Raw genomic sequence first — 215,800 nt, forward strand, 5'->3', positions numbered from 1 at the left:
ACTCATGAAACCTGGTAAATAAATCATTAAAAGAGAGCTGTAAATTTATTTATTTATTTTAATTTAAATATACCTTTATTATGTTTCGTTCTTTATTTGTTTTCAAATATACACAAGCAGAATAGGTTTCAAATAGCAAACAATTATTAAAAGGTGTTTATTATAAAATAAAATGAAAAGGGGTAAAATGCATACATTTAGGTAAATAACATGAAATTATTATTCGAATATTTCGAAACATCTTGAGTTGACCACGCACAACCACCAATGCGATGGGCATCGACAGGATTGCCCCGCACCCTGTATACATGTGACCGAGGGGTAACTACCACAAGCGCAGAGAGTGCCCATCTCCTGGCGCTCTCTTACAGCCTCCGACGAAAGCTCGCCGGGAAGAGCTTGAAAGCTGCAGGAGACCCACACACTCGCATATAGCGAACACTTTCCAGGCTCCGTGGAGTCACGAGTCCTGACGGCTGGCAAGGACTCGTGGCATATATATGTGCGCCTAGGTACATGTTCCAGCCTTCACATCGGCAGCGCATCCCCAAGCAGCGCTCGGATTTCGAATTCCTGCACAAGGATGTGTCGTGGGATGCCGAGGCTCGGGCTCGTCGCTTTCGTGCTGGCTCTCGGCTCCAGCAAAGGACTCTGCTTCTGCAGCTAAAGGACTTCCAGCGCCGCCTCGCTGGCAATGCTGCACGGGCATCGGGCTCAGTTGGTGTTCCGGTTTCGGGTTGTGCTGTCAGTTGCCTTTTTGCACAGCGGCTGAGCGATTGAGCGATTGAACGATTGAACGGTTGGACGGCTGAGCGCTGGAGCGGTTGAGAGTGTGCCATCGGAGCCGGAGAGTCCTAACGCGTTGCCCGTGGTCTGTGTCCGCATCCGTATCCGTATCTCCGTGCGTCTCTCTCCGGGTGTGTGCGTGTGCGTGTGGTTAAGTGTGTGCCTGTTGTCTGTCGCTAACGGTGCGCGCGCGTCTGTCTGTGTGAGTGTGTGACTCTGTGCGTGCCCCTGCCAGTGTGTGTGTGTGTGTGGAATTGTGTGTGCACAACAATACCATATATCTTATATACTAATACCAGTGTGCCCACACTCGCACACGGCCTGCAAATAAAATATTAGAAACAGATATATACAACAATTCCAGCAGGTAAACCCATTGAACTATCCAGGACTTTCTATAGTATGCACTTGATATTCAGTAGCAAGTGTAATATGAAACATAACGTGCCGTGAACGTCCTTTTCGCTCTCTTTGTCCGACTCTTTTTTTTTTGGTCCGGAGGTCGTGTGTGCGTGTGTTTGTGAAAATTCCATCATCATCATCATCTGTATCGGTTTAGCCATTATCATTCAGTTTATAGCTGTACACAAATTTTCGTACATCCTTCCTGCCTCTATTTTATTTTTATGCCACCGATTTTGTCATTGCTATTACTTTCGAGTTCTGGCAAGGAAGCCTAAATGCGAATCGCTAATTGACCATCAGGCTATCAATATTCAAAAAGGAAAGTATCTTTCAGATACATGTCAAGTGCAACTCTCGCGCTCTCTTTCGTTCGTACATGCTCGCTCTCTGTCTTCATTTTACATATGTGTGTGTGCCTGTATAACAGGTGCCAAAAAATAAATGGCAATGGTTACTTTTATGTTCACATTGTGTGGGCGTCTGGCTGGGAAAAAGGGGTGGCACGAATGAATAAAACCGAATGATATGATATTCTGGGCCATTATCAACAAGTGAGAAACTCGTGATTATTGCTCACTGAATAATAAATGGTTAATTTCATTAACTAAATTAAATGTTATTCCTCTCCACTTTGTAGCCGTCGACACGCATTCCATATGCAATGGGTGCCAGAACTAATAGCGGATATCGGAATAAACAAATATAAAACCACATACAAACAAATTTATAAGCTAAGCAATATTTAATTCGGTTGAGTGAAATTCACAAGAAATAAATCAATTTTAAAGTTCTTCAAGCCGCGGAAACAAATACTAAGCCGCGAAAACTATTTAATCGCTGAACTGAATAAACGCATAAGCCCACGACTAAAGCAATTTTGTAATTCAAACAAAGGGAAACCACACTGAAAATACTAGTTATTAATTAATGGCGATGGCTACTCACAAGCAAACTATTTGAGCCAGTTGTAAATATTAATAACATCATTGAACATAAAATGCATACACACCCGAAATTCCAATCTCACTTAATGTCAAGCGAATTATAATATCCATACACAAATAATACAAACAAAAATCCATTTAAATACAAAGTGTTCTATTATATAGAAAACTAAATTCGCAAATGATGTATAAGTTCTCGATAAGCAACTGAAACACGCACAAGATTGATACAAATTTTTAATAATAGTACATTAAAACATAAGGACAGTTCAAGCACAGCTCAATTGGCTGATGAACCTAAGTGGGAATAATTCGGAAATTCCTTGAAAGTCTTCGATTGACGGAAATTGAAAAAAGTCGATTAACTCGATACATACATACATACATAATCGCATATAAATAAATAATAATCATTATTGAATTTAAAATAAATTACATCAACTTCATTACTTATCAACCAAAAATTCTGGGAGACAAATTTGATAAAAAAGTTTAAAATAATATTAATACGCATACAACAAGTTTAATACACGAACCAGTAACGGGAATAGTTCTACAAGTAATTATTCAACACAATCAACGCAATCCTTGAATGCCAATTGGAAAACCCTTTGATTGCATAACAAATGGAGAAGGGATAGAAGGTGAGTCTCTTAATTACAACCTCAATGCAGGTATTTAAGTTAATTTAAAGTAGTAACTTCGAAATGGATAGATATAATTTACCGAAAGCATTATTCACTTTATTTCCAAGGCAAGTTAAGGAGAACAGCTTCAGTGTCTTGTTTTGATTTAATATTCCGTTCCGAATATTTTGGAAACAGCTAAAGTATTTCAAAACCTGCCATAGCCACAGAGGGGTTCGTATACCCAACGCCATAACCGCAGGCATTATTTCAGCTTTCTCCATCGCTCCTGTGCAGTCGGTTTGAGTTGATTTGGTTTTTTGTTTCACTTCTCGGGCGAGCAATTTAAAATTGTTCCATTGACCTTTCGACGACCACAGAGCCACATTCAAATACCCAGCTGGCGAGTAAGTGGGTGTCCGGGTGGGTGGTCTGTGCGTGGGTGGGTGGGTATTTGGCTGTCCTGGTGGGCTGGGTGTTCCGGAGCAATGCCCAAAAGCAAACAGAGCAGCCAGCAGCCACTCGGAGGACAATAAAAAGCAGCGCACAATTGCCAAATAAATAACTTGACGCTCGCTCCGTCGTGGGTTTATTTGCTCTGGTGCCGTGGTTTTTGGGCTTTGGCTTGATTTTCATTTTCATTTCGCAAGGCACACACACGCGCTGCCAAATACGCACACATACACACACTTGGCACGACTACTGTTGCATATTAAAATTGCTCCGGCTTCCTGTTTTGTTTTCATCTCTTGCACTCGCTGCTCATTTTGGCCTGGCTCTTTTTCATTAATAATATGACACAATTCGCGCTGCATTGTCCCGAACTGGCAGCGCCCAAGAGCACTTTCGGCTTTGCCGCCTCCTTACGCTCATTATGCCCATTTGTGGCTTTGTCTTCGGCTACAGCACCACGGCCCAGACCCAGACCCATTCTGGCCGGGCTCAGGCAGCATCTTTGGCCATTTCATTCATCATTCATTCATGCAGACTCCGGCACGCCCAGCCACCGCTGCCGCCCACAAAACACACTCACACTCTTAGTCGTCAGCAAATCCGAGTGCAAACAGCGGGCCTAAGATACAAATTGCACTATTATACACTATGGAATATACCCTGGCAATACCTATAAGTCGGATTTACTCAAAGATTTTTATAGTTATTCAAGAAAATGTATCATTTCAATATTGTTACATTAGTTTCTGCTTGTGCATCCATAGAATAAATAGCTCAATTTCATTTAAAGTTGACATTTTTCCCACATCAAAATCTCCCCTCTTTCATTGCACAACTTAATTTGATTGCTTCAGTTTCGTACAATCAAGTGTAATAATACACATTGTTTGAAAGTGAAAACCGCAAATCTATTGTCCTTGGACCAGTGCCATTTGGAAAGAGTATCCCCGAAAGTAATTCACTTCGCGCTGCCCGCCTCGCAGCCTCTCGCGTTTGCCGACGATGTCCTTAATTATGTGCCAGCAGCCCTGACTGACTGCCACACTGCCACAGTGACTGCTCAAAGGACATCCAAAGCCTCCAGTCTCCCTCCGCTCCTGCCCACTCACCACTACACAAGCACGAGCACACACACACACGCACGCAGACTCGTGCATAGGACATAGGCGTTGTCAGGATCTCGGCAGTGGAAGTCGCAGTCGCGACTGTTACGTGGCGCTCGTGTATGATGACGATGTGTCATGTTGGACTCCGGGTCTCGGGTTTCAGAGTCCTTGTTGCGCTTGTTTTTATCGCCCTTGTTTGGCCGTTGTTGATGAGTGTCGTTGTTGTTGGCCGCTTTTGAAGAGCGCTCTTCTAGTGGGTGTCATGTCCGCTTAGTTGTTGCCCCTCCTGCCCCAGCTGCTCCACCTGCCCCTCATCCAGCTGCTGCTGTTTGCCGCCGTGCTTTGAGGCGACGCCGCTTTGCCTACTGCTTATTTATGTATGAAGGACCTTAAACTTTGCAGCGGATGAAAATGGCCGCAGTCGAGTGAGATGAGTAGCTGAGTAGCCCATGAACCAAATTATATACACGCCCACCCACCATCCACCCACTGCCAGCATACATATAGAAGTGTAACAAATGGCGTCGCTACTTTTTTAATCACAGCCGGCGACGCAGTTTTCAGTTTCACTTTTCCATTTGCAAAGTTTCTCACGTGTGTCTTCCCCAGCCTTTCCTCAGTGTCCTTTTTTTGTGTGTTTTTTTTTATATTTTTGTAATAGTAGTCGGGCCAACTGGCTGCTGGCAAGTCCAACGCTGACAAAAAAGCTGACAAACAATGCTCACTTTTTGTTGGACTTCTACGCCTCAGCTTTCTGCGCTTGTTCCATTAACCTTCGCTTCGCGAATGAAAAAGGGATTTAAGGTTAACAATTCGCTGGCTTTTTCTTGGACCACTTAATATTAGCCGTAACTAGGCCAGTGCAGAGGTTGGTAAATATAGAAATGGATAGTTGGATAGTAGCGAAGGCAAAAGGTCAGCAGAATTCGCAGATGTTAGGTATATATTCGCTAAGAGCAAGAAGCTGATGTGAGTCCTTGAACCGAACTTAAGTGGTCATAACCATTTTATGCATGACCTGGAAAGTTATTTTTAAATGGAAATAGAATTGCGATACAAAGGTATTTAATATATTGCCATTTATTTTTTAACACTTTTACAATTTATCGAACCATTTTGAATGGAGGGCATAGCCAAAAATGTGTTTTAAGGTTTCGGAGTGGGCAGCTTTATGGGCACAACTTCTTCGGCCGTCATAATTTGTGAAATTTTAGTGCTCATTCGAGGATTTGTCTGCTAATCTATAATTAAAATTATTGTCGTATCATTCGGGAGCTGGAAACTTTCGTGCCACCAAAACTTTTCGCCCGCAGAGTGCGGGTCGGAGGGCTAAGGTGCCGATGGAGGCTTAGCCATGAAATGCCCCAACAAACTGCCAGTTAAACCGTCCATAGCAAGTGAATCTTGAACCTGCGAGACCCAGGACCACCTAGTTTAACCCAAACTGATTGGGAGGCAGCTACGTGCCTGTGCATTTGAGCAGCAGATGTCACACGAGGTGGGCCAAAGTTTTTGGGTCCGCCAGCAACTTAGATAATTTAACAGTTCCAAAGAAGGGACAGGAGGGGACTTGGACTTCCTTGAACGCTTTTCGGGAGTTTACCTCTACGTGAGATAATGCAAATTTATGGCTGGCAATTAGCAAGTCGCGAATCGCAGTCGAAGCTCGGCAATAACTCAAGGGGTGGCCACAACTTTGACTAGGCCCCCGACCTAATTGCAGTCGCCGACGTGAGAAATCTCGACGAGTGAAGAGCTGGTTGGGTTACGTTTTCCGCTTTTCGGGTGTCATGGGCGCCGTGGGTGCTGCGGGATGCTGTGAAGACAATGAAAAACCAAAATCCAGTTAGCGAAACCCCGTAAACCATTAATTATCTTAGGCGGCGCCTCGCATATGTGATGTGGGCAACTGGCGGCTGCAAAAGATACAAATATACGAGTACGCCGCCAGAAGATACAGATACGGGCTGACTGTCAGTGGCAAGTGGCACATGCCGTTTATCTGTTATCCAACAGTTATACTTTGCACACCCAGTATAACTGGGATAACCAGCACAGCCACACTCGCTCAAAAGAAGAACGTCGTGCCGTATCTGTATCTTTATCTGTGCGATACAGATACAGATACATAGCCACGCACACACACACACACACACACACGGAACAAGGCATCAGTTGCAATCTGACTTCAATTCAATTATTTTAGATTAGAATGTGACTGTGTCACACACACTTTTGTCTCTATGTCAGCTGTCATTCATCCGTTCATATGTTCCATAAAGTCAGGCCGCGGGGCGAAGAGTTGGAGCATTTTGCGGCACAGGATACGTGCCCTATACGCCGCCTGTTCCTGCATTGACACTCGTTCCCATATACCCACATCCATCTATATGTACTCGTTTCTGTATATGAACACATGCACATATGTGGGGTTTCGGGTTCACTGTGAATGTGCTCAACAAAACATTGTCCCAGAGATCCCGACTCGAAACGAGCGTGACAAAAGTAACAAATGTGCGACTGCCACCAGCCCAATGACGTCAGGCTTCCTGGGGGCCAGAATTTATTCAAGTGGCTCAAACATTTATGAGTTTCATCCTGCCAAATTGATTTGCGTTTTGTAAAAGCGCATTAAGCTCAGCCTGCCAATGAGTGACCTCTTAAACGCTTTGGGGATCATATTTCAATTGAGATAATTGCTCGACCGAGCTATGTGGAAAGTCAATCGGAAAAGCATATTATGCAGACTGACTGTAAAATGTATTTTAATATGGATAAGCAAAGTAATCACATTTCACCAGTGTTACATTATCATTTTCTATGTTTACTAATAGATATAAGGTTTTATTTTTTCCCACCGTTTCTAAAAGTCAAATGGTCCACGATACCCAAAATTACCATAAGGAAACTATTTCAGTCAATTAAATTGGATAGAAAAATCTTGCCTGCTGGGAAAAAGTATAATTTTTCGTTTCTATCAGAAGAAAACAGCTAGTTGAACAGGTAAAATTCCGAAAAAGCAGGTACCAAAAAGGACCATTTGATAAGAGTAAAATGGAAAAAATCCTGGGACATACTGTTTAGACATGAAGTAACGATAAAAAATCTTACTCATTTTTAAAGAACGCAGTAGTGTAAAATGATTATTATTTTCTATTAGATGTGGAGGAAGTCGTGAAGTAAAAATACATCAATGTAAACCGTTTAGTTCCGCTCTTTGTGAGTCATATCGGCAACGATTCTCAATGGAAAACAATTACATCTTTATGTTATGTTATTTTCAGCCTTATCACCGTCTTTATGCGGGCAACTTATAAAGCGGGTTTTATGATAATAACTGAAAAAGGGACACTCATAGATAGGGCACTGTGATAAAGAGGGGGAGGTTCAAAGTCAGAGAGATCAGAAATCCGGTGGTGACCTTTGGCAGCGGCTCAGATATGCTGCAACCCTCCGAGATCACAGCACTAAACGAAATTGGGAGATGTTTAATATTTTGTATAATTAAATGGGTAAAAATATATAATTTTCTTTTGTTAAGCTATTAAGATTTTAATTAATCCAATGCTTAATTATCTGAATTATCTTAAGCATCATTCCGCTTAGCGCAACATTTCGATGAGATTGTTTTCAGTGTAGAGAGCGATTGTATCTAGCTGCGGATGTTGTTGTGTCCTATCTGGTGGCCTGCCTGCACTCTCTGCCGATCCTCCCCGCAGTCCACTGCCTGAGTGGCCAGCTTAGCTGTCGTCCGCACTTCTTGTTCTGGGAAAATTCAGTTGTGTACCGACTGCAGTTGCGAACGGACAAGTCAAACTGGAAAATGAAATTCATCTGGGCCCTGATTTTGGTGCTCGGCTCCGTTGCAGCAAACGCTGAGCGTGATAATTACTGCGAAAGGAACGAGACGATTCGAGCCACAGTGCCAGTGACCAAACAGCGGGTTATAGTGAAACAGCCCTCCAAGTGGAAAATCTGGAAGAAGACTGAGAAGATCACAGAGATCTACGATTCCGAGGAGGAACAAGTCACCCACCGGCTGGTACGAGAGTGCTGTTCCGGCTACTTGCAGGTGGAGTCCGGCTTGTGTGAGCCCATCTGCAGTCGGGGCTGTCCCGCCCACGCCAGTTGTGCCGCTCCAGATCGCTGTGAGTGCATTTCCGGCTACGTGTCGGCCAGAAATCACCAGGATGGCAGCCACTACTGTGAACCCATCTGCGAGACCCCATGTCCTGCGGGAGCTCAGTGCGTAACGCCCAATACCTGTGCCTGTCGCGACGGCTATACCCAATTGCAGCCAACTGACGATGGTGTGAGTGGTGGATGTGCCCCAGTTTGCCGGGTGGGCGATGGCTGTGCCAATGGCAAGTGCATCGATGTGGAACGCTGTGCCTGCAACTCCGGATATCGGTGGGATAAGGCCGAAGAAAGGTGTATCGAGCTGAGTGCAGAGTCAATCTCTGAGGAACTGGACACCACCGAGGACAACACTGATTCGCCGAGCACCAGTTCAACAGCCGCATTCACGGCCACCCACTGTCCCGATGACTTCGTCCTTTTCCGCGGCGAATGCCGCGAGAAGCAATTCGACAGTAATGAACAGGGTTGCCTAAAATCCGGCTGTGGTCCTCATCAAACATGCCTGGACTCCGGTGTATGTCAGTGCTCGGATGGCTATGTGACGGAGGAGAGTGGCGAAGCAACTGGAGAGCTCAGCTGTCGGCGCACTTTGCTCAATCAGATTCTCGGGCTGAATGAAGCCACCGACGATGAGGATGAGCTGAATCCCTGGACCATACCAATCATTGGTGTTGCCAGTGGATTCCTGTTCGTTCTGCTTATTGTGGGTCTCCTGGGTGGTAGACGATATCGCCAGGAGCGGGCTGCTTTGGCCAACAAGGAGATGGAGTGCCAGTATTCGAAGAAAACAGTGGATGTGGACGAGTGGGTGCCATGAGGGGGTCAGGTTCATCCCTTGGCGTTGGGCTGTGTTAGATCAACATTGATTGTTAATATTAAATCATTTTTCATTCGAAAATAAAGCGTATCAACTTAATCATAATTGTAATGCTTATGTTTTAAATGGCAGATAATAGTATGGTCATTTACAAATGTAGGGGCTTGATTTTTAAGCCAATTTTCTAATTCAACGGTGTTCCTTATCATTACAAAAAGACAGATAGGATAAGCAATCTTCATCATGACCAAAAATTAATGTTAGTAGTTTAAGAGGATTAACAAATCGGACAAACTATTAGATACTCCCATAGTTCGCTTCATCACTTGTGGCTGATAAATTTAAAACGTTTAATAAACATTTTACTCATCATATCTCGCTTACGGATTGTGAGTCCCTTAGCAGCAATATGGACTCATATGCTGATTACTGGCTTATGTAAATAAAATATTCATAAACATTCGAGGCAAGAGTGCTCATGCTCAGCACATCAGCAAACAAGCCAACTTGAAAATGGCTAAAAATACTCAGACGAATGAACAGACATATTTGAAATGTTATGTTTTCACTCACAACTATGTATGCTGAAGGACTTTTAAGTTATTGAGGCAGAGTGTGAGTCTCATATTTAACGTTATCTGTATTGGAAATTCTTTATTTTAGGGATTAAAATCCATCTAGATACATGAGCACCGTTGTGGGCCCACTACCTTTCAACTCATTTCAGAAACATAAAATTGCTACTATATATTTGGTTTATTATTAACAGCTAAAGCTACAAAAAGTGTTGATTCTGATTTAATGCGGATATTTTGAATTAAAAGGATTTATTTCTATGCTTAAGTAGAGGCATTATTTATATTATATTTTAAGCCGAAGCATCTGCTTCGAAAGTCGACCGCTTTTGTGTATCTGTATTTGTATCTTTGCGAAGTGTATCTGGCAGCGGCACACGGATCTTTTTAGCCATAATCGCTGCACATTTATATGTGTTTTGCACAAAGGAGCGTGGAGCAGAGCTTTAGGGTAAACAGGGAGAGCAGTGCCGGAAAAGAGCCGAGAAAATCCGCCGCAGAGAAAGTGCGAGCGAAGAGAGTGCGTGAGAGCGAATAAACATCGAAAGCGTGCAAATTCTAAGAAAAAGGACGATTTGTTGCAAGTGGATGGAGCTCACAACCACTATCTGCCCCCTTGGCAGCAAAAACAACGGGAATACTTAAAGCTTCTTTAATTTTTATGTTGTTTTCTTCTCTCTTTGGCGGTGTGCTGAGTATCTGTGTATCTGTGTTTGTGCTCGTATCTGTTTCTGTGTATGTGTGTTTATTTCCGCCATTCACTTTGATTGCTTTCACTCGTATCTGTGTGCGTGCGTGTATATATGTGTGTGTTTGCGTTGGGGTAACCTTTGCTGGTGAATATTTTTGCGTGGGAAGTCGCCCAAGGACATGGCCTGGCTCAACTCAACTTGACTCGACTGGACTCGCCTGCCTTTGCCTTTGCCATCGCCTTTCGTTCTGCCTTATCTTCCGACCGCTCTTCATTTTTACACATATTTTTTGCCCTTACTTTTCGCACAGTCTGCTCTTTTGCTGCTTAGTTATTTATTTATTATATTTTGCTAGCAAAAATTGTTTTAGCTTTGCAACTGGAAAGCGCTCTGCAACAGTTGAGCTAAAGCCTTGGGCAACTAGCGCACGGAAAATAAACTTTTCAAATGCATAAACGAATTATATAAATAGTTACCTCAAAGATTCCGCACTGATGGCGGAAAATGTTCAGTTTTAAGCAGAGCGTTTTCATGGTTCGTTTGTTAACGAATAGGGACTGTTAAAAATGTAAAAGGGTTGGGGAAAAGTGGTCGTAGCTAAATTTCAAACCTTAAGAACGTGATGCAGTTAAAAATGTTGCCAGAAATATTAATAGAATAATGAAGCATAAACATAAAAAAAAAAATTTTATAAAAATGTTCGTTTAAGAAAAATATTTGATATGTCAAGTAAACGAACATCATTTCGATTTTTTCCTTAGGATTTCTTGCAAATCAAAGAGTGCCTTCTAAAATTTCCAAGTATACAATATAAAATTAAGACAATAAAATATCGCCTAGAGCTTCAGATACAATATTCTTCAGTAATTGAATAAATAGGTGGTTTTGGAAAAATGTAACTTTTCCTTCGGCAATTGCAATTTTATAGCTTTTCTTACGGGATAACTTCACTTCACTTGGCTGAAGACATTCGTCAAAATCAGCAGCCAGTGCTCTTAGTCATTTCCCATCGCAACCTAGCGGGAGTCCTGCAAATTATTCAGTGTGTACTTGTTGATGCAGCCCTCGAATAACACTTACCACCCCCGATTCCTGCCTGCCACCCCAATCCACCCACAATTCACCCACCCCCCATTCCCTCAGCATCTCCTCTGCAAAAATGCATTGTCGGAAAGTAGGTCGCTGCAGTTTAGCTCGGATGCAGTTCGCTGTTGCTGCTGCTGCTGCTGTTGCTGCGACTCGGGAAAACGCAAACAGCAGCCATCAAATATTAACCACTAGTTGATCCTGTGCAATTTATGTGTGCGAATGTATGCCCCTGACACGCCCACCGCCAGCCCAATTAGGAGTAGGGGGAGTGGGCGTTAGCGAATGAGAAATATGCGAAACATGGCTGAATTTTAGGGCTAGCTACTTTATGTTCCATAAGCTTTAGGGCGGCATATTCAGTGGGGGACGCAGCAGGATCCAAAGGGGCGTGGCGCATGCAACTTCAGCTCGCCACTTTTGCCGTCACGCCCAGTTTAACGGCAGCAACACTGTTGACCTATTTTTCTCGGCGGTACGCAGACTTTGAAATTATTTACAGCACCGAAGAGAGAGATGGCCGGAGAGCGAGCGAGAGAGACGGGGCGACCGGGGCTAGAAAGAGAAAGAGAACGAGTGCATGTGAGTGACGAGGGCTGTGTGTTTCAATAATCACAAAATGCATGCCCCCTCAGCTGCATTCCATGATTTGTGCTGCTGCTGCTGCTTCACAATTTTTGCAAGCCAAGTTTGCAGGCTGCTTATTGTCAAGCCGTGGCAAGGCCACGTTTTTGTGGATGCAACATTTGTGGACGGTGCAATTAGAGAAACCAACGGCAGCTGCTGCAGCAGCAGCACTCGCACTCCTAATGCACATCCTGAAGTACGTTAATAAGTTTCGCATTTGAGAAACATGCAACTTCCAAAGGGAAATTCCCATAAAGCCCACTGCATATTGGAGAGCGTCTGCCTTTTACAAACTAAGGCCAAAGAAATAAGTTATGTGCGCACCTGGGCCACACACACAATTTGATATTTGCCCGTATATTCGTATTTTTATGATAAAATATCCGTGCGCTCTTGGTTGACCTAAAAAATCGTTAAATGTTTGAAAAAGCATTTTTTACCCTGCATTTTTTACTCCTTTTGCCTACTCCACAGCGCTCGCAACTGTGAGCCACCTTCTTCTCCTTTTTACCCAGCTTTTTATTTTATTTTATTTTATTTTAGTTCTACCTTTTAGAACGCAAAGTGCCCAGCCCGCAAAGCATTTAAGTTAATGCACATGGAATCACTTGCACCGTGTTTAGTTGTAGCTACACAAACTGCAGGTGCGTACACGTGTGTATGTGTATGTGTGCGCTGGCAAGCATATTTTCCAAGAATATTTACAACCATTTTTAGTTGGTGGTTTAAAAGAAGTAGAAAAAGCATTGGTTGAGTAGAGAAACCAACCTTGCAACAAAACATATCACTTACGAGGTTTTCAACCAGTTCTTGCAGCTACAAATTTAAAAATCGGGTCAAATTTGTTTGAAAGATGGGAAAAGTAAAAAGCTTTAGAAGAAAAAATCACTTAACACTGACAACAAATTTGGTTATAATTATTATTAATCTTTGCTGGTGTTGCTGCGACTAAAATTGTATTATGAGAGCCGTCGAAGATTGAACGTTGCTTATTAATTTTGAGATCGTATTTTACAGCTATGAGGAAAATATTCGGTCTTGCAGCAACATTTTGTGGCAAGGGTTGACTTTGGCCAACAGCTGCGCTTCAAATAACTTTACTGCCAAAGCAAACTTTCATCCGAGGGGCATGTAAATGTTGGGGCTGGGTGGGTGGTTTTTGCTTGTGCCTGGCTGCTCACCGGGCTGGGAGGTCAAGGAGGTGGGGTCGCTGGTGGGTTGGTGGGTCGACTGTCGTCGCACTCACTCCTCCACTGGCAGCGCAGCCCGCCGCCTGCTTATTGGAGCAAAAATTAATTGAAAATGTTGGTCAATTGCCTCGCTGGCAGCTCAGCTCGAATGGAGCTTGGGGATAGGAGGTGCTGGTGGTACGCAATCTGCTTTGCCTGTGCTCTGAATTACCGCCCGTGGTGGTGTTCCTGTCGGCGGTGCAAGCCGTGGCCCAGACTATAATCCCCGCCTGGCTGCAGCCACGGTATTAGTAATTATTATTTACTCCTACTCTACTGGTAAAGCAGATATTGCAGCAGCCACCCCACACCCCACTTCCAGCAACTATTTTAAATGCCGCAACATTAATTAGTTTTAATGGAGTTTCGGGAGGAGGGCGGGCAGAAGGCAGCTGGAATATCGGCGAAAAATCAACACACAAAAGGCCACATTTAAAATGCACTTAAGTCGTGGTGGATGGTTCGATCCGAGCACAAAAGCCCAGCTGTAAAGTGTTTCCATGCTTTACACAATTAGTTGGTTAAGCGGAGTACAAAGAGCTGCTAATCGAATTGTTTGGCAAAACCGAAACATTGCTTTATTCGCTTATATTTAAGGCCACAATAAATACATTTACTAAGAAATTTAATTCTCGCCTTACTCTTAAGATATCAAAGTTCGCTTAAGTTAATGCAGATGTATCTTCATGCAACTTTATAATATGCCGCTGTGCTATATAGTTTACTTCAATATTAAGGTAATAAAATTGATATATATTGAATTGAATTAAAGAACCACATATCTGCACACATTCGGTCTCTATATTTTGTAAAATAAAATTCATAGTAAATCCTTCAGCATCGTTTGTTTAAAATAACATGTTTTCGGTGACTAATAAACGGATTTACCACTACTCAAAATCCCAAATAAACTCTAATAATCGGCAAACATGAAATAAAGTGCTGTGGCAGACAGTCAACAAATTGCGAGTGTAATTGCCCCAAATTGATGTTGGCCAGGATGTCGTTCGTGCATTTCGCCAGCATGACATTATTGCAATGCAGCAGCAGTAATAACATGCAATATAGTCGAGTTATCTTTGAAATGCCATGCTAATGCATTTTGCCGCTCATCGTGCGCCAGAGCAATGAAAATCAAAATTAAATTGCGTGCAGTTTCGCTGGGATAGCTCTTTTCTTCAACGTCGCCGCCACGCTTTTCCCCAGGCTTTTCCCATTTTTCTGCTGGCACGAGGCTAACATTAAAATTTCTATGCGTGCCCCAAAGACGGCAACAACATGCGGGGAGGCTGGCGAAATAAGCAGGAACTTCCAGCAGCATCCAGGGCTAAAATTTTAGCAAAAACGAGCTTTCACCCACCCACGCTGGGCACGCACTTTCTCCACACACACACACACAGAAAAAGAGAGAGAGAGCGCGAGCAGAAGAGAGAGCTGCTCTCTTTGGGGAGAAAGCAGTGGTTGGGGGCTTTTCTTTTTTGGTCGGGAGGTGCTGGGTGAGGGGAGGGTGTTGGGGAATGGAGCAGCAACGCTTAATTTGATTTTGAAACCGAAGCACCCTGTATACGCTCTTTAAGTGTTTGTTTATGCGTGGCCAAGTAGGACAAGTAGGAAAATTGACGATAGGGAGTGCCGAAGGGAAATGGCAAGTGGGAAATGGGAAATGGGCAAGGAAGTTCCAGCCAGCAGCGCATCTGCCTAATAAAATTCATTTCAAAAAGCCAAGGCTGCTGCTGCTTTTCCCCTTGCCTGGCTCTGTTGTGTTGTGACATTAATTTTTACTTAATTTATTTTTGCGCCGTCGCAAAAGCATCCTCCTCGCAGCCCCTTCCCACCAAATCATCATCATCATGGGCATTTCAATGGTTTTCGGTTTTCGCTTTTGCGTTCGTTTTTCGTTACCAACAAACCTCTGTGTGTCCACCAACACACACACACACCAACAGTTTATATAGATTTACGTGTATATATATTTGTTTAGCAGGACCCCCAAAACACCGTTCCCATCCCCCCCTCCACCATCTTCCAGCTCATTTGCCGCTTCGACGACAAAAATTTCAGTTTTCAGTACGTTAATGTGCAGTGGGATAGGATGTGATGCGGGTGGGGGGTGAGGGGTTGTGGGTGTTGCGAGGGTTTCCGTTTGGACAGGGGTGTGTGTGTGAGCTTTAAGTGCCACTGAGATTGTGTTGGTGAGCGGGTGTCAGCTCATTGGAAATATGGGTCAAGTTGTTGCCGTCTGCGCTAAAAATTAAGTTGGCATGCCAGCTGCAGTCGACGTCGACGTCGGCGTCATCCGGTTGGCAATAATTGCCACAGCACATTTAGGGTTAATCCTATAGGGTTAATCCAGCAACAATATATACAGACACACACACATACACGTACACATACAAGGGCATGCTTTTGGCCCCCTTTGTTCGCCACGTTAATCGCCCCCAAAATGATTCTTATTTATTGTTGCAGTTAGATCGAATTTATATGGTTCCACAACTGGAATACTGTTAAATATGGGTGTATTTATCAGTTGGAGTTAAGGGATTTCAAGGGGAGGAGTTTTTCTTTAAAAACACTGCTGTATATATTAATACCCAGCGGACAATTAAGCTATTATGCGTTTCACTGTTTGTCTATAATTCGTTTGCTTACTTGTATAATTGATCCATTATTGCATTATCGCCTGAAATGAAACGGAAATGAAGCTTGCGAAAATTGCGTTAGACTTTATTGGCGTTAATGAGTTAATATGTTAAATGATATGCATTTCCATTCAAACGTGATTTATATGTTCAGTTATTTGTTTTTATTATTTGGAAATTTCGTGTATACTCAACTCATTTTGTTTATTATTGATGCAGGGGAAATATGGGATTACCCTAAATCCTTAAATGAGCTTTTTTAGTCCAAATATTTCGCACTAAGCACACATAATGCTGCTAAGAGAATGGAACAAGTGTGAAGCCCCTTTGTTATTGTGTTCGGGGTTTGGAATTGACTATTAAGGATTGTATTAGCCATATTTTATGTGATTTCGGTTACGGCCAGCGCCATTTGGACCTGCAGCAACACTAATTTGGTAAATCACGTTCTGGCCAAGTGTTGGCCCTTCCGAAAGGGGTAGAAAAAAGCGTTCTCCATTCGCTTGGTCTGTGGTCCCGAGACCTTGGTGTGTATCTACGAAAATCGGATTCTTGGCCATAATGGTCGTGTAATTTATTTTTGGTCCTGGACATTCTATATTTGGTCTTATGGGCCGTGTTAAATGCCAAGCTGTGCTGTTGCTAAAGCAGTTTTCCCAGGCGGAGGGTTGATCAAGGGGGCTGAATGGGCGGGGTCGTACCTTTTGTGTGCTTTTCTTTTATTTTATTGTTAAAAAATCGCTTGCTTTATGATATTTTGTTCGCCTTTTCATGTTTCCCCCTTGTCTGTGCGTATGTTTGTGTTGGTCAGCAAAGTTTGCTTTTTATGATTTTTAGTTTCGCCAGAGATGCGATGGTGCGTTGAAAGGGTTTGGACCACCATTCCAACCCATCGCATCGGTAATGTGTCAAGGAAAACGGGGATGTTGTCTTTCGGGGCGGGTTCCGTATGCTTCATATGGTCTGTCCCATTAAATTGGCCATATTTTTCGGTTATAAGCAGACGCTGAAATTGCATACTTTATGCCTTTCTCCGTTTTTGTTTGAAAAGTTCTGCTCAATGAGTTGGAAGCATATGCTTTCGAGAATGGGCTTTCTTGGCCTTATCATTTTGGGATATTAATAGTTGAATAACGCTGCAGTCTCGGAAAAAGAAAACATTTCACTGCTATCCAGAGTTTCCCATTTCTGGTCGTATTTATTATCGCTTCGACTTTCTTGCCCGGAATATCTGCGTTTTGGGCGCCTTCCACCCGTCCACGTCTACCATTCCAATTCAATTTCCTTTCAGAGAAGGAAAACTTGGGGTGATGAATTGCATTTTCAACGTCATTGGCAGCTTTTGCCTCTAGTTCCATTCTGGCCTTAAGTCTATTGAACTTTGACTTCGGTCCATGACAATGTTGATGCCTTTGCCTGCGTTCCGACCGAAGATGATAATGATGGTGATAGCATGGCCAGCAGCTCTGGCTCGCCGTGTAAGTGCAAATAAATTATTTTTTGAGCGGCAGGCAAGGGAAATATTTTACATTCGGGGCGGACAGGCTCCAAAATGGGCGTGGCCGAGGACTGGGTGCTCACAGTTCGAACTCTTTTGCATGCCATTCAGATACATGTACGTATATATCCCCCGACAAGCTCGTGAATATTTCTGGCTGCCGTTGTCGCTGTGCTGCTGCTTGTCTGGGCCACGTTTGTTTGTCGGTTGTTGGTTGTTTGTTGGCCATGTTCGGTCTTGCCTTCGGCTGATCATACCCAGTTCTGGCCCTTTCCATGCTTTTGCTGCCATTGTTGTTTGCATATTTGCATTAAACACGGCAAACACTTTTAACCAAACACATGTAAAGTGGTGTTGTCTCTCTGCCTCTTTCAATGTGTCGCCTGTCGACAAATATAACCGAACATAAATCATCCGTAGCAGTCGCATAAATAATGAATACACACACACACACTCAGTTCTGCACACCAAAGGAAAAGGCGATGTGTGGGCATTCAATGGATGAGTGTAAATTGTTTCTGCATTATGGACTTAAAAATTCTGTTGAATTTCGCATTTATTTTTATTTATGGCATACGTTAGACGACAGCAAATCATGTATTTTTAGAACACCTAATGTTCAAGAACAAAAAAATATTTAAAAATATTTATAACTAGCAACTTATAGATAGGGATGTTAGTTAGACAATTACAAAGTTCATTAAGCTCGAAGATAAAAACTTCTCGTACGCGAGTAACCTATGCGAACAAAAGAATATTTTTAAATGGACACTAAATTCTTGTCACATTCAAAAGAAACAACTTCAGCACACTTTCTCCTTATCCCTTCCAAAATTTCCGCAGTTTGTCATCAACTTTTCGCAGCTAGCTGGAAGCCAAAATAGGAAAAACAGATAAATATAACAGAAAATCCACTTGTACAAATATTAATTTTCCAGCATTGCGAAACTGTCGCCAGTTTTCGCCAACTCTACAGCAACAAAAATGAAAATAAAGCCGCCAAGGAAAGTCTGGTCGTAACATGGCTAAGAACATTCAGCACATAATTCTTTTTGCAAGCCGCAAAATAAAAACCGGTCGAGAGAAAGAGTCGGCCTGGGAAAAATGAAAAAGAAAAACAATTTCCACTTTTTGCCAACCGAATTCATAATTCATTGAGCCAGCTGTGTGAGGGAAAAGTGGCGAGTGGCGACCACACCAAGGGTTGGCTATCATTTACACCATGCAGTTTGCCCATTTCCATCTCTAGCCCCCCACTCCGTTCATCATGCAAAAACCATTTTTTGCTCTGTGCGCTGAAAATTAATTTGCTCACGCGCCAAACGGAAAAGTCTCTGGAGTCCGAAAAAATGGTTTCATCTGCAATGCGACGCCAACAGTTGCCATTCTTCCCCGTCCACCATCCTCCTCCCAATCCACATCCCCATGCCCATTCCGGTCCTCCACAACCCATTGCCCACTGCCCAGGATTCGTGTCTGGTGAGCTGGTCGTTCATTTTATGCGACGACCATCGCATAAATTTTACAAAATTTCATACATCAATACGGCTGGCTGGGTGAAGTGGGCAAATACGAGAAGAGGGCTGAAAATTCTGCGGTCTGCCACTTCAGCTGATTAGACGACCGCAAACTCTTCGAATATTTCACAGCGATTGCAATAAAAGCGATACCTTTCCGGCATTTGTCCACGGTACGTATGCGCAATATTTGCCAATGGGCACGCGGCCAAGAAATAAAGTGCCGCCTGGTTTTCGGGGCCATTCCTGCACCTGCCATCGCACAGCTAAATATTTGAGTGGCATCGCCATCGCCGTTGTTATGCTGACGCCCCAAGCCAAGTGACCCATTAAATGCCACCACATCGCGCCACCAACTGTTGCAAGCTGCAAGTTGCAGCTCGGCTCTGCCGCAAGCAGCTGTCCCCTGTCTCCCGCATCATCGTTTTGTGCACGCCATTTGGACGCTTCCCATCCGGACAGGTTCAATTGCAGTTTAAATGCTGTTTTGAGTGCCCACAGCGGGATATTTTGGCGAAAAGATTTCTTCGCCGGCGGAAACAATTTCCCCGAAACTTCTTTGTCACTCCTGGCCTCTTGGGATTTTACTAAAAAAAATGCATCGCGAATGTGGTAAGAGCAGGCCCAAATTTTAAAAGTTGCTAAATACAAGAAAACGATTTAAAATTGGATGAAAATAGCTTTATCTTTTAATACTAAATGTTACCTTTGTGGTGAGAGATCAAAGAATGTTGACATTGTATTAATACTCTCTAAACTAATCAATTATACGTTGCTTGTTTAGTAAGGATTGAAAGTTGGGAAAATATATAACAATCACACTAACCAGACTTCGTAGCATTGCTATTTGGCACTCCTTTGACTATGAAATATTTTCGTAACGAATATTTAGAGCTGACAATAAGAATGAAAAAGTGTTGTGATGTTTGTGTGTCGCTGACAGCGTTTTAGATGCAAAACAATGTTTCCCACTACATGTCAGAGCCAAAAAACTCCCTTCGTTCCAAACGGAAGCTATTTCCATTTCTTTCAATTCAAATTCCACTGACAGTTGCAAAACTGAACTTTGACAGAAGAGAGACTGCTTGTTGACATTTCTATTTTATGCATTTATTGTTTTCCTCCCCGACAGCCGGGCACATTTCTTTTTCAGCTATTTTTTTTCAAAGATGCTACCAAAAACCGGTTGGCATTTCAAAAAAATTAAAAAACGAATTGACATTCAGACTGCTGGGGGAAGTGGCAATAGATTCCAACCAGTCGGATTATGCCAGAGATCTGTTCAAAGTAATTGTGTGGTCAAAGTGTGATTGTCTTTTCGTATTCAAAAACTTTTGGTTGCAAACTATTGGGAGATTGTAACAACTTGTGGCATAAATATGCATAAGCTCCATGGTCCGTTCCCAGCAAAGCCGCTCTGATCTGCAGGAGTCCTGCTTAACAGGACATGCCATAAATGTCCCGCACACGTCCATCAACGTCAGGAATGGTTCTGTTCTGTTCTCGTTCTCGTTCTCATTCCGTTCCTGCCCGAAGGCCTTCCGTTGTGGCATTTGCATTTCGCATCCTGCAGTGGCTTCAATTCCTGCTCGGCCATTTGCCAGGACACTGGGACCCTTGTGTGCTTATCGTTTTGCATACGCATTATTTATTGAGACTACCAGTGCGAGTTGGGCAGGAATTGAAAGTCCTGCGGGAGTGCGGTAGTGCGGGAGCAACTGCAACTTAGTGTTCGCATTTGGCATCGAGTAGGCCTTTCGGCCATCCAGGATCTTCTTGCCACATTCTGACATCCCAGCTGACAGATGCGCAAATTCTTAGGAGTGATTAGCATGCAAAATGTTTAGGGTTTATTGTTTTAGCAAAACTAATTAGTTTGAGTAATTGAAACTAAAATTTGGGCAATTGCTTAGAGAGCTCTCAGCTTTCTATCGAAAATTGTGCATGTCGTAGTTTCCTTTGTGGTCAAATGCAACGTCGTAGTTTATTGCCTGGGGTTACTGAATGGGTCATTGGGCCGGAATCTGAGAATCTTGACTTAGCCAAATTGGAATGGCAGATGCCACAGGGTAAATTTCTAATGCAAGTACTTGAAAAAGCAACTATAATGCAGATTAAGGTTGTTTCGGTAATGGCGATTGGCTTTGGATTAATATTGAAAGTGTGTTAAGTGCTACGTTGAATGAGATGAAATTAAAGTGCTGCGCTTAGCTTAGTATAACAAAAGTATCTTTCTGTTTTTGAAATATTATTAACTAAGAAATTGTATCTTTTCCTTGCAGCCACCACTTTTGCATTCACAAATAAGGAAGAAGTCAAGTAAATCAATAGAAACCAAATGCTACAAAGCACTGCCATATACAACTGCAACGGATTGCATTAGGAGAACTAACAATTGAGTAGCTCAACATTTATAGCAAAACAATACGAAATCTAGTATAATATAGCAACTACTATACAAAATCGGAGACCACGAACAAATGAGGGAGAAAAGGCAAAAAGGAACATTAACAGCGGAATAAAGTTATGAAAATTGGATGAATGAAGCATGAAGCAAGCCCAGAAACGAGAAAAAAGTTGTGGTATAAACTTTTATTGTAGGAAAACGCATAAAAATAATAGAAAAACGCTCTTCGGGTTGTAAAGAAAATAAGAAGACAAAAGAAAGACATGAAAACGTTGCAAACAATAAAGCATATACTTGCCATATTGATATAAAGGAAAATCGTGAAAAGGCGGTGAAAATTTCGTAAGATTAGTAGGTATTAAGGGCAGCCCAGGCACACAGCTAAAAAGGGAACTAAAAAACCCCGCACAGAACAATGAAAGCTGCAGCAGCTGGATAAGGCCGACAAAACCGAAAATTATATTATTGTAATCTAGTAGAGAGCAGACAACATATCCGCTGGCAACAACCAACACCGAAAGAGACTATGAAAAATGCACAACTGAAACTGACTGAAGTTGACGATGATGAGCTGTGGCTGGCAGTAAGATTAGCGCACTGCAGCAGCAACATCAGCAGCAGTAGCAGCACAAGAACCACCAGCAGCGCGTGCAACAGCAGCAACAAGAGGCACAACCAGCAACTCACAACACTGCAACCAAGGAGCTTAAGTACAAAACACCACAGCAACATTGCAAGCGAGCAGCACAATAGCCAGCAACAGGAGCCAGCATCGAAGGACGAGGATGTAGCCACCCACGGTAGAAGCAATGACCAGCAGCCGCATCTGCAACAGCTAGACAGCAGCAACATGTTGTCGCTAAAGACAGCCGCAGCAACTGCTGCCGGCGATGAAGCAACAACCCAACAACCAACAAACATAAGACTGTGTGCACGCAAGCGACAACGATTGCGTCGCCGACGAAAAAGAAAACCAGCAACCCCAAACGAAGCAGATATCAAGGTAAACATCAATAAACTCATATTTCACTAAATATATACAAATGTAGAAAAGAATTGCACACTCAGCACTTTAAAATCGCCTTCCTTCAATTGCAGAAACAACAGCAACTTAGCATGCCTCCCTTCAAAACGCGCAAATCCACGGACACCTACAGCACCCCAGCAGCAACAACCAGCTGTCCGACAGCCACCTACATGCAATGTCGAGCCAGCGACAATGAATTCAGCATTCCGATATCGAATCATGATAGAGTTTCCACGGCCACATTCGCCTGGGTGTTGCATGTGCTGCAGGTGCTGCTCGTGTCGCTGCAACAGTGGCAACTCCACGTGCAACAGCGATCGGTGCTACTGTTCAGAAGGATCACAGCGAGCACCACCGCCTTCATTTCCTATTTAGGCAGCTTTGCGGCGCAACTGAGGAGCAGCAGCAGCAGTAGCAGCAGCAACAGCGGCAACAGCAGCCACAGCAGCAGCACGCAAATTATAAACGGACTTAATAAACACTCATGGATATTTTTATTGATATATTTGAATTTATCTGCTAAAGGTGAGTGCCATTTAAATTATCTCGAGTGCTGCATGCAACATCAACCATATCAACAACATCGACAGCAAGCAACAGTTGCCGCACATGGCGCATTGTTTGCCGCATTGTGGCAGTGGCAGCAGCAGCAACATAATGCACGCCGGCAACATATTGTCACTTTGACACATAAAACCACTCACGAGTGGGATGCGAGTATTTTGTGGGCCGGAGTTGTCGTTGTGTTGCCCCTTGTTGATGTCATTGTTGTTTGCCAGTTGTGACATTTACGACAGCCTCAAGTGAGGCAACAACAGCCATCTCAGACCGGTCTATGCCACTTGAAGGCGTCTGCGCCTAAGGTTATTTTCTTTCTTTTCTTCCGTCGCCCCCACTTGAGAAGTCCTTAGTCCTTGTTCGTGGCTAACGCGTGGCAGGCCGCAGTTGAGGTCCTTCAAAGGGCATGTTGCATAAACGCTCTTGACTCGGATGCACCTGAACGAGCCCTATTGAAGGATAAACCATTTTATGTCTGTAATTGAGAAGCTTTCAGTTTTTAGTTTTTAATTGGCACTTCCTCGAAACTTAAACGGTTGCGTTGAGCATGTATCATCGTATGAAACTCCCGCACAGTGTGGCATTTATTGGTTAATTATACTAAATTGCTTGCTTCAGCTGACCCACATTTTCCGGCACAAAAACTATTTGCCAGAAACTAAGCAAAGCAAAGTCATGTCGAACAATGTGTGGCTGATGCTGTGCCGAAAAGTTGCAATGCCATAAATACTTTTAACAAATGCTTGTTGAAACGCTTGCTGCACAGAAATTTCCCATATCAAGTGGTTGCGGCAAGGGGCTTCGAAAATCTTGTGTAATGGCATTTTTTCTGTCCTTACTGCGCTGCACTAAAAGCTTAAAAATTCTTTGCCACGACAACAATATTCCAACGAGACAAGGACTAAGTTTGGTTAGCAGCTCAAATGCCTGCCGTTCCATTAGCGGCATAAAATGAAAAAAAGAAAATCCCCACCTGAAGATGGTGGCAAGGAGATGGCTCCACTGCCACTTACACATATTGGGGTTATTAATGGCTGCCCATATGGGCTGGAGCAGTAGAAACACAAGATGGAAAGTGTTGCCAATGTTTCAGGCTGCCGCGGACTAAGTCGCATTCGCGTGTCGTGGTTGGCGTGCCAGGCAATGAAAGCTTAAATAAGTACACACGTTCAACGGTGGTGCAGGTGGTAAAAAGGCAGTATTAAACTAGATTCCCGTGTTTTAATAATGAAAGGTTTTAATGGTGAATTCAATTTTAAACTCATTTTGTCATTTTATTTATTTATTTTATATTAAATTACTCATCTACGACCAGTGAAGTAGCATATTTACTTTCATTTGGGATTTATTATGACTGTGAAAATTGTTTTACAAGTAATTTGTTAAACGATATTGCTATTTGCATTAAAGTTGCACTGTATTATAGTGAAGTAAAAGAGAGCATTAAATTTCATCGAACCACTGTATTCATAAATTTAAGCCATGTGTGTGTTTGCTGGGCCAACTTCTGTGTCTGCAGTCGAAGTCGTTATTCCGTTTCGTTTTTTGTGTCTGTCCTGTCGCTTTGGCTTTGAGTTCATGTTTCATGCAACACCAACAGCCGTGGCAGCAACAGAAACAGCAGCAGTTTCAACAACAATTGCCGTTTGCCCACATGCGTGTGCATGTTTATGATTTTATGGCAGCACTTCCGTTTCCGCCCGGGCATATTGTACTGCTCCCCTCCTCCTCCACCTCATCCTTCTCGCCACACGTTTCTACCGCCTTTCTTCTGGCTGCCATCGCTAATCAGATTTAAACTTTGCACAACGTCAACGTTGCTTACAGCAGCTGTAAGTGTGTGCGGCTTTACTTGTTACTGTATTCATAAGTGTGTCGAGTATGCGCTTGCCCTATGACATCGTTCATACGCCCCGTCGGCCAGCCAAGTGCCCTTTCTACGTTGCCTGGTCATGTCCTGTAAGTATGACATTTATTGCTACCGAAAGGCTTTTGGCATGCTTCAAGACTTCAGGACTCTTCGCATCTGACAGCCCCCTATTGTTTAATTCCTTGTCTTTTGCCGCTAACATGCGATGATGGCATTAATTTGTATTTAGGCCAACAGCAAGGCAGCTTACACTGCTTGCATTAAATTTAAGTTCACGCTTGAAGGAAAAGTGGTTAGTTTACCTGATTGATAACAACGGTGTTCTATCGTTGTTTGAGATATTCTTCTTCCATCATAGGCAAACATACTATTCCCTGCCTGATTATAACTTCTTTCCACCCACAACAACATGCATTATTCAGGAATTTTCGCTGAATGTCAACTCCCACTCAGCTCTATCAATCTATACGATAAATGTCACAAGTTCCATTCCATCATTAGCTAAAGGGTTGTACAAGAAAGAAAAACCCAATGTCATGCCTGCCATTTGCATTATGGATCCCATCCAGGCCCAGAGCATCGCACACATGCGGCTGGGACAGATGATGAGCCCATCAGCCAGGCACAAATAATCCCCTACCCATATCCAGCCAACATCACAAAGGATCAAACGTGAGCAGGAGCGAAAGTATGGGGATGGCTGGCCTAAAATCAATCATTAAATGTGATAGCATTCATAATTTTCAATAGTGGACACAAGGCAGTTTGATTGATGGCGCTGTCAGGGGAGTTCTGAAAATGCCAGTTACTGGTTCTACTGGGAAAAAGTAGCAGAATACTTTGAATTCTTTTAAGATGTTATATTTTATAATTTAAAAAATGTATTGATATTTCAAACCTAAATACTTTAAAGGATCACAATTTTATTTGATCTTCTGCTCTCCTCTCTGTTATATTCCCTTACAAAGCAATCTATCGATTTGTTTCCATTTTTAAGGCTACTCTCGTCTCAGGTTACTCTTTCTGCCCCATCCGTGGCCCTAAAAAAGAAACAGGAAAAAGGAAAACAAGAAAGTCATAAGCAATTAAATGCTTTCCCAGCTCCCAAGCTCCATCCAATTAAGGGCAACTGTATGTGTGTGTGGGGGGTTGAATTGAGGGGGTATTCCGAAGGGGCGGGTGTTAGTGCTGGAATTTTTATTGCATAAATTAAGCTTTGAATGGTTAAGCGTCACCTTGGCGCTATTAAAATGCTCGCTTCTGAGCTCTTTCTTGTTTCCCAAAGCCCTTCATCGTCCTGCGCAAATCCTTGTCCACGTCCTCCCCCGCAGCCATTAGCAGGTGGCCTGCCCTGCGACTGCCTGCACAGTGTTCACCCTTCTGAACAGACAGCCATCAAGCTTCATCACTGTCGTCTCCTCCACCACCGACCCCACCCTATCCTGTATCGGTTTTGGAAGCTTAAGTGGTTTGGCGCCCCGTCAGTTTTCATTTTGCTTTCAATTTTTAATATCGGCGGATAGCGCGAGTCGGAATATCTCTGACATCTCTCTACTCTTAGCTCAGGACCTGCGTCCAAGCCGAGGAAAATAGATGAACCTTAGAGCTCAGTAAAGGATTTTTCCACAGAGCTTATGCGATATGAACCGGGAAAGAAGCTAACAAGTTTATTATTTTCAAAAAATATAATAATAATATACATATAAAATCCACTTACTTAATTATTATATTTCTTTATTCTCATGGTTTTCAACATTATGCCAGGATATGAAAAGGTTATTTTTGAAAATCAACCCACAGGCACGTCCTTTTAGGCGAACTTCTTATTTTTCGGTCCTACTTTCGTTTCTGAGGAGCATTGACCAAATTCGCTGTCGTTATTATGGCTGTTGTGGCGGCGTGTGTTCCGTAGGCAGCTGCATTTTCTAACCAATTTCGGTTGCTTTTTATTTGCCACATTAAATTGGCCCGCACGAGTGTGCCCCGCGTTGGAGGTCCTTGCAGCCCGCTATCCTTGCAGCTGTTGCCGCACTTCCTCGCGCTGTCTGCCCCGCGCACTTCATCTCACCCTGCCTCCCTGGCCAACGACTTGGTTTGGCTTTGTGAAATAGCAATTACTTTTTCATGCTCCGCTGCAATAAAATTGCAATTTTATGCGGCCTGCCAACGGACAATAACAACAACAACGGTGGCATCAACCAAAAAATAGGGAAAATAGCGAAACGGAAGTGCAGCCATTGAAAAGGCATTTCGAAATGGCCGCAGGCTGTAGGGAAAATGGGGAGTGGGGAGAAGAAAGCCAAATTTAAAGATGACTTGCCGAAAAGTTAACGACTCAAAAATGGATAGTTAATGACTGTACATATTCCTCTCAGAGTTGTTAATTACCGAGCTCTAAAACTATTATTTGCTGAAGTTATTTTCAGTTAGTTATTTCTTGATTTGAAAAATGTAGCTTAAGTTATGTTTTCCACTTCTTGGTTGGCTATTTGAAAATAGTGGCGTGTTAGGCTCGTTAATCTTTAATTAGGTTTCCAACTTATCGTTTGTTTTTTTCAGCTCACATTTTAGGCACATAGTTTACATTCTGCTCGTTGTATCTATGTTTTTGATGGTCTGGCAACAAAAGTGAATAGAAACAAAAGTCTCGGCTCGTGATGTCGCAGTCAAAAGTCGCAAAAGTCGGCAAAGTCGCCTTTGTGCCAGTCCACAATGGCTGGCCGATACTCAGGATCGCTGGCAGGCCCTCATATTTGCTTTATTATCACATTCATTTTGACACTTCATCAGACGTTGGCCTCTTTTTTTCGCTGTTGTCCTGCTGTTTTTGTGCCTTCTGAGCCTCGGTTGCTTTGTTCTAGGCCCACTCCCCGAGTTGGCTGGTGTCAATGCTTTGCCTTAAAGGCCTAACTGCTGCCCTATCCAACTTGCCAACTTGCCAACCTGCCAAGCTACCAACCTACCAACCCACCCACACTCATTGTTGGCCTGGTCTGTACTGTGCTCGTTAGCTGCAGTTCTTCCTTCATTTGGTTGCTCTCGGCTTTTCTCTTGGCCTGCAGGCTCGTCATTTTGTTTTAATATTAAATGAACAAGGAAGAGAGAGCGCGTGAAAAGCGAATGAAATATGCAAAAACGGCAGAGAAAGTGGCTGGGCCAGAAGAAAGCCAGCTGAAACGCTGGGACCAGGACAGGACTAAAGACAAATTAAAACTAAAAAATTCATGTGCATAATTTCTAAACGTTGTTCATTTCGTATGCAAATCTTTTGGGTTAAGCGCACTAAGCTCGGTGGAAAGTGAAAAGTTTTTTGCGTACAACAGAATTTCAACTATCGTTGCAGAAAATGAAAAGCACCAGATTGAATTATTCGAGAATTTAATTACCGAACACTTCGCATTCAGGGCACATGCTGCATTGCTCATCAATCTGGTATTAATGCACTTTTCAAGAACCTAATCAATGGCAATTTTCCCAGATTATTTTCGCCGTTGCCACACGAACTGCATTCTCAATCAACTCAATAAATCCGCAACTTATCGCTACTTACTGTCTGCTTATAGAGATTCTGCAGGGGAAAAAAGGGAGTGTGTTGGGAAAAACTGGAGGAAAACTCTTAAGAAATTATCAAATTGAGAGGCAAAGAGCAGGCGGGCTGCCAGGATTCCTCCTTCCACATCATCTAGTTTCTTTTGTAGTTTCTTCTGCTGCCCACATTCATGCATAAATAATTCCACGATAACGATGCGAATATGTTCGTCCCTGCATTTGTTTGACTGTGTGTCTGTGTGTGTGTGTAGATGAGGCAATCTATTATCGCTGGGGAAAAAACGTAACAAGAAAATTTGTATGTGAAAAACTTTTGCTCAATAAAAGTTTCCTTTTGTTATTCGCCTGCCAGAGAACAATGGTCTCGTCCCTGCACACAAACACACTGTTTGCGACTGCGAAAGACATATGTGTGTTGGCAGAGCGGAGCACAAAAACTTTTCTTCTGCCATCCTTTCGAACTCCTTTCTCTGTTGCCTTTCCAATCCGACGCCGACTGCAGGACCCGCATCCCAAACAGGTCCTGCACGCCGCCTTCGCCGCCCCTCCACAGGCCAAGTCCAAGTGGCAGGCGAAACCAACTTGCAGAAGCCAGAAACTCGTAAACTTTTGCATATCAATAAATTTTAGTTGTTGTCTCACTCGAGAAACCCCCCTTCCCCCCCAGCAAACCCATTTGCCGAATTATCGATGTTGATTTGCGGTGCTTCTGCGAAAGAGCAAGCAGTTGCAGCACTCTTAGCCAACTTTGTCGACCGTCTTGTATGCACTAATCCGAACTTTATCTACTTGCAGTTTGCCTAGCAGGATATCATGAAAAGAGACTGTTACACGATCTTTTGGATCCTTATAATACACTAGAACGTCCCGTTCTCAATGAATCGGACCCGTTACAATTAAGCTTTGGTTTAACTTTAATGCAAATTATCGATGTGGTAAGTAGTAGATGCATTTAATATATCCTATTGTTAAGCTTAGATATATATATAGATATAGATTATTCAAATGTTTAAACTATACGAGATATTCATTCGCAATTGACTATATTAAAATGGCTGAAATACCGCAAGTTGAAAGTTCAAGAACCACACTGTATTTCGCTGTGACTAAGAACACGAAATTAAAAGCATTCCTTTAATTTCCTGTTTTAATTACCGCCAGCCTTGTGTCAGCAAGGAACTTTCGGTTTCACCGGTTTTTTCCTGCTTTTCCTTTTGAATGGGTGCCTTAAAGTAGGCAGGTGAAAAAAAGAATCCCTGATGACACAATTTGGTGCTTGGGTAAAAAGTGAATTGCCAAGAAAGTGAAATTTTAATTATTTGCCAGAGAGCAGGGCACACACACACACATGTGATGGTGTGAGTGTGTGTCCTGTTGCCTGTTGGGTGTTCCTTGAATGGCAGCTGCCCCCCGCAACCCCTTCCCACGTTCCTCTGGCCTATTTGCAGACAGGACACACACATATCCTGGCTGACTGGCAGTGTCGAGCAAATTACATGCAACGTCATGTGGCATGTGCGCCGTTTGACTCATTTTCACCTTTGGAAAGGGCGGTGGGTCCGTCTGTCGTTCGGTCGGTCGCTTGCTCGTTCTGCATTCATCAGTTGCGAAAACTTTGCCCCAACTTACAATTGCGTATGGGGGTGAAAAGTCAGGCAGGAATCTAGAGAAAGAACTGGCGAGCGAATAAGGTGCAAACTGTCGGAAAAGGCGACGAGAGGCGTTTGCCTTTGTTAGTGAGACAACCTCAATTCATATTAGATTTGCATTGCATTTGTCCGTATGTGCGGCTTGTTTGTTTGGCCATCCCCACGGTGCCAGGAGCCAGGAGCCAGTGCCACGGAGCCAGGACCAGATCCTGAGCGAGGCAAAGAACCCAGAGTCCCGCATAAAGTTGGGATTCAGCAAAATGGAGCGCACAAACAAAAGGCACTCACACATGAGGCATGAAAAGCAAAATCAGCAACGCAGAAAAGTTGCTGCTGGCATATATGGCTGGTTCAGAAAAAAATGAAAAAGTAAAAGCGAAAACGATTCCAGACGCTAGAAAACTGCGCATTCAGTGACGCGCTAAAAGTCGCACATACAAACAAATACACTCACACAAAGGCAAACAGTGAAAGGCGATGCAGAGTACACCGAGAGAAAACAGGAGGGAATCACAAAATAATATTTCTAAAATTGGAAAAGAAAAAATATCATTAGTATATTATATAATACTACTTACTTATTATCCTGATAACTGAAATTGCATAGGCACGCAACGAGTTCTTCACAAAATCTACACTCTTAAATCCTTTTCCGATTTCTTGCCGTGCATTTACAATAAAATACACCCGTACACACTTGGCATGCAAATAAAATGAATAAATAAAATTTGCACATGTGCTTTTCACACCTTGTGCCAAAACATATAAGCCCGCGGGCAGGCGAGGGGTGTTTCTGAAGTTCCTGCCGAATGGTGGGGGCTGGGGGCGTGGGCAAAGCAATGAAGTGCGAGTTGCTGCTGGTGCAAAATGAAGTTGAAAGAACAGAACGAATGGGCACAATGCGCTGGCGGTCGTTGTTTGTAGCCGCTTCTGGGTGGCAGTAAAAACTGCAGCACGCACACTCGAAACGCAGCTGAAATCCAGCAGCGAAGGCAGCAGAAATGCGGCAATTACTGGGAACTGGGAGCTCGACGCGGTGCTCCGGGCATAAAAACCAAAATCGGGTCATTCGGGTAAAATGAGAGGGATTGACGGCCGTTACCACCTTTGGATGCCAAACTAGGGTTTATGAGCCCAGTGGTGTACTCAAACTTTTATTGCGCACTGTTAGTGCCCCGCTTAGATGTCACGGCAATCAAAAGTTGTTAATGCCTCGCGGGGAATCGTAATCGTAAGGAAATTAGTTGCATATGGTGCGATAATAAAGGATATTACTCTCCTGCCACACGCCGTTTCAATTGGTATTCTCGTTATGTGTTGCATGGAAAGTTCGTACTCATTCTTATATCTAGAAATTCTTTATTTAAATAAACGAAGAATTTAAGGATCATCTTAAAGAGCTTATTTCATCGTGACCAATAAGATTAAATTGTAAGGTGAATTTCAAAAATGGAAAGTGCCATCTGTTCAATCAATCGTTGCAAAGAGAATTGCGTTGAATGGTAAAAATACATTTTCGCCATAAGTAGAGCACTTTTTGTGTCAAGTAAACGATTTTTCTGCCAGTTGCAGGTCGGCAGGGCCATTAGTTGTCCGCCGAGGATACGCCAGCGTTCGTCGGTGGCAATATTTTAACTGTTAAATGCAGTGGCTGCACTGGCATTTGCATATTTTTTTTTTGCCTGCTCCAGCTGGGCATCCGAGCAATTTAAAGATTAAGCACCTGGCAGGGATTTTGCAGCAACAACACTGACGCCAGATTGCAATGGAAAGTGCTGCACTCGGTGTGGCAAGGAACAAAGGGAAAAATGGATACACTGGGTCGCTTCACCCACTTTCATCCTTTCATCAATTTCACTTATCAGGCAATGTCAACAGCTCCTTCGCCAGCTGGCTCTTCGAAGGACTCTAATCACACGGCCGTGCAAACAATGGCAGTCCTTTCGGTGTAATATGGTTCTCATGCCCATTTGATTTATGTAAAGCACAGGTCATAATTGCTTTTCCCGGAGGTCACCTGTCCTCGGGGGAAAGGACAATGCCATTTTACCTCACCGTCTTACCTTCTCACTTCCTGTCGGCAATTTTGACGCTGCAAATTGCATTTCCCTCAGTCATGAGTTTCTATAAGTGTGCGGAAGAGCTTTCCCTTTGTTATGCGCTCCGCTGTGTGTACAACGAAATTAGAATACCTTCGTGCAACACTTGCCAGCGGTTTTCTATTCCTGGCCCAGCACGGCAACACACTGGCCATCAATGCTCGCTGGTTGCACGTTGCTGGTCTGCGAGTTTTCCATCGGCATAAACAGCATAAACAGGTTTTCCATGTGCATAGATGGTTATGGACATGCTTGGCATACTTTCGCAAATGCTTTCAATGCATTTTCGGCTGGGATGGGGATTTTTTGAGCGCTGAGGATGGGCGACTCCACTCACTTTCACTTTGATTGATGTTGTTCCCTGTGCAAGTGACTGAGACGGAGATCCATGTGCCTGTGTGTCCTGCGAATCCTTCTCCAAGCCGTTCCCGTTCCCGTTCGTCTGTGCAGATACGATTTTGTCAAATGAGCACAACGTCACAGGCACACATAAATAGATGTAAAGGATGGCAGGATGGCTGTCCCGTCCAGAGGATTGCTCAATGGCTTGTGGCTTGTGAGGGTATGTGTTTAGCAGGAATTGGGACAGCACTTTGACCCCCTGCTAACGCAACTGTACTTGAGCTGTGCTTTTCAATTTAATTGTTATAAATTGAGGATTTCTTTACATTAAGTAACAGACGTAAGAGCACCGCACAGAAAAACATTTAAGTTTAAAAAATAAATTTTCTGATGAAAAAGGCACTTTAAAACGATCCACACATTTGTATGCCTGCTCTTCACTTTTTTAAAAATATCCTTTAAATACTTTTCACTATGAACATTCGAGTGTGTTTGCTCAAGGGAGAACAGTTAACTCCGCGGAATTATACAAACATTGCAATTTAATTGCATTTTGGAAGGCCCAAGGATCGCTCTTGTTACCCCAAATAAAATAAAAGAGCGCTGTTAAAATCAGTTCCAATTATTTTCCCAGCGGAAGAAATGAATATTGAAGTGTTTTTTAATTAAATGCGCCGAGTGAAAGGAATCTCCATGCCGAAGTGCATTGAATGCTGGGTGGGTATTTAAGTAAATATGGAGAACCATAAACCACGAAACCACTTAACGATTTTAAAGTGCAACATTCAATGGAAGAAATGAAACAGGTTTTTTAATTAAATTTAAGAAGTAACATCTTCGCGATCTTGAGGCTCTCGATTTTTATTGAGAGCCCTATGAATTCAAAAAGAGTAATGCATAGTTTGCAGGAATTCCACTGATGCCAAAAAAATCGAATCCTTTCTTAAGTAAGTCAAATTGGAAACAAGGCTGCGAGTAAGCCAATAAGCATGCTTTCGCCGTTCAGCACAATCAGCCAGCATGACAAATGGAAGGGGATTATTGAGAACTATGCTCGGCAAAAGACAAATGAAAAAAGAAAGTGAAAAACAGGCCAGGGCAAAACAGGATACAAAAAGAAGTTGACTTTCAGGACAAGGCACGGCAAGCCGAGCAGGCAGAACAAGGAGGTGAAATTAAGGGCTGGCGAAAGGCGGTGAAAGTACAAATAAAACAACTCCCAGGCGCATTAATTAAAAAGGAGCAGACAAAGCGAGGCGCAGATTAATTGGCATCAGTGGGAGAAAGACAGTGGCGGCAAAGAGCGCCTAGATAAGGGCCAAGACGCAGGCCAAGGATCTGGCGGCGTGTCGGGACGGAGGAAGTGATTAAGTAGACGCAGGACGACGGATGGAGTGGGTTGCATATCAACGGATATCAGCGGAAAATGAGTAATGAAGTCGAGATGGGCCAGCCATTTTTTATGCATACAGGACACAATGAGAAACTAGGCCTGCGCCTGTATGTGTGCACATGCATGGTGGTGGTGTGCGTGGAGACCGCGCGCCGCGTTTTATGCTACACTTTCAGTCGGCTTCGAGTTGGCTTACTGTTTTTTAAATTCCCCGAACGTTGTTGGCCTGCCATGTCAATGAACCGCCTCTGCGTGTGTGTGAGTGCTTTGCGAGAATATGTATTTGCGGCGCACATATGCAAATTTCCGCATACCAAAACTTGTCTTTGGCCCGGCCGAAGGCTGTGCAAAAAGCGAGTGCGGGGGGAAATAAAAACTCTGGGCTGTAATAATTTTGCCGTTTGCTTTTTTGCTCATTTAAAATTCAACAACTGCCGCCCGTAGCCGCCATTTATTTATATATATTTTTCCTCGCCTCCCTTAGTAGACATACACATTCATACATACGCACACTATTTGAATGCGAATAAGCTTCATTTATACATGGGCTTTTCTTGTGAGGCTGCTGCACTAGGAACCACACAAAAAACTGCACACATGCTTCAAAAACTTGTCCTTTTTCCCTTAAGGATGCATCAAAAGCAATTGGAAGCGCCAACCAAAGATACACAGTACACAGTAGATTTTTAAACTAACTCTGTTAAGTTCATGAGATATATTCAAGAAGCTTGGTTTCTTTTTAAATGTGCATTAGTTTCAGTGCTTTAAACCAAGTCATAAATAATTTTAGTTCGTATCACGGTTCTGTCAAGCAAAACTCTATTTAAGATATATATATGTTTTCAGTTTTCTCATTTTAGCTCCCGTTTTGTTTGCGTTTTTAATTATATTTTTCGCGCTCTCACGTTTTGCGGTTGTTAGTTTTATAATTGTGTGCACCGCTTTTACTCCAAATGAACATGCGCATTCAAAATTTAAATTGGATGGGTTGCAAATAGGAGTTGCTCCGACAACTGCAGTTGGAATATATATCCCGAAAGGCAATGTCCTGTCAAAAGCAGGCAGTTCCTACTGAAATTAAGTAAATGAATGAGTTTAAATAAGAGCAGGTCCACGTAAACCTAGAAATAAGAGAACCGAGGGATATTCCATTACGTTGGCCACCTAAATGAATTATCCTAGTGGGGTCAAACCAAAATCGCACTCAATGTGTAAGCCGTGAAAATTATGGAGCGTCATCAGAAACTCAATTTGGAAAACGGAATTTTATTAGGTCGCAGTCGAGCCTTTATCCGCCTGCCCGCCCGCCGTCTTTATTCAACCACTTTCGTCCCGGCAAAAACCATGGCATACTTTTTACCGTCAGGCATTTGTTTGTCTGCTGCGGTCGCAGTCGCAAAGTACACTGCAAATTATAAGTATGCAGGAGGGAGGGATGTTGTTTGCCCATGTGAACGGGGGAAAGGTGGATGGCCGAAATGGACTCTGCTGCAGTCAAGTGCAATAATGTAATGGCTATATTTAGTCAGGCTCTCACACACACACACACATGGACAGAGGGACACGTTGTATGCTTGCTTTTGGACTGCGTTATGCCCGCAATATTACCAAGTCCTGCCACGTCGCTCCTTTACAACGTTATATTTGCCGCAAGCTTCGATTTTGTTGGTCTGTTGGCTTTCATCCCGCCTTTCCCTCGCTCCCCCCATACCCGTCATCCGATCCGATTTGGTCGGAAAACATATTGGCAGCATGCTGGTTGGAAACCGCTTGCGGGTTGGGTACTCGGATCTCCGCTGGGGCGGGCGGCTCCATTTCATCTGCACCGCATTCCTGTCGCATATTTGAGCCCATTTTGTGATTGCACTTGCACACTGACTAAGGGAAATTGCTCGGACAAAACATTCGAGCAACGCGGAGTCAGTGCTCATACCGAATCCTTTGTCCCCCACCCGATGCCCATTCCGATCCCTGTAGTCCTTGGCCCTCGCTCTGTTAGTTAGGCAGCAGAGATTTGGGTTCCGCCAGTTGTTTTCAGTTTTCCACTGTTACTCTGCCTTTTTTGTTGTTTCCTTTCCTGTGAGCAACAGCGCCCAGCGAGTGAACCATGAATATTTCAGGCATTTAATTGTAAATTACACATACGCCCTGTGCGCAGCAGTTGCATTTTTTAGGAGCAGCTGCCGCAGCAGCAGCAGCGGATTCGGTGTCTGGTTTCTCTGTAACGCGCGGATTCGGTTATTGGGCTACATCCCTTGGGAAAGTGGGCTACGAAGTATTTAAAATATGCAGCTATCTTGATTAAAGTTCGCTTAAAGTAGATATGCAATTTTTGCTGATTTTTATGCTTAATTATTTATAAGCAAAACTATTAACTTTTCATACCACTGGTGAACGGAAAATTTGTTGATTCCGTATTATTCGCATCACTTTAAAAATGTATAATATATGTATAATTTTAGAATGCCACATAACACAATACTTTAAAATATTTATGACAGAGTTCCGTATCACGGAATTGCTACGAAACGGTATATTGACCGATTAATTAATTAAAGAAAAAGCGGTATTTTATCAAAATGTAACCAAGCATGGCTTAATGTTTTAATCTTTTAAGTGAAATGAAAGGAATACAGCTCGCAGCTGGTTGTGCAAGCAACTCGCTGCGGATGTATCCGCTTTTTCAATTGCCATTTTTGCCGCACGTGAGTGAGCTGCCGACCAAATCCCACCGCAGCTGGCATCCGTTGCGGCAGGAAATACTTTATAAAAAACAGCCAGTGCGAGTTCTCAGTCGAACTTTGTGCTCTATGAATACATCATATGTAGCCGCGATTTTTACGCGTTAATTAATAAAATATGATTCCGTGTGACGTGTGTAATTAACTTCCTGTTGGGCATTCCGTTCTTTTTTTTCCTTCCGGCAGGACGAGAAAAATCAATTGCTAGTCACTAATGTGTGGTTGAAACTGGAGTGGAACGATATGAATCTCCGCTGGAACACCTCCGACTATGGCGGAGTTAAGGATCTGCGAATCCCGCCGCATCGCATCTGGAAGCCGGACGTGCTGATGTACAACAGTGCGGATGAGGGATTTGACGGCACCTACCAGACGAACGTGGTGGTGCGGAACAACGGCTCGTGCCTGTACGTGCCGCCGGGGATCTTCAAGTCGACGTGCAAGATCGACATCACGTGGTTCCCCTTCGACGACCAGCGGTGCGAGATGAAGTTCGGCAGTTGGACCTACGACGGATTCCAGGTTTGGTTCAGTCACCCATGCAAGCAGGGCAACCAGGAAGTACTTAACTTACTGAAAAGAACTCGTAGTTGTTATGCTTGACCGATTCGAATCGAGTGTATTTATGCCTTATGATTTCCCCTTGGTTCGTTTTTCTGCATTGATCTGATAATGCGAGTGAGATATTTACATTATTCTATACCCTCTCCCCGAATATCGTATAAAAAGCTGGATTTACAATTACAAGATGAAACTGGCGGTGATATCAGCAGTTATGTGCTCAACGGCGAGTGGGAACTACTGGGTGAGTAAGCCAACGTCGTCCTGGAGCGACCACCTTCCTCTCTCTACATACTTCGACACCCAAACTCAGACTCTGAGCAGGCGGTCTCTACCCCGTTCTTCAGGCAGAAAGAATCACATAAGAATTGAGATACTATCTTACTCCGCAATGCTCCCGATTCCAGTGTGTGTGGAGGTGGAAGTGGAAGTTAACACTCCACGCCAGCGAAAGGACATTGGCCAAGTGCTAAGGACTCGCTGCTGCTGCTCCCTCGCGGAGTTTTGGCCTTGCGGCTGATTTATAGCATACTTTCGTGTGCGAGAAACACACAGAGATACACACACACCAGTACACTTCAGCAGTACTCGCTCTCTATCTATCTCTTACTTACTCTCTTTCACTCTTGAGCAGGGTTCAAGCTGCGAACTAAAGTTCCGAACTCGTTCCGTTCGAAACTACGACTGTGTTGCTCATCAATACGTGATTGAAAGCAGCTTTCAATCATTTAGGGATGAGAAGGTTTACATCACTGCTTTTTTGATACTTTTCTATGGTTAATTCATTCAATTTCGAGGTCAATGAATACGGAATTAAGTAAGGCACTCGATGAACCCTGTTGTTATCCCACCCAATTACTCGTACTCAAATACTTTCGTACTCCACCCAAATCACACGCTTATCCAGTGTTCTCCCACTCACTCAACTTTCAAAACAAAACTCCAACAAACAAAACTATCGCAAAAATTCTTTGGGCGCTTTAACTTTTAAGTCCGAAATAGCCGCGTAAACATTTCGTTTACTCTCAGTGTAAGAAGCCTGCTTGGATTAGCATAATTCGAGCTCATAAGAGTCCATTTATGCTACTCCAAGTGCAGGCCCCAATAAGTTTTAAACCTGATAAAGAGGTAAGGCCCGGCCCCTGTATGCATTTACTTTAGATTATTTATTTCCCGGAATATTTGAATCTTTTTCTTGATCGCTGATAAAGGCATGCGGATAGCATAACGATAAGAAACTAACTGAATGCTGAATAGAATCGCTTAATTATACCTTATACAAACTGTTTTCAAATACTGAGACAGCTATGAGGATTACTGGAAACGTTTTGCATTTTGTCTAACAATTATATATATGAGAAAATCTTGGAGAGCTTATACAAAATCTGTACATACTCTATATAACGGTAGATATTTTTTTAAGAAATATGTAACGTAAATTCCGTTTGTTATTTTTATTTTATACAAGACTAAAGTAAGGCCTTCGTTTGAAACGCTTTTCTAAGACATTAAAAAATTACTTTAATTCCAAAGAAGTCCTTCTAAAAACGGGTTTTCAACAATTAAAACACCGTTCAATAGTAAAGTTAGATTTAGATTAACGTAAAATGGGCTGCTTTAATTAGAGGAGGGATTCAACTGGACTAAATCAATTAGAGCACAAAAGCCAAAAGATTTCAGTGAAGGAAAGTCAAAATACATTTGCAGTCAATGGGCAAAGTGCAGCATGCTATTGAAAACCATGAGAGCTGAAAATCCAGCCACACCCTCATTTTTCAAGCTTTCCGCGGTCCGGGAAAACTTCGAGCCAGCTGAATAGATAAGTTAAGGGATGGAGCCATGCTCTTTAGCTGTCTGTTAGAGCCGTGCAGCAGAACCAATTAAGAAATTAAAAGACAAATACTTCTGCATTCTCGCACTTACACACATGCACTGCGAATTAGTGCCTTTTGCAGACACAGAAAGTTTTCAACTCAACACTGGCCACAAAAGTGCAAAAGAAAAATGTTTGCAACAAATTCGGGTTTCATTTGCCAACTCCGCACTCTTTTATTTCCTGTTCCGGTTGTTTTATTTTTCTGTGCGTAATTTTTCGGGACTTTTCAAAAGTTTTTCGCCGGCTTTTTGTTTTCGTTTCCCCCTTTCGGCCATTCCTTATTTTCTATCCGCATTTGCGGGTTTTTTCTCCACCAGCTTATGCAAATTATTTTGAGTTGGCCAAGTGCTCCCAGACATAAGAGGTAAACTGTTTGTGGGAAGGAGTTTGGGAACTTCGGGTGGCAGCCCCAAAGTAGCTAGGTCATTTTTAAAAACGCTGCCAAGGCATTTTGTTCGCAGTCTGTGTCGCTGGTAATCCCTTTGGTAATCTTGGAGTAAGTTGAGCAGATAATTTTGCTTGAAATTTTGTTGTCTACCACTGCCACTAGCTATTTCCGTACTTTCTGCATTTCTTTAGGGCATATGGCAAATGCTTTGCCAAAAGTTTTTATTGCAAATATGTTTGCGAACATGTCGCGCAATGGGCGGGGGGAGGAAAGCAATTAAGAAGAGACCGGAGTTGTCGTGGTAGAAGGTTCCATGGTTTTTGAATGGATGTGCTTTTGAGTTCTAGGAGAAAGTTTCTTACAGAAGCAGATTAGCAGAAGTTCCAGAAATCTTTCAATCAGCAGGGACAACTATTTAGTTTGGCTGCGGCTTTAGTTTCCTTGGCTACAGTTGGCCAATAATTTTGGGAGATCGATACCGTGACAAAAGGGTAATAGTTAGTCAAGAAAATATATTTGATCAAAGACAAAATAAGTATAAGTCACACAATTCTATAGACACATTAAGGACCTTCCATTTACAGCCAATAAACTCAGCCTACACAACTTCACTCTCAACTTTGATTTTGTACATGTATATGCATACTTGAACTACCCACAAACGATTTCTTATCTCTACATACTTTTCTACTACGTATTTACATTTTGGAAAGCAAAGTGCATCAGAACTTTTACCCCATAGTAAATTGCTCGGCTTTACTCCACTCTGCTCTGCTCTTATGTAACTTTACTTACAATTAGTTGCCTAGACAAATAAAACTCCTTCCGAAACTAAGTTTACACTCAACCAAACCCTGAAACCCTTAAACCCCAGACCCCAGACCCAAGATCCAAACATCAACCCGGCATGCCCACCCACACTGCACTCGTTTCCCAGCCACTCAGCCACTCATATCTGTACCACATTGAAGAACTGTGAATGGCAATAATGCTTCAATTACACTCAACCAGCCCACTCTAGTCTTTGATCTGCTCTGCTCTGTTCCGAACACGCTTTTACCAACTTTCTACCATGCTCTACTACTACTACATACTCCCTACTTTACTCCTATCTCGAAATATGCTCAAAACAAGATGCTCAGCCCGAGTGACAAGTAAAAACTGCCACAGATACAACATATCTGACCAGAACATATGCTATATACCGACTAATCGCACCGAGAACTTATCATAATGACACTCTCCCTACAATTGAACAACCGCAGGTGTGCCCGGCAAACGTAACGAGATCTATTACAACTGCTGCCCGGAACCCTATATAGACATCACCTTCGCCATCATCATCCGCCGCCGAACTCTGTACTATTTCTTCAACCTGATCATACCTTGTGTACTGATTGCCTCCATGGCCCTGCTCGGATTCACCCTGCCGCCGGATTCGGGTGAAAAATTATCACTGGGTAAGTTTGGCTGGGATGCCAGAGGCACACCAAACTGGAGAGGGGAAGAGGCAAGCGCCACATTAATTTCAAACCACTTACGCAACGCAAATACTGGGGCATAACAAGCCGGGGGGAAGTGCCAACACACATGCAAACAGCTTGAGAGCCGCTCGAAAAGTATTTGCCAAGTACTTTTTAAATAATGACAGCCTAGTTGGCGGCGAAAGCAGCGAATTTCAAATTAGAAGCCCCTCATAATCGTGTCGATAAGAATGAGCTACAGCTCCCCAGCCAGCTGCCTCCTCGCTTTGTAACTGACTGACTAACCGACTGACATGGCACATTATCCATTATGGCCATCGTTACCCACTCCGCCAGTTTGGGCCTGCTGATGACGCCACAGTCTCAGCGATGGTGAGCAAACTATTGAACTTTTAATGCTGCCATCGGAGCTGGGAGCTGTGTAAAGTGTTCAACGAGTCGAGGAATGCTCCTTAAAGTGTGCTGCTGTCTGTCTGTCGACAGGACATGGCATTAGTGGCTCGGAAAATCAGTTGGGACTCGACCTAGCCGAGGACTCGGCTCCTTGAGTACACAAAACTGAATGGCTAGCGAGGGCGACTTGGAAAGTGCATGATACTAAAAGCTTTTGGGTAGGTTTCACCTACTCAAGCAGTGTTAATGATGGGTCATGTCTTTCCAAATGATTTGGAAAACAATTAGTCAGAGAATCAGACTTTAAGAACTGTTAGAAAATGGTGAGAAATGGTTTAGCCAGGAACACAAAACTAAAAAACGAAGCTAACACATTTTAATTAAAACTGAAACCACAATGGACTCTGAAAATGTAATGCAATACTTAATGACAACAAGTATTGCGCCACTATCTGAATCTGCCTTGATTTTCCATGCACTTACTTTACTTAATCGAAGCTTTCCATCTGATATCTAGGTGTTACCATCTTGCTCTCGCTGACCGTGTTTCTGAATATGGTTGCCGAGACAATGCCGGCTACTTCCGATGCGGTGCCATTGCTGGGTAAGATCATTTTGTTTACCAATAGTAGTCGATGGTAGAGCTTTTCGTATATGTAACCTGAATCATGTTATCGCTGTTCCTACTTATGCTTTTGAATCATTAACTTAACATTTATACCGTAATACTTTCATATACCTATCGTTTATGAATATCTATAAAGTTGCAGTTGCATACTCATTTTCTATATATCCATGCATTTCTAAAATGATTTTAAAATCCGAATAAAATCCGATGATCTTATAATATTAAAACTTTGACACACAATTAAAAACCCAAGCGAATTTGGAGAGCACAGCTAACGTCTTGAGTTATTTACTTTGGCAGCAAAGTCAAATGTTGTACACAAATATTTGGCTTTGAAGTCTAAAGGAAATATACGTGCTGGTGCAACCAAAATAAATGTTTCCAAAAAGAAGTAGCGATCGAAAAACTAATTAACCATAACTAGAGGGGCATATAATTAGATTGTATAGCCTTAACAAATTTGCGAAGAACAAATTAATAACATTGTAAACCACTATATTATATGAACCTTAAAGACCAAAAGCTGATCAAAACCTATATATAAATTAAACCACGAGTTAGTTTGAACAATGCACACATATTTGACAACGAGTTTCTTGCACGTTATAACTATTTTTAGTTTCGGTTGTCAAGGTATCAGAATTTTAAATACAGTTGGGTTGTTCCTTTTTGAGCGCATATAATCAGAAAATTCAAAAGAAACGTTAATGTCTTGTGTCTCGGCTATAAGATACCCGTAATTCAGCCAAAGAAGTCCTAGTGAAATTGATAGAGAGCATAAATCTGAAAACATTGTATTTAGTTAGATATTGACAGAAATCCAAATCTTACTTACTTGGCTACTGGGTTTGTTCTTTAGATCATTTTTTTTTACTTAGAGAAGAATAAAAAGGAGCAACCCCACTCTATAGTTAAAATCAAATTATAGTCAACCGAACTAAATTTTTTTTCCACTTTTCCATAATTTTGTTTTTCAAAATTAAGCAATATTCAAATCCGAATACTTATCTTTCAAAAAGAGCTAACAAAATTAAAATTAAAATTATATTGTTGAATTTCTCTAATTCCGTTCTTGGCGTACACTTTTTGGTGTCTAACTTCTATATTTACCTAACCTATGTCTAAAGTATACAAGCTAAAGTTAACCTCGTGTGTGTGTGAATAAAAACAGAATATAAATCTATATGTATTTTTCCTGAAAATAACATTTGCTATGCCTGTTAAAAACAGAACGATTAAGAAGCTAACAAAACGACAATTTTTTGCATTTAATGTACTAACTAAAATATTTTGTACATATTTCTTGCCTTTTTCTTTCTTTCAAACAACTGTGTACCCTCCGCAAAAATGATATGTGCACACAAAATGCGTATAAACGAAACGAAACCATACACAATGAATAAATCTGAACTTTGAAATATGCGTTACCCCAAAACGAACTAACACAACAACAACTTCCAATCCAACATAATAATAATGACAATGAAACTAACCAAAATCCACGTGCACCACTACAACAATTACAATATATTCCCACACTAAACATAATAAATATATATAATATTTGCATATATATATATATTGACAACACGCCCAACCAACCAACAGGTACATATTTCAATTGCATAATGTTTATGGTAGCTTCATCCGTTGTGTCAACGATTTTAATATTAAATTATCATCATCGAAATGCTGATACGCACGAAATGTCCGAATGGGTAAGTTGCAAATAGGTCAACCCACCAAACAACCATTCCAAACAACCACAGCAACCAAAAAACTATCTCCAACCAACCAACCAACAAAAATATCAAAATAAGAAACAACTGCAAAAGCGACCATCACTCATCATTTATAGCTTCAGCCAGTTTCCAGTGGCCTCAGAACGCCAGCTCCAGAGGAACCTCCCATATCCTGCCCCATATATCCTTATATCCTTTTTCCTGCCGACGTGGGGCGGAAGGCCCCCAAGTCCTCTGTGCTGTCGGGTTTGAGGCCACTGTCGCATAGAATTAGCATTTTTTTGTATGATTTATCACTGCAAAAGAGAAAAAGAGCCGTGCTAAGATAACTTATGTGTTAGCTAGCGAAATGTTTTTGTGTTAGCTATTTTCACATTGTTTAGTTAATTGTTGTAATTGTGTTGTGTTCCTTGATTGTAAAAACGAAGCCTAACAAATAAACATACATCTCGTAAACATAATTATAAAAAAAAAGGATTTTATGAGATACATTTTCTTTTCATTTTCAATTTGGCAACTAGCTTTAAAATATGTCCAATCAGTCACAATCAAATATTTAAAAATAAAACTATAGATTTTTCAAATTTCAATATTCAGAACTATTCTGATTATTTCACTCTTGCGATTATACAAAAGCCCAAATCAATCATTAAAAAGTCAAATTCTAAATTTAGTTAAAAAGAGAAAAGTATCCCAGAGTCGGTCAATGTATTAACTCATTCTAGTGGAAACCATAATCATTTCGAACCAAAAACGAAAAACATGTTCATGTTTTATATCATAGCTCACATTCTTTAAGAGCATTAAGCTATAAAAACATTTAAAATACTTAAAAAGCCTAAAAACGTATTTGCGAATAGTTGCACAAATAAATGTTGTTCGATATCCTTTGATTGTTATTATTGTTGATGTTGTCGTGCATTTTTGTTTCAACACACACAAAAAAAACCCTTTCGTTGTTCGGTTTTTCAATTGGTTCTTTGTTAGTTTTTGGTGCCTACTTAGAGGCCGTTATGCAAGCTGCAATTTTGTGTTGCCCCTTTGATTTTGTTAGTATGCATAACTGTATCTGCAATTTAGCCGAGAACCAAAGCCAGCCAAAAACCAAAAGAAATGTCAGTTGAGTCGAGGTTTAGCCCCATGTAACCCCGTGTAACCCTGTGTGTGTGACCCAAAAAACGTATATGAAAAGAACCCGAAAGGAACGTAATATAACGAAGCGATGGGAATGCCGAGCCGAAATGTGACGGACGGATGTACAGAGTACGAAATGAATGTTGTAACCATCCAACATGTCTAGCTACTATACGTGTCTACTATAAAATAATTTATGTAATGAAAAATATCGTAATGTTGATGTTGGGCCCATATTTTGAACTTACGTGTATGCCAGCCACATCCTCGATCCCAGCAAGCATCCAGATACCAACCGACTAACCAGCAAACCCCGCCCACTTCCTATCCCAATCCCTATCCCAATCCCCTTTTTTATCTCGTAACTTTGTCACCAGTTGCACACACGCTTTTGTATCTGCATCATTATACTCGTACTCGTACCAATGTGAATAGGTTTAACAAATATAAAAAAATAAACAACAAATAATGCAAAAAGTAACCAAAGCAGATGGCAGCGTCAAAACTGCTGTCCAATTATCCATTATGCAATATGCTGTGCTGGTGTACGAAGTTCTGTAAATGGTAATCTAGCCTCTATTTGCCTCCCCAATATCTTTTTTCCTCTAAGTACATATTTAATCCATATATCTCTGTACATAGTCTCTATGTGTGTGTGGTGCCGTGTATGTTTGAGTGTGATGTAGTTTATGATGCCTTTGGCGGCAGGCATAATTATAACTGAATAGAAAATGGTGGGGCTCTGAACATTGAAAGGTTAAATTTTACATAAATTGTAGTGAAATTAGTAATGAAATGAATAAAACCAGCGATGTCGCCTATATTAACATGCAGAAAATAGGTTACATTATGTACTTGTAGAAAACTGCACAACCTTTTTACACATTTTCTCACAAAGTAGACGTAGCTTAAATTTGTTTCAAGTAAAAATTACTTAGAGAGTAAAAGCAATAGCTACAAAAGTAAATATTTTTCTAAGCTCAATAGGTTTTCGTTTTCCATTCACCTTAGAAAGTATCTTTATTTTCCATTTAACTTGCAACACTGATATCACTGCTGAAAATATCAGACATTCCATGACAATATTTTCACAGGACAGTCAAGTGGAAAGCAATTTCAGCACATTATTGCAATGGCCTCCAAGTGCATAATGAAAAGTTTCGCTAGACGAGACCCAGAAAGGCAGGAAAAAATCAAGAATAAGGGCAGCTCAGACGAAGTCGATTGGCTTTTAAGGAGTCACTCACATGACAAGTTTTGTATGGCTTTCGCGCAAGAATGTGTGTGGTGTCTCCGCCCCTCGACACACAATTGAATTTGGAACACTTGGGGGAAAAACCAAAGCCAGCAATCGAGTGCAAGTACGGAGCAAGTTTCGGGGGGCCTGACAGTTGGCCCAGTTGTGAGTAGTGCTTACACGGCACCGAAAATTGAGCCAATTGGTTCAGGCGGGCCGGGGCCAGGTGCATTAGAAATGTGCATGCCCAAGAAGTCCTTTTTGCAGGTCCTTGCTGCCGACTGCCGACTGTCGCCTGCCACTTGAATTGGCCCCAAACACCCCGCTTGGCCCGCGCTTTTGTGTGATAACAACAAATCAATTTGCGCAAAATTTGCACAAAAGGCAGTGGCAAGTGTGGGTGGACCGCATTGATATGGATATGGGCAAAAATGCCAGTTGCTCGCTGGCAATGGTTAACTTTGCATTTGGTTTGCATGCCACGTCCTGAAGCGCATTTCCATGTAAGCTCCCCCCGCTTGTTGGCCAAAAAAAAAGAAGAGGAAAGGAACAGGGAAAAAACGTGGAAACCGCCAGCAAGGAGGAACCGACATGATGGAGGAGGCAGCCAGCCCGGCCAAAAGGACGACGGACGCAGGACGAAGGACAACGACAGTTTCAGACAAACTGCAAGCGAGCTTGTCAGCTAAGAGCGTCGGTTTTCAGCTCCTCAACTGCATTACGGATTTCGTGCCGGCGGAGATGGAGTCGGAGTATTGGAGTAGGAAGTGGTCCGTACACCGATGCCTGGGGATAAGCTGCAACGAGGGGCAGCGTAACATGTCCTGATTATCCAATCGATTTGCGTTTTTGCGACAATGGCGCTCCTTTTAGTGGCCGTATTTGAAGTCTGCTCGACTACACGTCCAGCTAACCAGTTTAGCCGCTCTCCATGCTGCCATGTTTACTCCCTGCCATTTAACCAGATGGCAATCGCTGATGAATGAGATTAGAAGGCACAACTGAGATACGCAATCGTTCTTTGTTATCGGACATATAAAGACAGGGGATTAGCAAATTGATTCTAAAGTCATGCAGCTTTAAAGTGGAATATTGAAATTTATAAACATTGAACATCTAGTGTATAATATATTTCACAGAATGATGATATTCAGTGCTAGAAGAGCTATACAGATAGATTGCATAATCTATAGATCGGTGTGAATGCCTTATGGGGGAGTTGTTTACAGCTTAGCAGCTTTGGGCCAACTACCATCATCTCAGTTGTTTGTTATTGTTGCTGTCATTATAGCTATTGCCATTGTTGTGTATGTGTGTTTCTGGCTCGTGCTATACACGTGTTTATCTGTATTTGTACATGTATCTGTATCTGTATCCGTGTTTGTGTTGTAGATCATAAATTTTGCATGCACCGTAGCTATAAATAAGCAGAGACCATGGCGAAATGCGAACACAGTCCATTTCTCGCAAACGAAACGAACACAACAACCCACATAAATATTATTATAAGTGTAATAACAAATCATCCTGCAAACTGACAAACACCAAACAACGAACACCCACATGTTGCTCCTCATTTCTCCGGGCAGCAACTTGAAAACAGTGTTGCTTTAGTTGTAATCAAAATCAAATATAAATCATACTTGTGGTCATCTGTCTGGGTGTGAGTGCCGGTTTCATGCAAAATACCCATAAATCGTGGAAAGCCCGCCTGAGTTTTCCACACATTTTTCGGTCCCACTCCAAAATAACACTTTTCCAGACCCACAAACACTCACACACTCATATGCGCACACCCAGGCAGGGAGGCTATCATCATCCACAGACACGAACTTTTCGCACACGCAATTGGAGCATAAATACATCAAATTTGATTTTTGATCGGATTATTCCCGGGCCCGTCCCACTAAACGTTTCCATTTCGCCACCTGCCGCTTAGATACGCATCGTGTTTTTGTGCTGGCTGCCATGGATACTGCGAATGAGTCGCCCAGGACGACCGCTGATCCTGGAGTTCCCGACCACGCCCTGTTCGGACACATCCTCCGAGCGGAAGCACCAGATACTCTCCGACGTTGAGCTGAAAGAGCGGTACTTAATCTAGTTATTGGTGTTACTACTGCAGATTACATTATGTATACATACATAGATATGTTGTGTGTTCAAACTAATCTTGCTAACATAGCAATTTAACATATTTAGCACTAACCATTTGAAAGTATCGATATGTTGATCAAGATAAATTACTTATTAGATATACAAATCATTGTTGATTTTATAAAGTATGAATGCATACCTAAAACTGAAGTATGTAAACCTATCGATTTTTCAATCTCACACTTTCTGAGTGCGCAGTTCTGCTGCTGCTTTCTTTGAGTGTAAAGCGAGAGCAGGAACAGTACTTATCACCCATACTGCATTAGATGTTCCTACTGAGGGTACTAAAGCTGTCTTTATTCCCCGTAATGAAGCTCGTCGAAATCGCTGCTGGCCAACGTACTAGACATCGATGATGACTTCCGGCACAATTGTCGCCCCATGACGCCCGGCGGAACACTGCCACACAACCCGGCTTTCTATCGCACGGTTTATGGGTAACGAGTCACATTTGGGATTGGGTCAAGTGAATCCAGCCACTCACGTGCCAAAACTTCTCTCATTCTTCTCGTTTTCGGCCGGATCCAAATGATGACGATGAAACCAAAAACAGTCAAGGCGACGATGGCAGCATTGGGCCAATTGGCAGCACCCGAATGCCGGATGCGGTCACCCATCATACGTGCATCAAATCATCAACTGAATATGAATTAGGTTTAATCTTAAAGGAAATCCGCTTTATAACTGATCAGGTAAGCCGGCGACTGCTGCAGATCCGCAGATTTGCGCAGATCATTCATTTGTACTAACCACAGTTTTAGCTCTTGAATTGCATTCCGAATACCATAGTATTACTTTGCATGCGCAGCCTAGTTTTAGCACTCAAGAAAAAATGACTTGAACCAAGTTTAACTCTTCGCTTCATCTCTTTCTCTCCAAACCAACCCACTATTTCCTGTGATAACTGACATAATCAATCTAATCAAACATCAAACAGCTACGTAAAGATGACGAGTGCAATGACATTGCCAATGATTGGAAATTTGCAGCTATGGTCGTTGACAGACTGTGCCTTATCATATTCACAATGTTCACAATATTAGCCACAATAGCTGTACTACTATCAGCACCACATATTATTGTCTCGTAGCCATATGGGCGAGGTGGTTATTGTTATTGGTTTTATTATAAAATCAATTTGTTAATTATTAAATTAATAACGAAACTTTTTAAGTAAATTAAAACTAAAAAGACACTAAAAAAGCACAAAAAAATAGGAAAAGACATGATAAAAACCATCAACTAAATAATACATCCAAAAAAAAAAACCAAAAAAAAAAACAATTAAAAATCGTCTCTGAAAACACAATAATTTAATTATAAACTTCTCGTTTAAAAGTCTTTCATTCAAATCAAACAGACACTAAACAAATAAGAGACTAAACCAACATCATATACTAAAACGTTAAAAATTAACTAATTCCAATTTTCCTAATTCTATACAAAAATCTATATAATGGTAAACCAAAGAAATCCCCCCACTTCCCGCAAGCCCCCACAAGCCAGTATCTAGATTTCTTCCATTGAATATATATATACATACTATATATGTTTGAACAGCAAGCAAAACGGGTATATTTTCTTTTTAGATTTTATATGTTCTATTTTATAGGATAAGCGAAAATAGTCACATGCGTTTTCGAAACTTTTTTTTTGACAGACTTCAATGGAAAGTGCAGTTTTTCAAAGCAGAACAAAAGCCTCCCCCAAACCTTTTAGGAAAACTTCAATTTGTGAGCTTTATACTCGTAGTAGGAACGTAGGTGGGAAATTTGCGACTCGTTTACGATATGAAAACCCAACGTATTGAGATCTACAGACGGACAACCAAATTTGTATCTTCTTCTTCAGCATTGAAGTCAGTCCAGAGATTTGTTCCGAGCAACTTTTTGCTAACAATTAGTACCTAGGCCAACTAAGTGATTACGCCACATTCCCCCCTCTAAACGAAACTGCATTTCCGAAACAGAACCAATTAACCCTACATATCCAATACTGTGTATCTAGTGCCCCCTTTCCCCTCTTAATTTAAACTGAATGTCTAAACCAGCCGAAAAATAAATCGAAAACCAAATCCCTAAGCGTAAAAACCAAACCCCGTAAACCCTACCAAAACCAATAGAATAACCAATCTGAATTGGAATTAAGAAAATTTACTGGAATATAAAAGAAAATGAAAAATCAAAAACTCATGAGAGTAATTGACGAGCGGCACAGCAGGTGAAGATGAGCCCAGAATGGCGCACAGTAAATGAAATGCATCCGACGGATTGCATTTCATGTTGACTGGCGCTGCACAGGAAATGAATTTATAAATTAAATGGTTGCGAGCAATAATATCTGCGTGTTGATGAATTGCATGATTTTTGGTGATGCAAACGATGATCGATCGAACTATTGTGCGAGGTCCACGACAAAAGGGCAAGAGTTCGCTCCTTCAGCGCATTGAGAACAGCGAACCTCTATACAATCTAACTTTCTGTATTGATCTAACGCATTTTGATTTTCATTTACATTTTCGTTTGAATTTTCACTCCTCTGTTTTTAACAAATACTCAAAGTTGAGGCACCAGAAAGCAATTCAACACACAAACCGAACATAACTTGATAGAAAATCAGAGGCCAGGCAGACCAACAAGTAGCGCATTCGAGATATACCAATAACAATGAACATCACAGATCCCAGAACACGTAACATGCCGGTGCATGGGTAATTATGTGCTTGCTCTGGTGTTGAGCGCACAAAACATACTGATCCCAGACCACAACAACCAAAACATATAAACCAAGGAGCTTTATACAGATATATGTATGATATATATATGACGGAGTTAGCGTGTGGGTCCATCTGACCCCACTTTTCATATATTTGTACCACACACGAATCCACACAGGACACACACTCGGTTGTTCGATGGCCAGCTTATGCCAATTTGTATGTTTCTGTCCGCCAACTAGCCAAGCACACAATTTCAAGATGACAAGACAAGGAATACAAGAAACAAAATCTTAAAAATTACCAAGGTCTGGCGGATCTCTCGGGAAGTGCGTAGGATCAGCTGGGGAAGGTCCTGGCAGGACGATCCCTGTGCATACTGCGCATTTCCAGAGCAAAAGGATCCCATGACCCAGAATAGAAAAAAAGCAAAGCTGCGTTGGTCGAAAATTCACTCTGACTTTTCTTTCCACATAAAAGCGAAGAAAACGTTCGAAATGAAATTAGCTTTTTAATTTTTAAGTTACAGTTATTCTGCTTCTAATTGTAAATCTTGTGCAATGTAAACAATCAGAATTTTTCTTTGAATATAAACAATACGAACACACCGAAACCAAGAGCAAACAAACGCGTATGAGTCACAGTGAAGATGCAAAATGAAAACATATAAGATTTCAAAAATAAATAATGGAAATATGATTAGCAACTAAACGATGTCATTCAATTTAGACTAGGCTACACACAAAACCATAAATTGTTAAGACTCTATCCAAGGAGCTAAGAAACGCGAACTCAACAAAACATACTAGAAATAGATTTACAAGCAACAATAAGTATAATTCGAATATCGAACAGAACGAAGAAATAGTTAAGCAAACATGAATATCGAGCAAATTGGTTTTTATGCGATTCGGTTAGAGGAAAATTTTCAAACATCACTTTGTATGCAGATTTTGTATGCCCAACTATACAGATTTCTGATCCACTCTTTTTTGCTTGATTTAACTTTCAATGATTGATCGAAATTTACAGATAAGGTTTAGCTTTTGATAAAAAAGATTGCAAATGTAAAATAATATGAGAACTTGCTATATTTTGATGAAAGGTGAAATTATTTGTACATTTTGTTGTATGCCCACAGGAGTAGCTGGAAAACCAATGGATGCGAAACGGTTGAAATTTGTGGGGACTTTCTTAATGTTTTTGATAAACATGTATTTTATTTTGTATGCTTTTCCAATGCGAGTGTCAGTGAGAACGATTAACGATAGATTTCAATCCTAACGCTTAAGAGTATAAAAGAAATAATAATAGAGAACATAGCAAACAAGCTGCCAGCATGAAAAATAAAAACAATAACTAATTTTAAATCTTTTATACATTTCCATCAAATGTGCTTATTTAAACACAAGAGAAAGCAAACCAAAATGCCCAACTGAAATATCTGATGGCCGTTTTCAAATAGCAATCAATAACTGGATTATGTTCAACATCCAATTAGCTGAAGTTGAACAAAAGTTTTCATATAAGCAATTTTTAAAGAAAAACGTCACCCCAGTAAATAAATACATAGGAAATAGTAAGGCTATCTGGGCTGACTGACTAATCGTCAAAATTAGTCGAGGCCATCGAATGGAGCAGAATGTCGGAGATTAAACTAATAAAGTTCTAGAGCATAATGAGGACAGTTTGGAAAATAGTTCATGATCAACCATTAATACACAGTTTATACATATATGTGTATATTTACATGGATATATATGTGCATACGTATATACTTCTTTTTACACAGGCAAACCAGTATATATATAAATATATATAGTATACTATGTAATAAATTATAAAAGAAAATATTTGAAACAAATGAAACTTTTTCCTACAACTAGTTGCATTTAAAAGAATTTTAAAAAATATACATAAAAGGTATATATTTCTTAAAAAACGTAGAAAGCAAAAACCAAACTCCTTTCTCTATTAAAAATAAAAATGAAAAACACACAAAACTTTAAATTAATATTTAATTAGTCATTTAAAAAGGGTTTAATAAAAACCAAATCAAGCGGGATGAAATCGTAACCTAGTAAATATTTAAATTAAATTAATTTTAAAAAGTGAAAAGAAACAAAGAACACAGAAAACAAAAGAAAAGCGCTGATTTTTTATGTCGTTATTAGTATTTAAATTTAAATAATTGCGTATAAAGAAACATACAGAATTAACTAAAGAACACAAGATATATGACATAAAAAATTAGAAGAAAATTTAAATTGGTCATTTTGACCTAAATAGTAAATTATAGAAGGAACATAAAATAAAAGTTGAAAGGAAACAATGACGAAACAGAAGGCAAAACCGAGTAAAGCGATTGTAAAATTTTAATTATTATTCAATAATAAAAATTCAAAAAGAAAAGATTTGACAGAAATACCAAAAACAAATTAGGTTTTATTCCCAAGAAAACCAAACATCTATGCACCAAGGACGAGGACTCTAAGGACGAACTTCAAGCTGCATCCTGAGGTCGGAAAGGTAAATTGTGTTTTGCTCTAGAAAAAGCTGCGAGTTAGGCTTAAGGTACTCCAATCGAAACACCTTCACGCATATGTTACAAAAATGTAAATATACTGTATCGATGTTCATAAAAACCAAATCATATTGTCATAAACTCATTGCAAGACAACACCATACACTGTAAAAATCAATGCTTAGATAACGTAGCAAATTACGCTGTGACGAATGGACAAGCAAACGTTATATACTGAAAACAAGAAACCAAATCGTTTGCATTTATATTCAAAGTGGTAAAATTTCAAAACTATTTTCCAAAAATAAAGTTTTTGGCGAATTTTACTAAAGGAAAATTCTGATCCCCGCGCAGTTTGTCAACAACCAGCTGAAATCTAAATTAAAATCCAGTTCCTTCTTTACGATATTCCCATAACAGAAACAATTATATAACCAATAACTATATCCAGCTAGTCAAACAACTGATTTCAAATAAAAAACAGCTGGAGGAATGCTGCGTGTATGTATAACCAGTTGATTTCATTTTTCCCCTGTGGAAAGTAAAATTGTAAGAATTTGCCCCATTTTTATCCCAATATTTTGGCATGTTTTCTTTACGACCTTCTTCCATTTATTTCCAACGTCCAATCAATAGCCTAATTTCTGAATTCGATCCAAACTAGATTAAACTTTCAGTCACATCTACTCCTACTTCTGCACTTTTTGTATACATTTGCTTATGCATGATATTGTTATAAAATAATATATTATTCCCGACTAAAACGAATCTTTTATGTCTAATCCATTCGCAACTGCTAACATTCTTGGGAGATTTTCGAGGTGAGTTTTCTAAATCAATCTACGTTGGATATCTTTAATAATTGATCTCTCATTACAGGACTCTAATTTATCTGGGTCGAGTGAAACATCATCATGCATTGAAGTATTTAACAAATGATATTGCTGACATTACAAATATTGTATTTTATTGCGACAAATAAATTTTATAATGTTTAATAAACTGTTTTCAATCTGTGGGTTTCCAGCGATAAATTAATGGATCCGTTTGTAAATAGCAACTGAAAGTAATTGGCAATCCAACACAAATTTATAAACTTTAAATGCCAAGAAGGTAATAAGGATGGATTTAATGATTAAAATTAAAACAACTATTCAATCAGTAAGCTTAGCAGAAGATTTAATTAATTATTAAAGTTTTTTGAATCGCGCGCCAAACATGGCCATGCGCCATAGGGATGCCATCCGTGTGAAATAGTGTCAACAGTCAGCGTTGCCAGACGACATGTATCATACACTGGTTATACCTGTTTTCTACACGAGCATTGTTCAGCCGCTAGGTGGCGCGCAGTCAAACCACTGATTAGTTCCCAATTTAGCCACTAGAAGTTAAAGTCGCCTGTGTATTTTCGTGCTAGCCAACACTGATACCAGTGCTATGGAGTAGCATGGGGAATGGAACGAGAATTCAAATTTGAATTTAAATTTCAGTCGGTAACTGAGTATTTCTGCTTTCGAAGTGGTATTGCCCTAGCGTTATGGTTTTTATGTTGATCTCGTGGTGACAAGTAACCAGGTTATAATAAATGGCCTAAAATGCGCCATATAGGTGATTGTATTACTTATCTGCTTCATTTGGTCTGCCTTTGCCAATCAAACAAATTCGCAATTGGATAAACAAACATATGGTGGTTTCGCACACACCAACATACATTCGCGATTTCGAAAGCCCTCTCAACCGACAATCACTAAGGGCAGCAACAAGCTCCTTTGTGGTCGCCGCTGCTATTGCAAAAAAGTGCAGTGCAAACACAAATACCCACGCCCCCGACCAAAGGCGGCCTGACCCCTCTTATCATAATGATAAGGGATGCGGACAATCCACCCGTGTGCCTATGCCTATGCCCGTGGCAACCTCTTGCCACCCTTGCACAGATTTTGCAATTTTTTCGCAACCTCACACGTTTTTGTGCGTGAAAAAAGAGAGTTAAAATGGAAAATTATTTTTTCTTGTATTTACAAGTTTAACAAAACGATTTAAGGCTGTACATAGCGGGGATATAAGTGCATATATAGGTGGCACGCACTTAGTAGTTGTTGTAAATAGAGAGCGGGTGCCACCTATATACCCGCACACAATTCCGCTCGGCGGCAACAACAATGCGCTTTTGTTGTACATTAAAATCGCCGCCTATCTCCCCACCCCGCCTACATGCGTGCGTGTGTGTGTGCGTATCGTGTAAAGTATATAATTAACGGCAATGCACATACGAGTATGTGCTAGTGTGCGTACAGCGATTCGCGTACATAGGACATCCCCTTGCACTCCACACTTACCTCATTACATGCGAAGAATACATAAAGTAAATGTCAAAAGCGACACACAGATACTCGCGCACGCACACACACGCACTGTGTCGCGATGTTGCCGATGCCCTTCTTGTTGTTAATGTTGTTCCCACTGCTCTTGGTGTTGCTGTTGTTGTTGTTGTTGCTGCTGCTGATTGAGTTTGAGTTGATGATGAGTGCAAGTTGCGACCCCTGACCTCCGACCCCCGATTGGCCACCCCTGCATCAGCCCACCCACCCAAGCATTCAATACGGCGGCCTACCTCAATTTTAGCACACACACAGGCAAAGGAACTCCGCCGCTTAGTCCGAAGTGCACAGAGCGAATATTTGGATCCTTGAAGGATCTGATAGTTATGTTGTCTAGCCTGCTAACTCTTCACTTTACGATGTTAAAATAGCTCCGATTTTTTAGCACTTTTTTACAAGGATCTATTTTTTATTGATTGATGTTCAGATTGAATCTGAAAAAGGTTTAGAACTATGCCTTTAACTGTATTGATAAATTGGTAAACTCTATTATAATGCACAATATGAACTAAGACAAAGTACAGTTTCTGAATTGTGGGAATCTAGATCATAAAAATATTAGATAACCGATGGAATAAACATTGTTATGCCACTTTTTTTTATAAAGATATTATAATATTCTATTAAAGGTATTATATACCTATAAAAAAACCAATATCTGAAAAACCAATCTGATACTCTTCTTACATTTCTTGTTTGCTTTTGATCTTAGCCTCAACGTTTTTCGTCATCTAACCACCTTATTATTATTATAAACTATGAGCTTCTGTTTTCATTGAACACCGAAGTCATTTTGCGTAACTGCTGCGTTTTCGCCCAGTGTACGCTTATGTGTTCTGGAGGGTGTGGGTGCTGACGCTGTCCGGTTCTTTTGTGACTTGGTGTGCATCTTGGCACAGTCTCCGCTACTCGGGCCTTCCAGCCCCATTATGACCCCACTGCCCACTGGCCACTGCCCACAGCGCACATCCCCCACTGCCGTCTTGGCCATCGGACTTGCACAATAAGCACAAATTACGAGTACGCATTTCGGTCAGAAGGGGCAGGACGAGGGGCTTGGGCAGTTGCTTAGGAGTTTAAGGGGCTGTTCGTGGGGGTCAACGGCGCCGTTGTCGTTGGGTCTTCTTGGGTGTCGTTTCTTATGGCAGAATTTATGTGCAATTTTAATTTATGCATTTGCCGTCACATTCTGGACAGTGTGTGCTGAATTTAACGAGGTTCAAGAAGAGTGCTGTCCATTGGGAGACGAGGGAGCAGTTAGGATCCTTGGGGCAAAGGGGCACATGTCCTGCGACTTGCACTTGAATGCGAATATTTAGAGGGGCTCCCAAGATTTGCTTGTGAAATTGCGCATGCAGAAAGAAAACGAAGCTGACTCCCTTTCGTTTAACAAATCATTTATTTCACATTCCCTTGTCGCCTTGTAATTTATTAACAGTGCAGATATGGTTAGTTCTGCAGATATTATGAATACGACGTCTTTAAGATTCAGCAGGGCATAATTAATCAGCGGCAGACCTGTGGGAAATACTTTAAGCTATCTATTATTGCTAATAATAATTGATATTTTCAGATCAAAAGCTTGATAGCCGAAAGGAGCCAGTGTGAGTGAGTGAATAGTGCAATCATAATGATATTTTCGGGCATAACTACCAAAAATCGGATGTAATCGGTTTTTGCAAGCATTTCATTTAATGCACACCCACACGCACCTAAGCACCTACACACACGCACTCGGATTCTTATGTAGTGCAACGCACTTTGTGGTACATAGAAAACTGTACCCGGCACATGGCACATCCTAATTATATACAGGATGCCCGAAGAAGAAACTTATGTGTGCCTTATGGCTGGGCCAGTGGTGCGGCGAAAAACCAAATGAAAACGCACCACCCAACCGCCCAGAGAGCACACACACACACACACTTGAGTGTGAAATGCAACGTCTAAGCATATGCAGTATATTTTCACAAAATGCAAAGGCGTTGCAACGGGGTGGGGGTGGTGGGACAGGCTTAAGATTTTCTTGGAGTGGACAGTGCGAGTTGCAAGACAAACATAATGAAACATTTTTGGACAAGATGCAGCCACCTCACCGATACATGTGCATGTGCAAGCATATATGTAGACGAAAATGTCTAGAGATGCAGCTGCATTTTGCACTTGTGCGCTCGTGTGTGTTTGTGCTGGGTTTACTTTACTCATTTGCAATGTTTTTGGTAAAATGTAAAATTGAATTATTTAAAATTTAATAGAAAATCTTTGACTTGCTCAAAAACACACATACACACACAGCCAAACGCACGGATGCGTAAGCATACGAGTATCTTGCCCTGGCACATATATATGTGAATATTTATAGAGAGGCATGGAAACAGAAATGTGTTTTAAGATCTGGATGCGCTGGGCATGGAAACTATCTCGGGTTGTTCGCCATTTAAATGAGGGTCAACACAATGTGTTTTGCCAGAAGATTTTATGGAAATCCAGTAATGTTTCTAGTTCTTTTGGTTTTCTCAAATTCATCTTTGATCCTATTATTTTTGGGTTCAAAAATTAACAAATATATTCGTTACGAATTGCATTTACAAAACTGGGTAACTGATAGATCAAAACGAAATAAATATAGAAAACAAATATTTGTTCGTCTTTGTAAGGTATTTTACAATCGAATACTGCATTTTTGTACATTTGTGTATTAATATATATTTTATGCTTCACTTCACCCACACACTCACACACATATACATGTACACGAGCGTAGGCACACATACATAGCAATTTGGCCTTAGCAACATCTTGAGCTGGAAAAGCAAAGTCCAAGATGAAGGACTCCGTCCATTGTCCAATGTCCATCGAAGCCTTATGCGCTCGTAGGCCTTGTTATCATTTCGGTAATTGCATTTTTGTGTTTGTCGTTGTTGTTGCCATTGCACTTTGATGCAGTTTTTGCATCCACTGCGTATTCTCTAAGGGGTTATTCCGGCAAACTTTCTCAAGAAAACCCAAACCCCAGCTGCAGCGGGCCATAAATTCTTGACTTGCTTTCCAAGTCAGGCCGCCCTCAAGACACACAATGTATAGCTCACTTTGGTTTCTAATTTCGGACGGCACTGGATGGCATTAATAAATATGTAGAGAACAGCATGCATTATACTTGTACACTTGTATCCTAAGATAATAACATTTTTCGGCCTTATATTTTCTTTGGCTTGCCATCACGGCGCAATGAAATTCGACTTCATCTGGTCCTTTGAGAAGGTTGTCCAAATCGTGCTGATAATTGTGATTTATTGGCACCTTAAAGTTAGAAATGTTCACAGGAAATTACAATAATTACTGCAATTATGAATAATACTTTAAAGGAACAAGACAATTAAAATTTATCAACAGAACTCCTTATAAATCTTAAAGTTTTATCAATTAATAGTCTGTATAGGTAATAAGTGATATTAAGCTATAGTTATATCATTTTAGAGTATATCCTTGCAGAGGGTTTTATCGATTGCAGTCAGAAGATTGTAACGCAGTAAGGATGACATCTACGACCATATAAATTATATAAATTGTATTAGTTTAAACAGTCAAGTCATATTCTTTAAACATTTCTGTCAGTTTAAAAACTATCTATTTAAAACTTTACCCAAAAACAATCTGTACCTTTGGTTCTAATTTAATCAAAATTGGACGACTATATCATATAACTCCCATGTGAAACAAATGAAAATATGAGAATATAGTTGAAAAGATATCAATTTTCTTGCCCGCTTTCTTTATTTTCAAAAAAAGTTAACTTTTTCCTGTTTTTTGTAAAAGTGCAGAATAGCGATGATAACTTTTGAAAAAATAGATTTTGTCTCGATGACCCAGTAATAAAATATATTGTTAATCACCTTTATTTTGATGGAGCCTGGAAGATCTACTGCCATGCTTCTATTTATTTTATATATTTTATAAATATTCGTAATTAAAGATACTTGAATAAATAAACATGAACATGGAAACAGCTAAGTATGCGTGATAAAAATTTCCCAATAAATTGAAATTTTAAACATACCAGCCAAAAGGAATCAATACCCAAAAATGCATTATTGCAAACAAAGCCATTTTTTATGGTGATTTTCAGCTGAAACTTTTTCGATTCTTTCCGTTATTATGAGAGATGTTGATAGTATTCTTTTTGATTTGTTTTTAGCTGACCAAAACGCGTTAGAATTCATTTGGCTTTGTATATTGGATTGGACTGCCTGCCTGCTGGAGTTCGCAGTGCGTGGAAGCCTCTCGATAAATTTCAATTACTAACCCAATTAAAAAATGTTGTGCGCTTTTAGGCGAACAAACAGTGAAAAAGCGGAACAAAAAAAGCGAAATAATATAATAAATATAGGCATAAAAAAGGGAAATATTTTCAATATATTTGCGCAGAGCTTAAAAAATGGAGAAACGACAATGCGAGTGAAAAATGCAGCAGCAGCGGCTCCAACCATTTTTAATTTATTTTTCCTCTCCCGCTGCTGCAGCTGCTGCTGTTCTTGCTGTTGTTGTCGCCCAACATTTGCCGACATCACACATACGCACCATTGGCCCCGGCGTCTGTCCTGCTGGGGTTTTTTATGGTCACCGCTGCCGTTGCCGCTGTCGTTGCCGTCGCTGCAGCAGCTCCTCCTGCCCCAGATCCTCCCCACTGTCCACTCCGCGCCGCCATCCAACCGCCCAGCCGCCCACTCGATGGAGGCAATCAGTGCACCTATGTACCCTGATCCTGTGCATCCAGGACATTGCTGGCCCGTTTGCTTGCACGCACTTTCGCATTTGGGCATCTCTCTTGCTTTTTGTTCATTTTTTGAGCGGCTGTTCGTTCGCCGGCCATGGAGGCCAATGGTGGCCGTGGTCGTTCGTGCTGGAGCGGTACCGATATATATTTTTATATATTTTATTTTTCACTCGCGCACGCATGCAATAAAACTTGTAAAAAACGCGCTGCCGCCGCTGTCCCGGGGAAAAAACGAACAAGAGGTAAATAATGTACAGGCAGCGCGAATGTGCACTGTGTATGCATTTGCATTCGTGTGTGTGTGTGTGCGGAACTGTGATGGTGTGCGAAATGGGGGGACAGGGCAGACAGATGGGCGGCCACTGCGTTGCATACTTTTAGGCGCATCGATGCATCCTTACAGGAGGGGGGACAGCATTTTTTGCAGCATTTGGGGCGTTGTCGGTTTTATTCGTTTTTTGTGCGTGCAACGGGGAGCTGAAATAATGCGCTGTACTGGCACTGTTGACAACAACACCAATGTTAATGATAACAATAACAACAGCAACAAGGCCAACCAGAGCAACAACAACAAATAATTGAAACGCTGGCAGCGCAGCCAGCATCGCCGTCGTCCGTTGCAGGCTGCGTTCGCTTTGTGCGCTTTTTAAATTGCAACTGAAATATGCGTTAATTTATGTTGCGTTGTTAAGCTTACACCCCCCGCAGCAGCATCAACATCGACGCACTCCAACTCCCACCGCATCACCGCTCCACCCAATGCCCACCACCCACACCCATATCATGCCCATCGTCAACTCTTTTTTTGTGCGTAAAATTGCATCTTCCCTTCGGCGAATAATGCCGCACCCGGTCCCCATGTTAATGCCTCATTATCTGCCTGTTGTGGCCGACAACGAATCAGTTTTTCCAGCTGCAGTGCATCCGGATCGCCAAATCTCTCATAGATTTCACCGAAGGAATTATATAACCCAGCGATGCCTTTGTTTCCCTTTTTTAAATCTCTAGAATGGGCAGCAACCATTTAATAGGTTGCCAAACAAGCCATTATTATCAATATTGATTTTTCTTAATTGAACAAAAATTCTTGATTTCCAGATTTTGCTGAATCAGTTCTTGTTATGTATAAAAGGTTCTTAAAGCTCTATTGGCATACTAAAATAGTTTTAAAGCTAGTAGCTTGACATTAAAAATAGTCTTTATTGAGGGGCTATATATATTATTGCATCATTAATAGCTTGGTTTAAAGTTTAGCTATTTCCGAAAGCAAAATGCTGAAAAATATCCTCATAATTATACCCAGTAACAGGCCATTGAAAACGGAACAGGTTTGAACCAAAGAAAAGGTCTTCTTCCTATTCGCATCTGAAATAAAAACTCTCATGGTGGCAAATGTGTGGACTTTTTATTGGTGTCCTTTGGCACAGCGTCAGCAGCAAGATCACAAATGAAGCAAGAAGTTCGGGAGCAAACAAAGATCTGACCAAAACTGGACATTATCTTTGCCGAAAAGCAGAAAAGAGGAGCGATGCGGGCCAAATCATCGGTACAGATCAGCATCAACAGCAACATCAGCTGGTGCAGGCGGAAAACCCACCCCGAATGAACGGATACCAAGTGACCAGCGGAGGCTGAGGAGTGACCAGCGGCAAACTGGTTGCTCCGAAGATGGGAAAGGGTTGATGTGGATGCTCATCTTGGCCGGGATGCGTGTCAAAGTTCACCGGCATTCGATGCCGTTGTCCAGTTTGGAAAACCGGCCTGCTTCTGGGTACGAATCCGTTGAAATTTTGATGTGAAAGTTCAGCAAAACGATAAAGGGATTTCTTATAAAAGTTCCGTGTCCTGCCACAGATGCGAGTGCTGATGCTGATGCCGATGCTGATGCTGGGTTCGAGCGTGAGAAAGTTTTCTTGGCGGAGCCAAACTTGTTTGCATCTAATGTCCTGCCGCAGATGCTGACCCGCCTGGCTGGCTCTGGAGAAACCAGTCGCTCCTTCTGGATCAACTACTTAGTCGGGGAGTCTATTTATTCATGCTATTTGGTCAGTTGGCTAATTGCTAACCAAATGACAAGTAGCCTGCCGGCCAGCCAGGCGGCCAAACATTAGCTCTCCAAATGGGCAAAAGCCATCCATTGTTTGACTATAAGTCGATTCGGTAATTGTCCTCGAACGGAGTCACCATTTAACTTCATCTGGCTCCTGGCGGATGCCGTGGTGCTCCACCTTATTAGCTTAGATATTCCATTAGGCGCATCGATTACTCAGACATGCATTGATTTTTTCACATCTGACTGCCAATTTCAATGCATAGGCGATGAGGCCACGGCCACTAATGAACACCGGACGTCCCACCCCCAATTTACCAGCAATTTGAAAGTTAACTGTTTTCATGGACTCTTTAGAATTTGCTAACTAACTTAAAACTAGAAAAAAAGATTGAAGTTCAAGTTTGCAGCTAAAGATATGGATTAAAAACAGACTGAAAACACTTAGTTTTTCATTGTACCTACTCTGGTTATTGATCTGCATTTCAAGCAAAATGTATTAGTATTAATATAAATTAATGTGTATCTATTGGATTTTCTAAAAGTTCGTTACAAATACCCGTTGTCCTTTTAATATTTAATATATGCAGGATGCTCAGATCAACCAGTTTTCGGTACTTTCAACATCATTTCTGGCCGGGTCCAGTAATTAAGCTGAACCCAAAAACTCAGATCCTGAGATGCAGACAGAAGTCACATCAACAGAGCAGCCACGCAGATAAAGCCGGTTATGGGATAGTTTGGCCGACCAATAGCAAGGCAAGATAAATTTGAGATCATAAAAAACAAGAACAATCCGACAAGCACCGAAACAATGAAGAATCACCCCTAAGATGATGTCCTCTTCTTTAAGGACCATCCCATTGCCGAATAAGACCTAGGCTGTCCTTTAAAAGTCTACTTCTAGGCGAGGCTCATAAACGACGACCAACTTTCCTCAGCAATTTTCTTTAATTTTTTCACTCAGAAACTTGTTTAGTTCTGTTTTCCTTCGGAACAACACCATTTTACCGCGTTATAAAAATGCTATTATCAAGTGGCGCAACTTGTGACGCTTCGTTGGCAAACTCAACGCAAAACAAACGAAATAATGTACACTTGAAGGCGAAAAGAGGAGCAACAGGCGGTCGCTGGTATGGGTTTGGTGGGTGGCTATGTCGACCTCTAAACGTCATCATCGTTTTTCATGGCTGGGAAAAACGAGCGCCACGTTTTTCCTTTTTTTCCGCTTGCTGCCTAAAAGTATGGTAGTGAAAATGCAAAACACCTAAGCACCGGGTTAGGGGTGACTTTAGCCGTACCATCGACATCTTCGGGTTGGTTTAGCTCGGCAACAGGAAGTTCAGCCGGGCAAATCCCGGCTGACCAGCAATTGCGCAACTTATTGAGGTAGGCACTCTATGGTTATCTGCAAGATACGAGCTTCTTCGGGGGCTGGCTCTGGCTGGCTTCTCTGGCATTTGTCTGGCACTCGGGGCTGGAGTTCAAAGTTCAAAGATGCCCGATCAACCGGTTTGCATCTGGACCAGCCTGTCTTCGACTGGACCCTAAGACCTTCAAGCATCCGCATCTCCTCGAGATCTTCTCGGCGGGACGTTGATCAGTTGGGCAGTCAGTTGTGTTTGAACTTTCATTCGGTCGCGTCGCGTTCGCTGTTACTCATTTCTTTTTTGGCCTTTGGTTATTTGTTGGGCCGAAAAGATCTGAACCCTGTTTTTCGTTTTTGTGGGATTTCTGTTATACTTTTAATATTGTTAAAAAAAAAACTCATTTTTTCGTTGACTTTTCGTTAAATATTTGTTCTAAAAATTTGTGTCTGATACTTTGTGAACCCATTCAATCAAGTTCAACATACAAAAAGGTATGTATTAAGTGCAAATAATTCGTGTGTGAAAATATTTAAGATTCTGATTCTATAAATAATTAGAAGATTTTTGAGTCAGAAGTGCGCAATTATGATTTTTAAATTTAAAAGTCTTTTTGTGATGTGTACAATCAAAGTTTTTGCATTTATCTTTGCAGGACATTACGAGAAATCCCACCAAACGAAGAATTGAATTCAGCTGAAATTCTAATTTCACACAAAATTCTGTATCTCCATGTCATCGATAATCGCTTGGAATTGTCTTTGATTTTGCTGGTTTTTGAGTTCCTTAAACAGTGTGTGCTTAAGTTGACCCCCCCCAAATTCGCATCATGGAGCACTCAAATGGCAGTAGCAAGCCCAGTACAGACCAGTATGAGCCACCTCACCCACAGTCCTCGGCGATGACTGCCTCGTCGGAGGTTTGGAGCAGCAAAAGGAAGCTCTATGCCATCGATGAGCGCGAGGAGAGCTCGCCGGTGACTGTGGGCAAGGCGGAGACTGATTTGGCCTACGATGCGGATGTGGACGAGCTGGAACAGCCGACGGCCGAGCGCGAGATCATCTACGAGCTGTTCCAGCCGTGGGCCCTTAGCACATATGGTGATCAGGCCAAGACCAAGACGATAACACTGCGCAAGAAGGCGCGAATTCTTAAGGCACTCGAGGGCAAGGAGCACAGTCGCCCCGATAGCTCCAAGTTCCGCTTTTGGGTCAAGACAAAGGGTAAGTGAGGGACATGGTATATGAAGGCGGTAACTCATTTGCGATATCCAATCTTGACAGGCTTCACTACTAATAGACCCGAGGGCTTTGAAGAAGCTCCTGGCAGTCGGCGCTGCCTGAAGAGTCTTCCTAGCTCGGCCATTTTGTCGGATAATCCCGCTGATGTGGACCTATTTGCCGCATCCACCAGCAAGGGATTCGGCCGACGAACCTACCGCAAAGTGGCCTGTGTGGAAGAGTTCTTCGACATCATCTACAATGTGCACATGGAGCTGGGAGGACGCAGTGGCATGCACGCGGGACAAAAACGCACCTACCGCATTGTGAGTATAGCGCTTAGATTGTATTTATTCATTAATAGATAATTAGTCCTTAAAACACAATACCTTTATTAACATTTATGAATACATTCTCCTTCGCAGATCACTGAAACCTATGCGTTCTTGCCCCGTGAGGCGGTCACCCGCTTCCTGACCATTTGTCCCGAGTGCAAGAAGAACCTTCGCCCCTCCTCACCATCGGGGGGCGGAAAAGACTCCGACCTGGCCGGCAATGAGAGCTCCTCCGAAGTGGAGACCTACCTCAATTATTCATCGCACACGGAGAGCTCGCTGGAGGCGGGGCCAACTGCCAAGCGCCGTCGGCACTCGAGCGCCGAAATCAAGGCCTCACTGGCCAGTGGCTTGGCTGTCGGTGCGGGAATCGCCAGCAGCACGAGTGCCACTCAGCTGGATGTCCTGTGGACTGGAGTGCCCAGAAGTCGAAGCCCCAAGCCCCCGATGGCGGCAGAGGCGGCCGTTGAAGCCACACCTGTTAGCGTGCCCAAAATCCGCATCAAGACCCAGTTGCAGCGTCCGTCGAGTCCGCAAGATCAGTCTCCTGCTGGCCCGAGCACCGGTGCTCAATCCCAATCTCAGGTCCAACCCCAGTCCCAATCTCAGTCACAGTCACAATCCCATTCACAGCCAAGTGGCCAAGGTTTTGATGCACAGCTGCTAAAGTCGCGGGATAATCTTCTGCGATACTATCACTTCATGAGGCGCTTCTATGCCGGGGAACCGGTCTTAGCACCGCCCATCTACGGCAGCAGCCTGTTGCAGAGCCTCAGCTATCCAACCACCATCTCAACCGCGGCCACAGCAACCCCTACGACCCCTACCACAACCACCTCAGCTCCTGGTAAGATGCTGGCCCCTCCCAAGGCTGCGACTCCGCCACCCAATCCTCCCAAGATCAAGTCCTCTCCGGATAGCTTGTTGCGGGCACGCACTCCTCCCGTGGCTTCAACAGCCACCTCCGCCGCGCCCAAAGACACAGCTCACACTCCGATTAATCTAACGAAATCTATATTTTCCAGCCTGAAAACCGGACATGCACCATCCACATCGACGCCAGTTCCACTCAAGGTGGAACTGCCCAGTCCACCGAAACCACTGCCGGAACTACGCATTCCCCAACTGCGCGGCATGCCGCCAGTGGAGCTATCCTTGCCACTGCCGCCTTTGGACTTGGAGCGATTGAAGCCCATCACCTCGACATACTTGCAGTTGACACGCAGCATGGGACTCAGCGATGAGGATGCCTTGCGGTTCGACAATCTGGTGAGTAAGGACTTCAAGTACTCGCTCTAGACCTAATCAAATGTTGAGGATGTATTTGAGAAGTTATGATAGTTTCCACTACGGAAACATCCGATCTCAAATGAGCAATCAAAGTTTTATCGAGCAATACGTTTATTATTTACCAAATTACTTTGAAACTTACATACATTATTGATGAAAAACAAAAAAAAAAGTTGTCAATCATTGGGTAATTTTTATTCCCAGTCATATATATTTTATATTGAACGTATTATATTAAATTTGAAAGCCGCTGGCGTTGTGAAACCTTTATTACAATATCTCATAAGAAAAAATTAAAAAAATTTACAAATTTATACACCTACATATTTATTCGGTAAAAGAATCAAACAAAGGACTCACCGTAATTGTTCAAATATTAATGCTTTTTGTAACATATTTTATGCGTAGTTGAATTTTACATATGTTTAACGCCCAGAGCAAGGCGGCGCTTTTAAATTTATGTTAGTTGCCAAAGCGCAACGATTATTTGCTTTTTTGGCTTTAACCCGCATATTTAGACTTAAGAAAAAATGCTTTCACCACGATTTCCACACCATTTCCACTCGATAAAACAACATTTTTTTACTAATCTAGTTTCTCTTTTCTCTGACATGCTTGGCTTATAAATGTAACCCAACTAATGCAATGCTAACGAGCGAGAAAGACAATGACAGAAATGCACTTTTGTCGGCCGAACCACTACCACCAGGCTGTCAGCAACCAGCAACTGCAACCAAATCACCCATGACCAACACATTGCTTTCGGCCACCAAATGCGTTTTGCACTGAGCTGCGCACAAAATTATGCAATAGTTTTTTCGACGTGCTTTAATCAGTTTGCCGTGAAATTCCAATTGAATTTCTCGTTCCGCGCTGCGTTTTTTATATTTATAATTTTGATCTCCTAATGCTTGAATTATTTTTGGCTGCAAGTATTTTTTTCCCTTGCTGAATTGTTTTGTTTATCATGCTTAGTTTCCAAATGTTATTATTTTATATTATTTCGTTGATTTTTTATTATCCCAATTATATTTTTCCTTTCTTTTATTTTTTTACAGCTCAGTTGTTAGCGAAACCAAAAAATTGTTTGTAATAAATTAGCTATACAAAACTATTAATGCTTTTTAATTAATTTGGCCAACGATCTGAAAATAAAGAATTATTAATTTCCCAAAATGTATACATGTATGCGAGTAGATTTTGAATAATTTAGAGCGCTTTGTAGTTGCTAGCATATGTATATTTACAGTTGCTAATATATATATATTTACATATATAAACAGGTAAGTTTGTACAATATATTCCATTCCATTTCGATTGAGTGGACTGTTATGTATTAACTCAGGCACCCATATCAATTTCCCACCTATATAAAGGTTATATTTCAGTGATAGATTGATTTAGAACTTTTATTATAATTTCTGGAATTAGCCCAGGCTGATAAGCTTATTTTTTAAACTGCGCTATGGGTTTATAAGCATTGTTTACTAAATATTGCAATAATTTCCATATATTAATATTTATAATGAGCTATTTACTTGGTCGGCTTCTGCTGCTGAGATCCTTCGCCAGTTCCTTTGACTGAGCTTAGAACAAATCTGGCAGTTAAAATTCTACCGTTCTTGTCGACAATAGTCTTGACCACTTCACCATTCGAGTTCTCAATTTCTGAGGCAGTCAGATCCACTTCTTTCAAATAATCATCTATGACTCGATCTGATCCGTCGTCTTTTGGTATTGCGAGGGTGGGCAGTGGAACTGAAGTCCGCTGCGTGGTGGTTGAGTCAATCACTGGCACAAAGGCGGGTTCCTTTTGGCATGGTCGGGAATCATATACATAGTTAAAATCAATAGGTCCAGTACGAGATGGGGAAAAGACAGCGGTGTCAGGATTTTCGGCTGGGTGGCTTGAGTCCGTGTTAATTGGACCAGGCTCTCTGGAGATGTCGGGGAATATCTGCTTGAATACATTACTTCCTGGGACCAGAGTGCCGCTATAAGTTCTGGTTGTGGTGGTCACCTTGCGTCCCAAGCTATCCGTTTCCGTCTTGGTCGTAACTTTCGGAGTAACTCCCGCTGGCAGCTCCCAGTTCGGAAATCTCGGAAATTCCGAGCTAAATATATTAGTGTCGAAATTACCTGTCCCGAAGTTAGATTCTCCAATGGGCCGGAACTGACGCCCGGCACTCGGCACATACTCCCAATCTTGCTGGGGCTTAGAGCCTGAATTATCCTCTAGCCTGGCAGGCAGTATTCCCTCGGAGACCTTGCGTCTTGAAATCGATCTGAGATCAGGACTTAGCTCATAGGTCACAGTGGTGATCTGACCAGCATCGTTTTGATTTCTGATAACCAGCGGCTGCCGGCTATTCCACATTTCTCGCAAGCCAACTTCATCCAATCCTATTTGCCTGGCCGCATTCAAAAGTTCCAGAGTCGGTTCGGTGGACAAAGAAGTGGCAGCTGCTCCCTGTGAGCGAAAGATGACGTCAGTTTCAGATTTCTGGAGACTTCCATGACCTACCTCCAGCTTCAGAAGCAGCAAGCTGACACAGATTGCCAGTAGATAGGAGTACTGCATATTCGATCTTTCCGCGACACTTGTGAATACTTCGATCGACAGAATCGAACTGATTTTAGAATGCTAATTGACTGAGCTCGTCGCTTCTATTCGCAGTGTCTACTCAAAGGTTATCAACAGTTTTCGCAAAGTCGCCCTTATCAAAGAGTGTTAACAGAATATAGTTTCCAAAGCTTTCATAAAAACATAGTTTCTTCATATGTTCCTTATAACAAATTCCTTCTGGATCCTGGAAATTCACTTTGTTAAATTGGGTTTAGAAGTTGAATCATACTGCAATGATCAAAAAACTACGATATAAGTTTTCAATACCTATATTGCCACTAGAAGAAGGTTCAATGTGGTAAACATAGACTTATTTATATTATTTATACTAAAATTGTCTGTTAATTTAAGTAGAGCTTTTCTTGTTCACACTTCTCTATATATATGTATATCATTTTGCAGTGCGACTTTGATAGTTTGCCGCACCCCCTTGTCCGTTCTCATTGCTCAGTGCAAAACTGGCACTTAGAACTCGTCCTTGCTTGTCCACGATTGTGGTGACCAGCTGGCCATCCTCCTCCTTGATGTCCGCAACAGTGAGATCCACCTTTGCCAAAAAGTCATCGATTGCCGAGTCAGTTCCTTTGCCTTTGGGTGCGAGTGTGGGCAGTGGGACGGAGCTTCGCTCGGTTGATGTTGGATCAGGGACTGGAACCCATATGGGATCCGTATCAGTCAAGCTGGGGGGAGCCAGGGTAGGCAAAGGTACCGAAGGCCGGCGCGTGGATGTTGGATTTGGCACCCATCTATCACTATCCGATTCCCTATTGGGAATGCTTTCATCTATTTGGGGGACTTCTTGAGGGCGTAAATTCCTCGCATCCTGCTCATTCAACCGGGGATCTTCTCGGCGAGGATTATTTTCATGTCTGCGATCTTCACCGGTAGGAATACGGTGCGGTTTAAATTCCGGGATAAACGGAAAGTTTTGGAAGAGGTTATAGTCAGGAAAACCAAATCCGACCGGATTAAGGAAGGGATTATTGTAGACACTGCCAAATCCTAATGTCGATTGCAACTGGCTAAATAAACATTCCAATTGTCCTTGAATTTGCATGATCATGACTTCCGTTCTCCTTATGAGTTCCTCTTCGTTGGGGCTCAACATGTAGGTTTCCCTAATTATCTTGCCGCACTGTTCAGTTTTTGTGACTATCCACGGCCTTTTGGTTATCCGCATATTATTAACAACTGTTTCATGCAGGTTCCAACGCCTAGCCGTTGCATACACAGAGGGCGGGAGTGCCTTGTCCATAGGCATAGTTGCTCCCATCTGCAAACGGGTAAATTAGTGATATATTTTGGATAGGAAGATATTGAGTTAGTTACCCGTAATTGAAGAAGCAAACTTATGCAAACAATCAGAAGACTTTCGAACTTCATTCTTTGTTCTAAACCGGAACATGCGACTGCTTCAAGTACCTGATTCGTACTGAACTTGATTCCGCGAGCATAGCACACAATTGACGATCGATGACAATCGCGCTGTATGTATACATATATAGTATATAGATTTATTCTATAAAAGTCACGTTTTCAGCTGCTTACTCAGAGAATGGCACCTTTTTGAAAGGAACCTTAAACTTTTATGCCTTTTAATGCGTATACATATTAATAAACTTATAAAAAAAAACTCAAAACTTCATTGGTATTAAAATAAAAAAATAATTCATAAATAATGTAAGCTTATCACGTAAGAGAAGTTTTGAATGAACTGAGAATTGTTGTCTGCCATTTGCCAGCGGAAAAGACCGGTTTTTGCAGTTTATATTGTGCTTTTCACTTGAAAAACAAGTCACTCCGCTGCTCTCAGCCTTAAAAACTCATCATCCAACTATATGTTTCTACTCAGCTATTAGGAATAGTTCAGTACTGCGGGTTTTTAAGTTTGAGAGTGCCCCCTAAATTGATATTAAATGAGTATTCATAATCTGAAAATTCACAATAAAACATCTTGGCTATACCCGGGAATGCAAATTGCTCATCACCGCCAATAAAATTGTAGTTTCAGAGCTTTGAATTTCTTTATTGCAAGTGTAATCCCAAGCTATTGATAGCGGTGAGAAATGATGCAACTAGTTGGTTTTTTCTATTCCAAATAGTTCACTTCCGTGAATGGCCTAACTGATTACAAATATTACTTTATAACTAAAAGGTAGGATGAAAAACATAGAAAACATATCAATATCATATATCATAATACTGTTTCATAGTGTAATCAGCAGCAAAGTACTGCGAAAATCAAATTTTTCTATCACGTGAGGATCCAAATAGCAGTTTAAATGAACGACATGTTATTGCGGCATGAACAAAATATAAGTGTACCTCTGTCCTTTGGTATTTGGTAGGAACGAGCCTAAGTATGGGTGACGGAGATAGGATATTGAAGATGTATCCTATCCACCGATAGGATGGAATTATGTAGACTCGGGGACTGGGAGGTCACGGTCCAGCAACGGTCGCTGAATGGTGCAACAGCGGGACCGGACTTCAGTCATGGCCATGCAGGATTTACGCTAAAAAGACGCCATAAACCTTGAATGCCAACGGAGCGGAGGAAAAAAAGGGACCGAAATTGGAATTTGATAGACGCCCGGTTCTCTGGTTCTTGTCCTGGTCCCAGGTTCGTGGCCCCGTGGCTGCTCCCCATTCTGGCCGGAGTCCTTGCTCAGAGCTCAGAGCTCGGAGGCCGTTGCACGTATCCCCAAACCCTTTTCGTCCTTTTCCACGGGCGGGGGCAGACAAGGCGAGTATTGACGACTTTTTAAAAGGGTCGAGCGAGCGTCGGCGCTGTCAGGGATAAAGGGGTATCGGGGCTAAAGCCAGAACGAACTTGGCTTAGGGGGCAGGAAGGCCGAGGGGCGAGGGCTGCGTTGGCGCGTGCTATAAACCAACCGATTTTAACGCTTTACAGGTGAGGCAAAGCGAGGCGAAGGTGTCTGCTAGGAGGCGGTGATTGGGTGGCCGGCCAAAGTTATAAAACTTTACAGTTAACTAGGCTTGGCAATCAAGCTAAAAGCAAAGGCGTCGTCCTCGTCCATGTCCTGTTGCTACCACGGCTCCTGTTCGGAGTCCCGGCTGGCGCCATCTAGCGACAGTTGCCGCAGCCAACCGACTTCATTCCCCTTCCCCGATCCCGAAAAAAACGAGGCAACAACTAGTCCGTGCCCCTCTAAATGTGAACAGGTCAACACCCACTTGACCGTATGTGGGCGTATGATGTGTGTGTGTGTTTGTCCTCCGAGTCCTCGTCCCAGTTGGGTGAGTCAGTTTGGGTCTCACACACTCGAAATCGCAGCCCCATCCACAAATCCTCCACCAGCCAAAGGGTTTGGCTTGACCAATGCTCCGTGAGTGTGTCCAAATAGCTTTTGCTGTTTTTTACCCGTTTCGTTTCAGATATTGTCATTCGGTGCGGAAAATTTTTTGAACAGATTTTCGTCTGTGGAAGTAGGAATCTAGTTAGTTTCGAGAAGCTGCGTAAACTGTTTAAGTAATCTGAATATTGCACATATTGGGTTATACTGCGGGAAAATACACATCTTTTGAAATTTGCAAGTTTTTTCAAAAGCCCAATTATTGTCTAAAACAAAGAAGTTATAATATTCTTATTGCACTGAACTTAAATATCATTTTAATAGTGTTTTAAACGTTCTGAAAATAACAATCGAAGTACTTTTAATGTATATTTTAATTTGAGTTCAGGATATACAAATTGTTTAATGATTAATTATCTTATGATATCCCTGCAGTCTCGTTTATTTCTATTATATATTTATATATGTATTTTCATTTATATATACCTTTTGGATCCGAACTGGGGTTCTGAATTTATGCTAAACTCATTTTAGTGCTAGGGGACTGTGGAAAAATTGGAAGCCAGCAGCAATGGGCACACACCCACCCCCAAGAGGGAGTAGTCCTTTTCATATACCGACTGCCACACACCCAGCTCTAAGTCCAGGTCCCAAGTCCCAGTCCCAATCCCAGTCTCAGACCCCAAACTAACCTCAAAAACTGGGGACCGGAGCGACTGTCTGTCAGTCGGTCGATGGGCGGGGAAGGGAGTTTTAGTGCCTTTGGAACATGGGTCGGGCACTTCTTCATTAATTTTCATGGCGGCACAAGAACAATGCCACGCCCCACCCGCCCCACGACGCGGAGGAAGCAGAATTGCTGGAGCGGCGAAAGCGAAAAAAAGTTTCTCCAGCTCGGACCAAAGTTGTGGGTGTGTTTTGTGCAAATGAGTGAAGGTGGAGACGCGTTTCTCGTCCTTTTTGCCCTGCATCTGTGTGGGTGTATCTCCACAGCTCTCTCTCTGTGTGTGTGTGTGTGGGTTGATTACTTTCAGTTTAGGTGCCCGTCCAAGTCACCACCCTGCCGAAACCCCCCACCCACAGAGCAGCCTTTCGAAAAGGGACTTGTGAAGGCAAAAACGCATTTTTATGTTTGCTCGCCTGCCCGTCGTCTAGCGGTCCTTATTCTCTTCCCTTTTTTTATCGTTGGCAGGATGCGAAGCCCTTTTTTGCCCCCAGCCCCACCCCAAGATCTAGCAAATGGAATGGAGGGAGGATTGGATGGGCTGTCTGCCGGGCAGGGACAATCGTCCCAGCCCCATCGATGTCTGGCCCTGGTCCTGGAAAAATTGCAATTTTCTCGGAGGAAAAAAGCCAAGACAACGTCTTGGAGTCGCTTTGACATGACCAGGGACCAGTTACCCCTGCGCCGCTTCTCCAGGGTTGCTCTAATGAATTTCCGTCCAGGCAACTGGGCAGCAGCAGCATCCCTGGAAAAATGGTAAAAATAAGAGAGAAGAGCGAACGAAAAAAACAATTAAAGTAGGATTTGGCCGAAAGAATGGGCAAACGCACCCATAATCATAATTGCGCGCCCGAAAGTTGTCGATTCTTCAGCCGCTCCACCTTCCGAGCGCCAACAATCGACCCCTTTTCCTTCTAATTGTCAATCCCCCTCTTGCTTAATTGTCCACTGGGCTCCCAACTTGTTTCCTTTTCAAAGCTCTCCTGTTCTTCATTCAGGGTTTTTCGAAAATTTTCACTTGCTTTTAATTTGTCAATTCGGTTGGAGTTTTCCTTGCTGGGCAATTCTACCCGTCTTTGTCAATTTTTTATCATCTCCACTGCTGGACAATTTTCCTGTTTGCTGATGAGTTGTCGAACATGGTGGCAATTACTTATTTTGGCAGCCTCGGGACTTGCGTTTTAATTACGTGACGGATTTGAATAAGTGCTGCGTTTATGACAGGGATTGAAGGGAGATTAATTGAGAACTTGTCTCAGTTTCTTCTTCAATCTTTATCATTCAAGGACTCTCTGATGCTTTTTCTTCTTTTTATATGAAACTGTGTAATAGATCTTGTAATCTTTCAATTTATTTGCATTATTATTTAGACTTCAGATTATTTTGTTTAGGAATTATCAATATATATTTAATATTCATATAAAAGTCTTTAATGGGCTTTAAGAATTTTAAGCTACGACACCGAAAAGTTAGAAGTGGAACTATTAACCTATAGGCAAGAGGTCCTTGTGAACAGGATCTACTGTATTAACGTTAAGGAGCCCTTTCTCTTAATCACAGTTCCGTTGAGCTTACCCAGGACTCAATATCGCCAATCAATAGTCTATTGAGGGCAAAAAACAATTTGACTCCAATTACCGACACACTAAAAAGATGCACCGAAGGGGGGACAAAGAAAGTAAAAAAGAAAATGTTCATTGCTACCGATTGAACTTCCGATGCAACGACAAAGAGGAACATCTAACGGAAGGAACGATGCCGTTGATGGTAAATAAACAAAAGATTAAGCCCAGACAATAGTAAACAAACCGCATCAAAGGGGCAAAGCGGAAGCGGAAAAAAAGACAGCAACAATCAAATAATGAATTCCTTTGGCAAACGACAAATTGATAAATTAAACGCCACTTATGGCCGTATGGCTATATATACTATGTGTGTGTGTGTGTCAGTTTGTGCAAACCGGAAGAAAGTGGAAAAAGAAAGCAAAATAACGGCAAGGACACGCAGTGCAAAAACGGGAGCAACAACAACCGCAAAGTGCACGCAAATTGAGGCGGCAATAAAAAACAATATAAACAAGCAGCGTCAGAAAATAAAAGCAGAAATAAAAGTCAAAGGACTCACACACACACTCACTCGCACTTGCATACACTCACAAGCACACATTCACATTGAGGCCAGACGAAAAAAATAGAAGCAAAACAATTAACGTCCTTGACGAAAATGTATTTTTTATTCCATTTTATTTTGCCGGCATCGAAAAAAGCTAAAAAACGAACAAGTTGAAAAGTTGAGCCGTGTGCGGCATAATAAAAGCACAAAAAGCCAAACGACCAAGAAAATTATCCCCCGGAAAATGGGAAAAATGTAGGAGGGTCGGAGGTGCCGGGTGGTCAGGTGGGCGAGGAAGACGCACAAAAGAAGACAGGAAAGAGCAAAGTGGAGGCAAAACAAACAAATAAGCAAACAAGTCGAGAGAAGCCGACAATGGGAGAGAGTGCCGAGAGAAGATGATGTTCATAGCCTAAAGGCTAGGGGCACACGCACACCTACACACACACACACAAACACTCGCAAGCACAAGCCCAAGCACAACAAACACACGCTCACACATGTGAGCGGCGGAAAAGAAATGCGAAGGCAAAAGTGTTTGGAGGCGGCGGCAGACAAAAAACAAGCAGCACGAACTAGAAAGCGAGCAACAACAGAAAAAAGAACTGAATGACAATGGAGGAGGCAGAGAAGCAACAGACACAACCACTTGTTGAGTCATCGCGCTCATACACACACTCAGGCAGCCATACACGCATTCGAGGAGAGAGTCCTGCAGCTCAAGCGGAAATGCAAATAAACAAACACGAGGCGAGAAACGAGGACGAAAAGGAGCAAAGAGAAACTCGCGACGACGACAACGACAACGAAAACGACGATGAGCGGCTTTGCCATTGTATTGGTGGCCCGCTCTCGCTCTCTTTCTCGCCGCCAACACACTCTCACACAAGCACACACACACACGCATGCCTTTGAATAATATTATGGAGGATCCCGACTTTCAACGCTTTTTTCCGTTTTTCTTGGCCATAAAAAAAGCAGCAACAAAACACTCAACAAAATGAAAACAAGAAAACAATCGAAAAATAAACAGCAACGACGACGGCCAAACGGATGCAAAACTCAACGAGCGAAAGTTGCCAAAGGAATTTACGACTTTCGGCGAAATCAATTCAAAAGTGGAGCAGAAACAGCAGACAGCAACAAAAGGATCAAATAAAAGCCAAAAACCAGACAAAGGGGGTCGTGCATGGTAAGATATTTCTTTTCTATTTGCATATTCGACTAGGGGATAAAGGATTTTCGCATCATATTTTTTACCCGTTTGTTAGCGAAATTTTTTGATTTATCAAGCGAGTCAGTTTTGCGGTTGACGCGAAGTCCTTTTTATTGCTGCATTTGGTATGACCGATTGATTGCGCTGTAATTGCTTTTTATTGAATTGAAATGGCGCTGAAAACTGCGAGTTCGAAATAGGAAGATTTATAGATTAAAAGATTGTGTTTTACACTAGTTTAATGCTGCACTAAAAAAGGTCCTTTGAATTGGTCAAATTTATTCAGATAAAACACATAATGAGAACGTATCTATTAAAGACCGCAATTCTTTACCATGAAAATCATACAACTTTTCCGCTTACTTATCCTAATGACGATGAATTAGTAAATATAATTTTTGCAAACCGCTCTAAAAAACGTCCAATTAAAATGGCTTAGCTAATTGCCTTTAATCCCAAAACAAAGATCAAAATAACAAGAGTCTGCACTTCAATCGATTTTCGTTGAGATTTTGTTTTTGCAAAGGAAAAAGGATTGAACATTCCCCCAAAGATGCCACACGCACAAAGACGAATGCACAGAGACCAGAACTTGAATTATATTTTGCAACTAATTTATAAACTGAACGCATCTCCTTCTCCAAACTATTCGCTTTTCTCTCTATCTCTCTCATTCTCTCGCTCACTCGCTCACTCTTTCTCCGGCGCAGACATTTCGAAGAAAATGCATTGATTATGCATGCGTAAAGCCCAAAACTCAACTGTGGGTGCATAACTCTGCCCCGAACCCAGTCCTTTGAGCTAACGCACTAGCTGAGGAGGTGCGGTGGCTTTCAAGTAAAAAGATAAGACAGCACTATGCAGACTTCCATCTCCGTTTCTCTCGCATTGCCCCATGCTCGGCAGCTAGCCAAATGTCGTAAGATTTTCCCAGTCTGTGGAATGTCTTTTCCACTACGACTCCCGATTGCCCAGCTACCCAACTGCTCAACTACCGACATGTGCTGCTGAATTTTCTTCAAAATTTTGCACTGCCTGGATCCTTTTGTGTGTCCTGTGCAAATTAAAAGCATTTATATATGTATGTGCTTGTGGGCGACCCCTTGGGAGAAATTACGGTCCTTACCCCTAACCTTACCACCCCTTTCCACACTCAAACGAATTATGCACAAACGACGTTCGTCCAACATTGCGTATACGTAACACACTACTGTGGGCCAAGTGTTTCTGCGCGCGTGTGTGTGTTGATTAGATTTTCTTGCAAGAAAACTGACCAAAGAGTTTCCCATACATCAGTTGACCACATACGCACACACACACAAACACACACGCACACATTGCCACTTATATAGAAAGAGAGAGATTTGCACTTTTGCTTGTAAGAATTTTCGGGGACTCGTCGTGCAGCTGTATGCTTGTATTTTAAGAAGCTGACCACACACTTACACCCATTGCACCCACAAGTGCATATGCAACACCCACCCACGCACACTCGCACTGGCACACACACACACACTCACAAACAGCCACACACAACGGCAAACCGCATGCAGCTGCAACAGCTTCCGTTCACCACCCCCATTTGGCCGCCCGAAAAGTTTTCGTTTTGCCTTCTTGGACTTTGCCTAATGCACATTTTTGCATTTTGCTCTAGACAGAGTCGGCATGCGGATTGCCAGAGCGAGAGGGTCTAATTTCTTATTATTGAGCAAGTGAGAGGGAGAGCGAGTGCAAGTGTGTGCGAAGGCAGAGGCTAGAGCGAGGCAGCCATAGGTACGAAGAAAGTGCACTAAAGTTTTTGGGTAACGGGCATAATGATTCAAGACCTGGTTTGGGTGTTATGTGCATCAATTGCTGACTGGGCACAACAAAATCCCATTTTTTTCCCTTTTCTTAACCACATTTAATTGTTATCCCAGTTGTGAAGGCCATCAAGGATGGACAGATGGAATACGACCCCAAAGAATCAGCATGTCTAAGCAAATTTTGATTTTCTCGCTTAGACTAAAACATCTTAATGTCATACATTAAGTTTTGCCATTCTAATCCAATCATTAAAACTAGACCTCTTTACCCCGTACAGTCATGTCTTTCAATAAATTCCGTTCAATTGGGTAAAAACTTCCGACGAGATGCAAATTAATGGTAAATTTTGCATAAATACCAAGAAAAGCGCCTATCAAAAAACTCGTAAATTGCTCATTTATGTATAGAAGATGCCACACCCCAAGCGCCCAATGAGTTGCATTTATATTTTCGTTGCAAGATCTTAAGACATTTGCAAGTGCCACAATATCCCTGGTACAAAAACCTCACACTCATCGCATTGAAAAGTGATACATAGAGAGCGAACGAGAGAGACTGAGAGCTAGAAAGAGACCGGAAAATCGCACGTGTGTTGGTCGAAAATTTTAATCAAAATTTATCTTAAGAAAAATGGATTTCCCCCTTGAGCGTGGGTGTGTGCGTTGGTGAGTGTGGGTGTGTGTGTGTGAGTGAGATAACGGCTGAAGCAACAAGGCCTACAAATCGATAGCATTGCCTGCTTTTAGTCCTTAAGACTCCTGCTGGATTTTTCGAGAAGAAGGCTCCCAAATAATGACTCTAAGGAGAGTGTGCTCTAGCTGAAGGTGTCATTTTATCTGCCATGTTTTTCACATAATATGGTAATGATTGTAAGACCCCGCAGTCCTTTTGCTGGGCTTTGCATATCCTTAGGCGGCAAGGAGCCTTCTTCGATTGTCTGATTGGGACAGGCGGGCATTCTCCCATTTCGCACACCCAAAATAGTGCGTAACTCACACCTGTTTCCAAAGGCTTGTCCTGTGTGGTCCTGTGGGGCTCGGCCAGGTTGGACGGGGGTTAGGGATAACGTTATGGTTCTGGTTCTGGGCCTGTGCGTGTCGCCTTTGTTCTGCGATGATGCATCGTCGTCATTATGATTTTCTATATATTGTGTGAGCGGCGGGCAGTCAGGGCGTGGGTGTTTGTGTTTGTATATAATTTTCCACATATAAATATGCACATGGGCCTCTGTCTCCTCCACGCATCGACAGAACATCCGTTCGGTTTCCCCCCTCTGGTTTTCCCACCCGCTGTTTGTGTGCGTTTACGGGTATGTGTGTGTGTGAGCAATTATGTGTGCTTTATGTTTGTGTACTCGATTCTTTTTTCGCTGGATGTATAATGTTTTTATTGCATTTCTGTGTACAGGTTTTTAGCGATGGAACCCTGACAGCACATATGCCTATACGGCTATTCAATTAAACGCATTAACTTGATTTTCAATTAACTTTCAATATGACCGCAACAAGAGATTTTTCATGCTCTGCTTCTAGGAATTATTGGGAAAGATGACGCGGGAAAAGGGTTTACAAACTTTGTGAGTTATTGTTGTGATATCATATGATATGCACTTAATATGATTAATGGCGTGTGAAGTGGTAGATCATGCAGATCGCAGTTCTCTAGACGAACAGCGCACCTGATGGGGATGCATTTTAATAATATTCAAACTGGGAATTCATAGCGAAATCAATTACATGTTGCTGCGCACGCATTTTTAAACTTTATTAAAAATGTAAAATAGGTTCTTACAAATGGAAATTATTAAAATTATTTCATTTCACACATATAAATATTAACCATTTGCAGTAGAGTAGTTTCATTAAGTATTTCACAAAGGGAGAATGTCATTTTTGTAAGGTTTCGGTTGCTGTGATATAATCAGCAAATTCCGACTGTTTTACTGAAATTAATTTCTGTATTCCAAACACTAGCACCACCCACAATCAAACTCCCCCCAAAGTTCTCAGATGCTTTCTGATTTACATTAGCATGTGATTCACAAATGACTTGGCACAAACTACTTCCGTATATATGTAGTTACATACTTCCAAGAAGAGTGTGTTCCTTGCAACCCAACCCTTTTACGGGCCACCCCCGTGGCTTTTCCACCACCGGATCGAGAAATTTCACCGCTTTTCCAGCATTATTTCCATCAAATACTCAAATGCTTTACTCGAAAGCCAAACACAATTAACTGAAATTAAACTAGGCACAATCTCAGGCCGAGCAACCCTTACCGATTCTGCCACCGTTCCATCATCACTTACCCCAACCGTGGGCCTTTCTCCTAGCTCTTTATCCCGGCACCCTTCCTTGAAGGTTCACCTGCATCTTGGTTTTCCAGCACCCCATCTCCAACCCCTATGCACACTTTTTAATCACTTTGTCACCCCTTAACCGAAGCAGGACCGAACCCTTTTCTGTCACGGCAACCCAAATGCAAATCAGACACATTTTCCTACCCAAAATAAGAAATTTCGAATCCAATGTGAGTTAAAAGTGCGACAGATTTTTACAGAGATCTTTTTTATGTACCCTTTAGGAGAGCACATTGCATTTTGTATCTATTACTTCTTGTGCCCTAAGATTTCACACTAATTAATTTGCAACTGATAAACACTTATATTTAGTAAATTTTAACAGCCTCAGGAATTTAGTAGTTACATTTAAGTTATTAGAGCGCTAGTTTATCAAAAGCTCCTTGGCTTAGAAGATTAGAGAAGACAAAAAAAAGTCATAGGTATTTACCAAGTCGACCTTTCAAGAGGTTTTTTATTTTTTTTCTTACTGTCCTTTTTCCGTTGTAACTTGGTTTCGGAAAGTGAAATGTATTTTTGATTAGGAACGCCCGAAACAGAAGAGGACCAAAAATCAAGAGAGAAACTGACGTTGGGACCGTATCTAGAGCTTGGAAAGGGGGGAGCACCACCCATTGTATGTCCCCCATCATCATCAAACTTCAGCGCACAAACTTATCCCCGAAGTAAAGTCCCTCCCGAATGGCAGAACCTCTACCTCCGAGTTGTTTTTGAAGATTGTGCGCCTTGTTGTCATGACGGCGAAGACGAAGGGGCGCCCACCACCCACCAGCACCCACATTTACACCCACATCCCATGCCAGCTCCATGCTCATCATCCAGTGCCATTTGCCGTAAGTTTCCACGCTAAGCGTAAACTGAGCTCGCGTCACCAGAATCGTTAGCGCCGCCAGGAGGGAGGACGTCTTTGTATTATTTTCCGCATTTAATTTGTTGCCTGCGACGACGAGGATGCGAATGGTCGAGGGGGGTGCGGTCGGGTGGCTTTCAGGGAGTTAGTATAAGGAGAAACGAAAGGGACGAGGCTACGTCACCATTTATTACTTTGTTTCACATTTTTCGAGCCCAAAAATGATATAAAAATGGGCAGAGCTTCACCCCCACACAACCACAAATGGGATGAGGCCCTCCTCCCTTGACCCAAACACCATCCCTCGAATCGTTTCGTTGTGTGTGAGTGTTCCCAATTTTGGACGCCCGTTTGCGCTTCTGTAATAACATCGAATCTAATTACTTTTTGACAATATCCTGGGAGGGAGCTCCTGAGGGCTTCCCCTTTCTCCTTTTTATCGAGTATGTATGTGGCAGTGGCGTAAGTTATGTGCTAAGCATCTGAAATGATGGTAAGCCTAAGTGGCCGGCGATTCAAGTTTCATATGCGGGTAAATCTTAATCGAAGTTAGAATTCATTGAATACTTCTTTGATGAAAACCATACTTCAAATAGCATGAAATATTCTTCTGCCTTTACCATTGCCATTTATTTAGTGTCTTACTTACATTTTCGTTGCCATTTGTAGCCCTAATTTTGGCATCATCTTTGCCATTCTAGAAAGAAAAGCACCCTTGCCAATTTATCGCGTCTTTTCCAAGGTGGGCTGAACCCCATTCGAACTCTTTTTTTATCAAGCGATACCGTCATTTTATGCAAAGCATCTGGCGAAATATTTGAAGAAAAGGTTAAGGGTAAGAAAAACCGAACCCAAAATCCTCATGAAAAACAGACCAGCAACGAAGGGGGTGACTTCATTCCTCTTTTTAGGCCTAAAACCGAATTTTTTCATGTGAGCAGGGCAAAGTTATGAAATATATAAAAAAAAAGTTCAATAAATGGTCTGGAGCTTGGGATTGGGTGCTTAGAGGTGAGCCATGCGGCATATCCTTCATTAAATCGAAGAACAAACGAGCAGACGAACACAGCTGGAGTTGGGGAGCACATGTACCCGGGTCCGAGTCCAATAACCCCGCCCCTACACTGCGCGAAAAGCTGTCTCCTTAAGTAATGAGAAATCCACAGAGTAACCTTTTCCTTTCACAAAATATATTTAAAATCCCGAGCCCCTTTAAGCTTGTCATAGTTTTTTCTTGGAAATCAACTGACGAATTAAACCGCAGTGCAGACCGTTCCTGTTCCCGGATTTCTTTCATTTTAGTTTCCCATTTCTTTGCTTACCCCATGCCTCAAACTCCGGCGATGTATGCGACCCTCTTCAAATGTGTTGCCTTCGCTTTGGCCAGCCATGTGGCGCTGCTCCTGCCAAAAGGTGGGGGAGGCGGAGGACACGAGTGCCAGGACGAAAACGAAGACGAGGGTGTTGAGGACGTCGAGTGACCCCCTCACAGACCGATATACTCCCACCCATCCCAGTGGCTGCAACAACGTTTCAAATTCAACGACAATGATGATGAGGACAGAGCTGGGCGGGCTTCTGCGGGGGAGCGATGTCGAAAAAAAACTTTTTCTTGGCATTTGTTGAGCAGGAAACGAGCCAGGGACGGGGTGGTTTGCCAGAGTTTCGGGTGGTCTTGGGGATTCAGAAAGTGGCATGGGACGGGGGATTCTCTGGAAAAAAGGCGGTGTGCCACTGTGCTAGACGAAGACTACTCTGACGTGGGCTGGGCCCAGGCCCGCCTTGCCTTTCCTTTCCTCGTTCTCCCTTCCCGTCCTTTACTTTCCATTCCTTACCGAAGGGAAAAAGGGAACTGGCTGACTGACGAGTGCGCGTTTTCAGACTGGTGAGAGTGCGGTCCGGCACTGGAGAAAAAGATATAGTCCTGGAATTGGATTTAGTGAACAACACTATTAAATACTGGTACCTTATTAGGCGGAAGCTGTATTTGTAATCACTACTTTCTCGAATCATCTTCTTTGCTTCTTTGTTTCATTTCCCAGAACTATTACTTTTTTTTGAAAAACACTTTCTGTGCAGTACATTAATAGTTGTGGAGTTCAAAAATTCTACCTAATTGGACATGTGATCTGCCCTTGCTTATTGCCCGCAGCCAGCTTATACTTCTATTATTTGATTTTCGCCCAATACCATGATAGAATTTCCTTATTTTTTGGAGTGCTTTTCATTTTCCCTTTTTTTTTTGTTCATTCGAGCTAGAAGCGTTGGATGGGGGTGTTTTTTTTTTTTTTTTGGGCAAGGCCGCAAGGATCTGCCAGGGGACCCCGGCCAACAGAGTGTTACTTCGAGTCGAGACCCGCTGGCAGCTCGAAGCGTTCGCTGGGGGTTCGCTGCGGTAACCATGTCGCCTGATAAGACACAATGGACATATCAAATTGTGGCTTAACCCATGTGTGTGCGTTCGGGTGTGCACGTGGGCATGGACGTGGGTGTGAGTTGGGGGTGGCCCACAAAGGAGACCAACTTTGGGGCGCGCCAGTCAGCTACAATATAAATGGAATTTCTGGGTGGCTGTCCTAAACCTAAACCCAGCGCCTTTGCCTTGCGCGCGAACCACCGAATGGAGCTTTAAAAAGCTGTACCGATTTCAAATGCTTTATGTATATCAAATACAACTTTGACCAAAGCCATGGCGATCGGGGAGGGAGTGGGGGTGTGAGAGGACATCGGGGGCTGTACCTCCAATCCATCAACTGTCAGTTAGTGGACGCGAAATGCCGTGGAAAGCATAATGCGCGTTACATGAAATGAGTTTTGATGTGCGGTATGGGTTCGAGGGCTCATGGCCGTCGGCTCGAACTAACATAGTTATCCTTTGTGTGAGTGAGTGAGTGTGTGAGTGTGTGTGTGTTTGTTGGAGGAAGCCAGCCCGCTGTTGGGTGTGTGTGGGTGCAGCGGGCAACAATTTAATGGCCTAGGGTTATTTGGGAATAGGTTGAAACAAAGCGCTGGTCAAACACTGCAACTGGGCAACGGAAAAGAATCGAGCTTGCGTGGGGCCCCAAAAACTAGGCACCCAAAGCAGAAATATCCCCAACCAAAAGAGCGAAACGGACTGAAAAAATAACGAACAGAAAAATGGGGGGAGAATATACGCTGCAGCACAAAGAGCAAACGGTAAAAATTAATGCAACACAGGGAATGGTATCTGGTTTTCGGGGGACTTTGGCCAGAAGCCAAGGTAGAGGACAGGAAGGGTCCTGATGGGGACGAGCTGCCCGTGGCACCACCTTAATAACACAGATCGTCCGTTTCAGAAAGGGGTTCTCTCTCTTCTCACAAGCGCCACTCTGACTTATGTCAGTGGGAGTCCTGAAAGGAGGAACTGTCCTGAAAGGAGGAACTGTGGAAATGCCGGGCACCCGATAAAAATAACCCAATTAAATCTTGGTTAACGACATTATCGATGGGACGTGTTATATTACGTAATTGATAGCTCGTTTTAACTCATTGCCCAATATTCAAAACAGAGTTATCGAAGATATAAGATAAGATAAGTTAAACATTTGTAGAAATCGTTGGAAGTGAAAACACACCTAAATAACTCTTTAAGACTTACACGAAACGAATACCAATTTATAATTATTAGAAAATATTTAGAAAATTACTTGAAACAATGGGCTTATAAAAAAATGTATAACCATTAAATTATATTCTTACTTGTTACATAATATTGAGCACTTAATAACTTTCTGTCCCCACGGTGGCAATACGGTAACCACCAACCCAGCAACTTTCAGCAGCCCCCTCTCCTAAGCAACCCTCACGCCCTACCGTCCTCTTATGACGATTATTTTTATAGCATTTATACCCCAACCCAGAAAGTTTCCTCCTGCCGAAAATTCAGCTAGTGCTTTCGCCCTCCCGTCGCCGTTCCACTCGACCCACCGAACATTTTCCGAGCTTAGCGCAATGGAAAAGGATTTTTGGTCTTTTATTGCACGTCAGACTTTTTGGACCGCTCGACAGGACTTCTCCTGCTGCCCGGGAGTGCGGACTCCGATGCTCGGCTGGCTCGTACTCCCGTCCTTTTTCGCCATTATGCTGCAGAAGCAAGAAAAAATTTAACGTTTATTGCTTGCGCCAATGAGCTGGTTCTCCTTTGGCACCATCCTTTCCCACTCCGCCCATTTCCATTTCCACTTCCATTCGAGCTTAGTCCTTTCGCCTTAGCGTTTGGGGCGCCAAGTTCGCCCCTTTCGTCTGTGGCGCGACCATGGCGATATCCTTAGCCCCACGATTCCGTTTTCGCTCACCAATCCTTCTGGGTAACCTCCCTTTCCTTTCCGATTCCTGTGCTGGCTGCTTTTGGGTTTTTTCTTTGGATGCCTTTTCGTCCTCTGGCTGGGAACCGCCATCTTGTTGTTTTGCTGAAATGCGAAGGACATTTGATGTAATGATGCCTGGAGGCAGCCACCACTGTGTCTATATATATGTGTGTGTGTGTATTTGAGGGATCAGCTCGGTGAGGTCCTGCGTCCTTTTCTGCAGGAGCACCCCCGAGTCGCCAGCTCCCTTTGTTTGAGTTCACTTAAGTTCAACGCTTGGGTCCAGGTCCTCAGATCCCCTTCGCCAGCGCCGACCTAGCCCCATTCTATTGCAAAGTTCTGCCGTTGCTTTCATTATCCTATTGGCGTATCCTTGCCCTGACTCATGTGGGCGTCTTGAGAAGCCGTCGCCAAGGCGCAGGGAAAAAAGGTCCCCGCAGTGGGCAAGGGGAAAAGGAAAGCGGAATAAAGCCAAAAACGTGGCGAGGGTGAGTAAAAGGACAGGAAGGACCTAGAGTGAGGGGAAAAAAATAAGATGAATTACTTCTTTTGGCCGCAGCGCCAATGACCAAACCGAATCTGGCAAACACCCCGCACCTTGGATGGAGTAACCCCCCGTACCCAATCTTTGCCGCCAACCTAAAAACAGGACGACCAGCAGACCCTGGCTGGTCATCAATTTTCGTTCTGGCCGTAGGAAGAGCAGGGCAAGAAGCATTCCAAGAAAGCTGTCCGCTTCGTTTTTCGAACACTCAGCGCGGGTGGGGAAAGGGATTTGGTGGGACAGCAACAAAAAAAAAGGGCAGGAGGGTCAGAATCCTAGGCAACCAATGTCCAATGTCCAGTGCCCAGCGAGCATCAGCAGCTACGCTCCGAGATTAGATTTGATGGGTTTTAGGGTGCCCCAGCGCATGTGTCCCATTCGGGCTCATCCTGTTCAGTTCCATTCTCTTCGGCTCCTTCGCCAAATCCCATACTCCGTCCCTGTCCCTTGCTCGCTCCGTTGGTCTCCATCTCATCGTCTTGACTGGCTGCAAGATTTTCGAGGGATATGTCTTGGACCATTATATGTTTCGAATTTTGTTCTGTTTCCTTGCCCTTGCCGCTGGCGAGGAGCACGCAATTTATACTTGTATTTCACTCCGCTTGCAATTTGTTGGTTCTATGGCCAGGATCTGAGGTCTTGGAAATACATATGTGCGGAACAAGTTTACCTGGTAGTTAGAAGTCCAAACAATCCGAACTTTCTCCAATGAAAATGGAATCATCTTGCCTAACTTACTGATTTTTCTTCCTAACTGGGCATCGTAAACATAGAACTACACAGAAATATTCGTTGGCCGCTTTCTTTAGCTACTGAGAGCTCAACTTTTCCAAATAGATAGCGTATCTAAAAATTTTGGTTTTCAAGGCCATATTTCTTGACTTGAATTACTAGTTAAGGTTTCGCTAACTTAAGTCTATTCCTACAGACTGATACATATAACTACAGGATATGTGTACAGTTTTTCAGATTTTTCATATAACCATTTCATTTGTCATATAATCTTCTACGGAAAATACAATATTGTCGTATTTCGACTGCAAATCGTATTTATTTTAGTGTCTTTATAATATGTTACTAGAAAGTAGTCAATTCGGTTGAGAATCATCTTAATTTTTGAGTACCTCCCCAAACTTAAATATTAATTTCTAATTTTCAGCACCGGGTGGGTCACATTTCCATTGCCGAAGTATCGCTGTCTAATGTGCATGAATAAGCATACACTGATTTGCCGAAAATCAGGCAGATCTGTTGAGTGATCAACTGCAGTTGCAAATTTAATGCGACCCCCCACAAGACAGAGAAAATACTTTGCACAATCAATGGCCGACCAATCAAATGTTCAAGGCAATTAGTATAAATGCTTTTTGCAGGGAGAGGACTTCTTAAAAGTGGGGCTTTAATGAACATATATTAAAATTTTAGTTATTTATGTAAATCTCGAGCGGGTTGACAGAGCAAGGCAAAATTCGTATCTCGAAATATATTCTCCACATTATGTATTGAAGATATCTCAAGAAAGTCCCCTCCTCCGTTCGACTTGGCAAAATTAAATGGCAGGCACATAGGCCCGGCTCCCGAACCTTTTGCAATTATTCACATATTTGAACAAAATTTTAAGAAAATGCAGCAGCAACAAATTTTCCAATCCCAAAAAGACGTTGCAATGCCTGGATAGCAGCCCGTTGGTGGAAGCGAGAAGGTAAGCCGGTCTGTGCGAGCAGTGCGGCATATTCTGGCAGGATCTTAAGAAATTGCACAAGAAATTCGAAGATGCAGTTGCAAAATGCAGTCCTTGTAGTTGTAGTTGTCGTTGCAGCACAGCAACAAGCAACAGCAACTTGGGGGGTGTCTCAGGTCAACCGTGCGTATGCGTAATGTGTTGGAAGGCGCCTAAAACTATGCAAAAGTCGGCCTGTTGTTTTATAAGTGTGGGTGCGGGCGCACACCCCTCGTTGAGTGTGTGCGTGTGCCTGGGCCCGAAGTGAGCTGCCGAAAATGCAGTCGAAGAACTCTTTGGGGGCTGGATGGGGTGTCGTTCTGTTTACTTGACATTAAGTGCATGGAAAACTTATTATTGCAGGCTCTGACAAGCACAAAAAGCAACTACAACATAAGCGCACTCTGCATCTCACCACACAGTTACACACACACACACACGCACGTGTAGCATGTACATAAAAAGATTTGGCTTCCAAGTAGGCCTAAGAATCTGGTTGGCAAGAGGAGTTCCGGACTCTGGTCTCTCTCTTTCTCGCTCTGTTTCTCGGCAACGAGTTTCATTAAATTTTAAGACAACTTGGCATTTTTGTTGTACATAAGTATTGGGCAATAGGCGTGCATATGGCCATGTATTGGCCGAAAAGGCCCAAGAAAACCCACACTCGGCCATCATAAATTTCCAAAGAGTCGGGCTTAGTTGGACAATCACCGAGCATGCTCAGGTTTGGGTGGCCATGGATGTGAATGCACTTTGCAAGGTCGTGGGATGAGCTCTTGTGGGGGGTGGCACTTGCATTGGTCCGCTCCCCGCTCTCCCAAGAACCCACAAAGTGCGCCTTGTGCATTCGATGTAGCTGCAATTGCTGCTGCTGCTGCTGTCGTTGTCCTGTTTCGGGTGCAGAGTCCTGAGTCCTGCGACCACCCCCTGTCGTCTTTAATGCATTATTTTGTGTGGCAACACTCAGCGGTAATAACCTCGAGATAAACCCACACCAGCACCGTTCAGGCAGGTGACGTGTGTAAGATGCGATGAGTGTGCGAAGTTTAAGATGTCGTCCATGTCTTTGTATATTCGGACCTTGTCTCTTTGCCTCCTCGCCTGCGCGTTCATCTTGCCACTGGACTTGATTAAAATTGATTGAGGCAAATAAACTAAATTGGGTTTTTTATGCTCACTGTTGGCTTGCAAGAGTGGCGATTCGCAATGAAATCAACCGCACTGATACGGTGAAAGATTTCTAATTACATATGGCAAGATGCAGGGAGCAGGTAGCTTTTGAATAATCTCTGTATGAACTGTTACTCAAACCAATTTAAACGGCTTATTTGTTATTATTCACAACATCATTTTTTATTAAATTACTGTCTTACTCAAATTATTGACTTCTAATGTTAGCAAATTTGTGGGAGTTCCGCAAAGATTTAAAGACTGATTAGCGAATAGAAAAAGGTGTGTACTTATATAAACGTACTTATAAAAGTATTTATGTTTTGCAAACCTCTGCTGAACAGCTCTTGTACTACCTTTACATTTTAGACCACACCCACATGTGGGTCTTTAAACTGATTAACAAAACATTCGAATGCACATGCAGTCCACAGTGGAAGTGAATATATACCGCATTCAGCTGCTTAGCCTACCTCAACAAAACGGGCCAAAACAAGCAACAGACCAGCCAATGGAACGCAAGCGGGCCATCACACCACAATCATAACCATAACCGTGGTCTAAGCGGGGACCACTGCACCACAATGCACCGCAGTGCACCACCCACTGGCCATCTACCCCAGCCCACCCCCGACCGAAAAACCCTTAACCCCTGTTCGCCCCGCCGTACAAAGCCCATTGGCAATTTTTGGTCGAAGCGTCAAAGCAGAAAAAACATCGACGGACACAATAAAAGTTTTGTAGGCGCGTGCATAGGAAGATTGGCCGGGATGTGGAATTTTCGGCAGGACGAGGTCCTTCCCGCTCAACGCAGCGGCGTATGACTTTTTCTATGGCCTCATCGCCTGGATGGCGCAAAATATTTCGATCAGGCGTAAAATGTGCGCAAAATTCAAACAGCATGAGCGTTTTTTTCCCCTTTTTTTTGTAGAATAGTAGCCCATTCTCCTCCTGTCAGGTTACCCTATTTTTTGTGTTCACGTGTGTGCCTGTATTTTATTATTTATTATGACCACACACACGAACATCCATGCACACACACACGCATACGCACAACGCTTGCATGTATCGTTGCAGTTTAGTGTTGTAGTAGTCGCGGCCAAAAAAATATAAACAAAATGCATTGCACCTACCGTGAACCTTTCTGCTTTCACTCCCCATCAGAGAAAATGCGAAAAAAACACTAAAAATAAATTCGAATAAAATTTTTGTTATATACAACATGCCGTCTGTGTGCGAGCAAAATCTGTGTGGGTGTGAGTTGCATTCTAGTTTGCTGCTCTGTTGGAGGTTCCATGAAAGGGATGCGATCTTTGTTCGACCAAACCGACTTACAACCTGGCTGAATCTGAAAATAATAGTATATTAACTATGTTCAACTAAAGCACTGAATTTCAGTATAGATCAATAGAATGTTTTGAAGCCAACCCTTTTTAAATATCTCATACTTTTGATTATTATAAACATTGTTTTGCTTGCAAGATATTCAAAATTGTTATATAACACAGTTTTCTACTGACATCATTTCTTTCTTAAATCGAGTTTCAGCTAAACGCAAACATGCACTCCTGGTCAGAGCAATCCTGGTTCCAATCCTTTTTTCTAGAGGGCTTAAGTGGCAGATTTTTAATTGAATTGGCTGCAGTGGCTGCTGCTCTAGCCTCACACCAAAAGTTGACAACGAAACCCCCTCGGTTTCAGATTTTTTTAGCATATTACTAACCATTTGTTTTTTGCATTAGTTTTTTGCCAGCTGCAGTCGTGAGTGTTGGTGGGGGGAAAGGGGGGAGATGCGAGCAAACAAATCATTTGACATTTTATACATATTCCATTATATATCCGCCGATGCATATATGCATATGCACATATAGGAACTGTAGACCCCCTCAATAGAAAAATAGAGGCGACTGCGCATTTCACATTTTACGCTGGTTTTATTTTTTATGCAGAGCTGCGCATTTTTGCAATTTATATAAATATTTTATATATTATTTATTTTACACATAACATATTTTTTTAGCTGATTCGCATTTTTTTCCCAGTTGCCGCTTTCATTTTGTGCGCTATATAAATATTTCATTAATTCAACTTTTTCTATTTTCGGTTGTCTATTTTTTTCGCGTACGATTTTATTATTATTTTATGCATTTTTGATGAAATAGTTTTTGGATTTTGTGCAACTAATTTTATGTCAATTTTTTCATTCTTATTTCTTATTCAGCCGAACAGCATGAGGGAGATCCCTGAACAGAGGTAAAATCGCTTGAATTTATGCGGTAGTCAGTAGCTGGCAGTTTTAAAAGATTTACGGCATTTACAAAGCGATTCTGGCCATAGGGTTTATTATTTCATAAATGCGTTTTGATTTGCCAGCTCTTTCCAATTCGAAACAAAACAATTAAAGGTGAGACGAGGGCATGCTGATGGCGAAACACATCAATTACCGATTCGCTTCATTTAGTTATCATATTGCTGGTCCAATTTCCATCAAATTTATTGTCATTCCATATAATGCGTGGCAAACCTAATTTATTTTATATTTTCATATGCACTAATTGACAAAAATCGAGAAGTGACCACATTTGGTAAATGTGAAAAAATTCAACAATCCTTGAATTCATATTTCCGGCTTCTTAAAACAAATACAACTAATTAATAATGGCATGTTAAAACTGTTGTTAACTTAAATTTTTTGATGTTGTGATAGAGACTTCCTTTAAGTTCCTTGCAAGGATGGGAGCCCAACTATTTCGTTAACTTAATTAATATCCACAGACACAGTGGATGTCGATGAGACTAAAATACATATAGATATGAATGTTAATGAGCATACCAACAAACAATGGGAAAATTGAGAACCATCGTATTTAACCTATTTACCCAGACAGTGTCTTCTCCATCAGCAAGTGTGCGAGCTTTAATTATGCATAATCTAAATGGTCAGTTTATGTTAACACTTTGACTTTCGTGACTTAGCACACCGGATATCTACGTTTTATAAGCTGAAGTCGGGGGGCAGGTGGGACTTTATGCGGAATTTGATAGCTGATTAACAACAATGTTGATCAGAACACATAATTAGGCACTTCTTAAAAATATGAAGATGAAAACAATTAAAGCATTTCTAATTGATTTGAATTGTTGAGGTCTTACAACATATCGGGAAGGTAACAGCACAGTTACAAAATTAAGCCCCTGAGTGATACACTGTAAAAATAAGAATGCAGCTTTGTTTAACCAGTTCATCTTTCTCAAATAAAGTCGCCTAATTTGGATTTAAATTTTTTTATTTTATTTCGTGTAATGACCACTACTTAAAATCAATAATAAGAAAAGAATAAAGGTCAATATTGTATGAAGGTTATAGCCCAACTACTCAATTATTGCTCACATTCAAGTTTAACGAATGTATGGTTGTGTATTTCTTTAAAGTTATACGAAAATTACATGCCCATACATTTTTAAAGTATAATTTTTACATTTTTGGGTTTCGGTAAATTGAACAAATTTTCCGAACAGTATCACAACAAATGAATTGATTCACAAAATGATTTCTTAACCTTCTTCAAAAAACAACTCGCGCAATATATCAGTCAAGTTAAATGATCGCCCCATGGAAATCGTTGAAAATCATCGAAAAAGCGACGGCAATGACGTCGAGCCACGCAGGCGACGGATCTCTCTTCCTGTTCACAAACAAACCCCCTCGGATCCAAAGACCCCCCCGCAGCTCACGCAAGGTGGCCAACGCTCTTGACCCTTTTTGCACTCAACCCACGGAATCGAAAAACATTCCCCCACCGCATTTTTCGCCTTTATTCTTTTCGAAAACTTTACGCTGCCCATGACCACCCTACATCCACCGCTAACCAAGCCAACCCAACCACCCGTACACCCACCCACTCATCGTCCTTCTTTGCCGTTCAGGCAGACAAGCGACAACAACGTTGTCCACTTTCGCAACACCCCAACTCCCCCAGAGAGCGAGACGGCAAGCCAGCGACGGGGAAAGGACGAAGGCGATAGAGAGAGAGGGGAGAGCATTTCGGAATTCATGCTGTCCATGCCAACAGCAACAACGTAGCCGGCTCATATATATTTTCCTCATTTATTTTTCCCGGACCCACTCCCAATATTTTTTGTGCGTTTTTCATATCCGAAACGCCGACGACCACCGCCCACCACCCACTCCACGCCACCCGTCACCCCAACTCCCCCGCCCCACAATCCACAACCCAACATCCGCGCCCAAACCAAAAACCCACGGCCATCACCTACCCCATTCCAAGGGGCTTTCCCTTTCCCACCCCTGGCGTCGATCCAGCCGGCCTTTTTTTTGCGCCATGCCGGCGAAAGACAACAAAAGCAACAGCCATCAAACCCCCATGTGCCACCACCCCACTTACACTTGGCAAAAAAAAGGGAAAAACAAAAATAATTGCCGCCCCACTCTCTCGTGCCTTCGCTCGCCCACTCCCACTTTCGAGCACCCATCCCATTCACAAAACCGTCGGCACTCAGCTGTTTGTCAACTCATCTGCCGCGCCGCCATCCGGCTGATTTCGCCCAGCGACCTCTTCCAACACCCACCCACCCACTCGCGCTCTCTCCTCGGCTGACCCGCCACCGCTTCTCCCCCGCTCACCCCCTTCGGAGGTTCCCGTCTACGGCCATGGACAGCGTGGTTCGTTGACGTCCAGCGTCGCGTTATCGGCGTTTCTCTGTTTTTGTACTCATATCCCTCTGCTCTCTCAAAACGTGGAGTGCGGTCTTGGGGAGGGGGGTCCAAGCGGAGGCGCCGTCGCCTGATGACTGGAATGGGAGAGCGGTGTGGTGGGGGATGGCTGGGAAGAGGGGGCTCGCAGAGTGTTGCACACTTTTCGGCGTTTCGCCTGCACACGCACTTTCCGCTTTTGGCGGCGTCCCACATTCAAGTTTCGTCCTTGCTGCGCAGGCGCTGCCACCTAAGGTCCTCTCACTCGCGCGCCTCTCTTTCGCTGCCGACGTCGACGCAGGACGACAGGCGGGCGGCTCGGCTCAAAACCCACTTGGCCATCTCTGTTTTGGTCAGTCAGCAGTTGGCTTTCGTCGTGTTTGGTTCGCCGAAGGAGCGCTTGGAGCTTTGAATAAATCAAACCAAAACAAACCAAATCGCATAATTCAAAAATAAAAGAAACGCACTCTGAAATTGAATATAGAGTTTTGAATAGTGTTGCTGCTGAGTAAAGAGCTTACCCCCCCTGGAAAATTCTCTTTGAAAGTGTGCCAAATCGCGTTCGCCGCTGGGTTATTGAAACTCAAAACTGTGCTAATATAGTTTGTGAACTGCGTGAGCTACTTAGCAAAACAAAGAAAAAAACCGCCAAAAATTCTGACAAGTGCCAAAACGTTGCAGCGAACCCAATCCGCACAAGTGTTACAAGTGTGTTCAGTGCTAAAGATACCAGCGAGTCGAGTTGCATCTTAAGCTGCAACTTTGATATTGTCGCATTTTGGCAGCGCCTGCTTCAGTTCAATTGTCTGGTCTTCGGGCGAACAGCTCACTCCACGCAGGACATCAAAAAAACTGCCAAAATTCCGAAGAATCCGAGGAAAACACCAAAAACATCGACACGTACCGCATCGGCAACCGGTGGCGGTGGGGGAGGTGCTGGCGGAGGCGCCACCACCAGCACGAAAATGGCATCTAAAAGAAAAGCCTCGGTGTTGCTGCACAAGGTGAGTTTGGATGTCCTTAAAAGATCTTGGATAGCAATTCCCCTACTGAATGTTACGCACCCACGAACGGCAATTGAACTCTTTCGTTTTGAGTGCAGTTACTATGATTATATGAACGAGAAAGCTACAGCTTAGGATTGTCTATATGTTTCCACTCATAGGTAGGAAAATTGTCTAAAAAAAATAGTTTGATTATATAATAATTTCCAAAAAATCCTTCATTAGGATATTGCTATTTCCCTTCATGAGAAACTCCACACCAAATATCGTACAAACTTCACATGAAATAATAGCCATGACCTGATTGAGAATAAGGTATAGCCCAAATAATTGGATAATTGCAAACTTCATGATTCATTCATCGACGTGGTTTGCCATGAGGGAGCCGCAGTGTATCAGTCATTCAAGGGGTCTCACCTCAATCATCGATATAGCTCCTTCCCATCCTGTCACGGGTTTCAAAGGCTCTTCCGCCTTACAGCCATCCTATATAGACATTCTGAGACCAGCATGAAACCTTTTTTTCCCTCTTTGCCCCCTTTCAGCAAGTAGTCCAATATGAAATCAATTTGCCCCCAGCCCACATATTCCCATTCCGAGACTCGCCGCAGACCAGACACATTTACCCAGCCACAAAATAAACAGTTCGAAAAAAAATATATAGAAGGCATGGTAGGAGCGCCAAAAGGAACGGAAGCAACGTAGACAGTTGCAAAAATATTGCTAATACGCCGCGTAGGCAGCAATCGCAAAAGAAAAACCTGCTCATAATGCCTTTTTGGATAAAAAAAAGGCGCCTAGTAGGTTGGGGTGTACCATTCAGGCGAAGATGGAGGCACTCTAATGATATACGATGGTATCCCAGTGCAGGTCTCCTCTCCACAAACGTGAATGCTCCTTGGTACATAGAAGCGCGAATTGCGACGGTAACGAAGACGACGGGGGAGTATAAAGTGTGCATGTGTGTGTGTGTGTATTATGGGCAGAAGGTGGCGAGGGGTAGTCAAGTAACGACATGGGGATGTCTCGCTTAGGGGTACGGACTGCGGCAGGGGACTAGCCTCCGAAAATGAAACGAAGCGCACACTCACACACATTCACTCGACAAAACACCCGCACACCCATGCCGCCCACGGCCACGTCACCCTAATCTCTCCACCCACCCACAATCGTAGCCCACACACTCACACCGAAGGGCGCACACTTGCTCTGCACGGTAATTCATCAAATGACGAAGACGCAGACGAAGGCACAGGCAACAGAAGTGGAAAATGGGTGCGAGGATTGCGGGCTTACTTGGGGCGCCACAAAAGAAGTTGCTTCTTGGGTGTAACCCCTCGCCTTCCTCCCCGATGCCACCGCATCACAAATACATACGCACACACGTGCACAAACGAGAACGGCAGACACACAAAGCGAGTCCGGCGACTGACCAGCCCTCCGGTAAACTTTCTTTGCCTGTGTGCGAGGGGTGAACAAATCCGAATTCTGGCGGACGGGGTCCCATGCCTTTCATGTAAGGGTTGCGAAAAGTGGCTCAAGGAAGTGCAGGAAACTTGGTTCAATGGGATAGATTGAATCAATATGATTATTTTCCTAATTAAGTTTCGGCGGCAATAAATCTTAGAATATTATTAGAAATTGCGTTTTGTTTACCTATTGTGACACGTTTTAAAAAGGACTTCTATATTTTCGTGCATAAGACTGTACCACCTTCCATTTTAATACAATAATTATTAGTACATTATTTATCACATAAAACTGCTTGATTATATTGCTGTGCACAAAAACTTGGCAAAGGGCACCCAGGCTTCGTTTGATCCGAACTAATTCCCGCATTTCTTGCTCCTTTATTGGGCGATCCCAATCCCCTACCCCCAATGGGATCCAACTCGTCATCGCATAAACCCACTGTGGCCGGCGGTGAAGGCAACAAAAGCATTGACTTTTGTATATAGTCAGCGCCATTTGTACATAAATAGTTGAATCACCACGTATGTGCTCGTGTTTGTCAAAGGAAACCCCTCCCCCCCATTCGCACCCACTCCAAATGGGAGCCCATCAACCCTTTGTGGGTGGGTGGGTCAAGATTTGCGCCTAAGCGCACATAAGCCGCCGCAGGACATGGTATGTGTCCAAAAGGAACAGAACGTCTTTGTGTTTAATTTGAGTCTCAAAATTTCCGGGGGATAAGTTAAAGACTTTGTGGAAAGTTTGAAGATTCCACCAGCGGCACCCACACTACGGGCACAACTTGTTATGCTGCTCAGCTGTAATCAAACATGATTTGGTACAGCCAAAATGGTAGTCAGTCATCAGCCCATCATCGAACTTTTCGAATCGATGGGGTATGAGTACCACTGGCACTGCGTTCCGCTCCTGATTCCGCTCCTGATCCTGTTCCGAGTGCTGGCTGTGCTGCGCCACCGTTACACATCTCAGCATTAGTGTCGCAGGCAGACAACGTGCCAGGCGAATCGAAGCAGACGCCAAGGATGGGTGCGAGATTTAAGGGAGATGCTCTAGGAAAACCAGTCAATGTCATCAACAACAGTCTGGGGAGCGGACCTAAAACTGGAGATGGCGATGGAGACGGACCAGCAAAAGGGAACGTAGCGAGTCGGGGGCGGCAGATGGAGCAGCATCTTTTAAGACGTCTTTCGACTGCTTGGCTGGCTCTGGGTCTCCACCTCAGTTAGATGTTACGGAAAATTGCTTACGGTTTTTTGAACACACATACACACACACACACTGGGTAGCACACACATAAATGGAGAATGGATGGAATTGGACTTGGTTTTTGGGGTTGGAGGTGGTGTGTGTGATATGCCATCATACAAACAGACAAGTTAGACAGCCCAAGACCCTCATCTGCTCAGCCATTGCTCCAAAATAGAAATAGATGACAAGAACACCAAAGACGACAAGGCAAGGGACACTGGGTGGCTGTGCCAGTGGAGTGGTGGAGAGCCAATGGGGCGGGGAATGGGTCTCGATTGCGACAACGACTTTGGCTAAGGGCAACGACAAGCTCGACGGGCTAACGTTGGTTCCAGGGATAAAACACTGAAAGCGAAAAGTGGCGAAACTCATAAATCAATAATTAGCCATAAAGCTCTTGAAGAGCTATTAAACCAAGCAATCCATTTCACTTCAAGCTATATTTACACCGGAGCTCTATTAAAAAGCAGACTTTTTCTATTTAATGTAGGAAACTGTTTTTAATATTGTATCCAAAAGCAATTGTATTGGATTGATACATACCTATGTGTCTCACAAAAATTGTCATTTAGGAATATAACTGTATCTAGTGTTTCACATAAAATCTCACTTTGCGCTATTGATAGCCGATATACGATGCTATTTAATAACCCCATATCCACGTTTTTCTCAGTGGCTCCTCCACACTCTCGAAAGTATGAGCCATCAGCTTTGGACCACCTTGAAGCCTGCTCCTTTCCTCAGAAAGCCCAAAAAGAAAAAAAAAACCGAATTTGCCACCCACCTAAAGCAAAACAGACAAGCCGGGCAACCTTTACACCCACCCCCACACGTACCCACCCACGCACACAGGCACAGACCTAGAACGAATCGCACAAGCAATCTGCCAACTCAACTCCATCTTGGCCAAAAAAGAGGAGCAAAACGAAGGAAGGAGAAGGAAATGAAGAAGGCAACGATGTATTTCAGCTTCAGCCACAATCAAAGTTGCTTCACAAGATGGCAGGAGGAGGGTCGGTCTTCGGGTGGGTCTGATGCTGATGCCAGACTTGGCTCATCCCCAGCTGAAGAGATAGAGGCGGAGGGACGGAAAGAGAAATGAGTGCCACATCCCACACACACACACTCGTAGCGACGCCGCCTTCAATCCGTACACTCACACACTCACTCGCAGTGGCACAAAAACAATGCCAAAGTTTCTACACAAGCGCCTCGACCTCACCTTCATTCCTAGCTGCCTCTCAATGTTGCCAAGCCAAAGACTTTGCCTTGGCATGCATGAACCCCCATGCCTTCCTTCCTCTTTTCCCTTATTTTTGCCCCAAATTGTATGCTACACTTTTCGTAGGCACAAAACCCCCGAACAACCAACCCCTGCGCCCGTGTGCGAGTGTGTGTGTTTGCGTCTTCGACTTTGGCTTAGTATTTTTGGTTAATTTTCTTGCAGTTTTAGGTTACGTTTTTGGCTTTTACCACTGATGCCAGCTCCTTTTATGCCGCCCCCTTCTAACCTCCGGAGATCTACCCCTCGGGCCTTTCACTTGTGAAAGACGTTTGCTTAAAAGCCACCACACATATTCACATGCGCTCCGCTTTCACCCCCACTCGTGTTTAGTTAGTTTCTGATGGTTTTTAGTGCGGGGGTCTCGAGACCCGAGACATCTTAAAGGGGTGCCGGCGCTCACTCACACACACACACCCACACACACACTCGTTATCCTGGAACAGGAGTCAACCCATTCCCACGGAGCCTTCCCCTGTTGCCCGCCTGTCGCCGCCAGGCAGCATTCGAATGGAACCCACGTCATGTTGTTGCAGAGTCCTGCTCCGATCCCCCCAAAAAGACCCCTCCTTATCCCTTCACCAGCTTACCCTTCATTATTTTCCATTTTGCTGCTGATGCTGCTGCTGCTCCTGCTGCTGCTGTTGCTGCTCTTCCCCTGATTCTGTGGCTGCTGATGAGCTAAGCCAGCATCTACAAATTTTTCTGCTCTCTTTCGCTCCGTCTTTGTGCTGGGTTTCATCAGCAACATTTTACATTTATTACTTGGCATCCAACCCCCCACTAACACACCCATTCTGCGGGGTTTTTGGCTTAATGAAAACGAGCGAGGGGCCCAGCTCCTTGGTCCGGCAATGGCCTCACGATTGATGTGCAGATGAAACACACACAAACACAACATACCCAGCGTCTTCGTCGACCAGGCAATAACCTTTGCCCAACTTCTGGCCAGGACTTCGCCCACTTGAGTGCTCAAAACGCCAACACGAAACGATTCATCTTCGCTTGCTTTCGGGCGACACCCAGCCCAAAGTCTGAAGTCCGCAGGACCCAGGACCCTGGGCCCTACCATCCTAAAGCAACCATCTTTCCGCTTAGCCAAAGCGCTCGTCTTCATTGTATTTTCTTTTTACCAACTTGGGCCTTCTATTTTTTGCCGGGTAAGATTTTGGGGTGCCTGGGGTGGTGGGGATATAGAGGGCACAGTAAAAGATCCACTCCTCGCTGTTGGCTCACAGCGATGCCAACGGTCTGGTCCTGTCTCCGTTTTCAGAAAGAGGATATAAAGGGGGGAAAAAAAGGTTTCCGGTTGCGCCAATGTTCCTCACTTCCTTTGGACAGAGATGAAACTCAAACACAAATTAGAGAACTCTGGGGCCGGACTCGTGGGCAAAAGTTTCGAGGCGCAAGATATTGGAAAAAAATTTATGCATAGCCCCCAACGTAATGAATGAATGAGGAAATGGCAAATGAAGAAAGAAATAAGAAAAAATGAAAATTTATAGCAAAGGAATGCGGCAACGAGTCGACTTTAAAATGGCCTCTCCGTCATACTAGCAGGGGCTAATCATATCAGCCCTCGTCTAGCCAACTGAAATAGACAATTAAGCCCAAGTCGCACCTACTCCAAAGTGGGCAAGCCATCCAAGGAGCAAGTGAAGCCACTCTGATATCACAACTGCTAATGAAATACGCCACGTAACGTGGCCAGGCAACCTTCTTGGCGAGCAACTGAACGTTGAACGTTGAACGCTGACTCGCGCCTCTTGTGCCCCCTTATCGAATTACTCAAGTCCCTGAGTTGGACCCCAACTAGCGCAAGTCAGCAACATTTCAGCTGCTCAACCGAGAACGCTGTCTTGTACCCTTTCAACGCTCTCGTATCGCACCATTGCCACTCCTTCAGTCCTCCGCCCCCAGGCCACATCCTTCCTACCCTTTGAACGTCCCACACGGGCCAGGCTTTCCGAAAAAAATAGAAATAGAAACGATAAGGGGGAAGGTCTATCCTACAGGGGCTTTTATGAGAACGTGCGCTTTATTTTCCACTACGAAGACGTCGAAGACGAAGAGCTCTGGGTTGGACACCCTAGTCGGCAAACCATGGACGGGGCATCCTTGAACACCGCTGCTCTGCACAGTGGCATACACTCGATGAAATGAGTCAGTATAACTTTGTAAATGTGGAAGTATAAAAATGTGTACTGCGTGTTGTTGTATATTAAATCTGATATTCAAAATAAGGTTTATCCTGCATACCAAAGATGTATTTGTTTTAAGAAGGATTAACTTCTTAGACCACTGTATTCATTCGGTAAGGCCCTCTATTCCGTCTTTGAAGCTCGATGCTGACACTGAGTTTTTATTCCACCACTTGGCCACTCTTTCCTCAAGCAGGACTATCTCCAGAGCCCCCCAACCAGCGATCCCTTGTCCCACACGAACACCATCGCATCGGAATTACAGTTAGACCCGGACACACACCCACTCACACACACACACAGGCAACCTTAGCCTAACCCTTTCGCTTGGCCATCCCCTTCCTGGTCCTTGGCGCCCCCTTTCCATTAAAAATCCCCCACCACCATCCCAGCAGGAGGCCACTCCCTTTTGGCTACCCTAGGACGTCTGCCGTTTGCTTACTGTGCCAGCGCACTTTTTATACAAAATTTTTTTGCCCATCTCCTGGTTCGACGCCCGTTTCATACTTACACCCCTCATCCGCCTACTTCTATATACAGCACTTTGGTGGTATGGTGGGGGGGAGCTGAGTTCTCCTTTCGAGTGAGTCTCTTGGTAGCGGAAGAAGGGACCGCTTCTCGTCGTACTGGCTGGCTCGTCCTTGCTCATCAGGCTTCTTCAGTCCCAGTCCTAGGCTCACCACACCACCGCCTGCCCACGTTGCCTACCCACGCCACGGCGCGCTTGTCCATTTTAAGTTCGAGCCCTGCCCGTGGCACTCATCCAGCGCCGAGTCCTTCAGCTCCTCAGGTCCTCCAGCCACCCCCGAACCACCCCGCCCAACCACACACACACACAAGCAACTATCCACCAAACCACCCATGCGCCAAACGAACTGGGGGCCTGGCCCTCATTTATTTTGTACCCACGCTGGCAGCAAAGTTTGTCTTGCGTTTCGTTTGGGTTTCCATTTTTTAGATTATTCCTTGCCGCTCGCTGTCCAATGTTCCTTCTATTTTTTCGTAACCCCCACATCCTGCGCCCGTCCTCCAATTTTCTCTAGCTGGGACTAACGAGCATGTTACTCCTTGCCTGGCCAACGATTTTCCCCCTCGTAGCCCACTCCGTGCGCTTTTATTATTATGCTTTGGCGCACATTCCGGCAGGAGGAGCGAATGAAGGAGGGAAAATGGAAAAGCTGAACCCCTCTCGCCAGTTGCGGCCCCAACAGTGGCCCCAACCTCCTCCGCGTTGCCAGGACTACCAGCTTGGGCAGGGTTAGAGAAGCTGAAGGATGGACGCAACGATTGCTCGGGAAAAGTTGCAGTTGTCCGAGTCGCCGGGCTCTGGCCATATAAAATAATAACAACTAACTAAAAATCCGTTCGCTTTAGCTGCAAAATCCTTTTGTTTTCCAAGCCCCCCACTCCTCGCCCACTCCTCGCCAAACCGTGCATAAAAAAAGCAGAACCCAAAAACTACTTGCAAAAAAAGGAATAAAATAGAAAAAAGGTTCGCCCCGCTCAAATTCAATGCAAAAGTTTTGCATCGCCGGCGAGCTACCCACATAAATTCCGTGCCCCGCCCTCCTAGATAGCCCCTCCTCTTTTGGCGTCTGACTTTTTTGCGGCATGGGTCGAAAGTTTATCAGCGCGTTTGTCTGCTGCCATCGTACGCCAGTTCCAGTTTCGGCCAAAAAAAAGCAAGAATCCCCAACTCGACCGCTTGTTTGTCTTACTTTTGACCTCTATAAGTGAGGAGCAATCGGTGGGTGGAAGGGGTCAAGACGGGGATGAGACTGAAAAACAGCCGATAATGATGAATTGGATGGCAAACGAACTAAGTTTCGGGAGTGCGCCTCTAACTAAATTATTCTACTAAGTGAATTGAAACAGATTGATATCCATTCTAACCGTATGAACTGATCTCGCAGTTAATAAACATTGTTAGGATCTTAAAATTCCCCTTGCAGGTGAATAATAGTTTATAGTCTAGCCTGCAACAGTAGTCATTTTCCATAAGAAAATGTATCTCAGTAGTATTTGTCTTAGTATGCATTAGTAAAGCACTTTGATACACAAATTAATAAGTATCTTTGTGACGCAATATAAATGTACTTCAAACTAATTTTCGAACATTTTCTCATCTTCTCATTGCAGGTAAGCAATTCAAGAACAAGTCTTTCCCACACAAAATAGTACGAATGCCGACTCGGTTGTAAGTACATTACAATTTAAAACAACTCCCATTGTCTGTGCCGGTTTTGATAAGCCCAAAATGGTACCTTCTCCATGAAACCCATCCTTGGGCAACATTCACGTTTAGTGCAACAATTGCAGCACAAAATTTAGCAGAGACGCAGGCGGCAAGCAGCCAGCCAGCCGCCCCATGACGATGAAACGAAGTTTTCCCAGCCACGCGCAGCACAAAATCAAAATGAAAAATGTTCTCCTACCTTAAGCAGCTTAAAATTAATTCACATGGCCATGGGTGTTGCACGAGGAACCAGCTTTGGTCTGAAAGTGGAACTGAAACCGATGGTTTGGTGTGGCGGTACAAAAAAAAAAAAAAAAGAGAAAAAAAACTTCAGTGCACCGGCATAGAATTATACATTTGCCGGCGGAAGTTGAAAGTGGCAGTCGCGGCACCCATTCAGCCAGGAGGGGTGCAACTTGCAGTCTAACCTCAAGGCCCCACCCCTAACCCCGGCCCTCGTAGCCACCCTGCCTCTCCCCGCCACCAATCCCTACACCCGCCCACCCAACGACTACTTAATAATACGGTTTATTAGCGACATAAGCACATCCGACGCTGCCTCGTCCGCTGGCAGTGCAGACATTTTAATTGGTAGGCGAGTGCATGGGTAACATAAAAATTATAGTCGTGCGGTGGCAAGTGCGGTGGGCGTTGGGTTGTGCCTGCAACAGGGGCGTGCCCCACCAAACAGTGACAGACAAGCTGGCAGCTGGCAGCAGTCAGCAAGCGGGGTGAGGAGCGGGCAGCCTCCAAGGCTGGGGCAATTGAAAACTAGGATATACACTTCAATCATTGGCAGTCTTTGTCTCCGCCAAAGGATCGCCAAGTGGAGCGCCCCAAGAGTGGGGCACGCGGTTATGTGGCGAGAGCGCCCTGCATTGCCACAAATTAAAAACTGCTGCGTTTTTAATCAAAGCTGCATTAGGAGGCCGCCACAACTATTCCGTGAATGGGGTGCCCAACACTGGGCTACAAAAACCCGAACACTCACTACTCATGAGGGCGAACTTGTCGAGTCTGAATATATTTTAACTTCAACTTCAATATTTGCTTATCAATTATAGCAGTTTTGAAGGACATTAAATGGTCATTTTAATTAAGAATGCAACTGCTTAATTGTTAAAAAGGTCTCGACTCCTTTTGGAGTCACTGAAATTATAAATAAGTAGATCTGTCTCAGTTCGGGCTTCATTTTTATGTTTGCCAGCCGGCGAGTTGGTTGTTAAGGATTAAAATGCAACGAAAAATGTTGGCATTATGGCAGCTTAACGGGTTTCACTTTGTTTGCAGCCCAGCCCGTTGCAAGACCCTCGAAACTCGGGAGGGAACCCTTCTTCGCTGCCTGTATTGAGTTGGTGGGCTGGCGGGTCGGGCCAGGGTGGCAGACGTACGAATTTTCCACATCCCTAAATCGCTAGTCTGCTACGCATTTTTGCCGTGCCACTCTCGTCGCACCCGCTCCTGCCACTCCTTCGAGCTTGTAATAATTTCGTCCTCGTCGGGCTCATTTTTCCCTTTTTTTGCACCCAAGCGCAAATCGGTAACTTTGAGCTGGAAACTTTGGAGGCGGGTCGAGAGGGTTTCCGATTCGAGCCGGAGTTTCAGTTCGGGTCTGGACTTGGGTCTCAGTCTCCATCTCCATCTCCATCTCCCGCCCCTACCCAGCACACATATGTGCGCGGGTGCGATAAGGCGACAGAGAAATTGAAATTGTTACCATTTGCGAAGGTTGCCGCTGCTAGACGACGATGACGAGGCTAGGTGTGCTAAACTCACAGCGGGTGGCGTGGGCTGGTGGGGTTCCGCCAAAAAGGACGAGACCGGCCCCATCTCGACAACAGCCCAGCGAGGAGTAGGAGGACACGCGAAGGTTGTAAAACCGCCAACGCCGTCGCTGCTGGAAATTTTGTGCTGCCAACTTTCAGGCGCTTTTGCTCCGAACTCAAGTGCGCTTCGGGGATTGTGTTTAAGGGGGTGGTGGTGTGTGGCCAAAGTGGATGGGGGTCGTCTGGAGTGGGAGCCAGCTGAAGAGCGGGCCGCTTCCCATGCCAGCTTGGAGGCGTTGTTGATTATGTTGGCGCCGGCCACCCAGTGCCGCCTGCAGAGACGAAAGTTTGGCGGGGTCGTGGTTTATCCTCAGCTTCTGCAGACAGGACCTAAATTCAGAGAGTACAGAAGCGTGCTTGATTGAAAGCCTGAGAGAGCGCATCTGAACGATTTTTGACAACCAAAGATAATTTAAGGCAAATTCCAGAAGGCTTGAAAATATATTTGAATTTATATATCACTCTAAAAAATTTTCTTGAATATTCTTGAAAGCCTTGGATATGAAAACGAGTCTATATATTACAGAAATCTTGTTTCACACCTATGATGAACATTTTGAAAAATTCCATTAAAAGTCCTTGTTGTGTACTTCTGTTCTTAACAGACAAAACTTTTTCATAATTTAGGTACTAGTATTTAACAGAAATATGTTTTAATTTTAATTGCAAAACAAAAACCCGCCTTACCTATTCACTTGGAGCTTCGGTACAGCTTGTGACCCTGAATTTTCCTCCTTCCCTAAATAACAAATATGCCCCAACAGACCCTTTTGGCAAATGAATTCTCGAAAAATAACCCTTTCCGGGCATCTATCTGCGATCTAGTAGCCACCCTCACTCCCGGCCGCCGAGAAAAAACCGACGCCGAAACTCTCTTTCAAATGAAGTCTCAGACCTAAACCAGGAAACCCATCACCCTTCTGCAGCTACCACTCTTACATCTATGGTGGGAGCCAAATAATAAAAAACTTTTTGCCAAAATGTTTGTTGTATTATCTGCTGCCCGCGGGGAGGATGAGGCCTTGGGAGGTGAGCTGGGCGTTGGGGGTTGGGAACTGCCCATAAAGGACGCCCATTTTTACGAAAAATATCACCAGCAAAAAAAGGGATACTCGTAAGACCCAAGGGGAAGGCGTGGCGCAAAGAGGAAAACGGAGCGGGGGGACCACGTGAGCTCATGCCAGCAAAACGTTTGCCGCATCTTTTGGGATTTCTTGCCTCGTTTAAAAATCATTCAAGCAGCAGACACCACCGAAACCCAATCCAACTGGCCCGCCCACTTCGACCCAGCCAGGGCCAAAAATTCAGACAGTGGCGCAAATTGTGTCAAAAACCGTTTGCCTCGAATGGATTGCACGGGGAATGGGGGATTGTGAGTGGGGAATGGGGGATGGGTTGAGCCTGGGTCTATGGGCTCCACCTTCCGTGAAACGCTTGTTTGGGCTGCGCATTCATTTTTATGTTTTTGCTCATCCAATACTCAAAGCCATCCCATGGCCCAGCGCCCCCGCAACTGGGGAAACTTTGACGCCTAACGAAAGAGGCAGCAAATAATTCATCATTTTGCCTTCAGACTTCAGAGTATTTCCTCTGCCCAAATCCTGAGCCGAGGAGTTAGGCATGCCACGGCGCAGCCTTGTGCCAAGAAGTTTCCACCTCGCATTTCCTCGCCCGCCGACCGTCAAAGAGGAAAATATTATTTGGAATGGTTTATCATCAATTTTATGTGCGATTTTTTCTCTCTTTTTCTTTTTGTTTGCGCTTTCCTCTCGGTTCTGCTTTATTTCGAGACACATTTCCCCCGACCTTAGCAGCATCCCCTTGGTTTTCCTGGCAATGAGTCGCCATCCACGGGCTTTAGTTTATGGAGAAGGCCACTGAGCCACTGCGACTGTCTTTGCGAGTGAAAATCAACTGAAATTCGATTTGATTATGATTTGTTTCGATCGAAGGCGATGTCTAAGTTGGGGAATGGGGGGCATTAGTATGGGGACTCCTCCACATCCGTTTGCAATGAAAATCGTGATGGCTGAAGCTGAATTTGATTTTTCACATTGCTTGGCATTCGCAGAGGATGCCGGTGCCGGATGGAATACGTCCAATTCATGGCTGAGGAGTCATCTCAGCGCTTTAATGGATTTCTCTAACGAGGTTTTGTTTTAATAGAGCAACGATCCAGATTCTAGCTGTAATAATGTCCGCATAAAGGTTAAAAAGTTTTACGAATTATTTTAGTATATTTTTATCAACACTTTTTAGGTCTGTTTGAAGTTGAAAAATCTATATAAAGCTTTATGTACATTTCCCAAAAAACTTTAGGTATTATGTATACACAATAAATATTGACATTTTCATTTTAGACAGAGTGTCATTATATTTTTTTAGCCTTAACAAATATATTTAATGCAAAATGCTGATAAAAAATTGCAAAAGCATAAGCCGCATCAATCAGCACTGCGTCCTCCCATCGAAAAATATTCGCTGTATATTTATGCACATATTTATATACACCAAATGTTGTTTTCGTGTTTTAGTTATTTTGATTTTTGTTTAATTTTGAATTTTTATTTGTTATGATTTTTCGGCTGCACACACATTTAGTTTGCTTTAATATTTCATTTACTTAATATTTAATAGAGGCGTGCAGAGCACTATTCCATTGTACAGTTGGTTACATAAGTCGATGTGCTATTTGTTATTTTTTATCCCCACTACGCAATACAAAAACAAAAAACCATATAAATAAAACTGAAAGAAATATTAAAAAGGATCGCTTGGAAAAAATTTAAATGTTTGACCAGGCGATTCTTTTCCAGGAATTTGCATATTCAAATAATTTTTTATCAAGCATACATGCAGAGAAAAAATATTGCTTAAGTTGTTCAGAAAAATATTCAAAATGAAATAATATGGAAACTGTCTATTATCTAGAATGATGTAGTAAAGCCAATAAACTACTAAATAGATTAGAGAATGTCATTACATTTTTTTCGTTCTGTGTAATCATGCATTCAGCGGAGTACATACATGAATGATGTAATCAAGGGAGCGAAAAAATATCCCATTCTGCATTAATAAACAAACTTTCCGGACATATATTGCATCAGAAATACAATATAAATCTATTACTAACAAAACAAAACTATAAAGGTTATTGTCTCATCTATTAGATACCCCATACTCTTTTCGTGGAAGTGTGAGGGAATTAGAGATATGCAAGAAACATTAATTGCCCATAAGCTTAAGTTAATTTGAAATAATTCTTGTTAATTGTTGCCAAGTAGATAAGCATTAATAAGAAAATCGAATTTCAGACATATTAAGAGAACATTATAAAAATAACTCTAATATTCACACAATTATCAATCGGAAATAGGGATTTACTAAGAGATGTATTCATACGCATAATTGAATAAGTGGTATCTTATTTTACCAAAACAGTAAGCGCCAACATATTCGCTTATGTATTAGCTAACCAAAATGGTTCTGTCTCCCACTACTCGGATTATGATAATAAGCCAAGATGGGTCACGTTACACAATGCTCCTCCACTGGCATGGGCCAACCCTTTAAGTCAGCTTAAGTGTAGTCGATCGGCGTCCTTTCTCGCATTTCCCAAACACCCAAGCCCCAAACACCAAAACACCCATGGGCATGGCATTGGGTTTGGGTCTACCTTGACTGCCGTTTGGCTTTCCCTCTCACCTGAAGTGACAAAGTCTCGCCATCTCGTTTGCCGAAAACGATGCTGTTGGCCTGCTGCACACATGGCGTATGCGGAATGTGCGTGAGGTGTGGAAGCACTGGGCTATAGATTTCACTTAACTGCAACGCAGTGCCGACGTGCAGGTGTCGTCGACAGGATTCTGCACATCGCCATCTTCATATCATCATGATGATGAGAATTCATATGCAAATCCAAAGCGCAAATCAGCGTAGAAACTTGCCTTCCCATCATCATCAGCCGTATCGCTAGTTGTCTTTGAGCTGAGGGCTCGAAGAATTCCGAAGTGGTCTTAAAGAGGACTTGAGAAAGCCAAGCGAAGCAATGTACCAACTAAATAGCTCAGTAAATAATAAGCTTCAGTTAATGTCCTAGTTGGCAGAATATGCAAACAATCATTAATCACAAATGCGCCAGAATGGTATTAGAAGTATTAAACCAGGAAACGCAGCCCTCAAAAGCCATTATCATCGTTTATTTTAAAACGAGCTAATGGAATATACCAAGGTATATTCTAGACCTACAATTCTTTTGACCCTAGTTTAGGAGCTCGAATTGTGTATATTTGATTGTGTTCCTGTTAGTTTATGTTATGGTTTGTCTACCGATCTATCAGTGCCAACAACTTTTACAACATATAATTATCTTTTATCCAATGAATCTTGCTTTTAGAATTTATTACCTTACGGCTTTGCCAGAGCATGATAGAAAACAATCCCGTGGAAAAAAAATACAAAAACATTTTCCACCTATTTGCGCGGGCAAAACATGTGCCCACTTTTGGGCGATTCACTCACGCAGGCCAACCCCTCAGTCCTGCTGCCCGCCACCTGTCAGGACCCTACTATTGCACCTCCATTTTCCGGCTGCATCCAGCTGGGCTTGTTCAGCTAATGCATCGGCTAACGGGCACATCATGCGTGCAACTTAGGGGTGATGGTGGGGCTTGTGATTTGTAGGGGCAGGACAAAAAAATAGGACTGGAATGCGTCCGCCATCAGGCGCAAAAACCAAAAATAAAATGCAATTTTTGTTTGCCGTCCAAAAGCGGAGGGGGTGTTGAAATTATTGCAAGGCTGGGCGGATTGTGTGTGTCTGTGTTCAAGGGGCTGGGGGCTGGGGGCTGGGTGAACCACCGACTGTGGGTGGCATTAACTGGGCAACAACCCAGCGAGCCTACAACGCAGCCAGTGTGCGTGCATTTGCGTGGTGGGCATTAATTGTGATGTCTGGCTGGGCCCAAAGCCTGGGCAGATGAGTAAGTAGATTTCCTTGTATGTGAGCCAGCATTTTTTCACCACCCCTCGCCGCAGCGGGAAATCGGTTCCACGGCCCCCTCATTGATAATAAGGCCCCCCGCGTTGCATTAACCCCATATCCTTTCCATTTTTTTTCTTTTTACCAACGCTCGCCGGTGCATTCGTTGCATCGCTCGTCTCACATCGGCTGGCTACGCGCTTTTTTCTCCTTTTTATATGTGTATATATTTTTGCATGCGTAATATTTTTACACGCCAACACTGATGCAATGGAGCCTACCGCTGATGCTGTCCAGTGAGCGGCGAGAGTGCGTCTGTGTGTGTGTGCGTGCGTGAAAAAGGACCAAAAAAGCTCCGCCTTTAAAAATGTGTGCGCACCAATTGCCATTTGTGTCTCTGTCTTTTTTCTCCTTTTTCCTCTCACGCATAACGCACGCAGCCTGCAATCGCTGATAAGCGGGATGCACCACCCGCTACCCATCGCCCACATCCCCATATCCCCACCACCCACTTGCCAACGGACACCACCCACTTGCACCGTGTGTTGTTGTAAATGGAAATACAAATAAGGGAAAAAGTTGGGAAGGCCGTTACACAAATGGCAAGTGCAAAAAGGCGTTAAAAAACGACCGTCAACCGCCTGGCCGAAGAAATGTTTTTCTCCTCTAGTGGCTTCGGTTAACTGGTCCATATGGGGCATCCCCGAGCATATGTGGGGTATTCTTTACATACTTGTAGGCGTTCTTTTTTGTATTTTATTTACGCACCTCTGCGACAGATTCTGGAATGTGGGGGACGGTATGGGGGCCTTTGGGTGGTTGGGAGCTGGGAATATGGGGAGGCCGATGTGGTTAAGTGGCCAGGGAAAGAGAGAGCTCGTGCGGTTGCGGTCGTTGAAGGAAACGGGCATCAATGTCTGACAATATTATGTTTCAATTTCGGAACGTGATGCGGCGGAAGGGGGCGTGTAAAAAACGATATATAGAGGGACATGGGATAAATTACAAATGAGCCGCTTCAAAGGGACAACGATTTTGGCTGTCAGTGCGAGAAATTTGACTCTATGATTAAAAAAGACGAGCAACAACGGGCAGGAAGGAAAAGAAATGACTATAAAAATATTTAAGTTAATCAATTACTGTTATGCTCAACTTGAAGACATGGCTACTATTAAATAAATACTTTTCTACTACTTCTAAAACGGGCACTAAACATCAGCAGTTAAATAAACTAGGAGAGCTAAAATGTAAAAGCCATATTTCCCAGCCCAATCCCATTATTCGATCCAGTCAACCGGCTGTCTCGTCCTAACCACATCATAAACTAATCAGACCAGACAGGGAAGGAGCGGTACCCGTTCGGGTTCGATTCTGAAAGGACTCCCTGCTTTCAGCGGATAACTTCGCGTAGGTCAACAAAATGTTGCATACTTTATGGCGCTGGACAAATAATATTCGCGTGCTGCATAAAAAGCGACGGCTCGTGCCTTTGTTGTTGGGCGATTGAGTGGCATGTAGAGTTAGTTACAGTGGCCCCGAAATGTATGTAGCCGGCGCAACGATTACACGACCCCTTCTGCCGCCACCCACTCAAAAAAAGCGATCTGATGTGAGTAACTTTGACCCGTTTTGTGGCCAACAGCGAGAGTTGAAACGGAAGGGGCGGAAAAAAATCAAATCAAGTGCGCGAAGGGAACGCTTTTGCCAATTTTTGTTCGCTCCTTTTTTATTTGCTAAATAATGTTGCCTTCCACTGGGTGGAAAATGGAAAAGCAAAACATCATCAATGCCGTAAAGCGCGGAGGACGCAAGAGCGGAAAAGCCAGAGGCTGCGCTTTGGGGGTGGTTCAAAGCTGCACTCATTGCCCACCCTCGATTTATAAACAAATGCATTCGGTACTAAGCCTTGATGCAATGCTTCCTTTGTCGGCTATACACTGCAGTTAATAATGTTCCATTACTCATAATAGATTTTATTTTATTTATTTTCACTTTAATAGCATTAGGGAAGCTTATATTAAATTATTCATATTTAATTAATAAGCAGAGCATTTTTATTGAGTCACCGTTCTGATTAGCTGCGCTTCTTGTTGGAAATTGGCACTGTGCTCCTCCTGATGCTACTGCACCTTTACATCCAGCACTTTTAACCACTTCGTGTTTTACCAACATGAGCTAAAACAGTTGCAAAAATAGTTTCCACTGGACCCGCTTTCTCTTTGCTTTTGTGCGTGTGGTGCAAAAAATAAAATAGAAAATTCTATAAAGCGCACACGGGGCGTATGAGTGCTGGCAGTTGCCACGGCGACACCCGGGCTCCAAAAATGCAGATGATTCGGGAGGATGGAGTATATATGTATGTGCCATTCAGTTATATTCAGATTAGGGTCAGTTGGCAGAATTTTGGGCATAGGGCTAGAATATATGGCAAGATCGTTTTGGGAAGAAAAAAAAGTAGTTATTAAATATTTTTTATCAGCAGTTTATCAAAGTACAAAGAATACATTTTAATCATCTATCGGCACTTACAAATCAATGCACAGCTTACGAAGCCATAATCCCCTTTTTGAACTATTAAGCTAAGCCTGTTATTACTTGATTCATAACGCGGCCTTTGTCACTTTTTCGGGCCCTAATCAAATAAATAACTTGCCATCCTATACAAATATCAGAGTCACATGCATCCTATGTAAATGCACACATATCGCTTATGTATATCGCTTTCAATATTTCATATATACGGCAGGGTATTTGTTGTGAGTTGTTACGCTCTCCACCCATTTGACCACCCAGCCGTCGGCTAAAACCGTGGCTGGTAACTAATTTGAAACTGTCCTGGCGTATCCTGCCCCCACCATTCACTGATTTTTTCTATATTCCCTATTTGTTTTTTATTTTGGTGCACTGGCTCCATCACGTTGAATGCAGTTCCCATGTTCGGCCGCTCACTCTTTGTAATTGCTTTGACCAGCGTGGATATTATTTTATTGTGGGAATTTTTATATATATATATATTCTATATATATATATATATGCATATATTCTATTGCGCAGTACATGCACTTAATGCATTCGAGGGTTGCAGCTGGATTTTTAACCGGAATGGAAGGCACCCATATGAGAAAAAACTGCTGTGCTGCACTGGAATAGAATCGTTCTACTGGAAGCTATGTGGCTGCAGGATTCCATTGCCCGTTCTAGACTCTTCCAGAGGTCTTTCCTTTATTTTGCACAATGTTTCAGGAGATACAACTCTTTGTAGAAAACTTTCAAATGAAGCACAGGAAGGCAAGGGCAATATCTTCCAATTTCTTTTGCCAATCAAGTTCCCTGAAAGCCTCTCGCCCCACATGCTTGACTATTGAAGAGCTAGCCACATGAAGAAAGTGTACACATTTTCCATTAATTAAAACGAAACTGAAATTGGGGACGAGACTCTGAATGGACAAAGACTTGAGGTTAGACTACTTGCAAAAATGTTCAAAGTCCAAGGCTGAGACGGAACCGGAACAACTCCGTCGGGAGTCTGTGTGACTGCATGTGGGCCGATGTTCGGATTCTACTTACGGATATTCCTCTAGCTGCTCATCCACACGACTTGAGCTCATCCCGAGCAACCTTGACTTTGCCAGCAGCCGCAGGCCAAAGATGAGGTGCTGTCCCCTCCCTCGGCAAGTAATTTGTTTTGGGCCTGACAGCAGCCCACGAGGCGTATGAGTAACACCTGCCAACTAGGAAAACGCACACACACCACGCGCTCAGACACGCAGGAGCAGTGGCCATAAATCCTAGCATTTACTTCCATTTCAAGTCTCGCCTGCGAGATGGGAAGAGTTGCTTTTGAAGTCGCTCACACAATTTTGTAACCCTTTTTCGGCAGCGATCCTAGTGTGAGGGATGGCAGGAAGCCCCTCTAAATATCAGAAATATGCGGGCTTGTGGCATCTTACTAGTTGAGGCAAAGGCAAGCCAATGGGAATGGGAAAAGCAAAAGCGACGTGAGCGGGGAAGGGGCAGAGTTCAATGCAGAAGCAGCCCCCAAAACTAACAACCGATGAGGTGACAGGGGGAGGATAAACATGTGCCGTTGCTGGCTGCCAGCCTAAAAGCAGGCTTTGACTTCGACTGCGTCTGGAGCACACCACTACAATGCCGGCAACCTCTAAGCACACGCATAATGAATTACCACCCAGGCAGGAATCGTCCTTCGTCCTTCGTCCCTCTTCCCACGCCCTACGTCCCCTCGCTTCCTTCGCCACCAACTGCCGATGACATATTTCTCCAGACAGAGGCTGCCATCCCCTTCCCGCCGAGCAGCGCCTAAAAGGAGCTAAGAAAATTTGCGTTTAACTCATAAGTGCGTGAAAGGGTTGCCAGGACCTGAGTCCCAGTCGCCATCCCATCCCGGTCCATCCCATCCTATCCAAGCCCAACACATCCTATACCCGTACCCAGACCGAACAACATCCCTGCCAGGGATTGCCTCTGTGCACTGTCAAGGAAATTGTAGTTTAAATGAAATGGAAGTTGCTTTTATCAACGGCGAAGAAGGTGGTCTGGGGGCTTAGGGTTTCGGATTGGGAATGGCAATGGGAATGGGTGGGGGTTAGTGTGTGTGAGCTTTCTTAGAACTTCTCCCCCGTGTGTCAGTGAGTGTGTGTGTATATAAATTAAAATGCCTAAACATATGCATTAGTTTTTGTCTCAGTCCCACACCCCTTTCATGTGCGAGCTTGTGTGTGTGTGTGTGTGTTTGGAGGCTTGGGGTAACTCCAAAGTTTTTGTGGTTACGACATCGGTTTTCGGGGGCGGTGCGAGCGAGGATGCTTGAGACAAGCCTTGGAACTGGGTGGTTCTTAGGGAGTGAGGCGAACTGTCAGTCTCGAGTCGGTCTCGAGCTGTGGCCCGACAACTTAGTCTAATGAGAATTCAAATTCGAAACCCAACTACGCAATCGTGCTGAAGAAATTAAAAGAAATTGCACATGATGTGTGTGGGTTGGTTGTTCCTATTTATTGAGCCGTATGATATATATGTTCAAACATGAAAGCCTGTAGGTAAGAAATCAAATATTTGTTTCACTTTCTGGCAATAAACTACAGAATATTGGCACAAACTCAAGTTGAAGACTTAAACAAAACAGTACAAGGCCAGCTGCAGCTTTTAGAGGCGAAAAGGGTCTTATGTTAATTAACTTATAAATAAAGAAAGTACATCTTGCTCTGAAGATAAAGGAGATCAGGTACAGGTTACCAAAAAACAAGCGCAACTTTAAATTTTGTCATATTTAGAAAACAGTTTTAGTTCCACACAAAACATTTGTGCCCAAAAATTTCACAATTTATTTCCTGCATCAAACTACCCCTATACCCCAGAGATCGAGCAAATTAATGTTAATTAAGACTTAGAGTCCATTCACGTTTAAAGGGAAAAAGAAGGAAGCCTCAATCTCGATGACCATCCACACGGAACACAGCTTCATTTGTGCTGCCATTACCAGTACCAATCCCCAATCTCAGAACCCCAACGCCACGGCCCCACCTTAGGAGTGTCCTTCAACCACAAAACCCAAAGAGTGCGGAGGAAAAATGCTTGTGTGCCGGACGCCCAACGTCTTGGGCGAAATGTTTCATTAGAGCCGTGTTGGCCGCAAAGGGGCAGGACAGAATTCAAACCCGACCCCGGCCCACCAGGCCGACTAATTTTCAGTGCACAGAAGGCGGACAGTGAAAAAAGGCAGCCCCAAGAATGGACACAAAAAAAGGAGCAGATTGAGGGTGAACTGGACCTGCCCTGAAGATGAAAGTCGGTAAAACTTTCCCCTAGAAGCCCGGTCTGGGGTTTTGGGACGCTTTCTTTGACGATTCGTTCCTTTTTGCATTCTTTAAAATGGTCGAACGAACTTCCAACTGGTTCTACTTCTAATCATTGGGATTTGGCATATCGAACTGAGTCCTGAAAGTTTGTGCGGTCTCTAAAAAGTTCGCTCACAGATTTCTTGAAAAAGCTGAAAAATTGAAAGCAGGCGGTAGTGAAAATTCACTACTGAGAATGTACTTTTGTTTAACAAAAAATGTATTTGAATGTTTGCTGAAACGATTGATGAAAATTTTAACTAATAATTATGTTGCAAATCAAATCTTTAAGGCAAGACTTTAACGAGTTCAAACTATGGTTGCACAAATTAACGATATAGAAATGTTTAATAAATTGTTATATCAATTAGAGATAATATGCTCAACCAGAATCTTTCCACATTTCTACCTTTCAGGAAACCATTCCGGCAACACCGGTCGTGAGCACCGACACAGCCAGCGTGGTTGGTGTGGGCGTTGGAGGCGTCGGTGGAGGAGGGGCGGCAGCTGGCGCAGGAGGCGGAGCAGGTGGCGCTGGCGGACTCCTGGGCGATGTGGTCAGTGGACTGGGCGGCGGCCTCGTCAACGAGTCCGAGGCCTACGCCGGCCTGATGAAGGACGCGGACAAGCTGAAGCTGATGCTACTAGCCTGGAACTACCAGAACTCGACGGCGGTGCGAAATGGAACCGAGGGTCCCGATTTGAGTGTGGTGGGTGGTCTCTGGGCGCAGTACCAGAACGCTCTGGCCCAAAACGCGGCAGCTGCGGCGGCGGCCAGTGGCAAGATGGACAGTTCGCTGTCGCCGGTGCCGCGACAGGATGCCCACTCGCCCATGGAGACGCAGGACGAGACTAACTCCTCCGGCCAGAAGGAGGAGGACGAGGTGTCCGAGGATGACTCCGATGACAAGCTGGACGAGAAACTGGCCACCACACACGATCCCGAGCGGCTCAAAGCCTTCAATGTGAGTAAAGCGTGAGCTGTGAGTGAGCGGCGAATGTAAAGCCAAGCGTTGCCAAAGATTCGCCAGACATCTGGTCACGTCAGCCAAACGGGTTTCTATAACGTCCATTCCTTCCTTTCAGATGTTTGTGCGGCTGTTTGTTGATGAGAATCTCGATCGCATCATTCCCATCTCGAAGCAGCCCAAGGAGAAGATTCAGGCCATAATCGACTCTTGCGCCCGGCAGTTTCCGGAGTTCAGCGACCGATCCCGCAAACGCATCCGCACCTATCTGAAATCGTGTCGGCGCAACAAGAAGACCCGCGATGGATGGGAGAATACGGTAAGTTCTAAAATAGAAAAGGTGATTTACCTCTTTCCCAGTGTTCTTATAATTATCATAATTTTTATACAGAATAGAGGTCACAAACTAAACTCAATTCCAATTTTTCCAGACTCGGCCCACTCCCGCTCATCTGACATCCGTGCAGGCGGAGCAAATCCTGGCCATCGCCTGCGAGAACGAATCTATGAACGCCAAAAGAATGCGCATCGGCCTGGAGCCCATCACGCACGCAGTTCCCGCTCCTGGAAGCGCGGTGGCCGCTGCAGCAGCCGCGGCTGCGGCCGCAGCGGTGGTGGCTGCCACAAGTTCCAGTGCCGGCGGCACCAGCACCACGGCCGCCGGCAATGCCACTGCTACCTGCGGCATGGGCGGTGTTGGGGATGCTACCGGTCTGACCAGCGCAGCAGCCGCAGCTCTTCCGTTCGTCAGCGCCGTCGGCTTCGCCCGCTCCACGCCCAATTCGGAGCACGCGGATGTCCTGCCCTTCGGAGGGGCGGGCACTGCGGGTGGCAGCGGGGGCGGTGGAGCCGCCGGCGGAGGCGGGGGTGGTATGAGCTCGGCGCGCAGCTCTCCCTTGGCCCTCAGCTCGAATGCCAGCGTTAGTGGCGGCGCCAGCGTCACCGGATTGACCCTCGCCAATGGAGCAGGCGCCTCCAACGGAGCTGGTCTGCCGGCCAGCAGTCCGTACACCACTGACTTCAGCTCCCCCTCGACGGCCTCACCTTTTGTCGCAGCAGCTGCAGCCGTGGCCGCCGGCAGAGCCCCCAGCTATCCCGGATACTTCCCCGCAGTGGCTGGCCTGGGAAATGGTAAGTAAACCATGCGACAAATTTTCAAATATAGTTAGGCGAAAGTGGGTTGCATTACCTTCCAGCATGTTTTATAAATGATGTGCTTAATCATAGTACTGTCTTGCTTTTCAGTTACGCCCACCGATCTCTCGATGAAACCGACCAGCGGCCTTGGCGGCAACATGGTCAGCAACAACAACAGCAACAGCTCCGTGACCGGCAACATCAATTCGCAGCTGAGCGCCGCCAATCTGGCCAGCCTGAGCAATGCGAGCAACAACAACGCATTGGTGACCGCCACCCAGCAGTTGCAGCAGCTGCAGCAGCAACAGCAGCAGCAGCAACAGCAGCAGCAACAACAGCAGCAACAACAACTGCTGGTGGCCGGCGGCGGCGGGATGGACGGCCAATCCGTTCGAGCGCCGCCCATCCTGCCGCACAAACTGAGCGCCAACGAGGTGACGGCCGCCCGGCAGGTGATATCCGCTTACCGCGAGAGTGCCGCCTTCCTGCTCCGCACCGCCGACCAGGTGGAGCAGCTGCTCGTCCAGCAGCAGTAGGTGTGGCCCGTGGTGGGGGCGGGGTTGTTCCTATTTTAAATTAAATTTAAAATGAATTACACACACTGCAAACAAAAGAGACACACACACAAGCCAAACTAAGCGAAAATAGTCAAACCATATAGCGCAAAACTAAGACGACTAACACTTTCTCACAGGATGCAAGGCAGAACCATATGTAGCTAAAGAAGTTCGTTCAAACAAAACATTTTAAGTGTTTTTTCCTCCAACTACGTACAGCATATTAAAAATAGAACTTAACGATAAACAAAAACCAAAAGAAATATTGCAAATATCACAACAGTAAAATAGTAGAGCTGCTTGGTACTGAGCTCAATTCGATATTTTAACCACATTCAACTTCGGTTTCCATAGACATTAGAAGATATTCACTATAGGGATGGTTTCAATACATTCTCTTTCTTCCGAATTTCTCTATGAACTAATTCCTTAAATTTGACTAAGATTAGATGCAATTCAGATACCAAGGCGGCTCTAATAAAAATAAAGCCAAGCAGCAGTTCAACGTACTACAGTGTCTACTAAAAGTAAACCTACAATAGCCATACACAAACACTCGCATTCATTTTGTTCAACTTTTATTATCGCATTTTTTTGGACTCTCAATCCTTTGGATAGCCGCAGATTCTGGGCCGGTTTTTAAGATGCGCGATTTGTTAAAAAATTTAAATATGATAAATAAGTTAAAGTATTGTTGTAAATTTTAAGAAAATGGAAAAAGAAGAAAAAAACAAAAAAAATCGTAAAACTATGAGAAAACACAGGGTGATACTTTGAGAAATTATTACAATGCATAAGCTAAAAATTAATTAAAGAAAATGTAAAAAAAATTTATGGAAATGAGGTAAGGCATAGATGTTGGTAAATGTGTATTTAAAGTTTAGAAATTACAATTACAATTTGTATACTGTTCAGGATTAATTGTTCTCGATTACCATCATCTGAGTTTTTATCTTATTTCATTTTTATTAGGTGTATATAATTTTAAAGTTTTTATTCTGAGACATTTATGTTTAACTGTTGCTTTTTACTCACCTTCGATTATTGAATAGATACGGAATAAAATATTTAAATACAAAATAGCATTTCATGTTTTTTGCAAATATAAATGTGCATGTTAAAATAAGAAACACTTACACAAACTCATAGAAACACATGGAACATTGGTATGTATGAGTGTGCAGAACGACATGGAGATCCGCTATGCAAGGCAAATTATAGAATTTAATTATATAAATTAATTGCTAAAATTATTTAACCACAAATAATTATGACTAAACCAACATAGATACTCCAAACGAACTTGATGGCTTGCAGGAGAAATATTTATACGGAATACTTAAATATAATGTAATGTGTGGCATTTGCATTGAAGAGTAAACTAATTAAACAAACACGAGGGCAACACAAATGAAACAAGACATTTTAAAAATCGAATTAATAAAGAATTTATGAGAATTATATGTACATTACAAACGCTTGAATATTTATTGGGGCCTACTTCTTTCAGGAATTAATAAAATATCCATTTTTTTAGTTAGCTGAAAAACTAAATTGTGTTGGTAAAAAATACAGTAACGAATTGTATTGATGTTTCGACATTAATGACTTCGTGTCTAAATCAAAACCGATATACTATTGTTTATTTTTTTTTTATAAATTTTTGAAGTCATATATTTATATGTACGTTTCGGCGGTTGCCAAAAATATAAATTTTATATAATCACAGTAACAAGTCTCAATAGGCGTTGTTGTCAAAAGCATCATACCGTATGATTACCTCAAATCATAATGCTGCTGAGAACACAAACGAGACATTATTAACCCAAAGAAATAAAATAATACTTCGAAATTCACAGAATATTCAATAGTTTGGTCTTTCTAAAACTTAAAAACTTCTTTCTGCTGAAAGATCTTCCTGATTTGAAATGTAATTTGTTATTATACATTTTTTTACTTTTCTATGTAGATACATATTTCTACACAGCTCTACATCATTTTAATACTCTTGCTCACACATAGATGGCGCCAGCCCTTAAATAAGTTGTGTTATGACCTATAGATGGGGAGAGGCATTTAATGTTCAAAATCATTTCATTATTCTGATCTTATAATCGTGATTTTATAATACAAACTCAGTTAGATTTGTTGCAGAATCAATGTTTTAATTGCTATTAAATGTGATCGATCACATGCATATGTACATTATCCAAAAAAGTTTCCGAAGGGTAGTGGAGGTCTTGGCGGTGGTCGAGGAAATGCTGGGATCGGCGGTGGAGGCGGAATAGGTAGTATAGCAATTACAGCAGGATCAGCCTCTGGCAAGGATCCAAGGAATGGAAATGGTGGAGGAGGAAGGGGGAAGCCTGGCGGTGGAAGCGGGAAGGCTGGAGGTCCAATCACTTCGTGGTGGTGATGGTGGTGGTGTTGAGCCTGTTGGTTGGAGGGAGCTGTCGTTGTGGTTGTTAATTCTTCAGTGGTTGTCGATAAAGTTGTGGTTGTTATTTCTGCAGTGGTTGTAGACGCGGTGTTTGAGTTATCCTCAGTAGTTGTTGGAGCTAAAGATGTGGTTGTGGGAGATATTGTTGTCGTTAATTCTTCAGTAGTAGTAGGAGCAGTAGTGGTTGTCGTTGCTTGTTCGGTCGTTGAGGTTACGGTTGTAGTTGTTGTTACTTCTTCAGTTGCTGTTGAAGCAAGAGTAGTGGTCGATGGCTCTTCAGTCGTTGTAGAAGAGACTGCCGTTGTGGGAGCGGCCGTAGTCGTTGTTTTCTCTTCAGTAGTTGTTGTTAATTCTTCAGTTGCAGTAGGAGAAGTATTGGTTGCGGTTATTTCTACGGTCGTTGTCGGACCAATTGTGGTTGTTGTTATTTCTGCAGTGCTAGTAGGAGCAAGAGTAGTAGTTGTAATCCCTTCAGTGGTTGTGGGAGCAGTTGTTGTGGTCGTTTCATCAGTAGATGAAGCTAAAGTTGTGGTTGATAGATCTGCAGTAGTTGTAGAAACTCCTGTAGGGGTTGTTGCTGATTCTTCGGTTGTTGGTGTAGCTAAAGTAGTACTTGTAGGAATGATTGTAGTTGTTGGTATTTCTTGAGTGGTCGTAGGAGCGGAAGTCGTAGTTGTTATTTCTTCTGTCGTTGTGGGTACATTTGTAGTGGTGGGAATATTATCAGTGGTTGTAGGAACAGGTGTGGTTGTTTTCAAGTCTTCAGCTGTTGTAGAAGATGCTGCAGTGGTCGTGATGTCCTCCGTAGTTGTGGAATCAGATATGGATGTTGTTGTCGTCGTACTTAGCAAACATATTGGTAAGTGCGGAAAATTTTTACACTGATCTGATTCCGTTGTAGTTATTCCTTCTGTCGTTGTGGGTGCATTACTGGTGGTCGAAATATTTTCTGTGGTTGTAGGGGAAACTGTGGTTGTTTTCAAGTCTTCAGCTGTTGTAGAAGATGCTGCCGTGGTCGTGATGTCCTCCGTAGTTGTTGAATCAGATATGGATGTTGTAGTCGTCGTACTTAGCAAACATATTGGTAAGTGCGGAAAATTTGTACACTGATCTGATTCCGTTGTAGTTATTCCTTCTGTCGTTGTGGGTGCATTTGTGGTGGTCGAAATATTTTCTGTGGTTGTAGGGGCAACTGTGGTTGTTTTCAAGTCTTCAGCTGTTGTAGGAGATGCTGCAGTGGTCGTGCTGTCCTTTGTAGTTGTGGAAGTGGATTTGGTTGATTGTGCACATAATGGTAAGCTCGGAAAAATGATACACGGAAATGGTTCAGTTGTAGTGGTTGTTTGCGTGGTTGAAATTGATATTTCAAGTGCAGTCAACATGAAAATAACTAGAATCCAGCGAATGATCTACAAAATAAAAGTCCATGAATAAGTTCTTAGATCCAGCAGAGGCGACCTTACCATCTTGAGCTTCTGGCATTCACTAAATCCTCGAAAATAGTTACAACTATATATGTACAACCTACGTTTCAATCGTCTTTGTTGTGATTTGACAGCACATTCACCCTCGTCAAATGCAAATAGTAAGTGCAGCCAGAAATAGAAATTAGATAGCGTTGTCTATTTTTGTAACTGCTTTTTTAAGGCCCTTTTTAGTTTGAGTAATGTTATCGTTTTGTAAAAACAACAACAACATATCCTTTGTCGGTCTTTTAATACTTTTGAAATAAATAGAAGAACCAACACATATTTCTTAACTATATTTTTTATTTATTTTACAGAATTTTGCAAATTAATTTGCACATGATTTAATGCCAAAAATAAATATATGTGAACTTAGCTTAGATACCAATCAGATTCCACCTGTCTTGGCTTCTTTTTACATATTCTCTGTTTCTTTCTTAAATTGAACTATTTGTAATGACTGTTTTATGAAGGCGAAAAAGAAAAATACAGAAAAGTATATGGAAGCACCAAATCGTTGCGTATATCTCTTATACTTGATGGATTTGCACCAGTTCTATAAAAGATTGTAATTTCTTAAGTCCTTTCAAGGACGTTGGCAAGATTTCACTATCAATTTTGGATGTGGTTGATGAAACTCCTCCTCACTTAAACTAATCTTAAGGCTTAAACAAAAAACTGCTTAATAAAGGGATTCTCCGACCCCGGCAGCTTTAATCTCTTCACGCCAAGACTCCATCCAGGGCGTGAATCACTCCATTCGTGGCTGGAATATTGGATGTGACCATCTGTGCATCGTTGACCTTAATCTTGCCCGCGGATGTCTTCTGGAGAATCACGGTTTTGCCAGTGGACAAAGAGTCCTTAACCTGATAGAAACGCATACCAGCGGAGAAAAGAGCCCCGGGTACAATGTGCTTCATGGCAAACTGTTCGGCTGCATCCTTGTCATTGTACAGCTTCTCCAGTGTATCGGAATCCAATTCGCTGAAGCTTTTGTCCACAGGAGCGAAAACAGTGTACGTCTTGACACCTGAAAATTAACATTCATTAGAAAAGATTATAGTTTTGGCTTGAATATTTTCTAACCCTTGCTCTGAAGCTTTTCAGACAGTCCAGAGGTGTACAGAATCTTCAGGAAATTGCTGAAGCGACCCTCACGATCAGACTGCAAAGTCTGCAGGATATCTCCAACGGGCAGTGGGAACATCACGCGATCGACTGCGTGAGCCACTCCTTGCGGGATCTTGATGTCCTTTTTGTTCAGCACAACCATGGCTCCGTTGATGGTGGTGAGCTTCAAAAATAAATTATATATGTGAAGTTTATAGATTTCATTGAATTATTGCAGTCTTACAGTCACATCATTCCACTCCTGGTCGTGCATGTTGTACTGGTTAACTCGCAGCTGTGTTCCAGCCAGGGAAACGCCAGTCATCTCGTCCTGCAGGGTGGCGATCTCGAAAGCTCCTGGAATCACATGATGGAGTAGGAGCTATGAAAAAGAAAATGTTATTACTTTTATGAACAGCAAGTTGTTTAGTTAGGATCAACATACCCCGCTCAGCAATCTGGGATTGGACTGGAACTTTTCCTCGGCTCTTTCTGGTCCTCCCAACTGCACCAAAAGATTCTTGAAGGCCTTATCAGTGGGAACAAAGATGGTATACGGTCCGGTTTCGTTGAGTATGCTGTCCAGACCCGACTGCCTCAGATACTTTGCCATGGCGAATAGTCCGTTAGTCTTCAGTATTTGCAGTAGGTCTTCGCTAGGATTGGACAGCACCGAACTGGTTGAGGGATTCGCTTGAGCGGCCTTCTCGGTGTTCTCCGTCTCCTGGACGAGGGCATCGGCATATTGGGGAACAGGTGGCAGGAGCTCTGCATTGTTCGCCACATCAGACAGCCTCTCGGTCACCACCGGCAAGTGGGTGGATACACCTTCCAGATATGGGGAAACTGTCACCGTGGAACCTCCGTAAATGGGAGATGTTGTGGTGCGGATCAGACTGGCGGCATTCACATGACTGGTGCTGCTCTCGTAAATCAAATTGTGGCGAGCGGTTGTGGGAGCAGTGGTTGTGGTGGTGGTGGTTGAGGTCCTCGACGGGTGATACTGCCTGTGATTGCTGGGTGTTCCACGGGAAATGAAAGGCGTTGGAGTAGTTGTGGTGGTGGTAGTTGTGCTTGTGGTCGTGGTGGGTGCGCGTGTAGTTTGGATAATCTTGCCGCTCTTAATCTCTACCAGCTCATCGTTGGGCAATGTTAGGCGGGAAACCGAAGGCGGCAGCTTAATCTCTCCGCTCCTGATGCGCTCCAGAATGCTTTCCACTTCGGATCCCGTTTGCTTGGTCTCCTTCTCGCCGTTGGCCTTCACTCCTTGGATTTTGAAGCTACCATCGGTCTGCTCCTCCAGGTAAACGTAGGTGGCCTTCTTCTTGGGCGGCAAAGTTGGTGGTGCAGCTGTGGCTGGTGCCTGTGACTTTGGGCTGAGACCCTCAATCTCATAGCCATCGGGAATGAGTCCGCGCTTGGCCAGCTCTTCCAAGGATGGTGGCTCATCGGAATCCGAGGTTATGACTGCGGAACTGGCAATGCTATTGGCTCCATTACTGATGCCCTGAATATCACCGGCACCACCGCCGTAGAGAGCGGCCAAACTAGAGAGGTCAACACCACCGGGCAGAGAACCGGAAGGAAGGGTGTCCGACTCCTGAGGATCGGGGGAACGCAGAATTTGTACCTTTCCACCACCGGGCAGCTCAAGATCTTTGCTCTTACTGGGAGCCACATCACTCAAACTTAGCTTGGCTTCGCCACCCAACGCCTGTTGAGCCAGCAAAGTTTGCAGTTGCTCCTGGGAGTAGGCCTTTTGCCCCTGGACCAAATTGGGATCTGTGGTGCGAATCACCTGAACCCGCTGGCCGTTGGGCAGAACCAGGTCCATCTCATCGTAGGTCTTGTTTCCCGTCAGGGGTTGTTGTGGTGCTTCGGACAAGGCTGCCTTGAGTTGCTTAAGCAAATCATCCCGGGCAATGGTCTTCACGGGTTTCTTGCTCTTCTGACTTGGGAATTTTCCCAGTTCCGACTTAACCTGAGCATAGATGTTCTTTTTTGGAGTGGTTGTGGCCTCAGTGGTTGTAGTTGTCGTCGTGGTGGTGGTTGTCGTCGTCGGGTGCTCCTTGTAGTACTGTTGCAGGGCACTGTTGAACTGATTGTACTCAGTGGGATGAGCCACTGGTCTTCCACGTGCCGGTGCTGCCACATAGGGTGAGTTCTGGTAGTTGGCATTGTGTTGGGTCACGATGGTCGGCAGGATGTGCTGCTTGATTTGATGCTGCTTCAGAAGGAATTCTTCGTGCTGCTGACGCACCTTGTGCTGCGACTTTTCGTACTGCTTGGCCACAAATTGCTCGTGCTTCTGGATCAGCTTTTGCTTGTACTCCTGGTCAGCTGGTTGGGCCTGAGCCTGAATTGGCGATGGAGCATTAACGAATTGATGCTGGAACTGAGGCTGCTGCACTGGCTGCTGCTGTTGCTGGAAGGTTCCTCTGGTTGGCTCCGGGAAGGGTGTGGCCTGAACATTGCTAAAGATCTGCGGCACTGGCAATCCCAACTGGGGAGTGAGCTGATACTGCTGCTGCTGACTGGACTGTGGCTGGTAGTTAAACTGGCTCTGCTGCTGGGGAATCGACTGGAAAGTGGGCACGGGGGCCTGGCTGGGCAGCTTCTGTGTGGTCTGGGGCAGAACCTGTGGTCCAAACTGCTGGGGCTGCTGGTAGGCAAACTGCTGCTGCTGCTGCTGTTGCTGCAATTGCTGTTGCTGGTAAGTTTCCGGCGATGGCTGCGGAGGGAAAGCAGTAGACTGCAAGCGGGAATCTGGGGAAATACAACGAGAAGGGTAACAGGTTGAAGATCAGGAAAGATCTTAAGTCTGACTTACCAAATTGCTTATGCCGCTGCTGATTTTGTTGCTGATTTTGCGGCTGCTGCTGGGAGCCAGCGAAGTTGCGCAAGTCCAAGAAGTTTTGATGATGCAGATCCAAACCGGAGGCCGGAGAGGGCAACTGCTGCTGCTGCTGCGGGAACTGTGGAGCGGTTTGAAGTTGATTTTGGGTCGAACGTTGGAACTGCTGATTGCTGTGGGGCTGCTGATGCTGCTGCTGCTGCTGTGGGAACTGCCCGAAGCGGTGCTGCTGCGGCTGCTGCTGGTGATGCAGATGCGTGTGCTGCGGATGGGGGCCGTGTTGGGAGCGGTGGGGAATGGGCAGCTCCACGCCCGCCTGGACAAAGTTTTGCTGATTGTACTGCTGCAGATTTAGCTGGCGGCGCTGCGAGTTGTGAAAGGGCGGCTGCAATGAGGGGAACAGGTGAGTTACAACTTTCCATGGCGATCATTGCATCATCCCGGCCAGAGCAGAAACCAGCTTTGGCTCGAGATCCCTCGACAGTTAAAAGATAAGTCAAACATTGAGTGAACGCTCCTAAAATAGACATGAACCAGTTTCACAGGCGGCTGTAAAAGCAATCTCCGCTCCACTTTTGCAGGCTAAACTGGACTGTGTGTCTGGTTTGGCTAGGGGTCCTTATTGGCGGGCAGTCGGTCAAGTTGAAGTCCATAAAAAAATGGCAAACTTGTTTGCGCCACGAAAAAATACGTATTACGGAAGATGAAAGTGCAATTGCTCGGCTTTCTTCATTTAAATGATGGTAATATCGGTTGTAAAATTTGATTGCCCAAGAAAGTAATACCAATGATGCACACACTTTTCAGATCCGAGTTAAGCATAAATTTATGTAATGACAGTTTCATGCTTCCTCCCCCAATTGAAGTTGCTCTATTCACTGGCTAACCCACTTGTATTGTTTTCCATCTGCAGATGTCATTAGAGTTTCTCTCTCAACGAGCAAACTGCTTATACAATCTTGTAGATAGGACCGCCCTGGCCGAACTAGCCGTCATACACCGCGTATACGTATTGCCAATTGAGGGGCCAAGCAAATGGTCAGTCGTCGAGCAATTGTTACAAACAGTTATCCAACACAAAATCCAGAGGGGAAGGTGAAGCTGCATTGACTGTCGTGGATATTGTAGATGCACAGAGTTTTTTTTGTCTTATGGCTAAACTGCTGTATGTATAATTTAATTGCCTGGGCCATAAATCTTCTTTTTCCCCGCCGAGCTCTGTCGATGCCAGATTGAGGCGTTATCAGGCTACTCGACCCCTGACTCTTTCTTTTCGCATGGTAATTATGTTGTTGCCGCTAATGCCGCACCTCATCATGACGCGATGTTGTTGCTCCGATGATGCCGTCAAAAGCTAACCGTGGGTTGGGGCAGTGGGATTATGCAACCTAATCGGAGGGGCAATGATTAAATTGGAGAAGAGATGAAAATGCTGGAGCAGGTGAATGAAGGAGTTATGGCGCTTTCTTATAATGGAATAAAAGCTTGCTCAATTACAAACTCAGTCATTCTTTGGGTGGGTATATTTTCTGTGAAATCACTTTTGGGCCGCCTGCCTGGGTAATCGGAAAAAATCCAACGTCTTGTCATGCATCTTCATCGTAAGTTTCTGGTTTTTCTACGTCTACAATTTTCTTTCTTTTTGAAGATGACTTTTCCCTACAAATTGCCTGACTGGTGAAAACGTCAATCAGTCATCAATCAAGTGCCAAAGCAATCAGCATCGTTGTCCCAAGAGCCACTGAACCCCACTCCTCATAGGGCACACGTATTTCTCCTTCAATTTCTGTCTATCCGCAAAAGTTTGTACGCCATGTATCGAACATGTCAATTTCGTGGTTTAGCGTATTCATTCAACATTTCCACGGCGCTTGTATGCAAAACGCTTTCGTTTTTAAACGCCACCGATCTGTGGCCAACCGTTAACACGCTGCGCATGCGCATTGGCATTAACCCATTGCTGGCAGGTGGTTGTAGCTGTCACCAAATGCCACCGCAACCCACGTGGTTGATACCCAACTGTTTGCCACTGGGCTAAATATGTCAAATGATTGGCACATGGAGTGTGGGTGCTACTCAATCGTCAAAACTCAGAAAAGTGACTAAACAGTACCGGCAAACATTAATCACGATACTCAACTCAAATTTCATAATTAAGTATAGAAAAACGTAGTATATAAAGCTTGGGAGTACCTCTACTTCCATGCAATCTTACCATAACAAAGCTTGGATTTCCCCTAATCAAACTCGTGTTTCGGATCCAAAACACAACATTAATTTGTTAACAACTAAAATATTAGCTTAGATAAACAAAGAAAGTTCCATTGGAGTAACAAATGGGTATGGGCTCCCACAACCGACTCCACTTCGTTACGTAAACTTTTCCATTCCGGGGCTGTCAAATGAAACGAGCATTATGCTAATCGAAGATGATATGCCATGGAGATAGAAGTCACTACATTCCACCGGATCGAAACCAGTTTACAGAAACATTTTTCACATGTTCGGTGGGGCATTGTGATCCACGATGTATCTGTCAGTTACATGACTCCAGCTGCCGGCTAATTTGTTAATAATTCATAATTGATTTCTCATCACACACACGGGGTCGAGACAAGTATTACGATGCCTCAGACCGACGAGATACGAAATGAAAGCGAAATTTTGGAAATTTCTTTTTAGATTTGGTTTAGTCTCGCAGTGAAAGTGATCCGCTTGGTATTTAGTAAGCATTTAAGGTGTTTATGCTAATTAGAATTTAATAGTCAAAGCCGCAAGACCTTCAAGCCCCAAGAAATGGTGCGCTCATTAATAGTCACCCAAAATCAGAGGCCGTAAATTCTTCAAATCCTGAGTTGCGCAACAGCCTGAGGTTTCTGCGAGATGTTTCGAGAGTCGCACAATTTACAAGTTTTCCAGTTTTTTTTTTTTCGGTCATGTCAATGGCCAATGGCATCCAAGCTGGCCTCGTTTTCCCCGATTGCCTTTCGGATTTCCTGCCTGCCCCGCAGTCAACCGAGGAAAAACCAAATGCATTTGCCTTCCAGTTTTGCACTGGATCTTTGTGTGTTCTTTCTACCACTCTTGGCGTTTTGTTTTGGAGTTTTGGTAACCACATAATGCAATTCACATAGTTTCAAGGTTGTTTTTGGTCTGATCTGAGGATCTTTTTTTCAGAGGCGATCGAAGTCGTGTTGTGCAATTTGTGTTCTCGCCATAAAAAGAGCTGCACATGTCAGATGTCAGATTGGGCATCAATCTAACAGCTAATGAGGCTCCATGTTTTTGGGATAAGTAAAGAACATTCAGGTTTTTAGTAGAATCAAAATAAAGATTACAAAGTGCAAAAAGTGGGCCAATTAAAATTTTCTTAGGAAGCTATTGAAATGTAGTAAATAAATCTCCGGGGCTCGGTAACCAATCATTTGGGTACAACCTTTTATAAAACTGCAAAATAGCCAGAGATTTAAGGAGTCGACAAAACTGGGACACTTCATCGTTTAAACTGATTTATTATTGGGCTGTCATCCACATTTTGGGGCTCATTAAATTGTTTGTCTAACTTATCATCACAGTTCATCTTGATCTTAGTTAAATCTAAGAAATCGTGCTCACATTATTTCCACATTATTTATCCGATCGATAAAGTCCAGAACAGAGTGCTTAGTTTCGATTTTTGGCCCCAACCAAAACTGGTTAGCTTAAGATGAAACCTCCTGCACTCCCCCTGTTGACAGTCACCACATGACGGTAAATGTGCATAATAAGCTCTTGATGGCAGTTGATGGCTTAGTTTTGTGTGGCGGCTGCGGCGGCTTCGTTTCGTTTCTTTTTACTTCGAGAATTGGTCAATCCAAAAATTTGGCAATTCCCTTTCACTTTTCGGGGCTATCGAGAAATGACTGCAATTTGCAAAGATGGCCCACAAAAAAATAGGCGAACAAAATATTTCTGTGGATTTCCTAAAGGCATTTTAATGGCCAACAAAATAGCTAGCCGGCTAAGCAAATAAGTAATTAATTTGTGGCCGCACAAAAGAATGCCCAGCAACAATGGCTTCAGCAGCAACAGCAAAAAGTGAAATTTACATAAAATTGTGTAATTAAAAGAGGTAAATAAGAAATTGCCGCAAGCGGCTCTTTGGCCAACACCTACAACTAGCCAGCACATGAAAGCGAAAGAAGCCATCGTCCGAACAGCAAAAAACAGGGCGGCAACAATGAAAAGATTCCAGGCGAAACCCGCCAGCGGTTAAAACAACCGAATTGAAGCAAAAACAAATATTATTTAACAATTTCTTTAAAGCCGCGCAAGTAAAGAAAAAAAGAAACTTGGTCAGCTCGGTTACTCCTCGCGTACGAATCCGCAGATATTATCGCTCAAAATACTTCACTCTCACAAACGTAGGGAAAAGTACTTAAAATCTGAGAAAACAAATAAGGCAATTTAGCAGACAGTTGCCCGATGTAGCCACTGATGATCTGGGTACTTAATACAACTAGTCAGATTAATTAGGGAAATTGTATTGCTCGAATCTTAATTCATGAAATTCTTCTTGGAATACAGATCGAAATAATAAGAATTTGAATTAATTTCCAATATCGATGAGTTGGAATTTGGACTGCATATTTAGCCACCTATTTCAGTATCATAAAGGCAATAAACTAGTAAAATCACAATGCTATTTAATTTAGCAATTCCTGCCTTCCTTTGATACTCCAACAACTGCTTATCCACATTAATTGGAAACTTGGCTTCCACAAAGCACTTCAAGGATTGCACAATCGCTTGCAGCAAGACAAAATTGTGAGTTAATGCGATTGCAAGTATCTCGGCACTTCAAAACATGAGTGGCATACAAATTTAATTTAATTGAAGAAGCATCAGACTCATTTGCGAATTAGGCATTTTGCCAATGGCAAAAGTTGCATAAATTCACTTCCTTTTAGAGTCGTGTTTGTATCTGTATCTCAACACCCACGCAGCCCGCACAGGTAGCTAAAATCCAACAAATGCATCCGACGACACTCCACCAAAGTTTGTGCATGGAAGCTCCGCTCATATGCTTAATTTGACACAGTCTGACACTTTTTACGAGCAACTAAGATTTATTATATCATTAGCATGGCGAGGGGCAGCATCTGCAGTTTCCTTAGTTGCAGCGTACCTGCGAGATACTTAACTGAACTAAGCAAATGTAATTTAAATAAACCCACTTCTTTTTCGTTTTGGTCTCGGTGTGGGGCATGAGAAATTCGGGTTTATAGGCCATCTGTTTTTGGGTAATTAACATGTTCATATGGCTAATTGCAGCGAACTGAATTTTAATGGTGTCCACAAATGGCATATTATGATTTTCGGATGTCGGTCTGCAAGATAGCTGTCTAGTCTTGGAAGGTCGTACTTGAATAGAAAGTGACAATTTTTATTTAGCGCAAACTAAAACTTTAAATTGGTATTTAAATTGCTTAATTTTAGTGCAGACAGTAATTAATGATCATTAGAGCACACAGTAGATCACTATCAGATCTTTTTAAGCAAACAGCTCAATTTTCAGCCTCAACACACTTTCAATTTCAAAACCACAATATCAGCCGACTAATATCATAACACACTTATTATTTGGCAGACAATCGCCTGAAAGATCCTCATAATTATCAATGGCAATTGCGTGCGAGTCGGACATTAAACAAAAACCTCTAAAAATTATATTATTGTTGTAAATAAATTTAAATACGCTGCAATTTTTACTTTCCAATTCAATAAATTTGGCGCACGCACAAAGTAAATTGCATGCCATATATCATTTCATCTTTTAGCCATGGCCAAGATATTTTTCAGGTAGGAGTTTGGCGCCCACATCGTTGGACTCGAAGATTTATTAACTCCGCTTTGTCGATGGACGGTAGCGTACAATAAAGAGAACCGCCGGAAAATATTACAATTTCGTTTTCGAAGAAAGGCGTACCAGAGATTTGCATTAGTCAGATTTCGTTACTCAACTTTACCGTGAAATTTCATTGACAGTACCGCCACACGCCCAAAAATCTTTCCACGCTCATCAACCGTCAAAGATTCGGAGGAGCCTTTGTTGAGCTCATCATCCCGAGCTCTTGTAATTTTGTGCAATTTTTCTCCGTTTTTGTTGCCGTCACAGAGTATTTCAATGGCGCCAATATACAAAGGCTTTAAATGCGCGTTTTTCTGGCAAGCCGTGTACTTCGCACTTGTATTTACTTTAGTGACTTCAGAGCCATTGAGTTGGGATTGTTTGTCTACTCATTTCCATGGGCTGTCACTTGAATTGAGCGCCTCGATTTCAATTGATGCAAAGTCTTAAGGTGTTGTCGCGTTTGTTTGAATTATATGGGTCAGGCCAATGTTTGGATGGGCAGACTATTTATTTATACCGCTTGCGACCTTGGTTAACAATTCAGGTTGGCAAATTGTGGAAAAAGTGTGAGGCTATAAGGTCGTGATGGGCTTAGGTGACTGTCTTGACAGACCTTTGAATGAATTTGACGTGTATATTGCTGCTTTTGTAATCTTCCATCATTCAACTGAGGCATTTCATCCTCCCAGTCCGCTGTCAAGTCCTCTTGGCGCCTCAGATCTTTCTAGCGATCCAACTTAACGCTTGTCTAATGCTTTAATTACATATTAGCATTGCCTTAGATTCCCAGACATGCGATTGCATTTGGAGCCAGCAACCAGACTTCCCCACCCACGTATCATTTGTCAAGCGGGCAGCCATTGTTTTCGCATTGGAATGGAATGTAAAACTTTTGGTTTTCCATTTTCCCCCACTACATGTTCAGTTGGAATCCATAATTTGTGGGTTAGGAGTGCGCCAGTGCCGAATACTCTGGTTTTGAAAGTGAAGTTCTTTTCATTTTAATTACCTTCACCAGGCGGAGGAACCAATTAAGTCATTTTCCGATTGTATCGCAGCCAGCTCGTTGCTCTTGACTCGCCAAATGCTCACATTGCTGGGTCTCGTGCCCGCTTTTGGTCACGCAAGCTCAGTCATTCCGAGGAATAGACCCCATGCAAATTGCAGAGGGTCGCGGGGTCCACGGACTTTGGTCTATGGTCTACGGTCTCTGGTCTGGCAAATGTTTCAAATTGCCACCGGCTCGGTATTGTTGGTAGCCGGAGTCGGTAAACTGTGTGTTGCTGCAGTTCGTGACAGTTTTTAGCAATTACCCGGATGGGCCGGAACGCGACAAAGTCGAAGACCCATCTGGTCGGTCGACTGACCATTGTTTAGCGGTTAGTAACCCCACACGGAGTTCACTTGGCGCATTGGCAGCAGTCTCCCGAGATTTCTAAACGTGTCTGGACCGAACTTAGTACCCTTTTAATTGATGTGCATTCCCAACGTTTCCACACCCACCCCCGTTAGACCCATTTGGGATTTTTCTTTCATATTTATTTCGCAAAGAAATCGAAAGCTCAAAGCATTTCGCCTTGCATGCCCAACTGATGCACTCAAATGCGCAGGCGAAGCCGGAGCGAAATGAGAAGAAAATGTATCCAAAAACCGCCGAGCAAATTAAAATTTATTATTTGCAACAAAACGAAGCACTTTGGGTGCCGCGAAGAGGCGAATGGAAATGCAACTGAAATGCCAGCTATGGAACTTCTGCGGTGCAGAAAATCACCGAAGCTTGCCAAAAGTGTTTTTCTTTTACTGCATTTACTGCAACTCTTGTTCAGTTTTCTTCACTCCATGCCGCCAACCAACCGAAAGTGGCTGACAGAGGCTGCGGGAGTTGGGCCTCCAGTATGGGGCCCAACTCCATGGTGTACTGTACTGGGGTATTCGGTCTGTCGGTGGCGATAATGTGGCATGAAGCAGCCAACTGAAGTGCGAAGTGGGTTGCTGCCAGTCGGGGGCGTGTTCGGACCTGACAGGTACTAAGCAGAGCATCTCCCTCGCCGAGGGCTTTGACTTCCTGCCCAGGGAACCTCCGCGGAGGTGGAAAGTGCCCAAGGAGTTGCATCAGCGGCGGCTAAGTATGACAGCCCTGGATGTAATATTTACCATGATCATTCAGAGCGATGTTTGTTAAGGAAACAAAAGTATCTTAATGTTTTAAAATGTTTAAATAGGTACTTAAACATATTTACATCATTTATTTTTGATTTCCGGCTAAACTGTGTCCTTGCTCTCGTCATTTTGTAGCCAAGCATTGTTATAGATTTGATTATCTTCTTGCTTTCCAGGAAGATTCTTATTTCCCACGACCTTTAACCTTTTTGCTGCCTAACCCGAGGGTTATTACCATACATACCAGAGAAAAGTAAAATCGTTATCTGCACTTTTCCATTACACCACGGCAAACCGCAAAATGTCATTAAATAATTTCGCTGCGCATTTGCAGTGCTCAAAAGCACAAAAATAAAGTGCAAATCGATGGACAAGTTTTCGGTGCTTTGAGGCAGAGCAGGCGGCTCAATAGTACTGTGACTCCCACCTCGCCAGCCAAAAAGGAAAAACACACACACAAATTATGCAACTGCACGTCGGCTTGGCTTGCAACATCTCCGGGCAGACCAACCCGACCCGTCCAACAGTTGCAGATGCCATTGCAGCAGCAGCAGCAGCAGCAGCAGTGGCAGCAGCAAACTGCAGCATGCAGCACCATCGGCTGGTTGAAAATCTTGTTTTGGGAACTGCAAGCCAGCCGCAGCAACAAACGCTTCTTCATTTTCGCGCAATAAACATTTCGCCCCAGACACAAAGGCACAGCAACAATAAGAAAACGAAAGTGCAACAACACCGTGCCACAACGGGTTGCCCAGTTTGAACCGAGCCGTTGGGCTTGGCTATTGCCTATGCTATTGCTATTGCTATTGCATTACGTGCGGTTGGTTCCTCGCCGAGGATCGTTTGACTTTTGGCCATATTTGCGTTGAGTTATGGCGAGAAAGAAGATGCAGCTGAACAAACCCGTTTCACGTGGCGTATGAGTAACGCGGAAGTTCACACTTGCTGCACTTGGTACTGTCGGTACTGTTGGTACGGCGAAGGTGGGTGAAAATTGCCTTGATATATTTACTATTTACTTCACATACCGCAGATAATTGCGGCATTCGTCAGGCGACTTGCAACGTGCCACATCCAATTCCTATTTGTCGTCACTTGCAATTAGGCAACAAAAAGCTTTGACACAACCCATTTTCTTTTATTTTTTTTTTTGGTTGGCCAATCCAAGTGACTTTTAATGACCTGCCAGAAAAGAAGCCATCCGGATGGTATGTCAATATCAAACGATGATTTATGTCGCCGAACCCTTTTACTTTCTTTTTCCTCATCCCAGACGTCGTTTTAACGATCCCACCAGTTGGCATGTGAAATTATTGTTTATAGGCAATAGCATTTTTATTTTTCACTAAGCTAATTTCTGACGATCGTTTCCATGAAACTATGCGGAACCAAGCCTGCGGTTTACTGACCATGTTAATGGCTTAATAATTGAGAAGTTCGCAGGGGTAATGAGGAACTATAGAAAGCGGAAGATGCCATGAACCCCTACTCGTCTGCGGGAGATCCGCAATTCTCGGAAGAAACTTGCCTTTTACTTTTAGCCAACCTTTTTTCGTTCTAGTTAAACTTAATGTGGGTCAGAGAATTTCGAAATATATACAGTTATATGCGCAGAAAACAACTAACTTACATTGATAGCATAATACTTGGAGTAAGATGCAATTTTTCCTGCTGAGCAAATTGCAAGGTGGAAAATGAAATCCAAGAAAATTTCATAATCGCTCTTATATCAGCTATGCTATTACATTTTCAGTGATTTTTTTACCCAAACAGCCCTTTCACAGCCCAATCAGGCATGACACTTTGGTTTCATTCACTTTTCAGGCAATTTTCCTCTCATTCAAAAGCGAAATTGATTTAATTCTCAATGAGTTCGAAACCAGTTGGGTGCAAAGCCAATCAAATTAAACCGGACCAGAAAAAGAGCACAATAAAGAAATAAGGCAGATCCAATTGGACAGTCGCTGTCCCGGTGTGATTAGCGTTTCATTATTTTATTTGTTTGTGGTTAGCAGCTGAAAGGCGATCTCAATGGGATTACTTTGATGCGAATCGATTTAAAGAGGCGCCAGGCTAATGGCAGCTCATTTTCTTTCCTCAATTGGAAAACATCGAGGGCCATAATCAAAGGCGATTGAGGTGCGATGATTGAGGCCCTGAACCTGATTAGCTCTTCAGCACCGGCAAGTGGCATCATCACCTTAACCGCCTCTCTCTCGTTGAATCTTTCCTGTTCTGCCACAAAAACAACTTTCATTTTTCAAGCTAAATCCATTAAGAGTTTGTCACCTCTCCGCTCGGATATTAAAATATCTTTCAGATAAATATGCAACCAAACAACAACACTTTGTATAAAGATCTCTCGATTGACCCACTTTCCATGCCTTCAAAACGAGCAGAACGAACCCAGCCCGCAAAAAAAAGAAATTACAATGAAATGCGGCTTCTTATTATGATTTTTGCTGCTTTTATTATTATTTTTTTGGATGGTGGATGTTGTTGCTGGTGCTGCGACAACAAAAGCCGCTCCGAAATCGAACAGGTTGTAGGGCCCCCGTCACAAAAATATGAAATTATTACCCGCCGTAAGTCAATGAGAAATGTCTGCTGTATTTATGACCGGCTCGGGGCTACATTTAATCGTATATGATAAGCGACTATGCCATGGGAAGCTTAATTCCGGCATTTATTGTTTGCCTTCGAAACAAAAAGAGTGAATTTATGTGATGAGCAGCAATTTGGCAGCGGTTTCATAACAATCCAAAATTTATAGATACGTTAAAAGATTTCCTAATTGTGTGATGCATTATGTGATGTGATAGGTGTGAAAAAACGTCTATAATAAATAAAATTACCTTCCAGTCTATTGACTTCTTATAATGGAATCTATGATCTTTACTGACTGTGTTCTTTTTGAGCATATAGGAAGTACACTTTATTTGCCCCAACAAAAGTGAAAGCAAGTCGGTTAAAATACACATAAATATGTTAACTAAAACCAAAAAACAAACAGCAAAACGAAACAAACGAGAAACCAACAATTTGGCAGGCCCAGAAAAACATGTTCGCAGACAGCAAATCGCTGTTTCTGCCGGGATGCGGATTTCTGCTGCTGCGCCTGTGCCGTGAACTATGGATCTTGCGGCTGGACATGGACGATGGGCAACAGATGGTACTGAGTAGTTGACGGCCCGGCTGCCAAGTTTACACGACACAGCGACACAACTGCAAGCGCTACGTGAGGCAATATATACAAAATAATAAAAGTTCAAATTAAGCAATAGCAAAAAAAAAAAAGAAAAATCAACCGAAAAGAAATTTAACAGCCACCAATAAGCCGACAAATCCCGAATAGCAACAAAAGTCTCCCAGGCCAGCCAATGCAACTTGAACATCGACCAGTTCCTGTTCATGGCCAGACAAAAGGAAGATGATGATACTTTTTTCGTCAGCAAGCTTAGTTGTTTGGCCAAAAAGTAAAAAAGATTGTTAAGATGCAATCGCAGGCCATTGCCACAGCTTATGTCAATAGTGAGAGATGATGTTGGCAAAAATCTGGTTCAAACACGTTTTTCTTTTCCTACGTTATGGCGACGTTGTGCAAGTTGCCCAAAAGGAAATTGGCAAGTCAACCGATGCACGAAAAGGTTAAGGACAAAGCAAATGTTGCATCGAACATGAAATTAATTCCCGATATACATGAACTTCTTTTGTCCACTAATTGACGGCTCTCATACTCCCAAATCGCTGGCGATGATCAGGGCCTTTTAATCCGCCTGCCAATTCAAACATAATTCCATATCCAAACATTGCCTGCAGCACAAAAAACATCAAAATAAATCTTTTTACGTAATCCAAACCTCAATTATAGGCATTAGTTCATCCAAAAATAAAGATTAAAGACGAAAAAAGAGGAGACAACAGAGCTGTTGATTTCACATCATAAATCGTTGTGGCTTTTGGCCAAATCTCTTTGGGGTTTTAGCCGTAAAAGTGAAAACTGTAACAACGGATGCCCAACATGATCAGATTACATCAACATAGGAAAATCACGAAATCTGGTTAAGGTGATCGATTATCTAAGAGACCTTCAACTCGGCCAGAAGACAACGAAAGTTCTAAGAAACCCTCTGACTTGACAGATTTTCTACCAAATTTCCGCTTTAAAATATTGGAAGATATTTGTTTTCCTGACCACTCCACGCGAACAGGTTTAAATGTTGTCCCATGACTTTACGGCTTTTACTCCTCTTTTGCATCTTCATTTAATCGAGTCCCCCACCTTCGATTGAGCGAAAGATAAAAAATATTTTTGTGAAAAGGGAAAGTTCATTGAGGCGTTGAAAATCGTTTTCGTTTTCAGTTGCGGTCCTAAAAGTTTCAACAATTAATATTGAAATCCCAAAACAAATATTTAAATAATTGAATTTTTAAATAGGCTATGGAACTTGGGAACACCGACTGCGATCAATCGGGGGGTTATCTTATTGGTAGAAAGTCTTATGCAAGTCTGGGGAATTTCTGTGATAGGCGATCCAAAATCTTTGACCGTTTTGGTATATTTATGCGAGTACTACTCAACGCATGGCAACTTTCTTTGGCCGAGACTCGAAAAGATCTGAAAACTGTGTCAATTTGGTCGGGACAAACGAAGAGTCCACAAAGCCAGATCTAACAATGAATATTTGCATATCGTTCAATGGAAATGCAAATTAAGTGATAAACATTTTTTCACTATTTCTATGATTATTTGGCACATATTTGGGATGACGTTTATGAGGCATTGCCTTTGTCTTGTGGAATGTGGAACACCAGCGATGAGGTATTCGATACAACAACAAATAAATTATTGAAGTGATCAATTTAGGTCAATTTCCCAACTTACCCCATTGTGAAGGCCGACATTGGGTGGTGGTATAAATCCTTGTGCATTCGCGGTGACCACCCACAGGCACAAAGTGCCCCACAGTGCCAAAGAGACCCTCATGATTCACTCGGGAATTCCAGATATGCTATATATTTCCTCCGTTAACTGTTATTGTTTTCTCAATTGATCCGATATCAGTGCACTATTTTCTTTTAAAACAAACACGATACCGCTGCAAAATATCCCAGGAAAAAGGGGTCGCGCGAAAAAATGTCAGTTATGCGACGCGAAATGATAACACTAAATCCCAATCAACTTGGTCCGAAGTTATTTTCGTTACGTTTTCTATTTGCTTTATGCAAATGATGCAGTTTTCTGTTTTCTTCGCTCTCGGTTTTAAAATTCCGTTAACGTTTGAGCCGCGTTTGGGGACTTTTCAATTGACTGCCGTTGGTAGCAGCCGCAGACACTACTTGTCTGGTAAAAGTTCGAAGCTTAACTGAAGATCATTAAACGTTTGGTAACAATTTAAGCCAAGCTTGCCGCGAAGATGCCAAAAAGCGGTCGCAGTGGCAACGAAGACGCCAGCAACATGCGCACCTCGGCAACATGTTGCTCGTGTCGAAGAGGCAGCAATCTGGCCAAAGAGAAAGCAAAGAGCGCGATTTTGTGGCCGAAAGAGAAAGTGTTGCCGGGTTTTGAGTTGGCAACATGAGGAAATGGCTTGCGCTTCTGCATCACCTTATCAATTTAGCGTGAATCACTGGCATATCGAACCCAGAAATGGCTTACCCGAAACCCAAATCTCTGATCGTTATTTCCATGTCGCCAAACGATTGTGGCCACAACCACGTAGCTTACTCGGAAGTGGCGATAAGATCTCTGTTGGGGGGCGTCCAAGAATCTGAGCTATACCCAAAATTATTTTATTGCATTGCACCGTTTAAGCCAAAGACGTGTGTGTCTGATCTTATGACATGTAACAACAGTAGCCGACAATGTTCATTACGGCGTCTATAATCTGATTCACATTTTTATGATTTGGCCATGAATTATGCTGAGCTGGAATTTCGGTTGAGTAATGTGTTTAAAATTCCCGCTGAAATCGCATAAGGCGATCCATTGAACAGCACCTTATACCTTACATCACAAACCACTGGGCAGTGAATCTACATATCGCGTTCGACTTGATATCTTAATAGGGAAGAGTTTTGGGAGCCAGGGATCAGCGGATTATTGGAATACATTAATCACTGTAAAAATGTTGAATTCAAAGATAAGTTCAATAGACGCATAAAACATAAAACTGCCATACATGCATGGTTATGTTTTAAAAAAGATATTTTAAGCATATTGGTTCAAATCTATAATTTTTTAGATGACATTTCTTTTTACTATCTTGAAATAAACCAAAAATGTTGAAACACACACTGCTCTCTTATTATTACTTTTTTGGATCCTCCCCATTGATAGTGTTATTTAATTTTTAAAATTATTTCCTCTTGTGAAACACAAAGATAGCATGCATTTTATATCAGAGAACAAGTCAGACCCATCAACAAATTATTGCATTTCCAGCTTTCCACTCAATTATGTCCAGGTCGCAAGCAATTCGGTGGCGACTAATCAACAAGTCCATCAATCAACTCCCCAAATAGGCATTTCATCACCGGCTTTCATAAATAACTTTTCACTTTCCGGACGCCCAGGAAAACGAATGCAGTCCCAAGGCCAATTATTTAGGGGGCCCAAATGCAATTCTAAAAGACCCGGCCACAGGTACCTTTAAGTGGCGATTGCATAAGTGGCAAGCGCCAGTCGGCTTATCAGGTTTGGCTTCTTTGTTCCATTCACAGACAATGATAATGACCCATGATGATACTAAAGATCGGACCCCGCTTTCCCCTCTCTTCCGTCTGATGTTTTGAAGTGCGTGCTTAAATTTTATTTGATGACTTTCTTTGTTGACCGATCGGGCTGTGAGAAAAAAAGATACTCTGCGCTATTTCAAAGATCGGTGGAAAATATTTTCACCTGCGCGCTTAATTGAATTGTTTGCACAATCCGTGGAAAATATTAGCAGGAAGTTAACCCCTTGTCAAATCAATTTCTAATTACCTGATTATAATTTCTATATACTTATTTTTTATTTTAGCCATTTCTGTCTTTCTCTGCGTATATCCCGCGGCGTGCTCGTGTTTCTGTAATTACTTCCCACACATGGCGAGTTATAATTGCCAATTTTGCTTGTTGGCTAATGGCTTGCCATTAATGTTCACTACCAGGGTCAGAGACAGGGCAAACCCAGTGGCAGTTGCGATCTTGTCTTCGATCAATTACAATTTATTGAAAGTGGTGCGACAAATTAGTTGTGACTCAAAGCATTAGATTGCATAATTTCTTTTTTACTGTTTAAAGACTTATTAAAGACACCCTTGGGATTTAATTACTACAACCTTGGCCATTTTGCATCCTAAATCACTAAGCTGACCTCTGACAATCACATCTGTGGTTTTTGCAGTTAAGTTTTATGTCGCCAAATAAACAAGTAATGAATCAGTTTTACTTTTAACAAAAGAAGAACTGTTCCGAAGCATTGAAAAACGGATTTTAACCATTTGCACTTATAAAATCTAGTTAAAGATCTTGATGAATGGGTAACCAACGAACAGTTAATATGCCTGCTCGAAATTAACAAAAAACAAAAGCCATTGCCAGACGGACGGACAACAAAAACTGAAACACCGAAAAAAGACTAAATGCTTTACAAATACCCAACAACAAAACGCTCGGGGGGAAAGACTTTCACCTTGCGACGTACGATCAAAAGAAAGAAGCAAAGAAATGTATATGAGGGGAAGAGCAAAAAAAAGGCCAAGAAAAAGGCAGTCAAGCCAAGGCAGAAGCGGCCTTCGACAGATACCCAGATGCCATGGACCCGAAACCGAAAAACCGAACCCGACCTGCAGTGGCCTCCACCTGGCAACAACAAGTGGGCAACCCGACGATCATGATCATCAGCAGGCGCTGAAGAAGCCACCATCGTACGTCAATAAACCTTTGACTCAATGACGCTTATGGTCGCCCGGGCTTTTATCACTCGATCCCAGACCCTCACAGGGAATTGTGGTTGGTGTGTGAACGCTCGTGAGCTGGCAACTTTTACTTTTCATTCAAGAACGGGTCGGGCATTGGGATTAAGTCATACAGATGCGGTTGATCCGCTGCGTGTACTTAGAATTCTACTTTCCCCGAAATCTTTCGACTTGTTAACCCCCACGCAAGCACTTGGGAATCAAAAGTGAAAACAAAACGCTTGGGCATTTGAAGCTGTCAAAGTTATGGGACAGGCCAGTGTACAGTCGGACTCATTCGCTGCTCAAACATTTGTTCAAATCATTTAGGATAATCGCCGACCATTTATTAAGCAACTATTGGCACTGTCCATTTAACCATTTAAAATGATATTTATTAGTATGGGCCCAATTTAAGCGCAGGCACAATCAATCTACAAAATATACAAATATTATCAACACAAAAAAAATTGCCAACTTCGGTTTTCTTTGCGTTTTAGATGCTGTCGGAAATTGCATAATAGATGCGAACGACCAAAGACTTGATGAATTAATAACAAAAACTAAATGATTGGGTAGCCCTTGCGGCAATATGAAATGGTGTCACGTGGAGTTATTATGCCCAACACCAAAATTGGGAAACACGAAGAAGCCGGGCTAACAAAATTAGACTGAATACAAAGTCAATAACTTTTTTATCCCGTAACCGCTTCCGTTCGGGATGATCAGTAGCATAGATACAGTTTGGAAAGGCAAAGATGCAAGATACAAATTATTTAAGTTCCTAATGCTGTTTAAAACTAACTTTAAATCACCATGATTTTATCTTAATAGGATTATAAACATTTGGTCGCTTGAATTTCAATAGTGACATGTGATTAATTAATTTTGTCAATACGTTTTTTAATAACCAAATCCAACTTATATTGGCTCTTAAAACTACCTAAGAAAAAAGTTAAATAAATGACTAATTTCTAGAATTCGTTCTAAAAACAAAATCTTAATCAGCTGAAGATTGATCTAAAAATGTCAAAATAAACTCATCTTACCAATTTTACGCAATTCTATGTGCAGCCTGGAAGTAGGCAACAGATATTTTCACAAGGCAACGATTTTTAGTGGCCGATCAAATTTGAAATAAATACCGCACAATATTTTGAGTACATACTTTTTCATTTATTTTTTGAAATTCTTGTAATTGTAATTGATTACATGTTTGTTTTCTTGATCTATACAATTAATATGCGTCATTAATTTAAAATTGATATATCCGTACGTATATTTTTATAATTAAAGGTTTATCATTGTTTTTAATTAATACTAAACGTTAAATTCGAACACACTTTGTAAAACAAGTTTTGCAATTGGATTTGTTTTGCTTTTTGTCAAAATTTATAATAAACACATAAAGAAAGTATCCGAGATAATTAAGACGAGTGGCAGAGAAAACTTTTACAAATAATACGAAACAAACTCCAAAGGATCGCAGCTGTGTATATATAGGCTTAGGCATTGTAGTCCTATGTGATATATATATTCAAAAGTTATGAGCAAAAATTGCATTTGTGTACAGTGTTATCTAAACTTACAGGATTACAGGTTACAAACTTCGTTCAAATTACAGTCTGGATTTGGTAAGCACTCTTACCCAGCTCGAGTTAACATCAAACTGTCTGCCGTCTTGTTTCTTCTTCAATACACAAACTTTAATTTGAATAAAACATTTTTATTTGTTTTCTTTTGCTTTGTCGCCACTAATACAGTTTACATAGATGTGGCGGCGCACTACAATTATTGTATATTGGATTGTTTATTATTCGGTTGTGATATTGGCCATATTCTTTTTTCAATCCGTCTAGTTTTAATAGATTTATAGTTTTTAAATATGTGTTTTCATTAAATTATGACATGTATTCCGTATGGATTGGTTTAATGGGATCAAGTATATGGGTGTCCAAGCGGAATTCAAATTTATCTTCCATTGGTAGGCTACAGAGTTGATTTCCTGTAGTGTGATGTATGATATTGGCCAACGAACCTCCAAGATCTTAAACTACGCATACAATTACAGTTAAGATATAGATACATCTCTGTTTCGCATATGTAACTAATAACAGCCTTGATACTGTTGCAAAAGACATGGAAGCTGTATGAAATTGTTACAGGTTTGAGTCGTAACCCTAAAAATATGTATGTATCTTTGAGTTCGGGTGAGTGGATGCGTTGGGTGAATCGTTACAAATGTTGTCTACAACTATGTTTAGTATATGCCATATCTAATAAACTATATCTAGGTTATCTTGTTCCTTTGAGCTGGCTTCTGTTTTGTTCCTTTTGTTTTTTATCTTTGAAGGTTTGTTCATGTTGAATACAGTGTAAAAGGATGACTTGCAACACCTTGGTTGGAGGGAAGAGAATACTTTTCAGGAAGGGTTTGTGGGTGTGAATACGATTTTGAATACCTTTAGCTATGGCAGTAGCGAAATAAAATAGGGTTCAGGGCAACTGAGAATACTGCAAAGTGCTTCAAAAAGGTACTCCCTTTTAGCTAGATGCAACTATTTCGAGTGGGGAAGGGTTTTTCAGGAGCAAGTGGTTGTACAACAGCATGCACTCGCATTCAAATACAATTCACACACGTCTAGAATTCCTATATAGCTTACATACAACAATATAACTAAATCTACGTGCGAGGAGCCCTATTCCATCGCCTACTCCTCGTCCCGCTCCTTAACATCAGCGCAGTGCTGTGGACGCCACTTCTAGCTCCAGAAGTCCATCATGTTCACCAGCTTGCACTTCTTCAGCTCCAGCTTAGTGGGCCTTGCCCGAAGTCAAGCTCTCCCAAAGATGGCCCTGTCGGAGACATCTCCAGTGGACTGTGAGTGCGACATGGCCATGGTGGATGCTCCTGACGACGACTGCTGTTGCTGTTGCCCACCATGGTGGTGATGGTGGTGCGTGGTCGTGGCAATGGTGGCCGTCGATGCATTGTGGTGCGTCACATTGTGATGGTTGTGCGCCAACGTTGAGCTGCCGTATTTGGAAGACATGGCACCCACAATTCCACTGCCTGTACCGGGCAGATGCTTCCTGGTGGCCGCTGACGAGACGTGGTGTGTGCTGCCACTACCCACTCCTCCGTAGATGCGGTGCAGGGAGTACTGCTGCACGGACTCCAGATCCGAGACGCTGGACGTGATCTTGGAGCGCACCGCCACCTTCTGCATGCTGTTGTACTTGTCGCTGGCACTCAACTTGATGTCGGGCAGGTGTCCATTCGATTGGGCATGGCCGTGACTCTGAGATGGCGGCTGCTGTCTCGACTTGTTTGTGGTGGCAATCGCGGCATTATGCACCGCCGTGGTGCTGGTGATCGAGGCCACCACGGGACCGTTGGTGCCCGGCGAGATCTCCGAAAAGCTGTAGCAGGAAGACTTCTGGGAAACACTGTTGAGTCCGGAACTGGACGAACTGCTCGACATGCGGCAGCTGCGATGGCGACTGGAGGAAGAGGGCTGCAGAAACTCGTGGTGGGCCGCCTCATCCGGCGTCATCCGCTCCGCAGGATCCCACTCCAAGCAACGCTGCAGGAAATCGATGAAATAGCGGTCCTGGCAGTGCAAGATATGTGCCAACGACTTGCTGCCTGGCGACCGTTTGCGTCCCTTGGTGTTAGTTATGCAGCGCGGGGCATCACGGGAATCAAAGAACAGCCGACGTCGCCTGGCAACCGATATGAGCACCTTGGGCGGCAGACCGAGCACCTCCATGATGCAGGCTAACTGCTCCACCTCGTTCTCGCCGGGGAACAGCGGGAATCCTGTGTACAGCTCTGCCAGAATGCAGCCTATGAAAAATTGGAAAAAAGTAAGGGTTGACATATAATTAGTATTGATTTTTGATTCTCGATAGGGGGTCAGCAATTGCTGCAGTCATTTCGGGCAGGCAAACAGGCGCATTGACCTTGACTTTGTGGCATACACGTGTCTCTTCTTTCTTGTGTTCCAGATTATTTATTTCCTACTGCACTTTCTAATGGACATTGAGACACGATGGTCAGGCAAGTCAAGATGTCACTGCAAGATGACCGAATCAAGGCCTTTGACTGACATTTCCTGCAAAATGTGGCTATTTATGTCCATTCACTAAATTGAATTGAATGGTATAAAAGACCAGATGAATAAGCTTTTTCTATAAAACAAATTCCACAAGTCACATGGTCTTCGTTTTGATCAAAGCTAGTGCTTCCATTAGCTTAAAATGCATAAATTCTTAGAAAAAATGACAAAACACGTTTAGCAAGTTCAACGGTAGTCTTGGTTTTAAATCGAATAGATCCACAAATAATTCTTTGAAAGGCCCAACCTTTATATAATAAGCCAGACTACACTCAGTTTGCTATAAGATTGCTTTAAAGCTGGCTGTCAGTTCGCCATAATCAATACAACTTATGTGAAACTATGTACTATCTTAGCATCTGGCCCTTTCCTTCTTCCTGTGACCCCATTTACCTAATGAATCTCAAAGCAATCAAACCCACTCGCATCTATTGCAGATGGCCCATGCTGTGAGGGAGCTGAGTTTGTTAAGAGCTCACATCATTCAACACGTAACCCATTTCCATTGCCTGCACTTGCTTTGTATGCTCAGGGCAGAGTAACTCAAATAAGGAGGTCCACATATGAAGAAGCCCAAGACAGCGGACAAAAATAAACCGAGCTGGCTTTTATTAGGGACCAGAAATAACAACCTGCCACCGCAGGACCCCACGTCCGTGCGCACATTTAATGAGTCCATTGTTGTCGGCGGAGCTCACGATATTTTGCCATCGCTGCTCCTGCTGCTGACCGGACGTGGTTGTGGTCGGAAATGGGCGCTAAAAGGATGTGCACGATGAGGCCAGGAGTGGCTAAAAGTCCGCACTGGGCTGGGCAAAATTATTGTATACATAAACTTCAAGTGGGGCGCCACTTGTTGAGTGCGCCCCTTGACCCGCACCTCCGGTGGCTTCGTCGATATCTCATTGTTCGGTCGCTTGGAGGAGGTCCTTTTCCGCCTTCGCTTTTGCCTGTTGCTACTAATTGGCCTAGTGCGTGTTCTTACACTTGGCTGAGCTTTTCGCTTTGGGCCAGGTCAATTGAACGGGCAAAGTAGACAGCTTTAACTGACAGAAAGTGTTCTAAGAAGAAAAACTAAGTAGATTTTCCGAATGAAATAGTTGGTCAACTTTAAACCGTTTTAAAATATTAAAAATGTGGTGTCAGATTTTGAAATTTCTTTGAAAGTTTGTAAGTGGTTCCTCTTATTTTCTCAATACACTGTATGCCCTACAAAACGTGTCCACGTGCAAGGAAACCCACAAATGTTTAATATTTAATCCTTCCAACCTTCCATTACCTGCCTTATTTATTGGGCCAACGTGTGTGGGCCATAAATTTGCCTGCCAAATGGAGGGCGAGCATTTAAAATTTCATTGCATCCTGCACATGTTTTCCAGTCCACTTGGGAACACAACTGGGCAGAATGTTTTTAATTAAAAGCTTACACTCACCCAAGCTCCACATATCGATGGCTGTGCCGTATTGCAGGCCGAGAATCACCTCCGGGGAGCGATAGAACCTCGATTGGATGTACGTATAGATTTTGCGATCCACGTAGCATGAGCTGCCAAAGTCGATGACTTTAATGGAGCTGCTACCACGCTGTTTGAGCAAGATATTTTCCTATTTCCGATAGAAGGGCATTAGGTGAAGGCGTTACAATTGAATCCAATGTACTTACCGGCTTGAGATCACAGTGAATAATGTTTTCCTTATAGAGCAAACGCAGGCACTTCACAATCGAGTTGCAGAAGCGTCGTATGAGACTCATGCTGAATCCATTGTAGTTGTTCTTCTTTATCAATTCGTACAGGTTCAAGCTGCAAAGACAAGGGGCAAATGGACTATTAGTAGTGCAACCCCTTGAACATGAGTCAGCGACAAATGCCTCAACGGAATGGGAATCGTTGACAAAACAAGAGACACTCTGGCAAACGGGAAACAAAACAAGGAGTCAAGTCAAATGCCGGCCGCTTTAAGTCCCTCTTCCCTACACAATCCTACCAAATACCGGCAACATGCACTGAATTAATTCCCATTGCATGTCGGGCTCGAATTTGGCCATACAACGATAACGTTCTACGTCAGCAACAACAATATTGACAATGTCAGTCATGAGCAGTCAGTCGGCAGACGACTATAGAACGATCCCAAAATGGTGGCACATCAACCCGAAAAGAGCCACCAAACTATGACAACAGTGGGGCAAGACACATTTTTAATTTTAAATTTATAGATACAAATAACATTGTTATGGGTAGCCACTTAAAGAAGCCCTAATATAGACTTCCTCTGATCCAAGAATTCTTAGAATACTTTCATAACTTTTAGTGGTCTGGTATTTATTTAAATAAATGGTTTATAAATACCCGTTAGAACTTTAATACAATCGTTTTACTTATTATTATAACCACTGTTTAAATACACCATTCTGGGGTTTAAAAAGTGTCCTCTAACTTTGTCAACCCCTTAGCTGCTTTTGTTTACTTTGCGATTTCTGTGCCATGTTTTGCATTTGCAGTTTATGCGATTGCTTTCGATTAATTAACTGATAACAAAAGAAGTCTCATTTCCTCAATGTCAATGCAACCACAAAAGGGACAACAAACCAAGATTACAACCGGTGGTTGTAATATAGTAGTTGATCAAAAGTTTGGTCAATTGTTGCTGGCGGTGTTAGGGAACCGATGATTGATGGCTTATGCGGTAACGACAGCTCGTAAGATATTTGCCTCCCTGCTCCATCTGAGCTGGAGATTTCCTTCCGTTCATCAACGCACAGATCTCAATTTATTGAACTCGCATTCATTTCGGTTTTTTCCCATAAGCTGCTATATACACAGGGTCATCAATAACTTTATCGCCTGCTCATGAGTGCTCTATTGACACGTTTGACCTATATAAAACGGGTTGGTAAATGACCAAAAGTAGTAACTGACTTGTCATGAAGGGACTCTGGACTTTTGTGCGGGACTAAAGGTTAACGCTGTTAAAGCCAAGAAATTGTACACATGAATATCTGAACAGTCGGAAAAAGTTGTAAGATTAGAAAATTAATTATTTAACATTTCTAGCCCAAGCTTATGGCATAAAATTATTTTCCCTGAGGGTAGTAAGGTTTGACAACTTTTAATTTCAAGAAGGAGCTGTAAAGAAAAAGGTTTCCCAAGTCTTTAAATTTCTTGAAGTTTTGCTGCGTGTGATTTTCAGCACTTTAATCGCTTTCTGAGGCTTCGAGACATGTTCTACAACTTGTTCAAGCCGTAATCAAATTTAAATTTATGTCAGCATATGGAGAAGCCAACACACACTCTCTTGGAAAAGCGCTAAGAGTGCTTAAAAGCGCGCTAAGCTGATAGAGCCAACAGCGTGTCAAGGACGAATTTGTGGCTTTCCCACCCAGCTAAAGCCACATAATGGCATGGATGACTGTCAAAAGTGTTGGGCAACACCCAGGCCAGGATCCAAGGGGAACAGATTGAGAAGGAGGCACCCAGCCCAGACCGCAAAGGTCACGGGCTTTTAATTTGAAAACTTTCATATTGCAACTGGCTCTGGGTAAAATGCCGAAATACCACGTCTTAAAGTGAAGCGCTTTAAAGAGCAGAGGAATATCGATTTTGCAGCCACCCGAAATAGATGAGCTACTGTGGGAAAGGCAAAGCTTTTTGGCAAACAGACGAGTCTATAACAAACCAATAAGAAAATCATCAAAATGTCATAATTTCAATCGGCGAATCGGGCCGAAATACATGTGTATGCTTAGAAGTCTGCATATTATAACTGCATTATGACATGCCACACAATTGGCGACGGAGAGCCAATGCCAAAAGTCCATAAGTCTGCCATGAACTTGAAAATTGTTTTTTATTTTCGTATTTTGGGGCTGCCTGGGGCGCCATTTTCGGTTCCGCTTTTCCGTGCCGAAATTCCTCTGGTAATTTGATTGATTATTTGCCCCTGCGCCGTTGCAACTGCAACATGCAATTGTAACGAGCCACTAATGCCTTGCATTTAGCACACCAAAAATGGAACACAATAATGCCAAAAAAGCCAGTGAAAGTGAATTCGTATAAACAAAGCTGGGAAAATCGGATGACGCCCACAATAAACAATGCATACAGAGACGCGGATTTGAAGGTCTTTATTGCCCAGACTTAGTTTAAACTTTATTTAATAAATTTCCAGTTGTTAAGACCTCAGTACTTTATTGCATATTTCATGGCTGTCAATTGCCAGAGTTCTGGAAAAATAAACTTGTCTCCGTTGCGAGAATGGTGTCACCTTTTCTGAGTGAGTGAAGGGCAAAATGAACTTTTTCGTTGCCGTCGAGCAACTTTTAGCATAAATTTGAAATTGGTTTCCCCGCAGGCTGAAATCGAAAAGAGTGTGCCATTGATTGACAAGTGAGTGTGGTGAGGAAAAGCTGTCCTGTCTTCATTTGCATAGCGAATTTCCACGTGTGAAGACTGTTGAAGGCGGAATTAATTTTGCAGCTATCGATTCAACGCGACACCTTTCACATAGCACTAATGAGATGCTGGCCATAAAGTTTGACTACAGCTGTGCTTATATATTGCCTTCTTTTCTCGTTAATTCCCAAAATGACTATAAATATGCAGAATTAAGAGGCTTAACCAAAAGGATGCCTATCCATTAATGATGCTGCCCCCGGCTGGGACATTTGCGACCTTGCTTTTCATCCGCCCAAGGACCAGCTAAATTTTCTCACAAAAATATCCTTTTTTTGCCCATCGCATTTCGTGGCATTTTAATTAGTCGACGGCTTGCTTCGTAGTCGAACCGTAAATAATCTCAGAAATGCAGAGAAAAATTCCTGCCACAGCACGGGGAAGTGTAGTGGAACTGGAGGCGAATTTACCTTTTAGTAGATGATAAATGACTTGGCCTTGGCCATGTCAACTGGCTTCTATCTTCCACCGCGAACTACCGTGCTACAGTGGTACAGTCAAACAAACTGACTGCTCGGGAAATGTCAATTAGCAGTAATTACTGTGCCATGGTACGGCATAATAATAACCTACATCAACATCCGTGGAACAGCTGACACCGACACTCCTGTGCCCCGCGTCCAAATGAAAATACCGCCCCCATCGAGTGTTTATTCTCCTGGTAACTCAATCCGCCGACTCGTCCTTGCCGCCCGTTCCTAATTGCGATTTACACGCGCTGAGTGCAGAAATTAATTAAAAAGAATAAACTTGCAGGACCTGCTCATTTGCATGGCCACGCCCACAGCTCACGCACGCCGCATGTTGCATTTTAATTAAAAATCATTTCGTCCTGTCGGCCCATCCGTTTGGCCCACATGACCAAAAGGCAGCGGAATGCCGACGACATCCTGTCACCTTTCTATGTCATTCTCACGTTGTCAGCGGGCATGTCCTGGAACAGTCAATTACATGGCTGATGACAGGCGGTCACATGCTGCATCTGTCCGACATTGATTGGCTTTGAAATGGATAAGGCCACGAGGTTTGTAAAAAGCAATTGCTTTCTGATCAATTGGAAAATACAAAATCACAAAATATGTGCTCCATATGCTGACTAATTACCTCAATTTATTCGACATTAAGTGCACTGTGCTCTCTGAACTTTTTAATTACATTTTCGTTAAATTTTTTTTAATGCGAATATGAAATTAGAAATCTCATTTCTTTTATCCCCCTATCGATCAATATTTATTGCCAATTATATAATTTTATCAATAATGAGCAAATCCCCATTAAACTGTATGCACTCGTTAATTTGAGCAATAAATTCCGTGGCGATTATCGCCAACTTGATCTCGTTATGAGCCATTAAAATTGAAATCAAATCATGACACATTGCATAGCGAAAACCCGCCGAGTTGAGAAAGAGGAATGCAGTGACATTGGAGGCGGAGCACCAAGGCGCGGCAGGACACTTGCCTCCCGGGCAACATTAGCTGAAATTTATGTGCTTGACACACACCCGCAGACACAAGCTCACACACACACACAGAGCGAATTTGGCTACATCCACGAGGCCACGAGGCTCGAGCTTGTTCTTTTGGCCAAAAAGAAGCAGCGTCATTCTCGCTGGGACAATATGGTGCATAGTTATGGGGGCTCGGAATGTGTTGGCTGTCTTTGGCACTTTGGCAGCACTCATTTTATCGCTGTCGCTGTAAATTATGTGGCTCATAATACCAGAACAAGACCAAAACACCCGACCGGCTGAAAATGCCACCTGCCAGGGTCGTCGAATGTGGGAAATCACCCAAGTATGTATGCGGTGTGTGTGCGAAATGTGTCACTCGGCGTCAATTTAGTTCCTCCCAGCCCAGGATGCTCATGCCGCTCTCCATGTCCTTTTTGCGAAATGAAGTCCTTGAATGTCTGTCTGTGTCGAGGTGTAATAAGTGTGTCACTTTAGGGACACGGATTAGGTTTCATATTTGCGGACCGCAGTGGTGTCCTTTTGCTAATTAGCTAATCAGATTGTGGGGCAGGCCTTCCACTGAAAATGCTTTCCTCATTCACACAGCACCACTGGGTTCATCTCGTTGGGATTCTAAAAGAAATGTTTTTTTTCCCCCTTGATTTAATTAGTTTTCCAATTTCTATTAATTAAACGGCAGGAAACCGGGCATTCCTCTTCCAACTAAGCTCGACTAATCCTATCAGAGAAACTAAATCATTTCGTCGCAAGAAATTTCCCCAGCACGGCATGCAAATTAAATTGCGTGCACGTAAATTTAATTACGTAAAACTTGCCATACAATTTGTTTACTCGTTCAAAACAAACTTTAAAACTTGCCGCCGAGTTGTCAATGCGGTTCCCCGTTCCTCTGGTCACTCGCTGGCGAAAAAGTTTGCCCGCTGCAGGGAAAACTTCTTCAAAGCTGGAGAAAACATTAAAACACTAAGTGCTCACTCCAAGCAAGAAACGGCAACGAAAATCAATTTTGCGGCTAATTAGTCGCAGAGCAAATAATTAATTAAATTTGTGTAGCTGCCTTCGAGTGGGCTAAAAACGATTTAATTTTGTCTACCCATCGATTTTTGACTGCGGCCCGCAAATTAGGGATCCCTTTTCGTTGATGGCGTGTCACGTGCCCATTTGAATTTAGAGACCCAAAATCGGTTCTCAAAAATGTCAACTCGCAAAAAATGTTAGCTTGTATTTTTATTTTCCATTTTTTTTTTTTTTGTCTGCAATTAAGACAAATTAGTCGTTCGTCGGCTGACGGAAATGTCAAGCTCAATGGGAAGAATAGGCATTTGGGAGTGGGGTAAATGGTAACTGGTAAAAGGAAAAAGGAAGCAACTTACAAGACCGCCGACCTTCGACGGTCGCTTTCTCAACTTTGACTGTTGCATCGCGTGACGCTTCCGTGCCTTCTTTGGGATTTATTTTTACCATATTTGCGTTGCCTGCTGTCTAAACTTTGACATATGCAGTTGGTTTTTATGCCTTTCGCGGTACTAGCCGCCCTCCTCCTCAATAGTCAACACCTGAGCTGCTCAACGGATTTCAATGCTGCCAATCAATTAGATTCCTGCCTATATGCACACACTGCAAATAGTACAACAGGTTTTCCTTCGGGCAAAAAACACCCACATGTGTACGTGTGGAAAAGCCGGGGGTGCGGAAATGCATTTTCCTGCGCCTGCAAGTAGGCCACACAACATTCAACATTTAAATTGAAATTGATGGCCGAGCGGCGTTTGCGGTCTGTTGCTGTTTCGATTGTGTCTGCGTCTGTCAGTAGTTTGCGCTTTTGTGGCACGTAAATTGCGGGGGGCAGGAAAATAAATAGATATTTATATTATATACCAGGAAAATCGGGGGGTTAGCCAACGCTATCATATCACAGAAGCCATACACTGTTACCCATTAGTAATTTAATTTGAGAAAGTCGTAAACAGAATTATGAATACCACTTGAGAGAGCATTTACGGCATAGGCAGGATTTATGGCCTTATGAAATGGCAAACCGAATTCATTTGATACACATACACACTCATGCGGGTCAATAAAACTTAACTGGAAGACAATGAAAAACCTGCAGAAAACGCACATATGTGTGCTTGAGCGGCAATAACAGGGACCAACTTCTCATATCGCAATGCGTGCCAAGCACTTGGAACATGGAAATTAATAATAACCAAATTTTATGGCTGCGAAACACGCTACGAAAGTTGGCGAGCAATAATTGGCCGAATGTTAATAGAAATGCGAGTTATATGCGCATTTAATTGAAGACAGTAAAAGTCGACTTCACTTGAATACCCGTGACTGGTAAAATCCAAAACTAAGCGCTACCGTATTGACGTCATAGGCAGTTAAGAAATTATATTTTAGATACATTAACCAACTCACCTCATTAGCTCAAAAGTAATGCACAAATGCTTGCGGAAATAGGTATAGTCGAGCATGTGTATGACATTGTGAGATCCATCCGCGTCCTTTTCGCGCAGCTCATCGAGGATATTCAGTTCGACGACGGCCTGGTTGAGGAAGCGCTTCTTGTTCCTTATGATCTTGATGGCCACGTGTGTGTTGGTCTTGTGATCCAGCGCCCTGATGACCTGGCCAAAACTGCCCTTGCCAATTACCTCCAGAATCTCGTAACGAAAGGCTATATGATCGTGTTCGATCTGAAAAAGAGTGAAATGTTTAGAATTGCTTTCAAACTCCCGCATAAGTTTGCACTTGACTTACGATCTTGTAGTTGCCATTATCATCGTCATAGCCCAGATTTGTGGTGTTGGCTGTGGGGGCGGGTTTGTTGTAGTTCTTGCTGGCATGCTGGCCAAAATACCACACCTCCTTGTACACCTTGAGCTCTTCAAACTCAAGATCGGTTAGGTAGTTGCGGAACTTCTTCACCAGCTCTGTTTAAAATGAAAACAAATGTTGTGCACATAAGAAATCAAGTTTTTAAAAATAACTCAATATATGGTATGTGAAATATATAGTTCTCATTTTATTTGCATCTACAGCAGCAATTTAATTTCCGTCATGGCTAAAAGCTTTTTCGTGCTTACTTCTTTCCACTGAAACAACTCGTCCTTTTACCCATTTTGTTGTAACCAAGTGAACAGGTAATTGAAAATTTTCCCATGTGGCAACAGCCACACTCTAAAACCCCATTGACCCTGACCTCAATGCCATTTCACTTGCTTTTTTTCTGAAATGTATATAAAATTAATTAGAGCGAGCTGTGGAATGATGGAGTGTGGCCACCAAATGCCCGAAGGGTGTGCTCAACTAATTGGCATTGGGCTGCAGCGATGCAAGCCAGCAAACGCACAAAGCATCCCTGAGCTCTGGCCCCAAATAGACAGCCTCTCTATCCAAAGCCTATGGAGGGTGTTTTTAACCCACTCAGGATTAACACTCTCCAGAATAACAAATATATAAAAGCTAAAAAATAATAATAAAACACTCTATAAATGGCAAAGGTTTTGTTTCTGTGGCTTAAAACTGAAAGTACACTTAAATCACCAGACGGCATTAAAGGGTTAATGGTTATGCTCCTGCTTACCAGATGGCGTCATGGGCGTATTGCACTTGAGCTCGCCACTTCCCGTGCTGCTGGCCGAATTTCCCGAGCTGCCACTTCCACTGCTGCTATTGGACTTTGTGGAGGAGCCGCGCTCGTTGCCGCCATTACTGCTGTTTGTTGTCGATGAGGAGACGGGCGATCCGATGTTGTTGTTGTTGTTGCTGTTGCCATTGCCGTTCCCATTTCCATTCAGGGATGTCGTCGTAACCGTGGTCTCATTGGCAGCCACATGGTTGTTGTGGCCATCCAACCGACGGGATCCATTACAGAGTTGTGGCAAATCCAGTCGAGAGCCCGTCAGTCGAACATCCCGCCGCAACTTCTCGTTGTCCAGCTGGATCTGCATGGGGGAATAAGCATTTCAGAGATTAGTAAAGTTCGGATGAGGAATGGTATTGTATAGCATAGCATACTCCCGGGCACCGAACGAGGTCGGACTGAAGAAGCTTATAGCCCGTGAATCCCTTGCGCAAAAATAAGCATACTTTCTGGCTAAAAATCTTATTAAAAACGCGTTTGCGTATCTTTTCCCATTTCATTGTTGGAAATTATACTTGTTCAAAGAATATTTTACTTGTACAGATATATCAAATACATTCTTGACAGTAAGTTCTCAGTCTCTAGTTTCAGGTTTCGAATCTAGTTTCAGGAATCCCAGCTTATTAACTATTTGTTTACAGCCCGCACGTAATCGATCCCATCTACTTACCGGCATTTCGCATCGATCCAACATTGTGTCGACTTCGCTGAGTTGTCGTTTTAGCCAAAAGAGAATCGTGTCCACGAAGAGTAGTCACCCTGAGTCCGGTGCTTAGCTGGTTGAGTTGTATCTCCTCTTCCGGCAAACAATTATTGATCACTTTCGGGGTAATATGTCTTTGGGGCGCACATTTGCATTTGTTTTGCTTGTTGGGTGCCAACTGCAAAGAGGTAAAGAGGTAAAAGTCTATAAGAATCGGTCGTTGGAACTCTTTAAGCCCTTGACTTTTAACCCTTTTTCCCGGTAACTAACGCGAACAAAACAAAATATAATAATAATAATAATAAATGATATAGAATCAGCCGGGTATGCGCATTCCAAGTGCACACCATAAATAAAACGATAAATGGTAAACAGCAACGCCCCCGAAATATCAGTGACATGGCCCAGGGCATGGCACATAACTAACTCAAAATGCCAGTTCGTCAGTTACCAGTTAGCAGTTTTCATTGTCAAGGCGGGCGACGACAAGCGGTCTCATCAAAGGGCCCAAAAACTTTATTCATATTTTCTCCACAAGGGTCGTAAAGAAGCAGTCGTACAAAGTCGTATGCCCTCCAAGAAACCCTACCCACTTCATCAGCTCCCCATTCCCCCAATTGCAACGGCCAGTTTGCCAGCTGACAGGCATAAAAACTCGGAAACCAAAGTCATGGCCAATTATTGGCCTTTTTCTCTTTTGTCTGTGTTTGTGGCTCGTTGTGCATTTGACAGTTTGAACGCTTGTTGTAGGGGTTTTGGGTATCCCAAACTAGAACTCGCACTCAATATGCATGATAATCATAACCCTTTTTGGAAAGGACGAAAGTCACCCCTTTTTCGTGGGCTAAGTGCAGCGGGAACTTCGGTTTGTTTGGTAAGTTACCTTATGAATGGAGGCATAATGAAGGCAGTTTTCCAAAAATGCACTGTAATGAAGTATTAAAATTTGTCTGCGCATTTCAAATTTCACTGCAGTCTTTTCCATTAATTAAGTTCTAGTTACGGCTAAAACGTTATTAACATAAAGAAAGTCATTATTTCGGTAACATTTTTACAACCTCTAATGACTAGAGAATTTCTCTTACTGCAGCTTGACTTGGGTCACAAAATAGGTGGTAACCACTTGAGTAGTTCCTATTTTCCTAACCATTTTCTCCGTCCCTATATCCTCAGCGGTTTGGCATGCTCGGTTAAATTTATTGACTTTTAAAAGTTTTCTGTCATAAAATCATAATTTACAGCATTCGTTTTCTTCGTCAAACTGACATTTACAGTGAGTTTGGAGGAGTTTGTCGATGGGGGCTTAGTTCGAGGCTCTACTTCATAAAATATATTTCGGTGTTGTCTGCTGGTTGAATCGTTAGCAATACTTGTTTCTTTTGCCCACTTGGTTGTGCCGAAGTTGGTTGAAGTTACTATGCTTACTCAGTCACTCAGGCTGTCCGTCATTAAATGCACTTTTTGGCTCTGCATTTTCCGAATGAGTTAAACCATTTTGCGCAGAAAACCAAGTGAGACTTGAAGATCAAAAGTCAGGACCAGTTTAACATTGTGCCTGCTCGAAGTTTGATAAGCGAAAGTTTTTTGAACCCGCCTTCAAGACACTAAGCTCTTGGCAAGGTTGAACAATTATGGCTAAATTTAAAGACCGTTGAAAAGGTGTCGTTGCTGACGGTCAATTGTGCGCTTTGTTCTGCCAGATTTAAATGACAAATCAATTGAAAATGGTCGGGCGGCTGCCGACTGCCGTCAATTGTAAGTGAGTCCAACAATTACACGCCCCAGCAAACGAACCATTTATCGACATTTTATGACGCCGTTTTTGCTTGGCTTTTGCATTGATTCCAATTGAGAAACGTCAAGATCACGGGGGATCGTTTGTCATTGCTTTGACACCCACCCAAAGTCTGCAATTTCTATTAATGACACTGAGCCTCAAATGTCAGACTCAATGCTAAAGTTTCGACTCGACTTTACGAAGATGTCTTTGGCTAGCCTGTGTGTTTGGGTTGATTTGGCATTGAGGTTTTGCATTGAACAAGTCAAATCAAATTTCAAAATAGCGCAACCTCCAAACGACAGATCGATATCAGATCGCATTTCAAATCGAAATGTTTAATTCAAAGCGATACCGCATTGATTTATTTCCATTGCCCTGGTCATTTCAATCCAACGAAAGTTGACTCCTTGATGGTGGAAAAAGAAACCCGCTTTAATTTGGTAAGCACCCATTTTATTTCTCCCCATTGCATAATCAACTCTGATGATGATGCTATCGCTCCGTTGACCCAAAGCATTAAAAACAAAATATTAAGCCATTAATTTGAAATTTCTACGCCAAGTGTCGGCAGACGATAAAAGTACAAAAACAAAAGGAAAATTGGCCACTCAAAGTAATTGAGTTGCACTAAGTTAACATTTCGTTCGTTGCCTGTCTCCAAAATTAACAATCTCGAAAAAAAGCGGTGAGAGAAGATGGCGTGGCAACTTTTGTGGCAATAAAAATGTCAAGAAATGTATGTGCATAATTTGTCAATTTACTACCGCAACTTATTTTGACAAGTGCGGGAAAAACATCTCAATCTGAAAAAAAAACGAAAGAGTGCCCAAAATTGTGAATGCACTCACCAAGTGCATTTAGTTATTGGCAAACAAAATTTCCAGTCTGCTGTGATTTTTATGTGAATTTCTTTTTTTGATCGTTTAATAAATGTCAATTGCTCACTGAGGCGGTGAATTCGTTTGTGCTCCTCGGTTCGTCAGCGAAAAAAGAAAAAAACTAAACAAAAATAATGACGAGGGGAAAAATAAATAAAAACAAAACAACAAAACGTGACATTTGCCTGTTGACTTTTGACACTTGCAATCATTTTGGGCAAACCCGAAGCGAAGATTTATATGCAAACTCGACAGATCTTCATGTAAAGTAAGTTCTTTTTTCCCGTTTTCATTTTATATTTTCGCATCGGAAAAACCTTCGATGGCAGCTGCAAAATGTCAGACATTGTTAAAGGAGTGCTGCCATTTGTAAGCATCGATTTTGGGGCAGTGTCAACAAGAGGATGCCACCGAGTTTGGTCTTCGCCGGCGAAATGCCAGCTGGAATTCTAGCAACTCTCGGCTTTGGAATCTCGATGGCCTCAACGTGTCAATAAGCTGTCCGAAATTGTGTTGGCCAACTTGCCCCATTGTCGGATTTGATTTATTGAAATGTTTCTTTTGATTTCATGACGCCTCAAGTGCCGCCTGCCGAAAATTCCGTGTCCGTGTGCATACAAAACAGCAAGTATAACATTAAAAGATATTTCTTACGAATATTTTTTGATTGCGAACTGAGTGAAGTACTGGGCTCGCTAAATGTGGGTTGAAGACATCACGTCTAGGGCTTTTATTTTATTTTATAGTCTTACAAGCGGCGCATGCATGAAATCGAAAACGACTCGAATCTATTGTTCAATCAGATTTTATTGATTTGTCTGCCTTTGGCCCAAAAATGCCAAGCAATTTTTGACACTTTGAAGTTTTGGGGGTAAGAAACACATTAAGGGACTTTGATCTCTGGCAATTCTAAAAACGGATGGAAAAAAACAATGACGGGAATTTTAAAGCATCTTATAAACAATCCAAAACTTTGATCACTTGATTGTTAATGGATTTGTATTTACATAACTCCTTAGCCAGCATTTTATGTATTTAAAAGTACCAATTGATCGATTGTTGATATTAAACTTTAAAATCCTATAGCACCCATCAAAGCCAATTTAATATTATTGCCAGTAGTCTGTTCAAATGCACTCAAAAAGGTCATGCATGTTTGCCATTCGCATGCCCATCATAATGCGCAACAATTTTCTATACTTTTTTTATAGTTCAACGCCAGACATGCATGTTAGGCTCAAATTTTTCAAGTAATTCGCAATGGTTTACATAGAGCTGCTACTTCGATTCGCTTGGATATTTGGCACACGTGACCCAGATGGGCGTTACTCCCTTTAATTATGTGGCACACCAAAAAACGAGAAATACATAAAGCATCATTTGTCAACCGGCAAAATTTCGGTTAACTATTACCTCGCGTGGCCCAGAAAAGCGAGGCAGCCCACGAAAATAGAAAATAAATAAATGCAAAAAAAAAATAAAAATAAAAATAAAATAAAAGGGAACCCAGCCAGGCGACATGCTATAAACATTTTTGTTCATTTCATTTCGCGCAGACATGAAACATAAGTGAATTTCATTTAGTTTTCATTATTACGCCTATTTCCGTACGCCGAAAGCAGGCCACAAATTGCATGCCACCTAATTTGGTTAGGGCCGCGGAATGCTTTTTCAACCGGGCATTAACCAGCCAACTATCCGTGCCCAGGCCCCCTAAATGTGACCCCATAAACCATTGACCCACTAACCCCAACCCTAAGTAATGACCCCGGGCGAAAAACGTCAACAAATCCATATAGATTTCAACTGGAGGGACTCCGCTTGGGCAGCGGAAGTGGCGGCGATTCCATTTGGTTGGTCAGTTGGTGTGCTGCGTCACCAGAGGGGAACCACTCGGTGGTCAGTGCTACAGTTGGCATAGGTCGATGCTTGTTGGACATTGTGGATCTAGTTATTAGATCATAAGATTATAATAGCTTATAAAAAATTGAAATTTGTTGGTTATTATAACTATAAAAATTACTATTTTAAACCAAGTATTAACACATTCACCTGATAGCTCTTTAACATTCCAAAAACCTATTCCATTTTCCAATTATTTCCATTACTGCCCACCAGTAAATTCCTGGTCCCCATTTCAAACCATACAAAAACCAGTGCGGCGAAAAAAGAGTGCAGCAACAGATGCCACAAGGTGTGCGCCTGACATATAAACCCTAATACCCCAACACAACGCCAAATGCGAACAATCGGCAACCCCCAACTGCCAACGGGCCAACGTGGCGTATGTGTAATGGTGGTCAATGCACTGTTTAAATCGGAAAAGCTCCCCAGCCGTAACCTCCAATCTAGGGGGACAAATGGGAAAAGGCATCGGTTGGTTGGTAGGAAAAGATAAAGGCAAAAAACAATAACAATTTTAATAACTTCCGTTCTAGAAACACTTTTCACTGGCTATCGAATGCACAAAGACAATAGCGTGAAATGGGGGGGCTTTTTGGGGATTGGGACTGGCCAAGTGCAGCGGGTTAGCGGATTTTATTGCCCGTGTTTCTGTGCATTATGTTTTATTGAGCCCAACTGTGCGGCACCAACAATCGTGAAAATCGCTTTAAGTGGCAACTGCCCGCTTTGGGTGGAACAAAGTGGATCGGAGTTGTCGCTTTTGTTGTCGGAAAATGACAATTAGCCGTGTGTTTTCCTCCATTTTCTTTCCACTTGCTCATTTGACAGTCGACTGCATTTCCACTCGTTGCCCACAAATGCAAATGGGGAATGGAAAATACAAAAGGAATAAGCGCACAAATATAGATGCATCTGATGTTGATGTTGATTTTTCGTAGCTCGTCGCGGAAGTCTTCGAATGTAATTCCAGATTGAGTAATAAACATCCAAGTATCTGTGTGTAACAGCTGCAAGCGCATTGCAGATTTTGGTTAATGGGTCTGTCGACATCGAGATGAAAATGCAGGAAGCGAAGTGAAAACTGTTACAATCTGAATCGAAATTAGCCACGGGGGATTATTTGTTTTCGAAATAGAGTTAAAAATGATGAGAGTGAGTCGTTGCAAGGGGAAATCGGTGCGGAGATCGAGATCCCCAGTAACCTTTCGACTTTGATTGATTGGCAGACGGTGCGGAGTATGGAGAAGGTTTTCTCCACTTTGTGGGCTTGGTAATCCGAAAAATCCAAGCTAAAATACTGCTAAACTGTTGGTTTTTGTTAAACTGTAACAAATGAACCTTGTCGAATATATTACAACATAATCACTCAAGCAGTTTGAGTACTGAGTATGAAGTGCCTCCACTTATTATTGCCCGCTTTTACAACACAAGACAATAATTATTTCTGTCACAATATGATGTGCCATGTGCTGGGCAAATTTTAATAGCACCCAAAAAAAGAATCTTCGCCACTAATTCAATTCTCGTTAATGGTCTGCCCAACCTTGATGTTCATTAACCCACCAGACCGCCTCAAGTTCAATCACAAAGCCTCAGGGCAGGGCAAAATAAAAAAAAAAAGCGAAAAAAAATATATCAACTAATCAAAATGTCACACTTTCCATACAGAAAGCGGAGAAAAAATCTGCTGACAGCTGACAAAACCAAAGCAACCAAAACCAAAACCCAGCAACTACAAACTACGAGCTTTTCTCTATGTGTGTGTGTAGTTTTTGTGGCGGAGGAAGGGGGCGTTGGCGCTTTACAATGAGCCATGGAATACTCGAGCAATTGCTGGTGGGTCCGATGGGTGGTTCATGGTGGTGCGGGGCGGTGGTGCTCAGATTACAGCAGACAGGGGCCAGGAAAACGCCGAGCGACGTTGACGACTCGCGACAATTGCCTCAACTTTGGCGTTAATGAACATGAGCACACTTTACCAAAGCGAGACGAGAGTTTTTCATGGCCCAAGCCCCCTTTCCATTCCATTTCAGGCCTGATTCCAAGACGGCATAATGAATTGATGTGGCTGCTGCCAGCGCGATGATTATGATGAGATCCAGTCGAGTCGAGACGAGATGGGAAAAGCATAGACGGCGTAGCACAACGCGTCCACAATTTGTGAGAGAAGCGAAAGAGCGAACAAAAAGCATTTTAACATTTAATAATATGAAAATAATTGAAGCAATTACTAAAAGCAACATATACGAGTGACAGAGCGAAGGCACGATCAACACAATTAACCATATTGTAGTTTCTTTGTGACCCAGACCGCTTGTGCGAGAATTGTTATATAAAGGCAAGAAGAGATCGTGTGAGCTATAAAATCGATAAGTTTAATTTTTATTAATTAAATATTATACTTATATTCCACACATACATATAACACAGTGATGTGCAATCCTTTAGTCTGCCATTCTGTTAATAATATTACCTGTGCCACTTGCTTTTGTGGCCGATTAGTTAACCAGCTCGACTTACCAGCCTGTAAACTAGATCAATTACAGATTTTACCCTTTTCCCCTTTTGGTCCCTCAATCCTAATGTTACTACTTATCGAAGAAGGCAGAAAGCCGAAGCAAACAAGTAAGGGAAAAGGCAAACCACAGGCAGAAACAATTGACATTTGATTGACTGACAGTCGTTTGTCAGTTTTTTGACAATTAGGCGTCAAAGTGAAATTGCTTTCGATTTCATATGGAAACGGAGACATATGCCCCACAATTGCCTTGAAAACTGATTGGGAAATTCTGGGACTGGCCTTGATTGCCGTGGCACTATTTTTAACACAAAACTGTGTTTGGTTTACTATTTTTGCAGCTACCCAAAAAAAAGAGTCAAAGAGAAGGCCTTCCGAAATTGGGTCAAAATTCTCCCACTTGGCATGCGAAATAAAATCGAGAGAGGGAAAAATTTTAAACATTTGAATATAAAACTAATTGGGGGTCGTGCTCGAAAGACAAAAGTATTCTTATAAAATGATCAAGTTGGCGGCGATCATCCATCGGCTATCATGATTACCCTCATCTTTTGAGAATGGGGATTTTTGTGATCTTTTCGCTGGAAATGGGGCTGCAGAGTCCCCAAAGTCCATTTAGCATTGAACCAGTTTTTTGATCTCCGGCCAGGCAGTTCATTACGAAGATAAACACATCAATCGGCCAAATTTAATAGTATTTATTTGGTTTTCGTCTATTTTTACTGCTAATTTTCACAGTTTGCTCTTTGCTTTATTACATTTCGAATCGCATAAGACACATATTTGCCGGATGACAAACAACATTATATCGTGTGTGTCGGCTTTTGTTTATAATGCCAAATTCAGAGGTTCACTGAACTGAACCGCTTGTCGCGTGGTCACCAGAAGAGGGGTAATTAGTGATGGCATTTGGTCTGAATTCCCCCGTTCGCCAATCGATCCAACTAGTTTATTTCACAGAATCCAATTGAGTGCTGGTGCTCACAAATAAATGATACACATCTTGTTCGGCTTCTAAGGCATCGATTACGTGCAGAGCATCTGTAACGAGCTCTCAGTCAAAGTAGAAGCCACAAATTGCATGGCTTGCACACTAAACCCATTCACTGCACATATAGAGTGGTGGTGGGTGGTTTTCCACTCGGGTGGAAAAACAGTTTCTCGAGTGCTGTTGCACCTGAGCCGAGGAAATCCCGCACGAAAAACTATTTGGCGAGTGTTTTTTATTGCACTCTTCAAGGCACCTGGTGTGCTAAGCTTATGTGCTCAAATATTCAGGGACAAAATAAAAACGCTTTTACGGGATTATATATTTTCAGCATCCCCGAATCCATTGTTTCTGATCACCTTTTTGGCGCACACAGCGTGCTTCGTGAGCTTGTGGCCATTAAAATGCGCTTTTATATCGCGGTTTTATGGCTAAATTTTATTTAAATCTGGACCGTTTCGAGAGTTTTTCGTTGAGGCTGGGCAAGGTTTATTTTTATGCAACAGCCACGAGAACAGGCGAATTTCTTTGTTTACTTTTCGTGTGCGAGGAGAATCATTAAAAACTTGACCCAGTTTTTCGGGTGAGTCAAGCTCGTGCCAATATTTCTTGAACTTTGCGCTACGGCTATTTCTATTGCATAACTAGCGCACCTGGCGTGCACCGATAACGATTGGAATTCCGATTCCAAATCCTATTCCGATGACCAGCCGCCACCAAGCTCCAGCTTTGAAACCCCAGCTCAGCTTTTGCCTTTGTTTCTGATTTGTTTGCCAGCCAAGGCTGTAGCAAATCCATTCACTCGCCTCAGTCAGCAACGACTTTGCAGTTTCAGTTGCAGTTTGGGTTTCAGTTTTTCGTCCATCTTACATCTTTCGAACAATGAAAAATTGGCAATCGTCATGAAAGCGAAGCATTCAAAAATAAAAACAAGTACCAAAAATCCGCGAAGCGCAAAGCAATTAGACATGCAATTCTCGAAAGTACAAGTAATGTCAAAGTTGTAATTAAAACACGTCCGTAAAGCTGTTCAAATTTTGCGCAGATCATCGCCGTGAGGCAACATATAAATAAATATAATAATAACTCCTAAATGGCTAGCTTCAATTGTTACTGTTATGGCACTCGAGATGAGCTGCGTTATACAACTCCTGAAAGTGACATATTATGCATGCAAACTATTCATTCCATTTAGGCTAAAGCCAAACCATATATCACTTGGAGCGTCGAGCTACTCAACGCAGTGCAGCAGCATCAGAAAACCGACACAGCACCGACAAAGTCAACTCACAAAAGAAATATGAGAAAACTCGTAAATAAGAAATGTCACAAAATTTCCATTTGAAAGGTTTTCTCTGGCATAGGAAAAAACAGTCGAAAAGTGGAAGTATATAAACACAAGAGCGGGCCAAAAGTCAAGGTCTGTCAACTCTTCATCGCTGGAACATTTAAAGCGGAATAAATAAATTACAATGCAGACCAACAAAAATGGAAAGTAAATGAGTCGGGAAATGCAAGACAGACAGTATTCCCATAAAAACCCAAAATTTCCACAGCAGAAAGTGCAAGTTAAAGGTCTGAATATTGATTGGTGGCTGGGGCGAAATACTTAATGAGCGTCAATGGCTGGCTAAACAATTTGTGAAGACTCATAATGAAGTTGTCAATTAGACGAGGAGAAAACCTTTCGCAAGCTGTTTTTAAATCAGCCAAAAGTTTTGCTAATTGTACTTAGAGAGGGGAGGATGAAGCCGCTAAAATCCCTAACAAGTTGCTGGCCAAAGACGAAGACCTGAACTCCTGGGGTCCGAAACTTGCTAAACTGGCTTCGGAGGCTTTGGCTTCTTTCACATGGTCTTCGATGCAGGTTTTTGAAGATCATGGTCCAGCGAGCTAACAACTTGTTGTTACTCTTGTTGTTGTTGTCGCCAAACGCATGCCCCTTGATTGTTGTTGTTGTTGTTGTTGCTGTTGCAGATGTTGGCGTTGCACTTAAGTGGCTAAAGATTTTTAAGGTTAATGCACTTGAGTTCGTTGTCGCTTCTTTGCTGACCAAACTTGGTTGCCCGGTTGTTGTGTTTGGTGTTACAACTATGACGGCAACTCCTTTCGTGATCTTGTCGCAATTTACATTTTCATGCACCAATAAATGCGTAAATAATAATTATCCGTTAGGCTCTGCACATAAATTGCCATCAATTTGCTTTTGGATCTTGTTTTCATGTTTTCCCTCATGATCATTTTTCGCGGCTTTTGATTTTGACAAATATTACGCATACGCAGCGTTAACCGGTGAGACACATGCCACATGCAATAAGACACTTTCACTTGCTCACATTGCATGGTTAATTTAGGAGACAGATTATTCAACTGACTAATTTGTTACGAAAAAAGTGTGGAAAGGCGGTCCGAACGAAATTAACTAAGTTAATTCACATGCATATATAATAACGGTAGGTGAAGTCAATGAGTATGCCTGTTTATTCCGAAAATTTTGATGTTTAAAATATAATTACGGATTTTGTCTCAGTCAATTTCTTATGAAAATAAAACTTGTTATACTTTTCAAAGTAAACAAAATAACGATTTGCATGAATTTGTTTTGCATTAATTTTGCATCACATTTTTGTTATTTATTCATACAAAACGCACACTGAAAACCACCGAAACGTGATTTTATATGCATATAAAACTATTTCTGATTTCTGCGGCCAAATGGGTCAGTGCTGTCAGCAACTGCTTGATTTGGGTCAAATGTGCCCACAGAATATTAAGCAAACTTTTTTTTCGGCAAAGGAAGAAGGAAAAAAAAAGAATAAAAATTATTATTACCATTCGCATGGCAATAAAAAACACACAAGAGATCGTAGAAATCCGAGAGGAAGTTGTTAATTAATACTCAAGACAGAGAGCTGGAAAAACTTCTGGGAGTCTCCGTTGCTCGGAGCTGGCAAGTCGGGTTTTTTAATTAAAAACTGGAACCGCATGGTTCTACGTTTTCTGTTTTTGTAGTTTTTGTATACACAATTCTCTTTTTTATGCACGGGTAATTTGGTTACATCCGAGCTACTCCACCAAGGGCTATCTTCGAATTTCTTGTGGATGCTAAGTAGCGAATTAATGGGGCATTGTCGGGCCCTTCGTTGGGTGAAAATGGCTGGGTAAATATCTTTTGGGGGCACGTGTACCCGGAAAAGAGCATGCATTTGTGAGTTTATATTGTTCCCGAACTTACAGAATTCCTAGTGTTTAATCACACGTTTTTTATTGCTTACCTGGAATGAAAATATATAAAAATTTGGATTAGTCGTAGGCCATTATATAGATAAGGTTTATATCGTATCAATTCTTGAAAGCAATATCAGAACTCAGAATGGTGCTTTTACTTCCTATTGAAAAGAATTTGTGGTTTCCGTCACCGAAATCATTTCGAAGTAGCTTTGGCAGCTACTTTCTATTGATAAAGCCGTTCAGATATAGACTTCCGCCCATTTCCTGTTCGGTTGCACCTTTTATTTCGAAACTGTCTCCCTGATGACGTCTATAAGTTGGCTATCTGTCTGGCCGCATAACTTGAGAAAACATCCAAGAAACTAAACAGAGCGTACTGCCGGCATTTTAAGGGCACCCAGGGTCGTCACGGCTATTTTTAAGTACCTGTGCGTATTTCTGCCCAAGTTGTATAGTTTTTTTTTGCTTTGTGTTCTTTTTGGCATGCAATAAATTTGTGTTTTCTGGTCACTTGCAAAAAGAAACGCACTGACAGCTGTCAGTGTCTGTATCGCGCCGTCGAAAAAGTATCTTAAAGATACTCGCCGGGACTGCACTATTCGCACTCGTTTCAGTTGATTTCCCTGCTGTGTATCCGCTACAAATCAAAACTGCAACTTTCCAGCGATTGCGACAAATGTTTTCACTTTTCATTTCCAAACTAACAACCAACGCATTTGACAGCCACGCCCATTTCCTTGGCAATTCAACTCCAATTGATTGATTGATTCACTGGCGCGAGGTAATCAATTAAATATTAACTGCCATTGTCAATCAGTCAGTCTTACATCACTGCATTAATTACCAAGACGAGCCGTGACTTTAATCAATCCTGAAGTTGCATCAGTTGAGCCAAGTCAACGAACCAAGAGCCAACTCAACCCAATTTCCTATCAATTGCCGTCAGTTTCTTTTTTATTTTTCATTTTCTTGTTGTCATAACAACAAAAGCAGCTCTTTAATGTATAATAGACAAGATCGAGTTGGAGAAACAAAAACAAAACCAAAAAAAATTGAAAAAGTGGAAGCTTTTGATTTAACCACTGCCTGCAGCCGCAGCCATGGCCAATCAATTTTTCTGTTTTTGTTTTTATTACTGCTGCTGACCATTGACCACCACCTCGACATCATCGATTCCAAGTCGCTGCTTAATCATAGTGGAGCAGCACCAAAATCCAGTCCATCCCATCCCGTCCACTAGACTCCACTTCACTCCACTCCAAGTCCAAGACCCATACCAAGTCCAAGTCGAACAAGGAGCTCACTTCATTATGCCAGCAGCAGATATTTCTTTTCCAGTCCGTGTTGCAGCCAACAGTTTTCATGTTGTCGCTGCTCCGACCATTGGCAATCATTGAATCATTTCACCCTTACCCCCGATCTTCCGCCCAAGGAGACCATCTATCTATCTATCTTATAAGCCATCTATCTGAACGCCTGCGTTCGGTTCGATTCACTGGCTCTGACCTACGATAAGTTTCGCTCTGCGCCTGATTATACTCATAAAACTTTCGTATCTCCAGCCAGGGCATGCATAATTGTCTGCTCCGGCATTTTGGATAGCATCTGAGGTCTTGTTTGCCTATAAACCTTTTCTTTTGGGTCGTCGGGGTTGGAATTGGTTGAGATACGGCTGTTTCGCTGGAGCAAGGCATACATTTTAGATTTGTGATTGCAATTAGATGCAAATGTGGGCGGATTGCGGAGAGCATGGGTTAGGATTTTTAATAAATTGGAAAGTCTACCTGGGACTCATTTCCCAAATGCAGTTAAGCAAATGAAAGACCCATTTCTTTTAGTTGCCTTAAAAATGGAATTAATGTTCAATTTCTGATTCTCTACCACAGCAATTAGCCCACTTAAAAACCGCCACCTGTTAACCACAAGCTAATATTTCTCAATAATCAGTATAAATTGCTTCAGCGCAATGAGAATTCAATTGAAAGAATCGTCTGCATTGACTAAGAGCAGAAGCATTTGAATTTGTATAAATAGATACAAATCACGGGCGGACTCGATTTTCCAGGGGGAAAAAATTAGTAAACAACCGGGAAACGTGGGGCTACCTGATGTCTAAGTAAATAAATACGAGAGCGGCAAAAGCAGCAGGAAAGAGCTAGGACCGTGCGGTGGCCCCCAAAAGATAGGCATTTTCGAGCCCCACACATAAACTATGTAAGCCAGACGCCATCGAGACCGACCCAGTGACCAAGATATATGCTGGTCCAGAGAGGATGAGGCTGAAAACGAGGCGGAGAAAGGAATCCACATTCCCCGCGGTGTAAAGAATTTATGTGAATTTTCGTTTGTGCCCCACGAACACGTAACTCGACGATAATGAACGATGATCGGTCATAACAGAAGGAGGAGGAGATCTCCAATCTAGAACGTGCGATTAATGGGAACAGTTGGCTGGGTGCTGTGGCGCCCCCTGGCGTTCAAATTGTCATTGCATTGAAAATGAAAAGCGCCTGCGCGAACGAGTTTCGGCTTTTCCACAGTTTTCCTGAACGCGCCAGCCGCCGGTTTTGTTTTGCTTTCCTATTTTCGCAGTGAAATCGATATCGTCGATGTGTGCACGTTTTATAATTTTCCCAGTGAAATTTTCTTGATGTTGTATAGATGCATCTTCGAACTGCTAATATTGCTTTTTGTATCTTTTTTTTCTGCTGGTTTGCTTCGGTTTCTGTTCGCTAATTAGCGCTTCTTTCTGTCTGTTTGAACTGCTTTCCAATTGAAAATAATTTTTTTTTTTTCATCAAACGAAACAATTTTCACGCGCCAATTCCTGGCATTGTTTAAACGGCACGTAAGTAAAAAGTTTTATATTTTTAGAAACTAAATGCGAACAGAAACACTCAACACTTAGGGGGATTTAGCAGATTACAGGAGAGTTTGCTAAGAGAAACAGTAACAAAGTCAGATTTAATAAAAATTTAAAAATGTCGAAGCAGTTAATACTTTTTTTATTCCCAGTTTAAATATTTTCAACGACTTCATTGTAGGAAATTCCATTGGTTCTCCAAATTGATTCGTTAAATCAACGACTTCCTTTGGGTCAGTATAGCCATATGGTTTCTTCATTTCCCCGAAAATTTAGACAACACTTCCATCTAACAGCAGTAGTCAAGTTGTAAATTTTCAACAAATTTGTCAAAAATGCCATCAAGTTGCTTAAGAGGCTCGTAACTCATTTGCATTCAAAAAGAACTTAAACAGCATGTGGGTCAAAAAAAAACAAGAACCCCACAGGGGCCACACACAGCAACAGTCGAAGCAGAAACATAAACAAAACCGCCGCCAATTTATGACACTCCACAAAACACTGACAAAAAAAGATTTCCAAATGCTGCGAGAGAACCCCCTCAAACTAATTGCATTTCCTGTCGGATTCCGGGGAGGGGGAACTTCCACAAAACGCATAAATTAACAACAAGCGCAACTTCCGATAGACAATAGAACAAAATAACATGGAATAAAATGGAACAAATGAAGCATAAGAGAAATAACAATCAGACAGGGGAGTACCATTCGAACCATTCCATTCAACCCAAAGTGGAACCAGGGACTTCTATTTGGAACAAATTCCAGCCAACTGGAGGGGAGTTGTCACAGCCGTTCAAGCTTGACGAGCGGAGTTTCGACTGCAGTTCTGCCCCCTCAGTTTCGACACTAAATGACCACCAGAACAGTGGCGTACGTGGTTGGAAAACTAAAAGGGGGCTTCACTTTCTAAACTTAACATTGTGTCAGAATATGTTATTGCGACAGGAAGTGCATTCTTTAAAATACTTTTTGTTGACAGCTGTAAAATATATCACTTGTTAATTCTAATAATTTTTATTTTGTAAGCTTTACATTTAGTAAATTAATGAACATCGCCATGTTAATTTTGTTGTATTCTAGATAGAATTAATCAAGCGATCTTTCATATATCTTTTGTCAAAAGTTAAAGCCCCCTTAGCCCTTCAGAACTCTGATTATACCACATGCTGCACAACTCCATTGGATACGAAAGCAAGGGGAATGTTAATTAGTTCTGCTTTAGCTTGTTTATGCTGTTGTCTGTAGTTTATGTTGCTTAATTTTAATGCGCAGTGTAATTACATTCCTGACCAGCGTTGGACCCCAAACAGCTGGGCCACAGAACGAACTCCTTCGCGGCAATAAAAAGAAGGCGAGAATATTAAACTCTAGACCATTTATTATAGCCCTTCTATGCAACTCAACGACATCCAGAACGGATGCTCCGCCATAATAGCACCGGAGTATTCCAACGGTTTTCTAGCTAAAATCCATAAAACGAGCTATACTTTCGAGTTCGAGAGTTGAGAGTCATAAGAAGTTGCTGAAGCGTATAAAAATTTGAAATTTGCATAAATTACTTAAGTAATTGGTGAGGAAAGGAATAAAGATTCATTAAGATTCGGCCATATGAGCAGTGAAGCGCATGCAACTATCAAGGTCTATAAAGTTTAGTAATAACGATTTTAAGACTATTCAATAAAGAATTTAATGATGAGCTGGCAAGAGAATGTCAATGCTGTGAACAAAAACACTCGATACAACGTTCGTTTTCTTTATAAAAAAAAATGAGCAGTAAAGCTTATTAGTAATTCAGCGTGTTTTGCGCCTTTTGTTTGCAAACACTTGATAGCATGTAGCGTTACTTTTTCCTGCCTTGATTTGCAATTTCCTGCTTATTATCCAAACAATAATAATAAACAAACATAAGTTTATTGCAATAAAAAATTACGCATTTATCGTTGGATTTTTATGTATTTTTTAACTAGTCATGACTTCAGAATCGAAAGCCTTGACCACCTGCTGCCAGCCAAAAAGACCTTCGCTTGCAATCGCAACGTCATTTTGCAGCTATTAGCTAACAATTTGATACATGCAAAAGGTATATATCTCGATTTATTTATAGTTGATGCCTCCGCCTTATCTAATCCAACCCAGTGACGCTGAGTCTCCTCAACTGTTCTATAAAGAATTACGCGTGGCACATTCACACAGCATCGGCCAACGGATTTCGTAATCTTCCTGCAAAAGTGGGTTGACTTGGGTTGGTTACGATTCTGGCTTCTGCTTTTTGCTTAGTGTGTCAGTCTAAATATATATTCGCTCATTGTTCGGCTGCATTTCAATTGTGCATTTCATTGGGGCACTACAATCTCTAGAGATCTATGCCAATTGATCTAGAGACGGACGGGCAGGTGGGAGCCAGAGCCAAACGTCGAACTGTTTTAACAAATGCGTTTATGCCGCTTCAGATCGTCCCATGTGGTTTCGCATTAATTTGTGGGAATGAAATGTTTGTCATTGTGATTCTTTGATTGGATTAATAAACAACAAACTACACAGCTCTGTTTACAAAAAGAAGTTCGTTGCATAACAATATGTAAACCAAAATGGACTTGCTTAGAAGCAAAAGCTCGCCTATCTTCTGATATTAACTAATAGAGCATCTCAGCTTCGTTATCTCGGAATTCAGCGCACTGACGATTTCCATGTGATATCTTTAGCTTAATTGTTGCTACGTGTACTTTTCGAGAAAAATGTTTGTTGTCTTGGGGTAATTGTTGCTTATTTGCCTGCATGCTTGCCTGCCAGTCGTCTGCTGATCGTTTGACCGATCCGTTGCGCTTGGCTGTTGTATAATGTCAATTACTTGTGATTTACGACAGTTTAATGATAGACGGCGATACTCATAGGTTGCATGCGTCGAGGGTTTCGAAGGAGATGCAGAAGGACGTGGGGCAGTGGCGAATCGCACTCACATACTCGTAATAGTTGCTACATGATGCGAGCTTAGCATGTGATGGATGTGATATTTCAGCGCTGTGTTCTTGTGCCCAGTGTTGCATGTAATTGGCTCATAAAACTTGGCCAAACGAAAAAAAAAGAAGAAATGAAAGAATAGCCTTTGATGGGCGCAGGGAACCGCAACTCCTGCCAAAAGGGCAAATCGATTACGTGGCCAGGCTCACTTACTTAGATGTCAACAACTTTGCTCATCACCTAAGTGTCGAAGAGCGTGTGTGACGTAAGATAGTTAGATGAACCTGAACTAAATCTAAACATGAATATGCACCGATGGCTCATCGTTTTATTAAACATGAGACAAGCCAAGAACTTTAGGTGTTGGCGGCTCTTTCAGTCGCACTAAATAACAATTAGCCGAATAAGGGTAAAGCTTTTTGTGAAATTTTTCATTTCATAGCTAAGCTAAATCACCGTTTTGGATAACGAGTTTTTGAAGAGGGGGCGCCAAAAATTTCACTTTGAGATGCTGACGAGATTAAATGGACAGAGCAGAGTCGTCGATAAATAAATCGAAATTTGAAAGCCACTAATCGAGTGGAAAATTGAATGGCATTTAATTACATGTATTATAAAAGATTGCACGAACGATTCATTTTTGGCAACATAAAACGCGTACCCAATAATCGTTAATTTATAAAGATACCGCAGCTATCTTGTGTATAGAAAGCCAAAGTCATAAACTCATAAATTAATATAAACGAAATTTGATATTGGCCATATAAAAAAACTGACAATTTAACCAAGGCAATATGTGGAAAATATTTGATAAGATAAACAATTTATTGTTAGTTAACCTGGGGTAAACCACTTCATTTTCTGACATAGCATCATTATGAGTAAGCAGGTTCTGCTTTAAGTTTTTGCAAAATGTTATACCCTGTTCGTATTTTTTTCTGGTGTTTCTATAGATATCTGTTTTGGCTCTAAGCTGAGAGGCTGAAACTACCGAAAGGGAAACGAACTCATTGAAATTCTTGTCAGGTTAAACGCGCGAATTGTGTGGAATAACAAAAGAAACACATCAAACCCATCTCTGGATAGAACAAAATAGAGAGGGGCGGTTAGTTTATAAAAGCTATCATCTCTATACGCAGACCCACGCCTCCCACTTTTCCCGCCCACTTGACGCTTTCCCTCTTTTCCGTTTAAGGCACCGCCGCCACTAAGCCCACTAAGTCCATCAGAAAGTTAATTTCCAACTGGCTTGTCAGTGGGCCACTAATAATAGCAAAATATGACCAAAGTGTTAAGCTCCAAATGAAGAAAAGTTTTAATTAGAAAAAATATTCTAGTATAATAAAGTTATTTTTAACTTTTCGCAGAAACCTTAAAGCCTTCGCAATGCGTGGGAGTGTGGGCTTAAAATGCCAAGGACCTGGGACAAAAGATGGTTTTTGTGGCAAGTATCTGCCAGTTGGCAGACAATACAGTTGACACATATCGGAGTGCATTCATTGTTTTTATCGCATACAGGAAGCCGGGAAAACTCGACACGAGGTTATTAAACTCCCTAGCAGAAAGCTTCTGTCAGCCAGTGCACTGATTTGTAATTGTTTTCTGTTTGACTCGTATTATTATTATTATTATTATTATTATTCGCTTTCCATCTACGTTTCATGCATTTATCAAGCCGCAAAGTTACTGGCTGATTAGAGAGTCGCGTCGCGATGTCGTTGCCACTTAGAAGTGGGTCACCGATTTGTTGACTCCGAAGAGGCGGCACTATAAAAGTATCTCTGCGGCACACATTGATAAACCCAGTTGGCAGTTGCACTTTAGGTTGCATTATGCATTTGGTGTTTTTACGGCGTCACTTTGTCGCTGTTGTTGTATTTATAATGGAATTTACGATAGTTGTGGGAGTGCTGCTGATTCCATATCAATCGTTTTCGTAACACTAGGTTAGTGGAGCAAATGGGGCAGAGGTATGTGCCTAGATAAGGTTTTGATTTTGAATGGGACTAATGGCAGATTATTGACTCGGCGACCAATGACCCATGTGGGGAATTTGGAAACAACCGCTTGCGCAAGAACTTTATTAGCCATTCGATACGCTTCGCAACAAAATTCAATTAATTACTTTTGTGTTCCCTTTCTGGCAACATGACACTCCACTCCAGTCCGCCTGGCAAAGTTCAACTCACCTTGTCCAAAACAAAAAGGTTTACTCTTGCGCAATCAAGACGTCTGCAAAAAAATGAAGAAGGAGGAAAAGCACACACAGTACATGGTTAGATAAATGCCAGACAAAATTGGCAATCAAATAAAAATAATTATTAATTACAGCCAACGAGACAACTTGTTCTAGCCAGGCTATTAAAATTAATCAAAGTCGCTGCGTTACAACGCAATGCCATGTAGGAGATAATAAATTGTGGTACTTATTCTACCTGAACCACATAAACAAAGTGGCAGCAACAACCACCGATTAATGGTACTGGTACACCCACCACCACCAACGACCAAGCAAAACTTGTCAACTGTAACGCAAGACAATCGACGAATAAAAAAATATGCATAAATTAATATAGAGATAAACAAGGGAAAAGGAGTCCATAATATCGAGTGCGATGACGAGCCATGTAACTACTGCAAATTGTCATGAAAGTCAGGGTTATATTTACGGGAGGCACATGTGCGTAGAGAAGTGGGGAGTTGCATGCTAAAGCCAGACTAATTTCATGCTCAGTGGCGCAGTATCTTTTATAATTGATAGAGGTTGGGGGCACAACAGACAGTAAAAGTAACTTGGGCCCAAAGTGGTTACTTGATATCGCAACAATCACAACTTGTCGAGGACAGGCTGGATTTCGCAAGCTGATGACAAAGTTGGCCAACTTTGTGCCAGTCAACTTGGTTGGAAAAGAAGGAGAACGTAAGCTGGGAGGTAGTGATAAGTCGGGTTGGGAATACAAAATTTTAATTTAAAATTGTTCAGTATTGAGGTAAATAAACAATAAAAGAACCAACTTAATTGACTTTATATAGGCACAAGTAGCATACAAAAGACCCCTATCAAATTATAGTACTCCATAACAATTTCTTGCTTCTATGACGCACTCTCACACTAGATCATTCGCCCTTTCCCAGCTGTAACCTCAAGTTCATTAGCACCCATAGAACCCCTCCTAGTAAACTAAACTCGCGTAGTTACTACAACAAATTGCCAATCAACTTCCAGCGATTGTCGTTGTCCTCGTCGTTGTCGTTGTCGTTCGTTGGCCCCAAAAAGGCGGACTAACCACCGACAATCCCACACCACCCACTATCCACCCTGGTGTAACAGCTGATGACACGCACTTTGCGTGTTTATTTAATAAATAAAAATTTGCATAAATTTGCCAATGTGAGCGAACGAATTGCAGAAGCGCTGTTGACATTTCTCCCGCATTTGTGAAGCGTTGACGCCAAGTCGAATGAATAGAAATGCAAACACATTTATTCCGCCATTATTTATGGCCTTGCAGAAAAAAAGAAGGATTTATTGTGCTAGAAAATCACAGTATAAAAGAATGCTGTCATAAATGCAAAGTGGTTATATTTATGGGCAAGTTAAATTACATAAAGCTCAGCTCAAGATAAAAATCAAACGGCTATCCATTTGGTTTTTATGATGATCTGTCATTTTGGCTATGTTTGGGCTAAATAATGCAATATAAGCCAATGAAAAGATTATATTTCGCTAATGATAAAATACACCCTTTATTTAATAGCAAACCTAAGCGAATAATTGAATATGACTCAATCTTAAGAGCATTGGCACATGTGTACATTATGTATTAATCTTTCTCGGCTTAGTGGAGCACTTCCCACAATCCATTAGCCCCATAAATCAGAGGTCTGTTCTTAAGCCGTGTCTGGAATCGCCTTGAACCCGGCCAAGCCCCATGTCTTATGTCAGCTCAAGTTACTTCGCAGCTAGCCACTCATCTTGTAAGCGATCAATCTCCAACTGCTTTGCATCTCAGTAACTCAGGCGAACTAATAACCCGCCATCAGATTTCTGGGCGCCCCGCTAAAGTGTAACTAATATGCGATCTTCGCGATGGCTAGACCGTAGTGCCTTTTGATTAATGGTTGCCGCTACTGTATCTACTGCAGGGGATGGGGCGAGCGCTTCAGATTTACAAAAGCATAGAGCATAGAAATTTATGCGCGTTTCGATTCGAGACGCACGACGATCGCAACGGATCAGATCTCAAAACAAAGCGAAGAGCCAGAGGCGCAAACTACAAAATTATAGAAGATCGAGTTCTCGATCGCGATCGCGATCGCATTCTCGTTCAGTGTGGGCTTTCATTTGGCTATGAAGTTAATCGACTTTAAGTGATTGGCCAGTGTGTGAGTGTGTGTTTGTGTGTGCCTTAAATGGCCAATCTTCAATGTTGAGCTAAACCATTTATCTTCCGCTCGGTGGCTAAAGTTAGGAGCTATCTGGTTGTTTCCTTTCCTTTACCCTGGTCAAACTAAAGCCCCAATTAGCGACAATCATTTTTCATTTGTCAGCAATCAGATAGTGGAGTCATACAACAAATATTACTGGTTATCTGGTCATTATCTCCGTTTCAGTTCTCAATGTCAAGTCAACCCGGACTGAGCTACTTTACAAATCATAGTTCTGTTTGCCCAATTCTCAGTGCAATTTTGTATCTTACAGATACACATAAAAGCTGGGCTCTTGCAGTCTTGTGAAATGTTCGCTATTATATAACGGGTTTTACTCTTTTGTTTCTTGTTGTTGCTCACACCGGAATAATTATGCCAAATATTCAAATAAATTATCAACTAGAACAATTGCCGGGGCGGAGAACTGGAAGCGAGGGAGGGGAGGCTGAACAGCTGCACAGTAGCAGCGATTTTCAGCTTTTGTTATTCACATTGTTGCACAAAAGTTTTACATGATAATAAATTTAAGTGCGAGCGAGTGAGATGGAGCTAGAAATGCGGGGCTATTCGCCTTTTCTTTCTTTCTACAGAGTTTCTGAGTGCGCCAGAGATGAGACTATTGTCTGTTTGCTTGGCTTACAATAAAGTTGGACTATGCATTTTGCAGGGTGTCGGCTTGTCAAATGACAAAAGCGCACAGAAATTTACTTATTTTTATAAATTAGATTATAGTGGCAAGCCGAATGAATGAATGAACTAATCTGCTTCAAATGGATAAATGATGTGAAAAAATGAATTTGGTTTTAAATTGTATAAGTATTAAAAGTCGATTATATTTTGTCTTATGTACATATTTCCCATTCATAACGAAACCAGAAACCTCAGCGAAGATGATTAGGCCATGCCCATTTCCGGACAAAATGTTATGCATATTGAAAAGCCTTCGAGACACGATATTAGCGTGAATAATTATTCATATTCATTATGGCCATTAGCCGCAGTGCTGGTGAATGGAATACTTTACACTTGTCCAGTTTGGTTTTGTGTTGTCTTTCGCTCATTTTCCCCCTCATGGCTTGGAATTTTTCCGATGGGGGGGGCCAAAAAAAGAAAATGCAGCGCGTACAAATGCAAATGCCTGGCGAATGCCAAACAGTCGCCTTGGCACTGGAGGTGTTTTCTTGGCACTTGATTAAAATGCAGCGACTGCGTTTCGATGGCCATAAGTGCCACTGGGAAACTGCAATCTATGGGCGTTGCACATGTGATAATTCTTGATCCGGGAATTTGCGGAAGTTTGGTTTTACTCAATGCAGGGTGCGGTCTGGGAACTCTATCTACCTGTGTATCGTATCCTCATCTACTTGGTTACCCTGCCTTTTGTTGTTTGCCGACCAGCTGACATATCAAATATTTAATTATCGCATGTTTTACCTTAAAATTTATTCTTTTGCGGTTTGTTTATATATGTGCTTATATGCTTTTTATGAGCGCTTCTCGTGTGCAATAACCTTGCCAACAAGAGCTCAACAAACTTGACATGAAAGCATTTTACACAAAAACGCAGCCAAAACTCAACAAAAAAGGAATAAAAGAGCCAAGCGCGCCATCTAAGATAAGTTCAAATTGGTGTTATTTTTGATGTTTTTCGTTTTTTTTTTTTAAACCGATCTTATTCGGCGCGGCAAGCATGAAAAGTGGCTCATTGAATGCTCTTGTTAAGCTTGATTTTATTGTGCTCACATACGTAGATATATGTATGTACACTTGTAGATTGTACATTTGTACATATGTTTGTTCGCGATTTCATTCGAATTTTACGATGTTTACATTTCACTTTGTTTGTTCGTTGCGATTTAATTCGCTTCCTAGCCGCACAAGGCTGAGGTTGACTTTCACGCATCATGAAAACGTCCGTCTCGTGTCGAATTCCATTTCATTGCCTCCATTTACAGTTCTGTATTATTTTGTAATTCGAAATCGATTTCGCTTGGCAATTTGTGTGGAAATGTCTGAGCAACAGCAAGGCTGTTTCACTAATCAACGAATGTGCTCTTTAGCTATGTGCTATTGTTATACGAGCCATCTTATCGCAAGGGGTATCATATGAAACAATGTAAACTGCGGTTTCAAGGGGAAGGCACTTTAATGGGAAGTTTGGCACAAAGAAGTTATCTATAGTGTATTGCTTGCACTCTGTGTATTTAGCTGTTTATAGTTCATACTGTTCAGGAAACACATTTTCGGTCATTTTCAAGACACATTCGACAGAACTCAATGGCAGTTTTTCCTTATCATTTCGCCTTGCTTTCAGCAGTTTACATTGAAATATGCACGATTTGATATCGACAAATGGTCCCAGAAACAATAAACAAAACTGTGATTCCGCATTTTTGCCTTAGACCATATTGCGACGCCAGAAATGTCATAGAAATGTGATTTTAATTCTATATTTGTAGGAATTTCATATCTCTAAGTGCAATAAATTGCAATTACTTATGCATACATTTTTGAAGCCCAAGACAAAGACAGATTGAGAAAAATGAATCTAGTCTGAATGAATTCACTTGTTATTCACTGCGCAGCCATTTGAATTTCATTATCGCAGTCGCTTTAAAGCAGTTTAATGTGTGACAGTTTATTTGCATAAAACGTAAAAGCTTCAATCCGGAAATTATTATTATAAAAAAATTCAAAAAAATTATATTAATACGAGTCTTACCTAAGATTACTTAATTTCTTGTTGATAAGTTTCTCACTATATGTTCACACAAAACATAAAGATTTCTGTAAAGATAAGAAATAATTTAACGTTAGAAAACGGTTTCTATTAATCAAAAAGAAGATATCGATAAGCTTTTGCCTGCAGAATAAACGACCTAATTATGTCACTTAATAGTGACCCTGTTCCCACGAAGACAACAAAACCTTATCTATTAACACAAGTTCTACTGTCCTAAATATACCCAAAAAATAAACAATTGTAAAATTACCGCGCATTTATATAACGAAATAAATTCAGTAGAAATATCTTATGTATGTAAACCTAATACCATCTCCACCTTATCGCGGTGCGTGTCTGCAACGTAAATGTTTAATTGATAAGCAAAGGGGTATATCAAAACTGCGGAAAACCAGCCCGCCTAATCAGTAATTGGGGGCGTATGTGAGTCAGTGGTTGATAACACACGGGAATCCAAGTTGTTATCACAATTGAAACATTATTCATGTCATCAAATATTACAATATAAAGCGACATGTATACAATTTACTGAAAGACGTTTGATATCAAATTATTAACCATCATTTTACCCCAAGCTATTAATTAAATGAGTTCGTTAATCAACGTGTGATTAAGTAACATGAAATTAACAATGCAAAAGGTAAATACAAGCAATAAATTAACAGCTTAACTGCAGAAATCGCCCCTCCTTTTAATCGGAAAAAATCGAAAGTGTCGACGGACTGGGGATATATTTTGCAAGGCTAACAAATCTTCAGATCGTGTGTTTGTTTGCATGACTCCGACTGACTTCGACGATTCGATATATTTTGTTTTGTTTCCTTTAATAATTTGCATGCCGGGGCAATTTTTCATTTTATATTTACTGAGCTTCCTTGGTTTCCTCATATTGTTTATGATTCAAAGGCAGCTGGCTAAGGCAACCAAGCCTCCAAAAAACCAGATTCAGATTCTTAAGATACACTCTCTAAAATTATGATATCCTGACATTATTTATGTCTTTACTAGAATTGAATAAGTTTGCTATTGCACTCAACAATAATAGAAAACTATGGAAACATATATATGTTTTTCCTCAAAAGCGAGTGTGGGCTGTTAAAAAAAATTGGCAAGTGAAAGTGGCATAGAAAAAATGGCAGAAAAAAGCGCAATCGAAATAATATTGCTCAGCTGGTCAAACATCTCGGCAGCTGTTTAACTTTGTTTTGATTTTGAATCTATTTTATGGGGGGACCGAATGTATTTTTATCGGGTCTACAGTAGGACAGGCAAATAAATTCAATTCGCAAGCCACTCCGAGTGTTGGTCGTAAAAATAACAATAAATCATTGCCATCAATCGAAGACGTAATCGACAGTGCGAAGATCATTAAATTTGTGTTATTATTTTGGCTTTAAGTTCCTCGCCGGCACTTTCACACATGCCCTGAAAGATATCTGTTATGAAACAGTTCTCAAATCCAATTGACACTTTGGACAATGCCAAATCAGAGCGAACTCAAAACAGACATGGCAACAGTGTTTGCCAAGACGGAAAATCCAATTAGGAAAATCACACAGAGTCAGCAAAGCGCGTAAAACCAAAAAGACACCCGCAAAAAAGTGCGAGGGGAAGCGTCACTTATCTACAGAGCTCCAGAGACACAGCAGGAAAAAACTAAAAAATAAACACCATAATAAAAAGAAAATAAAAAATAAAAACAAATCTCCTTTGCCTGTTTTGCATATTGAAATATCCTGCAAATAGCACAATATGTTTGCTGTCTGAGCGCAGCTGCTAATTTAACAACAGACAGATGGAAAGAAATATGATTAACCGCAGAGTAACGATACAAAATGGGTGTTGCAACTGGCAATCGGAGTGTGCAACTGCCAAGACAAGCCAAGCCAAGCCAAAAGCCAAAGCCGTGGCCATTGCATGATTTTTCCACTCATAATGAAACCGAAAGCAATGCAACCAACTGCTGCGAAAATCTCCTCAACGGCTTTGGCGTAAATTAACGTAAAATACTCGAAAGCAGTTAGCCCAAGACACCAGACACATTGTACAGCCCCCATGGAGAGTGAGTTTGAAGTGCGGATTGGAGCTCAGCTCAGCTGGCAGGTTTCTTTTTTACCTTATTTTTTTTTTTTTTTAGCACAGCACACCTTGATTTACCTGCGCACAGTAGTCTCCTGCCTCCATCTCTATAGCAATCTCCGGCTACCGATCCCCCAAATCTGGCCAGCACGATCATTATGAGCAATGAACAGCATCTAAAAGATTATGGCTCGGCGACTGGCAGCAGTTAAATTTGTCGCTGCCATACAATCTACCATCTATGAGGTATCCTAAGGTGTACAGAGCACGTGCAACACGCTGCCCATTTTGATGGATAGATAGCCAAGGTAAGGGAAGGCTCGCCAGCTGCAGTAGCACTTTCAATACTCTTGTCCAAATACTAAAAAATCTGGATATAAAATACATCACGTTTTTTTAAAAGCAAGCTATCGTAAAAAGGGACATAAAAGATTTATGACCAATTTATAACTGGCTGTTTAAATTGCAATTTTTGCATGCTCTGTAGCTCTGTCTGCTACATCCTATCTACAAGTTTTACTGTTATATGTTGTTAGTTGTTAATTTTAGTTTTTCTTGCAAAATCAACTTAAGAAACGTTTGGAAAGTGCGGTGTGCAAAATGCATACACTCATTAACACACTCATCGAAATCGAACAAAGATTGCCAAAAGAGGCTAAAATAAAAATTTATAGAAATAACTCATTTTGTTGCCTGCCGTTCAGCAATTTACAAAACACATTTGTATCATTTTCATAAAAAATAAAAATTATGGTGCGCAGCGAAAACTATTTTCATATACTTAACTATTTTATAGTTTGAATTTTTTTCAGCTCCCCTCCAGCGCCACTTCCACCCACTTTGACGCCTATTGGCGTGGTGTATTGCGAGTACGCCTACTTTTTACATCATTTATTATGTGGGCAAACTAATAATGAATGCGTTTTGGCCCAAAGAGGAGTAGATATCAGGTGGGGACTGGCGATATTGCATGTTTTCGAGTGGCACGCTTCGTTGATTACTTCTGCGTTAGTCGAATTACTCGGCTGCAACCAAAAAACCAAATGTATGATTCAATAAATCTCTCTTTGAGCCCATGTTTCGGCTTAAGTAGCCAACTTATGGCTACAATACTTCTTTACCTACAGATACACTTGTGTATATAGCGAGTATCTGTGGGCGTCTTTACCATTTCGTGCGCTCGATGAGTGTCAAGAACTTGTCTTGGCCATAAAGAGAAACCGGCAGAAATGTGCACCAAATGCAACAGTCAAACAATTTTGATTTTAGCCTCCGAGTTTTTCTCTTTTTTTTTTGCAAAAAAGTTTAACCAGTTTCCCCACTAGTTGACAGTTGGCAATTGAAGTCTTTTTATGGCAACTTGCAGAATGAGGAATACGTTAACTGTCTGACAGCCAAATGAAAGAGTAGGCCGCAGCTCAACCAAAGGTTGCGATCATGGTCCATGAGTGGCTTGGTCTTTCGTAGATAAAACCAAAAATTATTTAAACATGATCTGCTATTTTTAGATATTGTAATGAAATATCTTCTTCACAAAGCCCATGAGCAAAGACAAAGTCAATAAACTTTGGATCAGGTTAACCATCCCACAATCGAAAAAAGTGCAACCATAAACATAAAGCCCGCTCTCAGAACGGGTTATAACTGATTCCGCACCGCGATCTCCAACTGATAACCCCCACAATACCAATTGCAAGTAAAAATTCGTAGCTCGGAAAGAACACAGACAAATCAATGATGGAAGTGCAGCAATAAATGAGAGAGAGATATATATACATAAGCTATAGACGTAGACTGAGGCGACTTTCAGCAGAGCATCGCCTATGAACCTGGCAACCGGTTTGGCTCCTCCATATAGACAACAAACAAATAGAGTAAAAAGCACAACCTGAGAGGCCATAAACCAAACGAGCGAGTTGCAAAGGGCAGGCCGCAAAGTACACAACTCAAAACAATTTTTAACTGCATACCAATACGTAATTACGTTTATTAAAATACTATTAAACCGAAAAAAATGTATATTTTTCTATGCCCATTGTTGATATATTCCTATTAAAATAAATTGCCATTTTCTACGACATGTTTTAAAGATATAATGATTAGTGTACATTTTTCTCTGTGCAGTAGTAGCACTAAGAACTGCGACCGAGACTTCAGCCAGACTTCAGATACTCGCACTTTTGGGGTAGATACAAAATCGAGTTTCTCCGGCTCCAAGAGAAGACAAAAAAGTCCAGGAGCTTCGAAGGAGGCTCGGGCCTTTTGGTCAATGACTGTCGGTGGAGAACTTGGAGTCCCCTCTGGTAACAGTTGACTTGACCATCATTATCATCATTCATTTTTCATGGCTGAGTGCCTGGCAGGCAGTTAGCTCTGATTGTTTACAGCTGCCGTAGTACAAGCCAAGATCTAAACAGGTTTCCAGCCCAGCTGTTAGCCCGGGTCCAGAAACCCAAGAAACTCAATATGCCCAGCGCACACACAGGATGCAGACAGCCGTCAAGTGGCCGCCTGGCTGCCTGGCTGGTTGTCCAAGGAGTCCAATGAGCCGATTTGCTTTGCGAACGGGTGCGGTTTGGTTTTGGCTTTGGGTCTGGGTCTGGTTCTGGGTTTGACTTGACCCAAAACGCTTCTCCAACTCACCGGTCTGCGGGTAAGAAAATGATGAAATTCTCGAGGCTTGTCTTTGTTCTCTTTTTTTTTTTTTTTTTTTTTTTTTTTTTGGTGCTGTTGCAACTCATTATTTTGCGGTTGAAGAGGCAACTTTTGTTATGGCGTTCAAGTGCATAAACATCTTCCTCTTCGCCTTTTTAAACGGTAAACGATATATACACTGATGTTGTTGTCATGGCATAATCTCCGAGGCATTAATACAAGTCCAAAGTCTTAGTCAGAGATCTCCAGTGAGATGAAAGCGGTTTGGTTCTTGTGGGTGATGAAATGATCGTATTTGCGGTCACCAGTGACCGAAGCTAACGGAACCCTCGTTTTTCTTAAATTTATGGCGGACTTTGCGAGAAGCGGAAGATACATTTACAGCGCGTTTCAGTGAGAAAAGATATAAAAGTTTATATCTCAAATAAAAGTATTTGCAATACAAGCTTTGACTAACTAACTAAATACACTATATCTACAACATTCATTTGTATAACAGTCTCTAAATGTGAAATTATTTTATTTATAGTTTCTGTTGGCCAAGAAACTTCATTTCCGTACCATGATTTCCATTGCTGTCAGTTTTAATTAAAGTTAATTTACTGCCCAAAAGCCGGGTATTCAAAATTTCAATTAATTATGAAAAGAGATGATAACGAAGTAGAATGGAGTTTAATTATACAATCAGCTAATCAAATCACATTGCTGAGTCATACTTCAGAAAAAAAGTTTCTCCGCAGCTTGGAAATAACATTTACACTTTCTGGAATCTCGCTCAAGAAATCCAATCCATATTCAATCCAACTCAGTGGTATCGATGCAAGCCCACAAGCCCGGCTTAGAGATATGCAAGTTTTTCAATTTACCGCGATTTCCATATTCTTTGACAAATTTCGTTGCCAGGTGGGGGGAAAAACTTAATTAGGCGTCTCTCTCTTGTTTGCTGGTGGGCAGACTACTGCTCACCTGCCTCCTCCTCACCGGCTTTTCCGCCATCGACAACGCCTCGTCGTGTGTTTGAGCTGGTTGTGTAATCGCTGGAGCTAAGCAAGAAAACAAAACAATCTTGGGCCTGACACCACACTAGGTAGATAGATTAAAGGAAATACAAAGAAAATCCAAGAAATCTTAAAAAAACAGTACAAGTTAAAGCAAATTTAACTGTATGAAAACATGCAAAAATGAACTATGTATTATAATGAGCTATCCAAACATAATTACTAATTTTCTAAGCAACATAAGCCCATGTATCTTAATTTATTTAAGCCTCTCCAGCAAGTATCTTAAGGTTGAAGCAGACATCTAACGACTCTATGAAGTTTCACCCAACTAATAAAATATTCCTCGCCCCGTCTAGACAAAATCCAATGCCAATCAACATTGCTATCTAGCCAAGGTGTTAACATTAGAAAAACTGCAAATAAATAAATAATTAAGCAGTAATTACAACATCTGAACGGTTGACAGGGAGAAAATGCAAATCACAAGCTACGACATGAAAAAATTGTCGACTAATTACAAAGAATCTTACGACAAAAGTGTAAGTGATAATTAGAAAGAGGGAGGAAGGCAGGCAGGCAGAGAAGCGGAGACGCAAAAATAAATCAAAGAGCAGTAGACAGAGCGTCGATGATTAAGAGTTAATTACAGCATTTAAAAACATTGCCGATTTCACTTTTTCTAATGCAAAACAAAATTAAAAACAAACGCTTCAGACTTGACCCACTTATCAAACAGAGTGACTAAGTCAGAAGAGAACCGAGAGTTGAATAAAATTGAAAACCAAAATATCCAAAGTGTGTACTTGGCGCAGAGTTGGCTCATCAAGTGCGTTACGCCCTCGTGCGTATTTCTCTCACGACCAAGACCCAATTTTCGATGACAAAAAGAAAACGAATTCTCATTGAGTCAACATATTGAATGTCTGCTATGCGTGGTCTCGATTACAATGGCCGAAGCTGAAAGGCAGCCAGAAAATCTAACAAAGATCTTGCCGGCAATTATACATAAACTACATATGTTTCTATAAAAAAAAAAAAAGCTGTGGCCTTAAACACGCAAATCTCGTTGGACTTTTGCCTAGGTTTCTGCCCACTGCCTTCGGTGCACTTGAAGTAGTTCATCGAGGTGTACCACCTACGAAAATATGTGTCTTTAACATGGAAAGTCCATCGAAGGTCTCCTTTCCCTTGACGAAACTATCTGCGGTGTATCTAGCATTGGGGGAAATTCCTCGAAATCTTTTAGGAGAATACAAATTTAACATTGAGATTTAGACACTTAACCGTGTTAAATCATAATTGGTTGTCAACTGAGAGTCTTGGTTTTTCCTGACGCTTTTGTTAATTAAATAAGTGCGTGGATGATGTCGTCCCATAATCAATTTCAATTGAAGGTGTCAACCTAGGCCCAACTGAAATAGAAACTGACGTAGGCAGACTTAATTGCTTGCCAGATGAAAATTCGCCCAGACATCGAAATTCGCGTGGTGAGAGATAAATCAAGGCAGCTCATTTAACAAAATTGGTACAATAAAACTGAATATTCCGGTAAAGAGCTGTTTCCTTTGTTCATTCCAATCATTCTAGTTTAATCCAAAGCTTACCCAATTGACAGGAATCTTGCTATTATCCCGTCACCAAAACCTTAATCACAGTTAAGTAAACAGATCGACTCACCGAAACTGCAAATAGAAATGAAAAAGGGAAATTAAGATATTGTTCTAAGTAATTTGTGATTAATTGCTTCGACAAAGTGCTCAAGTGCTAAAGGAAATGCCATTTTCAGTATTTGCCTGAGATCTACTCCAAGCTAGTCAGTCATGTGCCGTTTTAACCCGGAAAAATACATTAACTACTATACTAGTGTGTGAAATGGAAGCGCAGCAAATTTTGCCAACTCTAGTAGCGGTTATTTCGCTAACGAACGGCTATCTGCTTCGTTTATCTATCTAATCAATAGCAGATATGCTATGGAAATCAGGCATTAAATTTACATATCCAGTTTCCCACTCCGCAAAAAATATTTGCAGCCACATTTCTTCGCAGCGACACATGCTACAGCAATTAACTAATGTTTCTTTTTATTTTATCGCTATCAAGCTCAGAGATAAAGAAAAACTATGAACTGATAATAATTGACCCTGATAAGAATATTGAGTGTTGGCAGAGAAGGAAGGAAACAGAGAATCAGCATTAGAATTAAGTAGCACGTTTTTATACGTATAGCAACAATCAGCTGATTCTTTCCAGTAGTTTGAGCTTAGGCTAGATCAAGAAACCCTATAACTACATAGCCGCGCTATATATACTATATTATACTATAGGCACATGTTTCATATGGAAATACTGAGAGAACTGTGACGCACTGCGCTCCCAATGGCTCAATGCTAAATTTAACAATAGAGAAGAAAATGTGTAGAAAACCAATTATTATTTTGCGTGTGTCGTCTCTCCCCACAAGTTTTTGTGTTGAATAATCAGCTGATCGCACATCTCTGAGAGACACCTGCTCTATCGGTTTTGTTTTCTTAGCTTGGTGGGGTTTTCTCGCGGGATTCATCTCGAAATTCATTGGAATCATAAAGTTTGTCACCGAATTTAGGCAGAAGTCCACAAAGGCCGTGCCTTCAGCTTTCTTCAACCAGTTTTTTCTCTGTGATAACCAGCGTGATTTCTCATCAATGACGTAGAATCATCAGACAGAACCGGTGTTTTGTCGTATTGCGACTACGGTGTTGGTGATAAGGCGTTGGTTATCTGATATAGTGAAGTTCAATCATTCCTTAACTACAAATAACCCCTTTTTTGTTTATTTCAGTAGTCTTTCAAAATGCCGTCAATAAAATGTTTATATAGAAGGTAAAACTTTTGTACTTTGGTTCAGTTTGGTTGTCCGTTTTATTCCGTTGATAAAACGGGTGAGTGTTTAGGCATTTGACATGTGCGTCTAAGTGTTAAAATTGAACAGTCTGTACTTGAAAGTCAAGTAGCCATGGTCGGATTTTTTCTTGTTTACTCAAGGGACTCAAATTGATTCAAGTACTCGTCTTAGTTTGGGAACATTAGATCGAGGCAATGGCCCAAAAAATAAACATTCTTCGGGTAGGTCCGTTTACGTTAGCACATAAACAACATTTTAAATAGTAGATAATATAACACAATCTTATAAGACTATGTAAATATTTAATCTGGTCTAATAAACTGATGGATAAACGGATGTATTAATGTTTTGAGATCACTTCACTTTTATTTAGTACGGATTCCTCCCACATTTCATCGGGAATACTTCACATATTCTTCGTTCTTAACAGCCACTCAGCATTTTCAGTTTGATAGTTTTTCTTTTTCTTTATTGCCACATTTCATGCAAATTGGTTTGGCCCCTCGAGGGTTGGTTGGGGTCACCTAACGGCTCTTTCATCGCTGTTTATTTGCCCAGACCCAAAAGTTACTCGACTTCTCTTGAGACGAGGCCGCATAAACTTTTGCGCACTTCATAAAAAATTGCGCAAAACAAGGTAAACAATGAAGAAAACTACAAAATAAATACTTATAATAATAACATTTTAGGGTCCGTTAGGAAACCCCTTGTGGGCCAATGTGGGTTACTTTTTTATGACACTTTACCCCAGGCCGGGTGAGGGATATGAATGTATGAAGATCCATATGCAAATTTTGCTACTTGGCGTAGGAACAAACGAATCACACCTGAGGGCATCGCATAATTGTGTCACTGTGAGTGAATTTCATTAGAATTTCTGAGCAGGCTTTCATCGGAACCAGCCAGCACAAAAAAAGTCATTTAATTTTCTGCCCTGAATTTGCATAAGCTGATGAGTTTTGCTTCTGTCTCGAGTAAATATTTACAGATATATAAAATTGGAGTTTGAACAACCCAGACAGTTACTACGAAATAAGTGCAATACCTAACAAATTTTTATATACAAAAGAGCAACATGGCCTTAAGCATTCGAGTTTAATTAATTGCGTTTCTCAAATCCAATTAGCACCCAACGTAAACTTTCGAATGCTGAAATGTAAAGATCGTTTGATAACCTTCTCATGGAAATGAAAGATAAGTTTCGGAACCCCGAATGGACGGATTTTTCGGGGCTGCGGGCAAAGACAGAACATCACTTTAGTGAAATGGAAAGCTAAAAGCAAAACAAAAGCCCACAAAACGTGTTGCAAATTGTATGCAGGCCAGGCAACCAAACAAACAAAAAAATTTAAACAGACACTCTGGAAATGATTAACAAAACCGAAAAGATTAATAGCGATGGTTAGGCGACCTGAGACAACCACGCGTTGATTAGCCGGCCCTAGGGCAACAACCAGCGAGGAAAGTATCTGAAAGATACATCTGGGAAACTGCGCTAAGTATCCTAAAGATTCGAAACAGCTTGTCGATAAATTTCTCTGCATCGTGTATTTTTTCGCTTTACATCTCAATTCGATTTCGTGAGGAACTGGCCAGTTTTAATGTGAGCCAGCTTATTCTAATCTTCATTTAGGTCCGCAGATCGTTATCAGTCCCCCAAATCGCAAATTGGTTGGCATTATAAATTAGTCTGGTCTGAAAAGCTCTTCGCTTTGTACCCATCTACTACTGGCTAGTGTTCTTCTCTGTTTTATATTTCTCTATTGATTGTTCTTGAAATATGTTGACTTTGAAAAGCAGAAGCGAAAAATAGAACAAAATTAGAATACGAAATCCGTTTATGTCTATCCTCGAGCAGAATCTTTGAGTAGACTATCCGGGCAAAAGGTCATTAAATCGATATTTGCTTTTAGGAATACAATGTTAATGGTATTTTAAGTTTATAAAGTTATGTATGCATAGAATGGAAAAGAAGGCCTTATAAGAAGCAAGATCTGTATAGATTTCCTCATATTTGATAACAGGTGTCATATAAGTACGGACAGACGTACTTTCTCATTCTAAAAATTAATCTCATCTGCCGGCTGGCGAATTACGATTTTGTTTATAAACACTCGAGAGCGTTTTAAGAGAGAGATTAGCGGATTTTTGCGTGAGAGCAAACATTTGTCAAAAAGTGTGATATAATACTTAATTCAGCACACGATTAATACAAGCGATAATTTACACTTAATGTCAATGTACTCGACGAGTGTGTAAGTCAGAATTAATTTATATTGTTTTAAATGGAGTAATCAGCATCAGCTGAGATCGCTACTAAAGATTATCAACGTGCCAACAAAGTATAAACATATGTATGTATGTATGTGACTAGGTTTGTTTCCGCGCCGTATGGTGATTTTTTATAAAACAAAACATTATAAAATATAATTTTATGGATTATAACACGTGGACTACCATAATAAATAAACAATGTGCCGCTTTCTTCTTAGAACTGTTAAGTAATTTTAATTGAGTTTTATTCGTTTTGATTAGTTAAAAGAAGTGTTTGAGGTTTAAGTTAACATGATGTAACGTTTCTAACTTCTCTTCCTTTCATATCTCATTTATATTTCTATTCATTTATTAAAATCCCATAACTACTCAGTTTCCGCTTTAGATATCCGTCACTTTTGTGCTCAGATTTCAGCGGTTCGCCGCTCTCAACTTCTATTTATTGCCAAGGACATTATTGCAGAAGTTCTCACGCACACACACTCTCTCAGTTCGGCATCCTTGATGCTGCACAACTCCCTCACATCTCTCGCGATGTTGTTGCTTTTCGAAGGGGTGGGAAAGAGAAACTCCACGATGTGTATACCTTTATGACAGACCAAATTCATACGTATGCACCTTCATACATATTCTATACGTATGTATATTTCGTACCTTCTTTCGTCTTAAATCAGCGGATCTCTGTTTTGGTTTCTGGTTTTCTCAATTTTCTTGCACACCAAAATCACCGATATTTCTGTTATTTGTTAAACTGTTAAACACTTTAGCATAGACGCTTTGCAATGCTAATTATTAAAGCGGTTACAATAAATTGTAATTGAATTTTATTATTTTAGCGGGATTTGTGTTAGCTGGCTATTCCATTCATTGAACAAAAAACGCGTCTGGCTTTGATTTACCGTTGTGCTGCGACGAATTTCACTTTCGACTCGCGAACGATTTGAATTGGATTGATTTGGTTTTGTGGAGGGGGGCTATGTTATTCGAATTCGATTCCGTGTTTTGAACGCCTGCAGTTCTCTAAACGAGCCTCAAACAATGCGCCCGTACAGAAAATATTGAACCTCGCTGGTTATTCCAACTCGTCCGCTCCGCACAACCGCACAAGCGCGATAATTTGAACCGAATGGCAAGACAGAAACCGAATTCGAGTGGAGCAGCTGCAAAGCAAAACCAGAAAGCAAACGCACCCCGAGCGTCAGAGATGCGTCGTTGCGGCGAAAAAAACCCGTTTCTGGCGGGGAAATGTACAAGCAAAAGCTAAAGAACAAAGAACTGCGTGAAACTGACCTATGTTTAGTTTTTGATGATATGTTGTATACTCTAAGTACGTACTCTGGGGTTTTTATATTTAGTTATCTGTCATAATGTTTTAAATTTTGATTCTTGTCCATACAAATATATAAATACATTTATTTATAAACACATAGATGCATATATGCATTTACAAATATCTAAGTACAGTAATAAAATTGTATTATTATTGTTCTAAAATATGTTGTATCAAATATGTTTTAGTTGTCCTTGTAAATTCTATTAATAAATGCACATAATCTATAATTATTTATAATTAGCCATCTAGCTGGTTACCGCCAAAGAATTGCCATTACTGCTGGCTGAGTAATAACAAACTGAGAGAATAAAAATTGGAGAGTGGAGAGTGTTATGTTTTTTCAGAAAATGTTGCTTGAGCAATGTTAACTTAACAGAGCTGCTGTCATGGAGAGTTTATTTTAGTTAGTAGTGTAGTTAACAGCGCTGCGGGAGGTTGCCACAAAAGTCGCACTGTTAAGTGAACTGGGCTTCTGTTATCATTCGTTCATTTTCGAACGAGCCCCAATAATAACATAATAAATTACTAAAGTTGATATAAAGCCGGAACTGCTTTGGCTTGACTTAATGTCACCACTGATAATGCGTCAACAAGACAAAGACTTGGGGTCTCGCAATCTTCTGCGGCACATTTTAGTTCTTATCAAAAAAAAAAAAGAAGAATAACCCAGAAAAAATAACCAGCAGCCGCAGCAACAACAACGTTTTGTTTATTCAATTTACAAGATGCCAACAGCTGGGACTAGAAATCAAACGATGCAGCAACTGAAACTATCCGAAGTTGCTGAATCCCTAACTAAATTTATGTAGAATATGTATTTGCTTACTCTAAAAGATAAAATAATTTAAATAAATACAATATATTTATACAAACTTCTTTTTGGTTTGGCCATCACATACCAAATCGCTTGCAACTTTCTGATTACAATACAAACGTCTCCCCCAAGTAAGAATATTCTTTTTAAGAGTATAAGAAAAGCAATCCCCAAGAAAACAAGAAACCAAAACAAGCTCACAACTTCACAAGAGAAAAGATCGGCTGGAAAATTATTGAGGATGCCGCTGGAATATTTATCAAACGAAATCGATGATAAAACGCGATGAAGACATATGGTTTACCCGACTTCAAAATCGACATGATGTCGACATGACGGATCGCTTCGCCCACATATGAAAACGGGGTCTGTCTCGAAGTCTGCGAAAGTTAAGAAAAATAAACCAGAATGAGAACGTGTGGAGAAATTTTAGAATTTAATAAATATAAGTTTCGAAATATTTTTAAGAACTTGTTAAACTGATCCTTAGCCATTCCTTTTAAATATTAAGAACAAACATAGTGACACATTTTCCACTTATTGTTGTACAACTTGGCGTATGGAATGGCCTTCCATCTAGAACTCTCCCACAACTCGCTGTTTTTGCCCCAACATCAACTTGAGGTTGTCAGAGACCTGAATCTTTGCACATCAACAGATCCGACCGGGCCAAAAACGCCTTTTGAATGATAAGTCAAAACGGCGGAAAATGAGAAAGAAAAACCTAAAGACAAGCACCCAGTTCCATTAGGGCGACCAAGGGAGCTGTGGACCCCAGAGCAATGTTGAACGTTTTGGACATATCTTTCGTTTACAACATTTACGACAGGAAGAAATCCATCAACACGATTCTTTTGGTCTAGGCCTGCCTTCGGGCCAAAAGACTTTCCACAAGAAAAGGCCAAAAGAGTGAGAGAAAAAACATTAAATAAAAGTTGCATTCAACACTCGCTTTCTTTGCGAGTCATGTTGTAATGGTCGCTCAAGGGCCTACAGACGACTGGTCGACCCTTTAGCATTAGTTAAAGCGTACACTGCAATAAAAAGTTTAAATTCGTTGCTATCAACTATTTTTAATGTTTTTACGATGAAATAAACAATTCCAAAAATAGTTTGCAACCTTAGTCGTCGTATATGTACACAATATATTTAAGAAAAGGTGAGCTTAGAATGATATAAACAAATATTGTTCCAAGTGCATTTGCACCCCATCCTTAACCACCAAAGCACATTTTACACTGTCACGGGAAATTATTTGTTTAACATGCAGGGCGCGTTTAAAATTACATGATGATGAGCAGCGTTTATCAAAAAAACATAACAAAATCAAGGCAAACCAATGGGTGTGCTGCAACCGAGGGGATTATGGACCTGTGCAGCTGCATTGCAGATCCTACGCAACTTTCAGCCTCCACTTGGTTTCTTCTTGATTACAAGTATATTTAGCTGCCTGTCTGGGGTCGTCGTCGGGGTCTTGATTCAATCGAACGAGCGACGAGACAACGATCCCCCCTTTTTTTCGCTACCCCGCCGAAGACCCACGCCCCTGGCCAATCATTGGCGCTGGCCAGCCAGCCCGTGATGTCTGGCGACCTATGCTGATTTCTCGGAAAGATGGAATTATGATATTTCTTGTGGTCACTCGATGATGAGTTGCCATTGTCTCATCGCTACTGGTAGCGAAGAAAAGAACTTCTGGCTTCTGTTGATTCTTCCACGGATACCTCCCACTCTCACAAAATGAATGGTAGACGGGCGGTTTATTACTTAATTGGAGCGATCGGAGGAAATATTATAATTGGACCACACTGCAGTTTGAAATGTTCGGTTGAAAAGGTGAAGAAGGAGGAACTTTAAAATTAGTAATAATTAGTTTTAATTCTTGATTTTTGGTTGGTCACTTAATGATGAATTCATTTCTAAATAACTATGAGAAGGTATTTATGCTGGTTACCTTAGATTAAACTATACACTATGACCCTTTGATCTTAATCACAAACTAACTACCTTTTACATCACAGATTCCATTATAGTGACTCACTCCTTGTCTGATTCGCACTCAAATTATAATGTGATAATTAAAGCTCATTACGATCAGGGAACGGGAAAAACTTTTTGCCAAAAGAGTCCGTCTCCAGACAGTGTTCCACTTCCTTGGCTCTGGCTCCATAAATATCCGAGTCGGCAGCGTAACGTAAATCTTCATTTAGTCTGGCTTGTTCCGAACTTTCCCTTTCCCCAGCTCCTTTCCAACTCCCCCAATCCGAAAGTTACGCCCTTCGTGGATAGTGGCTTGAGCCCAAGTAAAATTATATCTGCTTGCGACTCTGCAAATGTTGACAATTAATCACAATGAGTATGGGTACGGGTGTACAGTGCGCGCCAAGTCGTTAGCTCCGCTGGAATGCCCTATACCCAAGTACTTGATTATAGGGGTAACAATTTATTAGGTAATTGAATTTAATAAGTGTGTAAATATTTATGGGAATAAATAAATAGTTTCCCAAATTTGTTTACTACTTTCATACTACTACTTTTGGTAATCTATTTATAATTTGTTGCAGTTTTGGCTCTGTACCTTACTTATACTTTTATGGTCACTCTGTGACGAAACGCACTGCACTCACTCGGTCCGGTTTATAATTTACTCGACTCAAGATACCAATCCGTATGCTCCACCCCTTCGCACTTTCCGACACACCCATGCTCCATCCGCACTTGAAGACTTGAACTTAATCGCCTCAGAAAGTGGAGATAAGACTACCAAATCCCCCCATTTCCACTGCCCGGCTCTCATTACCGAGTAACGGTTGATGCACGCATAAATTAATTATTTCACAGGGCAATCAACGAATCAAATCCGAATCTCTCGAACTCGATCAGAATGCTAATGGCCAGATTCAGAACGAAAATAGAAATAGAAATGAAATGGGGAAGAGTAGCTCAGCGAAGAAATGTTTTGGTAATGTAAACAACTGATCAATGTGTTGGCGATAAGATACTCTTGAAACTAAGTTCTATATTCCGAAACGAATCTCAAGTACCCAGAACCGGTTAAGCTGGAAGTCCATGACAGCAACGCATCAAACATTAAGACCAGGGTCAAAGTCCATCCATAGGAAATCAAAGTGGAAAACGGTCTTTAGGATGAAATATGTTAAAGTTCTTCGGGGGTAATGAGCAGCATGGTGGGAAATGTTCAAGAGCAATAAAGTAAATTCCGTTATGTGTGGCAAGTTGATTTATTGGGGGTCAGCCTTAGCCCTCTTCAAAATGGCAATCAAAAAATTTTCCATCTTTGACTGCAACTGCTGTTCGGGAAGCAATTCACCCAGTAATTCGATATCGTGCTCTACGCACATCAAAAGTTATGTGGAAGGGAAATACCCACAAAAAACGACGAGTTTATTTGATTTTTCACGACTCGAGTCGTGTCAACGAGTCGACTCGTTGCTTTCACAAATTGAGCGAAAAGAATAAAATTGCGATTTCATAAGTCAATCTAGGTTTCAGGATGTATACAAATGCAAGACGCATAGCTTTAAAATTAAGTATCCAAAGATATTTATGATTATAATCAGTTAACTAATCACTTTTCCAATTATGTTTCCTCATCACTTGTTACAGCCTTCGCGCTCTTCCTGATCTTGAATAATTCAAATCTGAATACGAACATGTATCGGCGCAAAAATAGTCTTCGCCACTTGACCTACTCTCTGTGCAATTGGCGTAATTAAAACCTTCGAATAGAGGTCTTTAAGTTTACAGTCCAGAAGGCACGAACAACTAGTGCGACCCAGACATAGACCTTACACAATCGCCATGGGGAGATCAACCAAGCGATCCCGAGCACCGACCGACCCACATACCATTTACGGGCCAAAAATATGAAAATGGGAAAATTACTACATTTTCTCGGTACGAGCAACATAATCGCAAAGTAAGTGAAATTTTTCAGTTTGCCCAAGTTGATTTGCGTCATTCCAAAGGTCGCTTTCTGCACACCCTAATGGGTTAATTACGGATCAAGGGTTAAGCTGCTCGCAAAGGTTTTCCAGCATGGCACTCTCGCTGTTTTTTATTACAACTTTTAAATATTTGCCTTTTTCTCAGTCGACGTAAACACAAGGAAAATAGAATGCATCGTAAAGTGTTCTCACTTTCGGGTTGCATTCTTCTGCTCTAAAATAGCGTAAAATTAGCCTAAAAGCGCATAGAAGCCTTCACTCCCACGGTTCGTTCACTCAACAACTCGGAAACTATAAAATGCACGCGTTGCAGTCTAAGCAAAAAAAAAAAGAAACAAAAGATTTTTCTACAGGCTCGTGCAACGCAAACAGCGAGGGCAAAATACATACATTTTTCAGGCACGCACTCGGATGAGCCAGATGGTTGGAAAAACTTTTCCAAAGCGGGAAAAGCGTGAAAATAACGGCGCCATATAGGGTTGGATATTATGATCTAAGGAAACTGTGTGAAAACGTAAAAACTGCAAAAATAAACAGGGAAAATTGGGGATTTCTTGGGGCAGAATCGGGTAATCCATGATAATTTAAATTGTTTATAAATTTCAACTTTTATAATAAGGCTTTGTATAAAATCAATGCATTGGCCAGCGATTTCCTCGATTTTTTTTAATAGTGAAAAATAAAGTGCAATTTCCCGTTCGACGGTACAAATATTTCACAGATTCAGGTCGAATGAGAAGAAAAGGACTGAGATTAAAGTCCAAGCCAAATGCTAACCCATTCAATTTATGTGCATTTTACGAGCTTTGTATATCAATTTCAGAGCGGGGAAATTGAAATGCGAAATTCACTCCAGAAAATTTAGCAACAAATACAGAACGACTCGGGAAAAATGCTTGCGAAATTTATTTACAAGCTGAGCCACCTTTTGCATGTGTGTGTGTGGGTCGGGCAACCTTGAACTTTTGCTAGTGGCAGGCGGAGATTCAGCCGAAAGTGACCCAACCTCCTAGTCCTAATGAATACCCATTATTTTTAATGTGCACTCATTTGAGGGGTGTGCGGGCAGGGGCAGCGCAGCACCTCATCTGGAATTAATGAGCTGCTACTACTGATGCATCATCAGTACATCAGTAGCCAAACGGAGGGAGTCTGCTCCATCCCAGCTATATGTATGTATGTGTATGTACATCTTACGCCTTTCGATGCGGCTCCCTGTCTTTCTGTCCCTCGGTGTTTGCAAATGTCAGACACTCAATCACGTGCGGATTGCCAAGATGCGACAGACTAAATGTGGGCAAATCGAAGAACAGACCAGCCTCTTTTCCGACTTCCCTTGGGATTCATCTGTCAGTGGCAGGCTATTAAGAAATAGTAAAGATATGCAAAGCCAGCTAATGATTGATGTATAGGGATATAAAAGAACGGCGAGGATAGCAAACTTGAAAGGCGGATTTGGCCTGCTTAAGTGGTGTAGAATCTCTACGTCTTCGGAATTCACCACATATTAAGGTTATATTAAAATTATCTATACAATTCATATCAATAAAACCCCTAAAAATCATAACTCAATTTTAATGGCATTAATTTTAATGCTACTTTTCCTCACAGAATGCCCATTCTATATTTTCACATTAAGCGACACCATTGAATTGGTCATCTCACTCAAAAGCGCATAAAATGTTTCATAAATTTTCAGCGAATTCGTTTATACTTCCATATAACAATCTCTTAATTGAGACACTTTCCGTTGACCGGCAATGAAAAAAGGAAATTAATTCTTGGAATGCTTTATACACCTGACAAATTGTAAGGAGAACAAAAATACTCAGAAATACAAGAGAATATCCAAAGATGATTCAATATATTTAAAAACGTTTTTCCGTTGTTATCTTTGCAGTACGCGGAAGGCGGTTTCGGATGAAAATGGCCAGCTGAGAGTTCGTACGTATGTACGTATGTATCTTATGATATATTTCACATTACTCAATTAATTTGGTGGATAGCCGGACGGGAACGGTGCCAAACAAAGCACAAGGAAATGGGAAATCGCCGGGAAGGTCAGCAACCAGAATCCGGGGGAGAGATCTCGCTTTTGCCTATTAATCAACAAGTGGACGAGTGTGACATGTCCAGGCAGGCGCGGCTCACACTTTATGAATCGACGGACATTGTGAGTAATTTATATCATATGTATTATATTATATTATATATATATCTATCCAAGCGAATAACGCACATGGCTTTTCGAGTCACGCAAAAGTTTTGTCCAACACTCAGAGTCATTGAACGTCCAAGGCGGAAATCACAGAGAGTTCGATAAAAAACGGAAGTCATCGCATTGTAAAGGATAGCAAGTAAAAGTATCTTATGGACAGATTGCATGCCAGCAAACTGCTGCGAACAAAATATTCCCTGTCCAGGAGTAAAAAATGAGGATTGGGCGATCGGACGATGGACGATGGAGCTACGAGGTTTGCGTGCCAAACTTTTCCAGCTAAATTAAATTATTAAAGAGTCTGCCGGGCCAAAAGGTGGAAGCAGGCAAAATTCATTGCCGGCTTTCACACGCCACAAAAGAAATGCTCTTTGTTGTTAAATTTTAAAATAACTATTTATTTTCTAATGAACATTTTCAATTTTATTCATTGTTCGTTAATTGTAAAGCAAATCAAGTCAGCCCAATTATCAGCATTATTGATTTATATAAAGCTAACTTTATTATTAAGCTAACTTAAATGGTAAACAGATATATAAAAAGCTCAACTTTTCTTATCTAAAATGAAATAACTCATCAGTTTTAATTAGTTTGAAACTCTTTCCGACATGGGAATTTCCTCCTATTTATCGGCATGCCTCCACGCGAACTGCAACAATTAACAAACTTTGTCCAGCTGCCAAAAAAAAAAAAAAAAACTGTATGTATATTTAATGCTGAAAAGTGCCCAAAGAGCGTTTACCAAAATTATTAGAGTGCGTCAACACAGGCTAACAACAAGACTAATGGGCAATAGATGATCAAATTTGTTGTTGCTGCGCCGGCATTCGTTGCCCAAAATTGTGATCATTGACCGTCACGCCTGACGCCCCAAAAAAACGCTTTCCAAAATCGTGTGCCGTATGTTGAGTATGTTGAGTGGGTGGCAAGCGATTGTTTGATTTCAAAGAGAAGGAAAATGAATTCGGAGAATAAACTAAATGGAATTTGCATTTCTATTGGCATAACAAAGTTATGATACAGGTTGCACAGAGATACACAGATGAGAGTGCGCCATGGAAAATTTGATTATAACAAAAATAGGCAATTTGCCGCAAATGTGAATAAACTTTTGCGTTTTGCATAGAAGACGGAATCGGCGGCGAACGGGGCGTATGAGTGACGATGCTGGCAAACTTGGCGATTGTGTGCGTCTATGTCGGCATGTTTAGATTGAAATTAATTGATTGAGGCAAGCGGCAAGGGGAACATGTTCCCCATCGGTGTTGCCATGTGCGGATTTATAGCCACGTTAATAGTTCACACACAAATTATATCGGCAATTTTTGGCACGACTGTGTGAAGTGTAACAGATTAAGATAAATTACAAAATGAATTTTCGGCTAGATGGGTTTTTTTTTGTGAACCTAATTCTCGTGCGTCAACTAATTAAGCTTTGATTACAGATTAGGCATGGAAATGGTTTAGATTTGATGAATGTGTATATTAGTTTAATTGAAGCACTGCAAAGTTGACAAGCAAATATATTTATATATTTTGGGTACCTAATATACACATTTTGCTTATCTCACATACAAAATCGCAACTGGTTCATAATTTCAGCGCTTAGAACTAATTTGTATAACTTTGCACAGTCAGCTTCTTTTACATGTAATAAAAAGTAATCTTAAAATTGTCAAGCATTAGGAAAAATTACCCCAGGCTCAACTGAGAAAATCCCAAACAGCAATCAACAGTCTCATTTTGGCCCAAGGCAGCTTGGCATAAAAGTACGTATATAAGAAAGTACTTATATATAATTTGTAATTCAGCCACACTTTATGTATCACTTTCTCCTCTTCCCCGCGTAGCAAGTTTTCCACACACATACAGACAAGAGAGGTTGGAGTAAGAGAGAGGATGGCCAGTGGGAGCAAAGTCCTGGCAAACAGCCTACGTCAACGGCATCCAGACTATGTATCCCAAAATTCCTGGCAGACAGCTGCCAGGATGAGTCATCGTCGAAACAGGATACAGCCGCCAGACAAGTCAGCATCCCACATTTTCAATGCTACAACATTTTAGCCTAATTAGGCGGAAACTTGGCAGCACTTTCGGTTTCGCCACAAAAAAAATATCAGGAAACGAAACCATTTCTATGTTCTAGCCAAAAACCTCCATTTGGTTTCCTTTTTAGAAAATTTGGTGCACATTGGTGCTGGCCACCCTTCACATTCCCCACAGCCAACTCATTCCCACTTGGGCATCCACTGTTGACTGTAGCCTTTTAATTTTATCGATCTGTATCTACCACAGAGTTTTTCTGTCCACCGGGAGTCCTTTTAGCTGAATTTTCGGCCGCCAAATGTGTTGGCTGAGGTTGGCAAATGGGTGGCATGGATGCTGGGGTGGTTTCATTGCGACTGTTGGACCATACAATGTGTTTTTTATTGGTCATGGGCAGCCTTGAATAAGGCAGCAGAGAGAGCATGCGAAGATATATATGCATTTATTTTGGGCTGACTTTATTATATCCTTTTTAGTTAGGTGGCCGTGAGTCTTTTAATACAAAGTTAAAATGAATTTCAACTTATAAATTCTGGTTTAAATTTGTGTGGTACTTCCACTTATTTATTTCATTAAAAAGAACATAATTATCTCTCTTCTAAGTGATGAAGCTAGGTAGAATAAGTATTCTGTTTTGACCCTTAATGGATTCGTTCAAAATTAAAAAGTCTTAAAAGAAAACCCTGGAGGGTCAAATCTGGCCTGGACAAATCTGATGAGCTAAGAATCTGAAAAGGACCCTTTTTGATGTACACATTAAGTCATTCTCGAGGGAAAACATAGATACCCCAGGTATACGATGGCGAATTTCGATGGCCTCGGCAAATGTTGAGTTCAAGGAGACGTCACTCATGAAGTTTCTCTGCCAGCAGCAGCATCCACAGCTGTTCGCCAAAAAAAAAAAAACCCCGAAGGACACTCATGGCGTATGCGCAATATGGCTTCATGCTCTCACTCTCGCTCTCGCAAATTTTCTCCATTTAAACTGCATCCTTAGACACTCAACAGTTATGCAATGTTAGCAACATTTTTTGTCTGTTACGGGAAAACTCTGTGCCTGACATCAACATTCTGCTCGCTCACTCTCCATCATCAGTGACGTCAGAGACTGGTGCGCAATGGGTAGACTGTTATACAAGAGTTGAGTTTCTGCTGCTGACACTTACTCAACACTATGACGTCAAAGGGGACGCTGCACAGTCAAATCCCCAAGCGGTTTTAGCCACCCACGCAGCATCGGCTTGCAAAAGTTCTGGCTGCGTTATTTATGGCCACCAAAAGTTGACCTGCTAAAGAAATATATTGCTGTATATTAAGGTACTTGAAAGTTTATCAAGGAATTTTACCCGCCTGGATGAAAAATAAGAAATGATTCTTTTCAATAAATTATTCAACACTTATCTAAAATTATATATTATATAATATTTAATCAAAAAAATGCCTTTCTCATCTACTTTCTATAGTTCTGTTAACCTTTTTAAATTTTTAATTATAAAATTCTTTTTATATAGTATAAATGCATTATTAAATTAGTGAATATTTATAAAAAAAAGTATGTAACAGCCTTTTTGTTCACCTTGGCCATCGGCAACAAAGAAAATGTTTTTCCTTCGCGCCTAAACAAGGGAAACTGATGAGGCAAGTGCAAGTGGAAATCAGTTATTGAGTTGCCCCTCGTGATCTTGTTGCGATATGAATAGCTACCGCTGCAACAACAGTGAGTGCAGTCATAACAACAGCAACAAATACAAAAGTAACAATAGGAGAAAAAAAAACAGCAGCATCATCAGCAACAGGCACACCAACAACAAGAACTGCCAGAGATAATAACAATAACAAAAGGCTGCAATTGTAAACAAAACGCACGCGCCATCGTCAAGAAAAGAGAAGTACGAGTAAATTCAATTTCGGTTTTTGCTGCCCCAAGACGAAAACGAAAATTTCACTGACGTTGCCTCATATGGAAAATTTCACTTGCACGCTTGAAAAAGTGCAGTTTGGAAAAGAGGGGGTTTTTGTGGGCGGGGGTGTACCCACTACCGCTGCTGCCGTCGAGTGCGGTAATCAGAGGCGTCGAAGGGGGGGAATTCACATGCAGTGCGTGTTTGTTTATTTGACGATGTATCTTGGTCTTCGTACACTAGCAAAAATATCTCAGTCTTCACAACTCACAATTTTTATAAGTAACAATAAAGCAAGGCAATATACAATATAAGTGTGATTCGTTACTATGCTGTCATGTCATATAAAATAAAAAGCTAGATTCTGTATAAAATACATAAGATTTTTCTCACTTTATCTGTAGCTCAAACAAAATATCTCACTCTTCACAACTCACGATTTTTACAAGTAAAATTGAAGCAAGACAACATACCCAACACCCTTAAGTGTGATTCGTTACTAAGCTGTCATGTCATATGAAACATGAAGTTAGATTCTGCATAAAATACATACGATTTTTCTCACTGTATCTGTATCTCTATCTTCTTCTTTTTGGCACTTTCACTCTCCGTCGCCCTCCAGACTTCAGTTTGCTTCGTTTAGTTTCGTTTAAATATTACGTTATGTTTCGGTACGGTCTGATTTTGTTGTGTTGTCAGATAAGCGCCATTCCCGAAGTTGGTTTTATTTCAGTTTTGGCTTTTCGTTCCGTTTTCTGGGTATTGTAAATATAAACAAGAAATGAATGCAACCCATGGGAATCGAACTGAATTTGGAGTTTAGACGCAGACTAGTCGAATTGGTTGTCTAGTGGCCAAGGTTCAAGTCGCTGCACATAAATATTCATGGAAAATATTCAAAAGTTGCATTTGGAATATTTTTCAGCGTTACGCTGTGGGCGACTTTTGATTGGATCGGCTTGAATTACTGGATGGGTCTGCACATTTCTTTGATTGGGGTTACGTAAGGGTTAATCAATGCAATGAAGCTTATTGAAATGAAGTTCAAGCTGCTCATTAGATATCTTATCAGCAATACGATACATCGATATGGGAGCACCCACACAAAATTAAATATGTTATGGCTAAATGCTGAAATTAATATTTACCTTTCATTGAATTTTGTATATTTTTTTGTTGATTATTCGACATTTTTGTATTTGCATTGAATTATTACAGTATTCATTATCTTCATAGTGTATATCTTACGCTTTCTTGGCTTTCCACACGTTGGAATTGACCATCTGTGGAGGTCACCCACCACCAGCCAACTCATCCAAACAAGGTGAGGCAAAGCCGCATAAATCTGGAGCGATTTTCCATGGACTTGCATTAAGGTTAAGTCTGTTTATTGCATTATTGGTTTACGAATAATAAACACCGTCGACCAAGGAAAGTCTGTGCAACATGAGAAGGAAAATAAAGCCTTGCAACGATAATACAAATTGCACAAGGCAATCAATATGTTGCACCCTTCCATGAGTAAACGCCGGGGATTTGAAGGAGGAGGATTTGCAACCAGTTGTGCATCTGGCCACCATATGGGGGCTACCTTGTCTTCCGACTTCATTGAACTGTCAGCGAAATGAAGTAAAATTGCGTCGAATGCATATCTCGCAGATATTATTCCGCAAAAGGATTTCCATGCACATCCGACCCCCCACCCTTCTAAAATTGATTACAAAATAGATGCAAAAGCTTGCGAAATATTTTTCACCCGGTTCAATAAACAAAATATTTCCAAATGCAAGTGCAACCTCATAGAAATGCGAAGAGCATTCAAAGTGTTTCTGTCAGACGAACCTGACTAATGGTCTCCACGCATTTCTACATTTTTTTTTTTGTATTTTGTACTTTGAGAGGCGGGCGCACGATTTATGAGGGGGCGTGGTCGCTGTCAAACGGCAGCGTGTGAAAATTGTTAACAAATTGCGGTGTCGAAAAGTCTTAGAAATAAGTTTTCATTGACTTTATATTTAGAAAACATTTATAAATATTGCTTCTCGGCGGTTTGGGAAAATGCATTGGGTCGGTGCACTCAAAAGTGAAATGTGTGAAAAATTAATGCTCATTTATCTTAAATTTTGGGTGCCACATTTCCTGACGCTTTTTGTTTTAAATGCTTCGCGTGGGTGGAAATTTTGGGCTTTAATTGACAATTTCCTTGGTTGAGTTTGACTAATGGGATTGGTCGGAAGAGTATCTGTCATTATAAATTACTTAAGCTGGCGTTAAAGATATAAATTGCATTCGACGAAAGTTCATTTCAATATATTGCGTGGAAATAGGATTACGCATAAAGATAGAATGGCTTGAATCCATTTCTTGACAACCTTCAGGAATAATCAATGCAACCTAATGAGGATAAACAAACAAGCCCAAGGGCAATTTTTATGTCCTTTTCTATATTCTGCTGCAATGTTTATCAATCCCGTAATAATGAATGCAATCATTGGCAGATCGACAAGTAAACGAATACAAATTCTGCCTGATCATTCGACATCAATTTGGGTCACCAGCGCCCAAATTGATAACAATTTACACCTTAATATGGAACACATTTTGCGCAATTAACCCACTTTGGATGGCGATTCCGTGCCCGGAGCAACGATTCTCCTTCTCACTCAGCTCATTGCGAGCTGAGGTAATTTGTGAAAATTACGACTTCCCATCTGTCGGGCATTTTATTGTCTTTGTTGTTAATATAACATTTAAGCAACATGAAATACTTTCGCTTTGCAGCGCTCTTCCAAGGGGTATCAAGGTGTTGATACATGCTTGGAATGAGTGGATACTTTTTTAAGCATATACTTTGTTAATTATTCTTCATAAGCTCCGTATTCTTGTATATATATAGTTCTTGTATATATATTTTTTCGAAGTTATTTATAGCTCGACCTCGAAAGTGTATTTCCCTTCCGGTTTCGTCGCCTTTTTGCTGAGATTTCGGTTTTTCTGCTTCGTTTCGCACTTAATTTGTACTTTGCTGGTTTCGCATTCTACTCACACGCACTTTCTTTCACAAAACTGACCAACTTGCCGTGAATTCAAGTGCAGAAACGAGACCCATTACGAGACAGACGAAGACTGTCTTCTGTCACTTCCACCTGCCCATCCCATCCCCCCATCCATATCCATTCAGTGGTGCTGTAATTTCGCAAGATTTTGTAATTTGCGCATGCGTCAGGGCGTCGGTAACCCGTTTTCACCGTTAGCCGGCTAAAAAATCTGTTGCTAAATTCAAAAATAAATAACAAATGCGAGCCGAGCGCACACACAATTTGCGTAAAGCATTTTGCGTTCGCATCCAATGAGTAATGGGTATCTGATTCATTTGGCCGCCGTCGCTTGTCAATTTTGACAGCTATGCCCATTGTGTGGCTTTTTTCGCGACCGTTTTGTGGAGCAAGGACGTAAAAACCGTCGATTTGGCCAGACCTTGTGTTTCCTGCTTTCACCCAATGCCTTTTTTTCTTTCTTTGAAAACGCCCCCACGTGCGCAAGATGGCCAAATTTGGTTAGGGGGCAGCTCGATCGCGGTGTCGGCCCAAAAGAAAGAGCCTCATTAAAATAAATCAACTCTTTTATATGCCCGTAAGGTGTGTAATCGAGGCGTGAATTGAGGCGACTCAAAATGGGCGGAAAATACCATACCTGGGTGGCAAAGGCTGCCAAATTCAATTTGCATCCATTGCAACTTGCAAATCAACATTACCACTTGGTCTTAATAGACCAAGGCGAATTAACTGGGAATTTTCTTTCTGCAAAAGTTACTAGCTTAAACGATCGTGATGCATGTAAAAGGTTATTTTCCATGCAAACGAAAGCTACTTGTAGCTGTTAAAAAATCCATTTGTGTAACTTGATTGGCTTCATTGAAAGTTTTCTTTTTCCTGCGACAAACACCATGGCGACATCCTCTGACTTTGGCGAATAAACGTCATTCTCACCTTACCGGCAATTAGATATCAACCTTCTTGAGTACAATACCCTATCGATTTTCTCGGAGCGGCGACAACATCCAGACAAAAAACACACTTGGCCAGCTGGCAAAGTAAAACTAATCCGCTTAGAAGCCTCGATTTCCGAGAAGAAGCAAAGGCAGAGGCTGAAACAGAAACAGAACTGGAACCAGAACCAGAATGATAGCCAGAAAATGAACCCAGACAACGACAACCTGAGTGTCGCCTGGTCATTTGCGATTGAGGCGAGAACTAAGCTCCGACGTGCGGGATTTGAATGGATATTGATTTCCAGCTGGGAAAATAAATGAAAGCGACCTGGCCAAGAAAGATGAGGTGAGGGGGCCAGAAGGCACGTGACAACGCAGGTGCCAGACATGTGATTCTATCCAATGGGGGTTAACCCACTAAATAACAAAGTTTGAGATAGTCATTCAATTGCATCAATGCAATAAATATATTTCCAATTCTCGCTTAAGGTAAAATACATACATATGTGGGAAAATGTTTGTTAGGTTACTACTCAGACAGTTTTTAAAAAGTCTTTCAGGATATATTTGTTGTTCAGTAAAGTGGTGATTGCTTTCATATGCAAAATCATAACAATATGTATAATATTCAACAAATAAAAATAATATTTAATAAATTAATAAACAAGCTTTAAAAACCTTGCAAGTTGAGTACAATTTTCTTAATTCTCTGGTTCGTTTCGCACACCTGATTAATGGGTTAATGTATCTATTTTTATGCACCCAGCTGCCACTCAGTTGGCTTTGACTGGTCTCGGGGATAAGTGGCAAAGAGGCCGGCTAATCAGGCCCAAAGGTAAAGCCAAAGCCAAAGCCATGAACCAACGAACCGCCCAACCACCCGACCAGCCAACCACCCAAACGCCCCACCCATCCGCTGGTGACCCACTTGAGCATGCACCGCTCGTGACATTCGGCAGGGAAACGTGCAGAAGCGACGGGAAATCGACAAGAAGACAAACAAAACAGCAAAACGTGCAGAACGTCACTTTCGGGCCGCCTTTTTGTTGTTAATTTAGAGAGATGCGTCACAGCGAAAAGTGTTAAGAAAGAAATGCGCGGAAAATCAGGAAATGTAAGCGGTGAGAACTGCGCATTAAGCATAGCATTGCATCGCACGGCAAAACGCAGCCAAATAAAGCGAAACAGCAGCGGAGACAGCCGCAATGTTGACAATTGTTGAAACTGACAGTTTGACGTTTTAACTCACGCGCCAAACGTCAAACGGCAGCAACAACCAACACAATATCAACATCAGCAACATAGTAATACGTTGTACGGCCAAACGGCAATCTAGGCAAATCCACCGAGTAGACAACTCAATGAGCCATTTTGATGGACACCTCCCGACGACAGCTGTACGGCACACGAATGTATATGCACATTCATTTGACAATTATTTATGCTTGATTTTTGCAGAATTATCGGATCGCTGCTGGGAATCAATGTTGAAAATAATTAGTGGAAGCTGAGGTCAACACGTTGATCTGTCTCCTTCAATCGGAAATAGTTGTCAGATATTGTTTACGAGTTATTTGGCATTGTTCAAGGCTGGCATGCGTGTCTTTAATTTAATATCCTGAATGGGAAACATATTCCCAATGAGGAAATGTTTTCACATCATATATCAATCGAATCTGAATTGGAATTTTATTGAAATATACAATTCGAATTTGGCACACAGTTAAATATTAACCCACTTTTGGCCCGAATGACCCATGATTGATTATAAATAACTGAACTAATGGCCAGAAATGGAAATCAGCATGGGAATATATTTGGTTCAAAGAACGTGACATGAGTCGCGTGCGCTTCGTCTCGATGAAGTGTACTTTTATTATTGTCCATTGTTTGCTATCGTCTTTCCATAGTATAATTGACACTATCTGTCCAGAGCTCATAAATTAATAGCAATTGGCGCAATGTGCAACTGCAAATTGCTGGCTGACCAGTTGAGGCAAGAAGGAAAGATGCAACGACCCGATCGGAGATCTTTTTGTGTGGGTTGACTTATAAATAGAGGAATGCCATGGGATGGATAGGCATGCAGTTCATCATACATAGTTAGAAAGAAAGTCGAGTGGAAATTAGTCGCACAATGAAAGCTGCAAGTGTTTGTAAGTGGTGTAAAATGCAACCAGGAAGAAATGTCTGGCACTTCGTTGTGATCTCGGCGCAATTTATTTTATGGGTTCACAAAACTGAAGAGGTCTTCTGTATGAGAAAGCGTTGCTGTTCCAACATAGACTTTTATGTTTTGATCATATTTCTTGCGTAATTGTAAAATTTAAAATATGATTAAGGAATGGTGTCACCATGCTATCACTAACACCAGTATGCTAGCTTTCTTTGAAGTTTAACTTTATTGAGTAAACGATTTGCTTTCACGTGTTTGAAATTTTCCACAAGCCCTTGTTATGGTTAGCTTTTGCACTGAGTACCCGGTTTAACATTTTCGTAACTTCTTTTTCGTTTGGTAACCCGGCAGTCACTGAAGTGGAAGCAAATTGCTGACGGTTGCCGCCTCCGATTCGATACGTATACGCATTATTCACGCATAAATCCATTGTATGCTTAGGACAATGACGACAGCAGCGACCTAGAATAGAACAAACATATTCCATATAATTGGCTGAGCGTGTTAGTTATTACATCACACAACAAAATAAGTATAAACATGAAGAGCACAGGAAAAGAAAGTCCTCTCATATACTTTTTCTTGCCTTTTCTCACGGAATTTTCCTTTGCCGTAGGTTGCATACTTTTGGGAAGCGAAGATAATTTGCATTTTGTGCGTGCGTCAACAGAATTTAATTTGATTTATTTTTTGTTGCGGAAAAGTTTACTTGCTGTCGTAGAAAAAAAAAAACAAAAAACGGTTTGATTTCATATTCATCATGTCACCTGTTGAAAATTGTTAGAAGTTGATAGATGGTGATATTTGTAGTTATAAATTTACGAAATTTACATTTAAAGCTGAAATAATTTTTAAAATTGTTGAAATTATGCATTTTTTAATTGAATTAAAAACCATTTAATTTTAGAGATTTCAAATATATATCTTCTTATAAAAAAAGAAAGGTATTCGTAGCATACTTCTGGGCATCCGTTTATTGGGCCCACTAGGGCAATTGCTTTAAAACTGTGTGTATTTTTTCAATATGTATTTCTTTACCGTTGATAATGTTAAATACAATAATATATTTTAGCTATATAACTACCTTTTTTTACACTGTGGGATATTTTCGATGTGTTATTATATATGAAATTTTCTTAAACCATTCCTATACTTTTCATTCAAAAAATTCACGTTTTTCTTTAAAACCCTTATGAGTAACAAACTCAAACTTACTTATTTGGTAAATCATGAAAATATAAAAATTATGAATTAGGTCAACAAAAATCTTATTATTAAAGTGTGATTTATAAAAGTAATAATGACATTTGCTATGGAATTCGTAAGGAGTACCCCAAACATATTATTTCAAGCTATTTGAAAAAGCATATATTTAGGCATATGATAATACAAATATCGTCAGTGCATCTAAAACTGTGACGCATGGATTACAAGGGATATATCCTTTTCCTATCTAAAAATAATGATCTGCTGCAGAACCTCCAGAGACTAATTTGCATGTAATTTGTTGTGTCGGCACCTCGGCCCTATTCGATTTCACTGCCCGTTTTGGCCACAAGCAAGTTCAAAACCGGCAGCAAGTCAATATTCTGTGTTTGGAGTGCCTGCAAGATGGTTATCGTGGTGACAACAACAACCGAACCAAATTGGACTGCAACCAGTGGTCCTGGGATTCCTCGGGGACCGCACTTTGCATATGGTCTGGGTCTGCAAAAAAATATCAAGTTCATGCTGTGAGCTGTTTGTGTTACCTGATCCCCATTGTTGTTGTGGCAGGGATCATGTCTTCTTTTGGGCCAACTTAATGCAAGATCATTGGCCCAGTTGGCAACTGTCGGCTGGCTTAGCTTCTTGGCTTCTGGAGTATTGAATCCAGCGTGTCAGTGTGCATCCCACTGATCTGGTATTTTTTCGTAATGCGGAAGCTGTTTGGGTTTGTCTGCGAAGGTGTCATTGTTAGCTCCATGGCCATGATTGATTGGCTGGAAGGCTGGAAGAAGTTGGCTATCCGGCTTTGTTTTGTCACTGTAGATGTCACATCTTCAGTGTTTGTTAGGGTTAGCAGAAGAGTGCATGTAAATCGAGGTCAGAGCTGTATAAATTTAAGAACTGAAATAATATAAAATAATGAAAAAGATAGGATATTTGATTAGAAAGAGTATTTACGAAGATATATTTACTAGTAACTTGTGACCTATACTTGATTATATCTTACAACATTATTATGAAGATATAGCAAGAGATCCCGTTTTGGCAATATATTTTCTCCCAATTATTTCAGTACTTATTTGTTATCGATCGCCAGACTTTCTGCTTTCTCCACCTACTTCACACCCAAGAAGCCGTTCGCTTACACCAGCCCACGTCTGAAATTTCCAGCGCTCTGGCAAACTAAACGCTCTTGGCCAACACTTTAATACCTTTAATTACGCCCCAAATATTATGGCCACTCTTCATAACCGATATGCGATACAATCTGGTGTTTAATCAGAAGAGTAAAGAAAACAAAATGCATTCGTTGGCTGTGGAGATGGCAGGCCGAACTGCCAAGAGGACTGGAATGTGTTATCAGAGTCGAGGAATCGGCGCATGCGCCACAGCCGCAGCATCGGGAAAAGCAATTACACGGCGTGTAAGAGTAGCCAACATCCCATATATACTATACTATATAGCACTACACCTGACAATGTTGCATTCACATATTCTGTCTCAGTTTACCTTGAACCTCAGCTGGTGCAACTGCAACTGGAGCTGCAACTGCAACAGCTTCTGTGCGGCATGCAAAATGTTTTGTAAATAGACGATAATGCATTTCGTGCTAATTTACAGTTTACAACTCGCAATTGCTGCCCACGCGACTGAATCGCAAATATTCTTTAGTTGTACTTATTTTTACGATCTCTTAATGGTTCACTTTACGCTCAAAAGAGGTATAATATTTTATAGCGAGTGATACGTGAGCTGTGTCTAAATATTTAGTCGGTTTCATTTATTAATATGACTCACTGAAAGTGATAGGGTGTGCCAGAAGGATTTATTAACATTCGCACAAAAACACGGAACTCATTAAGCTCAACAACAAAGAACTATAAAAAGGATTATGGTGTAAATAATAGCTCTATTTAACTGATATCTGATATTGCCACCACAATGTATATTAATGTTTACTATCAATTTTTGTTAGTTTTAATTATAAATTGTTAAATAATAAAAGTTGCTTGCAATTCATAATAATATCATTTCGGATCCGTAGATTATTAAGATCCTATCACTATAGTGTCACTTAAGTGTCGTATCAATTATGTAAGCTGCAAAAAAAAGAAGAAACGGTCAACCATTTATGACCTCGTTTCATCAGTGGTGTGTCTAACAATGGCAATTAATGGACATGCAACACAGACAGCAGACTACAAACGCAGAATAGACAACTTTATTAGCTTAATTAAAACTCTTCAAAAGGTTCATCAAAGCCCAGGGGGCCTAGAGTAGAACATAACCGAAACATACCGAAACGAACTCCATTGGTTTCGCTTCTCTTGAAAAGAAAAATGCGTTGAATGCCGGCAATTTAGCAACATTGCAGCTCAGACCTTGCAGCTAATAATGGAGGCCTATTCCCAGTCCGTAGTGTCCAGGGTTCGGTTCGGTCCCAACTCCCCAGTTGAATGACGTTTCACTTGATTGCAGTTAATTTTTCTCCCTCTTTCTCTGTCCCAGGCTCGAATGCAAATTCCCCAGCTTCAGGTTCCCCCTGTTTACCACGTTGCTCCCTTGGTTTTCCTGTGGCTCTGCGGTCTTGTGGCGCTGAAGAATCCCAAATGCAATTGAAGCCACAAACTTTTGATTGTTTGTCCCAGGTAGAGAACGCTCATAATAAAAGGAATTAAGTTGTAAAATGTCGGAAAAACGTGTTGAAAGGGTTTCGGGTACAAACGAATTAGCATGCGATGCAGTTTTATTGGCCATTAAGTTCGATTTTGTTAAAGGGTTTATGGTGTTAACGAAAATAAGCTTAGTTTATTGAATGAATTGATAGGCTTGAAACATAATTGAATTTGATTCGGATACGCATATAAAGGGTTTAAATTGACCAAAACCTTGATAAATTTCCTTTTTTTTTAAATACATTTTTTTATTTTTATAATATTTATACCAATTTCCCCAATAAAACCAACAAACTCATCCTACAGGGCAGTGGAAAATGCGAGTTTCATGACTATTTTATTGTTGGCCATTGCACCGTTCACCATTGAACTATTGACCTGAATAGTTTACCTCCGTTGCCCACGAAGTCGTCAAGCTGATGACGTCGAATGCTGATGATGCAGTTGTTTCGATGATGACTCCAGACTGATTTCGGCATGACTCTTGGATTGAAACATTTTGCCAATCGTCGAATGCAAAGGTGAGCGGCAGGGTCAGGTCAACAATGGTCAAAGAAAACTCAATGGAAGGAATATGAAAATGCCTTTTGTGCAAAACCAACATAGAAACGCTGAGCAATTTGCGAGGCCAATTAGATAGAAGGACAACTTCCGTGGCGAGAAGGAAACCCGTTCCGGCCAAAGGAAAACTTGTTCTTTCCGACCAATATCAATTACACAATGTGGG

The 215,800-nt window shown here is 42.0% G+C and overlaps 8 protein-coding genes and 1 long non-coding RNA gene across 12 annotated transcripts; 3 read left to right on the forward strand and 6 right to left on the reverse strand.

Moving 5' to 3' along the window:
- Nucleotides 1-748: 748 nt before the first annotated feature.
- LOC6611249 (neuronal acetylcholine receptor subunit alpha-7) lies at nucleotides 749-52,749 on the forward strand. Of its 2 annotated transcripts, none has more exons than XM_002035768.2 (14): nucleotides 749-871; nucleotides 1,829-2,779; nucleotides 21,423-22,550; nucleotides 22,646-23,099; nucleotides 29,347-29,486; nucleotides 36,962-37,297; nucleotides 37,505-37,580; nucleotides 40,866-41,060; nucleotides 41,995-42,081; nucleotides 43,714-43,823; nucleotides 48,158-48,309; nucleotides 48,690-48,812; nucleotides 48,929-49,067; nucleotides 49,313-52,749. In XM_002035768.2, exons 3-14 carry the CDS (start codon nucleotides 22,074-22,076, stop codon nucleotides 49,463-49,465), a joined length of 2,442 nt encoding a protein of 813 aa, XP_002035804.2. In that variant the 5' UTR covers nucleotides 749-871; nucleotides 1,829-2,779; nucleotides 21,423-22,073; the 3' UTR covers nucleotides 49,466-52,749. The 2 variants fall into 2 exon arrangements, with proteins under 2 accessions (XP_002035804.2, XP_032576089.1); XM_032720198.1 differs by lacking the exon at nucleotides 749-871 and adding an exon at nucleotides 1,058-1,153.
- LOC6611246 (protein draper) lies at nucleotides 8,091-9,388 on the forward strand. Its single transcript, XM_002035765.2, has one exon. It carries the CDS (start codon nucleotides 8,144-8,146, stop codon nucleotides 9,275-9,277), a length of 1,134 nt encoding a protein of 377 aa, XP_002035801.1. The 5' UTR covers nucleotides 8,091-8,143; the 3' UTR covers nucleotides 9,278-9,388.
- A 12,102-nt stretch (nucleotides 52,750-64,851) lies between the features above and the next one.
- Nucleotides 64,852-120,760, forward strand: LOC6611254 (glycine, alanine and asparagine-rich protein). Of its 2 annotated transcripts, XM_032722216.1 has the most exons (7): nucleotides 64,852-65,407; nucleotides 65,468-65,730; nucleotides 65,830-67,008; nucleotides 117,039-117,587; nucleotides 117,709-117,909; nucleotides 118,022-118,721; nucleotides 118,836-120,760. In XM_032722216.1, exons 1-7 carry the CDS (start codon nucleotides 65,014-65,016, stop codon nucleotides 119,261-119,263), a joined length of 3,714 nt encoding a protein of 1,237 aa, XP_032578107.1. In that variant the 5' UTR covers nucleotides 64,852-65,013; the 3' UTR covers nucleotides 119,264-120,760. The 2 variants fall into 2 exon arrangements, with proteins under 2 accessions (XP_032578107.1, XP_032578112.1); XM_032722221.1 differs by lacking the exons at nucleotides 64,852-65,407; nucleotides 65,468-65,730; nucleotides 65,830-67,008 and adding an exon at nucleotides 94,887-95,520.
- Nucleotides 68,412-69,662, reverse strand: LOC6611251. The gene is made up of 2 exons (XM_002035770.2): nucleotides 69,554-69,662; nucleotides 68,412-69,499 (listed from the first exon to the last, which is right to left on the reverse strand). Exons 1-2 carry the CDS (start codon nucleotides 69,608-69,610, stop codon nucleotides 68,564-68,566), a joined length of 993 nt encoding a protein of 330 aa, XP_002035806.1. The 5' UTR covers nucleotides 69,611-69,662; the 3' UTR covers nucleotides 68,412-68,563.
- On the reverse strand, nucleotides 69,909-71,096 carry LOC6611252. Its single transcript, XM_002035771.2, has 2 exons — nucleotides 70,985-71,096; nucleotides 69,909-70,928 (listed from the first exon to the last, which is right to left on the reverse strand). The coding sequence occupies exons 1-2, from the start codon at nucleotides 71,036-71,038 to the stop codon at nucleotides 70,047-70,049; spliced, it is 936 nt and encodes a 311-aa protein (XP_002035807.1). The 5' UTR covers nucleotides 71,039-71,096; the 3' UTR covers nucleotides 69,909-70,046.
- Nucleotides 120,761-121,489: 729 nt separating the features above from the next.
- LOC6611255 (mucin-2) lies at nucleotides 121,490-123,206 on the reverse strand. The gene has a single exon (XM_032713889.1). It carries the CDS (start codon nucleotides 123,104-123,106, stop codon nucleotides 121,490-121,492), a length of 1,617 nt encoding a protein of 538 aa, XP_032569780.1. The 5' UTR covers nucleotides 123,107-123,206.
- A 300-nt stretch (nucleotides 123,207-123,506) lies between these two features.
- On the reverse strand, nucleotides 123,507-140,556 carry LOC6611256 (mediator of RNA polymerase II transcription subunit 15). Its single transcript, XM_002035775.2, has 6 exons — nucleotides 140,096-140,556; nucleotides 127,134-127,542; nucleotides 124,749-127,069; nucleotides 124,548-124,685; nucleotides 124,280-124,487; nucleotides 123,507-124,223 (listed from the first exon to the last, which is right to left on the reverse strand). The coding sequence occupies exons 1-6, from the start codon at nucleotides 140,195-140,197 to the stop codon at nucleotides 123,913-123,915; spliced, it is 3,489 nt and encodes a 1,162-aa protein (XP_002035811.1). The 5' UTR covers nucleotides 140,198-140,556; the 3' UTR covers nucleotides 123,507-123,912.
- Nucleotides 140,557-144,405: 3,849 nt separating this feature from the next.
- LOC6611257 (dual specificity tyrosine-phosphorylation-regulated kinase 2) lies at nucleotides 144,406-157,649 on the reverse strand. The gene is made up of 7 exons (XM_032715599.1): nucleotides 157,523-157,649; nucleotides 156,793-157,153; nucleotides 155,967-156,139; nucleotides 155,625-155,902; nucleotides 148,936-149,074; nucleotides 148,706-148,877; nucleotides 144,406-147,001 (listed from the first exon to the last, which is right to left on the reverse strand). The coding sequence occupies exons 1-7, from the start codon at nucleotides 157,544-157,546 to the stop codon at nucleotides 145,986-145,988; spliced, it is 2,163 nt and encodes a 720-aa protein (XP_032571490.1). The 5' UTR covers nucleotides 157,547-157,649; the 3' UTR covers nucleotides 144,406-145,985.
- LOC116800461 lies at nucleotides 157,649-193,884 on the reverse strand. 2 transcript variants are annotated; one of them, XR_004361414.1, is made up of 5 exons: nucleotides 193,397-193,884; nucleotides 189,265-189,269; nucleotides 181,832-181,896; nucleotides 176,868-176,910; nucleotides 157,693-157,733 (listed from the first exon to the last, which is right to left on the reverse strand). It is a non-coding gene; the product is annotated as an uncharacterized LOC116800461 (long non-coding RNA). The 2 variants fall into 2 exon arrangements; XR_004361415.1 differs by lacking the exon at nucleotides 176,868-176,910 and having other exon boundaries at nucleotides 157,649-157,733; nucleotides 193,397-193,883.
- Between the last annotated feature and the right edge of the window lie 21,916 nt (nucleotides 193,885-215,800).

This window comes from Drosophila sechellia, chromosome 2L (genome assembly GCF_004382195.2).
Source record: "Drosophila sechellia strain sech25 chromosome 2L, ASM438219v1, whole genome shotgun sequence".
NCBI classification, from domain to species: domain Eukaryota; kingdom Metazoa; phylum Arthropoda; class Insecta; order Diptera; family Drosophilidae; genus Drosophila; species Drosophila sechellia.

What these genes read in the sequence shown, in the direction of transcription:
- LOC6611246 (XM_002035765.2), top strand. Translation starts at nt 8,144, where the DNA reads ATGAAATTCATCTGGGCCCTGATTTTGGTGCTCGGCTCCGTTGCAGCA.
- LOC6611255 (XM_032713889.1), bottom strand. Translation starts at nt 123,106, where the DNA reads ATGTTGACTGCACTTGAAATATCAATTTCAACCACGCAAACAACCACT.
- LOC6611249 (XM_002035768.2), top strand. Translation starts at nt 22,074, where the DNA reads ATGAAAAATGCACAACTGAAACTGACTGAAGTTGACGATGATGAGCTG. An exon ending in GACGTTGAGCTGAAAGAGCG is followed by an intron (nt 48,310 to 48,689) that starts GTACTTAATCTA and finishes CCCGTAATGAAG; the next exon opens with CTCGTCGAAATCGCTGCTGG. An exon ending in TCCGCTTTATAACTGATCAG is followed by an intron (nt 49,068 to 49,312) that starts GTAAGCCGGCGA and finishes AACATCAAACAG; the next exon opens with CTACGTAAAGATGACGAGTG.
- LOC6611252 (XM_002035771.2), bottom strand. Translation starts at nt 71,038, where the DNA reads ATGAAGTTCGAAAGTCTTCTGATTGTTTGCATAAGTTTGCTTCTTCAA. An exon ending in GTTTGCTTCTTCAATTACGG is followed by an intron (nt 70,929 to 70,984) that starts GTAACTAACTCA and finishes ACCCGTTTGCAG; the next exon opens with ATGGGAGCAACTATGCCTAT.
- LOC6611254 (XM_032722216.1), top strand. Translation starts at nt 65,014, where the DNA reads ATGGAGCACTCAAATGGCAGTAGCAAGCCCAGTACAGACCAGTATGAG. An exon ending in CCTTGCGGTTCGACAATCTG is followed by an intron (nt 67,009 to 117,038) that starts GTGAGTAAGGAC and finishes TCTACCTTTCAG; the next exon opens with GAAACCATTCCGGCAACACC. An exon ending in AGTGGCTGGCCTGGGAAATG is followed by an intron (nt 118,722 to 118,835) that starts GTAAGTAAACCA and finishes CTTGCTTTTCAG; the next exon opens with TTACGCCCACCGATCTCTCG.
- LOC6611251 (XM_002035770.2), bottom strand. Translation starts at nt 69,610, where the DNA reads ATGCAGTACTCCTATCTACTGGCAATCTGTGTCAGCTTGCTGCTTCTG. An exon ending in TGCTGCTTCTGAAGCTGGAG is followed by an intron (nt 69,500 to 69,553) that starts GTAGGTCATGGA and finishes TTTCGCTCACAG; the next exon opens with GGAGCAGCTGCCACTTCTTT.
- LOC6611256 (XM_002035775.2), bottom strand. Translation starts at nt 140,197, where the DNA reads ATGAGGGTCTCTTTGGCACTGTGGGGCACTTTGTGCCTGTGGGTGGTC. An exon ending in ATGTCGGCCTTCACAATGGG is followed by an intron (nt 127,543 to 140,095) that starts GTAAGTTGGGAA and finishes CCCTCATTGCAG; the next exon opens with CCGCCCTTTCACAACTCGCA. An exon ending in ATCCCAGATTGCTGAGCGGG is followed by an intron (nt 124,686 to 124,748) that starts GTATGTTGATCC and finishes TCTTTTTCATAG; the next exon opens with CTCCTACTCCATCATGTGAT.
- LOC6611257 (XM_032715599.1), bottom strand. Translation starts at nt 157,546, where the DNA reads ATGTTGGATCGATGCGAAATGCCG. An exon ending in TACGCCCATGACGCCATCTG is followed by an intron (nt 156,140 to 156,792) that starts GTAAGCAGGAGC and finishes CATTTTAAACAG; the next exon opens with AGCTGGTGAAGAAGTTCCGC. An exon ending in ATTACTTTTGAGCTAATGAG is followed by an intron (nt 149,075 to 155,624) that starts GTGAGTTGGTTA and finishes TTGTCTTTGCAG; the next exon opens with CTTGAACCTGTACGAATTGA.